The 288,358-nt window shown below is 42.4% G+C and overlaps 2 protein-coding genes across 4 annotated transcripts; one reads left to right on the forward strand and one right to left on the reverse strand.

The window, feature by feature from the left end:
* Positions 1 to 39,835: 39,835 nt before the first annotated feature.
* arid5b (AT-rich interaction domain 5B) lies at positions 39,836 to 159,437 on the forward strand. Its single transcript, XM_052027820.1, has 10 exons — positions 39,836 to 40,263; positions 40,552 to 40,806; positions 48,976 to 49,210; positions 75,542 to 75,799; positions 117,400 to 117,518; positions 118,995 to 119,199; positions 125,901 to 125,953; positions 130,052 to 130,149; positions 141,934 to 142,132; positions 155,232 to 159,437. Exons 1-10 carry the CDS (start codon positions 40,243 to 40,245, stop codon positions 157,371 to 157,373), a joined length of 3,585 nt encoding a protein of 1,194 aa, XP_051883780.1. The 5' UTR covers positions 39,836 to 40,242; the 3' UTR covers positions 157,374 to 159,437.
* A 19,832-nt stretch (positions 159,438 to 179,269) lies between these two features.
* On the reverse strand, positions 179,270 to 225,538 carry rtkn2 (rhotekin 2). Of its 3 annotated transcripts, XM_052027848.1 has the most exons (12): positions 225,133 to 225,531; positions 211,469 to 211,668; positions 210,726 to 210,784; positions 209,424 to 209,477; positions 209,219 to 209,336; positions 203,266 to 203,466; positions 200,230 to 200,324; positions 198,389 to 198,495; positions 192,996 to 193,127; positions 190,440 to 190,605; positions 187,131 to 187,238; positions 179,270 to 182,893 (listed from the first exon to the last, which is right to left on the reverse strand). In XM_052027848.1, exons 1-12 carry the CDS (start codon positions 225,208 to 225,210, stop codon positions 182,439 to 182,441), a joined length of 1,773 nt encoding a protein of 590 aa, XP_051883808.1. In that variant the 5' UTR covers positions 225,211 to 225,531; the 3' UTR covers positions 179,270 to 182,438. The 3 variants fall into 3 exon arrangements, with proteins under 3 accessions (XP_051883808.1, XP_051883809.1, XP_051883810.1); XM_052027849.1 differs by lacking the exons at positions 210,726 to 210,784; positions 225,133 to 225,531 and having other exon boundaries at positions 211,469 to 211,554; XM_052027850.1 differs by lacking the exons at positions 179,270 to 182,893; positions 187,131 to 187,238; positions 190,440 to 190,605; ... (2 more) ...; positions 200,230 to 200,324; positions 203,266 to 203,466 and having other exon boundaries at positions 209,215 to 209,336; positions 225,133 to 225,538.
* Positions 225,539 to 288,358: the final 62,820 nt, after the last annotated feature.

Here is a 288,358-nt window from a genome sequence, read left to right on the forward strand (position 1 = left end):
AATAGTATGTATCTTTTGTACACTAAACCCACCAACTCTTGAGCAACAGAGGTCTAATGTGTATTGTCTTACGTCAGCAATATACTTCAGCATTAACCTGAGCTCATTGCAGCCTTCATGCGTCACACAAGCTTTGATTTTAAAGTCAAACTAGTTTTGGTAATAATAAGAGGAGCTTCAAAAAGGGAGCACTCCCACTGTTCAGCCCGATCTGGGGCTTTCTTCACAGGATCTCCTGCTTTCAATCACCCTGTTTATTCAAAAGCTTTTTTTCCCTCAACTTCAATGTCCAACCCATTAAGTGAAGATGGAATTAAAAAAATTAAAAACTGAAGTATATACAGGTATTTTGAAGTCTCCCTTGGATCTTTCTCTTGGTGTACCAACCTCTGGGCCTCCAGCTATGATTTTCTTCTCACCAACAAGGACAGCTGTGTCTTCAGCTTCATCAGACCTCGGTTTTTGAACAATGTTAATGTTTTATTTGAATCAGTTCAAATGTTGTCCATTAGCAATCCTGAGAAACTACAGCAGATGTTCCCATACGTTGAAAAAGCTGTACAAATACAATTTATTTTTGTAATTCACAGCCATATTCAGAAGAACTGTCTTTAATTTCTGAAAACGCCACATCAGTCCTGGAGAGTTGCCAGCCCTGGTCAATACTCTGTGAGACAACTATGCCTCACAGCTCCAGGAGCCTGGCTTTGATCCTGACCTCTGGTGATAGTTGTGTAGAGTTTGTGTGCTCTCCTTGTGACCACATGAGATTCTGCTAGGTGCAGTGTTCCTCCCACATCTCAAAGATGTGCTAGTTAGCTTAATATGCTGCTGCAAATTATCCCTTAGTGTCAGTAAGTGGCAAAAGGATCGGGGGGGGGCAGATGTGGTGGTTGATGGGTGTGTGACAGGGAATGTTGTGGGAGTACAGGAAAAAAAGGAGGGAATGGGACTGTTAGTCAAAGTTGAGTTTATTGTCATATGCACAAGTACATGTATGCACAGATGCACCAAAAAACTTACTTGCAATGTGACTGTGATGCTGCTGTAACAGATAAGCAGCATTCACAAGAATAACATAAATTAAACTTAAATTATGCACGATTTTTACAAGAAAGAAGACAACTAGAACAAAAAAAAGCCCACTGAAGTGCAAAGTAGTCATAAAATTGCTACACTGAGACATTGATCGGGGTTTTGCAGGTTGGTTCAAGGACCGAATGGTTGAAGGGAAGTAGCTATTCTTGAACCTGGTGGTGTGGGACTTCAGGCTTCTGTACCTCCTGCCCGATGGTAGCTGCGGGAAGATGCATGGCATGGATGGTGGGGATCTTTGATGATAGATGATATTGATCTGATGGGCTGAATGGCCTCCTTCTTTGTCATAATAAGTAAGTAACAATTTATTTTCTGATTCCTAAATTACTTTGCTGCTTGTAAATTCTTTTTGCCTCAATACCAACTTCCCCAGTAAAATGTTCTTTACAATTGCAGGCAACCTCTGATGTGTTATTTGCCAATTAAGGCCCTGGTATCAGCAAGTAAACGTGGTACAGGATCTTGAGAGGAAACCAGTAAATTAATAGCAAAGCAAAATACTTTGGTTGCTTGAAATCTGAGATAAAAATGTATGCAGTTTTGGTCTCCACACCCAAGAAAGGATATAATTGCCTTGGAGCTGATGCAGAATGAATTCACTAGGTTGACAGGCAGAGGATTGGGGAATCAGACCTAATAAGAGAGAATATGTAAGATTGATTTATTACTTGAGTTTGGCAGAAAGAGAGGTGATCTCATTGAAGACTAGAGGATTCTGAGAGGGATTTATAGGGTCGATGTTGAGAGGTAGTTTCCTCAGGCTGGAGAATCCAGAATGAGGGAACCAATGTGCAGGATAAGGGCTCAGCCATTTATACCTGAGGCAAGGAGAAATTTCTCTTCCCAGGAGGTGTAAATCTTTGCAATTCTCCTCCCCAGAGGGCATGGATGCTCATTCATTATATTCAGGACTGAGACTGATAGATTTTGTAGATGCTAAGTGAATCAAATGACATGAGGATCTGGCGGGAAACAGGTTAGGTATGACCTTACTGAATGACAGAGCTGGCTCATGGAGCTAAATAGCCTACCTCGGTTTCTAATTTCTATGTTCGAATTTCTATATAATATGCTATGATTATGACATCAGAAGAGTGAAAATCATTCTCATTTTCTAATCTGTGGTGCTATACGTTCCAAGTGCTTCAATAACAAGAGCACAGAGACAAGGATTGGACAATGGGTAGGCCCAGGCTCCTTGTACAGATATGGTAAAACTCATCACAAAGAAGAGGGACAGCAAACAACAACTACGGATGCTTAACGTCACCATCAGAAGGAAAATTAATACCTCATTTGTTTAACGACATGATAATAGATGGTTGAGGTGAAGAAAGGCTGGTGTTACTGGGGTGTGAGACCACTTGTGTTGGGCAGGCTTGTGCTGACAGCTGAACTGCTTATAGAACATAAAACATGGAACACTACGGCACAGGAACAGGCCATTCGGCCCACAATATCTGTGCCAACCATAAACCAAATTAAGCTAATCCCATCTGCCTGCACATGTCCACATCCCTCCATTCCCCGACCATGTGACGGTCTCAGTGCCTCTTAAATGTTGCCATCGTATCTGCTTCTATCACCTCCCCTCGTGGCACATTCTAAGCACCTACCACTTTCGATGTAAAAAAAACTTGCCTCATACATCTCCTTCAAACTTTACACCTCTCACCTTAAACCTATGCCCTCTGATATTTGACATTTGAACCATATCTATGCCTCTCAGAATTTTATTTACTTCTATCAGGTCACCACTCAGCCTCCAATGCTCCAGAGAAAACAATCCAAGTTTGTCCAACCTTTCCTTACAGCAAATACTCTACAATCCAGGGAAAATCCTAATGACGTCTTCTGCACCCTCTGCAAAGCCTCCACATCCTTCCTATAGTGTGGCGACCCGAACCGTACACAATACTCCAAATGTGGCCTAATCAAAGTATTTTGTATAGCCGCAACATAGAACATAGAACAACTACAGCACAATTCAGGCCCTTCGGCCCACAACACTGTGCCGAACATGTCCCTGTCCTAGAAATTACTAGGCTTACCCATAGCCCTCTATTTTACTCAGCTCCATATACCAATCTAACAGTCTCTTGAAAGACCCTATTGTATCAGCCTCCACCACCATTTCCGGCAGCCCATTCCATGAACTCACCAGTCTCTGACTGAAAAACTTACCCCTGACATCTCCTCTATATCTGCTCCCCAGCACCTTAAACCTATGTCCTCTTGTGGCCACCAATTCAGCCCTGGGGAAAAGCCTATCAATACTTCTCATCATCTTATACACCTCTATCAGGTCCCCCCGCATCCTCCGTCTCGCCAAGGAGAAAAGACCGAGTTCCCTCAACCTGCTTTCATAAGGCATGCTCCGCATCCCAGGCAGCATCCTTGTAAATCTCCTCTGCACCCTCTCTATGGCTTCCACATCTTTCCTGTAGTGAGGTGACCAGAACTGAGCACAGTACTCCAAGTGGGGTCTGACCAGGGACCTATATAGCTGCAACAATACCTCCCGGCTCCTAAGTTCAATTCCCCGATTGATGAAGGACAATACACCATATGCCTCTTAACCACAGAGTCAACCTGCGCAGCCGCTTTGAGCGTCCTATGGACTCGGACCCCAAGATCCCTCTGATCCTCCACACTGCCAACAGTCTTACCATTAAGACTATATTCCTTATGAAGGCAAGCATGCTATGTGCCTGCTTTACCACCCTTTCCCCTTGTGTTTCCACTTTCAAGGAGCTACGGACTTGCACCCCAAGATCCCTCTGTACATCAGTGCTCCTCAGGGTCCTGACATTTACTGTATGCTTTCTTCTTGCATTTGAGCTCCCAAAATGCAATACCTCACACTTGTCTGGATAAAACTCCATCTGTCATTTCTCCATATTTACAACTGATATAGATTCTGCCGTATCATTTGATAACCTTCTTCACTATCAACAACTCTGCCAATTTTTGTGTTGTCTGCAAACGTACTAAACAGCCCATCTACATTTTCATCCAATATATCACAAACAACAGAGATCCCAGTACCGATCCCTGTTGAACACCACTGGCCACAGACTTACAGTCAGACTAACAGCCATCCACCACTAGCCTCTGTCTTCTATGGCCAAGCCAATTCTGAATCCAATCTACCAAGTCACTATGCGCCTTAACCTTCTGGATCAGTATATCATGAGAGACCTTGTCAAATGCTTTACTGAAGTCCATGTGGCCTACCCTCATCAGTCATCTTCATGAATGAAAAACACTATGATGTTGGAGGAACTCAGCAGGCCCTCCAGATTCCAGCATCTTTCATCTAGATTCCAGCATCTACAGTCCTTTGTTTCTCAGTGATCTTCATCAACTTCTCAAAAGACTATCAGGTTTGTACAAAGCCTTGTTGACTATCCCTAAGTCCATGCTTCTCCAAATGCAAGTAACTCCTATCCCTCAGAATCTTCTCCAATAATTTCCCTACCACTGATGGAAGGCTCACTGGCCCATAATTTGCTGGATTATTCTTAATGCCCTTCTTAAACAAAGGAACAACACTAGCAACCCTCCAGTCCTCTGGAAACTCATCCATGGCTAAAGATGATACGAAGATCTTTGTCAAGACTCCAGAAATCTCCTCATCTGTCTCACTCAATAATCTGAGATAGATCCCACCAGGCCCTGGGGACTTATCCTCCTTAAAGTTCTTCAGGAGACCCAACACCTCCTCTTTCTTGATATCAACATGCCCTGATCTCACTATCCTCCACATTCTTCTCCTTGGTGGATACCGATGCACCTCACCCACTTCCTCTGGTTCCAGACATAAATTCCCTCCTTTGTCCTTGACTGGTCTGACCTTCTCCTGATTTACCCTCTTGTCTTTAATGTATGTATAAAATGCCTTGGGATTTTCTTTAATTCTACTTGCCACGCACATTTCATGGCCCCTTTTAGCCCTCCTGATTCCCTGTTTAAACTCTTTCTCCTTCCTCAAGGGCTCTTCCTAAACCTTACATTGGTAAATTGGCTTATTATTGTCATATGTATTGAGGTACAGTGAAAAGTGTTTTGCATGCCATCCACACAGAATGCAGAATAAAGTGTTATAGTTACAGGGAAAGTGCAGTGCAGGCAGACAATAAGGTACAAGGCCATGACACAGTTAATTGTGAGATCAAGAGTCCATCTTATTGTACTAGGGGACCATTCAATGGTCTTATAACAGTGGGATAGAAGTTCTTCTTGTTATGCTTCCTTTTCCTTTTTCACTAAATTTACAACAACTTATTTATTTTTTTTATGTTTTAGTTTATTCAGTTTTCAGGATCTGGGCATCATCAGAAGTCCAGCATTTATTGCCCATCCCTAACTTCCCTTGAACTGAGTGGTTTACTGGGGCATTTTTGAGGTCATTTAACTTAAGCCACATTGGTGGACCTGGAGTCACATATAGGCCAGACCAGGTAAGGATGGCAGATTTCCTCCTCTGAACATCAGTGAACCAGATGAATTTTTAGGACATTCTGGTAGTTTCAGACATTATTATTAAGACTAGCTGCCGTTGCAGTGTTGGGAGCGAGGGCCTTGTGTTGGGGATTCTGGTGCTTGTTTTAGGGTGTGAGGGGACTTGCTTTGCAGTATTGGAGGTGAGGCTGTGTGGAGTGGGTGGGGTTGGACACAGAGTATTCTTGGACCCCAGCTCTGGCCAAGCCAGGATGTTGTTTTGAACACATTATCATTGGCTGCTGTCTTCTTTCAGGCTCCATAAGTCAATTTGCACAGACAATTTTAAAATGTCATTACCATATGTATAACAACATTTCCACAGAGTAATACACATCCTTGCATTCATTTATCCAGATTACACCTGAATAAAGAAATGATGGATGTTCGCTGCTTCCAGTGATGATTTATTGACTGAGCATCTCAACTGCAGCACAACTTTACATTGATAAAGGGGCGTGATATGTTACACCTCATTCTGCTGACACACATTATAAAGAATTACCTAAAATTTACACCTCAGAAACAGAGCATTTTGCCAAACTGCCCTATGCCAGAACTGATACTATACACTGCAGAGTAAACTGTGAAGAGGACAAGAGGTTGCAAGAGGACATGGACATGTGGGTAAGGTGGCCAAATGAGGAAGCTGGTGTATAATATGACGTTATTGTCCTTGTGGCCTCTGGCCTCCTTTGGAACATCTTGAAAGACGCAGGTGCCCTGTTTTACTCCGATATGTGATTATGCATGGGTGGAAAATCGGCACTTGCTTCCATTTCAGTCAGAAACTGGACCAATGTTTCAGTGGAGAACAACCATGAAATGTTGGTGTTCCCAGAGATTTGGATGTTCTCACACCTGAATCACAGGATGTTTGTATGCAGGTACAGCAAGCAATTCAGAGTATAAAAGTCTTGTTTATTTTATTGCTAGGTATTTGGAGTGAAATATGGGTTACGTTACTGGACTCGCAGCCAGGTTTCTGGACCATTGATCCAGAATAGGAGTTCACATGGAAGCTGGCGTAATTAAATTCAATTAATTAAATAAATCTGGAATTTAGGGAAAACGTAACCATGAAACTAATAGATTGCAATAAAAACCCATCTGGTTCCCTGATGTCTTTCAGCAGGGGAAATCTGCCATCCCGACCTGGTTTGGTCTATTTGTGACGCTAAACCCACCAACATAGTTAACTCTTAAATAACCCCCACCCCAGTTCAGGGGCAATTAGAGATGGACAATGAATGCTGGCATTGCCAGTGATGTCTACATCTTATGCAGGAATAAGTGAAAAGACTGAGGAAGTGTGGATACAGTTATTACAGGGTTTGTTGACCGTACACCTGGAGAGCCACGTACGGTTTTGTTTTTAGAAGAATATCTTGCCCAGGGGCAATGCAACAAAGGTTTACATGGTTAATTCATAGGAAGAGCGGGCCAGAACAAAGGGCTAATTGCCTTTGTCAGGTGATAACTATGTGCCCTAGGATATCAATGTAAAGTTTGCACACTGGTCCCTTTAATAAGGTGACCCAAAAGAAGAGAAGATGAGAATGGCCACAGCTTTTCTGTCTGGGCATAATTTTCCCAATTTAAAAATCTAGCCTAGATGTTTTCTGTTATATTCACATTTGCCTCAAATTTTATCAGTGTCTGCAAGCACATGTCAACAGCATGATGGACCAACAAATGTTTTGCTTGTGGGGCCGACGCAAGGAAATTCAGATTAATTAAATAAATCTTCAATATAGGGAAAATACAGCTAGTCTCTGTAATAGCATCATTCATGCATCACTTTTTTATGGAAACTGGATCCCATAACAAACAGAATTGTGGTGCTATAAGCGACCCTACTTCTAAGCAAGTGGATATTAGCGCAGGAAACAGTTGGAGAAAAAAAAGCTGGTGTTGACTTTTTTAAATCATTCTTGAGATTGATGGGGACTACTCAGACATATTGCAAGGACTAGTCAAAAATTCTGACAGGGGAATAAGAATCTTTTCCAAGATGCCAAAAGTTCATCAAAGTGCTTTATCACCAGCCTTCACTGGATTAAAATTATTGAATGCCTAGGGGACAAAATGCCCAGGAAGCCTGTGCCAGCATTTCTCTCTGTAGGAACCATCTAGTTTACTCTCCCCCGAATGCCCGTACACTTTAATATTTCTCTCAAAATAATTCATAACTTCAACAATGGTTTATCAAAATTCTGCTGCAATGTTAGGAATGTGTTAGGAATTAACTTAATTTTTTATATAAATCCCTTAAACTTGTGCCCTCTTGCTTTCAATGAAAATCAGAATCTGGAAGATGTCAATGAAATCAACTTTAAGCCTTCTCAGATACTGAAAGAACCCCAGGTCTTCCTTGACAACTGTGTCCCTCATCTCCAACAACATCCAAAGAAAATATATGCAACTTGTTTTCCATTGCCATTATCCTCTCTACAATGAGATACCTAAAACTATACAGTGCAGACCAAAGGAAATGTATAGTTTTGACATTTGTTCTTTGTATTCCGTACCTGCAAAACCAGAGATTCCATTTGCTATTTTATGGCCTTATTATTAACATTGCCACTTTTTAAATAAATTATCTCTTGAGATTCCACTGATTTCCACTCCATTAACTTTTCTATCATTTAAGGTGCATTTCTTCCATATTCTTATATTCAGAATGTATTGTTTCAGGTTTTCATACAATAAATTCAGCAGATCATCTCCATATTCCTCCTATTGGATCTTTGTCCTTCAAGAAATCTGTACTGACGAGCTCCTATTAACACATATTTCTCCACTTTTCTAATATTATCTCATATTATAGGGACTCAAGTAATACCCAGTACTGAAGATAAAGGATAGAGCTTGTGCCCAGAAATTTTAAGGGGTACTCAAGATGCAGTGGGGACCCGACTATTTTACTCATTGACCACACTCTGAGAAACTTAAGATGCCTGTGAGGCCTGTTGCACCAGACATGTGGTGCCCTGTACTCCTTTTGGAGGCTGGGGTCGGAAGGTTCGCAACCACATGCCCATAGAACCTTGTGCCGTAGAGTGGAGGTGGTGATGTAGGCAAGGTCAGAGAGTGTGATGGGGAGTGTGGACCTGGGACCACTGGTTGGTTGATAAATCTATGACACTCAGGGATATTTTAACATTATTACAAGTGAAGTAATTGGAAAATAATTGAATTATTAAGTGTAAATTTAAAGTTAATTGAAAATACATAAATATCATTTTGAAACCATAATAAACATCACAATAATAATGATAAACCACTTACCTACCTCTTTTGCCTCCACAGCCGTGGGCTTGTAACCTCCGATGAAATCTGTGGGGGGGGGGGGGGGGGGGTGGTGGAGGAGGGGTGGGGGAGGAGAAGCAGATCCAATGCCAAGTCTGGCCTAGCATAGTTTCGGAGATCATTTCTTGAGCATAACGCTGGGGAATCAGTGCAAGACAAGGCCTTGATGTTGCACTTCATTGAGTCTGGAGATGGAGCACCCTGATGGATGTCTTGGCCTCTGTTGCTCAGAAGGCTGCCACTCGCAGCATGTGTCCAGTAGTTACTTCTGTGCGAATGGCCGAGTGTCGTGAGGTTTCCTTGGCAACCGCCAGCAACAACTGTAGGATTTGGCCCAATAAATGATGTCTCTCCATCCACAGACCAAAACTCACCTGCCAGCAACCAAATGACACTTTTAAGAAGCGTCACCCAATACCTTTAGGCGTTGGGGAACTGTGAAGACACAAGAGACTGCAGATGCTGGAATCTGCAGCAAAAAGCAAGATGTTGGAGGAATATTTTGTTTTTGTTGGACAACCAGTCTGTCCTGATGGGACAGATAACAAATGGTGCTAACAAACCACCCAAGGATGCTTGGTTAGGTTGAAGCAAAATACACTGAGATATCTAAGGTAAAGTTTACCCCAAGCCTTCAAATTTATATACCAAGTACTATTTCTGCCCCAAAAATATCACTTTATTTATTAAATTTCTAATTATATTTACAGATACACATCTGTCAATATTCACTGTACAATGTACGTGGTTTAATTTGCAAACAATATTTATATTATATCAACGCAATGTAAAAAGTTGGAATTTGTCTCAGTGTGTGTCCCTGGGAATAGCCTGTTTATGCACAGACCTGTGTAATGTTGCTGTTTGCAATAAACCTTGACAAATATCCCTCGATCTTTTCCCGGGGGTGCAGGGAAGACTTACCAGGATGTTGCCCAGGGTGAACCTCTCAGTTACAAGGAGCGACTGGATAGGCTGGGTTTGTTTTCCTTGGAGTTGAAGGGGCTGGGGGGGGGGGCTGCTGCTGATAGAGGTATGCAAAATTGAGAAGGGCATGGACAGAGTGATAGTAGGAAACTTCTCCCCATTGCAGAATTGTCTAAAACCAGAAGGCATAGGTTTAGGGAATGTTTTGTGAGAAGTTAAACGATAGAACCATAGAACAATACAGCACAATACAGGCCCTTCAGCCCACCATGTTGTGCCGACCTTTAAACCACACCTAAGACTATCTAACCCCTTCCTCCCACATATCCCCCCATTTTAAATTCCTCCATATGCTTATCTAACAATCTCTTGAACTCAACCAACGTAACAGCCACCACCATCACCCCAGGCCGTGCATTCCATGCACCAACCACTCTCTGGGTGAAAAACCTCCCTCTGATATCTCTCTTGAACTTCCCACCCATTACCTTAAAGCCATGCCCTCTTGTATTGAGCATTGGTGCCCTGGGAAAGAGGCGCTGGCTGTCCACTCTATCTATTCCTCTTAATATTTTGTATACCTCTATCATGTCTCCCTCATCCTCCTTCTCTCCAAAGAGTAAAGCCCTAGCTCCCTTAGTCTCTCCTCATAATCCATACACTCCAATCCAGGCAGCATCCTGCACCCTTTCCAATGCATCCACATCCTTCCTATAATGAGGCGACCAGAACTGGACACAGTACTCCAAGTGTGGTCTAACCAGAGTTCTGTAGAGCTGCATCATTACCTCGTGGCTCTTAAACTCGATCCCACGACTTATGAAAGCTAACATCCATAAGCTTTCTTAACTACCCTATCCACCTGTGAGGCAACTTACAGTGATCTGTGGATATGAACCCCCAGATCCTTCTGCTCCTCCACACTGCCCAGAATCCTGCCATTAACCTTGTACTCCGCCTTGGAGTTTGTCCTTCCAAAGTGTACCACCTCACACTTCTCTGGATTGAACTCCATCTGCCACTTCTCAGCCCAGCTCTGCATCCTATCAATATCCCTCTGCAAGCTTTGACAGCCCTCCACACTATCCACAACATCACCGACCTTTGTGAAGTCTGCAAACTTGCTAACCCACCTTTCAACCCCCTTCATCCAAGTCATTAATAAATATCACAAAAAGTAGAGGTCCCAGAACTGATCCTTGTGGGACACCACTAGTCACAGCCCTCCAGTCTGAACGCACTCCCTCCACCATAACCCTCTGCTTTCTACAGGCAAGCCAATTCTGAATCCAAACGGCCAAGCCTCCTTGGACCCCTTGCCCTCTGACCTTCTGAAGAAGCCTACCATGTGGAACCTTGGCAAACGCCTTACTAAAATCCATGTAGACCACATCTACTGCACAACCCCCATCAATCTTCCTGGTTACCTCCTCAAAGAACCCTATCAGGCTTGTGAGACATGATCTTCCCTTCACAAAGCCATGCTGGCTGTCCCTAATCAGTCCATGATTCTCTAAATGCTCATAGATTTTATCTCTCAGAATCCTTTCCAACAGTTTGCCCACCACAGACATAAGGCTCACTGGTCTGTAATTCCCTGGACTATCCCTACTACCTTTTTTGAATAAGGGGACAACATTTGCCACCCTCCAATCCTCCGGTACCATTCCCATGGACGACGAGGACTCAAAGATCCCAGCCAACGGTTCAGCAATCTCCTCCCTCGCCTTGCAAAGCAGCCTGGGGAATATTCCGTCAGGCCCCGGGGACTTTTCTGTCCTAATATTTTCTAACAGCTCCAACACGTCCTCTCTCGATATCTACATGCTCGAGAACATTAACCTTACCAACACTGTCCTCAGTGTCATCAAGGCCCCTCTCCTTGGTGAATACCGAAGAGAAGTATTCATTGAGGACCTCACCCACTTCCACAGCTTCCAGGCACATCTTCCCACCTTTGTCTCTAATCGGACCTACCTTTACTCTCGTCATCCTTCTGCTCTTCACGTACGCAGGAATCTGAGGAAGAACTTGTCCACCCAGTGGGTAGGTGGAATCTGGAATATACTGCCTGAGAAGGTGGTGGAAGCAGAGACTCCAACCACATTTAAGAAGTATCTGGATGAGAACTTGAATTGCCAAGGCATAGAAGGATATGAACCAAGTGCTGGTAAATCGGATTAATAGAGATGTGTTCTTGTCAGTCAGCATGGACATGATGGGTTGAAGGGCCTGTTTCTGTGCTGTAGGTCTCCATGACCTTCCCGGCAAATGCGCATTCTGGATGGATATGGGCAACTGTTTCATTTCCAATGCACCCATCACGAGGGCAGTGTGGGGTGTTGCCGATACTCAGACCAGACAGAAAGATTGGACAGTGAGGATCCTTCTCACCGCCAGCCAAGCAAGTTTGTGGCACTTGTTTGGAAGTTCCGGGCGCGGTTTAGTCAGACTACTCAGAGAACCATCTGACAGGATCCACTGTCTCCTCTTCCCTCAGGGTTCTCCCTGCAGACCATTGCCTGACTGATTTGTGATTGGGAATATTCTTTGGGATAAAGTGTCCTTCAGGAGTCACGTGCGGTACAGCGCAGTCCAGCTAAAAGAAATGTCCTGAGCAACATGGTCAGACCCATTCTTTCAACACAGTGGAGATATAGAACCTCAACACATAGTAGCACTTGATACCCAGGGTCTATGCACAGTTTGACACAGCCGCTCACAAAGGTCAGTATGAGGGCCATGTCAGGTGCATATTTTTCCCCTTTTTCTGGAGGTTTGAACATTGAGCTTCTGTGAACACGATCCATTTTTGAGCTCCAGTTGAACTGGAAAAAGACTTAGGTGACAGCTACAGTGCAGTCTTAGAAGCTACGCGTGTACCGAGTTCAGCAGCACCGAGGGCACCCAATGACCAGGTTCTTACCTGTCCCTGAGCAAGATTATTCCTGCCAAAACACCCGAATGCCCCATCCATGCACTTCACCGGTTTTTGGTGCACACCCTGGTTCCTCTGAAGCACATTCCCAGCACCTTTAGGTAATCAGATCTGGCGGTGGAGGAAATAAAGGACTGGTTGGACCAGCTGCCAAAGAACGTGGTCTTGATTTACTCCAATGACTCTGGTCCCAGAGGCCAGTTCATCTGGGTCCAGAGTGAGTCCAAACAGAAGATGGCAACGTTGTCCGCGCACAGGGAGGCTGCCGCCTGGGACCATCACCCCTTTTTTGCAGTGGCAAAAAATAGACATTCCCAACATACAAGTGTGCCGCCTCAGGAATCCAAAATAACCTCACCAAACGCCTAAGGGAGAAAAAGTAGAGCTAGTCAAAAAATGATTTTAGACAAATGAAGACAGAATCCTAGAATCACTGAGCACAAAAGGGAGACATTGGACCGGGTGCAGCTGAATGTCTCTTTGATGGAACTTTAGAATTAGTCTCACTCTTCCAACTCTTACCATTGCGCTACAATTAACACCCTGTAGAAACTTACTGCTGAATCTGCTTCTACTGTCCAATCAAACAGGACTGCCCTGATCACAGTGCCTTCCGTTAATTTTCCTGAAATTCCGAGTTAACAACCAATTTACCACCCAAAATAATTTCACCTGATTTATTCCCTCTTAAACTCCTCAAAGAAGTAGCAAGATGAGGGAGCTTTCCAGAATGCAGTGAAAATTGCTAAAGGCAGTCCAAGTGAGAATTGAGTGGGGAGAGGGGAACGCAGAGACCACCAGAGCCATAAGGTCAGAGACCACACTTTGGTGTACAGAACTGGGCTGAGGTAGGGTGCTGAAAGGCAATGGATGGGTAGGGATGAGGATTTTGACTTACTTTTATAGGAGGCTGGGGAGCCAGTGAGTGTAGGTAAAGGAGCTGGGCAACTGAGACAAGATACGTAAGTCTTTTACAGTGAGGGCCGGGAATGGTAAAGCATTGGAGTGGTCAAACCTCAAGATGACAATAGCACGGCTGGCCACGATGACTGTGTCGGAGAGGGAAGAACCCTCATTGTTGGAAGTGCACTCACTGTGTTTGAATACATAGGATTCTGGCTGCTGCTGGCTTCAAATTCCTCAGGGGAGAAATTTGTCTTTGGTCGCTACTGTTAAACATGTGTGAATATCGGCCCCCAGTTGTATTCACCTCTACATAATCAGTGCCAAACGGTAGCAACCAAACCGAAATGTTTCCATCACACCTGCCCCCTCTTACATATTACACGTGGACCTAACAGGACAGCCACCCAGCTGAATTGGGTTATAAAATGTTTTTCCTTACATATGAGCTTTTTAACAAACACTTGTTTCATGCGAGATGGCCTTCAAGGTAGAAAATGTAATCCCACTGGTTACAAATACTGTGTCTTATTAAATAAATTAGCTGTGGGCCCGACCCTAATTTTTCAATTGTACTTGAGATTCTGAAATGTATGTTTGTACTTCATTCATTTTTACATGCTATTTACATTGAAATATTGCAGATGTAGGAAATCCACAGAGCGGTGTGGATGAGAGGCTCAGCCATTGCAGTCATTACCCACTTCACTGCACTAGAGGGAGCTACAAGTCATTGGCTGATACAATGTCAATATACTGACGTAGACAACCACATTAACATTCTTCATTTTAGTGTTATAAAATCCACTTTTTCAGGAGGGGAATGCAATAATGACCATTTCTGGATTGTTTGATATCACTCTGGAATTCAACTGGGCACTTCATGAAGTCCAAGACACAGCGCTGGAGGAACTCAGCGGGTCAGGCAGCATCTATAAAGGGAAATGGACAGTCAACATTTTGGGTCGAGACCCTTTATCTGGACTGAGATGGCCTTCAAGATAGAAAATGTAATCCCACTGATTACAAATATTGTGTCTTATTAAATAAATTAGCTGTGGGCCTGACCCTAATTTTTCAATTGTACTTGTAGCCAGTTGGCTATCTCTCCTCTATCTTATAGTCCAGATGAAGGGTCTCGAGGGATCAAGCATGCTAGAGAAAGACGCCTTGACCCCTTGACCTTGTGGTCTTCTGACTGTTCCCTGTCTCATCCCAACTCTGGCTCCAGTCTCCCAACTCTCCAAACTCCATGCAACCCTGATCCTATAATGCCCCAACGAACCCAATGAAAGTGTCAATCACCAACCTAACCTCTCAACACTTACCTAAGTACCACCATAAATCAGCAGACCTAATCCTGGTCCAGCCTCCCTGATGGCGATCCTTCTTATACTCCAACTCCCAGCTCCCGCACCCCAAAGGTACAAGGCACAGCCCACCATCACTGATTGAGATTACAGCTGCCAGCCATTTTACCACCCAATTCCGATCTCTGGCCCAACTCCAAGACATTTTGTTTCTAAAATGTACAATGCCTGTTCAGTTGTGTTGAGGCTTTGTGCTCATTAAGGCACACTAGAAATTCTAGGCAATGTATTTCACACAGAACTTTTATTGGACACTGGAACACGGGAATAAACGAAAATGGACCTCCATCCCAATCTCAGTGGAACAAATACAGGAAGATGATTCTCAATGTCTCCTCAGAATTCTCATCTGGTTATCTCCTGTGAGAGTGAAGAAGAACTTACAAGCCTGGGGCTAATGCAGGACGGTGGGGGAGTGGGGAAGTGGTGGGTGGAGAGGAGATTTTCTGGGATACTGTCCTTTGGCCTTGTAAGGTGAACAGTAAGTTCCAGGAGAGCAGTGTGATTGTCTGATACAAGCCCATTCACGCCTACCTTCTTGACTCAGTGACACCAGTTGCTGTAAAATAAAATTATCCATTGCCGGCCAACAACTATCCATCATTCAACACCACTGAAACAGATTGTCTGATTACCACCACGTTCTCATTTAGGGGATCATACTGCGAAATTGGCAGCTGCATTTGCTGCATTATAACAGCAAACATACGTCACTGGCTAAAATGAGGTTGAGTGAGAGGTGAGGCCCTTCTTATTTTTGTCTGGCTAATTCCAGCAAAGTGCCACACCCAATAGGAGCTCAATGTTGCATTGTTTGCACATCCATCTTGCTCACTCCCCCTTTAAGCACAATGTCACACCAGCACTGCAGGGTGCAAAATTCACCATGCTTAGGTTCCCCTTCCTTTAGAATGCTTGTAGGATACTTTACCTCAATGAAAATGAAATTATATTCCATACACATACAATAAAATTCCTAATTGGCTCTAATTCCTCCTACATGATGCAATGACATTTTTCTTTTCAAATCTTTAATTGTGGTTTTGCATGTCTGTAGAAATAGTTTTATAATCACATCTGGGAACAATACAATATGTCTGATGCTCTGCAGATTTGGTATTTCAAATAACTGAATTATGTGACTAACAGAATGAAATGAATTGAAACTGGTTGCTGAAATGTATTATGAATAATCCATTTATGCCAAAATTACTTATCTTCATTTTATGACTCACAAACCACTCATAAACAGTTCATTTACTGCTTTTGGATAGTCAAAATCTACTTATTTATCCATCAACCAAAATTTTGCATTAACACCCATACTTGCTTAAAATTTCCACAACAGCTTACACTTATATCTATTCTTCAAACTTGACTGTTCTAACTGCCCTTCCACCTTCTACTCTTTGTTAACTTGAGTTTATCCAAATCTCTGCTGTCCTACTCTTAACTTGGAGCTTTTACCTCTTTAGTCTTAACCTGCATTGGCTCCCAGTGCCTAATGCCTCAGATTTATAGATCCTATCCTTATGTTCAAATTCCTGCATTGTATCCCTCCCTATCCCTGTAACTTCCTTCATCTTTACAATCCCCTTACAGCCCTGCGTTCTTCTAACACTGGCCTCTTCTACACCCCCACTTCTCTTGCTTTACTACATTAAAGATGTAATATAAATGCAACTTCTACTGATTGCTCTTTGGTACCTTTACTGGGGTAATGTTCCAAGGCACTTTGCTAGCAGGTAATCACACAAACATTATCAAACACAATGAGACAAGCAATATTTGGGTGAAGTGGCATATTTTAAGAGTGACTCAAAAAGAAAAGGTGGAAAGGATGGAATCTGGAAATCACTGACTGAGTGGGAGCAGACAGAACATAGAGCAGTACAGCACAGGAACAGGCCCTTCGGCCCACGATGTCGAGCCAAACTAATTAAACTAGCAATTAAACGCCTAACTAAACTAATCCTTTTTGCCTACACAATGTCCGTATCCCTTCATTCCCTGCACATTCACGTACCTCTCTAAGAGCCTCTTAAATGCCTCTATCGTATCTGCCTCCACTGCCAGCCCTGGCAACGCATTCCAGGCACCCACCACTCTTTGTGTAAAAAAAACTTGCCTCGCACATCTCCTTTTAACTTACCCTCTCTCGCCTTAAATGTATGCCTTCTAGTATTAGACATTTCGACCCTGGGAAAAAGATACTGGCTGTCTGCTCTATCTATGCCTCTCATGATCTCATAAACTTCCATCAGGTCTCCCCTCAGCCTCCGCTGCTCCAGAGAAAACAACCCTAGTTTGTCCAGCCTCTCTATATAGCACATGCCCTCTAATCCAGGCAGCATCCTGCTGAACCTCTTCTGAACCCTCTCTAAAGCCTCCACATCCTTCCTATAATGGGGCAACCAGAATTGAATGCAGTACTCCAGAGACTCTCACAACACTTAAGAAGTGTCTAGATGAGCATTTGAATGTACAGATTTGAAGGCTACGGACCAAGTGTCGGTAAATAGGATTAGCATATGTGGGTACTTGATGGTCAGCATGGACAGCGTGGGCTGAAGGGCCTGTTTCTGTGCGGTATGAATCTGTGACTCTCAGCAGGTCAGGCAGAATCTGTGGAAAAAGAAACAGATTAAATATTTTGGATTGATGACCATTCTATTGACTTGGCATGTTAACACTGTTTCCTTCTCGACAGATGCTGCCGTACCTATTGAGTGTTTCCAGCATTTTCTATTCTCTAGTAAAATTCCTCATTCATTCTAGCTCTTCCTGTTCAAGAGGCGAGGTGAATATTGGTGGTCTGCAAGAGCAGGGTACAAGTAATGCATCCCTTAACACATCTAGAGTGGTTAGGGTGACAGAGAAGGAGCTGCAAAGTTCTGAATTATCCCCTGCACTGGAATTCTCTGTTGCCTTTGCTTTATCTTGGTTTTTATCCAGTGCCACATCCACCCGGGATTCCCACACAATTTGGCTTGATTGACTGTCTCTCAAGTGAAATGTTGTCAAAAACCTCCTGGAAATCCAAATAAACTGGGAAGCTCGATGATCTGCTTTATTTGCAGTGTCCTCAAAAAAAACAAAAAGGAGTAGCAAAAAATTCCCATTCTAACTTCAAACTATTTCCAATAATATTTACAGTTCTTGCCTAGAATGGTTGCTGAATTTCCCACATGACAACAGTGACTATATTTCTATGTCTGTAATGCCTTTTATGATGTCCTGAGGTTGTAAAATGTGCCGTTTAATGCATGTCCTTTGTTTCCACATCTTTTTAGTTAATTAAATTATTAACTGCTTTGGCATTGTGAATTTGGTGGCAGACTTACTGAAGTGTATTGCAGAATCAACTCCCATTACATACTTTACTCAATTTTCCTTTGTGCAAGATATGAGTAATATTGTATTGGAAATACTTGAATCCAGATCAGAGAAACAAAGTAATTTTCTAGCTGTTACTTCCTTTTTATTTGAATGCAGTATAAACTTGGAATCAGTGGAAAGTACCCAGAGGGGATTATGTTACTCTGTCTATTTGCGTTCACATTTTCAATTTAATTTTATTGATACACGGTACTTAAATGATTGTTCCAAAGTAAAAGGAACCCAGAATTGTTTCCAGCAAGGCAGGAGATATTTATCTCCAGTGAAAATTACTCCTGGACAAACAGCCCATTGTTTGAATATTATTGCCTTCTTACTTTTGTGTGAAAGACAGATACATATTTTCTTTGTATAAGACTTTCATAATGAATGTGCCCCTGCAGATTATCTTCACATGTACAATGTACACTTAATGATCATTTCAATACTGCATCATTTCAATAAACGCTATTACACAGAATTTGGTGACTTGGGCTTTTAACCCCCAAACCACTCCCCATTTCTGGGTAAACTTATAACAAAGAAGGACAGGGGTAATTTTAATACTTCCAACATGGCACAGAGAGGGTGGGCAAGGAGTTAACATCCTGCCTCACTCCCTTGTCTGCAATAGGCTCATCTCAGTGAGTCACTGTCTCTCAAGTGCAATGGCCAGTCATAGACTCTCATTACCTGCTTGGATGATTTGTAACTGGATGTCAAACAGCTCTTTTCCAATCACTATTTTTAAAACAACAAAAAAAAAAGATTTAATAAAACAAGCTACATAATAGCACCAAAGCTGACAGCTAGCCAACACAGTGCTGTAGTAGGTAGCAACGCACACAAATTGCTAGAGGAACTCAGCAGGTCAGGCAGCATCCACGGAGGGAAATAAACAATCGATGTTTCGGGTCGAGACCCTTCTTCAGCACTGGGAAGGAAGAGGGGAAGGAGCACGGGGGGAGGACTCCAGGTGAGAGGGGGGAAGGTAGGTGGGTGGGGGGGGGGGAGTGGGAATGATGTGAGAAGTTGGGAGGTGATGGGTGGAAGAGGCAAAAGGACTGAAGAAGAAGGAATCCGGTAGGAGAGGGCAGTAGACCATGGAATAAAGGGAAGGAGGTGTGGAATAGATGGACAGGTCATGAGGGTGGGGGAGGGGAAAGAAAAGGGGTGAGGGGGCCACAGGAATGAGTGAAGACAAAAGGGGGGAAGAAAAGGGGGGGGGGGGGGACAGGAGGAGTTACCGGAAATTGAGTAATAGATGTTGTGACCGACAGGTTGGAGACTATCAAGGTGGAATATGAGGTGTTGTTCTTCCAACCTGTGTCTGGCCTCAACATGGCAGTAGAGGAGGCCGTGGATAGACATGCCATTGTGGGAGTGGGATGTGGAATCGAAGTGGCTGGTCACTGGGAGATCCTTGCTCTTGCGGCGGTTGGAGCGGAGGTGCTCGACGAAGCGGTCACCCAATCTGCGTCGGGTCTCACCGATGTAGAGGAGGCCTCACCGGGAGTGCCGGATGCAATAAATGACACCCTTGGATTAACAGGTGAAGCACTGCCTCACCTGGAAGGACTATCCAGGGCCCTGAATGGTGGTGAGGGAGGAGGTAGTAGGTAGTGCTGCTGCCTCATATCGCTCGTACAGATCAATTCATTACACAGTGCATTGAGGTAGTACAGAGTAAAAACAATAAGAGAATACAGAGTAAAGTGTCACAGCTACAGGGAACTGCATTGCAGGTAGACAATAAGGTGCAAGGTCATAACAAGGTAAATTGTGAGGTCAAGAGTTCATCTCATCGTATAAGGGAACCATTCAGTAGTCTTATAACAGTGGGATAGAAGCTGTCCTTGAGCCTGGTGGTATGTCCCCGCAGGCTCCTGTATCTTCTGCCTAATGGGAGAGGGGAGAAGAGAGAATGACCTGGGTGGGTAGGGTCTTTGATTATGCTGGCTGCTTCACCAAGGCAGCGAGAGGTATAGACAGAGTCCATGGAGGGGAGGCTGGTTTCTGTGTTGTGCTGAACTGTGTCCACAACTCTCTATAGTTTCTTGCAGTCCAGGCCAGAGCAATTGCCATACCAAGCCGTGATGCATCCAGATAGGATGCTTTCTATGGTGCATCAATAAAAGTTGGTGAGTGTAATAAAAGTTGGTGAGCTGCTTGACCGGATGTCAGACAGCCCTTTGCCCCCCTCTATTTTTAAAACAACAACTGATTTGGAAAAAAAAGTTATTTGAGTTTGTCTTTATCTTTTGTTTGGGTTATTTGTAGTTTGGCTCAGTAATTTCGTCTTTGATTTGTGGAGTCTCTGTGACATTTCTAGAAGGTTGGTACCCAAGGTTAGTTCCAAGCTGGGCCTAAAAATGGTATGTTTTCAAACTTTTAATTTGCTTTCTCTGCAAGGCCTAGGGGAACAGGATGGGATCCATAGGAAAGATTTGGGTATTCCCTGCCATGATCTATTCCACACTATTCAAACTCCCACCAATGATTACAACCTCCAAAAATCAGTGTAGATACCTGGCCAATCCTGATCCTTACTTGCTCCCTGGGTGATGAAATTTTTTGGTACTTCACACAGGAGATTCATTAGTTTATAATCTTAAAAAAAATCTGCTGTCAACTTTTTCAGTTATAAATTCCTAAATTGTCATTACTGACAAGAGCACAATGAGCTCATATCTCAGTCTGCTTGATAAAGATCAACAGTGGAACTAATAATGGAAAAGTATAAAAATAAGAATGAGATGTACTGCTTCAAAGTGGAACAGAAATAAATCCGTGCATCCTGTTCCAATAATCCTCCACCATTTAGCACTGCTGCACTAAAGTCTGGATTTGGACTTCACTGTTCCTGCGCAGTGCACCTGGAGATAAGTATATGTATCTTCCTTGCTGAATTCTTGCACTCCATTCACTGCAGGTGAAGAATCAATGGACACACACATTATCTGTCACTGTAGTACACAGATGACATAATAGGAATCATCACACATTAGGCCACTCAGCTTGTCCCAGCACTTTGAAAGAGCTATTCAATGATTTCCACTCCCCTGGAATTTCCCCAGGGTCTTGCCTTATTTTTCCACTTCAGGTATTCATCAATTCCCTTTAAAAATTTACCCTACAATCTGCCTCCAGCATCTTTTTCAGGCACAGGATTACAGATCACAATAATTCACTGTGAAATGTTTTTTCTCTCTCAAGTTCCCTGTGGGTCTTTTGTCAATGACCTTAAACCCATGTCGCCTGGTCACTGACGACTGGGAACAGTTTCTGCTTATTACTTTATCAAAAGCCTTCATGATTATGAGCACCTCTAACAAATCTCTTCTTAACCTTTGCTATTCTAAAGGGAGCAACCACAGTTTCTCGAGTCTCTTCTTGCCTTTTATTGCTGGCACCATTTTAATAAATCTGTCTGTATTGAATCTGAGGATTTGACTTCCTTCCTAATGTATGGTGCCTGTAATCCACTAGAGTGGCACAGTGGCACAGCTAGAACTGCTGCCTCAAAATTCCAGCAGTCCAGCCCTCTTCTTTTCTTCCCTTACCTGGCCTATCTCTCCTTTTTCTAGCTCCCTTTTTTCCTCCTTACCTTTGACCCATCCCCCGGTGGACCTGCTTTCCCCTCCTCCCCCGCACCTGCCTATCACTATCTCTCACCTGCATCTACCTATCACCACCTTGTGCCCACCCCGCCTCCCCTCTCTTGTCCACCCATCACTGCTCTGCTTTTCCCTCCTATATATTTGGCTTCCCCTTTTCCTATCTTCAGTCCTGAAGAAAGGTCCTGATCCGAAACGTTGACCGCCTGCTTTTCTCCACGGATGCTGCCTGGCCTGCTGAGTTCCTCCTGCATCATAGTGTTTTTCATTTAACCTGGGTTCAATCCTGAACTCCAGTGCTGTCTGTGCGGAGTTTGCACATTCTCTGTGTGGGCTTCTTCCTGGTGCCTTGGTTTCCTTCCACACATAAACAGAAGTAGAAGGATAGTACAAATGAATGCATGGTTGACAAGATTATACATGAGAGAGAATCTTTGATTCTTGGGGCATGTGGCCTGTTCTGGAGAAATGGGACCCATACGAGCCCTATGATTTGAATCTTAACAGGGCCAGGGTCTGGGTCCTTGATGGGAGGTTTGCTTATGCCATTCGAATGGTGGGGGATGGGTGGGCGGGGAAGGGAGGAATCGTCAAAGCTGATTCAGAAGTTGAAGTCAAATCTTGATGTGAAAGACAGCTTTAGTAAATGAACATGGATGGTAAAAAGGAAGAATTTGGATGGCACTGGAACAAAGACTGAGAAAGAATACAAAAAGTTTTTGGCTGGTTTTAATTGTTTTGTACTTTAATACAAGGTATTGTTGGATTCAACTGTTTTAATTAGTTTTTTAATGTGTATGGTGTTTAATACACCTCCAGTGGCTGCACAAGGAATGGCCGCTTCCTAGCTTATTGGTTCGCCCATCAGGTGAACATGTGTTTTCTCATTGGTTGGTTTTGCCACAGGTATCGAATAGGTTTCCTGATTGGACTATTGTTAGCTAAGGAGTACCTCTTATCTCAGGTATAAAAGGTGGCATTTTTTTTGTTAATCACTCTCTTGTCTCTGTCTCTCTCTTGCTTATCTCTCTTGCTTTCTACCCCCCCCCCCCCCACCACCGGCCCTAGCTCATCTTTAGTTCCTTTTGTCTCGGCTCATCTCCCAGTAGTAAAGCTAGTGCCATGTGCTCTGTGACTGTTTCCTTGTTTTAACCTTTTCCAATAAAACTTTGTGAAGCACCAAGTTGTTTTCAATTCATTCTTGGACTCCTGAAAGAACCTGCGGATTTGAAAATAACCGGATCCGACAGTATCGAGGGAATAAAGCTAATGAACTGAGGACACAGACAGACCAGAAGGAGTCTATCATAGTGGCCATTACTGAAACATGGCTCAAGTGGCGGTTGAAAGTTCCTGCCAACATTTCTTCCAGATGAGATGGTAAGGATTGTTGAAGAGGTGCAGCAGGATTGATTAAAGAAACGATAATGGCTGATGAGGAGAGATGATCTGTCGGAAATGAAGCTATTAGGGTTGAATTGAGAAACATGAAAGAAACAATCACATCGATGGAAGCGTACAATGGGCCCTGTAATAGCTAGAGATAGATCAACAAATATGTACAAAGATTTACGACAACGGCAAAAATCACAAAGCGGTCACAGTTTTGGATATTAACTCTCATAACATTGTCTGGGAGAGGATCAGAATAAATAGTAAAGGAGAACATAGTACCTGAAGTGCATTCATGAGGACCACTTTAAACAGAACATAGGAAGTCCAACAAGAGAAAGATTGGATGTGGAGTTAGTTTTAGGGAATGAACTTTATGAACCTTGCCTAGTGGAAAAGATGGCAGTGGGAGAACATATTAGGGAAATTAGTCATAACTCTGTTAGAATAGAAGAACATAATGAATCGAAGGAGCAGTGGCTACTCTGTAATATTTTGCATCAGTGGCAATTTCTGCACTAATCCCATGATTATGCTGAACAGAGGGATCCAGGGGTACAAGTACACATTTCCCTGAAAATGGCGACACAAGTAGATAGGGTGGTTAAGAAGACATATCACATGCAGGCCTTCAATGAACCAAGGCATTGAATACAAGATTTGGGACAACATGTTACAGTTGTACAAAAATATTGGTTAGATATTAGCCTTAGCTTTGGCTGCACCGAGCTTCAGTGCGTCCCTCAGCACGTACGCCTGCAGCCTGGACTGAGCCAGTCGGCAGCATTCCCTCACAGAAATCTTGCTGTGCTGGAAGACCAACAAGTTTCGGGCAGACCAAAGGGCGTCCTTCACCGAGTTGATGACCTTCCAGCAGCACTTGATGTCTGTGTCGGTGTGTGTCCCTGGGAGCAGCCCGTAGATCAGAGTCCTCTGTCACGCAGCTGCTGGGGATGAACCAGGACACGGACCCTTGCATCCGTCTCCACATCCTCTTTGCAAATCCACAGTCTTCAAAGAGGAGGGTGACCTCCTCTTCCCCACCACAGCTGTCCCGAGGGCAGTGTACATTGGGGGTGATATGTCGTCTGTAGAGGAAAGCTGTAGAGGGCCCCTCTCACCACCAGTCAAGCGAGGTCTTGGTGCTTGTTGGTCAGATCTGGCAATGAGGCATTCTGCCATATGGTTGGGACCGTCTGCACCGGGAACAAACCCACAGAATCCATAGTGTCCCTGTCCCGCAGTGTCTGCAGTACATTCCGCACTGACCACTGTCTGATGGACTTGTGGTCAAAGGTGTTTACTTGGAAGAACTCTTCCACAAAGGACAGGTAGTGCAGCAACGTCCAGCTGACTGGGGCGTTGCAGCATAGAGGGGCCAGGCCTATCTTCCGCAACACCAGGTACAGGTAGAACCTCAGCACGTAGTGACACTTGGTGCCCACGTACTTTGGGTCCACACACTGACTGATACAACCACACATGAAGGTGGTCATCAGGATGAGGGCAACATTGGATACATTTTTGCCCCCATTCTCAGGGGATGTGCATCGTGACCCCTCAGACTCACTCCATCTTGGACCCTCAGATAAACTGGAAGACGTCCTGGGTGATTACTGAGCCAGAGGAGCAGGGAACAGGCCACACCTGCGCCAAATACAGCAGCCCTGAGAGCATATCGTACCTGATGACCAAGTTCTTCCCAGTTATTGACAGAGAACACCATTTCCACAAACACAGTTTTTGTTTTATCTTCCCAATCCACTCCAGCCAATTCTTGTTACACACCTCAGCCCCTCCGAACCAGATCCCCAGCACCTTCAGGTAGTCAGACCTGATGGTGAAGGGGACACTGGATCAGTTGGGCCAGTTCCGAAGAGCATGGCCTCGCTCTTCCCATGGTTGACTCTGGCTCCGATGCCAACGCAAACTGGTCGCAGATGCTGATCAATCTGCAAACTGACCGTGGATCCAAGCAGAAGATGACGACATCGTCCATGTACAGGGAGGTTTTGCCTTGGGTGCTTCCACTGCCTGGCAATGTCACCCCTCTTATGCTCGCATCCTTCCTGATGGATTCAGCAAAGGGTTCTATACAGCACACAAATGAGACAGGGGAGAGAGGGCAGCCCTGCCTGACTCCAGACTTGAAGGGGAAACTATCTGTCTCCCACCCATTGATTTGGACTGCGCTACAGATGTCTGTGCAGAGCAGTTGGATCCAATTTCTGATTCCCTCCCCAAAACCCATTTTGGAGAGCACATCCATTATGTACATGTGTGATATCCTGTCGAAGGCCTTCTCCTGGTCCAAGCTGACCAGGCAGGCACCCACCCCTCTGTCCCGCACGTAGGCAATGGTATCCCTGAGCAGGGCAAGGCTGTCGGAGATGTTCTTGCCAGGTACAGCACAGGTTTGGTCCAGGTGGATCACCTGCCCCAGAGCAGACTTGACCCGTTGGCGATGGCCTTGGACAGGATCTTATAGTCCACATGCAACAGTGAAATGGGTCTGTAATTCCTGATGTCCTCCTTCTGCTTGTCGATGAGGGTAATAATGCCCTTCCTCATGTAGTCTGACATTCTGCCAGCCGGAAGCAGGTCCAGCAGGTCGGGGCTCATCCACTCCCACAGAGCCGAGTACAACTCTGCCAGTAGGCTGTCGCTTCCAGGAGTTTTATTTGTGCAAAGGGAAGGGATGGAGCCAGTCAGCTCCTCCAGGGACAGTGGCTGATCCAGACCCTCCCGCTTGCTGTCATCTAGCACCTCCGTGATAGAGCACAGGAAATTTTGGGAGGCTGTGCTGTCTGTGGTCTTCCTGCCATACAGACTGGCAAAGAAGGAAGTCTGTCTGTGAGGATGTTACTGAGCCACCGTCTTCCTTAAGGCTGTGGATCACAGAGCTCCCCTTGTGAGCCCTTCGGAAGAAGAAGCGTGAGCACGTCTCATCCTGTTCCACAAAGCAGACCCTGGATCTGAAGATGACCTTTGAGGATTTGGAGGCAAAGGGCATAGCTTGCCGGCTCTTCACCTCTCGGAGTTCCTCTCCCACATCCACCCCCTCGACTGCAGAAGGAGAAGTTGCTGCAAGTCTGCCTGGAGCTGGCACAGTTCCCTCTGACTCTGTCCAGCTTTCTGAACACCTTTGAGGATGAAGAACCTCTTGATATTCTCCTTGGTTGCCTCCCACCAGTGAATCGGGGAGTCAAAGAGGGGCTTCACGGTTCTCCAACCTGTGTAATCCCTCTTTAGTTCCTCGATGTCCTCTGGGGTCAGCAGCTTGACAGTCAACTTCCATGTTCCTCTGCCTGCTTTCAAGTCCTCCTGTAGGTGACAGGAAGCACAAAGGAGGCAGTGGTCAGAGAAGAACACCGGTGTGATGGTGACCGTGACTGCCTTTGACGTGAAGAGGAAGTCTATCTGGGATTGTACTGAGCTGTCCGTTCTGGTCCAAGTGTATTGTGGCTGTGCTCAACCTGCAGGGGTGCTGAAGGCATCGCACTAACCGTTTCCATCAGGAGTCTGGAGCTGCTGTCCAGTCTGCTGTCAGCACTGCCGGATTGTCACCGGCCAGAATGACTGGTAGGGACATCGCCAGCTGCGGTGGGAGCTGCTTGAAGACACCCAGCCGCTTGGTCAGCACGGGCGAGGCATTCACATTAATTAGCTGGAGTGGGTTGTTACGGTACATTACATCAGCCACAAGGAGCCGTCCCCCACCACCTCTTTGACTTCAGTGATAGCAAAGTTACCTCCCTGCAGCAGAATCTCCAGGCCGGATGCGTGACCATCATTCCCTGGGAATGATGGTTGCGCATCCCTGGGACCACCATCATGACCATCTCCAATAGTTGCAGAGGTGTGGCAGCCCACACTCCTGTAAAAAGGTTACATCTGCCTCAACTTTGGCAAGGTATTGCAAGGTGTTCACACATCGCACAGTGCTCTTCACACTGCGCACTTTTAGAGATTCCAGATTTACCTCCATGGTTATTTGAGTTCAGGGATCACAAGTCAGCCTGTCAATCAGCCTGAGCCCTCATGCCGACAGCCTTGGTGAACTGCAGTACTGTTTTTGGGTTCAGGTACTGGGAATGCTCCTCCCCAGGATGTCACTGAGAATAATTATTGCCCGCATTGCTTGGATAATGATATTGCTTTACATTTGCAGAGCAAGAGCAGAATTTGACACAGACGGGAGTCAGTACCCTGCCTTAAACTGCAAGTGTAAGCCCTGAGTACTTTGTGAATGTCGACAATGCTCTGAGCTAACTAAGTTCCTAATCTCACTGCCATTTCTTTTGTTTCTACTTGTAATGCATTATTAGCTTCCACACCCATTTTCCAAATATTCTTATGAGCTGAAAAAATGGAGAGGGGAAAGGGAATGCAAGATTCAATAAAAGGTAAATAATAAGACAATGAAATGGAAAGTGAAGGTTAGGGCCATTATGCAAAGTTATACTTTCAGATCCACTTGCCACAAGTGGTATTACTAGTTCTTTGTCTGGTTTCCCAGAAGCTGACTCAAGGAAACAAACTCTACATAACATCAAGTTACCTTGTGTAATGCTTATGGTGAATTAGTGTTCACTGCATTCATAGAACATAGAACACTACAGCACAGTACAGGCCCTTCTGCCCACAACGTTGTGCCGACATTTTATCCTGCTCTAAGATCTATCTAACCCTTCCCTCCCACATAGCCCCCTATTTTTCTATCATTCATATGTCTAAGAGTCTCTTAAATGTCCCTAATGTATCTGTCTCCACAACCTCTGCCAGCAGTATGTTCCACACACCCACCACTCTCTGTGTAAAAAACTTACCCTTGACATCCCCCTCATACCTTCATCCAATCACCTTAAAATTATGTCCCCTCGTGTTAGCCACTGTCGCCCTTTGAAAAAGTCTCTGACTGTCCACTCGATCCATGCCTCTTATCATCTTGTAGACCTCTATCAAGTCACCTCTCATCCTCCTTCTCTCCAAAGAGAAAAGCCCTAGCTCACTCAACCTATCCTCATAAGACATGCTCTCCAATCCAGGCAACATGCTGGCAAATCTCCTCTGCACCCTCTCTATTCAGATAGCACCTTTCCCTACCTTGAAACTTTCTAAAATCAATCACAGCCAATTATGTAATTTCCAAGAGTAGCATCTGTTGCAATAATAGTGAACAAAGTAGCTAATTGGCACACAGAAATCTCCTGTAAATAGTGTTCATTTTAGTGGGGTTTGCTGGAGCATAAATATTGATCAGGGCAACAGCCCTTTGATCAATATCTTGGGAGACACAAGAGACTGCAGATGCTGCAATCTGGAGCTACAAACAATCTGCTGGAGGAACTCAGCGGGTCAAGTAGCATCTGTGGCAGGGGAAGGAATTGTCGACATTTCAGGACGAAACCCTGCATCAGGAGATCATTCCTAGTTTCCTGTCCAATATCAAATCCTCAACACACTTCAGTGAAACAGAAGACCAGCTTGTGTACGCCCAACCTATGCACAGCCCGTACATACAATGAGCGTTTGGGAGACCGGGGGGATGAATTTGCCCGGTGCTAGGGGGCTGCAGGCGACTGTTCTTGAGACCAGCTGGAATTTTGACACCTCAAACCCAAGAAGAAGACATTCTGCTTAACATGTTGATGTCCATTTTGCAAATCCTATCCAGCAACCTGCCATCTGGGCCAGCAGTACTGTCCTTTATAAAACCGTCAATAGAGTTTAAAACCTCGCCTGCAGTAAAATATTTTAAAAGAATATCATTTTTAGCACAAGATAAGATTGGGCTAAACTTGTTAATATCAGCTTCATTATTAAGAATGGCAAAACGAGATTTAAAATCCTTCTCCAGACTATCTATTCCTATGGTACAACCCACCTCTGCAGGCATCTTCTGCCATGTGGGAACTTGGTTCGCGGCCACATATCTCTGACCTCACGGTCTACTTTGTTGTGACCTTGCACCTTATTGCACTGCACTTTCTCTGTAGCTGTGACACTTTACTCTGTACTGTTATTGTTTCTACCAGTACTACCTCAATGCACTCTGTACTAACTCAATGTAACTGCACTGTGTAATGAATTAACCTGTACGATCGGTATGCAAGACAAGTTTTTCACTGTACCTTGGTGCAAGTGACAATATTAAACCAATTCCAATACCAATACCAACTTGTGAACTGTTTGGGTTATGAGCAGTTCTCGGGAACGGAATCCTGCTGTGACCTGTGGAGGACTTGTATCTGGTCCTGATCTCATTGCTGCTTAAGGGAGCTCACTGTGAAATGACCTGGCTAGTAAACTTCCTGTTGCAACAATGACAACAATACAAATTTCATTGGCTGTAATGCACAATAGACATGCATTTTTTGTCTTTTTTGAGAAGATTAACATGGACCTTTCTGAACCGCTACAATCCATTTGATGTAGGTGTTCCTGTAATGCTGTTAGGTAAGGCCTTCCAGGATTTTGACCCTTGGACAATGGAAGGATGGCAATAGATACCCAGGTCCATTGGATGCATAACTTGGATAGAAACATGCAGATGATGACAGACCCCTTGGGCCTGCTGCCCTTGTCCTTTTAGGTGGTTGAGGTCATTGGTTTGGGAGGTGTGGTGAAGAAGCCCCAGCAAGGTTTCTTAGCTAAGCTACGGTTGATTTTCCACTGTTATTAAATGCATCGTAAGTTTCAGATTACTAAAGTAGGGGATGCTTGAGGAGGTGGGGAGAGTGGAGGGATATTCAAGTGCTTGCCCTTCTGTTTTCTCTTGAGACACTCAGGGGAATTCCCTGCTCCTTCTTAAGCTAGGGCATATTTAATGTGTCCATTGACCTTACAATAAATGGATTCAGTACACTTGACTTTAAAATGCAGACTGAATTAGCTGTGTACCCCCGAATCTGTATCCTCGGCCTCATGCCCTACTTCACCGAGAAATTACATGTGATCATAACTGCTTCCTCTGTGCAACATCATGACATCAAATAATGCACTTACTTCTTACAATGAATTTACTTCTTACAATGCCTATGGTACATGCCTATGCCAGGGTCAATGCCTATGGACACGGTAGTGTAGCGGTTAGCGTAACATTATTACAGCGCCTGTGACCCAGGTTCAATTCCCGCTGCTGTCTGTAAGGAGATTGTACGTTCTCCCCGTGTCTGCGTGGGTTTCCTCCGGGTGCTCCGGTTTCCTCCCACATTCCAAAGACGTACGGGGTAGGAGCTGTGGGCATGCTATGTTGGCGCTGGAAGAGTGGCGACACTTGCGGGCTGCCCCCCAGCATATTCTCAGTATCGCAAAAATACGTATTTCACTGTGTGTTTCGATGTACATGTGACTAGTAAATAAATATCTTATCTTATCTTATCTTATCTTATCTTATCTTATCTTATCTTATCTTATCTTATCTAAAGGTGTAAATAAAAATAGACTTACCCCAGTGTGGAGCAACTTCACACCCATTTCCAGGCCTCCAAGTATCCAGATGGAAATTTTACCCCAGACTTTCCAACAGGGTTTTCATTGTCATTAGAAATGTTTCTCCAAGGTAAAACAATAATGCAATGTCCAAAATTCATCTCCAGTATGATATGCAAGTTCACTGGTTTTAAAGAACGACAGTTCTCATTTACTTACAGAATAGCCAGCTTTATTAACCCAGAAGCCACTCTGTGTAAAGGGAAATCACATAACCTGCATTCTTTGCCAGGCTGCTCCATGATACTCTGCAGCCTCACTGCTTTCTTGAGACACTGTTTATACTTAACTCTTCCTTCCTTCTTCAATGACTTTTCTGCATTCTAAACTGATTCCCAATCAAGATTTGTCTCGACCTAATGTTGCACTTGCTGCATGGCTTGGAGATGGACTATAGGCATCAGAGGCATCTACAGGGACCACTGGGGAGGAGGTGCGTGTGTGCGGAGGGGGGAGGGGGTCTCATTACTCAACACCTCATCCACCAGAAATTTACAGGGATCCATGCTCATAACTAGACACCTCTGAGGAGCAAAGTCTTTGAAGGCTAAACTTCACCAAGACTGTCCTCACTGAGATCTGTGATGTCTTGCAATGTCAGATAAAAGGTTCACAGACATGTCTGGACTGTTTTGTCCATGGAGGTCAATGTCACAGTCACACTTAGCTTCCTAGCCTCAAGTTACTGGACTGGCATTCCAGAGGACTGGATCATTGATCCAGAAGCATGAATTCAAATATCATCAGAGGAGCAGAGGAATTTGAATTTCCATAATTAACTAGATTTGGAATTAAAGAGCTAGTATTTATAATGATGACCATGAAATTATTGGTTGGTCTTAAAAACACAATTAAATCAATGAAAATTTTTTAAGAAATGAAGACCCTGGAAATCTGAAATAAAAACAGAAAATGATGGGAACACTCATCAGGCCAGGGAGTGACAATGGAATGAGAAACAGAATTTTACTTTTCAGGTCAAAGACTCTTCATCAGAACTGGGAAGGTGAAAAAACAGGTTAGTTTTGAGTTGTGGGGAACAAGGGGTGGTGGTGGGTGGTGCGTGGGTGGTGAGTGGGTGGGTGTTGAAGGATGGTTAGGACAAAGGGAACATAGGCAACCCTTGCATTGTGGCTGATCAGGTTTCTAAATTTGCCCTTCTGGAATTCACAAAGCACTACCTGAAAATCTGAGATACGGAATAAAATTTGCTCTCACAGAATATGATGAAAAATGTAAATATATCAACACAATTTTTTTTCAACTCATGTTTCTTGCATTTGCAGATGATATGATTTGACGTAACAGAAAATCGCGATACGGCCCATTTTCTGGGAACACCCCACCCTAGCCCCCCCCATAATCCAGGGGTCACCAGTATCTCCATTAGGGTGGGGCCAATGTGAAATGCTCTTTACGAAGCTGTTTACATTGGTAGATTAATGAGGAGAGGGAGAGGGAGATGAATTGCAGGTCAGAGCCATTATTGCAGAGGAACCATGATGGAAATGCCCAGCAGATCAGCCAGTGCATGCGTGAAGAACCATTGAGTTAATATTACAAATGGATAACCTGCAGCAGAACTGACCAGTTCTGATACAGAGAACGTAATTTAACTGAATTGTAGAATTTGATGTTGAGTCCAGAAGGTTGCAATGTGCCCAGATGGAAGATGAGGTTCTGGGCTTTGAGCTTACGTTGGGCCTCATTGGAACAATGCAGGAGGCCACAGACAGGTAGGTCAGAGTGAGAGTGGGATGGAGGATTAAAGTAACAGGCAACTGGATGCTCAGGCTCATCCCTGACATCACTAATATTTAGCTCACTAATGCCTTTCACTGAAGGAATGAGCCATCCTTACCCAGAATGGCTTTTACCCACTAATGTGTCTGGAATTTTCTCCTCAGTGAAGACAACCAGGTATGAACCTCAAGTACATTCATATCCCATGAATGGATAGATTAAAGACATTCCAGGCAGCTGGCACTGATCTCTGCCTCAGCTCAGTTTATTGCTGGATTAGACAGGTTATTCAGGCCCTACTCTCAAAGTGAGAAGATTTTATCCATTTTTCCTTGAGTTCAGAAGTGGGCAGAGTGGGCATAGGGACCTGCAACTAACAGGCATTGTTAGTTCCTCACTGAGACCACCCTGGCAGCGTCTTCCCAAGAGCAAATGGCAATAGCTCTGGAGTGTCTCTGTGCCTCCTTACACAAAGAACATTCCTCTTCTGGGTACTGGTCTCCCTCCAAGTCCCTCTGATATATTGGGAATACCCTCCCATTATTCTCCCCTCATACCATTCTTGATGAAGCACTCGACAGTAGCTGAGAGAGTGCTGCTCATAACGTGTGTATGTCACTGTAAGGGCTAGCTGCATTGGTCATAGCTGCAAGGGTGAGTGCTGGCATGTGCAAGATCTTGCAGGTCTACAGTGCTGCACAAGCTGAAACTGACCACACAGTATTACACAGGGATATATGTCAAAGCTGTTCTTGCTGTTTACTGTTTTGCAAACTTTGCAAAAAAAGATTGTTCTTTCTCACACTTTTAAAAACAGTGTTAGGGTGTTATTGGTATTGGTTTATTATTGTCACTTGAACCGGGGTAGAGTGAAAAACTTGTCTTGCATACCGTTCATACAGATCAATTCATTACACAGTGCATTGAAGTAGTACAGGATAAAAACAATAACAGACTAAAGTGTTACAGGTACAGAGGAAGTGCAGTGCTAGTAGACAATAAGCTGCAAGGTCATAACAGGATAGATTGTGAGGTCAAGAGTCCATCTCATCGTATAAGGGAACCATTCAATAGTCTTATCACAGTGGGATAGAAGCTGTCCTTGAGCCTGGTGGTATGTGCCCTCAGGGTCCTCTATCTTCTGCCTGATGGGAGAGGGAAGAGAGAATGTCCCAGGTGGGTGGGGTCTTTCATTATGCTGGCTGCTTCACCAAGGTAGCGAGAGGTATAGACAGAGTCCATGGAGGGGAGGCTGGTTTCCTTGACATGCTGGTCTGTGTCCACGACTCTCTGCAGTTTCTTGCAGTCCCGGGCAGAGCAGTTGCCAAACCAAGCCGTGATGCATCCAGATAGGATACTTTCTATGGTGCATCAATAAAAGTTGGTGAGTGCCAAAGGGGATATGCCAAATGCTTTAGCCTTCTGAGGAAGTAGAGGCACTGGTGAGCTTTCTTGGCCGTGGTGTCTACGTGGTTGGACCAGGACAGGCTGTTGGTGATGTTCACTCCTAGGAACCTGAAGCTCTCAACCCTCTCAACCTCAGCACCATTGATGTAGACAGGTGCATGTGCACCGCTCCCCCCTATCTGAAGTCAATGACCAGCTCTTTTGTTTTGCTGATATTGAGGAAAAGGTTGTTGTCATGACACCATGTCACTAAGCTCTCTATCTCCTTCCTGTACTCTGACTCATTGTTATTTGAAATGCGGCCCACTACGGTGGTATCACCTGCAAATTTGTAGATGGAGTTAGAGCAGAATCTGGCCACGCAGTCATGTGTATATAGGGAGTAGAGTAGAGGGCTGAGGACGCAGCCTTGTGGGGCACCAGTGTTGAGAATAATTGTGCTGGAGGTATTGCTGCCTATCCTCACTGATTGTGGTCTGTTGGTCAGAAAGTCAAGGATCCAGTTGCAGAGGGAGGTGTTGAGTCCCAGGACTCACAAAGGAATTTCTAGGTTATCAAATCCATAACTAACCTCCACACCCACTGTGGTGTAGTTAACAGGTTATTCATCTCTATACTAGTACATACTGTACAAGGTAGATAGAAGAGGTTCATTAGTGCAGCAGAAATAAGAGCAGCAAGTGTTAGGAACACTCAGCAGGTCAGGCAGCATTTGTGGGAAGAGAAGCAGGGAGAATGTTTCAGGTCAAAAGCTCTTCATCATAATTGGTAAAGCAGACCCGATGGATGCAGCAGGCTGGAGTTCCATGTGAGCCCCTCCCATGGGAGATGGCTCAGGGCACAGTTAAAAAATAAGACAACAGGCCGAGCTGCATCTGCAGAGGGAGAAACATTCAGCGTTTCCAGCGAACAACTGGGAAAAGTTGGGGATAAGCTGGTCGTAAAACGCAGAGGAAATGGTGAGGAGAAGAGGAAACAAAAGGGATAGGGTGGAAGTCAGGAGTGATTAAATAACAACACAGGATGGTAGTGCACAGTGAAAGAGGGTGTCAGTGGTACAAAAAAGAAAAATCGGTCTGGAGGAAGTGTAAACGCAAGAAGCAAAATCACATTCAAATCACTAGTAAAACAAAATACTCTGGGTTTTGGAAACCTGAAATAAAAGCAGAAGATGTTTGATCATTTGAAATTGTTGAGTCCGGAAGGCTATAATTTGCCTAGTTAGAAGACGAGGTGCCATTCCTTAAGTTTACGCTGAGTTTTATTGGAAGGGTGCAGAGTGGGGTAGAGGACGAACAGGATAGGGGACTGGAAATTTAGGGTCACACACTTGGGCAGGGGAGTGTTCCACAAACTGGTTACTCGATCTGTGCTTGGCCATTCCAATGTAGAGGGAACAATATTACAAAGCTGCAAATTGGGTGTACAAAATGGAAAGAGGTTCCAGGTGAAATAGCAATTTATTGTACTCCTTTCAATTTGAAATGCTGTGGGGCATTACAGCGTTTTCTTTTTATATTTTAGATTTTCAGCAACCATAGTATTTTGTTCTTGTAAGAAATAATATAAGAAATAGGTGTAGGCCATTTGGCCGTTCTAGCTGGCTCCACCATTCATCGAGATCATGAATATTCTTCTACCTCAGCTCCATTTCCTGCACCTTTCCCATTTCCCTAGATTCCCTTAATATCTAGAAATCTATCGATCTGTGTTTTGAGTGAACTTAAGGGCTGAGCCTCCAGAGCCGACTGGGTTGGAGAATTCCAAAGGTTCACCAGCCTCTGAGTGAAGATATTTCTCACTTCCTCAGTCTTAAGTAGCCTACCACTTACTCTGAGATTGTGACTCTTGGTTCTAGCATCCTCAGCCAGAGGAGATGTTCTCCATGCAGATAAACAACACAGACTTAAGGTATAATTCCCAAAAAATGGGCCCAAAGATAGGAGTAAAGATAAGAATGAAGTTGAGACAGACTGCGAGCATGGCAGAAGGCCCAGAAAGGAGTTATGGATAAAAATATTGGAGTAGGACCAACCTCAGAGTGAAGTGCTGACAAATCATTACAGCAGGTGCAATCTATAAATAATATTGAAGAAAACCAATATCAGAGACCTGGAGAGAAAGTTATATGAATGGGATGGGCCAAGAATCAGCGAAGGGGGAAGGGTTATTGCTGGGGCGGAGGTGGTGGAGAGGGAAGAATATAGTTCAATTCTATGATTCATAGAGACCCAACTAGCCCTCCGCCACAAACAAACTCAATCACCTGGCTGGACTCATCTTCACATTGAATAACTTCTCCTTCAACTCCACTTCTCCAGATCAGAAGTGTAGCTATGGTAACTCACACAGGCCCAAGCTACACCAGTCTATTTCTGAGTTACACAGTCTTTGTTTCAGTCCCACCCATGCCCCCTCCCTGAAATCTTTAACCGGTATGTCAACGACTGCATCGGTACTGCTTCCTACGCTCATACAGAACTTGACGCTTTCATTACTTTTTTTTGCCAATTTCCATCCTGCTGTCACCTTCACATCGTCCATTATGCTTCACTTCCCTTTTCAGATTTCTCTATCTTCTCCTCATGGGATGGGCTAGTGACAACCATCCATTACAAGCCCACAGAGTCCCACGGGTACCTTGACTATGCTTCCTCCCAACCCTGCCTGCTAGAAGGACTCCATTCTGTTCTGCCAGTTCCTCTATCTTCATTGTATTTGCTCCATTGACAGCACTTTCCACACAGGTGCCTCTGAGATGTCTTTCTCCATCATGAACTGTGGCTTCTCCTCTACCATAGCTGTCAAAGCCCTTGACTACAGCTCACCTTTTTCCCCACACTGCTTGCTCTTACCCCCTTCCCTGACCAGAACAAGGATAAAGATCCCTACTTTCCACCACCCCAGTAGCCTTCACATTCAATATTTTGCAATTTCCACCTTTGATTTTCATTTACAATTCAAGGCGGATAAATTGACACATTTTAACTAAAATAAATTAACCCCTTCTTATTGAAGTCCACAGTGTTTTGAACTCATGCAGGCTTCCAAAGCAAAGACCCGAGGAAGATAAGTGGATTTATAAGGTGTTAGCAGCTGGGAAATTAAAATGGATTGCTCCGTGGCGCCACTTATTGGATGACAGCCAGAACTACATTGTGACAAGGCATTGCTGACATAACAATGTCCTTCATAATTGCTGACATGGCTGTAAATATTAACACTTACATGCAGGACTACAGCACATCCAAAAGGCAGCCTAGCGCCATCTTCTCAAGGGTAATTAGGAATGGGGAACAAATGCTGTTCTTGCCAGCGACACCCACCTCCTTTGAAGGAATAAAAAATACTCAAATGTTCTGATAAAAGTAAGGTTTGTGAGCAGAACGTGCACATCACACAGAAGGTTTGCATATAATCGTAGGGCATTTTCTATGGAAGGTAGCAGCTGATTTCATAGACTTTGAACATGAACATTATTTAAACCCATGCCAGCTTCTACAACTACTCTTTTCCCATTCTAAACGTTGGTGTAAGCAACGTTAAACTTTGACTTGGCAGGAATAAAATTGGTGAAAACAGAAAAAATGGGCTGGAAGTGTAAACTAACTCAAGATTTTAATAACATATAATAAACTAAATGCACAATGAGAAATAAACAGTGTAAGGGAGTATTGTGAAATCAATAACATCTTGTCTTCCACTACGCCCACTGAACGCGCTGAAACCATTGTTAATTCTGGGCTACACTACATGGGTCACGAGGACACTTCGTAATTGTTTGCACATTGCTAATAATACTTACCTTTTGAAGTTTGAACAGCAGTAAGAATTCAATTGCGGGTAAGTTCTGCACTAGATAACTACTGAGTGGCGTCACGTGCTTCACTCACACATCAAACGCTCCTCAAGTTGACTAAAAATAGTCAGCATCCAACGATCTTGTTTATTTAATGCAATTCCCAAGATCCAGTAATTGGTTCGAATTTCAGTGCGTTCGTCATCGAGTGATATTGACCATGACTTGTTTTCGTTTGAGCAATTTTGATTTGGAAACATTTTAAATGTCGATATTTTCTGGCCCGAGCAGAGTCAAAACGCTCCCCACCCCGGGATGCCTGGTACAGTAGGAGCCGTAAAAATTGTAACTATTTTACTTTCCCTAACACACAAGAGCAATGACTTGGAATGCTGTATACTGCAAATTTCAATTCCTTTTTATTATATCCCGAGATTACATTTTCATTTTGACTATTTAGGTAAATGTGGCAAATTTCCTTGGGGCCTTTTCATGTATTTTTAGACATGTTTGTGTGGATGTTTGAAATTGGACACTTCTTACTGAAAGTTTAAATAAACTTCTCATTACCGCCCCCTTACTGTCTAAACTCGCCCAGAATGGATCTCATCTCTGCATCGAGCTGTGATTATTACTGTAAAAGACGTGAAATAGGTTTGTGCAAGTCCAGAATACTGGAAAATTCCCCGCCCACCAAAAAAAGCATATGCACAAGTTTGAAGGTCATCACTTATTTTGTTGTTCTATGAAACCTCATTAAAATAACCCAGAAGTTGGAGCATAAAAGAAACATGAAATTAACCAGTTGTGGTGGAAGCTTGAGAGAAAACGCATGATTGCGAAAGCTTTCAGTGCGTACCGTATACCTGTGTTACAATAACACTGCTTTCGCGGTACAGAAATAGACTGCAACATCAATGAGCTATTTACGCTGCAGGCACCGTGATGTTTTACCGCAGTCATTGTACAACACCGCAAATACAGTGTACGCGCCTTCTACTTTAGGAATCATCATCCTTGGACCCCCAAATCCTGTTTTCTGCAACCTGCCATAACTGCAGATAAAATGAAAATAATTAATTATTAACCGAATTCTGCATCGAATCAGGGTTACGCAAATCCAATGTGCGCAGCAGACTTTCAGAGTTGTGAATATTAAAATCAAGCGGGGAGACTAGCTGCCTAGCAAAGGGGAAAGGGCAGCAGATTCTGGTCGAGACCTGAGACTGGCTAACTTTTCAGGTTGCATTTACCCCAGTACCGCAGCCGCACAATGCAACCCGTGCAGCCCAACACTGGCAGGATCCTGAAATATGCTATGCAATATATGCATCCCCACTATCAGTACCGTTTGGAGCCATGCAATGCAAAGTATGAACCCCAGAACTGTCCGAACCCGGAAGCATGGTATGCAGTACATGCCCCCCAGCAACCGGAGCCATGCAATGCAGACGTCCCAGCTCTGGCATCTTCCGGGGCTATGCCATTCAAACTATGCACCTGAGCACTGGCACCACCCAGAACCATAATGTTATGCATGCAGAGCAGAAGCCGTCAATGTAATATCTAAACCCTGGAGTGGCAACACCTGGGACTCCCACCAGCTTCGCCCGTTTGCAGTGTTTATCAATTGCAAAAACTGTTCCAGGGAAAAGAAGGGATGCGCGTCCTTCAGGCTGTGCGCGACCCCGCCGCCGTGATTTCCCCCCCGGGCTGGAGGTGCACGATTTGTGCACGTGTACTGGAACTTGCTCGGATCGCCTTCCCGTCCCCGGCTGCCAGCAGCGCGCACCCGCCCGCGCCACGGAGGCGCGTCCGCGACCGCACGCGCGCGAGCCCGGGATCGCTGCAGGAAATCTTCTCCCTCTCATACACACGCTGACGTCATGCCACAGGTCCTGGCAGGGCGGTAGAGGCCGGTGCTCACAAAAACCGAGGCGAAAAATGAAATCCCGCCTCAAACTTGTCGGCGACCGGGCCGGGGGTGATCCGGGCCGTCGCCCGCTCCCGTCCACTGCCCTGGTTCTATTTCTACCCTCGTGGAAAGCCGCCGGCATCGCAATTCCGAGCGCGTTTAGGTTGGGAATACACTGTTACAAATCACTTTGCAGAAGGAAAACAATAGGACTTTCAGGCATTTGGTGCAGTTTGGGGAGGAGGCATCAAAACTTGGGGGGAGGGGCAATAATTAGGTGCAGATTGCGATCATATTGGATCTGGCTGGGTGAAGGGAAATGAATTTCATATTGCACCATCACTGCACCTTCCTACGAAATATTCTTGGAGCTGCCAGGACCTCGCACATTCATTCAAGCCAACTTTGGAGGAGAATGTAGACTTCAATCAATTGAGAAGGGCGATATGGAGACGGACTCAATCAAGGTATTAAACTGCTTTCTGCTATTATTCTCACACTGCCCTCCAAACCTCTCCACCGCCTGCACCCTTACCTCCGCCTGACTTCAATTGACTTGTGAATAAGGTGTAAAAGTTTAAAAATAATTTTAAAAAGCTGACCTAAAGCTCTTCAGAAATTGTTCCTAACATATTTTGATTGTTTTTTTTAAAAAAGGAAAAAAATCCGTTCCAGTCAAAATTTCCCCCCATGTTTCATTTTCTGAAATTATATATATTATTAATTGTGTTGTGTGTGTTTTTTTTCCCTCGCAGTGGGTTGGTTCTCCGTGCGGTTTACACGGAGCCTACATTTTCTACAAAGCTTTCAAATTCAGTCTTGAAGGCAGACCAAGAATCCTCTCCCTCGGAGACTTTTTCTTTGTAAGATGTAAGCCAGGAGCTCCGATTTGCATAGCAGAACTCCAGCTGTTGTGGGAAGAGAGAAACAACAAGCAACTTTTGTCGAGTTCCAAACTCTACTTTCTCCCCGAAGATACACCCGAAGGAAGGTCGATCGGCCACGGAGAGGTGATGACCCCCACTTTCTTGTTTGATTCATTTTTAATTGACTGCAGTATTTTAGTCGCTGCCTTCTTCTGAAATATGAGCTGTGCACTTTGTCGTTTACAAACTAGCATTTGCTAGACATGAACTTTACAGCAAATAGGAATATTTATAGAATCTGTTTGGATAGTGTAAAAGCAAAGGGAATTGATATTTGCACCCTCCCTCTAGTTCGGTTGGGTAATGTTCAGCTATTTCTCTTAGGCTGGGGGGGGGGGGGGGAAGAGAACAATGCGATTAAAAATATTTAGCATGGACTAAAGGGCGGAAATTACGAAACGGGATGAGATCAAAGCTATTCTATGAAGGCGTGTAACAGGGTGAAGAGGGACAGGTACAATAATAGTGAAAAGCCGGTTCTCTGTCTAGCTATCTCCGCACAAGAGATGTGATGCGGCGAGTTTTTTTTTGATTGTCAGCATGTGACGTGTTTCTACAGTGTGTAGTGAAAACCGATTCTTTCCATGTAAACATCCAAACAGCACATTCAGATGAGAGAGAAAAATATTTAGCGTGCCAAGGAAACTAGCCTCACACAATTTTCCATGCAATGACGCAAATCTTTAAATAACTTTTTATTTAAAAAACTGAAATCTGATTCAGTTACCATATAAATACGTTAGGAGGACAGTAGGGGACTGGATTGGTCTGTAATATAGCAGTGATGTGTGTGAAAATCAATGATGAACAGTTACGCATTGGAAGCACTGCTTTAACGTGACGTGTAAATAGTGGAGCGTTTAAACTGCATTTTACAGTATCCTGATAGGGGCGAGAGAGTATAGATTGTAAACACTACAGGCGACTAGTTGTGCTCGTGAAAACAGCTCTTGTCTGCACGTCGGAGTTAATTGTGCATTCTGAAAGACTGGCGTGTCAAATTACCTTTTCATATCTTGCAACAGGTTTAGAAGCAGTTAATCCCTCGTATTACTTTTTTCCCCCGAACACATTAGGAAAAAGACTTTTAACCACTCTGCTACTCTTACTATCCAATCTAGTTATATTCGACCTGTTTATCTACTTCGTTTCTCTTTCCAGATCGATAATTACTAAATTAATTGTTGCTAGTTTAAAAAAAACTATTGAAAACACTTAGTGACCTTTCTCCAGAGTTCTGTTACCCCTCCCCCGTCTAAATTTTCCTGTGCAGCTGTCTCTCTCTCTCTCTTCTCATTACCCCCCCCCCCTCCTTATTTGCTTTTGAAATTTATTACTTGACGCGGTTTAGTGATCTGGAAAAAAAAGAATAAAATAAATAACGAAACAGATCCGTGGCACTTCAGGCTAAATCCGCCCCCTCCTCCAGTATATTTTAAGCAGCTGAAAGCGATTAGCTTATTATGCAGGGTGGAATATCTGCAAATGCCACAATTTAATAGCATTTTGCATCTTCCGTGCTGAATGCAGTAAAGCGGAGCTCGTTGTGCATAGTTTTCTCAACACGAACCTGCTGGTTGATAGTTGTTTATTCAGCTAAATTGTAGGAAGGCGTATTGTGATTTTAAGTAGATTGGGAACGATGGGCAGCTGTTTTAACATAAACTTGTATATATTGTACTATATTTAAATGCGCTGTGTGATTCTTGTATTGCGGTTGATTGTGCTGATCTGCTATTTCTGATATCGGAGTCAAGGACCAAAGTGCTGTTGTTAATGATTAACTTCTAGTTAATATCGCCCAGAAAGCCTCAGTATCATCTGTTGAAGTGCTGTGAGCTGGAAGTTTACTCCCACGGACAGACCTGAAATTATGCAAATATCTTGTGTACTTCACAATAACACGGCGAGGGTAGGAGCAGGTTGTAGTTTCCAGATGCTGTCTTACTTCACGGCCGCTGATGTCATTTCCCTTCTGGCCAGAGTTAGTCATTCATTAGCAAAGAGAACGGCAGTAGGGAGCAGAAACAAGCGCGCACACACTGATCCTGAGCCTTGGCAAGTTGCCCAGAGAAACTTACACCAAGCTCCAGCGAGCTCAATACGAGACTCCCATTAATATGTTAACGCAGTTGTCACATATTAATAGGTGTGTTGTGTACATATGGTTCCTGTCAGAATTGATGGTTATCATCTATCTCATATTGTATTCTCCTGTATGTTATACCAGCTTTCTGCTTGGGGAATAGGAATTGCAAGTTAATTGACCTATCATTTCATATTAATTTCTAAATTTAGAAACCTCCAGGAAATCGATTATTCCTCATTTTAAGAAATTTTCATTTTCAAAGATGTCAGTTGCCAAAATTTTGTTGATTTAATACCATGAAACAGTAACCCTTTTCATTCTATATCATGGATGGATTCCCCATAAATGGTTTGGACTGTATGGAATGGAAATGATTTATGTGAATACTGACATATTTCAATAGTAAATGAACTACGTATCTCACTTGCAAAATTTATGAGCAACTGGTATACATATTGTATATACACTCTGCATGTGTGTGCAATATATGTACCATGTAAAATCCTATGCTGTTGTGCACTGTATGCCCAAGCATATGCTTTGTATGTTGTTTTATGGCACAATTTCAATAGTAAATTTACAAAAGAATTTGCATCTCATCACTTTGAATCTTTGTGGATTTTAAGTTTTTCGGTTATGATTTCAAGCCACCACGTAAGTACAAATCAAACTTAGGAAACAAACAACAATCGATGACAAATGGATTAGAACCTTGGATCTAATGAGATATGCTACCATCCTAAAATCTGTCACTACAACAAGATGATACTTCACAAATAAAGGATGATGCGAGAAGTAGAAAGAACATAGTGAACCTGTGAGATTTGTGAAATCAGCATTCACTAGAATCAGAGAGGTAGAGAATAAAGATGTTTCTTTACACAATATTATTATAATCTGGAACAGACTTCCTGAAAAGGTGGGACAGAAGCTGATTCTATAATAAATTTGACAAAGAAATGGGATGTATGCTTGGAAAAGTTTTTAAAAAAAAAAGATGTTGGGAAAGAGAAAGCAATGTGAAACTAAAAGGATAGTTCTGAAAGAGCTGGCACAGGCAGTAGGGGATGAATGGACTCCTACGCAGTAAGATTTTCTAATAGATTGCAATTGTGTGCTCCTTTTCAGATTTTTTTTAAAAGACCATTTGTCACAGAACAATTACCTTCTATTTCAACTCTAATCCACCTTTTTGTCGCTGTGCTGTGAATCATAAGATGCTAATTGTGCCTGCATATTAAAATTTGGCATAAATATGCAGCATTAATAATGGCAAACTATTCCAGTAAAGCTGAATAAATTGTGGTTCATCTTCACTGTACAGTATATTAATGTCCCACTCCCCAGAGGGATCAGATATAATGAATACAATTATGCAAATCTGTGAAATACACTGCAGTATATTTTTGGCAACAATTTTTTCCAAGTTTTGCATTTCTTATGTTCACAAGCACTGTTCTGATACTGAGAGCATCATGGGCTTTTTCATTTAATGTGCCAATTATTTGAATAATGTCATCTGTTTTGAATATAGTAATAGGAAAACAGCAATATCCTTCCCCCCCCCCCCCCCCCCCACCCCAAGAGTCACTTGTCTACTTCAAAATTCAAATCTAGCAAGCAGCATTGCCTACATGGCAAGGCTGATTTTTAAAGTGGGTCAGTCACTGCAGAGGCAGTAACTAAAGATATGTTTAAGCAATTTTTAAATATAATACAGGAGAGGAAATAATGGCATAAATTAAAACTGGAGAGCAATGTCGTAATATTTTATGACTATAAGTTGGCCTGGTGGAAGTATCAGGAAAATAAATACCTTGGAATGAATTTTAACATTTGTTAAAAATACTCTCCTAACTCTGCTGCTGGCATGGGTAATTTAAAGAGGTCTTAAAAGCTTGCTTTCAGGGGAAAAAAAATAAAACGATTGTTTGTTCAGGAAGAAAAAGGGGGGGGGGAGTTGGTCGAGGGGAAGTAAAACTTCAGTGCCAAGCATATGACTTCTTTAAATTAGGTTCCAGTTACCAAATACTCTTTGAGTTATTCTGTCCTCTAATGGTACTGTGAATTCAATAGTAGGGCTCTAATTACTTTTTGAAGTTCATTGCTGACTTTAACTGTGAGATGACTGGGTTTCAAAGGTTACACAATGTTCTTTTAAGAGTACATCATTTTGTATAATATCAGTTCAAAAATTTCTTCAGGCATCAATCCAGATTAAAGTCAGCATTCTGGCATGTTTCCAAGTTTGTATGTAAAGGTGTAAGGATTATTTGGGCGGTCAGTGCAAGATTTGTTATCTTATGGCTTTTAATTCCTTGTAAATGAAAAGAGCAAAATATAATGCTGGTGCTGCAGTGATGAGTGGTTTTAGTTGAGGCAGCATTATCAGTCCTTAATTGCTGAGCTGATGAAAATAGGTCATAAACAAGGAGGTACATGACACAAATACCAAAGATTAACATGCAGTTGGGTTTGACGTTTTCACTAGAAATCAGAAATAAAAACAGGAAATGCTGGAAGAATTCTGCAGGACACGTTGCAACTGAAGAAAGAGGAAAACATTTCGGGTTCAGGACCCTTCATAAGAACTAAGAAACTTCAGGAGCCTGATGAAATGCCTCCAATACCACTCTTGTCCAAATTGCAACCAATTTTGAACTCCCACAGCCCAGTACCCCTTCCTTTTGAACCCTTGGGCTGGAGGTTTGGGAAAGGCTGGAGTAGAAATCCTAAATCGCCAAGATCAGTTAGTACCAGCAAATCAGGATAGATAACAATTATTGAGAATAGATTTATGTATCTGGCCTGGAGGTTCACTGCTCATCCTAGCAAGGCTGAAGTTCAGACCGCTCCATTCTCCAGCACTATCAGCTTAAGTTACAGATGCCATGCTGGCTGAAATGTAGGTATCTGTATAGAGAAGAAATTTTCCAATGCCTGATGGGCTGAAAGGCCTTCTCATGTGCCTTAAAGTTCTTGTCATTTGAGCAGTTGTGGCAGGTTTGCAATGGAAAAAGAGGGCATGTTCATTGGAACAGTACATCTGTATAAAATGAAATAGTATAGAATTTTATCTCTTGGACTGTCCTAAGTCAGCCACTTGGAGTTGGGAGGCTCCTGGCCTTGATTGTTAAACAAGAGAGGAGAAAATAAAATGTTTTGAGCACTTTAGCATCAGCATTGACCCTGCTACATTGGGTGAGAGCAGGACCAGAGTTGGTGCTGAAGACTCCTTTGGTTAAATAGTGCATTGCCATTCATCGCCTAGCATGAAAGAAGAATACAGTGCCTATCAGAACTTCAGACACAGTGGTTTTTGAAGTGTATTCACTTTTTAAGATGGGAATTGAAGTGGTGGTTTGGATAGTTGGGAAAAGTGCTGTCTGGAGACAACAATGGAGATGAAAAGAAAATGGGATGATAAATATATATTTTTTGGTCAGTTATTACATTTTTACCATGCTCTTTGTTCTAAACATGGCATTTTTCAGAAAACATCGTGCAATCAAGGCACAAGAAAATTACAATTTTATTGCAGGTGAAATAAATCATTGTGGGAATGAGAGTACATTTTAGGATCATTCATAAAGTGAGTGGTACAATTTACAGTTCCAAATGCATATTTGTCATTCATGCTCAATGTAACTTTAGTGTTAGAATCTAAATGTTAATGTAGATTTATAACATTCTTTCATTGAGCTTTTTGTTAATTGAATTTGGAACAAGAACAAAATTGAAAATCTGCAGGTCTTTTTTTTTAAAGAACATGAATTACTAGATAGCCACTTTACATAAAGAGCTTTCTCATTCCTATAGGCATCATTTCTCATGTTGCGAGGTCAGTAATTCAATAGACAGCAAAGCAGGTGTACTAATCTGTTCTGACCTGAGGAATTCTTTCTTTGACCTCATGAGGCAACAGACTGAAACATTCTCAGCATGACAGATTTTCTTTCTTTTGGTAGCTGTTTTATCAAAGGGTTGAACAGACCAAACCATACATTAACTAAGATTATTATATGGATGATTGCATACAATTTCACTGCTAACTGTAAGCAGCATTTTATTACACAGTTTACTTGTATTTTATGACAATTTCCTGTAATATTACTTGAAAATTATAAATTATGCTAGATAATTACTTTATTGCTTTTTCTAAAAGATGAATATTGGATGTTTTCACTAAAAATAGCAAAATGTTGTTTGGTGATTTTAGAAGTCTCTTGTAGGATCTGTTATATCAAGCAATCGCTTCAACCTTACAATTTACAGCCACTAATAAATCTTTACATTCTGTTATTTTTGTTTCCTTCTTTGTATCTGAGGACTTTATAATTTTATACTAAACCACCTAAGTAATTATGGGAGCAGGGGGGAGGGGGGGTGGAAATGAGCTCTGATTTTGGGCATGAGATACTTTTCAGATAGAAGCTTATACTCTATACAATCCTAAATCATATTTGGGCAAGCATCTGGAAATTCTGGCATTGAAGTTGATTTGATGAACTTTGGAAAGTGATTGTTTTCACATTCTCATATTACAGCATTTCTGCCTACACAGTTAACAGATGTGTTCATCAAGGCAGTATGTGTAAAGGAGAATTTGAACAAATCACCCAACAACACAAGATTTCAAGATGGATTACAAAAGCTGTAAAATGCCTTTGTTTGTTTCTTGCATAAAGCAGACATTTTCACAAACTAATGCTGACATTGTTTCATTACCAATAAATGTGTACTTAGAGCTTTATTTTCATATAATTTACAGCATGTTCAACTATATATTTCATTGTTGGATAGAGAATGTGGATTATTTGGGGGGGAAGAAACAGAAGAATTTGAGGAAGCTGAAATTTAAAGTGAATTGGTACAAATCCATTTGAGCACTTTGCTATTTGTGGTGGCAGCACACAAAGTATGGTTAAAATAAATTTGATTATTCTAATGACAAATGCAAACATTGAGTATGTTCCTTTCAGTGTTTTTCTAGTTCAGCTTTATAATCATGGAGACATGTTAGAAATTTACAGAAAATGATTTATGTTGCATGAAAGAAAGGTATTAACTCTCAAGACTAGAAAGGATCTCAAAGGTTTAAACAAAAATAACAAGGCAGTGCAGAACACTTGGAATCCTTAACATTCTGGTGCCATGTCTTTTAAAACATCAATCATATTAATGCAAAACTCAAACTATCCCACGAATAATTGACATTAAGATTGCACAAATATTAATTACGTTAATTAGTTGAATCTTTTATGTAAGTGTTCGCATTTGATTTTTTTTAAAGTCAGTCAGTGGAATTTTGTACTTCTGATTTTACTTTTAAGTGATTCATAGAATATTCATTTGGAGCCATTACCCTTTCAGTTTTTCTGAGCTCATTTTCCCTCTCAGATAAATATTCTCAGTAAACTGGTAATGTGGAAGGAAAGACCTAGCACAATTGATTATATAGAATTGTAGCGTACTGTCCTGATGAGCCAATAGATGATGCTTAAGAATAGTTCATCTCTGTGGTCAGCCATGTTGTGGACATGTAGAGGCTTCCCAGAGAAATGGAGAAAGATTAGAAGGAAAGTCATCAGAGCTGCTTTAGTAAACTTCTGGATGGTTTATTACCAATTCCATTTGCATGTATCTGATAGCAGGCTACTTGTGCATTCTGTCAGCTGAAGAATAACACAAGAGTGTTGGTAACAAACAAGCACAGGTTTAATATAATTGGGATGACAACCAGGGAAGAGATGAAGCAACTTTTTAGTTTCAACAAATGAAATAAATTGTCATGATCTGGAATGCATTGCCTCAAAGGACAGTGTAAATAAATTGAATAGTAACTTCCAATAGGGAATAAATATTTAGAAAGGGGAAAAAGTGCTGAGCTTTTGGGAGAACAGGGCACTATGACTAATTTTTCTTGAGACAAACCTGACAAATTGAATGGTCTCCTGTGCAGTTTAATTCCATGTTTCTGTCTAACGACACAGTTGGATAATGGCTTAAATATCAATAAGTCATCAATAGATTATATTTCAAGATAGTTGTGATATGTGTAACTAAGTAAATTGAAAACTCGATTGTCTGAAATGTAAAAGAAGCTACTGCGCACCATTAAAGATCAGCAAGGTCTTATTTAAATTTCCTGGTACTGTTTACAGGATGAAGTTGTAGCTGTTTCGGAGAAAGTAGTCGTGAAGCTGGATGACCTGATGAAATGGACGTGCTCAGATTTCAGCACGTGGACACGAGGCCTCGGGGCTGTGTCACTGAAACCCTCAAAGAGAAAGGAGCTGAGGATCAATGGACAAAAGGAAACCTTGCATCACTACAGACAATGCACCCTCAACAGTGGCCTCAGTTTCAAGGATGTGTTAAAAGAAAAGGCTGACCTTGGTAATTATTTTATTTACATTGTTTTCTCTTTGAGCTCATAATTCTAATTGGAAAGCCCTTTATTCCTATTATCTTTTGATTCAATTTTAGGTTCAGTTGATACTGAACAGATGTGTATATTCTCATTGAAGTTGCTGAGAGTCTGGTGGAATTTAATGGCTTGCAATTTGGCATTGGCTGTTTTCAACTGTTATGACATTTATGATGTTTTTGTGTCATTGATGTTCTTCTTTAGGGTTGCGAGTTTAATGTTATTAGACATGCAAGGAAAAATAAATGTGAGGTCATCTTTTAAAATGTTTGATTTTCTGGTTTTATATAATCATTGGTCTGTATCAAAAATGTTATCCATCTGAATCTGCGACTGTCTGTCTCTCTTTCTCTCTTACCTTTTTGGCCCTGATTTTCTGTCAACATTTATCCTTCAGCTTTGCTATGTCAACTGTCACATGTAATGCAATATAATATTCAGCAGGTGTCTCTAGGGAGCACAATTCTGACATTTCTACCAACTCTTTTTGACATCTTGCACTGAAAAAGGAATTGAAAGAGCATGGGTACATTGTGGATAAATCACCAGTGTTTATTTTCAAATGATCATTCCCTTTTACCTGTTGCATTTTAATTTACAGAATGACCTGCTTAAAATAATACTGATCACTGATTTGCCCTCCCTGATGGTAGTGCAGTTTAAAAAAAAGATAAAACAATTAAGTTTTGTAAATCACAGGTTTATAATTTAATAAAATTGTGTTTTAACAACTTGGAAAACATGTCACTCATGTAAATTTTTAAAGAAATTATGGGGAATATAAATATCTAATTCATATTGTGAAACAAGTCTGATTAATTGTGCTTTAAAGTGATTTTTACGCTATATATTTTGTCAAAAAAATATTGAACGTTTGATAATACCTTTTGGTGAAGACAAATCTTTGCATTTTAGTCATTTGCAAGTTATGAAGAAACTAAAGGTTCGTTCATCAGTTGTAACCCATTCCGATAATGAGCAGGAGTTAAGAGGGATTTAAAGGTTTTGGCTGACTGGTTTCTGTCCATGAACAGCAGAAGTCTGCATTATTAGTTTATATTACCTGTGAGAAATAAACAATTGCATCCGTGGAGCCTGAAGGGGCACATCCAAGGCGCAGGGCTTGCAAGGATTTTATATCATTCTACTTCTAGAGGGGTATATTTAATATGCACATTAAAGATGCAAGTAAAGATTGCTGTACACTTCTTTCCCATCCACCCTACATAATGATCCACCGTAAGTAATGATCCAAAATAAGCAACAGTGTTTCAGAAATGGCTGACCAAAACATCTTTTAAGATGATTATTCCTTCCTTTCTTTTCTCTTGCTGATTTTACACTTGTGTGGCACTGGATCCTGTCAATAGCGATGCTTTTATTTCAATGCTTCTGCCAGCCCCATACCCAAAATAGAGTTGTATTTTGTAACAAAGATGAGGAAAAGCAACAATCCAGTCAGCTGAAAAGGCCCATTTAGAGTAGTGTATCAGTTTGTTCTGGTTCTGCAACCAGTAATCTAATGGCTTTTAAGAGTCAGGGTCCATCTCTTAAACTGCTGTTTTGATGAGCTGCCATACAAGTTGGTGTATATTTGCTAAATGTACAAATGAGTCTTTGTCTCAGTTGGTTCACAAAGTTCGACTTGTACTAGCAAAACCAGTTTTGAAATGTGTGACATAGTAAATCAATTTTGGATTGGTGGTGCATGACCAATCTTCTATGCAGTTTATTGGAAATTGAATAAGTAGATAAGAAAAGTAGAGTCCAGTATTAGTTTTAAGTTAAATTTATGGGATTCTTCATTAGTTGGAAACCATATCATTGTTTGTTGTTACATCTAGTATTAAACCTTTTGAGACTGTGGATGTGCTCACAGTATGTCTGTAAAAGGTCAGTCTATAGATGTCTATTTCACTTTTGAGCTGCATCTATTGTTATCGACCAAGTAGCATTTTTTTAAACAAAACAATTGAGGTCCAGTCATTTCCAATTTGTTTCCTTTCACCCAAACCCAGGAGAGCTGGGATTTCCAGGAATTTGCTGGCCAGTGAGCTTTCCTCAAAAGCTGCATGTGTTAGTAGATTTGTTAGGTTTTTTGGAAAAAAAAATTAAGCAAGGACAAGAGCAATTACTTTCCAATATCCAGAAAAAAAGCTGCCTACCAGCAGAAAATATTTCCCACATGACTTCAGCAGTTGCATGCATTATGGAGGGAAAGAAAATCCGATTTCTAATTATGCCAAGGTTTTGCTAAGGGCAATGAGTCTCCAGTTGACCTGAGGAAAGCAGCCTTATTACATTTTGCTGCTTTAAGGGGTATTGCTTCCCCTTAGCAGGAGAATAATACAGTCGATGAAATAATACTTTTTTCCCCCTTTAAAAACAGGATATAATCTGTGAGCAATCCAGTGGGTAATATTACCAGAAAGCTGCCTATGGAACTATCAACAGTGAATCAGAGGATTCACTGCTTTGGAAGATTGGGCATTATCTCATGTAAAAGTAGGTGTGACTGTTTCAGCCTGCAAAGTTTAATTGCTGTCACATAAACACTTGGTTCGTATAAAGGCTAACTTAGAGAAGCCGGGCACCCTGCATCTGATGTTTGTGTTTGTACACGGTTATTCTTTAAAAATTATCTTGCACAATGTTTGGATGTGACAAAGTATTATAGTACACAGGAAATGTTTGCTTATTTTTATATTGTAACTGTAAGCAGTACTCAAAGACGTATTGTCTTATGAATGCAGGAATATTATCCATAGTAAACCAGGGTGTGGTCTCTGGCAGAGAGCCGAATCTCAGTGCCCTTTGCATTTTCTGCTGTCAATGGAGTAATCATGGCTGTGGAGGAGTGTACTCCATTCTACTTGGAGTTGATGCCTATTCCAGTAAAGATCAGTGATCTCACATTAGCTGTTAGCTTGGAAGTTCCTTCTGAACCTGTGGAGACCGTGGGGAAGGAAGATGAATTTCTGGGTTAGCCAATAACCTTGGGGATGTTTTTGATGTAGCAGTTTAGATGGGAAAATGCTCCCACAGCTTGCCCCAAAAATGTAAAGCATTGTGGCCAACGAAGAGGAGTCCTAGAGTAAGAGGTTTGACTCTAAATTCTTACACTACCCATCCCCTGCCAAAAGTAACTGGAAATCCCTTCCTTGCATGCCCCCCCCCCCCCACTACATGCACACAAACGCAGGCACTCAAGCATGTGTACGCAGAGCAGAAAATTTTGATTTTGTATATTTGGTTTTGTTAGAAGATGATATTAATAGTAATATAGAAAGCTAGTTATTAACCCAGTAACTGAAATTTCTGAGCAGTTTACTGACCTCTAAATTGACCTGAGTAATTTATAACCAACTGCAATTAGCATGAAGTATTGAGCATTGACCTTAAACACAATGGACTGATTAGTTAAACTGAACAAACGTACCTTGGCTCCCAAACTACCTCTGAGCAGCACCAGGGGAGATCTGCTAATACATATCTGAAAATGTTGCATCTAGTGTTTCATTGGCACTTGAAAGTCTTGCACCTAATTGTCATAATATTGGCAGTCTTAATTAAGGAAATGCAAGCAAACCTACTGCTACCTCAGTAAATAAATACACTTGTTGCACTGCTGACTTTGTGTTACTTGTTAATTCTGTGCTTAAAATTCTAAGTATAACCATATACTTCAGTGCTCCAGTCCAGATGAAGGGTCTCGACCCAAAACATTTCCCTCTACAGATGCTGTCTGACCTGCTGAGTTCCTCCAGCAGCTTGTTTTTTTAGCCATACTTGAGTGGGCCTCTCATATCAAATTCAATTCTCTATTAATTTGCTTCTAGTCTACATGAAGAACAGAATGTATTGTAGATATGAAAATATGATAAAGGTCCAGCTATCTTTGCTCTAATACTGAAAAATTGGAACTGGGTAGTATAAGTGCTCTTTGCTTATGTGATCTTCCTGCAGATTAATTTAACGTATTTTCATTTTGCAGAGTTGTAATGTCAATCTTGCTTTAATTGGAGCTGTAAGTGAATGAAGGTCAAAAGGCATGACTGTTTGTCAGCAGATTTCTTTGAGGGGGTGATCCCAATTGGTCAGTGCAACTTTAATAAAAATTGGTGGAAACCTTGGTTAGTGGTCGATGTTATAGCCAGCTGACTGAGATTCTCTTACCTCCACTGACCCAAGGAAATTCCTGGCAATTCAACACCAGTAAGTTGTTTTTAGTGCCTTAGCAATTGGATTATGGGCAGCGGAGTTTTGGATGAGGTGAAGCTTAGGGTGAGAGGAAGCTGTTCTGCAGCACACATGACACTGATGTAATAATCTAGAAGTCTGTCAGGAATGTCTTGCAGAGAATCAGGTGTACCTTCAGCAAACTGAGAAATTGCACATTTTCTTATAGTAACATGCAGTAAATACAATATTTCCACTATAAATATAAATGCCAAAAAAATTCAGCCCCCTAAAATTGCCCCTGTGAAACTCAATGTCTTCCAGAATGGAACACGATCATTCTGGTTGGGTCACACAAGATTGGAAATTTGGATGGACACTTCCTGTCATAAACTGCACTTGTGAAGGTCTGCTGTTTTCTGCATTAATGTGTGGAACTTCCAGTGCCATTTCCCATGTAAAATGCATTTACTGCATTGCCAGAAGAAATGAGTCCTATTGTTCTGAAGTATGTCTGTTTTGGGTAGTCGGTCCTACCATGTTTTCAGTGGTGAGATTTGAAGGCGACCTCCCTGAGTATGTCCCAGCCCAGAGCTTGGATAAGCCCCCTCTAATTTATTTACTTGCAATCTCTCTTTGGGTCTGTACTGGGCAAGGGTATCCAATCTGTTTAAGCCCAGCAACCCTTCTGTTCCACATCCATCTTTTCTGCAGGCCTGTGTGACAGTGCCCAAAAGAGAGGTGCTTCATTGTGTAAACCTGATCCACTCATTCATACCCAACTCCTTGGACGTGGATTTTCAGGTCACAGGCCCATGACTCTGCTGGATGTTGGCTTGCTGTGCAGTGACTGATTAATGGGCCCCTGCAAGTGCTGATGAAAATTTCTGGATCATTAAATTACAGGCTACCCTGGCATTATAGCCACCCGTGTAACAGAAAGTCACCCTTACAGAATTTGCAAATCGCCACCCAAAAATTTGTCTTGCAGAATAGAACTTGCTCCCTTTGGAATTTATGTTGTGTGGGGTGGGGGGGGGGGGGGGGAGAAAAAATTATTTCTATTTCAGCTTGAGTTTCTCTACGCATGTGCAGATGACATGGTTTCATGTTATGGAAATTGCAATTATGGACTGTTTTCTTGGAATGCAACCTTCCCCTCCACAAAATCACATGTCACATTATAGTCTGTTTCTATTCTTGAGAAATGTTGAAAAGTAAGACGGAAGTAAAATTGTAATTCTATATGATGTATTTGTGTATTTCAGCACACTCCCATAATGCTGTGATACCTGCTTTAAGGAAAGTCCCAGATCTGAATAACTTTTTGCTCTCTTCTAATTTCTCAAGTTATATTATGCAATCAGTGAGCAAACTTGGTGTTATATTGTTGAAAGCTCTCATCAGAATTCAAAGTTGGGTCCTTTTGACAAAACTTCTCAAGAATTCAATTACAAATTGAACTATCTGTGCCACTGGTAGTTTCATCTATATGCGTAATTATTGTGGCATTGGGAAAATACTTTGATATTCTTGCACTGCTAAGGTTCTATGATGGCACTTGGTTTACAGTTTGACTGTAGAGCTCCCTTATGGGGCAGTTTGACTCTTATTTTGGCACTGATCCTTAATTCTCCAACTGTTTCTTTACATAGCAATTAGCATTCTCTTTGAAATCTACATTTAGTTTTCGCAGTGCATTAGGATAATTGCCTTATCGCACCTTAGTAATATATTCTTTATTTAAATGTCTTTCCTTATCTGTGAGCCAGAATAACACCAATGATGAAAACTGATTAATCATTTTTAAACCAGTTTGGCAAACACAATGGTTAATGCAAATTTTTGGGTTGAGATATGTCATAAGTGTTTCAAAACTATTTCTGATCCAGTTGTTTTGGCAAATCAGTACAGTAATTACATAAGTAATTGTGATTATTTCATTAACTCAATGAAGCAATGGATACCTGTAACTTTTTTAAATATGTTCCAATTGCTTTTGCAGCCATGTTGCCTTAGGTCAAAATAGAACTTATGAAAACCAGCTTGCATCATCACCTCTACATACTATGAGCTGTTATTGCCAAATCATCATCCTTTTTTCCATTGTGAAATACTAAATATACATCTCTTTAAAAATCGTAATATAGGAAGGAACAGTAGAACAGAAGTAGACCGGTCCTGTTGCAATACTTATTTAGGTTGTGACTGTATCTTAACATTATTTATTTCCTTAGTTTGATAGCTCTTGTTACTTGTCTAACAATTTATCAATCTAAATTGCAAATTATTTTTGATTAAAATCCCCCCACCAAAAGCCTCAACAGCTTTTTGAAGAGGGCTCCTGAATTAAAATGCTCCTAAATAGCCTGTTTCTAATATTAAGATTATGCACCCTTGTCTGGATTCCTGCAGAGGATATAGTTTTACTAGCTTTACTCTTTCAATTTCTTTGATCAACATTAGGCACTTTGATCAGGCCACACCTTAATATACACAAGTGAAGTTAAAAATGAGATTGTTCCTGCCAAAACCCACTTTCAAGGCCATAATATGGGGGGGGGGCATAAATTTAATTCAAATAAATACTTCTGTTCTGGCTAATTTGATTTTATATGCTGTGTGGGTGTGGAAAGATGCTCCTGGTAACACAATTTAGTTGCGTGTGTGAGAGCATCAAGTGGCTCCCATTTTCTTTCTGGCCTTGAAGTTTACTTTCTGATATTGGGACCTCATTCAATTCACCTGTTAATCTTTCTCTGCTGAATTGGCACTTGCACACTGGAGTATGTGAGCAGGGGTCATGAGAAATCTTGTCAGCTCCTAAACACAGTAAGGGCAGGTCCACCCATTAGTTCTCCAAAGGGGCTCAGGAGTTCCAACTGTGTCAAAGGACCTTGTCTCCGTAGTGTCCACCTCCTCATTGGCAGGCCTGCCTTCAGCTATGTAGACCCCATGCTGTGCAATACCCTCCTTAAAATGCTCCCTTCAAAGTCCTTCCTTCAAACCCACCTTCTTGACCAAGCTTTATTATCCCCTTTGAAGGAGCGATATGCAAACCCACTAAAAACAAAAAATTAAAAGCTGTTGTAATATTCCTTGCTGTGATGCTGATACAGAAAGAAATTTGCCCCAAGGCTTTTGAAATGCATTGCATAATATGCACATTGCACAATATTTGTACATCATAAAATCAGACAAAGTATATCTGTCCAAATAGATTTGAAAATCAAAATCACAATACTCTGACTTATTTCAAATGTGAACACTACAATATTTGTGGGTATTTGAGGATATTTTGCATGACTGTTCTGAAACGAACAGTCTTGTATCTTAATTGAATCATATTAAAGAGGGTTAGATTATGTTGTCATTTTTAGAACAGATTGAAAACTGCTGTGGAAAAAGGCCTGGGCTAATTATGTGGTATCTATACTTTTTACTTTGCAAGCTGAAACAGGAAACCACTAAATCTTCCAGTCTTCTGATTCAAAAGTAATTTGGAAATGAAACCTATTATTCTTTTCTGTTTTGAAGTTGCCATCTCATTTTACAAGGAAATAATGTGATTGGGTCATACATTTGTTTCTAGTTGAGTAGCTAAGGTCTAAGGATGCAATCAATTTTATTTTAGCTGGAAACTTAATTTTCTTTGTCCGGAATAGGTTATAGTCACCTCAGCTATATAGGTCTAAATTTCTGGCTTTTTTGTTTCATCCTTCGGTGATTGATGGCACTTGCGTGGGTATCCTATGTGCTTGCAACAAGCTTGTTGTTGAACAGAAAGGAATGAAGAGTGATTAATCTGCAACTCTATTTGGCATGGTGCCCTTTTGACTTTTACTGTTTTGCAAGGGTACTCTTTGGCATGTATGTTTTATTGGTTGTATATACACAAGAGCCCAGAGTTTAAAAACAAAAGGAATTAATGAATCCTAGAAAGAAGAAGGTAAATCACAGGGTGCAGTGGAAAGTTGTGATTATACTTGGAGCTATTTCTAATACACCCATGTGGGATTGTACTAAATGTTCAGAAACTATAGTTGAAGAATTACAGTGCATTTGCAGTGCAGCAACTGACCATTTGGCCCAACCAGTCCATGTTGAATGTTCATGCTATACTTGGGCCATATATTGCCTGCCTTCTAATTCTCTTAGATTTAACTTGTATTCCCTTCTCCCTAGATATAACCAGACTTGCCTTACAACACATTTATTTTATTTGCTCCCTTTGATGCCATGTTCCATTTTCTTGTCACTTTCTGGTTAAAGTGTTTTTTTCCCGAATCCCCATTTTGATTTCTTGGCGACCATTTGCTCTGATTAGCCTCTGATTCTGCTTTTCTCTGCAAGTGGAGATATTCTCCATGTTTGTAAACCTATTGTAATTTTCTACATTACAACATTTCAAAAGTACTTGTTTGGTTGCAAGATGCTTAGCGGCAACCGGAGGCCATGAGATATATTTTGGAATTAGAGGTCCCTCTGTGATCATTTTCGAGGCTTTGAGTGGTCATGCCTCTGCCTTCTCCCAGCTTGCTGTCCAGTCCTGATCAGCATAATGAGCATCTCTGCAACCATCTGTCATATTTGTTGCCTCTTCAATGTCTTTTTTTTCACGACATGGCAACCGGAATTAAACCCAGTGCCCCTTCATGGGCAAATGATATTGCAAGTATGTTGTTACTTCTATCTGTCCAGCAATAAACATTGGTGCTTGGAGTCCTTTCTTTGACTGTATTCTAGCTCGGTTTGCTACTTCTCAGTGATTTGCAGATCCCTTTTTGAAAGTTCCTCCATTTCGTACCATTCTTATTTTCCATGTATGTGATATCATTTCTGTTGCCAAAATTTGAAATTTAGTTGTACACCCAATCTGCATCTTTTTAATAGCTTCATCTAATTTGTTAGAGCTTTCTGCAGCATTGACCTTCCCCCAATTTGGTGCGGTCTATAATTTAGAAATTATGGTTCCAATTTAAATCATTAATATAAAGAGTGAACAATTGTATCAGGACTGGCGCTTGAGGGACTTGGCTTTCCCCCTCCTATCACACTCTGCTGAGCTATTCATTGTTGTGCATTCTAGTCTCAATTCCTCAATCAGCTTTTTTCCAGTCTGTTACTTTTGGTCTTAATCGTATTTACATCATTCTCAATTATTATCTCAGAAGGTAATGTACCTATTTCCTGGATGTTCCTCTACTTTTCCTATCTATTCTGATTAATTCTCCATTACTATCTATGCCAGTGACACATTCTCTTCCTCCATCAGACTCCTTACTGAGGTAGAAAAGAGTCCTGTACTCATTGTTGGAACTTATTCCCAGTTTCTCCTTTACCTACATTTCTGGCCCCTTATTTTCCAAGTTGCTTTGTATGCAGTGCGCGCTGTGACTTTCTTTTTGCATTTGCTGACATACTGAAAATTTACATGTTCCTTTATCCATTATGAAACACTGAATCAGTTCATGTGCAGTTAGTTTCCTCATGACTGGAATTTGGCACAATGCCAGCAATCTGACTCTCTATGATGTAAATTGTGAGCTGGGGCATGAAAAATGCATTTGTAGTTGGAAAAGTGTAAACAGATTTGAAAATTAAGTAAAACAAGCGAGTGATTAATTCTCTTCAGATTTCCCTCAGCAAATTGTTTTTTTTCCTGGTTCCCGTAATGAACACATCAGGACTTTTCAAAGTACTTGTTATAATATTTTATTTCATGTGCTGAATAATAGTTACACTGATAGGTTATGAAACAATATGTGCTTCTCCCAGGGTGACCTTTTAGGAAATGAATAGTTTTATTGTCTGTCCTGTTTCTGTGACTGAAACAACAATGTGGTTTATTAATATGACTCATGGTACAAATGAAATAGGCCTCAAAAGATTTTATTTGTTTTATCTTTTGTAATCTGTTGTTTTGCAGTCATGTTCCTGCTTTTCTGATAAGCTGTCTGGTATGGTATTTTGATTAAAAATTCTGCTAACATAATGCTTTGAATCGCTATATATCCGAACGCTACCCAATGTAAATCAAGAGGAGAGTGGCTCAATTAGCAGTGTTGGACTGGGGTGTGTCTGCAACCAACTACGGGTTGGAAGTATAACCATTTATTTGTCTGTGCTATCCTGCTTTCCTTATCTGCCTTACCTTGCTGCATCTGAAGATGCAACTCGCCGGCTAGATTTAGAGTGACAACGTAGCAGTTGGATCTGAGTCTGTCAATGCCAGGATATATTGGGGTACGTTTTAAGGATCACTACTCTGATCAGTCAGTTCACATTATAAATATTCTATGCTGTTACATGTTGTGAGATGAAGTGAAAATTATTTTAAAGTACCACTGAGACTGAGGAATGAAATGTTAAGGACTGTGCTGTGTTCTCTCATGTGAGTGTTGGATGATTTTTCTTACAATTAGAAATGTGTGATTTGTTCTAATTGGCAGCAAGTCTGACTTTGAATGAGGATGAGAGTTTCTCCCTTGGCCCCAATATAAATCCCAGTAAGTGGTGTGTGAATTAGTCTTGGGGATCTCCCTGGGCTGGCATTCTGCTGGCCAGAAGGCCTAGTTTGATTAGTATCTCTCACGTTGATCCCTGGAGTTGTGCAAAATGGGTAACATCCTGATTTACTCCCATCGCGATATTCATTTTCAGTGACTTCAAAACAATGAAAACTATTATCAGCCAGAGCCTTTGAACAAAATACTTATTCTTAAAGCAAGTTTACGCTGTCCAAGATATAATTTCTTACACTGAGCCACGTACCCTCAGAATGGCTATGCACCCACCCCCTTCCTCACCCACCGTGTACTCCAAGCGTTGGCATTCCCACCATTGTGTGGCAGATAATGGGAAAGTTTACTACATAAGAATCAGAAATCTTATAGCTACAAAGTGTGATGCCTTGGCTGTTCTGAAGTTTTCCTTGAACAACTAGATATATTGAGGCCTTAGCAGCTGTCAAAGAGATGGGGAGAATAGAATGAGATGAAATGAGCAGGTGAGAAATGTATGAAAGTATTGAATGTTTGTAAAATTTTGGCGTTCACCAAAGGCCACATCCGATATAAAAGTGGAGTACTGCACGTACTGGAAATTTGAAATAAAAACAAGAAATTGTTGGAAACTCTCAATGGGTTAGAAACTTCTATGGAGAGAGAGATTTTAAGGTCAATGACATTCTGTCAGAATGGTTACATCCTGTCTATTACCTTCTCTACCTACTTAGCATTGCCTATCTTACAACCCTATCTTGCTCACATTGTCACTGAACCCTCATCTTTTAGCCCCAAGCTTAACTCCCCAGCAGTCAGCACCTCAGTTCTGCTTGCACAAGCTCTCTACTCATCCCATCCAATCCCATTTGAGTGCTGCTCACTCTTCAACCCTGTGTTCACTATTCTGTGTTACTTTTCCCAGGACGTTGACTTCTAAGTCTTTCACTTCACTTATTGATCACTCTGTGTATATTCCAGATTCTCCATACTCTTGCATCCCCAAGTATATTAATTTGGTGTAATGTTCTTCTATGTACCCTACCCCATTACCACCATTTCTTCTTGCCCCTGAAATTCACTGTTTATGGCACCCTGTATATTCTCATGCTTCTCTTCCTTTAATGCAGTAAAATGAGCCCTGTGGCCTTTCAATTTATTATTGGTGATGAGCTCCTTTTGTTTTCTGGTGGTGTCTTCCTAAATTATCTCCTGTTAGGGTTGTTTAACTGTTTGGCATTTTGATCATGTTTTCCTGGTGCTAATACACCTACCATATCAAGGTAGAGTCCCCAGTAGCTAAGAGTAGTGAGCCTCAGTTCTCCTTTGGGGAGGGAGAGTGAGGGCTGGGGAGCAGGCTCAGCAGCTGATTAGCTGCAACAGCACCATCTTCAATGGTGTACGTCCATACTTTCAACAGTCCTTCCTCAATCCTGAAGACATGCTTTGTTGATTTTCTATTGAAGCCTTGAAATAGGTATTGCATGGCATCACTAGGTGTCAAACACAATTGCCTGTGCTGGCTTGCAGAGACTGTGGAATAACCATCTTAATGACTCAAAGCCAACCAGTGGACTGCTTAACCACGTTACTGAAAGTGTCATCTTATTACTTCACCAATATAACTTTGGCTGCCTCTAGCTACACTATCAGGTGTGATCCCTTAGAAAATGGAGAGAAAGTGAGCAGGAATGGTAATTGCTGAGAGATGTCTGTCAAATATGTAAACAGCGTGTAATGGGATAACATGGCAGGGAATTAAGTGAGACTGATTTTTCTAAATAAGGCAGCAGGTATTGTAGTACTGTATCAGCTAAGGGCCATGTTGGTGCACTCTGTATCTATCAGAATTCATTGCCCTTGGTTCAGATGTGTGGATCTTCTCTGCTGCAGCATGTTGACCTTAAGCCCAGGTTTGATTTCATTCCCTGCACCCACATCCAACCAGGTCCCATGTTCTTCAAGGAAGTGGAGAAGTAACTAATGAGGGCCATTAGCTTCAGTATCATTTACACGGTCTCAATGTGGCATGAGGCCTGTTTTGAGAACTACCATCATAGGATTTTGGCTCACTGAACCTTTAGCATAGAGGAAAATTTGAAAAACTTGGGGTTACTATGTATCTGAATTGTCTTTTGCCCACCCATTATATTGGTAATGTGTGGCTTGTGCAGGGATTAAGCAGATAAAACACAATTGCATTTGGTTTATCAACTTCAGCAGACTGGTTGAATAACCTAGTCAATGAACTAAATGAACGTATGGACTGGTAGTAGGTGACTAGTTGAAGAATAGATGTGACACTGTTGAGTAACGGTATCTGAAGGTTTTTGTCTTAGAATGCATAACAGTTAGTATAAGCTGTGCTAAAAATCAGAGAGAACTGGATGTAGCTCAAGGTTCTCGAACATGAATCTTGCATTGTGGACGTAGAAAGACTGTAAATGAGTGTTCATCATTCGTTTCCTAATATTGCAATTATTGGGGTGCTGTATTGCAACTGGTGGCTGTGTGGCCTCATTTGTGTTCTTCGTTTCACCACACTACTTGGTGCTTTGCACCACGCTGTCTGCAGAAGGAGGGTTATGGTTGCAGGTTTTCTGTGATCAAAGGTACATGCCACCCAGCAGTTTGTGGTGCTGGTGGTTTCCTTGCAAAGGGCAAGCCTTGCCTTTTGGTTTCTATCTTGCAGTTTATATAAGAGCCAGCAAGAGAGAGATTAAGAAACAAATGATGAACACTCAGTTACAGTCTGTCCATGTCCACAATGCAAAGGATAAGGCCATTGAGAGTACACCAAGAGCAAAACCGCCTCCAGAAGTGGTGTCCTTTTTCTTTCCCTGACATTATGGGCAGTGCCACTTGCCCTAACATCCAGCATCTGAAAATACAATGCATTTTGTTTAATATTCTGGAGTGAAATTTGAAACAGCCAGGGGTCACTGAAAAAAAAAATTTATCATTCACAAGTATTCTTAATTAACGAAGTTAAAAGTATTTTATCAGCATTTTGTAGCCACTTAATTATTTTTAAAGTTTTATTAAATATTGGCATGTGTATTAACTAGAAAAACATCTTAGAATGAGGTCTTAATTTATGCATGTTTTGCAACTCAGTTGTATATGAATAAGAGATGAGAGATGAATGCATTTGTCCAGATGGAAATAGAGGCCAGATATAGGAAGTGAAACATTATAGCATTATTTTTGGAAAAGGAACAAGCTTTGAAAGGACAAGGAATTTGTTTTTTTTAAAGTGTGATTACCCAATCCCATGTGATTCTTTCACATTTATTAACTTTTTAAAATGTAGCAAGCACTTCAATGGATCAGGCAGCATTGTGGAAATAAAAACGATGTTAATGCTTCAAATCAAAGACCCCTTGTCCTACATTTTCTGTATTTATTTCAGATTTCCACCATCAGCAGTTTTTAAAATTTTCAAGTATTTCAGTGGTGCTGCTCTTATGTAGTTTCTGAGGCAGATTGAAATTAGGCCTTTGGTTGTTTTCTAGGCTGAAAAATAAACTGGAATGAATTAGTCAGCTGATTTATATTGCTTTCAAACGTTTTTCTAAATTTTGTGGCATTGGTTGTTTTGAAAACAGAGCAAATGTTGTTTCCCATGTTACTCGATCTGTCAGTTGTTTGTAATTTAAAAATATTTTGATGGATTATCATTAATCACTGATTTCCCTTCATAAGCCTTTTTGAAAGAATGCATGCTGGACTAATTTTTTCAACTGCAAATACTCAATTGTCATCAGAACTGATTTAATGGCCATTTGCTAAATGTAATAAATTAATTTCATAGCAGTGTATTGGAAGCCATTCATCATTCTGACCTGGCCATTTGTTGCTTATTCCATTGGTAAATGCTAAGTGAAATTAGTTTGGAATATAAACTTGTAGAGTTTGGAGGATGTCTTGTCTGACCTTAAGTTGCTGACAGATGTTTCTATTATTCATTTTCCTTTGCCATGCGAGACCTGCTAGGAACTGTTACTTCATTAAAAATCTACAGGCTTTGAAAATCCTCAGTGAGAATGGGAGGACTGCCAAGATAGACCTTGCTGGACTCTATCTGATCTCCTCTGATTAGAATGTGAAGTTCCCTCATGGGTGACCATCCAACAGTGAGGCTGGAAACATTGGCTGAAAAGTGCCAGGCCCGATAGTGGGGGGGGTGGTGGTTGAGAGGGACTTCTGGTCTGCTTTCCCCCTTCCACAGTGTATTGAGGGAGCACTTCCCCACTATCATGGAGGAGCAATGTGTAAGGCATCTGTGCTTCTGATGTGATGTTACTGAAATCTGCCACTGCTAGTCTGAAGATCCCTTTGCCAATGGCTGTCAAGGTCACCTTGGTTATGAACCATTCACAAACAATTATATGGCAATTTCTTCAAGCTGTGGCCATTTGCTGTGCACAGTTGCATAAGCTGGGTCACCGAAGCACTCTATTCTGAGTACACTTCATTCTCTCACTTAAAGATTTGTAGCGGTTTTCAGTAAGCAGCCCGACTTTCCCTCGCAATTAGCTATAAGCTGGAGGAGGAGGGGAAACTGTCACGTGGTTTCTCTGTTTGGGGATTTGCAATAACTCGTCTGACTGATCAAAAAATTCAGCTGCAATTCACCATTCATCCACTGTTCCCACACTCTCCCATCAGGCCAGGCACTCTTCAGTCGAGCCTTACAGCCGAATTGTTGGGTGCCCACCTACGAGGGGCCCTCTCATTCCACTGCTGCTGCCCATTGCGGTGTCTGCGTCGGAACAATGGCCAAATAAAAGTCGTTCCAAACTAAATATTCCTGACCAAATTTAGCCATCAAAAAAAATCACATGAAACGCAATTATCAACTAATCACCCCATGCATTCTTTAGCACCTGGTCCTCTTTGTTCCCCTGCCTGCCCAGTGCCTAATGCAGTGACTGCAGGGTAGCTTCTGAAAGGACGTTGACTTTCAATGGAGGAGACTAAACTGACTCGCAGAACAAGCCCGAGGATCTCTGGGCTCCAGTCCAAGCGAGGCAACAGCAAGGGTACGGGCATGAAGATGTGATCAGGAATGCTGTTAACCCGAGAAAAGACGCTGGCTCCATGGGGTCACTTGCCAATCCTAGGATAAGCTGCTGGACTGCTGTGACACCCAGCAAATGTTGTGACCAAAGCCCTGATAGCAGTGGTCTGGGATGCAACTTCTGTATGCCGGGGGGAATGGCTGGAACTTTGGCCATTAGACACCACATCGTGGCTTGGTCCACAAATCTGATGATGACGCAACTACTTCCATGCTGGATAGGACGGGCTACAAGCTCTGTGCAAGACCGGGGTTAAATTGCACAGAGGATCTCTTGGCACATGGCAAATACGAGATGTCTCTTCTGCTTTTGCACCTCTTGCACCAAAGGTTCCAGTGTAGTGTTGGCAACCAGTCTCTCCTAGGTTAGACGATGCAAGTTGCCTTGTAGGGTAATTTTTAACTCGTGCTCGATACTCATTTCCCCACCCTCCACCCCAGTGGTGCATTGCTGCATCAGATAGAATGTGCTTGTGTTAAATGGATATTGCGAACCATGCCCCCGATCTACACTTGTTTTCAGATGCTTTTCTGTTTACTTTGCAGCTTCATATTTTTTTTTAAATTGCTTATTCTTGGAGTGTGGGCAATTCTATCAAATTGCCAATTTCTTGTTCCTCTTAAAGATGATATAGTGGGCCTTCCCTTGAACCACTGTACTCCATGGGTAGAGACCAATGATAATGAGGAGATTTTGGGATATTATCTCTGAAGTAGTAGAAGAATGGCCTTGCAGTGCAATGAGATTTGAATGTGATTGGAGCTGATACAGTTTCCAGTAATGCCATTTATCAAATTAAAACATTGATATCTATTTTATCATTGTATTACATTTAATTACATTGCTCCCAGTGTTGTTGAATTGTGGGAGTACTCTTATCATTTTTTTCTTGGTGTTGGCTGTTTGAAGCAAACCTTTTTTTAAACCAAGAAACAGTCTTTATTTAACATCCCTGGAAAAACAAAGGAGAATTGCTGGTTGCTGTGTTTTTCATCCATGTAATTTAACTTTTATGAAGATGGTAGATATCTAGATCTCTAAGCTGCTTTTAAATCGCCTATTTTTGTTAATAAATATTTAATGGAGATATTCAAAATTGAGGTATTTTGAAAGAGCTGATGCAAAGAAATTGTTTTTTGTGTCTGACGGATTGATAAGAGGGGAGAGATTTTAAAAGACTGACCAAAAAAAAACAAAGATGAAGAGAATTATTTTGGGCGGCATGGTAGCGTAGTGGTTAGTGCGACGCTATTACAGCACTAGCGATCAGGGTTCGATTCCCGTCGCTGTCTGTAAGAAGTTTGTACGTTCTCCCGTGACTGCGTGGGTTTCCTCCGGGTGCTCCGGTTTCCTCCCACATTGCAAAGACGTACGGGTAGGTTAATTGGGTTTAAAAAAATGTGCGGCACGGATTCGTTAGGCTGGAAGGGTCTGTTACCACGCTGTAAATAAAATTTTAAAAAAATTTAATGCATCAAATTGTGATTTAGAATGCAATATTTGAAAAGGTGGTGTAAGCGGATTCACGTACATTTGAAATGTATATTCAGTGTTCTTTTGAAAGGGAAAATTTAACATGGCTGTGGGGAAAGAGCAAGGAAATAGGAGTTTTTGGGTTGTTCTTTCAAAGAATAGCACAGGCATGAAGGACTGAATGTCCTCCATCTGTGCTTTGTGACCTTACGTGGAGCTTGCATGTAATCTATTCGATACTTACAGTTGCATTAAATGGCTATTTACCTCCCGTTGATTTAGACCAGAAACATCAGCTAATATTTTTGCTTGGCTTGACATTAACAGTTGTTACACTTCTGTTACCCAAACAGGTCAATTTCACCCCTGGAGTGCACAAATTGCATTGAATGAAAATTGCACTTCCCAATATAAGTGAACATTTAAACTTGAGGTGAACATGCAGATGTTGTAACGTGTGCTGCATGATATGAGATTGGTGTGGAGCTGGGTTTATGTTTCATGATGCCAAGTTGGAATTCTGATTCCCATTTTGAGGAAGTGTAGACATGGGAACATCCCAGACCATATTTCAGCGGCCTGAAAAGTTCTACATTTACCTCTGGCCAGCGTTCCTCTGGAAAAGGGTTGGCCACATTGTCCCCGGGCAACTCAGCTCTGACTTTCTCTGCACCTCTGTGCATTGGAATGTGGAAATGAAGATGAATAGAGGTCAGATGCCCCTGACTTCCCGCTCCAGATTTGCTGGCCTTAATTTAAAGGGTAGATCAAGTAATTGGTATGTTTATTTCTTTTGCTATATACTTTGCTTTTATTAATTTCTGGTAGGTTAGGGTATTGTTTATTATTGTTGTTTTTAAAAGTAATATAGAGTCACAGACACAGCACAGAAACGGGCTGTGGCCCACTGAATCCACACCATCAATCAACCACCCATAATGTTAATCCTGTGTTAATCTCATTTTAAATTCTCCTACTTTTGCGTCAACTCCCTCCACATTCTACCTCTCATCTACTGACAAGGGGCAACTTATAGTAAGATATTTATTTATTAGTCACATGTACGTCGAAACACACAGTGAAATGCGTCTTTTTGCATTACTCAAAATGTGCTGGGGGCAGCCCGCAAGTGTCGCCATGCTTCTGGCACCAATGTAGCATGCCCACGACTTCCTAACCTGTATGTATTTTTAGAATGTGGGAGGAAACCCACGCAGACACAGGGAGAACGTACAAACTCCTTACAGACAACAGCGGGAATTGAACCCGGGTTGCTGGCGCTGTAATAGCGTTACATTAACCGCTACACCACCGTGCTGCCCAGTGACCAGTTAAGTAATCCATCCACACATCTTTGGGATGTGGGGGAGAAACCCCAAGAAGCCACAGGAAGATTTCCGTGTTGAGGAGTGTGCACATCGAGGTCAGGATTAAACCCAGGTCTCTGGCGCTGTGAGATGCTAGTTCAAATATATTGAAATTGTTTTTAAATCTGAGTGTCACCAGAGAGAATCAAGAACAATTAAAAAGGCATTTGACATTAGTGAGTTATGAAAAGACTGGGCATTCTCAAGGTGTGATCTTGGGACCTGCCACCTGAGGCCTCATCTCTCGTAGGGCCTTGTGAGACAGGCCTTGGGTTGATGAATCCCATGGAACTGCGAAAGGTTAAAGCCCAATATGTTAAGTGGTGAGTTAGATCAAGCACTCTCTGGACCATTAACCCAGGTCAAATGGAGACTTGGGATAGTTGCAGGGGAAGAGTTAAGGTTAACAAGGGTATAGGAAGAACAGGCAATCGAAGCCCTCAATGATGGGAGAGCAAGCGAGCTGTAAGTGGCAGGGGGCTGGGTATTCATCAGATCCCACAGTTGTGTGAATCGGTGACTCTCTGTGCCAAGAACTGCTTCACTTGTGTGTCTGCTGCCTTGTGGTTGGGTGGTGCCTGGGTCCAAAGGTGCCAACCATACCCTGTGACAGGTCTTTCCTGTACATGCTGCACTAACAAGCATGTATAGGAAAGTTGAAGAGGCCAGGACTGGGTATGAGCTTTAAAGTGGGAGTCAGATCCATGGGGGAAGAGTCAGGGTTTGTGGATCCCAATGGAGACAAGGGCAAGAAGGCTAGTGGGTTTGGTGGGGAGCAGAGTGGTATGGTTAAGGAAGGCTGAGGGCCATGTAACAGAAGGCGTGGTCAGGCTGAAGGTCTGATGGCAATTTGATGCAGCTGACAGGCATAGTTCTGCAATCTACAATTGAGTGACGAGGTCCTGTGATCAGTAGGCAGGAGGGTGTAGAAGACATGGGGAACAGCCATATGGGGTTGGGTGGTTGGGGGCCCAGATTTTTTTTTTCCGGTGGGGTGGGTGGTGTCAAGTGATTTGACCAGAGGGCATGGGTGAGGTGTTGGATTAGGTGGTCAGGGAATGGGCCTAGTGGACTGGACTGGAGCAGGCAGGATCGGGCAAGGGTCACAAATATCTGGAGTGGGGGATGAGACATAGCGAGGGCTCAAAAGAAAAGCCGGTGAATAAATAAAGGAGACTAATCTGAGGAATGTTCCTTGCACTGGACTAGGACCAGCTGAGGGAGGTGCTCTTTAAGTGTATCATTGCAGCCCAAGCAGTGCTATTAAAGTTGATTGGGTTGAGAATGACCAATGATGGTGCATTTTAGAACAAGCCAACCTAACTCCTACCAATGTTACGATGCATCCACGTAGCTATGACTATGAGAGAAAATGCCTAGTTCATTTCTCAGTGTGGTGTGACTTGATGCAAAAACCCTTGTTACTGAATTTTACTACAGGAAAGCATTGACTTTTCTATACATAGCACTGAATAAAACAGCTGAGTGAATTTCTAGGAAAGGGTTCCTACATGATATAAAGCAGTATAATGGGTGTACTACACTACAACATTAGATGAGTGTGGCCTATACCTACCTGTCCAATGAACTCATTTAGGCAGCTAGGGATGGGTAATAGATTTGGTGAAAATCCCATGAATGAATTAAGAGCTTGCTCATTTTTGGAAAAGGGGCAGGTCTTCTATATTTGATAAGTGGGGTCTACTTGTAGCTATACCAGCACAGTAAATGTTAGAGTATAGTGGGTTGTTTATCAAAAGAAAATCTTTAAGTTCTCCTGAAGTGATAGCACACAAGTGGGTATCTAGGCTGGTTATGATCATTGGTGGCCTGAGACTAGATTGTCAGCAAGATCTTTCTGACACTTGCTGTATCTGTTAACCTCAAAAGCAAGTACTCATGATATCGGTATCGCATTTTTTCAACGATTTGTTGCTAAATAAACGGGCAAGCATTGAAATAGCATCAGAGGGCTTTCATGTAAAAGACGTCGCTTGTGCATTTGTACTGCAAGTGGTCTTTGTAGAGCTACGGTAAAGCTGGTGAGGAAGGAGGATATTCTTTGGGCAGTGTTGTAGTCAGTGAGCACACAGAATCCATGGCGGTTCAAACCTTTGTGTTCTTCTGTCAGAAATATTTTCTCTTATTTTGATAAACCATTTTTTTTAAAGTTTGCACAGAATTCATGACAGAATTGTTGTCTTTAGACTAGCTGGAATGAACCCTGACATGGCAAGTAAAGTATATGTCATTTACTTCTGGCCATGATGAATGAATATTCAAACTTGGAAACACATTATTTGTTCCTGATTTCAGTGGAAGATAATAAGCATTGAGCCTACTTTAATTAACTTACTCATCTGCTACAGGGTAGATTTGGTGGGGATGAAGTTGGTTATGGGCTTTAATGAATGCTAGATGAATATCAAATTGGCTGGCCATTCTTGACCCACTGTGGACTGGAAATTCAAGACTGGCTGTGAAGCAAGGTGCTGTTGTCCCCAGAATGTGCCACTGCCCTCAATGTGTGCCAGAGAAGTAAGTCACACAGGCAGGCTCCAATTTTCTGTTGGCATTATTTTAAAAATTCCTTTACTTTTGGCTTGTCAGTGGTTAATTCACACAGGGACCAACTGAGGCTGAATACTTCAAAACGTTCAGTCTATAGCAAAATCAGATTTACATAAAATATTAGTGAATTTGTGGTTGATTTACAGGGAGATGGTTTGATTAAGGAAGTGAAATTACTATTCTTAGAAGAATTGTGCGTCATACCTTGATGATGTATTACAAAATGTCTCCAGTTATGTATCTTATCTGGTTCATTATCACGACACCTGGTAAAGTGATCAGTTTCAGGCCTGCAATGGTGCACTTGCAGTGCAGAATTTGGTGGTTGCAGTTTGAGTTTCACCTAAACCACGTCTAAACAAAAAGTCCAGAGAATGAGGTTTGAAAAATTTTTAATCAATTAATATTCAAATAAACTTCAAAAAGTTTCCAAAAGATACAGCAAATTATGCAAAATGTGCTTCATCTATCCTTAATTTGCCATCTGTGAGATTTCAGACTTAAGCAACACCAATCAATCTTTTTTTCTCCCCCCCCCCCCCCCCCCCAGTGAATCATACTCCACTAAGTCAGGCTGGTGCTTAACCCACACTTCGAGATTTAAGTATAAAATCTAGGCTGGTATTTCAGTGCAGCACCTAATGGATTCTTCACTTTGACTTGCCATCTTTCAAATAAGATGGGCCTCCATCTGTCCTCTCAGCTGGATGTAAAAGATGGATCTCATGGTATTGTTTCCAAGCTGGGCAAGGGTGGTCATTGTTTGAGGAAACATCACTGGCATTGGTGCATTGTAAGAGAATGTTGCAATGAATGTAGAGAAGGACGTGTACTAATTTTGTTTACTGTATACCAAATAAAGTATTTCTTTAAAAAAAAGTAGGGAAGTTCTCCCCAGTATCCTGGCTATTATTAACTATTCATTGAATAGATTGTTTGGTTGCTTACCTTATTGCTGTTTGTGGGACTTTGCTATCAGGTTTCCTATATTACAACAGAAGTGTTTCATTGGCTGCAAAGCACTTTGATGTCCTGAGGCACAAATTATTTGTTTTCATCTCTGCCTGGAAATTTTCTTGATGTCTTATTGTAGCATTGAGTTGGGCTCCAACTCTGCACTACATTTCAGCAAGTCTGTGGCACCTCTCCAACTATGTTCATCATGCGTTAAATTGCAGGATTGCCTATTCCATTTCAATTGAATTTACCTAAGCACATATTTAAAGCCTTGATGCTATCTTGATAATATTCATTTATTTTTGCACACTTTTGCATTCTAAGGACTATTTATTCTGCCCCCTTGCAACCAACTCAGTCTTTTGGCTAATGGCAGTTTCTTGAGTCAGTGGTAACATCAGTGCGAACTTTTGTTTATGATCCCGTGATGTGCTTTGAAATGCTTTCCTATGTTAATTTTGCTTTATAAATGCTGTCTGTTTTATATTGTATTTAAAGATAGTGATTGGTAACAGTAATGGAAATTAATCTGTCAGTCTCAAATATCATTATGATATTGTTGCTATTTAATCATCAAATGGTTCATTGTTACAAGGTGAGGAACTCAAAGATCTATTTTGTTATTTCTTTTGTGCTCTGCATGCTGACTGACTATATCTGTTTTGGCGCAAAGCTATGATACTTGGCCCATTTTACTCCATTCTTAACTATAACACATTTTTATTCAAGGTTATTGAAAGTGTTCCAATATCAGTGCAACAGAGGGACAATAACTGGGCTAATGTTGTCCATTTGGGAGAATGCCACGTTGTGTTCATTGTACAACCACAAGTCTTTTCAACTTTAATCACCATTTGTGAGATACTATACTTAGCAGATGGTAAAATGGGGTGCAAGACAGACAGCGATGCAATTTGGATAGTATAAAAGTCCTGCATATCATCCAGTTGATTGACCAGGTTAAAATTCTCCCTGTTGGGATGCCTGCTGTAAAGAACTGCCTGTCACAAATTTATTTCACCTGTACGCTCAGCTGAGCAAAGAACTGCAATACAAAGCAGAATAAAACTCTCCCTTTGCCGGAGAGTCTCAACTGCAGAGATAATTCCAGCAACTCACGGCTTGGATTGCATTTACACTGTCGCTCTTTGCAAGTTGAATCAGATGATCTTTCAAAAGGCAAACCCTTATTGCCTTGAGATATAATGCATATTGACAAGCTCTTTGCATTTGAGATCACAGGTACAGGTCTTGGCCATTTAGACCTTTTAGTCTGTTCTGCCATTCAGATGAATCCATTTACCTATCCCTGATCCCTACCTAACAAAAATGTTATCCTACAGTTTTGAAGGTTTCATACGAACTAGCCCTAAAAGCTTCTTGGACATGAGAGTTCCAGATTGTCAGTGCTTGCTGTCTGCAGAAGCCCCCAAAAGCCACACTCGTGTCCTATTTGACCCAGCTGTGCTTGTTTTGTAAGAAAGCATGTTTGATCGGGGATATATGTTGTAATGTGCATCTAATTATACATTTTTAATCTCGTTTGAATATGGAACCAATTCGACCAACTTTTCCATAAGCAAGCTGTGTGGGCCTAACTCATTTCAATATTTTCTTGATGTTGTAAGAAAGTAGCGGTTGTCCATTGGAATGAAAATGTGTTTCTTTTAAGAAGCTGCTTTCAGAGGTACAAGTGTTTCATGCTTCACTGTGTCCATTTAGTGAAAGCGATTATACTATTTTAATTCAGGTTTGGTTGAAATTTAATTTGCGGTGCACCACCTAACACCAGATTAACCATATGTAGAACAAATAAATGTACAGGTCAGTGGGGTAGAATTATGTATTTCCTTTTGAAACATCTTGGAAGTTGAAGGTGATACTGGGAGGAAAACTGAGAGAACCATGATCACACTTTCATTAAAATTTAATATTTCCAGTTAGTGCCAATGAGCAGAACAAACTACAGCCTTTTATGAGGCACAGTTATTTTATTAGAGTTAATAAACATACAAAAGTGACAGGCATGAAAAAGGCTAATTGTCTGCCAAGCCCATCCCACACTTGTGAAGGCCAGAGTATCTTAACAGGACACACCAACTCCAAACCCTCACCCCTCTACACTCCCCCCAAGTTCTAGAGATCCTACAGCCCAGGTGCTAGGACCTAGCATATTCATTTGGCCCAAAATGAGAACCTACTCAGTCCCCATTTGAAGGTAGAAATTGTTGCTCTCTGCCAGCTCTTTCCCTGCTTTATCCTACATTACAAATGTTGTACTTCAATGGCACTTTATGAGCTGTGAAGCACTTCAAGGTGACCTTGGGTGGCAAATGGTACTAGGTAAATACAAGCTTTATTTTTTAAGACAGCTGTTAAAAGTTTGGTTCTGGTCAGTGAGCACAGTTGCTACCAATGTAGTGAGTTGCAAGGTTCTAGGGAAAGAACATGAGATTGGGATTAATTGGATCTGTTGATTTATGGCTCTATGAATTTACAGTATGTGTCTTCATGCTACCTCAAAGATAGAATAACACATCAATTGATCCATAACAGATCACCAGCTACAGTAAAACTCTGTTAAGCTGACACAATTGGGACTTGATCATGCTGGACTTGCAGATTTTCTGGCCTATTAGGTGCTATTCCTATTAATACCCAAAAACACTAATATTCCACTTTTTTTAAGATGATACGCGGCATTAAAATAAATTTTCCAGTGAACCCAGAAAGTTTAAAGGGAGTACAGGAAACAGCTCTGGTCAGTTTGAAGGGAATGGGAGAATCAGGACACTAGTGAGTTAAAAGGAGTCCTGGAAATATCACTGTTGGGATTTCTGAATTGTTGGAGAGCAGATTATCAGAGTTTTACTGTATATTCAACTTCTGGTTATCTACTTCTTTGAACTGACTGCTGTGAAAACATGGAACCTCACAAAATAATTTTTCCATCTCAACTCAGCAGATTGAACTTGAAGGGTTCAAAGCACATTTGGTTAAATGGTGTCCCTAGGGGACCTGGCCCATCCCCTCAGACAGTAGGGTACAAGTCGTACCATACGTTTGACACACTTAATGCCCTTGGGACAACTAAGTAGTGACAATTGCGGGTGTTACCGGCAACCTAAAGACAAGATTTCAATGGGCTAATGTAAATGTTCAGGCGGGACTTGAATAAGCATCAAATCACAGTCGTGCATCACTAGGAATCAAAGAGAAATGGGATTTGGTCAGTTTTCCACAGCATACTTTGGAGTGTAGAGTTGGAAGCTGTGTCAGCTGAGATTGCCTGATTCCGTATGGACCAGATTTCAGCACTTTAATTTGTTGGTCTGGATAATAAAACCAAGTTATTCATTTACCCGTCAAAGCAATGTAGGGAAATGCCCTAAGTTGCAGTTTATGACTAAAAATGGAGCAGAATTCTTAAACATTTGATTTTTTTTCCTCCAGTATTTTTTTCCTTCTAGGATGCCTTTCCAAGAAATTCTTTGAATTATAGAACAGTATTATATTATTTATTTTCGTGTGTCCAGATGATTTAGAATGGCCAGTAAACCAGTGAAGCTATTAACTACATGATGCTGTTTAGTCCTTTCTACTTGGTAATGTGATTAAATTGCTATACACATGTCATTAGCCTAGGTGCGGCATCTGACAGCCTGAGTTAGTGCAGGATAATGAGTCTAATAGCCACTATTGTGCCATTTCCTGTTCAGGTTGCAACTTAGCTCTCAGTATATGGAAGACTTTTTTAAATCTGGATTTAAACAGATTTGTTATGCATTAATTATGCATCTGTTTTCCCTTCAGTCTTTCAGCTAAATATTTAAAAAGACAACGAGTGAGTTTCCATCCCACAAGATGGGGCTTATTATTATATTCATGTGTATTCTTTTCAGATTGATATCAACAAGCCTTCAAGGCTATTTCTTCATAATGTCATAAACAGATTGTGATATTTCTCTTGCTGCATTGGGTGATAATGGGAACAAATATTTAATATTTCTGACTATATCCTATATCACATTAATTTGAAATGTGTTCAATTTCCACACAAAGCCAAGACAGCTGGCAGTTGTCAATAGTAACAGGATATGTCCATGTTCCATTCTATACAATTAATATTCTTCACTAATACATGCAACGCTCGTCTTTCCCAACAGGCACCGAGGATGATGATGATGAAGATGGTGATGAGGCTGACGACACCAAAATCATCGTCCTCAGTTACCCGCAGTACTGCCGGTATCGTACCATGCTGAAGAGGATTCAGAACAGATCATCCTCCTGGTTGGTTGACCAGTTTGTGATGGCGTTGGGTGGTATTGCAATTCTTAATGAAAGTACCCGCATCCTGTACTGTCGCGACACGTTTGATCATCCAACTCTGATTGAAAGTGAGAGTGTCTGCGATGAGCTTGGTAAGTACTTTCCCTCTCATTGTAAAATGGTAACCAGAGCTCAACAACATGATTGAAATACTAGATGTTGTAAAAGTTTGGAATTTTAACTGCTGGACTATGTAACTATGCAGACTTTAAAGATGCCAAGGACTGTATTAAGTTTTACATTACTAAACCACGAGAAATCCAAGATGATATTTGCTTGGTGTGGCTCCTGCTAGATTGTTTTGTCAAATTCTTCAGAAACTTGAGTTTAGCGTTGTTGGAAAGCAAAAAGGTCATTTATGCTCTCAAATGGAGATTTTGAGAAATAACTTTAAAGGACTAGCAAAAATAATGTTCAACTTTTATGTATTACTAGAGCCAAATAGTTGACTGAAAAACAAAAGTTTGAATTTGTTATTGGTAGGAAATGTTTTGTGAATGAATGTTGAACAAAAGACAACAGTAGCCAGCTGGACTGACTTTGGCAAGGCAGGATTTTTGCTACAATTGAATTGTTGGTATGATTAAAGTCTCATTTTAAAACAAATATCTGCCATATTTAAAAGCAATCTGAATCCAGCCCAACCTGAAACCAGAATAAGGTGGTGTGAGACGTGCTTCAGAATCGGTGCGTTCACGCACTTTACACTTGCATAGTTTAGTGTCAAATCGAGTACACTTCAAACTAAAGTTATACTGTAAATACATTAAAGTACAGAAGTTTGATTACCCTCCTGTAGTAGGGGTATCGGAAACAAGAGGGCATAGGTTTAAGGTGAGAGGAAGGACTTCTAGAGGGTGTCCGAGAGGCAAGTTTTTTAAGAGTGGTTGATATCTGGAGTGCACTGCCAGAGGAGGTGGTGGAGTTGGATATGAGGCATTGGGATATTAAATAGGCAAAGCGTAGAAGGATACAGTCCTAATGTGAGCAAATGGGATTAGTGTAGTTGGGCAAATAAGGTCAGCTTCGACATGGTGGGCCAAAGGGGCTGTTTCTCTGCTGTACATGACTTTGATTGTATGGCACTGTCTTGGTCAGCACTACACATAAAAGTCATCTTTTCTCAAACTACAACATATCCACCCCCACCCCCACTGCAGATTTTGATAGGGCACTCCCCATGGCAAATTGCAGTTGTTCGAATGAGCCAACAGATCAGCATGCAGTGAAATGTTGCTGGGAGAAGTTGGGTCCTTGTGCTTCAAAGCTTATCTGTCATTGGATGTGCAAAATCCAATGGGTTGTGTGGCTTAAAAGAGACTTTTTCCTCAGCAGGTCCCAGCTTGTTGCTGGCAACTCAGTGGTGGACCCTTTTTTTAAGTTATTTGTTTATCTGTTCTCTTTTGAGACCCCTGTCTCGACTGCTTGCCACATAGTACTGACCTATGCCCTCCTCTTTCCCCTGCCCAAATCTCCATCCACCAATCATCTTGTACAACAGCACCCCCCCCCCCCCCCGACCCAGTCACAAATCACCAAACACGAGATCCTGTCCCCCCACTCTCTGGCACTGGCCCACACCACAGTGATCATATGATTCACTGAGCTTACCCCTCACAGGTGATGGTTCCCCCCACTACCACCAATCACCAGCAGCTAACTCATGGCCTGTGGTGGCCCGTCTCCCCACTCTCCCTCGGGACCCCACCCAATCTGCACCGGCGCAGCTTGCAGACGAATGGCCTCAATGAATTTCCATGTGGCAAGCCAGTTTTTGTTGCACCTCAAAGCAACTGCATAATGCACCTTTGCAGATGCTAAGCAAGTTATAGGCAGAGTTTAAACCCCCTTCCCTACCAACAAATATCCCCACCTTACTTCAAGCAGCCAATGGTAAGATTGTAGCACTGTCTTCTGCACCCTGCAATGAATATCATGGCTCTAATCAGCTTGCATATGAATCTGATTAGCAGCACAAAAACTATTGTGAATATTTTAATATAGTTGGAATATGCAAGTCAAAGAAATGTATATTTGATTATTGAAAAAGCTTATTTAGGTTATCAATGTTTTACCCTTGATTAACCTTTTCACTCGTGCATGGAAATTAATTTATAAAGATGCATGAGAATTATGCCCCAGAACAATTTTAGAATTTCAAACAAATGGCCTGAGATGTTGAATATTTGTACCTGGAACATATTGCAAAACCTTACATTTAAATCTGTTATTTATATGTGACCTTTAACATAGTAAAATGTTCCAAGCAACTTCATAGTTACATAATGAAAGACTAATTAGTGCTAAGTCAAAGAAAGAGATATTAGGATAAACAATCTAAAGCTTTGGGAAAAGCTGGGTTTTGCAGCACGTCTTAAAGGAGAGAGGTGCAGGGTAACAATTTCAGTGTTTAAGGTCTCTTCATTGTTGGGATCAAGGAAGTCTGGGATTTGCATGAGGTCTTGGTTGGAAGAAGATAGAGATCTTGGGGGTTGAGTTAGATAGCATTTGAAGAAAAGATTAAAATAAAACAAGCACTATGAACTAGTTCTTACTGCCCTGGAACTTGGATACATGACCCAAAACACCAAAGTCCTGATATGGCCAAAGGTGTGCAGATGAAAAGCAAAGTGGCCTTGTTGATTGTTAATTACTTCAATTAAGGCTAATTTGGTTAAGTCTTGACTAAGAGCTAGCAAGATAGGATGAGCATGTATTCTGCATTAGAAAGAGGAAGCCAGTCAGATTCCATTCAGAGATTATAAAATTCTAGAGCTTTTATAGGACTAAAGTAAACATGATATCAGTCTTGTGAAGGGTTGGGTTGTTGATTCAGAGCAGGTATTTCTGCTGAAAAATCACATTCTGTTGGACTGTTGCCAAAAGTGTTACTGACAAAATGCAGTTGGTAATATTGGCTATGGTTCCTTTATTTGGAAATATTAACCTTGAATTTTTGAGCTCTGGAATTCTGTCTCTCCAGCTGCCTTTGGATTATCAAATTACTTTAATTAGTTTCTTTGCAGATTATTATCAGTGTCTGTAACTATAAATTTAAACTGGCTTCTGTTCCACTTAGATTTTGAGAACTCAAAGGCAAGTTAAAAATTAAAAAAAAAAATACATTGAATAGCTGCCCATTCTGGGCAGACCAAGTGGAAAAATACACAATGGACTGACTCATTTGTTCAGATAATGTGTTTATGACCACAGTATGCAAGTAACTATTGATAGGATTATTAACATCAATTATTATTGTACATGCTTCAGTGTTGAATTTTTGGTGAATGATAGGTTTAATATATACTCATAATCCAAATGGAATTCTCCTAAAGACTGTTAGAATTCCTTTCTAATGTAGTAATCGTATAACATGATGAATGCCATTTTGCATTACACTGACATTGAGAAAAGAACTCCAATCCTGGCACTGTGACAATAACACTTCAGTGGTGTAATGTAAAATTGCATTTACAGTATATGTCACAGAAATAATAGATACACACCAGGACACCATTTGACAGCTGTAACCTATACTTGGTTATGTTCAGCTATTTGTAAACGCATTTAAGCTTCAGTCTTGTAGCTTATAATATCATATAACTTCCACATTTAGTTTATAGCCATATGACTATACCCAAGCATCTATTAATATCTATCTGTCTACCTGCCTATTTTTCAGTCTGTTTCAGTATCAACCTATGAATATCTATTTTTCGTACTGAATAGGGCACAGTTTTACACCCTAGGGTCACTCTTCACATGCCAGGTACCTTCCATCTATTGCACTTTTGTTGCTGCAGGTGCAAAAATAACTTTAAATGAAACAGAAAAATGCTGGTTAATTCCTGCTGAGTACTTCTGAATGCAGTTCAATATAGCACCTCACAATCTGCAAAACTTGCATATCAAACAACAATGAAACTAAATGGTTTTAGCTTAAGTTTACCTCAAAACATTTACTTTGAAGTCTTCTTTAAAAAAAAGACACTCGGGAGTTAGAGGCTGAAACCATTTATCCGTGGGCAAATGTACACAACATTTCTAAATTAGTCTTATATTTTCCTTTTGAAAAATGCTTATTATTTTATCTGTCAATGCATTAGCTTTAAACATGACAGACTTAACTACTCAACAATCAAAAATGCACCAAGACGTTTTAAGCTGAAGTGTAATTAAAGCGACCAAGAATGAATGTCAGTTGTACAATGAGAAAAGACTAGATGAAGTTCTATAGACTGAAAAGTACACTGCTTTTACCAGGTTACCATGGTAAAGCTGTCAGGGATAAATGTTCTTTGTGAGCAAGTCCTCAACCACAAACAGTTTTAGCAATCAATACATTATTTAATATAAATAATTAACTTACTAATTCTTGCTTGGAATATATTAAATGACATTACAATGCAGGTATTAATAGCATTGTTTTGGCTTCCTCCAACATTTGGAATAGTTTCATCAAATGAGTCTCCGATTCAAAAGTGAGTTGTGCTCTTATTGAAACTGAGCCTGTGAATGTAAGAAAAGGAAGTAGGAATTACTCCAGTGGATGTCGGACTATCCTTCTCATTGCTTCAGGTCTTCTATAAAGGCTCCATGCTTCCAGCAGGAGTGTCCATCCTCTGATGTATTTCATGTACATTTCCTTTGTAAAAGAAACTCAACAAACTGCAGATGCTGGAAATCCAAAACCAAAACAGAAAATGCTGGAAATGCACAGAAGGCCAGGCAGCATCTGTGGAAGCAGGAGCGATTAAAGTTTTGGGACTTAAATACTTTGTCAGAACTGAGAAAGAGAAATACAAATTAGTTTGCATCAGGTTGGGTATTAGTTCCTGTTACCTGTAATGACAGCAGCGGGCACTGCTTGTGGTGACCAGTCATTGGCAAGACCTGGGCAGTCATGAGGCACCAATAGCTTTGGATGGCTTAGTGTTTGGAGAAGATGTTTGCGATCCTTGATCAAAGAAGTGCCAACAAAAAGCAGATAAGATCATGCTTAATTTAACCAGTGGCATCCACAGAACCAGTAACACAGCCACAGTGAAGAACAGGTGACGCAAAAATACTTTAGCTGTAATGAAAGTCATTTGATAAGGATCAAATTTCCTGATCTACTTTACATCCGTGGTGAATCTTGAGTTTACACTGTGCCATTTTGATAAAAATCAGAAAAAGAACAAGCTTATATTTGTATCATGGCTTTCGATGCTCTCAGGATGCCCAAAGTACCCTGGAGCCAATGAAGGACATTTGAGTTTGGTCACATGTAATGTAGGAAATACAGCGGCCAATTTGAGCACATTAAGGTCTCTCAAACAGAGGTGTGAAAATGACAAGTTTATTTGTTTTATTGTTATTGATTGAGAGATGAACAGTGATCTGAACATTTAGGATGGCTCACATCCTCTTTAAAATTGTGGAATCTTACCAGCCACCAAAGGGGTCAAAAAGTTTAATGTCTCATCCAGAAAGCAACGACGTGTGATGGTAATGCACTGAAATGTAATTGTGTGCTCAGTCTTAAAAGTGACACCCAAACCCACAACTTCGTGACCTCGGTGAAGGAACAAAGGAAACAGAAGAAGCCAGTCAGCCTTTTGAACCTCCCCACCAGTTAATAAGACATGGCTTAATTCTCTGAGGGGGCTGGGTAGCCCCCTCGGCAATCTCCCTAAGAATTGTGTGCTTCATTAAGATCACCTGTTGTCCATCACTGCTTTCTCAATCTCGTCTCCATAACCCTTGATTCCCTTCTAGATCAAATGTATGTCAATCTCCTTGAAAATGTTCGATGACTGCCTCCACAGCTCCTTGGGTTAGAGCTTTCCAAAGACTCGTCCACCATTTTGAGGGAAGAAATTCCTCCTTGTCTCCCTCTGAAACTATACTCCTTAGTTCTCAATAACCCCATTATGGGAAATGTCATCTCAGCATCCCCTTTAGCCAACCTCTTCAGAATTGTATGTTTCAATAAAATCACCTCTCATCCTCCTAAACTCCAGTGAGTATACACCTGATCTGCTCAACCTTTCTTCATGTGTTAGCCCCTTCTTAGCCTGAATCAACCCACTAAATGTTCTAATGCCTCCAACTTGGGTAGATCCTTCCCTGAATATGGGTGCCAAAGCAGTACCCAGTATACCAGGTGTTGTCTCACCAGCACCCTCTAACTTTGCATGAAAGCTTACTTACATTTCCTTCACTGCAAGAGGTATGGAGTACCAATGTCATGAAAAGGTGGTTAAGCCATTCCTTGAATTAGTCAATGCCATGCACAGCTGCAAGCAGTAATTCAGCCACAGTATTGTACAAGTCAATAAGACAGTAACCATGCTTAAATGACAGTTATGTGATGAGGTTGATGTATTTCTTTCAATGTATTTGTATCTGAGAAGCCCCAGTTTATACATTCTCTCCTGGGGGTTGGGAATATGCAATCAGTTTTCCATCAACATTTTCTTACCATCCAGTTTGCAGCTATTATTAACTTCAGAAAGCTTTGGTCATGATTAAAATTGATCGGTATAATGCATAGCCTAAGTGAATGCAAGCAACTATTTATATGACTGTTTTTCTTTTTCAAAAAAAAAGTCTGTAAAGATGCACACACAGATATAGAGCGTGGGGGATGGGCCACCTGTATGTACTTACTTGGCACAGAGCCAAAACCATATAAACTTGAAGTACATTCCTGTCTATACACTATGTGAAATGTATTCTGGAATCAAGGCTGATAAAAATGGATATGACATTATAGAGATAAATCTTGCTGCTATGTTTCAGATAAAATGTTCTTTCTCTCCTCAAACTCCATGGGGATAGAGATTGTCCCATGGTCTTGCAGTTCTGTGAATATTAATCTGTTACTGTAGGTTTCAAAAAGTTTTACTTTAATTTAACTTGTTATCTGACACTGCCTTCTGTAATTGGTCTGGTGATTAAACTGTCTTTTGTCATTTCTTTGTGTCTCTAAGTACCTATGTGGTGGCTTTAAAATGTTTCTAGTTCTGTTTCAAATGGCCATGCAGTAAACAATAAGCCCTGGAATGTACCTCAGCAAATACATATCTCTCTTATCTCACTTATAAAATGTGTAACCATTTCATCAGGTTTATTTCAAGAGCCATGATATGGTCTAGAGATTAAGTTTTGCCTATTTCCATTGTTCTGAACCGATTTGGTGCATTTGTAGCAACTGTTGATTTGGACCCCCATATCATGAAATTGGCTATAAAATAAATAGGGTAGTTTACACCCTGAAGCATGGACTCAAACAGGATCTACATGGTTCCCAATAGGGTCACATTAGATCAGAAGCAGCTTATGACAATTTACTGCGCAACAATGTGAGCAAGATGTCAGCCCTTGAAGGCACCTTCCCCTTGGCATCTGGACAGCAATAGCAGCCGGCACTGGAGGGGGCGGAGACAGATCTCCTAAATTTAGTAATATACAGCCAGTCAATGGAATGGGCTTGAAGCTGTTGGTATTGACTTATTGACAAGACAAGGCAAGAGAAGCACGTTGGTAGGAAAAGGTGACTTTGGGTTTATGGTTCTCAATCTGCATCTCCAGGGTTTCCTCACCTTGTTCCAGCTGTGGTCCATTGACAGTAATTGATTGCAATGATTAGTCAATACCTCCACTACTGCAGTATCTAGTGACTTCCCCAGTTGGTGGGAGGCAGACTGGATGGACCTTAGTGTAGCGGTTAGCGTAACGCTTTACAGTGTCAGAGACCTGGGTTCAATTCTGGCTACTGTCTGTAAGGAGTTTGGACGTTCTGCCTGTGTCTGCATGGGTTTCCTCCGGGTGCTCCAGTTTCCTCCCACATTCCAAAGACGTATGGGTTAGGAAGTTGTGGGCATGCTATGTTGGCACCGGAAGCATGGTGACACTTGCGGGCTGCCCCCAGAACACTCTATGCAAAAGATGGATTTCACTGTGTGTTTCTATGTACATGTGACTAATAAAGATCTTATTATCTAGCAATTCCTGTTTGTATGTTTTCTGACTAATACAACATGTTGAGACTCTCTGCTAGCAGTAAAGGACAAGCCCGAGTCTCCACTCACCTAGAGCCTGTAATACGCTGCAATAAATGTTGTTATTAATCATGCTTCCACGCTTCTGTTTGTGGTCCTATTTCAATCCCCTTCCCCGTTTCTCAGTGTTGCCACCGTACTGGGGTGTAATAGTACATGCTTATTGCTCCCTTTGCATGAGCCTCGAGTGTAAGCGATGTCGGATGTTTTGCCCTGAGGGCACTTGCACCTGGGCTCAATTGTCTATGGCAGCATTCCCCAATCTGCTGTACCAGGGTAACTTTCCTTTCCAAGACCTGGGGGCCAAAGTACAGCCAACCCATCCCAGTTCAACTAACTCAACTCAGGCTAAAAACTGAACTAGAGGTTAGCCTATTTTGCTTTCTGGGCAAATGGGCTGAGGTATTGCTGCTCAGTGTGTGGATTAATAACATTGCATTCTTAAAATGAATTTCAGTATGGAAGTCTGTCAACATCCCTCTCCTTGGGCCAGTTTTTAAGTCTTGCCTACTTTGCTAGATTGCATCAACTATTGATGTATGGTTTATTGACTCAAAGCTTTGTGAAATATATCCCAGCACTTCACATAAATATGGTGCAAGGTTAAACATACAGACCCTTTTGAATGTATTGTGAAATTTCAGACAGCTCTATATTTTGTAATCAAGTCTTGTATTCAGTGGGTTGTGCAATACCAGATGACTGAATAACCTTTATTAGCACATCACATTTTTCCATTAGAGCAACATTCAGTGCATTCGTAAAGAAATAAAAATAATTGATAAATACTATCTTTGCATGCACTTCGGGGATTCTAGGTTGTATATGGGAGGAAAAATACAATTAAATGATATTCTGATGAACCTGCAAGAAATACTCGTGAGGTCTGAAGGCAGCTCTACATAAAATAGTTCCCAAAAGATTTAGCTACACTATTACTATGATGTAACTGAACAGCAGAGCAAACTCAAAGGGCTGAAAGGCCTACTTCTGTTCTGACCTTTTTATTGCCTTGTGCTGGGAAAGATTTTTCAGGGATGATCTTTGTTGCGATTTTTTTTTTAAAGTTAAGTTTTTCATTCTGCAGGGGGTGCTATTCTTTAACACCAGCGAGAGATTCTTCTCAAAGTGCTCTGCAGCTTATTCCTGTTCCGACTAAGCTACATTGAGTCAGGTCTACCAATGCCTTGATGTTAAGTTCTCCCCATGTTCTCGTCCCTCCATGACCTTGTTCTTCCTCAGCTCTATAAACTACTGCAGGGGTCTAGACCTCTGTTCTTCCAGCTCCAGCCTCTTGTGCAGTCACCACTCCCCTTGTTGTACCATTTGAGGTCTGCATCTGCAAGGTTCATACCCTTTCCACCTCCCACTCCTTTCTTAAGATGTTCCCTAAAGAATTGAAATTACTAAGCTGTTGGTTCCCTAACATCCAGCCCTTGTCAATAATACTTCTGCGAATGTGGGAATGATTCATGATGTTAAATGCAAATTGTTGTTTTGCAGTGATGTCACTGAGGGTTATGGGTGGTTGTTACCTACCTACCTTTGGGAAGATGCCAATTTCAGTTTGCTGAATCGTGCAGTCTGTTTGGATTGATGTTATTTGTGCTTCAGGCAGCTACCCCCAACTTAATGCATCACCTTCCACAGATCTTGCAGCCTCTTGGGGTTCACTATGTCTCATCAACCCAGCGTTTAATATTCCTGTGTTCCCCACAGTTTTTAACTCCTGGATCCATAAGCCATAGGAGCAGAATTAAGCCATTCGGCCCATCGAGTCTGCTCTGCCGTTCAATTGTGGCTGACTTATTTTTTCCCTCTCAACCCCATTCTCCTGCCTTCTCCCCATAACCTTTGACACCCTTACTAATCAAGAACCTTTAAATATACCCAATGACTTGGCCTCCACAGCAGTCTGTGGCAATGTTAGATTCACCGCCCTCTGGCTAACGAAATTCCTCCTCATCTGTTCTAAAGGGATGTCCTTCTATTCTGAGGCTGTGCCCTCTGGTCCTAGACTCTCCCATTACTGGAAACACTCTCCATGTTCACCCTATTCAGGCCTTTCAATATTGGGTAGGGTTTCAATGAGATTTCACCACCCTACCACCACCCCGCCCCCCCCCCCCCCCCCACACAAATCCTTCTAAACTCCAGTGAGTACAGGCCCAGAGCCATCAAACACTCCTCGCATGTTAACCCTTCCATACCTGGGATCATTCTCGTAAACCTCCTCTGGACCATCTCCAATACGAGCACATCCTTCCTTGGATATGGGGCCCAAAACTGCGCTCAATATTTCCAAATGTGGTCTGACTAATGGCTGATAAAGTCTCTCCATTTGAAATGAATGTTGGCATTGCATTTACCTTCCTTACTACTGACTAGACCTGCAAGTTAACCTTTAGGAAATCTTGCACTAGGACTCCCAAGTCCCAAATCCACCTAACACTTCAAAGCAAAAGCACAAGTTGGAAGCAATCAAGAAGTGCCCTTGATTCTGGCATTCTGTAAGCCAGCCCCTAGTATTAGCAATTAAAATAGTTTGTGCTTTCAATTGATCGTACCTTCAAATTATGCAAGGACTACAATAAAAAAAACATTTTAATATTTTCCATGCACTGTTTATCTTGCACTGCATCAGATTTACTCCCCAGTGCTTTTGATTTATTCAGCGTGGTAATTAGTGCCTGTATAATTTATAGTGCAGGATAAATATGCTGGTACTGTGTGCATTGAAATTGCTTTATTGCAAAATTAAGGTTTAAATAAGGAATAATACATTTTAGAAGATTTGGAATTAACCCTTGTAAATTTTGTACAGCGGGTTTGTTGTGTATGGGCAAATTTTCACTCTGAATTCTACTTTGCCACACTATATTCATGAAGAACAGTGTCCATGAATTCTCATCTCCCTTCAAATCAGAAATGTAAATTTATCCTAATCCACTCCCATTGTATCCCAGGAAACGAAGTGTTGCAAGATGGGAACTAGTTTTACCTACTTGTACCTACACTGTCAGCCAAATGACCCATTCAAAAAGCTCCTTGGCAGAATTTAATTTTGCATAAAAGCCCTGGGCTGAGTGAATCTTCCTGCAAACAACCGAATGGCCTTTATGTCTGCCAATCATTTTCTGTGACCTTCGTGATCGACTTTTCTAAATTTGGTCATTTGCAAAAGCTTTCCACAATCATTTTTATTTTAAAAGTTTAAATAGAAGAACAACATTTCCTGGAGACCCAGAAGCTCTTGGAGCTGATATAGGTCAGTAAGTTGGGCAGCATCTGTGAAGAGAGAAACAGGGTTGACATTTTGGGTCGGTGGTGTTTCATCAGAACTGTTCTGAGCTTCAAGTCTTGTTTCAAGCCAATGACCTTTCATCATTCATACTGATTCCCCCTCCAGGGATACTGCCTGGACAGCTGAGTACTTCTAGAAGTTTGTATTTTTAATTTGGGTTCTTGGGTTCCTGGTTTCCATGACAATTTGTTTTTGTGGGTCAACAAGAACGTTGGTCATTATTGTTTGGCTGTTGAACTCCATTTGATACCATTCATAAAATGTAGACAACTTTGACAACATTTCACTTTATAAAAATGAACACCATTTCCCTAACATTTGGGGCCCAGAGATGTGGGGTTAGTGTGTGGCTGTTCAGGGCCCAGAGGGGAGTGGGGTAGATATTAGAGGAATTTCCAAAATCTTATGCATGAGTTCAATGTTTTCAGTTTAAACTGTTAAATATGTGTATTTTTATTGGTGTAATGTTACATGTTGATTCATAAATCAGGATGGCAACTGGAATAATATTGAATAAATGAACTTAGCAATTTGATTAATTCACACTGAATGCATTTGAATTAGTTGCATTAAAGTGAGATAGCTTTTGATTTGAATTCAGTGAATCAGTTTGTTATAATTTATTTGCACCAATCAGAAAAGGTTGAATTTTCCCCAGTGTCTCAGATAAACTTAACATCAGTTGAGCATTTAAAGTGTGATGTTCTATGCACAGCATTGACATGTTATAGTAAATCTAAGTTACTTACAGTGGTACCCAAGCAAGACTCTGCAAGTTCTTTATGCCCATGTGTCTTGTGCATTTCCTTTACTGATTTTAGAAATCCCATGATTTCTAATTTATAAAAATGTGGAGGTGGGGGGGGGGAGGAAAATGGGTTTAAATCAAGCTATCAATTGCATTCCTTTCTGACATTGCAAAACTAATAAAAATTCCATTTGGGTAGCAGCAATTGGGTTACTTTATAAGGAAAAAACCTTGCCTTTGGCTACTCCTTCCTCTGAACATATAATACATTTTTTTTGCTTTGGGGAATATTAATGACAATAGTGCTGTAGTATGTGATATTATTACTCAGACACATACACTGACTCATTGCAGCCTGCGTGTCATTACTTGTTCTGAAAGTGGAGCACTCTGCTAAGGATTTTGTTTTGTGAGTAAAAACAAATTATGATTTTTAGGAAGAATTATTTTGTTCAGACTTGCTTTCACTGTCTTGGCAAAGCTTGCATGTGTTTTCCCCCCCCCCCCCCCCCCCCCTTGCTGGTACTGATAAGTGCCTTAATTTAGGAAGCATACATGACTGTCATTCTGTTCTGAAGAATTCTCCGAGCAGAATCTGCTGGTTTTTGCATGCATTGGGAATGCACTGCAGAAATTGTGGACTTTCGCAAACTGAACAATGAATTGATGGTCTACAAGTGGTTGGTTGATATAATAAATGAACATAAGTAGAGAATTCTCAACATCAAACAGGGTATAAATAATTCTATCATGTGTTATTTACAGCAAGGGGAATAGGCACATTGTGTTAAATAATGCATTAAAATTCTATTAACTTATAAATCACAATTTTAATATAAAGAAATGATCTAAAACTCTTTATTAAATTGAATTATGCAGTGAAATGTATGTCGTATGCTGCAAAATACCATTTTATTTATTGCTTGTATCTCATTGCATCAACTCAGTTTGTCCTTGAGATTATTAAACTGTAATGCTTATTTATACAGCCTTAAAATGGGTCAGGAAACAATTATAGGCAAATCTGGGTAGTTAATCCAGAGATCAGAACAAAATATTTTTGAAATGTTTGCTTGAGACTGAGTAAATCTCAGGTTGTGTATAAAGTGGGGTGGGGGCAATGTGGGGAGTGGGGCAGACGTTTCAGCATGTGCTTCTAGACATATATGGGTGCATCCCATTCTGAAGGTCCACTGTTTGCAGCAGCCTTCCAATCTGACACATGAATATCAAGACTGTTCCCAGAGTTGAAACCTGCCCCATTTGGTGCACTTGTTCCATTGCAAGTGGAAGAACATTTAATGGTCTTGGCAAGTAAGGTTGGAATGTGCACAGGGACTGGATTTAATCCTTAATTTTTTTTAGGATGGCGGTCCAAAGCATTTCTAGTGCCAGTATTTCTTGTGTGGTAAGCATTAGATGTCAGCCCTTGGCTCAGTCCATCATGCAATTGTCTTGTGAAGCTTATAGCTTCAGGCTCATTTCAGGAGAGTTAAGCTCAGAATCTCCGGCTGACATTCCAGCACTGCCAGAGGTGATAAGGTGGAAATTTGTTGCATGCTAAAGGTGCAATACAGTAGTTGTGGTGTGTCGCATTCTGCTTCTGCAGTTCAGTTCCATTGATGTCAAATGAATTGAACAAGTGGAGTGTGTCCCAACAGCTGCGATGTTCTTGCACATTTAACACACCAAGTGACCAAGATATTTGGGATGAATCATTGAACCAAATGCCTATTCTCTCAGTTGGATATAAAAAATCTCATGGCATCGATTTTTTTTGGGGGAAAAAAAACGAAGCCAGAGGAATCCTCCACTGAGTCCTGGCTAACTTGCATCACTAAAAACAATATATTAGCCTAGAAATTAATTCGATGCAGCCTGCCTGAAGTTCAAGTATTGCTGAAATAGAACGTAATTGCAACCATTTCATAGTCACCAATCTGACATTGACAAGGCACTTCTGCTCATGAATTGTCCTTGTGCCAGTGATGGGGTTTCCACATTAGTTGCACACAGGATGATATGGATCCCCATGCAGGATTGTGATGGAAATTGGATTGCCCATCCCATGTTACTTCTAAACAAACCATGTGGGCTGCTCACTCTGTAGTAGTGCTATTCATGTGGAACCCAATTTGGGTATGTCCTCTGTTAGTGTTTCTCATTTAGTTTACACACCTCTGTTCACCAGTCTAAACCCCACTCCTAACAACAGTTCACCCCCATTCCTCTATGAGACAGTAGCACTTCTGAGTTGATCTCTGGACAATCTGCCTGCCTCCACCACCACAAAGGCTCCAATCTGTGAATCATTCATCCCATAGTGGTGCAATCACACCCCTCCTCCTTCCCACCTCTCTATAAACCCTAATCCTCAGGAAGCTGCCCCCTTCGCCCGCCAAGCCTCAGTTGAACTGCCAAACACGAGACCCTCACTCCCTGAACTCCTGTAACCCAGTCCTGGGCTTCAAATCCCCTTGCAGCATAAAGGGAGGCCGTTCAGTCCTTTCGAGTTTATTCCAGTTTTCATAGAGCGATCCCATTCCCCCACTATTTCTTCTTCTCCCTTGCGTGCCCATTAACACCCTCCAGATTCTCCTGCCACCCACTGACATTGAGAGCAATTTGCAGTCACTAATTAACCTACCCACTGACACAGCTTTGGGCTGTGGGAGGGAAGGGGCAAACCCACGGAGTCACAGTGAGGATGCTCCCCGCGGAAAGCACCGCAGGTCAGAATCAAACCCCCGGTCGCTGGAGCTGTGAGACAACTGCACTACCTGAAGCACTACTGTGTCACCCCAGAGTGTGTGAGGGGAAAGCACGCAACAGATTATCAGGAGTGCCTGATGACTTGCACCTTGGGTATGACCACATTATGCTGTGGTTGTCATGTAGCTAGAATGGTGGCTGTTGTGTAATAATCCTTTAGCATGATATTAAACATGCTGTTCAATTTCTGGGCCCCTATCTGGTTATGTATCGCTTTGCTATTAGTAAGAGTTTGCTATGCATACTCTGGCTCTGCATTTTCTCATTTTAAAACGGTGACCACAGCATTCCAGAAGTACTTAACTGGCTATGAACACTGAGGACTGTTGTGAAAGGTGCTGTATGAGTGAATGAAAGTATTTCTCCCTAATAAATATAAAAGATGGAATGAGATGCCAATGAGTGCCTGAAAAATACCCATAGCCTTTACTTTCAATGTATTGCCTCTCTGGGGAATGTGTCTGGGTGCAATCTAATATAACTAGCACATACCTCAAGCCAACTAACATGTTCCAAGTGTTGGGAATTTGTTTGAAAGCATTGAAGACCTATGGAGTTTTCCTTTCGCTTACGGCTTGTCAACCAAACTGAAGCAAGTTCTCTCATATTTTTTCCTTATTTCCTTACAACATGGAAGAAGGCTGTTTTGTCTCATTATGTCTATGCCAGCTTGTCCTGTTTCCCCTTGTAGACGCAAGAGACTGGGCAGGGTTTCGACCCAAATTGTCGACAGTTCCTATTGCCCCCATTGGTGCTGCTCGACTGCTGAGTTCTTCCAGAAGATTGTTTGATGTTCCTGTTCCCCTGTGACCTATTCTCCCAGCAGATTCTACCCTTCACCTATAGATCAAGGACAATTTACAGCAGCTATTTAACCAACCAACCTGCACATTTTTAGGATGCGGGAGGAAAATGGGAAAACCCAAGAGGAGCAAGTGCAAACTCCACGCATACAGCACTGGAGGTCAAGATTGAACCTGGGTCACTGGAGCTGTGAGGCAGCAGCTCCACTCAGTGTGCCGCCTTCAGTGAAATAGTTAAAAACCATCTGTAATGCAAGAACTTTATTTGGACAAAAGCTGTGCTTGCAAAGTCCATACTGATGAAATTCTGATACAAGATGTGGTTTGTAGCTGTCAAGCTACAGGATCAATTCCAGACTGTGATCACCAGGATTGATAATCAGAACCACCCACTTATCTCATCAATGCAAAACAGATCAATTTTCCTAAAATAAAACTTTGCGCGAGTTGTCTGGCTCCTCCACCATGCAGATCCCCCAAGTAGATCATTCATATCTCTTTATTAAGAAATGTTATTTATCATACACAGCCCATGGTTAAGTGCAACTGACTGAGCCTTGGATTACAAATGCACCCCAGGTTTTTTAATTAAGGGGTAAGGTATTTAGATAGAAGGTCAAGCCAGCATCTGCTCAATCCTTTCTACTGGCACAATGTTGAGATCATGAGATTGTCACATGTTCAGACACAAGTTCAAAGAAGCAAAATGTGAACTTTTCCAGCAGTTCCAGAAATTCCAGTGGAAGTTAACTCATGGTTAAGTGGAGTTATTTTCACAACCCTTTCATTGGATTCATCCTGCAGAAATATTGTCAACATACTGGAGAAGTTTCTGATTATATTTATAAGTTTGCTGTAATTCAGAGTGTGCCAGGCTGTGGGGGACACTTCATGGGAGGAGAGAAGGAAGTAGAGTTCTCTTACCTTTGAAACTTAATGAATTATTTCTTAAAAAGATAAATGCAAGTTGTGCATGTACTTGGTGTACAGTACTTGGTGTCTTATTTTGTATACACAGAAGGAGAAATGTGTTATTCTGTTATTACTTAGTGGAGTTTTAATCAGGAAAGATCATTTTTTAATGTTTTATGTTACATGCAGCAATAAAAGCACCATATGTTGTAAATTGTCTTTGGTTATTTGGCATTCAGCTATAACAACGGTGCACAAACATTGATTTAGGCTTTGATACTAAGCTATTCAGTTCTCAGAAAAAATACAAGATCGTTTCTTTGTGGTACAATGCAGAAATGCATTATAAAGAGATTACTGTGCTATTTATAGAAACAAAAAGCACACATAACATAACCCATTTAAAACAATGTTTGTCCTTTTCCTCCTTGGGGGAATAAAATCAATTCTGTTTGTGAATAATGGCATGGCTACTTAAAAAGAAATTAGTGGCTCCAGATGAAATTTTTTGTAATGATTTTTGGCACAAGGTGTAATTGCTTTATTGTGTTTATATGGTGGGAGTACACACCAGATATCTAAATTGCCTCTTGCAGTATTTTAAAGCACTAAATCATGCTTTCCTTTTCAGCAACCCAGAGATGATAGAATAAAAGATTAGAGGAGAATATCAGTCCAGAGAGTCCTTGTCATGTTTCAGTATTGCAGGGATTCAGCACTTTTTAAAGACACCAGACAATTCACTGTAGAATTGGACCCAGGTATTTTGCACAAAGCAGTTGAAACTTCGACTTAAAAATAGATGGCGGCTTGAAGCAGTTGAAATACGATATCTGTCAACTCCTCATTATAGCCTTTGTAGACGCCAGAGAGGGCATGTTTACTTTCTGCTTGTGTAGGATACTAAATTGTTCATAGAGCTGTACTCTTTTTTAAAAAAACACACAAATTAGGAGAACACTTCCTGATGATAGCCGCACACTGAAATGTTAGTCCAGGTTTATTTGTAGTTTGAAAATTTCCCACCCCTAAGATTAATTTGTGTTTTGCTCAGTTCAGCTAGGTCTGTGATTCTGAGTTTGTGAGCCTGTAACAAATTGAACAATGCTCCATAATCAAATTACGGTAAGTTTTAGTCGCAGGGTCGCTGGGTTTGTTGGTTCAGTGTGTTACAGTGATATTCAAGCTGAAATAATAGACCATTGTTTGATGTTCTGTGTCCCTGCCATCTTAATAGACCTTCAGCTGTCATTCTGTAATTAGTCCATATGTTTTATAACTCAGTTTTTAATAATCCATACAAGGTGATGGGGGCATGTTGGCTGGAGGGGTGAGTGCAGGGAATGATGATGCAAATCTAAAACTGTTAAATTCTGCAGGAATTTAAGATACACATGGTCTATGTTTGGCCATTGAATAGCTGTAAATGGCGCTAAGCAGCATCCTAGTCTGCCACAGGTCTGTATCTCTCCTTTCTCCCCCATTTCTATATAAAATGTACCCACGAAAGGAATAGGAGTAGCCAGTTGGCCATCAGACCTGTTCCACTATTCTATCAGAGCATAGCTGAATTCATTTCTTTTACTTCCATTACCTGCCTTCGCAGCCAATTTCCCGCATGTCTTTACCAAACAAGAATTTATCTCCATCAATTTTGAAAGTTTCAATTGTCCCCTGGCATCCACAGACCTCTGGAGAGGGGATACCAGAATTCCACCGCCTTTTGTTTGGAAAATGTGCTCCCTTGCTTCACTTCTAAAGTGACCTGCATAGCTTTTGATTTTAAGATTATTTCCTATCGATTTTGATTTCCACCTCCCCTCCTTCCACCCCATGGGATTAAATCTGCCTCATCAAATGCTTTTAACAAGTCTACCTTCCTGATTAGATCCAACCTTCCAAACTCGAGGCTTACTCCATTATCACTTGCACGTCAACGAGCTCCTTGAGAAACCGTAACGTTCCCACGAGCTCCTGCAGATCTCTCCACCGTGACTGCTCAAAGAGGGGAAGCAGCAGTTGGAATGGTGTTGAGAAGCTCCAGTCCATGAATGAGGAGCAGCTGGAGGCTCTGTCTGACTGGTGGATGGAGCACGCCCCCCTCACAAACCACCCACCCACTTGCCCGGTCAGCCAGCATCTGCCCCAGCTGTGAAAGAGTGCGCCCTTCCAACACTCATCAGCCACCTCAGAACCCACAAAACTGGACTGGAAGCTGCTCATCCTCAATTCCAAAGAATTGCCTCGGAAGAAGATTGGGCATTAAGGTACAGTGTCCATGGACGTAGAAATATTTTCTAACTAACTTTTAGTTCATGGTTTTAGGACCTCTGGCACAAGCACCTCTCCTTATTCGCATCCATCGGTTCAGCTATCCTCTCGCATGTAGACTGACACTGATGTGTTATTAAGGTAAGGGGTGCTTGATTTTTCAAAGTGATGTTGTTTGGCGGAGAAGTTAAATCACAGTCCTCTTCCCTGTTTCTGCGGTACACGTGGACAATAATTTGCATTTAAGTAATACCTTCCAAGCCACTATGCAATTCAAAATAGCCAGCGTAAACGAAAAAGCTAATTGGAGGTGTGATTAAGAGTTCAGTCAAACAGAGCCAGGTATTATAAGAAATGAATGATGCACAATATCTGAAAAAACAAAGTGCTGGAAACACTCAGCAGATCAGAGAAAGAGAAACAGTTAATATTTCCAGGTTGAAATTCCTTTGTCAGAATTTATAACATGCAGGTATTGTAAGAGGTAGATTGAGTGGTGGAACAGTTCAAGTGGGAATTCCAGAATGTGTTTTCAAGGCGATAATGTCAGGGTTTTTAGCTGGAAATCTGAATTTTTAAAAAAAACATTTCAGTATTTTCTGTTTTTATTTGCATTTATGTTCCACTTCTTCCACAAACTTCGCATCCCAAGTTGCTTTAGAGCAAGTACCTTTGAAGTGAAGCCACCGTTGTGATGGATGTTTGAATGTTGGGGACATGGCAGCCAATTTACACACAGCAAGATCCTATAACTAATGAGGTGATAATCTAGAGATATTTAGTGGTGATTTGTTAATGGATGAACATTGGCCAGGGCACTGCTACAAAATCCCCGATCATCTTTGAGATCTCATTGTTGAGACGTCACTGTTGAGTCTTTTATATTTATTGAGAGGGCAGGCAATTTAATGTCTTGCTCAAGAAATGAGATTTCCAGCACTGTGACACACCTTCACTACTACATTCAACAGCCTAGACTTCGCTTCTGAAGTGTGGCTTGAGCCCACAGCCTTCTGACCAAATAAGGCACAATTGACAGTTGGTTTTTTTAGAAATACTACATTGCATGCACCATATGGGGCAAAAGATAATTTTCCCAAATGGGGTGGCTGGAGCAAAGCAAAAATGATTCTGTTGACAAATGTGGGTTTGTTGATGGTTTAAGATTGTCAATTTACAGAAATATTCTCTTTCAGTATTTGTAGGAACGGTGACAAAAATATGTTGCAACTGATTTTGACTAATGGAAGAGAATTTTTTTAAAAATCCCCTTCTGTACACTGCTGATGCAGGCAAGAAATTTTTACCCGACTAAAATGTAACTTTTAGTGAGCATTTTAAGCCACTTGAGAGGCTCTGGGGAGCAAATGACAGTTTCAATAAAAAATCTATTTAAATTTCTATTTTAAACAAAAGCTAAACCATGTAGAGTCTGGTCTGTACACCAGTGTTCTTGCAGCATTAAATCACAAAAAGAAAGCTTCAGTAATCACCAGGGTCTTGACAAAATGAAATATACATGAAGACCACTGCTTGATAACGATTAAATACTTTCTCAAAGTCCCAAGCTTCTAGTCCTAGTTACATTATCTGGTAGGCTAGGAATTCAGTGAAAGGTTTCATGCTGTGGAATAATTAAGAATGTTACCAGAATGTGAAGTATTTTCTTTTAGTAACCACATTCCTAACTGTGCTTTTGATACAAGTTTCTTGATTATCACTTTTGAGTAATAACCGTACACTCCAGGATCATTTCTTGGTGTCTCTTGTCACTTAATCACAAAAGGACCCAAGTAATATCTGAATCACATGTTGCTTGTGCCCTGCTTTTTATTTCACTGCTGCTTTTAGGTGGGGTGGTTGCCGAGGGGAAACTGAAAGTGAACTTGAGGCAATGTAATTAGTGGCATTTTCTAAAAAGAATGTTTTGCTTCTGATGTGGGAACTGAGAACATTAAGATAGGCAAAGGCTTCCTGTTCAACTATAAGACAGGTGATTTGTTCCAGATTGTTTAAAATGCCTAATTTCTTTTTCCAATCAGATCAGCACTTTTTTACAAAATATTGTCATAGTTTGCTGACACTAATAATCTGAATTGACAACATGACTCCACTTCACAAAAGCAACTTGCTAAGGTGCTGATAATTTGAAATATAAATGAAAACAAAAATTGATAGCAGTACTCAGCTTTCTACTCTGACTTTTTTTTATTCAAAGCCCTTGTATTAGGAAAAAGTACAACCGCTTCAGAACTTTTAACTGTTAAAAGTCTAAACAGTGTTATTATGAGCAATTTGAATTGAGTCATAATGAATATTTTGAGATTAGAATGAATGTTTTCCATGTAATTTGCCATGTAACTTTATTCTTTCAATGATTCATCAAAGATACAAGCAGATAAGACAACTCTTCAATTTGGGCAACAGATTCTGTACTCAAGTCTGGATAAAACTGAAATCAAATACTCCAGCCTTGGTGTACTTCAAGAACTACTCCTGGAACTTATTTAATATAGAAAACAGGAGGGGCTACTCAAACTGTGCTGCTTTTTTTTTGGTATATAAATAATTTTTGAATTGCATTTAATTATAGTCTTGCTACAAAGCTGTAGAGACTTGAAGGAAAGCTTCAGCTCCAAAGATGTTTAGTCTTTGCAGCATCAAGTTAACTTGGGAATCTAGCCAAACAAAATACATTACAAAGGGTTCTGTGTGTTTTTGAAGCATTTCGATAATTACTTAGAAAATGAGTATTCTGCTTTTTCTAATTATACATCTAGTTTAGGATTTTTTTTCTATTTCTCTGAATATGATCTCATCTTTCAATTTAACAGTGCGTGCTCTAGCTGTACTTATTGTGCCAGCACTACTTTACGTGGTTGCATCACTTTTTTTAAAACTGCATTTGCCACAAGACTACCAGATTTGGGTGAATTATCGAAAGAAGATTCAGTGGAGTATTTACAAAGTTCTTTAAACTTTAATATTAATTTTTTTTTGGAATGTAACTTGTTCTTTAAAGTCACTTAGATATTTTTCTAGAGACCAGTTCATACATTGCTGAAACATCACAGATTGCAATGTAACAGAAGGCCACTTGGTCTATCAAGTCTATGCTGACTGTAGGCAAGTGCAATCCAGCCATTCCCAGTCCCCTGCCCTCTCCCCATTATGCTACTTGTACCCTCCATTCAACTAATCCAGTTCTCTTTTGAACACCAGAACTGAATTGGACTCCTTTACTCTTCCTGGCAATGCATTCCAGACCCCAACCACTTGCTACATGAAAACATTTTCAAAATGACACACTTTTGATTCCTTTGCCGATCACGTTCATTCTCTGTACTTGTTCTTGACCCTTCTGTCTATTGGAAGCATTTCCCTTCTCTAATCTCTCTGGATGCTTCATGGTTTTGAATACTGCCATCAGAACCTCTCTCAACCTTTGTCCAGGGAGCACAATCCAAGTTTCCCCAGTTTGCCCACAGAACTAAACTCCCTCATCCTGGGAATCCTTCTAGATTAAATTGTTTTGCTCTCTCTTTGGCCTTTGCATTTTTCCTCAAGTGTGGTGCCCAGAACTGGACGCTACTCTGGTGCCTAAACCAGTGTTGTATTAAGATTTTACAAGAGAACTGGACAAAATAAAGACAGATTTTTCTACTGGAATCCCAGAAATTTGTGCTAGACTATTGGAAGCTGACTCCAGCAGAACTAATCTCAAATCCCCATATTGTGACCCATTGCTTGTCAAGATGTAGTGGGTAGGGACTCCACCTCCAACCCAGAAGTCATGGGGGCAGGGGGTGGTTCAGGTTTTGGCTGCAGAGTCTGGAATCCTGTTGAGCCCAGTGCAAAATCACATTCTAAGTACTCACACAAGACACCCTCCACTGACCTTTGGTAAGGTTGGCAACCCTCCTGTATCATGGGCTTCAGGAATCTGATGTAAATCTCCTACTGCGAGCAACCATTGAGACAAATCAATGGGGAATTGTCACAATGAATACTCGAGGGTGAACCAGATTTATCTTATCACCTTCCTATTATAGTGCCGGTGATTGTTGTTCAATTCAATTAAGGCACCCTGTGATTATCCTCTGTCAATTATTTTATTTTCTTGATATGAATAAATGTGTTTAAAACTATTCATTATTGTAAGCCTTGCATCATGTAATGACACTATTTACCACGTATCCTACCAGGGCACTGGAAACCTAGATGTAGCAGGCAGTTCTAGTATCCTCCTTTCTTGGGCAGTCCCTTGAGGTCGACGATGACTTGCTTCCCCTCCGGTTTTGTGGGTTCTGAGGTGGCTGATGAGGCCAATGTGGGAACCATAGTATCGTAGATTAAAATGGCAATAGCACACTGGTTATGGTGCTGGATTAGTAATCTAGGGGCCTGGATTGATGGTGAGTATATGCTGATAATTGTAAAAGAGACCATGAATTTGTGCTATCCTTGTGCAGCCCCTGGTTTACTGTTAAGCTCCCTCTGAAGTGTTTTTGCCAGCCACTCAGTTGTCAGCACCTTGTCAGGAAAACAAGGGATAAGCAAAAGAAAATGCTGGCCTTGCCAATGACTTCCCACAGTCTGTGAATGAATAACATGCAATAAAACATTTGTCAAGACCAGATGGAATTAAATCAATGTCTATCTCATTCATTTTTTTATTTTATGTTGCCTATGCACATCAGTGGAGGAATCTTGGGGGGGGGGGGGGGGGGTGGAGAATGGAGAATTTGTGTATGTAATTGACTTCAATGCAATTTGATAAGGAATAAAATTCAGTTTTGCATTACCCAAAGAATCAAGAAACTTAAAATCAGGCATTCTTATAAGATTTTTAAAAAAACACCTGTACAGCACTTGAAGTTTAAAACTGATAGTATTAGATACATTTCCGTTGTACTATTGCTATTTAATTGCATCTGGCCTTCAGCTGCAAGGTTTAAAGTATATTGCAATAAATGAGAGTTGTTGTGACCTAATGCAGGGTCAGTGCAAAAATGCTGCTTTTCACATTTTTTTCCAAGATAGCTCAGCAGCTGAATTCTTAAAGTGTAACCTGAAACCTATTTGAAAAGATATTAATCACGGCATCTGGTATTTTACTTTCTGTGAGTTAAAACTGAAGTTTTGCAAGCAAATGTTAGCTCAAGTGTTATATACTTAACTGAGTCAACAGTGTGATTTGCCTGCCCATTTTAATCACACACAACACAAAAAAGGGGGAATGAGCCAAGAGCTGTAGAACTGGAAGCATAGAGATCTGTGTTACTATCACCCCACTCATGATCTTAGCAGCTAGGCATAAATTTGCAGGCGTTCCACTTAAAATCATTTCTGTGTGACTGAAGGATGTGTTCGATAACTATTTCTTTGTCCGGTTCCAGCTGTGACATCTGTAAACAAAAAATATATGCATCTGAAGTAGAAAAAATCATGTGAAACTCTGAACCTTTTTCACAACTTGATTGGCAATTCTCAAGTAAGATTGCCAATACTTGTGATGGGTCTTTAACCCAGCCAGCGAGAAGATTATTCAAGTACCTATTACAGTGAGGGGATCATAGCTACAAAGCATATTTAACCTGGTCAGTTTGCAGCGTGTACTTGTAATGGGTGTTTAACCCAGCCAATGAACAGATTACACGTGATATTATGCTACCAAGCCAATGAACAGATTGCACTTCTAATGGCTATGTTACAGTCAGTTAATGAGTTGTACTTGTCCAGGTAGCAATTGTTGAAATGTAATTTAAAAGCCTGCAAAAGTATTACTGTCAATTCATGAATTTTAAAGAGAAACAGGCGCCTTTTTTTTTGTCACTTGGGTGGATTTAAGTGATGTCCTTGGTACCTTTTGGGTGGTGTGATTTGTGTTTGAAGTGGATACATTTTATAAAAGGTAATAGTGGGGCTAAGAAAGTAGTCTTTTAACTTAGCAAAACTTGGATATAACACATTATTTGATTTTCAGAGAGGACTGGAATAGATATAATAAACTCAGTTCAGAAAAAATGAATTTCCCAGAATGTTGTTGATGCAGCAAATTTTGATTAATTTCTGATGTGATAATGACATTTTTCCATTTCTACACAAGTTCTAGTTTGAAGCAACATGTATTTGTAGAATTTGTAGAAGCAGCTAGCAGTAGTTTGCTGGAAAATACGTGAGAGTGACATCAGGGAAAGATCACCCACAGATTGCTGATAGTTTATTTTCCAGTAAGTCAGTATATAAGTCATTTGTTGTTTCTTTTAACCATATGCTCTATTGACCTTATTGGACATTTCCAACTTCTTCAGAAAATGAAGCAATGTTGTATTTATATGGTATTTACTCCGTGTAATATTGCTTCTTTTAAAAAAAAATGCAGTGCATAATTTTAGTAGCACTTGCAGCCTCTCATTGGACTTTAATATAAATTTGCATTTGCTGCTCGGGTCATGAAAGTTCCAGTGCAAGTTGCCAACCTGTAAGAGCTCTGCAGTCAGTGTTCTGTGTGGTACTGAATAACATGTGAGTGCAACAGTAATTTTTTTTTGCATACTTCCAATGTAACTAGGGTTTGAAGTGTGCAATCTGTAATCTAGATTGGGATATAATAAAGGGAGGGTGGAGTTGAGATTATTTCTCAGTTGGAAGAAAACTGAAATGCGAGGCGAAGCCAGTTTTGTTTACATTTCATTGAAAAATGTAAGTATTTGCAAGAAGCAGTGATTATAATTGTGTTCAACAAGCCAGGTCATTAATCTTGCCAAAATCATTTTGGCATTTTCATTATGTCAATGGGACTCTTGGCTATTTTACTTCTGCTGATTTAGCTGGGATGAAGGTCGAGAGGTTTTGGGAGGTCAACAGAAAGGGGCATCGTTCTCAAAACAGTAATTGAGCAAAAATACTTTGGCTTCAGAAATACATTTGAATGAAACCATGGCCACAGTATTTGTAAAACCGAGCTTTTTGTCAGATATCAGGACTTGTTTTGATTTAATCTTACAATGTTCTTTTCCTGCATCTGGGGAATGAATTAATTTTGTTACAAGTGAAGTTAAATTTTCTAAAAGGCTGGCTCACAAAATTGGAGCCTATGAAATAAAAGGATTGGTGATGGCATTAATGTGAAACCGTCTGGGATAACGTGCAGGGTCATGGTAAAGCATTGTTTTTGAGACTGCAGGGAGCTGGATTGTGCTCTTCCCCAGGGATCAGTGCTGGAACCATCTCATATTTTTTTAATATGTTAGTGACTTAGACACTGGTGTGCAGCGTAAGATTTCTGAATTTTGTGGATGATGTAAAGCTTGGAAGTGTGGGAAGCATTAAGATGGATAATGCATTTCAGGTGGACATTGCCAGGTGAAGTGGACAGACATAGCAGATGAAATTTAATATAGAGAATTTCAAAGTGATGCATTTTGGCAGTGGAACAAGGGAAGATGATATGAAGCCAAGAATATAATTCCAAAGGGGGTGATGGAACCAAGAGACCTGGGTGTATTGTAAAGAAGGTTGTGCAATATTTTTTTCTTTGCAGAGTTGCTAACTTCAGCTGTTGAGTGCTTTCCTTTACATGCAGTGGTGGGCAAGGAATGAAGAACGGCATCCAGGACTCAGTCTGGGGTATGGGGAGAAGGCTACCTTCATAGGTCTGCTTGAGGACCTCAAGAAAATTGGAGGATAGTGAGAGGGGTGCACAAAATCTTGACGGGTGAAGATCAAGTCGAGTTTATTGTCATGCGCACAAATACGGTGAGGTACAGGTACAATGAAAAACTTACAGCAGTTTCACATGCACGTAGGTACAGACAACACACAATATATATTATACAAGTCAGTGAAGAGAGAGGGGGGGAAGGTGTCACTGTAAGAAGTAAACACAATCAGAAATGAGTCCATGGTAGTGCAAGAGGTGGTCCATAGTGTTCCATTGCTGAGGTAGGGTTAGGGTTATGCAGGTTGTTTCAAGAACTTGATGGTTGCAGGAAAATAGCTGTTCCTGAACCTAGTGGTGTAGAACTTTAGTCTTCTGTACCACCTGCTTGACGATAGCATAAACAGCAGAAGAGTAAGGGGTCTGAGATCAGAGGACAAGGATTTAAAGTGATAGGCATAATATTCAGGGGTGGCGTGAGGAAGAGCTTTTCATAATGTCACGAGCAGTTACATGTGCTGGGAGCTGAGGAAGGTTGATGGATACTGAGTCAGTGAATTTTGAAAAGGAATTTACAGGCACCACAGTGCTGCAGCTAGTAGAGCTGCTGCCTTACAGTGCCAGAAACCAGCATTCAATCCTGACCTGTCTAGTGTGGTGTTTGCATGTTCTTCCTGTGATTCTGTGGATTTCCTTTGGGTGCTCCGGCTTCCTCCCAGGTCTCGCAGATGAAAGAGTTGATAAGTTAATTGGCCACGACAAGTTGCCCCGAGTGTGTCGGTGAGTGGTAGAATCTGAAGGAAGTTGATGAGAATGTGGGGTGAATAAGAAATGTAATGTAGGTTAGTGTAAAATGGGCGCCCTCTGGTCAGTGCAAACTCAGTGGGCCGAAGGGCCTGTTTCTGCTCTGTATCTCTCTGACCCGAAAAATTAGAAGGGTAAAAGAAATTGCGGGGCAGTAGAGGTGGAGAGTGAGGCTCTGCAAAGAACTGGCTTGGGTCCAAAGGCTGAAATCCTCCTCCTCCAGTCCTATAACGGTTCTAAGATTCTAAGTAACTGTTTGCTAATCAGTCACTAAGGAAGTTATTACCTTTTTTTATTAGTTATTTTGACCAGATGCCAAACTATGCTCCTCTCTCACCTGAGACAGATTTCTCATGATGGATCTGAATCCTTGAAGTAATAAATAATCATCAGTAATGGTTTCTTTGGTTATGTGGGTTGAAAGTTTGACACTAGAGGGCAATTGAGTGCTTTGGTGAACATCGTACTCTGAACCAATGTAGGTACTTCCTTAACTGGAGCTGTTCAAAGTGTACTCAGCCTGGCTTTGTGCCTGTGGAGATTTTTATTACAAGGTCTCAGTAAAATATTATGCTCTTAGTAGTGGCAAAGACTGCAATACAGCAAGATGGCTCTTGCAAGCTCTATTGGAAATAGGAAAAAGCTAACGCCCTTGGGGAAACCCCAAAGTGGGTTCTGACCAATGAAGTAACTTTTGAAGCATAACCAATGTTGTAATTAAAGGTGCCAAAGAAACCAATTTACACACAGCATGCTCCCACAGAGAAGTGCAGTAAATGACCAAATCATTTGCTTTAGCGATGTTGATTGTTGGGCAGGAGCCGAGGCAGAACTCCATGCTGTTCTTCACAGTGGTGCCATGAGGTTTTGACGTTTATTATTGTCATAGGCACACATACAGGGTATAAAATGCCATGAAAATTAGTTTTTTGCAGCAGCAGCACAGTACATTACAAGACGAAGACAAAGTTCACCTAATTATTCATCCATATTCACCTGAGAAGGTAAGTGGGTTCTGACAATGTGACTCTCCATTGGCACTGGAATGTCAATCTGGGCAATGTGATCAAATTTCTGGAAGGGAAAAAAACTTATTTCTCTCTCTCTGCCAGATTTGTATTATAAGTAGCTGTGTACCGGAAGTTAAAGAATAAATGTTTCATGAAAGCCACATGACAGCATTTGCTGGCTAGTGCGTTGTGTAGGATGCTGAGATATGTGGAGTATTTGGAATAAAATAGGTCTTTGACTCATCCTCAGTGGCTTAATCATAATATAGGCCTCTACTTTAATATGGAGGCCTCGTGTGGCCAATTATACTCAAATAGATGAGTAGAGTCTAGGAAATATTCTCTTTCAAAATTGATTCCAGATTTGTTGTACGTGATGACGTGTTCCAGTCAATATCAGTGAGCTTTAATGATTTATTGTTAGATGCCTATTGATAGGAACAAGGCACTACCCATACCTGGAAGCCACTCATTAGCACTACTTTCATTTGCCAACTTTCCAAGATCGATCAAGTGTTTTTAGACATTAAAGATTAATCTCCAGGATGTTGCTGTGACTGAGCAGGGAGAGAAGTAAAAACAATTGTTTGCTTTATTTTGAAGAATATTGCAGATGTGAAGCAGTACCATTTGATTGCATAGGGAGGTAGGAGGTCAGAGGTCATGTGATTAAAACCTCCAGGAATATGTCTGGCTAAAGAACCTCATCTCTCTGTCATCATTTACTCATGAGGCCAGATTCACTGTCCTGCCACCGGAACTAGGGCCGCGGCACTGGAGTGCTTATTCACCGACCTGTGCTCCATTCCAGCGCTGCTCCCTTACTGGCAACACGACGCCGTGAATTATGGTTCAAGTGGTGACAGCTGTCGGAGGGGACATAAGCACAGTCAGACTACAAATCCCAGGCCCACAAAACATGGGGCCAGATCTTTGAGGTATTAATTCTGATAGGCTTGACAAAAGATGTGACCTTTTGGTCACCTCTGAGACTGTAGGTCATGCATTCAAGCTTCAACACTCCCTCCCCACCATCCAGTATTCCTCGTCATCCCCAACCTACCCCCATCCCGAGATTTGACATGCGGTCTTCATTGGCACTTGACTGCAGTATTGAGGTAACACTGTTTTTAAGTTGGCGTGGAAGATCCATGATGCTGTTCAAAGTAGAGCAGGAAATTCTAATATCCTGATCAATCTAAACAAATTGAGTGTCACTCATCTTCTTTCTTTGTGACATTTATAGAATGTATCTGTTTACTTAAAGAGCTCTTTTTAAAATCAGTTTGTTGTTTCAAAATGCCCTGAGACAGGCTGAAATTATTTTGTTCTGGACTGTTAAAAGTTGTTTTTGAACACATTTTTATTTTAGTTTTATTTTTAGTGCAATGAACGAAAGCATTGCCTATTGCAGTTCTGGCCCATGCCAAAGAATTTATTCAATCATTATGTGACTGTACTTGCACCAACTCCTGCCCACTGAACTTCATTAGCCACCAGTCTACCAACAGCATGAGTTTAGGATTATCATCCTTGCATTCAAATGCTTCATGGCCTGACTTTTTAAACTTCCTTTAGCTTTATAGCTCTCTTGAAAATGTGTTTCCCCAGCTTTGGCACAACCACCATTTGCTCGACTATTTTGTTATTTCAAAAATAAACTTTATTCATAGAAAATATCTACGGGAAATACATTACAATCAACACATGTCTTTCCTTGCATTCATAGTGTCATCAGAACAACAAAGCAAAACATTCATTGTCCTGTCATATCAATACGTTATATTTACAATGCATCAAAGCCAATCATGTTTCCTGCTTCATTTTTGGTGGCCATGCATAATGCTGTCTAGGCTCTAGATTCTGGACTTTTCTTCTTAAACTTCTTTTGCCTGCCATTCCTCACTCCTCATTTTAAGGTGCTCTGAAAAAAACACTTCTGTCCAACTATTTGCAATTTGTTCTGATGTCTTATGTGGTCCAGTAAAAGAAGGAGGAACATCAGAGGGAGAATGGAATAAATTATATGTTGAGTAAGGTGAGTTTTTTGGCTAATTGTGTCTTTGTGATGTTTGTTGGAGTAATTGTCCCTGGTAATTGTGTTGCATAAATGTATTGTTAATTTGGTAAATTCCTTATCTATTCTTCAATCTGCAGCCTCTTGCCTTTGAGGCTAATAATAATAAAAAATGTGGAAAATAAAACTTGGCAGAGTGTAAAATGGATAGTTGATTTGCTATTGCCTGTTTTGCAATACTACCAAGGTTAAATTTCATCCCCTGTGGGAAGTTGGTGATAGCTAGGCATGAGACATTTTAGCAGTAATCTTCTTTTGCTTGAGTCTAGTGTTCAGTTTGTATTTCTTCATGTTGAACCAATTTTGAATTGGGTTTTCCTAAACTCAAATCGTTAGGTAATGTGTAAGAATCTTACTACACAAGCACAACAGATTACTTCAGCAAGCATAGGACAGCATCAATTGCTTTTATAGGCTTCAGAAATATGTCAACCAGTTAATTGTTTATTGTGGGAATTATTCAGAGAGACACGAGAGACTGCAGATGCTGTGATCTGGAGCAACACACAGCGCTGGAGGAACTCAGCGGGTCAGGCAGCATCTGCGGAGGGAAATGGACAGTCAACATTTTGGGTTGAGACTGGAAAGAAAGAGGGGTGATAGCCAATATAAAAAGGTGGAGGGAAGGGATGGAGCAAGAGCTGGCAGGTGATAGGTGGATCCAGGTGAGGGGAGTGATAGGCAGGTGGGCGGGAATGATAGAAGAAGCTGGGAGGTGATGGGTGGAAGTGACAAAGGGCTGAAGGTGGAATCTGATGGGAGAGGAAGGTGGAACATGGAATAAAGGGAGGGAACTGGTGGGAGGAGCGTGTGGGTGATGAGCAGATGTGGAAGGTGAGGAGGAGAAGACCTACAGTGATGGGGGCTAGTTGGATCAAGAGGAGAGAGAAAAAAGACAAATGGGGGTAAAGGGACAGAGGGGGAGCGGTTATCGGAAGTTTGGGAATTTTACGTTCATGCCGCCAGGTTGGAGACTGTCCAGGTAGAATATGAGGTGCTGTTTCTCTCATTTGCATTTGGCCTTTACCTGGCAGTGGTGGAGGCTGCAGACAGATGTATCGGTGCGGGAATTGGAATTGAAATGGCTGACCACCGGGAGACCCTGGCTGGTATTAATAGGATCAGTTGCTTTGAGATTATGGTACTAGATTGAAATCTGAATTCTATGAAAGGTTGTAGATTCCTTTTGAATAAGGATTTTACACCCTGCCTAAAATGAACCTGAGAATGTGCAATAAAACTTTTTGTATTTGATCCATGTTATTATTTTATATTTCAACCAAAATGAATAATAAAACTGCTGACCTCCTTAATTTGACCCCAGGATATCAAATCCTGTAAGGTTAGTCCAGCCAACTAACACTGGCTGTTATAAGGGCTGTTCACTCTCAAATGCAGAGTACTTAATACCTCCCTAATTATTCAGGAACCACATAATGGCCTATACCAGAAAATCTGGTGATCGCTTATCTTGAGGGTCAAATAAAACACGTAACAATGTTGCATTTAGATCAGGATTCCTGCCAGAAGACATAGTCCCTCCTTTTAGGTCAGTTACAGTCAGTTGGTATACAGGCAGTCCCTGGGTACGACAGGGTTCCTGAGAACTGTTCGTAAATCGGAAATGAACGTAAACGGCGTGTGGGAGGGGACCACGGAAACCGCCGTGACTGGAGAGCGAGCAGGCGCGGGGAGAGCGGCCGCTAACCGTTGCTCACTGACTCAGTGAGCAAGTCTGCTCAGTGGTCCCAGCTCAGCTCGATCTAGCCCCCTCAGAGGTTGGGGTGGGGGGGAATGGAGGGAAGGTATTCTGAGAGAAGGCACACGGAAATGCCCTATTCCCACCCGCCAGAAGATGCCTGCAGCCCCGCAGCAGCTGGCAAATCCATCCTGCTGGTCTCCCAAATGTCGTTCATGTGTACCGGGTGTCCATACATGGTTCGTAACATGGGGAGGACCTGTACTCTGAGTGTGATACCAAATTGCTAGGGACATTGAAAGCAATAATTAAACTTCCCAGGGGCAATGAGGAGCTTCAGAAATGCAGAGTTGCAGCAGTGATACAGTGGGAGGAACGGAGGTTCTGCTATGGTAGGGAATGTTGATGCAGTGTGTAGAAGAGGGGGCTATCAAAGGGTAATGGGTCAGTAAGGGACTTGGCTGATAGGATTCCCAGTCAGCATTGTGCTGGGAAGACCTGGTTGCCCCTGGAGTGCTCAGTGTTGGTTGCTCCCAGGTCAACGTGGCTTGCGTTCCACTGCAGTGCTTGCACCGAGGGGCCCCGTCGTGACTTGCACTTGGAAGTGTCTAGCCAAATTTATGGAGTGACACGAAACAACCTTTGGGATGGGAGGTTTAGGAAAAAGGGGATTTCAATCACATTGGGTTTCTTTTCAAATAAAATATTAGTGCAATTGAATTTCCGCGCACACAAATTTGCTGTCATTTAAGATGATAATTAATTCTTTTTGCTCCAGTTTCACACAAGAAAGGATCCTCACATCAATGTAACAACACAAAATATGTGATTTAAATTTTGTAGGCTTGATTTACTTAAATTGTGAAGATATACATGAGCTGACTGTAATTTAGAGTAGTATTACTAGGTGTGATGGCAGAAGGGTCAAGGAGGGCTGACATAGAATTATGTGGTTGGCCAAAGAATCAAAACTGAGATGAGGGGAACCTTTTCTTTTATGCATTAAATGGTTGGGATCTGAATTGCACTGTCAGGAGGAATATTGAAGGCAGATTCAGTTGTAGCATTCAGTGGGGAGCAAGATTAGTAGCTGAATGAAAAGAATTTACAGGTCCATGGGGAGTGGGACTAGCTGGACTACTCTTACGTAGATCCAGTATGGACTTGACAGGCTGAATGTCCTCCTTTCCTGTAACATGAAGCAACATGCAGAGTGTTGAATTTACCATGCATAAGCATGTCATAAATCTGCAAGTTGGGGAAACATTCAGCACTGTGCATTTTGGTAGAAGTCTTTCAAATCATTAAACTGCCTTAAAAATAATGCTGGCAGGAATTTGGTTTAGAGGCTTAAGAATTTCTCGTTGGAAGATCTTTATCAGTAAGCCTTCAACAAGCTGAGCACATTCAGGAGTTGCAAATTAAGGCGTGCAGTGATTGCAAAAGTAACATTGGGAATTGTTGAATGTTCTACATTAAAACAAGAAAAAATATTTTAAGTAGGATTTGCACAGACAGTTTCATTGGCCGTTGTCAAGTTTTATCCAGGCAATAATTTATTTCAAATGAGACCAAATATGCAAGGGGAAGCAAATGTAAACTAATATGGAGACTCTAAACTTGTACTGGGTTGATTGATTTGACCATTGAATTCTGTCATTTGTTAGCACTTCAGTAACAAGGCTTTAAAATAGCTGTAGGGTTCTTTTTTGAATACCAAAATCCAATACCATGAAGTTGGGAAATAAACAACTTGCATTTATATGATGAATTTTACGCCCTTTGGATATTCCAAAGTACTCCAAAGACAATGAATGACTTCTGAGTTGAATTCACCGTTGTACTGTAGGAAACACAGCAGTCAACCGTAGTGTGGCAAAAGCAAGGACCTATGAGTCCTGATGCAGGGTCTCAACCCAAAACGTCGACCATTCCTTTTGCCTCCACAGATGTTGCTTGACCTGCTGAATTCTTCCAGCAGTTTTATTTTTTACTCCAGATTCCAGTGTCTGCAGTCACTTGTGTCATCTATAAACAGCAATGTGATAATGATCAGTTAATTTATTTTTAGTGATGTTGATTTATAAATGAATACTGGGCAGGACATCAGGTTTAGTTCTCGGCTCTTTGCATAGTGCCAAGGGATCTTTTATGCCCATCCTCGAGGGCAGGTGGAGGACAAGGTACGTACCGCATAAAACACTGGTGCACAAGATCTTAGGGAAGTGTGTTCGCGTGGATTGTAGGATGATTATCACTTAGAGTCAGAATAAATGGGTCTATTACAGGCTGGAAGGATGTCATAGAGTCATGGAGATGTACTGCATGGAAATTGGCCCTTGAGCCCAACTCATCCATGCTGACCAAATTGCCTACCTGAGCTAGTCCCATTTGCCTGCATTTGGTCCATGTCTCGCTAAACCTTTTCTATCCATGTATCTGTCCAAATGTTTTTTAAACATTGTAATTGTATCCACCTCGACCAATTCCTCTGGCAGCTCGTTCCATGTACCCACCACCATCTGTGTGGGAAAGGTTGCCCCTCAGGTCCCTTTTAAATCTTTCTTCTCTCACCTTAAATCTGTGTCCTTTAGTTTTAGCCTCCCCTACCCTGGGAAAAAGACTGTGACCGTCCACCTTATCTACACCCCTGTAACTGGTGGAGTTCTCCAAGGTTCTTGCCCCTCTACTGATGATTTAATATTAATGATCTGGAGGAAGGGGTAAGTTTGCCGATGGCACAGAAATAAATGGGAGGCCCTGTTGTGATGAAGGTATTAGGATTCTGCAACAGGATATGGGCAGGTTGAATGAGTGGGTAAAAACTTGGCAAGTGGAGTCTAATGTGGGAAAGTGGGAGGTCGTGCATTTCAGTAAGAGGAATTTTAAATGGAGAAAGATTGCAGATGAGTGAAGTACAGAGAAATTTCGGTGTTCTCATGCACGCATCACAAGAAGTTGGAATAAATGAATCTTTTATTACAAGAAGTGTTTAGGAAGGCACATTGCTCATTGGTCTTTATTGCAGGTTGAAGTTTAGAAATGGGGAAGTCTTGTTACAATTGTACAGAGTATTGGTGAGCCTGTACCTGGAGTACTGTGCATGGTTTTGGTCCCCTTATTTAAGAAGGATATACTGACGGTCCAAAACAGATTCAGTGGGCTAATTCTTGGGATGAGATGGTTGTCATATCACAAGTAGCTAAAGAACTTGGGTCCTATATTCTTTGGAGCTTTCAAGACTGAGGGATAATCTTATTAAAACATACATGATCGTTAAGAGGCATAACAGGGTAGGTGTCAAGATGTTTCTACTAGCGGGAGAATCTCAAACAAGGGGACATAGTCACAAGATTAGTGGGGCGGTCATTTAAAACTGAGGTGTGCAGCAACTTCTTGCGGAGGATGGTAAACTTCTGGAATTCTCTATCCTTGTGGAGGGTAAACTATTGGGGCTGCTTAAAGAGGAAGTAGATACATTTTTGAAAGATCAGGTATTTAAAGGTTATGAGGAACCAGCATGGAAGAGACGAGGCTCAGGGCAGACCAGCCGTGATCATAACAAATGACAGGGCAGACTTGAGGGGCCAAGTGGCCTACTCCTGTTTTCTTGTGTACTTGTGGTCTTCTGGAGTTTGGAATAATGTCTTCTTGAAAGACTGCACTGCATTCTCTCAGTGTTGCACTGAAGTGTTGACCTGGATTCAATACCTAAACCTTTTGGTAGGGTTTTCTCACACATTGCCTTGTAATTCAGAGGTATGAGTACTGCCATGTAGGCTCTTGTAATGTAAGAATAGTTCAGTCCAATTAATAAAATTGGCTGAATTATTGGTTAAACTAACCAGCATTGCATGAATATTACAAAAAAAAGGCCATTAACTTGTGTAACTCCAAGTAATTTTTGTAAAAATATTTGGACCACCAACATTGAGGAATGTGAATTAGTTTCTGAATGAGTTTATGATGGGTTTGAATGGGACTAAGGTGAAAATTTAAAAAGAAACAAGTTATTTTGCACTCCCCTGAGGCATGGGTGCTACTTTTAGCAGAATGGTTAATTCAGTGAATTTCCTCAGATCTGTTTTCTCACAGGAAGTACAACTTTAACTTAGAGTTTAATTAAAATTATGAAGCTGGCTGTTTCTTTGAGCTAACAAAATAAAGCGCCTAGAAATTTGTCGGCACCTTTAAAGGCCCATTAGTTGGGAAGCTTGTGATGGGCCAACAGGGATGCCATTCACGGGCTTGCCACTGGGATGTGCAATGCCATGTGAGGCAAAAGACCCAGATGGAAATTTCAGATTTCGTGCACCTTGCATAAAGTGCCCAACTTTCATTTATTTTCTGTTTACATTGGGGTTGGATCATGTAAAGCTCATAGATACAGAATTGTGCCACCTAATTTCAAAGCAGAGCTTTACCACCAGGAACGTCCATATAATGTAAAGGATCCTGAATTTAGTAAACCGCAGCATAGAATACCAATTGAGGAAGTTGTGCCTAACCTAATAAATCATAGGATAACTTAATCTGGGGTTTTCTGTCTACTTTTGTACACCACATATTAGAAATAATGTTAGGAGCTTGAAGAAGGTACAAAGAACATTAACGGTATGGTAACAAGACTGAGTATTTGAGTTATATGGAGAAACTGGAAGAGCTGGAGTTGTACTCTTTTTTCTAAAGAGTGAGAAGGTTAAGGGGCTATTTAATTGGGATATTCAGAATTATAAAGGATATTAGTAGAGTAAGTAAAAGGTAACTGGTAGAAGAGTCAGTAACCAGGTGAAACATTTAAGATTATTGGTCAAAGAACTCACAGGAAAATGTGGAAAAACTTCATGAGATGAACTGTTGTGATCTAGAATGCACTGTCTGCAAGACTAGTGGAAGGAAATTCAACAATAACTTTTCTAAGGGGATTGGATAAATCCTTGGGGGTGGGGTGAGGGGGGAAGCATTTGCAGGATCATGTAAAAGGAACAGAGAAATGAAGGGAATCCTCTTTGAAGTAACTAGCACAGGAATGGTGGGCATAATGGCCTCCTCCAGTGAAGTGTTTCCATGATTATGAGCTTCAATTCCATATACACACCAGAAAGAAACCAGCTGTCTCCTTAATGTGCGATGAAACTAAATAAAGCATCTTAAATTTGAAACATATTGTTCGCAGTGATGATTTTAAAAAAAGGTTGCAGTGAGAAATGGTGGATTGCAATGCCATTGCAGGATTTTTATGCCTCAGAATATCTGGCGTTATTGCTTTAATCATCGACATAATGAGACAGGATGTCCGATCCCAAAAGGGAGATGGTTGCAAGCTGAACTGTTTATACTATGTGTGTTTTGGTCTGTGAAAAGAATTATGGAAGGAATATAATAACTGAAGTAATGGGATCATGTTCCAGTGAAACTTAAATTGGATTTTCATTTGCAGTAATTAAGAGGTTGTTTTGTTCACATTCTGGCATCAGCACTTGAAACCTAATAGTTGAAGAGTATATTTATGTCATGGTGCAAGATAATCCTTTGTTAAGTTTGCTGCACTACTCGATTTACATGCCTGATATTTAAACCTGGGGTTTTATGTTCATTAATATTATAAGAGGATATAGTACATTAGCCCATTAAATTACTTATGATTTAATTTTATAGTTTAATGCTGCCTTTTATAGACAAAAATTTAAAGGACACTGTAAACTCTGACTTCCAAATAAAACAAAGAATTAACCCACAAGCCTATTTTAATTACTGAAACTTTTGCCCTACTAGGAAATGATGGCGTCAGCTGTTTGCACAACAAAGCAGTAACACCTTTGTTTCAAAACCTGCTTGTGGCCTTTTGGACTTTGAAATTGTCCATGTCCATTTTAGACTGCAGCTTCCAACACTTTTAACGAAGGAAATTATTTGTGTTTGGCAACGTGCTTTTATAGCCATTAGCATGTTAGTCTTCGGCAGATAATGAACCTGCAGAGTTAATTGCAAGGCAACGATCTTAATAAATTGATGAAAAGCTGTGGTGAGCTTCAATTCCCAATAAGCATAGGAGGGAGAAGTGGAATCTTAAAGGACACAACTGCCTCTGGTAATTTGTTACCTAAATGCTATTAAGTTACCTTTATCCTGCTTCCTAATAATTCTTCTGCTTGTGCCCAGTTTGTGCAGAATTGCTATTGTGTTGCATTATGGTTTTATGCACTTGAAAAATATCAGCAAACTGATCTATCTTTGTGGTCATTTTTAAGTATATGGGAAATTTTGTTCGTTGTGCTTGCTTGTAGGCATCAATATATCTATAACCATTCACAGCAGAACCAGGATCTCTGAAATATTGAAAGTCCCATAAATATCAAATTACACAAAACCACGAGCCAGCACATCGTCCCTGTGCCACATTCTTTGACGTGAGTAACTGGGTTCTGGGTTGTAAGCGGGTGCAGTGCCTTTCAACTGAGTTGGCAATTGGAACCAGAAAAGCAACTCCAGTAATTGAAATCATTGTTACTATGAAAGAGGTGGGACGAGATGACAACAAATGGGCTGTGAAGAACTGGAGCTCGTATGTAAGGTTTTTTTTATCCTGCTTGGCAGTTCATCCTTTTTTTGTTTTGTCAGTGATCTGTTGTTATTTGAGTAATCGTCCTCTTGAGCCCAAGTAAAAGCTGTTGTGGGCACAAGACAGGAAGCACGATTATTGGCAAGTGGTTCAACTTACCGTGCATCGGAGTGGCAGGGATGATGCATATCGCCACATGCTGCAGTGCTAATGTCAGAGGCTGATAGAACCTGGTTAATTCAACTGAAATGGGTAACAGTTTTAGTTTTCACTTTCTGTGTTTATTCTGTGAATCCTTTTGTACTTTGTGATTGCTTGTGTTTGTCAAGTCACTAGGGCAATAAATGTTTTTTGGTTAGTGTACCCTGTGGCTCAATGTCGGTGTAACGTTTAGTAAAGGTCCAAATGTCTCCCGCAGTAGTATTAAATTAACTAAATTAAAAAATAGCCGTCACACAGCTCTTGATGTAGTGAAGTGATCAGGAGTTCATGGTACTAGTTTAGGGTGTGTGTGTGGCCGTAGTAAGGAGGTTTATGTTCACTTTTACTGCAATCTATACAGGATGTCATCATATTTTAATAATGGTAAAATTATTCCATCCCAAGCCATTTTTGGACATATTCAGCTGAGCTGCAGTTTGTCTGATATTTCTGAATCAGCTCGAATTGGATCACTTCCTCAGTCAGTGCTATTTAAAGGTCACCTTCACATTCGTTAAGTATGCTTCAGTAACTTGTAATGTACAACGGAGAGCCTTTACTTAATTAACAGAGTAACATTTCTAAAAGATTACACCACAAAACTAAATAGACCAAGGACTAGTATGTCACTTGTATGTTTTGGCTACAAACACAAATATCAAAAATAAACTCTGTGTAAGACATTTGCATTGAAGGTAAATAATTCAAAGTACCAAATAAGGATAATAAGTGTTACACATTTACCGTGTATATAGTAGACTATATTTATTCTCAATGAATTTACAAATGCAAGCCTGCTTTGAAAATTGTAACATACAGCAGCAAGATTGGATTATGTTTCTTTGCTATATTTTCAGTGACTCCTTGGCCTTACAGCTATTTTGCTGAGTCCCATTACTCATTACAGTTTATGTTTGAACCCTGTCATTAAAACAGTCATCAGCTACTGAACAAATATACAGTAATTAAATAGGAATTGTGGCTTATTTCATGCAGCTTTTGATGTCTTGGCTGCCTTTTATAGAACGATATGAAAGAAAATATGAACTTTTGAGTTGTCAAACAATGTGCTTAATGATTACTAATCTCTCTGATCTTTTGCAACTGTTTTGCTTAAGTACGTGAAACCAATCTCAAATAGTCATGTTCCAGGCAGTTCTTATTTAGTTCCGGAATATTCCACAAGATTGCAAAAGGTGTTTGAATTCCTTTCCTTGAATATGGAATTGGTGTGACTGACATGAGTTGCATACCCTGGGGCATTGCTTGTATGGTATGAACATGTCATTGTCAGTGCTATCAATAGACAAGTACAGAGTGAGATTTATGGTAGGTTAGGCCCTTCTAGGCAGTAATGTGCTAAATATCAAAACATGGCAGAGGGGTATTTGCTAGTATTGAGCAATGAAGCTCTAGGCATGGCCTAGTATGGAAGGAGCACTGTACATTCAACCTGATTTATAACAAGCATTTCACCTTTTACTATGTGTGCACAGGAGGTTAAAACAACAGCCTTACAAACAAATTTGATCACCACCGTTCTAGCTACAGTTCAAATACATTTTTGCAAAAGAGTCACCTCTGGATTATTTATGGATCTTTCACTGCTTCGGTAAAGCAGAAACGTATCCATTGCAGGATTGGTAAATTGAAGAGTACCACGTAAATACCCCCGTAGGAAGTGACTGGAATCTAGCAAGGTTCCCTTGGATTTGCTACAATGAAATCCAGCTGCAGCAAAATAGTAACACTTCCACCCCTGTGCATCTACTCTTCAGCTGCCTGTTACACTTCTCTTCCAATTTCCATTTCACTGGAATTCAGTAGGTGGCTGAGTCTATCTGTTTTACACACTTACTCAAAATCAAAATTAGCACGCAAGATCTCCATTGTTCTAGGTGACTTAAACACATTAATGATGCTGAGTCAAGGAAGGAATAGCTGTGTTTGCAAGAAGCACAGTCTAAAGGTTTGTTTTGGAGCCCACTGTCTGTTACTGGACAATATTGTCAAGTCCACCTGTGCAACGGTGGAGGGTCAGATTTGCTGTAACGTTGACGTCATGATTAAGGACCTGCCATTATCAACACGTGAGCATCCGCCTGTGAATCTTCTTCGATGAGCTCACAGGCCGCTGCGGTTTGAACTCTGGTCAAAGGGGAACCAAGGACACCAGCGGGTGGTGACCAAAGAATGTGAAATGGTAGTTCCTTGCCATAGGAAACCAAATGCTGACAGTCTTGAACATGATGCTACAGTGATTGAGGATTATAGTTTACAACTAAGTGACAAGGCTGCTGTCTGTCAAAGCACAAGTTGCTGTTGTGAGCAAAGTTTTTTTTAAAATGCCATGTGACTTTCAAAAATTAAAAGCAAAATGTCATCAGTGTGATAACTTTCTCTTTTGCAATTTCAGCTGAAGAAAATGTGCTTTGTTCAATATTTTGTAGAGCAAGTTATTTATAGCAGCAAAGTCGTACAGCTGCACAGAATGCACGTGCTTATTAATGGAGACGCATTCATTGCAGTTTGCACTTGTCTCTCTGGAACCTGCAGTTTCTGTGCAAAATGCAGGGTTACACTGGGAATGGCTATTAAATCCACACCTGTATTTTCAGTAGGAAAGCCATGGTGTGCTAAACATCATGCCTTGTGTGTAAGTGGCTTAATTAAGGAAATGCAACTGTCTTAATGCTGGGTTGATTAAACATACAGTGATGTCAGTGCAGATTCATAAACATGATAAATTTATCTTGTAGATGGTTTTTGTTGCTATTTTTTGACTTCTGAAAATCATTCCCCTTTTTATCGATTTCAGCACTAAATCTCAAAGGCCGACCTCGGAAGAAGAAGGCCTGCTCCCAGAAGCGGGATGCACAAGCTCTCAACAGCTTGAGGGATTCCAATGAGGATTCGGATGGGAAGAGCAATCCCAAGGTATGGTGCAGTTCATCACTTCAACTTTATACGTTTCGGTTCATAGCTTTTCCCCTCTTTGTTCCGGTAATCAACAGCAGGGTGAAAGATCGTGGGCCCAGGCCCCACTTCAGAGACGGTTGCACAAAATCTAGGTTCATGATAGAATCAGCTGACTACCTAACTCGCCCTTTCTTCTACTGAGGTTTTCACCCCGTGTATTCTGTAACTTAATCCTGGCTGGTCTCCCACCCATAAACTTCAGAATCATCCTGAGCATCACTTCATTCCTGTAATGTCTCAACCCATTTACTCATCACTCCCATGTTTGTTAACATACCTTGTCTCCTATTTGAGCAATATCTGAACTTAAAAGTCTCACTGAACCTCTTCACCTTCTCTTCCCACCTCGCATCTCTGTAATCTACTTCACCCCTACTACCTAGACTCATGGAGAGTTATTCAGCACCAAAATGGATCCTTTGACCCTCTGAGTCCTTGAAACCAGCAAGCACCCATTTATGTTAATCCCATTTTATTCTCCTCCTCTTCCCCCCCCCCCACATTCCCATCAACTCCCCCAGATTTTACCCCACACCTACGCACTAGAGGCAACCCACAGTGACCAATCAATTCGCCAACCTGCACGCCCTTGGGACACGGGAGGAAACCAGTGCACCTGAGGGAAATACTACACAGCCACAGGGAGTACTTGAAGACTCCACACAGGCAGCACTGGAAGCCAGGATCGAATTTGGGTTGCTGGCATTGCAGGGTAGCAGCTCCTACAGCTGTTCCATTCACCCAGCTGCACTAAAGAAATTTTCGTTGCAAATCACTTGGCTGTCCTCAATATCTGGGCTCCCTAATACTGGTCACATGATTGTACCTAGAGTATTGCTTGTGCCTTTTCCCAGCAAGGTCTTAATCTCTGGAATTCCCTCAATGAGTTTGATGCTTCACCATCCCTTTCCTGTATGAAGAGGCACCGTGACATCTACTGCCTTAATGTGCCTTGAGCAAAAAACAAGGTGCTGGAGGGAAATGGACAGTTGACATTTTGGGTCAAGACCCACCATCTGGACTGGTGCGCCCAATCCAGATGATGGGTCTTGACCTGAAATGTCAACGGTCCATTTCCCTCCACAGATGCTGCCTGACCTGCTGAGTTCCTCCAGCAGTTTGTTTTTTGCTCCAGATTCCAACATCCGCAATCTCTTGTCTCTGTCTTAATATTCCTTTATGTAGCTCATTGTCAAGTTTTGTTTGATCACATTTTGTTAAACGCACTGTATAAAAGACGCTTGTTCTTTGATTGGAAAGTGATTTGGAAAATCTTGAAGCTGTAAATAAATGAAAGCGTTTTGAACTATCATAAGTGCTTTACATAGCAATATTAAGAAATAATAACCTATGTGTTCCATGCAAACTTTGAATCTAAATATGATGTGTCAATCACTGTACTGTTACAAATTCTGTGTGTATTTTCCATCCCAGTCGAAATGTGAGCCCAAAACCACGATGGCAAAACCCAAGAATAACAACAGCAACTGCAAAAATATCGCAGCTGATGAAAAATCAAAGGTTGCAGCGGGCGATGAATGCAGAGCAGAGGAACAGGCTTTCCTCGTCACTCTTTACAAGTATATGAAAGAAAGAAATACTCCAATAGAAAGGATACCGTATCTTGGATTTAAACAAAGTAAGTGTGACCTTCTTTCTTTTATGACATCTTCTAAGAATTCATGACATTTGAAATGAGTAAAAATTTATTTCATATCATCAGATGGATGCACTGACTGGGAAAGATCAGGTGATGCATTATATTATTAATTTAAAGGATCTTTTGTACCAGGAGCAGACTATTATCAGCGAGCATGCTGTTGCAGTGAATGTAGCTTGATGACCTTGTAAACTGGTTTGCATTTGTTTCTGGTCATCAGCTGGCACTTCCACACACAGTTTCTGTTGAAATGCCTAATTTAGAGCCACTTGAAAGCCATGTGCAGAGAAGAATGTGGTTTCTCCTGGCATTGTTAATTCAATAAAGTGAAAAAATTTTGCTCCCCCCACAAAAGGGAATGTGTAGTTTAACTCGAATGGAATTACCCCTGTATTTAGTTCATCACCAGGGATACCTACCCCTTCAGTGAAGGAGGTGAAATCTGTAGTGACCATTGCTGGGGTCCATTCTTGCACATTGAAAATGTGTTTACTGCTCATTTAAGACTTTGTTAAAGCCGGTCATGAGGAATATGTGCAGAAGTATATAGCTCAACAAACTCAAAATATTCAGCCTGGTCATCACAGTAAGCAAAGAGGCAGCCTGTGTCCCTATGACCATTGCTGAGTTTCTTAGAGGAAAGGCTAACTTGGAAGTTCAAAGGCCCTTCAGAACCACCCCAATGGCACCTGGGACTTCACGTGGCAGTAACAGCATCATTTCCTTACATAATTTAGATGCATTGCATCATATGTTCCAAATAGACCCCTATCAAACTGCAAACAACCAGCCAGTGCCCTCACTTTCTGTAACGTGTGCACCTGCAAGACCCTTACTGGAGGTCACGGAGTATGCAGGAAACTGCCCATTGTCAAGAATAAAATCCCGCCATGCTTTGTGCCCAGTTACACATGTTGAGCCTGAGTAACAGCAGAGAATGGTTGTGTCAGCTAAGTTGTTAGCAAGCTGCTGGTGTTCCTGGGGTGCAAGGGATTGCGTGACTGCTTTTATTCATTAACTTCCCTGTATAACAACTCTGTAGCACATCTAAATCAAGTGGGCTGTTGATTCATTGTCTGCACATCTTGGTTACTGTTGTGTCCCATCACGCACACTCTCCTGATTTGTAGAATAGATGGTCAGCTACATTATCAATTCTTTGAACTCCAAAGGGCTTCTTTCTGAGGTAAGTCTTCTGCAAAATGATATCAAAATGTACTACTACATTGTTGATTCTTAAGGAAGGCTATCAATGTCATCTGTATACAGGATGTTTAGAAGTCATTGATCTAACTGGAAAGCCTCTTGCTCTCGGGCTGGCCATAGTCTTGCGTTGTGGATCCCCAAACAAAACGGTCAGAATGTGTCCAGCATTGTGATGCCTACTGCAGGTCATCACTGGTGTTGTCCTTTTAGAGGACTTGGTTCAGACTACCAGTCTCATTCAAGTGAGAGATTGCAATGCACTCCTTCCTGCTTGACTGTTACCCCTACTGTCAAGCTCAAGGAGTTGACTTACTCTTGTTGTTCTAATTCGATGAAGTTCTACCCAGGTCTGTGTCCTTGAAATGAATAAATGGCTTTTTTTCTATTTGGGGTGTTGAGAGGGATAGAAACTAGATCTAAATGGACTGCCAAATGAGCTGATAGGTTGAATTGCTTGCTCCTAGATACACACCATCTTTACTGCTCCTGTACTATTGCCCCAGATCTCTGATTCCACAGAAGCATCATTAATAATTCTGCTTCAGTTGTATTTGTGCGGCAGCTTGATCTGAGGATGGTTGGGTTGTCTCGGTACGCTTCCAACTGTTATGGTTCCGTTGAAGGACACCACGTTCCCTTTGCCTTAAGAACCATTAAGTGAATCATTAGGCTGGCCCTCTGCACTACTCCTCCTCTGCACCCAGACGTTTGATTCACTTGGCCTTGGGACCTGAGGGTACCTGTCTCCAAATGAATGTTTTGACACACTGCCTGTGCACAATCCCATTTGGGCTTTTCCACATAACATATTGTCACAAGCTTTGACTAACCGTAGAGAATAATCTGTTCTAAAACTCATGGACTGTCTGAATTTCCACCTTCTAAATTCATTTCACCATTAAAGTCCTGTCTGTCCCTACTTGTGCAAATAAGAATTGGAAGGTGAAACTAAAGTTTGCTTGATGGTGACTATGAATAGGAGCCAGGAGAAAACAGCCCTAAACAAGAGTAATAAAAAAAAATTCTCATTGAGATTTGAATGTCACTGGAAGACTGTCATGAGTCGTCCATCCTTTGTATTGAATCGCCTGCTTGGTCATTTCAGCAGACAACTTAGACTAAACAGGCTAGTGTGGGCTGAAATCAGATTTTAGGCCAGATTGGGTGAGGATGGCAGTCTTTATGCCATGTAGGACATTAATTAGATTTTCCAATTTTATAAAACTGAATTCAAATTCTCAAGCTGGCATTGTGGGGTTTAAACTTTTATTTGAATCACTAGCCCAGTAACATAGCCATCACACACTTGTATCTATAATTAAGTCTTGTGCACACCTTTCACCACGCTGTCTCCATATGAGTAGAACTTGTTTCACTTTACGGTATAAATAGATTGGTAACTCCAGCTGAGTAATTGGCAATGAAAATTACTTCAGTGCAGATGGGTGTTTTGAGATCACCCCTAATTTACCCTTTTAAAAAGAATTAAGGATGTAAAATGCAATTTGTTTTATCTTTGATCTGTGCAGCCTCTGAATGGTATCACCAGAGAAACTCATACTATTTAGAGCTTGCTGTGAGTCTCCTCAGGGTACTCATCAACAAAATGAGAGCATTCATATCTTGTTCTACTGCAGGCTATACTGAAGCTCTTACGTGATGGGATTCAAGTGAGACTTAAGATCATTGATAAGTCCAATAAAAACCATCTAAATGTAACTAATGTCTTTAGAGTTGCTTGATGTTCTCCAAAATTATACATGCATCCCCTTTTTATTTAACAGCTAGTAATACAATCGATAATGCAAAGCTTTGTAATAATAGAGCCTGCTGAAGGCTTTAAATGATTATCTGTAGATATCTCTATTTGTCCTTTTCACGCCTTGGTGCTTGCTGACTTTCTAGGGATGCAGAGAGCGTCATTTACCTCCTGTCAAAATCCCCATTAATTCATCAAAAGCTCACACTTACTCCTCTCGCTTCCCTTTCTGATAATCCCCTGGATGATCCACAGATTGGAGTATTGCTTTATTAGTAGCATTGAGAGCCCAGGTCAAAGTTACCAGCAATCTGCCCTGCAATATGAAACTTCATCACGTTATCCTATTTTGTTCTCAGCTTGCCCATAAGCTTCAACATACTCGGTTATTCCATTGTCCCTGTGCCCCACCACCTTGTCTACCATGGTCCACTTCCTGTATCCAGCCCAACTTCTCCCCACGTTGCCAGCACATTAACCTCAGTGGTCCTCTGCTCTACTCTCTGGTCAGCCAGCCTCTGGATCACCTGAGAATCTCGCTTCCTATTCCCCAATTATATATTATTGCTTTGTACGGCTTTCAATTGGATACTGATGTCATGCAGCAATCCCGTTCTCACGTCCACTTGCTCCCTTTATCTCTCTCACTTTTTCTTCTTCTCTCTTCCTCTCCTGCCCCTGTATTAGCATTGAACAGGTTGTGGATGAATCTAGATTTTTTTGGAAGTGTATATAAAGAGCACTGCAGGCACCCCTTTTGCCCTCACACTACAAGCCCTGTGCCTGACCATTCATTGCTGCCTGACCGGATCAAAGGAGATGAGATTCTGCATTCTGTTCATCCCTGAGTTGAGCCGCAAACTCTCTATTCTGTTACCAAATCTGCTTGCACCTACCCAGGCAACATCCTGCAGCCCTCCACGACCAGTAATCATTACCTCTGGATATGATGTCGCCATCTTCTTTCTCCCTGTTATCCAAGCTTTATTCTGTTGTATTCATCCAACGTGCCTGTGTCAATAGTTTGTTTAGCATTAGGTACTGCTAATCCATTATAGTACAGTAAACTATCCCCAGCTAAATCAGGTTTAAACATTTTGTTCTTGTTTACAAATTCACCATGGCCTGCATGCAGTTGCCCAAATTCTCAACTCCACATATTTGGATCTCTTATGGAACCCAAACCACCCAACCTCAAATGGTGGAAATCAGCTCTTTGTGGAACTACTTCCCCAACCTAATCTGGACTTTTTGGTCTTGAATCCGACAGTGAAGATTTGATTGACCTACACTTGGTTGAATAGGAAGAGCAGGGTTCTTCACCTTGTGGTTTGAAACAGCAGAGCTGTCTTTAACAGCCTTCAGTCTTTGCTCTCAGATCACTTACAAAAACGAAAGGTAGCCGTGTATTGGGTTATCACCAGGCATAGATGGACAGCTATTATTTTAAAGCCAAACACAATATTATTTGACTCAGTTTAACAGAGCTGTTGAAGAATATAGGTGTCGAAAAATGTTTTTGGTTCAGGCAGAGAGATTCATCATAGGATCAAAATGACACTCCCCCCTGTTTTTGTTTTGTGACAATGGGGTGACCTGAGTATTTCCTTACCAGCTGACCACCTGGTTTATCGGGTAGTTAACTGGTTCTTTTTTTTTAAATGTCTGGTACTTGTGCTTATGTGCATCTTGCTTGATGCCTTTTACTTTCGACTTTGATAAGAGACACTATTATACATAAAGGCTATAATCCATTATGATAGGAATGATTACATTCATAGTTATAGAGTTGGACTGATAATACAACTCCTTGTACCTTCTGCAGTGGGCACTAGGAAACATTAACAAGGTACCTATGCCCTTGATTTTGAACACTAGATCTTCTAGCAGTACACATGGGGAGAGTAAGTTGTAGTTGAATAGGTGATTTATTGGTTGCCAGGAAATATTGTCTTCTGGCAATTCTTGAAGACCATGTCTGATTTTTTTTTAAATTGGGTGGGGGATTGGACGGAGGTATCCCACCATGAAATAACTAGTGCGCTGATCAACAAGGCAAGGGCAGGGGATCCTGTAATGTGTGGCGGTCTGATGAGGAGTAGAGGACCATCCCAACAAAGCAGAAGATACATCTTGCTGCAAGACATCGTGAACAAACTGTGCTGAGTCACTACACCATGGTGAATGTGTAAGATCTTTCACCCTGGTAACATGGTTTGGATAAGGTGGTTCTCAATCATGCATCAACCATGAGACCTTAAATCTGGATCTTGTTGATATCCGTAGGTTGGAGTCAAACTGCGGAGACTTGGGCACTTCACCCAGGCTGATACCACTGCAGTACTGAGGGGTGATTGTACTGTTGGAAGTGCTGTTATTTGATTGAGACATTAAATTTATTTTCCACGTGAAGTCCCCTGTCAATGCTGCTTGAAAGGCAGGGAGTTCTCCCAGTACATAGGCCAATATTTATCTCCCAACCAACATCACTGAAACAGATGATCCGATCTCATTACAGTTTGTGGGAATTTGCTGAATGCAAGTTGGCTGCCGTTTCTCATGCAGTATAATGGCAACTATATTTCACATGGACTCCAAAATGGTTTGGAATGTCCCAAGTTGTGACGGATGCTGTAGGAATCCTCAATCTACCTGAAACGCTTGGGTGCACATTGCATCTCCCTATGTTGATGGCCAAGTTAAAATTGTGGGCTTTGGTGATCCAATACCATTCATTAAATAACCAGAGAAACCGGTTTCTAAGTAAAGCACATTTTCCTCTAAGTTGGATCTCATCCTCTTTGTATGCTACTGTTTGTGCTGCATTAACACTAATGCTGATTGGGATAGTCTGAAAAACTCGAGGCAGTGGTCAAAAATTGCACAGACATGTGGTACAACAAGACCTGCATGTTGCGAGCCAGCAGTTGCATGCACACTCACAGCTGCTACTTCATTGCCTTGGCCACCACAGGAAAGTGAGTTGGAGCCCAAAGAGCTCTGGTCATAGCAGCCACAGTTCAGCGGCAGCAAAAGCAGCCATGGGGGTGAGGGAAGACACGGAGGGCCCTCTGTGTCAGTATCAACCCTGCACTGAATTGGCGGTGAGTGGCCCCAAGCCACTGCAAGGTCCAGGCTGATTAAGGGGCCCCTGACAACAACGTGCAGGCAGAAACATCTAAACATAGAGGCTGTGATCAGTGAAGGGAATGTTACATTGACCATTGTAAACTGAGGCTGGCAGATGCTGGGTGCAAGACGCCACTGTCATAGTGCAAACCTGTGGCTGTCTCATTTGCAATCCCTCTGCAATGGTGCCCCTGGTATTTGTCTCCGAGTGCCATAGGCTGTCCACAGAAGCACCAACTTCTGCAGACAGTGGAGGAAATATATAGCATGTAGTCTGTGATGCCATTGAGTGCCTGGCTGATACCAGACAAATCCCAGCTGTACACAAAGTGCCCAGCCCAGTTTCCTGATGGGCATGATCTCTCCTGGAAGTGATCGGTAGCACAATCTACCATGGGCAAAACTGCTTCTATGCATGATGTGTACAAATGGGTATAGTTTCTCATCTGTTCTTATAATTAATATCTCATTATTTAAGTGTATGATTTACAAAAAAAAATTCATTGGCTAATATTAACTCTCATATAAATACAATCAGTTCCTACTTTTTCTTTCTACAATTCTTACACATTGTTCTTTTTAACAGTTAACCTTTGGACTATGTTTCAAGCAGCCCAAAATCTAGGAGGATATGAAGCGGTAAGTCCAGTATTGCTTCACTAAAGATCATGCTCTGTAACTTTGCTTCTTTCGGTCTTGTCATTCAGCAGTTTATATAAATAAACAGTGGCTATGACAAATTCTTAGCATGGCTGCAATCATTCTGAGTGTGTTTTAAAAGATCCTTTTTTTTGCACAGAGGCTACAGATTAGATCCAGATTTAGAATGGAGCAGATTTATTGTAAAAAGCTATAAGTGGAAAACACATGTAACGGCTCCTCTGTCAAGGAAAGAAGTGAGCTCTGTAATTTTTTCCCATGTTGCCTCTCAAAGGGGACAATTATAAAGCCAAGCCAAAACTGTAGAAAGGAATTTTTACTTGGCTGCTTACTTGGCATCTGTTCATTTGTAATATGGGAAAGTATTAATGGCTGAAAAGTGAGTCAGTAATGGTTGTTAAAGAATTGTAAAGACCATTTGTCAGTTGTTTTTTTTTGACAAGCTAATATGGAATATTAAAAACCATCAGTACACTGAGCAATGACGTCCACATCCTTTGCTTGTCTGGTCAGTCAGTAGGAGATTAATACAGTCTGTATATAGAATGATTAACATTTTTTAGACCAACTGTTGAAGTACTAATATTTCAGCTATTTGTGCAGGAAAAAAGTTGCTGATTAAAAATGACTTTTAAATACACTAGTCTTGGGTGTTGATCACGGGTTAGTCAGTAGAACTCTCACCACTGAGTTCAAAGAGTATGGATTCGAGTCCCGCTCCAGAAATACAAGCAGAAAATTTAGAATGGCATTTTAGTATGGTGCTGTTCGCTGTTATATGTCAGATGAGATGTTAAACCAAGTCCTCTTTTAAAGGATTTAAAAGCATAACAAGTTCAAGAGGTGGTGCATTTCAGGTGTTTAAAATGAATTGATATCGTACGTAGGGATAAGTAATTTCTTCTGTTGGAGAAGAGGGTTAAGAATGTAAATTTTTATAATAAAATTAGACCCTTAAGGGGTGAAGGCAAAAAGTACTTTGCATAAAAGGTAGAGGAACTCTGGAACCCTTTCTCCCCCTCCCAAATCCAGGGGTCAGTTGAAAATTTCATAATAGAGATTGATAAATTTTTATTGGGTTTATGGGTAAATGAAGATTTAAAGAAAAACATTCCACCCTGTTTGTGGCACTATGCAGTGCACAGATTGGGTGTCATATTTGCCAGCGTTAAAAGTTACTGCCCTCAAAGTTGGTGAATAATTATGTTGGTGATGTGATTCAACAGAAATGCAAATTCTACTTTTACAGTAATCTCTCCAGATATTGAACAGTTCTGGGTGAATTATAATGTTATTATTCTAATGATAGATATCTAGAAAAGCTATTTGTGTATCTTTGGAATAGGGGAACTAACATTTTTGATAACTGAAAGACCGGTTTTATTTTGGGTGAGGCAAATGTCTTGCAAGAGGGAAATTTTATGAAAGATCATGAGATGTGATATCAGCAAAGTATAAATGCCAGATACTGCTTACATCAGATGTAGGAGGTTATAAATTTCCATTGTGTTGTCTTTGGGCATGATACAATAATGCTTTCACTCGCCACTGTTTTTCTTTCTCCATTCTGCTCTATCTGTGTCACTCCCTCCCTTGTTCACTTGCTGCTCGCTCTGCTTCTCCCACCCACTCTTTCTCACTTAGCACCATTTCTTGTGGTCTGATATTTACTCTCTTTCTCTCCCCTTCACTCTCTCTGCCCCTTTCTCTGCACTTAATATTAATCTGATAGTGAATGGGCTGCCACAATCTAAGTAATTTCAGCTCCGGGCACAGATATGAAATGTTTAGCCACGGCATTGTACGCTAAGAAGATTATGTTTGCTTTGTGCTCAGCGTCAAGAATTTATAATGTGTGTATTCATACAGCTTGATAACCACCAGTTTGTTAACAAAGCATAAAAGCCCACTTTATAATAGAAAGTTATAAATATTATTTACTGAAAGTAGAAAATGTAATTGCTAGCGAATGGATGCAAGAAGCAGCATTGTTTCTGAAAACAAACTCTTTTGTTTGTTTTAATAATAACAGTACGCCCGTTGCCTAGGTTTTCCATTACAGCCTTTAGTAATGAAATTCCATTGACGATTGCACTGCGCAAAAGCCCATTTTCTCTACATGATACACTTCTCATACAGGGCTTTTATGCAAATCAGGCTACAGTGGAGCTGCGTTTCCTTTTTGCGAGGCCCTTCTGAATATGTGACTTGTGAACAATAGTTATGTCTTGTAAAAATTGAATAAGCATTGTGAAATATGACTGCATATCAAGGAGATGCAAATTGAAATATAAAAGGAGTGCCTTGTAACAGAATCCTGGCACTGGACAGAAAATCAATATATTCTTTTAGTCATCCTTGCATTACCAAGGCTTGCACATGATTCACACCGCGTTCAAACCAGGATTTGCTACTGGTGCAGAGCATTTATAGACTTGCACCAATGCTGAGTGGGTGTTGATATTTTGAAGTGAAGCAAATTGAACCCTTCCTCCACTGCAGAGAGTTGAAATGATTTTTCTGGTGACGATTCAGGCGGGCTCTGACACCAGATTTGGGCTGCGGCTAAAACCATTTCACGTAGACAGCAATATCGTTCAAGAGTAAATGGAAGCATTTATCACCTTCACTGATGGGCTGAACTGGAAATTCTCGTAATCCCAACACACAACAACAGACCTTCAATATTAACCATACCAAAATCGGTGCAAGTGAAAAATTTGGCAAACGCTATAATGGCTGTGAAAGTGCAGCATAACCCAGTTCACAGTCCAAATTGAGAACTTTCATCAATTGCTCCTTTTAAAAAAAATCTCCATTTTCAGTCAAACTGATACAGGTCGGGCATTCTCTTAAATGGTGCATGGCTGAAAGGATTCCGTTAGTTCTTCCATCCATAAGAATAATGTTTAGTATCATGTGGAGCAGATTTATACACTTTGATTTGCACCAGCTATCAAGAGCCCAGGGGATGAGTTACTGACTTGTTGCCACAAGTGGAGGGAATCAGTGGATCACAGTGATAGGTGGGTGACTGAGTTGCTCATGTCCACCCTCTAGTGGCCATTCATAGGGGGAGCATCATTGGACCCAGCTGAGAATCATAATTGCCTTTAACACTGGGATGGTGCATGAAGCAGAATTAGGAACAGGGGAGTAAAATAGATTTTGGGAAAAAAAATCAAGGTTTGGAAATAAAATGTTCCTTTGGAATTAAATGGCAGACTTAAAGTTTTTGTGTTTGTGAAACTCCATCTCTCACTCCCTTGTTTCCAGAATTTTTGGATTGTCTTGGTATCTTTCTGAGCTGTATAGGAATACTGCTTGGCTGAGGAGCAAGAAATGGCTTGGGTTGGGGCGAGGAGGATCTAGCTACATCTATAATATCCAGCAGGACATTATTACTGATAAGATAGATATAGATATTTATTAGTCACATGTACATCGAAACACAGTGAAATGCATCTTCTTGCATTACTGAGAATGTGCTGGGGGGCAGCCCGCAAGTGTCGCCACTCTTCCCGTGCCAACATGGCATGCCCACAACTCCTAACCTGTACACCTTTGTAATGTGGGAGGAAACCAGAGCACCCGGAGGAAACCCACACAGACACGGGGAGAACGTACAGACTCCTTACAGACAGCGGCCGGAATTGAACCTGGATCGCTGGCGCTGTAATAGCGTTATGCTAACCGCTACACTACCGTGTTGACCCAGCGGAGCCACTGTACCCGACTGTGGGGCTCACCTGGTGAGAGAGGATCATCATAGTCACGCAGTACAGACAAAGGCCCCACAGCCCACATCGACCATCAAACGCCCAACTACACTAATCCTGCATTAATCCTATTTTATTCTCCTTATATTCACATCAACTCTTTCCAGATTCTACCATCTATCTGATTGGTTTCACCTTGAACTAGGTGGCTTCCTCTGGAGTCGCATGTTGAAATCCATGTAAATAGGGCAACTGTGTGTTACGTGGGATAGTTCCCCAGGTCAGGTTATGTAGCCTGTAGTAGGAGGGCAACAGTCGGACTTTCAGCTAACACTGGCTTTCGCTGTGATTGTGGCAGATAACCGCACGTCGGCAGTGGAAGCAGATCTATGATGAATTAGGAGGTAACCCTGGAAGCACCAGTGCAGCAACGTGTACTCGCAGACATTACGAGAGGTAAGAGTCTGTCTTTTTGGGATGAAAATGCACACATTCACAGACCTATTTGTTCAGCTCCTTCTGCACCAGGGTCACTGGACTTTACAAACTCTTGAGCACCAGATCTGAAAGGAATTCCATTTTGTTACCTTTGTGGTGAAGCTTGCTTGAATTATGAAATCGCTGGTTGAAAATTTCACACTAGCAGCTGGAATTGTCTCGATTATAGAAACTGCTCGACTCTTTTATTCTCATTGGTTTCAATGGAACTAAAAATGAGATGGTTGATTTACCCAGATATCTGAACTGCAGGGTCTTTCAGTCCCACTTTATATATCAGTATCTGACCCACACGACCTACTAATCCCAGTACTAATTTCAACACTAATCTCGACCAATCGATCCATAGTGCTAGTTACTTTGGGCAGTTAGCCTGCAGCTCTAGTTAATTCCTGGTGATTGATCTGCAGTATGAGTTATATTTAGTCAACTAATCTGGAGGACTGGTTTCATCAGTGGGAGAGTCGCAAACGAGGGGTCATGGCTGCAAAATAAGGGGCCGGTCATTTAAAATTGAGGTCTTCTCTCGTAGGGTAGTGACTCTCAGGAACACTGTACCATCGAGGGTGGTGGAGATGGATAAATATTTGAAAGATTGAGGGCTATGGGAAACTGGCACAGAAGAGCAGTTGAGGCCAGCAAAGATTAGCTATAATCATGTTGAATGATGAGGCAGGTTTGAGGGCTCTGGTGGCCTATTCAGGTTCGTATTTCTTGTGTGAATGCGAGATGATTAATTCAGACCCCTACATAGTGCCAGACTAGTTAATCCCAGGCAATTGAGCCGCAGTGGTGGTTAATCCCAGGCACTGTTATCCACAGCACTGGTTAATACAGGAAATCCCTGGATTATGAACGAGTTCCGTTTTTGAGTCTGTTCGTAAGGTGAATTTGTATGCAAATCGGAACAGTTACATACAGTTCATATCTAGCGTCAATTAGTCCTAAATCACTACAAGCTTCAGTTATTTATTGCTATATATTAAGATCCAAATGGAATTTTGATTCCAGTTGCATTATAATTCCACACATAATGGTGTCATTCATTACAGTACAGTACTGTGGAGGTACAGTTACCACATGGAGTGAATTTTGTGTATTTTCTGACTGATGGACAAAATCAACGTAAGGACACCTGTAGAAACGGACCTTGGTCATTACCCGGGGACAACCTGTCAGGGGAGAGCAAGTGCTCGAGAGAGAGAGAGAGAGAGATTTGTGGGTGGGGGCAGTGGGAGAGGGGGCTGGTGATCATTCATGGTGTCCCTCATCATTCGGAACTCCTCGAACATCCTTGTCCGAATTAGCGGTACAGACTGTAACACATGAAATCCACGATCCAGCTGTTTGCCACCTCCATCACCTGGAAAAAGTCAACACTGACAGGCAAACCGTTCTGCGCCCAATTCTGCGCCTTCTTCCTGCCGTTCGTAAGTACGGGAGTTCGTAAATCGGGGCGTTCGTAACCCGGGGACTTCCTGTACTGTGAATGAACTGTAGGACTGGTTGATAGCAAACCACTGATCCACTGTGTTGGTTAATCCCGTTGACTGATCTACAGAGCTGGTTAAATGATGTGTAATGCTGGTTAATCCTGGATGAGCAATTCACAGCAGTGATTGGTCCTGAGTGTTGATCTACACCACTAGTTAATCACAGGCAATTGATCTGTGGCTCTGGTTAAAACACAGTATTGTTAATCCTGATGGCAAATTGAAAGTTATTTCCATTTTGTTCCTTTAAAAGCTTCATGTGGCATGAATATTCTGAGTGCATCTTCAGTGTTCGATACTGGACCAAGTTCACATTAGCTATCTTTTTGATTGTATTAAAAGAGATTTAATTATTGTGTTTCTTTCTGGTCAGCTTCAGCGACATCAAGCACAAAAGCAAGCAGCTCCTAGCTGATATTGATAGAGTGGCCTGATTTAGTTTTTTTTCCTCAGGAAAGCAATGACTAAATATGTTTACACTACCGATTCAGTCTTTGCTACAACACTTTAAGATGATTAAGTGGGGCAGTGTGCTGTCAGGATGAATTGTGCTCCGTTTCGGAACATGCACAGAGCACAGTGTTTATTTTCACATGGATTATTTTGTATTCACTGCAGAATAAATTCATTTGATTTTTCTTCCTTGTGATGTAGTCTCATGCTGGATGGAAGCTTTTATTTTGAGCAAAGCAGAAACAATTTAATGCTGATGATTTCACTAATGTCCCTCAGGCTTTAACTGGTCCGAGCCTGCCTCTACTTTGTTTTAATTCAAATCAACTCAGATACTTTATAAGCAAATGTCTTAGTCAGCTTTAATTCATTCAGCAACTATCCATCACTGTCAGAATTTAATACAAATTACCAGCTACTTGGCTAAGGTTCTTCACTGCTCTAAATTTAATTAGTTGGATTACTGATGATTAACTGTAAAGTCAGCATTGATGTGATTCTCTCTGTGAGGTTCTGCTAAGAGTGTATTTAAAGTTAATTTTATTCGGGCCTATAATTAGATTAGAAACATGAATCTGTTTATGAGTTAATTTAAAAGACACAATTGGTATCTGCAAACTAATCAAGGGATCTGTAATCGGCAATTAGCCTCTTATTAGTTTTGCAGTTCTTACTTAAAATGTTAAGAAAACCTTTGGAGTGTGAGGATATACCACTACAGTCTCAAAATTACAAACAGGATAATTCTCCCCGCATGGCTAGAAGTTGCCATTATTAATGTTTAGTGCTTTGTGCTGACCTACAGTCTACACAATACAAGATTGGTTTTCAACATGCTGCCCATTCTAAAATACTTACGGTGTATTGCAGAATAAACCTGTAGTAAAATGGAGCCTGCCTCAAGAGATCAAAATGAGCTTTATCAATATACAATTTCAAATATAATAAAGCACAAATGTACTCTCTTGCTAATTGGTAATATATGAAAGGAACTTATGTATATAAAAAGAAAATATGGAAGCTACAACACGGATATAGGCCATCCTATCAAACTATTCATTTGTAAACTGCTGCCACTTTTTCAAGGCCAATTAGAGATGGATAATAAATGCAACCTTGCCAGCTAGCCAATAGATACTTCCCTTGGGAAAGATCCAAGCCTAACAAAGTCAGGAAAAGAAAACTGGTTAACAATAGAAGGTTAGTTGGATGATTTTTCTTGTCAATTTACCATGTTAATGGATTAAATGAAAGGATGGGCTGCACTGATTACTTTGCAAAAAGAAATGTCATATTGGCATACCTGGGGCAAGATCATGGAAGTTGGTGAGATGTGCCTTACAAGAATCCAGGTAGGGCCACACCCAGTCACAGTATTTATTACTTTCCCATCATGTAAGTTTGCATCTTCACGGATCATGAAGCAAAGATGGATGGTATTGTTTGTAGCATTAAATTAGAAAAAAAGTTGTTAATTAATAAACTTGTATGATTTGAGTTGGCCAAACCATGGAAACTGTGAGGTCATGAGTTTGGACCTAAAAATAACAACATTGCTATGCAACTGTGTTTATTGTAGAAAATACAATTTTAGCAGAGCCAGATATTCTAAGTTGCATCACAGGTAAATTAAAAGAGTTCATCATGAGTTATACAGGAGGGATTAGGGCAAGTGACAAAGAGATGGATCTAAGAGTTGGCCTTTAAGGATCCACTGAAAGGAGGGAAAAGAGTTAGAGAGATAGATGGGTTTTGGGAGGGAATTCTGGAACTTTAGTCTCTGGGACCAGAAGACATGGCCACCAATGGCGGAGCAATTAATTTCATGGATGATGAAGCAGCCAGAATTAGAGTGATGCTGAGATCAAGGAGGGTTGCAGGAAGGGGTGAAAGTAACTTAAATTCCCACTAGCATGTAAATTTCTTAGCAAAAGGTCCTGATGCCAGCCACTTCCTTACTGTGCCAGCCTGCACCAGCTTACTTCCTCCTCTGGTGGAGGGCTAAAGGAGGTTACAGAAGTGGAGAAGGTCAGGGACATGCAAGGACTTGAAAACAAGGATGAGAATTTTTAAGGTTGGGCCTTGCTCGACCAGGAGACTGAAGTTCAGCGAGCACAGGGGTGATGAGTAAACAGGACTTGATGCTCGTTATTATTTATGAATTTGTGTGACATTGATTTTAGAGTCTAGAAAGAGGGAGCCTGTCAAGTAATGTATTGAAATAGACAGGTTTAAATGGACAAAGCTGTGAGTGACGATTTCAGCAGGAGGTGAACTGAAACGGGTGAAGTAGGGCAGTCTAACAGATGGCAATAGGCAGTGTTGGTGATGGCAGATATGGGAGCTGGGAAGCACAACCTGAGGTCAAACATAACATCAGCATGGTGAACAATCAGTAAAAATCAAAAACCCTGCCGATGCTGGAAATCTGAAGTAAAAACTGAAAATGCTGGAAATATTCAGCAGGTCAGGCAGCATTTGTGGAAAGAGAAACCAAATTATTGGTTTGCTGGGTGTTTCCCAGAGTTGTATCGGGTTTGGTTTCAGACGGCTGCTAGGAAGAGGGATGGAGCTGGAGGTTAGGGAAGTGAGTTTGTGATACGGACTGGAGATGCTGGCTTCAGTCTGCCCAGTATTTGATTGTGGGAAAGTTCCTATTGAACGGGGACATTTGCAATTCAGGGAACGGAGTGGGCAAATGAGAAGTGTTGGTGAGGGAAGGCTGAGTATTGTCAGGATATGTGAGGAGACTGACGCTGTGTTTTCAGATGTGTTAAATCTGAAGTTGGTGTATTTTTGTAGTTATTGGGGGATGTGGGGTAAAGGCAGGTTGATGGAGTTTAGTCACAGATTAGCCAGGATCTCACTGAAAGCTGAAACAAGCTTGAGAGCCTAACTTGCCTATTCCAGACTTTGTATTCCTCAAATAAGACACCAAAGCAGACTTACTGAATCATTGAGTAGACTCACTGCTACAGTTCATACCTATTAATTCGCACCCTGTATGTGGATTCATTTCCACTGTAGACAGATGGAGAATATTGTTTCTTCGATAAGGTCACAGCAATATGAGTGACAGCACTTGCTTTTAATAAATTAATTTAGAAGATCATGAGTTTGAGACTTGCTCTAGAAACTTGAGCACATGCTCTGTGCTGACATTTCAGCATAGCACAAAGCCAGTGATCATCTGTTGGATGAAATCTTTGGGTGAAATCTTCCTTCTGGATGAACGTAAAAGATTACATGGGCTTATTCAAAATACAGGCCAAACTTTTAACCCAACACCAGTTTAAAAACCATAATGTAGTAATTTAACAAATAGCTATTTATTGGATCTTGCTATGGAGAAATTGTCTGCCACCTTTCACTGCATTACAGCAACGACCTTGTTTCAAATATATTCCATCAGCAGTTAAACACTTTGAGACTTGCTGAGTTTATAAGTTTTAATTCTTTCCCATTCTTAAGTGATTTTATCAAATAATTTCGCCTTCAAGAAAATATTTTTAAACTGCTGTACTGGAAAGTTGACAAAGGGTTAACAAATAACGGCAAGGAAATTACTCATTGTCATCTGTTTTTTTTCACACGTTAGATGGTGATTGGCAAAATGCCAAGCTACATCTAGTAAAATATTTTGTTGGTCTTTGGTCCAGGCCTGCAGTGAAAGATCTAACAAGAAATTAATATGAATTGCTGACTACAACAATTTGGGTATTTTGTAGGGTCCAAATTCAAAATGATGAAACACAAGTTGCTTCAATAAACAGTTCCTCAGACTAATTTAAAACAGAGCATTACATTCCATCCAGCTCTGCTCGTATTACAGTAACCTTACCTCTGTAAGGAATCAGTAAAAAATGCACTGCTGCACTGCAGGAAAATATCTCTAAGTTTACTTATTGTCAAAGTCACAACTCTTTTTAAAAAGTCAGAAATCAGATGGTGCGTGCTCTTTACTCTCTCAGGCTTTTGCATACCTGTAGTTATTGGAGGCTTGGACTGAGTTTTGCATTATTTCTTAATGTCGCATTCAAGGATGAACATACTCTTTTTTTGGAAAGTTTCCTGGGATCCTTGTTTACTGAAAAGTTGATGGATTCACTAATACTGCTGTAGATCAAAAGGCCGGTGTTGAGTGTCTGAAGTCCAGGTAGGTTCAACAATTGTCAAACCAGATGATCTCATCCGTGCAACAGAAGGGCAGCACGTTATTGTAATTTTAACTTTATTTTCTAACCGATGTTAGTTATTTTTTTGAGTTCAGCACTTGTCCTTGTGAATTGGATCGATGCCTGACCTGATTCGTTACACACCGCTTTGATAGTGTGCGCTATATTTCTATTGAGATGTGGAACTCTCTTGTGTACTATTTTATTCAAACTGGGTCCTTGAGTACATTCTAACTCTATTTACTTATTTATGACTTCTTTCTATCATAGTTATAGTCATCACACCTGAGAACAAACTTGTTTTGCAGATTGATGGATTGTTTGTAAACTAGGGATCAAGTAGCAGAATATAGTATAGATTTGAGCTATTATGTATTTCCACTAAGCCAGGCTATCATTAGATATGATATCGCTATAGATTACTCTCACCACTGTTTCTCTGTAGTTACTGTGTCATTTTTGTCCCTGCACATTGTTCAAGAGATACTATAAATCAGTTTTGCCAATTGGAAAAAATACTTGAATAGTTAATTCCTTTTGAATTTTTCTTGGTAATTCTAGTCAGCAACAAATATGTTAATCCGTGATATTTTCTTGCTATTTTTCAGTTTTGTTGTGAATTTACTAAACTACTTCTGATTTGGCGGGAGCGGTTAAACAATGCTAATAGAAACGTGATTGCCCCAGTTGAAAGTTGCGCTCAAGTTTAAAATTGCAAATGTAGTGTTGGGTAGGTGGATGGAATCGGGTCATGATGAGTAAAAGCTGCAGGACACAGATTCTAATGGTATATTGATATGTTTCTATTGGGCTACTGTATTAACATTAAAACAGCATTTAAAATCTCTCTCAATCAATGTTTTTCCTCTTGAATTATTTAGCCTGAGTACAGTGTTAGGGTCTCGTGTGTTTTGTTTATGTTCACAGCATCTTGCTGGCAGAGCTGGCATTTATTGCCCATCCCTGCTTGCTCTTTAAGAAGGCAGTGGTAGGACTTCTTGGTTTTATGGAAGTCCTTGTGGTGAAGGCTGTCCCACTGCTATTGAAGAACGTACTGAGTTACACATTTTCCTTGAGTGCAGGATCTTGCCCTTGTGCTTTCCAGCAAATATTTGGTTATCAACTAGAATTGTTTGAAAGCTTCACAATGTCCAAAAAGATGGCTGTGTTAAAATTTCCAATTTGCTCCCTTGTGTATCACAGACAAGTAGACCTTTTTCCTGTGTTTTATGTGCTGCCCTGATTAACATGGTATTTTGAGCCAAAACATTATTTCAGAAAGAGTGTGAAGGAAGGCAGGCTTGTTTCCTGGGAATAGAGGCATTATTTGATGTTGGCTTGTAAGGGGTCAGTTACCTCAGCAGCTACACAGACAGCAAATGGTTGGGAGCAAATTACTGGACAGTAATTCACTGGAAGAGATCAGATGACATAATAAAACAGGAGGGCCAAGCTCAATCAGTTTAGAGCATGGTGTTCTGAATCCCAGACTGCCCTTTATCTTTTACTGTTCTGGAGCTTGATTTCATTATAAGGGCCCAGTTTAAATTACATTTTTGGAGCTTATCAGCAGTCTCATTGCAAGTTTTAGAAGTCACACCTTTTAATGGTCCTATGTATAGTTTGTAGAGTTGTGTATCACATGACAGGAAGCAAGAGTTTTATGATGCGGTGCAATGTAGGGTTAGTAATGGGATTAGATGGCAGGATGAAATGAGACTGGCACTAACATGTAATTTTACTAAATGATACAATAGTTGGCCCACTGATATAAAACCAATTTAAGCTTGCACAGTGCCACAAATTAAGCACGCTGGGGCACCTTTCTCTATGCTGAGGAGGAGGGGGCAGACTAATGGTGGTATTTAAAATAATGAAGGGGATTGATAAGGATTGGTGTTGAAAAGGTGGGGGTAGGAGAGACCAAACTGAGAGGCCATTATCTCGTGGAAACATCTATCTACGTAATGTATTCTAGTCACAGATAAATTCAAAAATAGAATTTGGGCAAGATTTATTTTAGATTGTGGGCCTCACTGCCACATGGAGACGACCAGCCTAAATACATTTACATGGGAACTAGATTGGTGGATGAGAAAGAATTAGAATATGCTGAAGGGATATTAGAATATGCTGAAGGGATAAGAAGGAACTGAAAAGAGGCTCTTAAAAACCAGCCTTCTGTTAAATAAAAATCTGTGCAACGTTTATTTGCCTGGAAACATACCCTGTTGGTTGTGTGCAAGGCACGACTGAATTTCCAGGCAATTACTTTTTACCTTTATACTGCACAACCATTTCTACCTGGGCTACATGGCATTGTCACTTTGTTTAATACTATTATCTCCCATAATTTTTATTTCTCTGTGGTCCATTACATAAAGTGAGGCAATTGATTTTATTTTTAAGACTTGCAAACAATAATGCCATATTAAAAGTAGGCATCAGATTAGTTTTGATTAATTCCTGGTTCTGAGATTCATTAGCCTTTTTTTTTAAAAAGAAAAGCTTGAATTGATTGATTTCACAGCCAGCAAAGATTTATTTCTATCCAATTTTATAGCTGTCGTAATATGTGCCGAACCTGTTACTGTTGCTATTCATGAAATGTCAATGCAAAAAGAGAATTATAGTGCAACGTGACAAGGACACAGCTGTTGCTGTGGTAATAAGTTCAGGCAACAGCAAAATAACAGTTGCAAGGACCAGTAGAACAGTAATTTTCACCAAACGGAGCTCTGTTCCTGATACTCAGCAGGAGCTAAAAAACAAAATAATGATATGATGTGTACTGTCAGCATTCTTAGTGTAATGGCTGGTAGAGGGAAAGTTTACGACTATGGAGAATTTAATGAGTGTTTGTGCTATTTATGTGAAGTCATATATCATGTTTGTTCAGCTGCTGTCATGGTTAGCTACACAACCGGAAAAAATGATGTTTTGTTTATTTCACCACCGCCCCCCCCCCCCCGCTCCAAATTCCATCACCGCATTCTAACATAAAACCTCATGTCTGTACCAAGCAAATATCAGCTTTTGAAATCAATCCAGTTTCGACGTTTGCACCTCTGAAGGATAATTCCTTGCAACTCGGTGCAGTCGGAGTGCAAAACCGTGTCGAATCCTTAAAATGAGTGCTGTAGAAAAGGCACAGGCGGAAAGTGAATATTGACAGTTTTGGAATCATGTTCAGCTGTTGTTTTCATTGTAACCTTGCCAGTAAGTGTTTAGACTGTTTCCTCCAATTCCTAGATAAAATGTTTAGCAGAAGGAAAAAGAAATAATGTTCACATTCACTTAAAAATCTAAACAAAGCCTATCTTTGAAAGATCAGGCATAGAATGTGTCTCAAGTTATAACTTGGAATACCCTTTGAACCTCAACTAGCTCCTCCCCCACCCAAAGTAACGCATATATTATTACCCATAGGCAAACTCCCTTTGGTCTAGTTGATTAATTTGCTTTGATAGTTGAAGAAAATTAGCTGTTTTTACCAAATCTTCTAAATATGGGGAGGCAATTTGTGAAATGACCCATTTATATTGCTTTACATTGTATTCTGAATGCAGTACAAAGGCAAATATTCAGGATTAACAGTAAACAAAGTTTGTCCATTTAAGAGCCAGTGGTTCAAGGAGATTTTTTAAGCTTAAATCAAATCCCAAGAGCCTTCTGCTGCTTGTACTTTGTGACTTTTCCCTTTGCCTGTTTTTTCTTAATTTATAGTCTGACCTGACTCTAAGAAGCAGCAACAGATTAATCTGGATATCCACAGCAAAACTGATAGCCTGAAACAAGCAAATCGTGTGTTTTGATTCCAATTTTACCTTAGTCATGACTTTACAGATACAAGGAACATTTAATTCTAGATTTCCTGCAGCTGGCAGAGGTCCCCAGGCCAGCTGTGCTAAATGTATTTTTACCCTTGTCTCACTGCCAGCTTTTGAGCTCTGTGAAAAATAAAATAAAATTAAATGTTTCGCGTCCCAGCTGAACTGTTAAAAGAGATTTAAAAGGGAAGTTGTAACCATAGGCACCTAATTTGCTAGCAAACAAAGTGAGCTATTCTTTTATTTTGAAGATAAGCTTGTATTACAAACGGTGGAAAGAAAGACCTTTTCAGAAATCTCCATAGATGGAAAAGTAGAAAGAATGTTGGCTCATTAATCTTGTCAGGCCTGATCTCACTGAATTTAAGATTTCCATTCTGGTTCAGACCCTGCTCAGTGTAAGAATGTTCACACGGAACAAGAATTTTTATCTTATGACCTCAAATTGATTTAAATCGCAGACGATTATGAATGTAGAGCATTATTGTTTCCAAAAGACTGTTAATTCCCTTATATAAAGGGAAGAATGGCTAGTGACGAGCATTGTGTCTGGTGGCTGGGCAAACAGGGTACAAGTATCAAATGAACACTTTGGTCGATGCCAGTTTGCAGTGCTGTTGACTGTTAACTCTCAGAGGTGTTGGAAGTGCAGACTCAGTTAGTGCTCTTTACTTCTCATCTTTGCTCAGCATCCTCTCAGCTGCAGAAGAAGGCCTCTGCATTTGTTCGGTGTTGTTTGTCATCATTCATGTGCCACTCCTTTTTATTCATTAGATTTTTCTGGTGCTGTCTGTGAGGCAAATATCACCGCAAGAAATTTGGGTTTCTTTTTCATCTCGCATTTAATGGAACACAGTTTGAACTGAATTCCCATCCACTGCATTAATGTGTTATTCATTATATAAACGTTACTTTAACATTACTACAGAGACCAGGAATTTGGCTGATACTCACTATTTTGGTATCTGTGTGTGTTTCCAGTGCTCAGAAAGAACTTTTTCCAGTTTTAGCAGCTGTAAGATATTTAAACATTCCTTGTAATGGCATCTAATGATAAATATACCCCGTGGTCTTGAACTGGAGCATTATCACTGGCAAACTGCCATTTCCCTGGCAGTAAAAGCTTGTTCAGGCCCCCTTCTGCAAGGAGAATGTGCATTAATATCCATGCTGGTAATATCTATGCTCTGGCAATAAAATATTTGCAAGATTACATTGTTAGCTTTTGCAGGTTAGAAAAAAATCAGTAGCTTCCCAGATGAAGTGCTGTAGTAATGTTGCATTATATCGCTGTTTCAAGCTGAGCATGGTTTAAAGGCAAAGCAGATTTCTGACAGACTTGTTGAGACTCAAGTTAATATTTATAATTGCTTTGGTTGAACTTTGATCCACTGACCCATTAGCAGTCACAGTCCTTGGATACCAAACTGCATTTCTATCACATCCCCATCCCCACCCCCCACTTCCACTTCATCTCCTTTACTTAAATTTTACTCTGTTCCCGAGGGCTGGAGCTGACCAAACAGAAATCTGCCTTGTGGCCTCGGATATTGATTTTCACCATCACTTCGCCTCCCGGTGACCAAACGCAGGAAAACCACAGAGAATGCAAAGTATTTTGCAAGTCCTGCCTAGTCGATGTAGTCTGGTGTGATTCTCTGAAAGAGAGCATCCTCCACTCCCCAAGCCTGCCATTAGTTTTGCTTCTGTAGTAAAGGTCAGAGCCAATGTAACGGCGGCGTGCTTTCACTGAGCTGCTCTCTCACCGAGTGTGTTTCACGGCTGTTGCAGGCTGATCCTGCCCTATGAAAGATATATCAAAGGGGAAGAAGACAAGCCCCTACCTCCAGTCAAGCCTCGGAAACAGGAGAACAGCTCCCAAGAGACGGAAAGCAAGATGAAGGCAGCTGGAACCAAACGGAAAAATGAACAAAACAGGAAAGTGAAAAAAGAAAAGGATACCACTCAGAAAATGAAAGAGTACTCTGAGGTTAGTGTTGTTCCCTTCTCCGCTGTACGTCTGTTTACCATTCTGTGTTATGACATCGTGAGTCATTGTTAACTATGTCTCTCGAAAATGCCAGGTATTTTGTTTCTGAGACTCTCAGCATGTTGGAAATAGATGACACTTGTTGAAACTTCCCCATTCATTTCTATAATTTGCGACTTGTACAAAGGTAGCAAAGCTAAAGCCGTGTGGCATCAGCAGGACAGAAATCATTTAGTCACATTAAGTGTTGGACAAACATTCTAGTCTAACCATATGAGTTCCTGGCATTAATTGCAGCATAGTATTTTGGCTATATTTTCCTTTTCAGTTAAGAATAAGCTACAAATCAACCTGCAACCTTTACACTGGTACTCAGTTGCAAGGGCAGGAATTGCTCCAGTCCAGAGTTGCCGTTTGATACTGTGTGGGTTGGCAAAGTGCCTTTGCCAAATTGTGCTATTAATTTATACTGTTGCTCCCTGGTTTGGCGCAAAATTCTTGTGTATTCTGGTGTGTAGTATTGCCAAGTGCTTTAATCTGTATTATTCAAATGTGATTTGGTATGCACATTAGTCTGCACTGTTGCCACATGGTTTGTTTCTTTATAACCGTGGTCACGTGGTTTCATATGTACTTTGGTCACATGGTTTGCTTTATTACTATTGCCATGTGGTTAGGAGTGTATCATTGTCATATGGTTTTATGCAAACTGTTGCTACATGATTTGTATTAAACCATTCCACGTGACCTGGTGTATATAGCTCCACATTGCTTGGTTTATGCCATTGTCATCTGGTTTTATACATAGCTGGACATTGTTGGTAACCTGTTCTCTGCTCATTTTGGGTTCCACCGGGTCTACTTGGCATATGACCAAAGAGCTGATCTCCTGAGGAGAAGTGGGATTTATTTTTCATATTTATTTGTCTGCTGGCTGTAGACATCATTTGCCAATTCTTCTTGCAAAGACAACTGCATTAATGGGGTCTGGAAGTGCACATAGGCTAGGCAGATAAGGACCGTAGCTTCCTTTCTGGAAGGATTTTGGTAAATCTGGTTGTTTCTTAAACAACAATCCACACCACACTCCAGTGCCCCTTGGCAGCATTTGATGGGAGTGGCATTAAGAACTCTTGGGAAAGTTGAAGTCATTGAGCATCAAGGTGAAAGCACTTCACTGGTTGGAGCCATACCCTACACAGGAGAAGATGGTTGTTGGAGGTCATTCACGCCAGCCCTTCCATGTCACTACAGGAGCTCCTCCGGGCAGTGTTCTAGGTCCAATCATCAACTCCTCCTTCAATGATCTGCCTCCCATTAGAAGTGGGGCTGTATGCTGACAGTTGCATAATGTTCAATTCCATTCACAGATACTCAAAGTAAAGCCCAGATGGAGCAGGAGCGAGGCAACATTCAGGCACAGAGGACAAAAGCAGTCTGATTGATTGGCATCCCATCCACCTTTCAGACTTACTTTCCCTGCACTACTGTGACAAATGCACTGCAGTTACTTGCCCAGGCTGCTCCGACAGCATCTCTCAAACCTGCAATCTCTATCACCAAGAAGGTCAAGCAGGTGTGTGGGAAGTCTGCTACTTGCAGGTTTCCCTCCAAGTCATGCACCGTCCTGACTTGGTAATATCCAGTTCCCTCGCCACCACTTTGATCTCTCGCACTCTGTCATTTGTCTGCAATTAAACCAGACTGCTCGCAACCTTAGTGACAGACTTGCCCTGACGTGAGCTTCAGTTTGCCTGGCTGTGTCGTTGTTGATACTGCCGATTTTCACTGCAAAGACATTGCCCAACTCTCCCCCTTTCTCACCACCTCTGCTGCTGAAACCTCCATCCAGGCTGCCTGTACCTCCTGGACCTGACTACTCCAACCAACCTTCCTGGATTGATTCTCCATCAACTTGATGTCATCCAAAATTCTGATGCTTAGGTCGTGACTCTTGCCAAGCCCTGTTCACCCATCATCTCTGTGAGTGCTGCCTTGCATTGGCTTCCAGTTAAGTATATTGTGTTTCAAGTCCCTCCATAGGTTCGACTTCCCTGATCTCTAATCTCCTCCAACCTCATGAACCCTCTGAATTGTCTATACCTCTTTTTTGGGGGAGATCTAGGCATCACTACAAGGCAAGCATTTATTGCCCTTTGAGAAGACAGCCACCTTCTGCTACTGTTCCAGACCCAGCAACCAAGAAGAGCTGATGAGATATTTTCAGGTCAAAATGGCGTGTGACTTACACTAGCCTCTTGTTGATTCTGAATTGCTTCACCATTGGCTCTGCTTTCAGCTGCTTTGAGCCGAAGTTCTGGAATTACATTCCTTAAAATTTGCTGCTTCTCTTGTTTTTACCCCTTCAAGACTGTCTTTAAAAGCCTACCTTTTGACCATTTGTTTGGTCATCTGCCCTCATGTCTCCATTTTTGTTTGGTAACATTGCTTTGAAGTTCCCTCGCTACTTTTATATAAACAGATGCCATTATTGCCGTGCTTCTGCAGTGGGGTTTGGAGTGTTTTACCCACGTTCTTTGGATTGAAGAGTGTGTTTGCCCTCCAGCTCAACACTGCTGTTCGGTTTGGTGCCTGCCTCTGATGGATATACTATTTAGTGTATGTTCTAGTTACTGCCATCTCTCTGCAGTTTTCCCAGGCAACATTGCTATGAGGTTTGGCACATGTTGTCGGGGAATTCCGGTGGTGCTACAAGGTTTCATTTAGCCAACCTGCCATGTTTGCTCTGCAGTTATAGGTCACGGCGGTTGTTGGGTTCCTTCCATGAGTGGACAGGTATTAGAAACTGGTGTTTCTGTTTGTGATCTTATCGTGAGCTTTCTTCAACCTGAAATAATTTCTGGTTTCTACTTTCCGGCAAGTAGTTCACCAATATCATTAATGAATGTTTTAACTTTCCCTCCAAACACAGTGGCAGAGCAGAAGAGTGTAAATTGCTGTCAGGAAGCATCAGGATTGTACTTCAAAGGGAAGGGCACAAAAGAAATAGATTTTTTTTGGGTGCTTTTGTTTCTGAACAGTGGAATGCTCCCACCTAGTGGCTTGGCACAGAACTGACAGCAAAGATACTTGACCCTGGCATTGAACAGGGTTGGAATTGCTGACTTTGCATTTGGATGCTTCAGATCCAGAAACATGATTGTGAATTTGAACTATTTTGTGTACATTCGGATCCCTGCTGGCAGTTTGCATGGTGCAGCGGGTGGAACTGCTACCACATAGCTCCGGTAATCCGGGTTCAGTCCTGACCACTGGTGCCATCTGTGTGGAATAGGTGAGTCATAAGAGTTGTGCAACATGGAAACAAGCCCTTTGGCCCATCAAGTTTGCACTGACCATCAAGTACCATTTTACACTATTTATTCTCCCCATGTTCCCATCAACACCCCTCCCAAGAGTCTACCATTCACCTGGTAATGATAGAATATGAGCAGACTAAAATGGGATAAATGTAAGATTAGTGTATTTGGATGCTTGATAATTGGCATGGATTCAAAGGACTTGAAGGCCCTGTTTCCATGCTGTATGGTTTTATGACTGGACCATCTCTGGAACAAATACCTGGGTAAAGATATCCCCACCAATCCTGCTCCTCTTCTTTGCGTATCCTACTGCAGAGGACTCGAGGTACACTTTCCACACTGGGTTCAGAAGTCCTCTTCCAGTTAGATGGCTGGGGAACATTCCGGCTATAGTTCAATGTGCCTTCAACGGTTTCCTCATGATTTCCAGAGAGCCTGGAGGATTCGCCATTTATAGCAGACCTTTTACCTCTGTATCACTTCCCCGCTCTAACCTCGTGTCCCTTGGTTCCTGGTCCAGGCATGCAGTGCAAGCCCCATCCATTCGATCCTGCTGTTTTGTAACTGGAGCTCGTGCAACCAGCAAAGTCCCGAGTTAGCAGATTACTTCAGCCCACAGCTGCTTCTGGAGGGTGAGCTGCTCACTTGGAACAGTATTTTATCAGATGGGTTGTGAGCATCAAAGGGGTTTTCCCCTCTTTCTCTACAATCACCACCACCACCCAATGCCCTCCATCACCAGTTTGAATAGTTGGCTATCCATTTTTAGTGGCAAACTGGTCATATTCCTGCCCTGTTATTTTCCCCATACTGATCCATGCATTGTATCTAATATGATACTGATTTGGGTGCAGTGCCAGTAACGATGGCTTGGAGGTCTTGCAGCTCGTCTGTGTGTCTCTCCTTTCCCTTCCCACACAGCATGGGATAAGACTACAACATTGAAACTTTCTTCCAATGGCTTCAAGTGCCATTGGTTGCCATGATGATGGCAGGATGTTTTGGGTTGCAGTTTGAATGTGGCATTGTGTGTTTGGAGGCATGGTCAGTACCTTGGAGTTGAAGTGCCCACTTTTTGAGAGCTCCAGAACACTAAAGTATTCTGTGAAGCCACCTCAACCATGTCCAGCCTAATGTTCTATGCCTTATTCGAGAGCTTGAGTTAAGAAATGATCACAGTGTAGCTGCAGTTATGCTATTAAGCATGTTGAATGGTTTTGTGAATGTACAATACATGCAGTTGACATGCCTGGATGCAGATGATGCACATGTACATTACTGACCAATCTGGACTTCTTCATGTTAACCGTTAGTTCCTGTTCAAACACAGATGCATGCTATATTACTTTCAGTTAATTCATATCAGACCTAGAGAGAGTTGTTTTGCAGGCAGAAGCCAGCCTGACCGTTTAACACTGCGGCATATATTTTGGTCTTCCACAGTTTGTTCATCTGTCTGGTATTTTCATGCAATTCCATAGGCCCTGAGAGACCGAATAATACTTGATTTAACAGCAAAGTAATCACAACTTGACTCTTTCTTGTCTTTTAAACCCAGCAGAAAAGAACAGGGTCTGAAATTAAATGACCCTTTCTTCATTATGTGTGCATCAATAAAACTCTCCCCTCCATACACAACCAATCTCCCTTGTGGATGGTATAAAGATGGTTAAGGCCATGGACGAAGCATTCATATTATAGCCGTGTTAAGTTGCTGGTCAGCTTGTTAATCTCCCCACAACTTCATATCTTCTAATTCCTTCTCCTTCTGCTCCTTTTTAAGAACGTACTTCAGTCAGCTTCTTCGACTGAGCCCAGTTCTAATACGTGTCAAATATTAGCTAATTATACAGATGTGTTCCACTATGTTAAATACACTTCTGTCATTGCGTCTTTAGCACTTTCCACCTGGAGAGTTTTAACTTCACTGAGGCTTGCGTTGAGCATGCAGCCAATGGGGGTGCAGAGCTAACTGGAAAATTGCTAGCGCCTTGTGGTGCAGGTCTTCATCATAATAGTGTTAGGGAATGTAAAGATTGAGCTGGAAAACAGTGAACAAATTAAAGTTGGGAGAAATAAATTAGTTGTAATGGTAAAATGGAGTTCAGACAGATGCTGTTGAAGCTACTAAGTGCATTTCAGGCTGGGTAGATTTATAGCTAAAAGAGCCATCTTAACATGCTGCTCAATTTGACAGTTTATTCAACAGTAAATGAATTTCTTAGACAATGCTGCCATTCAGAGTTCACAAGGGCATGTTGCAGCAGACTGACAAGAAGCTCAAAAAAGGCCTGTCAGACAGCTCTCGAACAGGTAACGCATTGCATGGGTCCTGGGAGTCGGCTCCAAGTGGTCCACAGTGCCATAGATAAGGCAGTTAAGTCACGTTGCAGGAAATTTAAGTCGCAGTAGCAGCTCTTGGAATTTGCATGGATATGCTCTTAAAACAACTTGGGTTGCAAGTCCCTGGATCAGAATATATGTTAAATTAACCACAATATTTTTTTATTCTTGGGCTTTCTGTATTAACACAAGCTTCCTCTCTTCAAGCTCCAAGAATTTTGAGTGCACTTTTAAAATCAGATTTTGATTCCATCTCTAAGTGAGTAAAAATGGTAGATCTGTTTTGCTCATCTTCCCTCGGAAAATGGTGTGAAGAGGAAGAACTAACAGACCAGCCAACAGTGTGATGGCCTACAATGTGAATCTTCTTTCTAAGGAAACTTGCCAGCCAACAGGGAGTCAATTTTACGTATCAGGAGGCCTTTATATACTTGTGCATATAGGTATAAAGTAGGGCTGTGGGATTGTCATTCACATCAACAGAGATTGGTATTCACATCCGGTAATTGGAGCTGGAACTCCCGGTCATCAGGGATACTGATCGGGTCACCCACTAACTCGTAGTCATACAGCACAGAAACAGGCCCTTCAGCCCACCATATCCATGCAGACCATCAAGTACCCATCAACACTAAACCATTTACCAGCATTTGCATTGTAGCCTTCTGTGTCTTTGTTATTCAAGTGCTCGTCTAGGTATTTAAATGTTATGAGAGTTTCTGTCCCATCACCCTGTCAGGCAGTGTGTTCCTAAATCTAACCACCCTCTTTCAAAAACAAAATTGTCCTTGTATCCCCTCTAAACCACTTACTCCTTACCAGAAACCTATGCCATCTGGTTATGGATACCTCTGCTCTGGGGAAAAGTTTACCCTATAATCTTGCACATCTCTATCAGGTCCCACCCCCCCAGCCTTCTTCAATACAAGAAAAACAAACTAGGCTTATCCAGTCTCTATAACTGAGACTCAGTGGCAGGAATGCTGTTGTTGTACCAAAGGCTTGCACAGAATGGTGGGTAAGGAAGCAGTAACTGAGGGGAGGGGTTTTCGTGATGTGTTAAATCACAAGGGAGTAGTTAAAGCAGAACCTGGCGGCTGAGTTGAAGTCAGGCAGCTTGGTCCAAGCGCATCATCTTAAAATGTAAAGTACGAGCACTGATGTTTTATTTTCACATTGACAAGCTCTTCTCTTCTAAATTTGTAAATGTTGTTATGACCACCAACTGCCATTGTGGTTTTCGTAACATAATGGGGAGAAAAGGGACTTTACAGGAAGGCATGTGGTTTTCTCTGGTGACTAAAAGGAACAACTTTATTTATCAAAAAAATTGTGAGCTTTATCAGGATCCTCACCACCACTAATGAGGTACCATAACAGGATGTTCGGTTAGCTTTATCAGAATGATTGAGGAGATTCCAAGTATTGTTTTATGAATGTGTTAATTAAAATGTGTAACATTTACAGTACAACAATAATTTTCAATTTAATTTGAATCTCTGTGGTAATTCAGTAGTTTGTGCTGTTCTTTTCCTGTTTAAAACACAGCCTGAATCATATCCTTTCTGTTTACTGTAGCCATGTTTTGGGTAATTAGTCATTGGTAGTTTTATTTTAAATATATTGCAACACTTTCCTGTGGTGAAGATTTCAGTAAGTTTGAATGGATCAAAAACAATGTTACTGAAGAGCTGGGAAAAGGGCCAAGATTCCTAAAGTCTTTGTGTGGTTTCAGCCCTTGGATCATCTACCATTCTATTACAGAAACCCTGACGTGATAACAGAACCAAGAGGTAATAACTTTCAGGAAAGACTGAATAGTCAGAACTCTTTTCTCTGAAGTGGCTTGATATAGATCTTTAATTTTATGAAATAATCTGTTGTTAGAAAATATTTCAACTGATATAAATATAATGCGGTCACTAATTAATCCAATCCCCACAGAGTGGTTAGAGTGTGGAATTTAGTACCCTTGAGAATAGAGGAACTAAACAGCATGGGTATAATTAAGAAGAAATCATGTTGGGGGAGAAAGAGATGTGCAGTGGGGTAAGATTAGGAGTGGGAGCTGACTCATTTTTGCATAAGTACTCTCATTGATTAATTGGCCAGGTTTTCTCTTTTTATCATGTTAGCAAAATCAGGAAAAGAAATTCTATTTAATATGTATTACTTTGTATATCTGATGAATGGATGTTAGCATTGATGAGATAAACCCATGCATTTAACCTCTGTTAGATGGGCAAGGGCTGAATTGCATCCCCATGTATTCAGCTACCAATTATACTTGTCATTGGTTGCACAAGTTAGAATGTTTTTTTTGTTATTTTTTCATGGGATCAGAGTGGTGCTGGCAAGTGTCGAATTTGAATTTCTTGAGCGAGTGAAATAAGGCACCCACTTGAGCCCCTACTGTCTGTATGTCGATGATACTCTTGAATTGCTGTCAGATGCAGCTTTCCAGGGTTCAGACCCAGCAACAAAGGAGATCGACAATATATTTCCAAGTCTGGATGTTGTGCAACTTGAGTGCATTCCCCATGCACTCCTGCCCTTGTCATGGGTTTAGAAGGGTCACACAGTGGCATGATGAGTAGTGTTGCTGCTTCAGGGCTCCAGTGATCTGAGTTTAATCCTGACCTCGGCTGCTGTCTGTGTGAAGTTTGCATGTTCTCTCTGTGGCTGCTTGGGGTTTATCCTGGGTGCTCTGGTTTTCTCCCACAGCCCAAAGATGGGTAGGTTGATTACTTAATTGGCCACTGTAAATCACCCGTAGTATGTAGGTGAGAAATAGAATCTGGGGGTAGTTGGTGGGAATGTAGGGAGAGTAAAGTGGGATGGGTGTAAATGGGCGCTTGATGGTCAGCATGAATTCGGCCTGTTTTTTGTCCTGTGTGACTCTGACTATAGGAGGTGCTGTCAATGAAGTCTTAGTGAGTTCTTGCAGTTTATCTATTAGATGGTGTACGTGACAGTCACTGTGTATGAGAGGGAGTGAATGTTTAATAATTATCCCATATCATTTGTACCCATAAAAATATTAAGGGTGGTGATCTGTCTAGTAGGGTGTAAGTCTAACTTAGTTGGATGGAAAATGAACTAAGCCATGGAAACATAATTCAAGTGTTCTTGGATGAGATGTTGAAGCAAGGCCCTGTCAATTATCCAGCACATTATACATAAACTGGTAGGTTTCCCAGGTTTGGACCAACAATTATTCCACAACCAAAATCCTTCAAAAACAGATTATCTGCTCTTTATCTGGTTGTGTGCAGTAAGGTCACACAAAGGAAGCTGCGTTTGTCAAATCTTAGATTTAAAGTTGTAATTATTTGAGTAGATCATGATTGCCAGTGTAAGTAATTGTTGGACTTCCAAAAAAAAAGAAACAATTGATAAGGTGCCTCATAGGATTAGGGCTGGTGGACTTGGGGAAGTAGATTACACCAACGAAAGAAAATGGAGAGCGAGAATAAATGGAATTTCTGGGATAACAGGTCTGATCAAATGAATATTGTACTTGACCTCGGTGATTTACAATATATAACAATGACTTAGATGTGGTTAGGGTTCAACATATACAATGAGTTCAATGTGTACAAATTTGCGACAATTCAAAGTTAGGTCAATTCAAAGCTGAGAGGGGTGGCTGCAAAAGGGTATAAATAGGTTAAATGTGGTAGGTGGAAACAAATGGTATGTTTTCCTGCACTATTATGGGACATACTGCAATTATACAAGGTTTTGTTGAGTCTATGCCAGGAGCTTTATTTTGGCAGTCTTGCCCTTGGGAACTTGACGGGTGTTCAACACAGACTCTGTAGACTGACTGCTGGAATGAGAGGGTCGCCCTGTGAAGAGAGGTTGAGTTGACTAGGCTCATGTTCTTCAGAGCTTGGAAAGAATGGGAGACGATCTCATTGAACCTCAAAATTCACTAGAAGTTGAAGGAGGATGTTTCTCTGGCTGGGGATCTCGAGCTAAGGACCAAATTAAGAGGACAGGCATTTCTTCACTGAAAGAGTTGTGAATCTCTGGGGGAGTTTGTGCACCAAAGTGCTGCTCAAACCTTGGCCTGGGTTTTACTGAGTGGGACCTGCTGTCTGCACTACTTGTGCTTATTCCCCTAGCTCTGCACCTTGAAGGTGCAGATCATAGGCCCAGTATTGCACGGTAGTGTAGCGATTAGCATAACGCTATTACAGCACCAGCGACCCGGGTTTGATTCCTGCCGCTGTCTGTACGGAGTTTGTACGTTCTCCCCGTGTCTGCGTGGGTTTCCTCCGGGTGCTCCGGTTTCCTCCCACGTTCCAAAGACATACTGGTTAGGAAGTTATGGGCGTGCTATGTTGGCGCCGGAAGTGTGGCGACACTTGCAGGCTGCCCCCGGAATACTCTACGCATAAGATGTATTTCACTGTGTGTTTTGATGTACATGTGGCCAATAAAGAAATCTTATCTTGTTGGCTGAGACCATCTGAAGCTGAGCATTGAGGCCTGGTGTTTCCTTGTTGAAATAAATGGGCTCAGTGTAGTTGTGACCAGCCTAGCGAAGCCTATGTGCTGAGGAGTCTCAGCCAGCTCCTGATCCACTGTTGGGGCTCCAGTAGAGGCCAGCGGTAGAGTGTGGCCAGAAAATCTTTGGTGGAACTTGGCAACTCGCATCAGGATTTTCACATTGGTCAGCACACATGCAGCACGAAACTGAGCAAAATTCAGGCCACTGAGTAAATTCCAAGATGGAAGTTGGTGCATCTTTGGATACCAAGGTGATCAAGGCACTTGGGATAACAAAGCTGGAGTTGAGATAGAAGAGTTGATCTTATTGGGATGGTGATGAGTGTGTAATGAGATGAATGGCCCTCCCCTGCATCTGTTTCTTCTGTTAATGGCAAATTGACAGCTCCTTTTCTATATCTCACACTTCAAAAGTATTGCATTGTCTATAAATCACTCGTGGTCATAAACTGCCATTCATCTGACCTTTGTAATCACAAAGGAGGTTCTGGAACAGTCACGAGAAAATAGCAACAGGGGCAGGCCACTCGATCATTTAAGCTTGCCTTACCACTCAATACAATCATTGCTGGCCTCAACCCCAGGCCTCGTTCTTCTGTGCCTGTTCCCCAATTCCTTAAACATAAATCCCACTCTTCCTGCACTAGGTTGCAAGGATGAAGTAGCTGGTGATGAAGTGCTAATTAACTGCCAGTGTTTATTGTTGTCATTACAGGTCCTCCCCAGGTTACAACAGTGTTCCATTCCCGTGAACTGTTTGTTACCCGAACAGTTGGCATGTCAGAAATGTGGCCCCGATCTGAGTTCCCACGCGGCAGAAGATGCCTGTAGCTCCACAGCAGCCGGCAAACCCATCCCACTGTTCTCCCAAATGCTCATTGGTATGTATGGGCTGTACACAAGTCGAGCTTTCGTAAGCTGGCCAGGACTTGTGATTGGGAAACAATTCCTCTAGGAATATTATCCCAATGGCAGAGGTGCTGAATTGACATATTCCCATCCCACCATTAGTACAAAGACCCACCATCATCCCATCAGCATCCAGGCCTCTGCACCCCACCCCGTTACCCACCCACCACCCCCCCCCCCCCCCCGATGGAAGCCACTGGCTATGATGATGATGCACACCAAGAGGCTGAAAGCTGCAGAATTGCCGACTGCTAATCTTAACAAGGACGAATTCACAGTTGTTTACCAGGAAGTGATATAGCCGGTAGATATCATGTTCTAGCAACTGCTTTGCTGCAAAATAACCTTGCAAAATGCCAAAGAAAGTAGGTTATTGTTGTCATGGTAACCTTCAATATTATAAAGTCAACAGTTATTTACAATGCATTGCTCCATTACGTTGAAGATGCAATTAGAGATGATGGATTATGAAGAGCATAGATGGCTAGAAAATAAAATATTTCACTAATATCTAAATATTAATGTTTTGATTTATACTCTGCTCTGATCTAGTGTTACTGTACAGAAATATTATTACTTTTGCCGCTGCAGTTTTTAGTCCCCAGACCACACACAACATATTGTCTATGCCATTCTGAATAGGTTATTGGGATTAATGCCAACAGCCTGGGCAGATAGATCTTTCTTTTCTGTCTCTGTCCCAACCATTTGAAGTCAATGGTCTCTGCTTGCTATTGTAGCTGAGATGGAGAATTCATTTGAAATGTCTGACCTCAACCATCTATTTGAAGCTAACTAGCTTAGCCGTGGCCATGACTTCTAATAGCGTTACTTTAAAATGTCAAAGAACTTGATAACGTATGTTAAAATCTGTCTCCATTTAAAAGAACTGGAGTTCACCAGAGCTATTTCAGACAACAGTGATGGTTTCTGTTGGCTCTAAGAGCAGGTATTGTCATTAGCAAAATCTAGCCATGTGAGTTAATACACTTATTGAAGTTTTGAAATTATCCAATAGATTTAAAAGTGAAGGTTTCCCTTATTGTGTAGTGGTTCCTTTCCCCTTCCCTAACCAAGATTAGCAATGGAATGGCGCGTGATTATGTGGGTCTTGCAACCCTCCAAAAACTTTACCTACTTTGGTCTCTTGTCCTTTTCCTGTCATTTAGTGGCCTTGCCTTCGTTCCAAGCTCTGGAACACCTCTCCTTACTCTCAGTCCTTCTTTGCCTCTATAAGCAATTCCATAAAACCAGCCTCTTGGAGCAAATCTTTGGTGTCTTGCCTTCTTTCTAAGGCTTGGTATCAATTTTTGCTCATTCATGTAATTTTGAAGCTTCTTGAAAATGTTTTACCATGCTGAAGATGCAAGCTAAATGCAAATAAGTTGATTTAAACCTAACCCTGCTGGGAAAGCAAATAATCTTTTTTAAAATAACTACAGATGCTGGGAATCTGAAATAAAAACAGAAAATGCTGGTAAAACTCAGCATCTGTGGAAAGAGAAACAGAGTTAACAGGTCAAACACCATTTAAGAGAAACATGTTATTTTAGATAGCAGAGAAGGTGCTGGAGCACAGTGGGTGGAATGAAGGGAACTTCTCTCCTAGGGTGAAGTAGTAAGGCAGTTAAAACAAGATTAAGCTGCTTCTATCTCATCTGTGTAATATTGCGTAGTCCAACTATACAGAAAAAATGGAAAACCAGAAAAGGGTTGTCAGACAAAAGTGGCCAGTTCTCATAAAACAGAAAGAATTATTTATGTAAAGCTATCCATTCATTTACTAGATCAGAAAAATTCCCTTTGTTCCACCCACTGCCTCCCTCACCTTGTTTGCTACCTAGACTAACTTGTTTCTTTCCCAGTTCTCCTAAAAGGTCCCAGACTTGAAACGGTGACTGTTTCTCTTTCCTGACACAGGACATTCTTGCTAGGCCCATACTTTGTACATGTGTTTTTCTTTCGTGTAGGTTTTGCATTAATGATTTTTTTTATATAACAACCAGGCAACTTCAGCGCCACAGTGTGTCCAGGAGATGGATGTGTCGAGAGATACGTTGGTGCCGGTGACGGAAGGAGCGGCGACGAGGTTTGACGCTGAGGCGGAGGAGCAGCACTGCTGTGACCTTGCTGAGGGCTCTGACGGCAGAGTGGGGCAGCCCAAGGACAACGTCGGCAAAGCCAACGACGAGCGGTCGGGTGGAAAGGAAGCCGAGGCGCTGTACTTGCACAGTGGCTCTGCGTCCAATTCTGGTGATGTGATGACGACGCAAAGCCTAGAGGAGGGACAAGTGGGTGCAGATCCCTCCGCGCCCAGCCGGAATCTCGAGGCACCACAGCACCCGTCCGACCTGCTGGCGAACAGCATCCAGGAGGAAACGGCCCCCAAGGTGGTCCCAGCCGAGAGGTGCGCTGAGAGAGACGCGGTCCTACCCGTCCAAGTTGACCAGCCTCGGAAGGAGGAGACTGAAGGTCGTCCAGGGAACAGTCTGCTGCCTGGCGCCCAGAGACAGCACACACGGCCGCCAGGGAGAGTCAACCCAAACCCACCACCTTGCCCTCACAAAGAGAAGGAGGAGGTGCTCGTGACCACAAAAAATGACGCCTGCCCCAGCTACATGCCTGTGGTGTACTCCAGAGGACACCCTGGCATCATGTCACCACTCGCCAAGAAGAAGTTCTTATCACAAGTTAGCGGCACCTTGCCCAACAACTATTCCATCGGAGCGCCACCCCCATTACTGGGCAGTAAAAAAATTGGCGACAGCGGAGATGAATCGGTTACAACTGAGAGTAATTTTTTGCAAGGCTCCTCATCAGACCAGCTGGCCGTTAATAGACCTTCTGTCATCCAGCACGCGCACAGTTTTCAGAAGAGAAGTTCAGATGAGCGAGGGGAAGCATTTAAGCATGATGGTTTGAATAAATTATCGGATTCTGAGACAGCGTACCTTTCCAACCATCATCGCAATTGCTCAGACTCATTCAAAGGTGGCACTCATTACCCTTTCACCCCTGACCTTCTAGACAACGAAAATAAAAATTCTGAGAAGAAATGTTGCCCACCATCGCAAGTGTCGAGTTTTCTAGCGGATTTCTATTCCTCCCCTCACCTACACAACCTTTACAAACATACAGAGCACCACCTTAATAATGACCAAACATCGAAATACCACAATATCACAAAGGATAAGAGTTCATTATTTATGCAGCATAAAAACCAGGATGCGGTCTATGTAAATTATCTTCCAACTTTGCACCAACCAGAAAAAAAATTTGGAGTGAAACCCCCGACGGAGGAACAGCCCACTGACTTGAGTCTTCCAAAGTTGAAGAAAATGTTGCCCAAGAGCGTGGCTGGCGTGTCGCTTCCTTCATCGTTGCAGCTGGATGTTAAAAGCACGACAGCAAGTCCGCAGCCAGTCCATTCCGACTGCAACCCAAAGGCTTGCCGAGTCCCCCCGATGCCAATGGTGGCCAACGCCAAGACCAGTGAAGCCGTTCCTCCACCGCCAGCAAAGATGGAGGAGGCGGCCAGACCCACGATGAGTTCCAAAGGTGGTTCGCAGGTCATTGGGACCACGAAGCCTGTCAAAAGGAGCCGCGAGAGTGCAGACAATGGAACCAGCGAGAGCCCAGAGAAGAAACTCCGGGCCGTGTCTCCCATCTCCAAGGACCCGGCCATGAAAGAAAAGACTTCAGATCTGGAAGGTGAAAGCAGCAAAACCCTGCCACCAGGGATTTTCTTGGAGGGTCACAAGTTCCCGCTGCCAACTCCAATTTTCCCAGGTGTGTATCCTGGAGCTTTTGTATCTCAGGTGCAAGATATGTGTGATGGCTTAAGCTCCCATTTCCCTGTTGACTACGCCCATCCCTTACAATACTTGAAGAATCAAGCTGTGCTGTCACCTCTTATGCAACCACTTGCTATCCATTCCTTCATGATACCGGCGATGCAGAGACAGATCCTTGCTTCGACCAGCGCTTCCCCACAGCTGTATAGACATCTGTCCGCGGCTGCCACCCCAGTTGCAGCCTCCTACGGAGATATTTTGCACCATAGTCTTTATCCACTAGCTTCTCTGAACCCGCAGGTTGCCTATTCCACCTCGCCAATCTCTCCTCTACATCCCAGCACAAAACTATAAACATTTCATAACGTGAAGGTTGCTGAAAACGTCAATAAGTGTAGCGTAACAGCCTGACATTCCACGTTACATCATAAGACTTTGTGACTGCAAGCTACCAGCAACTGGTTTATGTAACTACTTGCATTCACTCTAGGTGTTGTTATCATCTACAAATCGTAAAGTTTGTTTTTTTTAGTATGTGTAGTAATTATATTCTTTGTACATAGAATCTTTTTGTCTGTGACTTAACACTATCACCAGTAGAATAGCAACACATTTAATGGGTGTAAATATTCACTACAAACATTTACATCTTAATTAATTTATGCAACTGTAGTCAGGTTCTATGTGCCGTTTCTGTTGTTTTATTGGTGCGTTTCTCACAGTGTCAGATGATGGATGTGTTGAGAATTGTGTTCTTGTTCCAGAACAGGATAGACATAATAACTACAGGAAGCTCTCTGCAGCTGTAAATGTCTGTTTGGATTCTTTTGAATCCTTTCTGTAGAACCCATATGTGGTGTTTAATTTCTGCACTATGTAATAGTGCACCACTTTTTTCCCCACTGTTTTTCTTTGGATATAATTGCCATTCTCGCAGTTGTTAAGATCTAGACTTTCACATTGATAAAAGCAGAATCATTTACAAAATAAATTAACTTGACAAGCATTTGCCTCTTTTAATATTGTTTCAAAATTAATGTAAATATTTCAAATTGTTTTTCTACTTTCATTGTTGTCCCCGGCAATGTTTCAAACCCACTGTTGTTAAATGCCCACCAACTACATGTGTTAAAGATTTGTACATAAGCTAATTGTAATTCATAATTGCTGCATTACAGGAAAATAATTTCATATTTAGATTCCGCCCACCTTGCATTTAAGGTTACAAAAATATAGCTGCAAGTGTTCTTTCTGTGGTTTTTCATAAAGTTTTGTCAATCAAATATTTAAACTATAAATCTCTCATGTAAACAAGGCAGATTTTGAAAAGAAGCAAGAGTGAAGCTGAATAATAAAATGGAAAAAACAAGATTCCATTTTGGCATCCACTAGCATTCTGCTGGTTTTGTAATAAAGCCCCTTCAGTCTATTCCCGTTGTCTCTGCAGCTGTTGGTGAAGCTTTAATAAGATTTGTGTTGAAATGCAATTCTGGCTCTTTGTTCAACTCCTGAGCTTGGCTTGAAATCTTTGGCAGCCTTTTGTTTCTCCTTTAGACTTTGGAAAATTTCACTTTACTTTTAAAAGTGCCCTCAAATTAAACATAGGCAAATACTTTCAAAGAAAGTCTTTCTTAAACTTATTACAACATTTGCTTCTGGAGGACTTAACATTTGGTTACAATAATTTCCTTTCAGTTCCACACTAAACATGTTTAATTGATGCCTCAGTATTGCATGTGGTTTTCTGGCAGCCCTACTGCTACATCAAGAACTAGCTGTGCCTTTTCATTTCAACAACGCATTAAAGCTTCAATATTTAACTGCACATGTTTGTTGATGGTATACCACGGTCACATCTGGTCCAGCTTTGTAAAGAGCACTGTGATCATAAGTATTGTGAAATCAGGATATATTATTTTTGTTGGTTTCCATGCTCGTAATGATCATAACGGGCACTTAAGAGATTGTTTGTGTGATTGTGGCTGTATTAGTTACAGAGAGTGTAGTTCTCATATGGTTGTTTTATTCACCACCATGCATAGCTTAAATATTTTCAGTCTATATCTTATCAGCAAGATGTTTATACTGACATGTTATTATTATAAAACTTGTATTTTGTAAATAATGAACACATTTCTTTTTGCATTTTTGTTTTGGTTCTATAGCACATTTTCATGTATGGTGATTTGTACATAGTTAAAAGTGAAGACTGGTAACATTCAGATGAGTCCTAATAGTTTAAGGTTATTGAGTAACCTTGCATTAGGTTCAAACTATAAGTCTAATGTTGCTGAGCCAAATGTAAACACTAAAGTTTTGTTTTTGTATGTTCTTAAAGTGTACTTCTTGGCAAATGCTTTTGATACTTTGTGCCAATAGTTTATCAATCACATAGCTGGCAAAATATTTTGTACTTTCTGATCCACTGTTATATTTAATAAAAGTTTTACTACTTAACAAATGTGTGGCTTTCTTAAGTAGCTTATTCATATTATCTTGAAAGTTATGAGTTTTATCACATCATCATCCTGCTTTAATTAGTAGCCCAGCAATCTACTTGGCATTATGGTATTACATTTATTCAAGAGGGATGTGAAGGGGTTCAAGTGAAGTAATATCTTAAGGTAACATATCTGGCATTCATTTTAACCTACAAATTGTGGCATTTTATTGAAGATGCCGTGCACAACTTGTCTTATCTAATCAGTTGTTGGGCACCACGGCATGGCCTGGGCCCATTGGTCTCTTATGTTCCCTTTTGCCACCCACTTGTAGTCCTTTGGTCTGCCTGCTACACAGCCGAAGATTGTGTACCCAGCAAAATATGTTCAACTTCACACCACAAGCCTTCAACCAACTGGTTTGACCATAGCCCATATTTTTGGAACATTATCATTTCCATGACATTATTTATCACTGCCATTTTAAAAATAATTTCTACGTTCAGATCTGTTTCAACTAATCTTGAGCCTTTTTTTATATTAGTTCAGCAGTCTTGATGAAAAGTGTGATATTTTGACCACAAAAAAAGCTTTTAAACAACCAGCATTACAAAGAATATCAGTCACACGGTGCTGCAATAGCTCAGATGATAATCCGTAGTTAAAAAGCAAGGCTTGGATTTGTATAGCATCTTTCACACTATCAAGATGTGCTGGAGTGTTTTGTAGTCATTAAACTATTTTTGAGCTGAAATCACTGTTTTGTTAGCAAATATGAATTTAACTAGTGCATAGCAACTGTTAAAAGATTAACGACTGCTTAATTTGTGCTGATGACTGGGATGGATATTGATTGAGGGCACATCATACAGAACAAAATACTACAACCACAAATCTTGCTGAAAGGCGCAATGAGGAATAGTGCTGTTGAAAATGAAGGAGAAAAGTTTGACATTAGGGAAATGTTTTATTCTTGACCTTGTCAGATTTATACTTGGCCTAAGAGTACTTGATGCTGTCAGTAGTACTAAAAAAAAGGGCCAAGTAATGCATTATTTGTTATTGGTTTCACTCAGCTTGATGACAGGAATTCTACAAAAAATTCTCAGTGGAAAATAAAAATGATAACATCTATAATGAGCCTTTTTTTTTGAAAAAAAATACACTTGACTAGGGAATGTTTCAACTAATTTGAGGAGGGGAAGGGCATCAGTGCATCAGTAAAGACAAATAAAGTGCACAAAAAAGTGGGGGTGAAGGGTGGTACTAGAGGAGAAAGCTATAGAGCATTTAGGTGGGAGCAGGCCAGGTTAGACAAAGGGGAAGGTGAAAATCAGTTTAAAATGCACATGTATGAATGCATGAATAAGGTTTATGAGCTGCAGGCATAAGCTGGTGTGTGATTACAATGTAATGGGTATAATTGAAGTAGGTCTCAAAAACGATACATCTGGGCAAATGATATTCCTGGGTGTTAAGTATAGAGGATAAAAAGATGGAAGCAGTGTAGCAGTATTGATTAAGGAAGATACCATAGTGCTGGAGAGAGCATAACCTTGGAAGGTCGAGGACAGACTCCATTTGTCTAGAATAGAAAAGTAACAGGTTGACTGTAGCCTATCAAATAATGAGAGAGAAGATGGAGGAGTGAATCTGCATGGAATTTAGAGAGAGATTCAAGAATGGGGGATTTTAATCTTATCAATGTTGGGGTAATTGATGTGACAAGAAAGAGAAAAATAATTTCTGAAATGTGTTCAGGAGTCCTTTCTTGAACAGTGTGCTTTCAACCTAATTAAGAAAGAGGCATTGCTGAATATGGTTTTGGGGAATGAGGTTGGCGAGGTTGGCAAGTCAAGCAAGCAGTTCTGATGCAACTTTTTGATGACAAATGCTAACTTTTTTTTCTCTCCGTGAATGCTGCCTGACCTGCTGAGTATTTCCAGTTTCTGTTTTACCTCAGATTTCCAGTGTCTGCAGTATTTTGCTCGAGTTGGTGGGAGAACACCTGGGGATGAGTTACCATTTTGTAAGGTTGGGATTAGAAATGGAGAAGTTGAAGGAGCGATTTAAAGTGAAACTTCTCATTGGAGGAGGGCTGATGTCAATGGGAAGAGAACGATCTGGCCAGAGTGAGGTGGAACTAATCATTGGCAAGTAAAATTGCAACAAAACGACCTTAAAAGAGGTGATATTTCAGCTACAGGCTAGGCAATTCTCTGAAAAGGGGAATGGTAGGGGAACGAAGACCAGAGGTTCCTGAATGATAATGGGGAAAGAGAGTATAATGAAACAAAAAGAGTGAATGATTGTATCCAGCTAATAAACTCCTGAGAAGCAGGCTGAATGTAGTAAGCTGGAAGACTCTGGCATTTCATATCTCCATACAATATTAAAAATTGATCATTTGGTCCACTGAATCTATGGTGGCTCACAGAGCAACCCTGTTCTCCCAGTAATTTTCACTCTAACCTATTCTCCCAACATTCCCTTCAATTCAACACACACCTCCACCAGGAGCATGGCAAATATAACACCACTGATTAGGAAGGGGTGCTTTCTAAGGACATGTCCAGTGACTACAGGCCAGTCTGTTTAAGCTCGGTAGTTGGGGAGCTTTTAAGGACAATAATTGGAGAAATAAAGTGATAGGCATTTGGAGAAGTTTGAGGTAATGGTGGAGACCCAGCACAGTTGTTAAATGAAAATCATTTGCCTAAGTTGACTGGATAGTTTGATGAGGTTACAAGGAAGGTTGATGAATGGCATGCAGTAGATTTTCAGAAAGTATTTGACAAAATCCCAAACAAAATGCTGCTTAGAGAAGTGGAGGTCAGTAGCAGTATGGATAAAAATTGGCTTTAAGAATAGAAAGCAGAGAATTGTGAAATACTGTTGTTTATTAGATCCAAGATGGTAGTGATCCCCTGGAGTCTGTTTTGGGGCCAATGCTGCTATTTATATATTGATGACTTGGATATGGATGTATAGGGTAAAGTTCTTAAAATTGTAGATTTACAGATGTAGTCAACAGTGAGGAGAACTATAACAAACCATAGCAGGGTGTAGATAGGCTTGCAGAATGGGCAGACAGGTGGCATTTGAAATTTAATGGTGATGTGAAGTGATACATTTTGAAAGAGGGACAGAGATGCCTTAACCAAAATGAATAGTTCTAGAAGCTGTGCAGGGCCAGAGGGACCTGGGTCCCTCATAGCAGGCATGTTGAAACAGTGGTTACTTATACATATGGGATTCGCAGAGGCATAGAATACAAAAGCGGGAAGGTTACATTGAACTGGTTAGGCCACCAGTGGATTACTGTGTCCAAATCTGGTTAGCACACAGGATGTGAAGGTCCTAGAAAGGAAGCAGGAAAGATTCTCTAGTTGCAGGGATTTTATTGGAGGTTTCATTTCCAAGGTTAAACTAGAAAAGTTGGCATTTTTCTCTTTCCAGCAAAGAAGCTTGAAAGGAAACACAACAGATCGTAAAGGGTTCAGATAAGATAAGTAGAGAGAACCTGTTCCCCTCAGCACATGGTTCAAGGACCAGGTGACAGATTTAAAGTGATAGGTAAAAGAGAGGGAGGATGCGAGGGAAAGGTTTTTTAGGCAGATGGTGGTTATAATCTGGAATCCATTCATGTACAGCTGGAGGAAACTGAGTCAGTCAGGCCTTTGAAAAGGGAATTGTATGGGCGCGAGGGAAAATCACTTGCAGGGCCACAGGGAAATGGCAAGGAATGGGAATGACAGAATTATTCCATAAAAAGCTAGTATGGACTTGACAGGCCAATTGGTTACTTCCAGTGCTGTAATGATTTTACAGATTATATTCTGCTTCGCTTCTCTTTCTTTCTTTCTTTTTCAATCTTTTTATTAATTTCAAATTAGTACAATATATATGGTGCAAAGAGATCAGGATAACAATCATAACAGTTAATATATATAATCACAAGGAGTAAAAAAAAAAAGTAATCTAGACCTCCCGCTCTCTTATTAAGTGAACAAATACAAAAGGATTGAAAAGAAATTTAATTATATGAAAAAAGAACACCCAAATCAAAAAATATTGATAATAAACCAAAAAAACCCAAAATCTTCAAGAAAAAAACCACTCTCAAAGTAGGTAAACAAATGATTGAGTTACGCAAAGGAATTTAGACCCTCAGAAACCATCCATGGATAGAAACCATCAGACTTTGAAGTGACATAAATAAAAATATTAAGACATATTTTTGTATTTTGTTGGTATATTGTTTGTTACATGGTATAATGCATTGCATACTACCTATGTTTTTTAAGAGAATAGCATGACATTTGTGTTACACTATAAAATGCAATAAAATGGATGTTGCCTGACAAGACAATTCAGATTGTATGATACTGTTATATGAAAAAAATGCATTGTGGTTAAACACATGGCATGATTACACTACAGACATGCATTGAACTTGACACCATATTCTCACATATAATGCTGCATATAATACAGCATGCATTGCATGGTTATAACCATAGAACCACACAGCGCAAAACAGGCCCTTCGGCCCACCATGTTGTGCCGTCCATCAAACCACCCTCACACTATCTAACCCTTTCCTCCTGCGTATCCCTCTATCTCACATTCCTCCATGTGCCTATCCAACAAACTCTTGAACCTGTCCAATGTATCTGCCTCCGCCACCACCCCACATAATATGATACCTTGATGAGTAACTTATTAATCAGATGCTATTCAGATTATGAGACCCCAATAAAATGGATGGGAAATGAGCATATATTTCCAGTTAGAAGTGCACTCCTCAGTGGGTAAGGACATAGAAGGCAAGCTCTTTATTTGCAAATGCTAAGGTCCAATTGGCTATTGAGTTCCTTGGTACAACATTGGTTTGCCCCAAGGCGATATAGGAATCAGCCCTAGGCATCAAATGCAGCAAAGAATGTAAGTAAGTAATGTGGAGTTTGGGAAAGTCAGGAACCTCCCTCTCAACTCCATGTTAAAAAGAAGGAATCACCATTTCCTCCCTATTCCTATGCTCCAAATTAATCACAAGCCAATTTCTGGGCCATTATGTTACAAGACGTAGTTGTGCATTGGATGGTACTTTGGAACAGGGTTAGTGGCTGAGCTTTGCATGAACGAAGTAAGGTTATTTTTCAGTGATCAAAGCATATAAGGGTTTCCATAGCCCTCCTGCACACTGGAAATACACCTCAACTCATATTGTAACACTAAAGGGGAATTGGGTAAGGGGATTGATGGCCATCATCTCGATGGTATGATTTTGGAACCAGTTCATTTCCTCTGCATTCCATCCAACCATTCACCAAGACCTCCTATTTCAACATGTTACTCTGAACTTGACTGAGATCGGTTGAAAAAAAGAAGAGATGAGTGGATGAGGGAATTGGCAACTGTTATCCTGGCACACTCTCTGTGCTTCTTCCTAAGATGAATCTTAGTCCCACAATACCTAATCATTCATTCACTTATTGTTCTTTGCAAAAGTAACCAGTGCCAAGAAATTGGATTATTGGTTTTTAAATTAAATTTTTAAATTAAGTTTTATTTCTAGCGTGGTAACAGGCTCTTCCGGCCCAACAAGTCCACGCCGCCCATTTTAACCCCATATTAACCTGTCCATACGTCTTTGGAAGTGACTGAAAATCAACTTAACCTGCAGTAAATCATGTTTAAGGCCATTTCTGGGTCAACCATATCAATAGGGAAATTCCACATCGCACTTACTGTCATGAGCTGCCCTGGTGACCCCAACGTGAGTCCTGGGTCAGGGTCACAGGTAATGATGCCATTCCATGTAGAGCATAGCAGTGTGTGTGTGTGTGTGTGTGGGGGGGGGGGGGGGGGGGGGGCACATTGTCCTGGGACAACAATTTGTCGGGCACCCTGGAACAATCAGGGTTTCTGACTGCAGTACTGACCTGGAAGCCCTACCAATTAAGATATCTGACTTACAGCCTTGTGTCCTCTCCCAAGCTAACTCACCCAGATCCCATGCTCCCTGAAGCTTCGATCAACCCTTGCCTTGCCATCACTAATCCTGCCACCAATCTGTTCACCCTGATCTCCACCCCTAATCTCTCCACAGCCCATCCCTGCTCCCCACCCTCCCGCAGATCTCCAACCCCAATTCCCCCACCCAAAGCACTGGGCTCCAATCTGAACCTCATCTGCCAAGTATCTACGTCTGTCCCTGTCCACTTCCCGCCCTCGCACTCCCCCCGCCTCACAAATGCCAGGTCAACCCCCTCCCTCCCTTCCTTCCCATCATCCACCAGCAACTGCCAGTGTGCCGCCAAGGCCAGTGAGTCCTGGGGTCTAGGACCCCACCCGTGGCCACCTTCCTGAGTCCAGCCTCCAGAGAAGAGGACCAAAGAACCATAGAACAGTACAGCACAATACAGGCCCTTCAGCCCACAATGTTGTTCTGACCTTTAAACCTTGCCTAAGACTATCTAACCCCTTCCTCCCACATATCCCCCTGTTTTAAATTCCTCCATATGCTTACCTCATGAATTTGACCAATGTACTTGCCTTCACCACCACCCCAGGCAGCGCATTCCATGCCCCAACCACTTTCTGGGTAAAAAACCTTCCTCTGATATCTCTCTTGAACTTCCCACCCATTACCTTAAAGCCATGCCCTCTTGTATTGAGCATTGGTGCCCTTGGAAAGAGGCGCTGGCTGTCCACTCTATCTATTCCTCTTAATATTTTGTACACCTCTATCATGTCTCCTCTCATCTTCCTTCTCTCCAAAGAGTAAAGCCCTAGCTCCCTCAGTCTCTCCTCATAATCCATACTCTCTAAACCAGGCAGCATCCTGGTAAGTCTCCTCTGCACCCTTTCCAACACCTCCACATCCTTCCTATAATGAGGTGACCAGAACTGGACACTGTACTCTAAATGTGGTCTAACCAGAGTTCTGTAGAGCTGCATCATTACCTTGCGGCTCTTAAACTCAATCCCACGACTTATGAAAGCTAACATCCCATAAGCTTTCTTAACTACCCTATCCACCTGTGAGGCAAATTTCAGGGATCTGTGGATATGAACCCCCAGATCCCTCTGCTCCTCCACACTCCACAGAATCCTGCCATTAACTTTGTACTCCACCTTGGAGTTTGTCCTTCCAAAGTGTACCACCTCACACTTCTCCGGACTGAACTCCATCTGCCACTTCTCAGCCCAGCTCTGCATCCTATCAATATCCCTCTGCAATCTCTGACACTTTCTCAAGCGAGGAAACATGCAATCAACCAGTGACCCGTGACTGAGTCACAACTGAATGTTGATGCAGTGGGACAGCCCCAAAATGATTCTTGTATCACGTATCCTCTTTTCCAGCACTTTCATCAGGGCGCACTGGAGCATATCAAAACGGATACGTTTATGGCACTATAGGCAGGCACAGTAGTGTAGCGGTTAGCATAATGCTTTACAGCACCAGCTACCCAGGTTCAAATCCAGCCACTGTCTGCAAGGAGTTTGTACGTTCTCCCCGTGTCTGGGTGGGTTTCCTCCGGGTGCCCCGGTTTCCTCCCACATTCCAAAGACGTACAGGTTAGGAAGTCGTGGGCATGCTATGTTGGCACCGGAAGTGTTCGACACTTGCAGGCTGCCCCCAGAACACTCTACGCAAAAGATGCATTTCACTGTGTGTTTCAGTGTACATGTGACTAATAAAGATATCTTATCTATGTAAACAGAAGTTCCTTTTTTTTTTACCTGAGCTGTCGATTTGTAACATTTTGAGGCAGCAAAACCGGAGAATGTGATGAAGCGAGTGGGTTGGGCTTGGTAAACAGAGAGTGGACTTGCTGCCAGTAGGTTGCTGTACATGGAAACACAAGAGACTGTGGACTCTGGAACCTGGAGCAACACATGATCTTCTGGAGGACCTCAGAGGGTCAAGCAGCATCTGTGGGGGAGGGGGTGGGGTAAGGAAATGTTGCAGGTTTTGAGTTCTGATGTAGGGTTTCGAATTGAAATGTGGACAATTCCTTCCCTCGACCCACTGAGTTCCTCCAGCAGATTGCTGTACAATTTAGGCTGCTCTTTTTAACAAGAACTTTATGTCAGTTATGTCAATGAGTTATAGGAGTAGCAACCCCTGCAGGAATGTATCCTTAATGGAATAGTTTATGTTGCACTGGGAAATGGTACGTATCAGCGTGCAGTGCAGTGAAGCTCCGGTAATCCGGCATCCCAGAAATCCTGGAGCCCGGCTTCTGGCTCAGTCGTTAGTCTGGAATGTGAGCAGGGGGTCCAGAGAGCGAGTGGAGTGTGTGGCTGGGGCCAGGGCCCAGAGTGCTGATGGGTCAGGGTCCAGAACTGGGGTTGGGATCCAGACTGGGATCAAGGTTGGGAAAATCAGGGGTCAGGAATGTTGGACGGTTTGCAACCAGAACTGGGGTCCCGAGTGTTTGTATATTTCCTGCTGCCTTTAAGTTCACCGGGTTCTCTGGAAAATTTACTCTACTACTGTGTAACATGTTAAAAATGTGAAATACATCCACCGTCATGAAGTGCTTTGAGAGGCTGGTCATGGCACACATTAACTCCAGCCTCCCAGAAATCTTCGACCCACTGCAATTCACCTACCACTGAAACAGGTCTACAGTGGACACCATCTCTCTGGCCCTACACTCAGCCCTGGAGCATCTGGACAGTAAAGATACCTATGTTAGACTATTGATTATTGACTACATCCCTGCCTTCAATACTATAATTCCAAGCAAACCCATCACCAAACTCCTAGACATGGGACTTAAAACCTCCCTCTGTAACTGGATCCTTGACTTTCTGACCAACAGACCGCAATCAGTGAGGATAGGCAGCAATACCTCCAGCACGATTATTCTCAACACTGGTGCCTCACAAGGCTGTGCCCTCAGCCCTCTACTCTACTCCCTATATACTCATGACTGCATGGCCAGATTCTGCTCTAACTCCATCTACAAGTTTGCAGATGTTACCACCGTAGTGGGCCATATCTCAAATAACGATGAGTCGGAGTACAGGAAGGAGATGGAGAGCTTAGTGACGTGGTGTCATGACAACAACCTTTCCCTCAATGTCAGCAAAACAAAAGAGCTGGTCATTGACTTCAGGAAGGGGGGAAGCGGTGCACATGCACCTGTCTACATCAACAGTTCTGAGGTCAAGAGGGTTGAGAGCTTCAAGTTCCTAGAAATGAACATCACCAATAGCCTGTCCTGGTCCAACCAGACACCACAGCCAAGAAAGCTTAGCAGCACCTCTACTTCCTCAGGAGGCTAAAGAACTTTGGCATGTCCCCTTTGACACTCAGCAACTTTTACTGATGCACGATTGAAAGTATCCTATCTGGATGCATCATGGTATTGGTATTGGTTTATTATTGTCACTTGTACCGAGGTACAGTGAAAAGCTTGTCTTACAAACCGATCGTACAGGTCAATTCATTACACAATGCAGTTACATTGAGTTAGTACAGAGTGCATTGATGTAGTACAGGTAAAAACAATTACAGTACAGAGTAAAGTGTCACAACTACAGAGAAAGTGCAGTGCAATAAGGTGCAAAGTCACAACAAGGTAGACCGTGAGGTCAAAGTCCATCTCATTGTATAAGGGAACTGTTCAATAGTCTTATCACAGTGGAGTAGAAGCTGTCCTTAAGTCTGGTGATATGTGCCTTCAGGCTCCTGTATCTTCTACCCGATGGAAGAGGAGAGAAAAGAGAATGTCCTGGGTGGGAGGGATCTTTGATTATGCTGGCTGCTTCACCAAGACAACGAGAGGTAAAGACAGAGTCCGAGGAGGGGAGGCTGGTTTCCGTGATGCACTGGGCTGTGTCCACAACTCTCTGCAGTTTCTTGCTGTCCTGGGCAGAGCAGTTGCTGTACCAAGCCTTGATACATCCAGATAGGATGTTTTCTATAGTGCATCTGTAAAAGTTGGTGAGAGTCGAAGGGGACAAACCAAATTTCTTTAGCCTCCTGAGGAAGTAGAGGCGTTGGTGAGCTTTCTTGGCCATGGCTTGGTATGGCAACTGCTCTGCCTGGGACCGCAACAAACAGCAGAGAGTTGTGGACAAAGCCCAGTGTGTCACAGAAACCAGCCTCCCCTCCATGGACTCTGTCTTTACCTCTCGCTACCTCGGTAAAGCAGCCAGCATAATCAAAGACCCCACCCACCCGGGTCATTCTGTCTTCTCTCCTCTCCCATCAGGTGGAAGATACAGGAGCCTGAGGGAACATACCACCAGGCTTAAGGACAGCTTCTATCCCACTGTGATAAGACTATTGAACGGTTCCCTAGTACAATAAGATGGACTCTTGACCTCACAATTTACCTTGTTGTGACCTTGCACCTTATTGTCTACCTGCACTGCACTTACTCTGTAGCTGCGACACTTTATTCTGCATTCTCTATCGTTTTACCCTGTATTACCTCAATGCACTGTGTAATGAATTAATCTGTATGAACGGTATGCAAGACAAGTTTTTCACCTTGGTACAAGTGACAATAGTAAACCAATTCCAATAAAAGTGTATTAATAGGAGTAATATTCAGTAACCCAGAAAATCTGCTAGTCTTGCACCGTCAAAGTCCCAAAGTTGCTGTATTGTCACAGTTTTACTGTATATTGCTGGTCAGGAAACAACATTCTAGCAAGCACAGTGACGTCACTAACCACTTCAAACCGCTTCTTGATAAGAAGTTGTTGAAACACTGATGTTCTGGACATGTCTGATGAGTAATTCTTTATTGGATTGATGTAAAACCTGATATTTGTTATAAAAATTCTTCAAACAACCCACTGAGCATACAGCAAGTTTCATTTTGATATCACTTTCAGTGCAACTCCTGCAAAACTGCTTGTTTCTCATAAACTGGAAGGTGAAAAGAAACCCCCGACTGGCCCCCAGCACAGCCAGTTGTGTTTAAGTTAGTAAGGCAGAGTCTTCAATTGTACCATATCTTGTCAGCTAGTAACAAAGGCAGTTTTGAGATGTCTCCTTAAGGGGAAATGAGCCCAGACTTGTACAAGGCCATCAGATCTGGCCAAGTGCCAGATGATCTCTGAGATCTCACCTTGGAGAAATGTCCACCAGCAAAATATCAGTGATTTGGTGGGAGCCATCTCATCCAAGGTGTGGGTTCAAGTCTTTCAAATGCTCTGTTTCTTGACAAAAGGTTGTTGGAAAGCTGAGGTGCTGCACATGTTTGTGTCATTAATTCTTTATTGGATTGGCATAAAACTTTAAAATTCCAGAGCACAACAAATGAGGTTAAACTGAGGAAGTGCTGCACTGTCAAGGTTATTGGTCTTTGAATGAAATGTTAGACCCTGCCTGATATCACAGGTGGATGTTTAAGGTAATTCTCCTTGGTATCATGACCAATTTTCACTCCTCAACCAGTATTACCAAAAGGCAGATTATCTGCTTGTTAATACTTTGTTCTTTGTTGCATATTGCTGGGATGTTTCCTACATTATTGCACTTCAAAAGCATTTATTTGCTTGTAAAGTACCCTAAGACAGTGAAAGATGCTATATAACTACATATCTTTCTTACCAAAAATTCTGCTACATCTTTCAATTAGAACCGTACTGATACAATTAAGGCCTTCCTCGCGTTAAGCCCTGTCACAGAAGGCAATGATGTTGCTATTAGGCAGTCTTGCCAAGAACTGTTGCCAGCAGGTCCCAGTGGATTTCTATGTGAACAGAGTTACAGATTGCAAAGACTGACCTGGATAACTGGCAGCTTGTTCAGGCTTTAAGTTTTGAATGCTTCTCCCCTTTAGATTGAAAGAGCCTTTCACTGATGTCTATGGCCTCTCCAGAAAGCTGCTTTACCCTCTGTTTTTACATCACAGCTTCAAAAAAAAGAGATAATCAATAAACAAAATGACTGAAATTAATTCTGTTTCACTCATGTGTAACTAGTTAAAAGGATGATTATTTTCCCAAGCTCAGAAAGTACAGGAGAATTAGGAGATTAAACTGTTTATTAACTGGCTCTTAACAGGGCTTCTCGAACAGATGCAATTCCTGCTATGTTCTAAGACTTGGGGAAAGGAATTTCAGACACAAATTCACAGCCTTTTACACCCACCCCCCCCCCCCCCCCCCCCCCCACCGCATTAGGGAAGGGGAGTGGTTGGTGATGTTGCCCGGGGACCTCAGAGGTGCCGTGACCAAGACCATCGTCAAGAAGGAAGGCAAGTCTGATTGTGGTAACTAGAGGCTCCTCCTGCTGTCTGCCAAAGGGAAAGTTATTGTCAGCGTTCTCAAGTGCCTCCTCCCAGTGCCAAAGAGCTGCTCCCCGATTCACAGTGTGGATTACATCTGCCCAGGTGCAGAGTGGACGTGGTCTCCACCACTTGACAACTGCAGGAGAGATTCAGGGAGCAGCATCAATCACTACACACGACTTTTTTCTGACCTCACAAAAGCCTTTGACCTTGTCAGTTGAAAGGGCTGTGGAGAAGCTAACTCAAATTCACCTGCCCTCAGAAATTCGTTTTCATGCTGCAGTCTGCTACATGATGGCGTGCAGGTTGTGACTCTAATCCACAGACACATGCCAAGCACAGACAGGTGTCAAGCAAGGCTGTGTCAGCACCCCAAATTTTCATCAATCTTCTTGCTGGAGTGGAATTAATCTCCAGGACGACCTGCAATTCATCTGCAACTGAAGCCACCCCAACCTGCAGCATGCAGACAATGGTTGCATATGTGCCTGTTTCGAGCTCCAATCCATCGCCCACCCTTTCATTGGAGGCTACCAGACCATGGGCTAGAAAAATGGTCATCTATCGACCCATCCCCACTGTGCAACACCAACACCGACCATAAAGATCTACAATGAGACCATGTCTCGGGAGCCACAATTCAGGCCAATGATAAAATTCACCACAGTCTTCAGAACACTAGGATAGCCTTTGGCCATCTGAGGAAAAGTGTGTTTGAAGACCAAGACCTCATATTGTAGCACGTAGATCATGGTCTGGTAGGCTGCAGTGCTACCAAGACGTGGACTACTTACAACAGGCACCTCAAAGTACTGGAGAGGTACCATCAGCAACATCACTGTAAGGTCCTCCAAAACCTGTAAGATAAGCAAACCAACGTCAACATTCTCTTCCAGGCTAATATCCCCACACCCAATTAGCACCATGGGGCAGGCACATCACTTCGCTTGACCTGAGTCTCCCAAAACAAACACACTACTCCAAGCCCTGTCACAGTGAAAGATTTACGGGAGGATAGAGGAAATAGTTCAAGGATACTTTCATATCTTCTTGAAGAAGTGTAACAGTCCCATTGACTCATGGAATTCCCAGCCCATCACCAATCAAAATGAAGAAGGAGCCATTCAGCCATGAGCTCTCATGTTCTCTCACTGGGAGCACAACAGGAATGTACCACCTCCCGAACTGGTCATCGCACCCACCCTGTCACGTGCTTTCTGTCTCACCTCTGGCAGTCAGTATTGGTTTATTGGTATTGGTTTATTATTGTCACTTGTACCGAAGTACAGTGAAAAACTTGTCTTGCATACAATTGTACAGGTCAATTCATTACACAGTGCAGTTACATTGAGTTAGTACAGAGTGCATTGAGGTAGTACAGGGTAAAAACAATAACAGTGTCACAGTAAAGTATCACAGATACAGAGGAAGTGCAGTGCAGGTAGACAATAAGGTGCAAGGTCACAACAAGGTAAATTGTGAGGTCAAGAGTCCATCTTATCGTACTAGGGAACCGTTCAATAGTCTTATCACAGTGGGGTAGAAGCTGTCCTTAAGCCTGGTGGAATGTGCCCTCAGGCTCCTGTATCTTTTGCCTGATGGAAGAGGAGAGGAGAGAGAGTGACCCGGGTGGGTGGGGTCTTTGATTACGCTGGCTGCTTCACCAAGGCAGCGAGAGGTAAAGACAGAGTCCATGGAGGGGAGCCTGGTTTCTGTGACGTGCTGGGCTGTGTCCACAACTCTCTGCAGTTTCTTGTGGTCCTGGGCAGAGCAGTTGCCGTACCAAGCCATGATGCATCCAGAAAGGATGTTTTCTATGGAGCATCGATAAAAGTTGGTGAGTGTCAAAGGGGACATACCGAATTTCTTTAGCCTCCTGAGGAAGTAGAGGTGCTGGTGAGCTTTCTTGGCCGTGGCATCTACATGATTTGACCAGGACAGGCTGTTGGTGATGTTCACTCCTGGGTGTGGGGTCACACTTTGGCCTCATTAATCAGCTCAGAACCAGCAGAACTGGAGTGGAAACAAACCACCCTCTACCCCAAGAGACTGGCTGACAATAGATAAAAAAATATAACTCCCTTCAGTAAAATAGCATCATTATATTGACGAAGGATTGTTAATTGCCCATCCAAGTGACTTTCAATGTTCACAATGTATAAGCCACCGAGAACGGTGAAACTGGTTGGGGAGAATGAATGTATGTGGTATGTGCATTTCCCCAGCACATGGCAACAGCCCCAAAAGTTTGAGATAGTACTAACTATACGAAACAGATGTTGCCGAACTATATTAAGTGTTACAATAAGCATGCAAGCTCATTAAATGCCCCTTTTTATAGTATTTATCCAATTTGGTACATTCCATTTAAAATCTTCCACAAACCTTAAATGATAGGCATTAGCATCAACTACTAAAGAATCACAGCTTTACCTACATAGGCTAAACTGCCATTTAAAAGATCCAGTAATGGAGATGGCATGGGGTCGAGTCCAGAACACTTCAAGTCAAATAGCATTCCTACAATAAACCAGCATGATTAAGAGATCCAAAACCAACTTAAATTAAAAATACAGCAATGATTGGTACAAACAAAAGAATGACTTATATTTTTATAGACCATTTAGTGTAGTAAAATACCCCCAGGCATATTACAGGAGGGTGATCAAAGGAAAATTGACAGTGAGCCAAAGGAGGCAGGAGTTCGAAGGCTTGGTCAAAGAGGTAGGCTTTAGGGAGCAATTTAGATGAAGGGAAAGAGATGGAAAAGTTTGGGGAGAGAACTTCCTGAGGTAGGGCTTGGGAGGCTAAAAGCACAGTCCTCAAGTTTACTATGTATAAAGTATTGAGGAAATAAAAAGCTAAAGATGTGCAATTCTAGAAATCTGAAATAAAAGTGATAATATTGGAAACACTCAGCAGGTCAGGCAGCATCCATGGAAAGAGAAAGAGAATTAACATTTCAGGTGAAAGACCTTCCTTTCGAACTCAAGTAAGTTCTGGGTTTATGGTGAGTTCTGCCGTTCTTGAGTAGATTCTGGGTCTACAAGGAGTTTAGCTTATCTTGAGCGGACAATGCATTTACAGTGAGTCTACCACTCTTTCTGCCCAGAGTGATGTATTCTGATCAAGGGGTACATCTCTCTCTGAGGAGATGAATTAAGGTTTTTAAACTTTCTGGTCTCTAGTTAAATGCAAATTTGATCACTAAGTTATGAGTTGGTGTCTTGATGTTTCAGAAAGTATAAAAATTGTGGAAAAGCCGTTATGTGTTTGGAATTGGATGCAGTCACTAAACAGATAGATTTGGTGATCTCTCTGTCAGAACTTTCAATTGGTTCCTCAGTTGGAAGGAATGGATTAGGAACTACTTTTCATTCTCTCTCTTTGAACCACAAACTAAATGGCAGGACAACATTATTTTGGAAAGGTCATGGTCCAAGACAGTGATTTCATTAGCAGAATTGATAAATGATGATAATAGGATGTGATCATGGACACTTTAACCACATGCTATATAAGATGACAAGTCTAAATAAAATTTGTTTTCAGTAATGTCTTAGTGACCATGAGGGGGGAGTGGGGAAGAGTGTCCAATTGTCAACTTTGTTCCTTGGAAAGTGTACTTTTAACCTATAGTTTTTGTTATGACATAGAAAACATGGCTGGCGATCTGAGCACAGCAAGATCCCACAAGCAACAATAAGGGAGTCGTCAGATAATTTTTTTGGCATCATTTATTGACGGATATTGTCTGGGATGCAGCAGCCTAAAAATTAGATTTCACCTTTTTTTTGGTGTGTTAAGCATTTGAGACAGTGCTATTGTAGGTTACTCGCAGAAGCATGCAGCAAAACGGGGCCTGTGTGGTTCCTAGTGCAGCTTCAGATACTTCACTGTGCAGCAACGTGGGAAGGGCAGCAGCCCTTAAAGGCACACTCCCCACGGCAGCTACACAGCGACATCAGATACTAGAGCTGCCACAGGGAGGACAAGACTCCGCATGGCGGGAGAGAGCTCCCACATTCATTCAAAGGGCCCTGCCAATCCTGGTGAATGAGATACATATCACCTTAGAGGTCCTTTGTGCCAGGAGATTCACCAGGGTCCACACATGAGGAACCTGGCCAGAGGTGGCTCCAGTTGTCTTCTCCAAGTGTAGGAATTCCCCACTTGATCCAGCAATGCACAAGTACATCAAAAAGAGTTGTAGCAAATGGTTTGAGTAATGGATCAGGGACTCATTGATTAGGATATTGTAGTCAGTGCAAGTGGCTCTGCAAAACACTATGTGAGGGACTATTGTCACCTGGTCTGCACCACTTGATTCCTGGCGTACTAGTATTGATTGGAGTGTGGAGGTCCCTGGGTTTGCTTTGGAGCACTATGACCTCACAGGCCTAATTCGGGAGGTGTCTGTAAAGGAGTTCCTGAAAACCTCTCCTTATTTGGGAGGTGATGCTGTGGATACCAGACAAGGACATTCCCTGCTCACCACATCCTGCTATCTCACTCCTATTGGTCCCTCAGGTTCTGAGTCTCCTTGCTGCTCTTGCTCTGGCACCTGCTGCCGATCTGTTTGCAACGTGCAGCACCGCTGGGTGAACGCTCCTTGTCTGCCCGGCACGTACTACATGGTGGCCCAGCACTGACGTGGCAAAGGAATCAATGGCCTTATCCCGAGTGGTTCTCGTTGTACCAGTCCTGTTGTGGAGCAAGGACTTGTGTGAGGAGCCAGGGAAGTTGAGGGTAGGGATTGCCTGAAGACCTGGCTGCTGAAAATGTCCTGCAGGGCAGACATCCTCAGCTCGATGAGGCTCTCCACAACTTTTCTGAGGAGAATAGTCTGATGATTCATTACAAGCTGCACATTTAGGAAGTAGAAACCTTTCCTATTGATGAAAGGTCCAGGCTACCAATGGCAATGCTAATTCATGGTTTCTGTATTTGCAGGATGCTAACAACATTGGAGAATACCAGTGCCCAAGATGCCACATGTTCCTCAATGAAATCAAAACAAACGAAACTACTGCTTTGTGAGTGACCTCTGTCATGCAGCAATCAGCGGCAGTTTGGGAGAGATGGTAGAGATCTGCCATGGCCGATTGGAATATTCCTGAGCCAAAGTCATTCAGAGTCAAGGTAAACTTGTCATCCAATGAGAAAGCAGGAATGATTGTGTGCCTGAAGGTTTTACCACAGAATGTCATGTGTCAATGATTAATCTTGGAAAACCTGAGCCACAAAAGGGTCCAGGTAGGATCTGGTGTCACTCAGGACTCTGTTGAGTGGGCATTTTGATAATAGACATGTCTTTGCCTCCTGACCCTAGGTCCCTGACCCAGCCTGCATGGCCAGATGTTGCCATAATATTGCCTGGGGAACCTCATAGAAACCTATAAGACTAGAAACAGGGAGGATTGTCCCAAAGACAGGAGTCCAGAACCAGGAGTTGCAGCTTTGGGATAGGGGGTATACCATTTAGAACAGAGATGAGAAATTTTTTCACCTGGATGGTGGGGAACCTGGGGACTTCTTTACCACAGTGCAGGCCAATCATTTAATAAGAAGACAGATGTATTTCTTCATGCTACAAAGGAATCAAGGGATGACGCCATAATTAGTGGAGCACAGGCATCAGAGTGTAATGGCACTGGAGAGATCATAGAGAGCGAAGGGACAGGACTACGGAGGCACTTGAGTACAAAGGTGAGAAATGTTGAGGAGATCAAGACATTGCTTAACTAGGGGCCAAAACCAGTCAGGATGAAGAAAGTGATGGGCGAGTGAGGCTCGGTACAATGGGGACACGGGCAGCAGTTTTGCACAACCTGGGAAATGAGGAAGAGCAGCCAGGACTCTTGAACTGACTTAGAGGTAAAAGCATAGATGATGATTTTTGTTAATCTTATACAAATTACACAGAATTTACAGCACAGAAACAAACCATTCCACTTAGGAGACTTGTGCTACTGTTAATGATCCACACAAGCCTTCTCCCAATCTACTTAGTCTTACCCTAAAGCTTTTATTCCTTTCTGCCTCATGTTTACCCTGGTTCCCCTGAAACGTGTCTGTAGCATTTGCAACAACATTTCCAATGATTTAAGTGTGATGCTCGTTTAAAATGCACCCTCAGATTTAATAATAGCACATGGCAGACCGCTTAGAGAAGGAAACACTAAAGTTTTATGATCTAAATCAATCCTGCAAAAGTCTACAAAGTTCCATATGGTTCAGTCATTATGTTACAGCGGAGAGTTATGCCTTTAAAAAGTTATTACATTGGTGAGATTAATACTCTCTTGTTCTTGGAAGTTTAGGCAGATAAATAATTGAACTCAAGAATATTATTTCATTGGAAGTTCACAACCTTACTATAGATTGGTGGAACTGACAACTGTGCAACTTGAATTTGGGAAAAGTGCATTAGAACGCAAGTGAAGACTGTTCTGGAGCCATTTATCATTAATACCCAGTGCCTGAAGGCAGAGGAAGTATCCTAATCATTCTCGTCTGTTTCCAAATATGATACATTGAGAAATCTTTTGCAGATTTCAACTAGACATCATACTCAAGTTCATGGGGTTGCTGACTCGGGCAAGAATTTATATTGACCTTGCAGTACAGCAGATTTTTAGAAGTAAAGATAGCAGTACTGATATTACTAAATGTTAACTTTCTAATACAAATGTTCTACAGTGCTTTGAAGGAAACATAACAGTGCATGGGAGCTTGCTACAATCAGTTTGTGCTATATCACAGCAATTTTACATTTCTATGCTAGAAGCACTATTTCTGGAGGCTGTACTATTAAGGGTGTGCTTTTATTGTAACTTCCATTGTGGAACCAATAGCCATAGCATAGATTACCTTCCCCAAGTAAATCCTTGCTCAACTTGCTGATTGAAAGAGAGAAGTGCTTTACCCAACCCATGACCAAAACCTTGATACCCGTTAAATATTTTGCCATTTCAAACGCAAGGAAGTGCATGTAGTCTGATTACATACAATTCTGTGCTGGATTGAAACATTGCCCTTACTACCCTGCCCCCAAAGTGAGGCTTGTGCTTGAAACATTTCAGAGCAGCATAAGCACCCAGAAGCAACCTTTTTGTCTGAAGTGAAACCTTCTTCCCTCTGCTTCAATATTTCCGTTAAGGTGTGGAAGGTTAGTGCTGTCGATTGACCTTTTCTATTTGACCCACCCCGTGGCTGCATTGAGTATTCCCAGGCTAGGTGCAGTAAAGGCAATATGTGGATGAGAGCTCCCTCTATTCTGCCTCAACCGTGCACCTTGGTTCCAAGAGGCACCCCTAACTGTGCCTAGTGTAAAATGATTCCATTTCCCTTACCACTGATCCTATAATGTCAGGGTAACTTTACCAGCTGGTGCTGAATTAGCAACAGCTATTTTCCTGAAGGCTATTACAAGGTAAGAGACTGACAAATTATTTATTTTCCTCAATATAGGAACAATGAGAAGAGCAATTTAAAAAGAAACAATTCTTAAAAATGAATAACCACATTCAAGATCAGGAATGAAATTTAATTTTGAAAGCCACAGAGAGAACGGAAACCAGTAGCATTAGTGTTAAATCATTGCATGTAATGTTGCTAAGGGTACAATAAGAAACACTTACACATCAAAAAAAACTGTTGAATCATATTTAATTTAATCTCAATTTCCTGACAGCTACATTTTCTGCTAGTCATCTAACCATAACATATACTCTCGCAGTTCATATACTTTTCAACACTACTGGCCACTTTGTCAAAATAACAATGAAGCTAATGATGTTCGTCATTAATCAAATGTAAATGCTACAGCACCTCCAGGCAATCAGTGATGCGTGGTTAAATGCCAACACCCCGATGTTTCTATCTGAGTTGCACTGCTCTGACATTAGCTCTGTGAAAACAGCACCTCACTGTCTGTCTCGTCAATGATATACGTCAAATGAAACTAGACTAACCACTGATCTTTTAGCAAGGTAATAATTATTAATTACCATTATCAATCCTGGTATTACAAATTATCCATCACAAGCCTCATTCCATTCAGTTTTTATTTTGTGTCGGGGATTTTAAAAATGTTCCATTCTTAGAAGTAAAAAAATCAAATTTGCCTTTTTCTTTGTTTTTCCTCTCAGAGTCCAAACTTTCTTTCATTTTTATTTCTCTTCCTGCACCTGATGACATTTAATTAATCCCCTACAATTCAATGTGCTGTTTATTTCCCAACTTTTTCTCTCTGCTTAAGGAAATACACTGCTGGCTTCCCCATTTCCCTCACTGTGCCATTATCAGTTCATACTTTTAACAACTTTGCAGGCAAGGGGTTTTTGAATGCAAAGTAAGGCCAAACAGTGAACACCAGTAACTGCATAGTTATAGTTAAATCTGGTTCATTATTTCTTATAACATTAATCTACATTCCACAGTTAAAAATAGGAGCCTATTTTCTAGATCCCATATCACATCAAAAATACAACAATGCTTTCAACTATTTACTCCAAAAATAGTAAACATCAGTTATTATTAGTAACAACTATTGTTAAAATCTTTAAAAGATGTACAAAAAAATTAATGATTCTAAATTACGGCGTGCGACAAACATTGCGAGATTTAACAAACAAGTACCAAATACAAAGACGCATTAATAAATGCGACTTAGCACACTTAGGGAAAAATGGTCCCACTGTACATTTGGGTTAGGGGATAATTGAGTTTCTGTTGGGTTGCCAAGAAAGGAAAGGCAGATATTCCTCCCCAATCCAAAATCAGTCTCGGTTAAACACGACTACTCGACCTTTGATAGCATAATGGGATAGCATGTGACTGGAATAGGGGGAAATCAGTCAAATAATCGAATAAAAAAAATAGCAGAACTAGACCAATCCACCTCATATCAACTATGCTATTCAATAAGGCCATGGCCAATCTTTTTCCTCAGCATCACTCTCCTGCACTAATCCCAAATCATTTAATTCCAAGATGTCACCAATGAATGACTGTGCAAGGGAACCAGAGAATTGGTACCGGTTGGACTGTAGTCCAATGGGAGAGCTGACCAAGAAGCTGAAACGCTTACCCCCACTCTGCCTCACCAAAAGGAAGCAGCCCTGGAACTCTGCCAACACCTTCAACGATGTGCTGAAGCATCTCAAAATCATCACAAATCACTGAACTCCAGATAACTGGAAAGCCTGCCTTTGGAACTGGGTTTTCAGCCAAGTACAAATTATATTTGGTAGATACAGATTCCACCTTCAAGATGAAGAGCAGCAGCCAGAGAACAAGGAAACTAGATGGATTAGAGCACCTCATAAATGCAGGTAAGTTCCAATCACAGCTCAGTGCGGAATGCTCAGTCAGAATGACGTGGGATCAGCCCTCAGGTAGTTCTAAATTGTTCTTCAAAACAGTGTCAAATGGAATTCCTTCTAGCATTCACGGATGCATTCAGTATTTATTCCTTAACGTAGTTTATCTACTCTTTGTCACATTGCTATAGGTGGGATCTTGCGTCCAAACTGGCTGCTGCATTGTGACAGGGACTACACTTCAAAACTATGATCCGAGGCAAGAAAGGCACCTTAAAAATGCAAGCCCTTCTTTGAAAATTGTTGAGCTGAGACTTTTGGAAATAAAAGAATTGGGAGTGGTCACATGGAAGTGCTTCATTTTGTACAATGTTCATTTAACTTTTCAGTTAATGATAACAGTAAAAACATTCTCCCAGCAGCAGGGTTACTCTTTTTTTTAAAAGAAGTGTCCACAATGGAAAACAGAGCATAACTCACCCAAGAAATTTGGGATCTCCAGGAGCTGCCTGCAGCTTGAAAAAAATGTTAAATTTGGACAAAGTACAAACTTTTGAAATTCTTTTCTACCCCACATTCTTCACAATCAGCACAGACACATGGATAAAACAAATCAAGCACAGGCCACCCCCAGGTAATGAACGGGTTCCGTTTTTATAGACATCCATAAATCAATATTGTCCGCAAGTTTGAAAATACACAAAAATCACTTGAGATGGAAACCATACCTCCATGGTATTGTAATGAATGGGATCAAAAGCACATAAGACTGATAAGAAAGAATAATTACTAAAAGTGGACAGAGAGAGGAAACCAGTTCTGCCGCTCATAGGAACAAATGTATGTATCTACATCGGACTTTTGAATTTAATATAATGGGAGCTTGTTCATATATAGGGGTGTCCATAAGTTGGGCATTGTAACCTGAGGACGGCCTGTATTTGAATGTTAATCTTTCGCTATTCTTAAATTTCACTTTTCACTGAAACAAACCTTTTGTTTATTTAGAAAGGTTGGGATGAGAAAAAAAGGTGGGGAAAGATTTCCTGAAGTAGAATTATTTTAGTTGTTGGTGTGCGGAAAGTTCTGGGTTTTGTACAAATTGCACGGACAGGTTTTGAAAATATAGGACACAAAATTCTGACAAAAATATTCAGGTATAAACCAATAATTCAGGTGAATGACTGGTCCCTTTAAGTGACATGTTAATGCTAAACATTTAGGTGCATCCGGGAAATCCACAATAAACAATGTTCATACTAAAGAACAAGTGACGTTTCCCGAAGTTTCTGTGTGTTGTGCATCCATCTCAAAAACACCCTACGCTTCAGACGGAGTTCAGGTTCTGGAGTCAAACTTAGACCTGACGGGGCTTTGCTAATGGGCAACAGGTACTGGCCTGGCTGGCGGAGGAGGCTTGGCTGTTGCCTGGGAGGTGTCCTCACTTGGAACCTTATTGTGTGGCCCAGGCACAGGAGGAGCACGCTGCAGCTTGGCCCCTCTGCCAGAAGATAATGGGGTTTTCCAGGTGTTCTCTTTCAGGGTCTGATCCGGGTCAGAATTTCCCGGCCGGTATGGCAGCTTTCCTGCGGGTGGAGCAGGGGCTGGTCGTTTCTTGGCTCTCCCTGGAGACACTGGGGTAGGAGGGCTTGGCCCATCTGTTGTCAGTGTGCTTTTCTGGAAGACCACGTCGTGAGTGCCGTCAAAGAGAGCTGCCCATCGTGGGGGATTGGACTCCTCCTGCTGACCTAGCAGGAATTCCCCGTCCGTCTCCTGGATTCGATTACGGATAATATCCACTAGACTCTCATCCTTCACTGGAGACTCGATGTCTGTAAAATATGAAACATTGGTGACTGCGACAAGGTTTCCAAATGGTGAGATGGAGGGCTGATTCACTTGTATCTCATTTCCAACAATTATGATAGGAGGCTTTTTGGATAGCCAGAGGCTTTTTCCCCAGGGCTGAAATGGTGGCCACAAGAGGACAAAGTGCTGGGGAGTGGGTATAGAGGAGATGTCAGGGGTAAGTTTTTTACTCAGAGAGTGGTGAGTGCGTGGAATGGGCTGCCGGCAACGGTGGTGGAGGTGGTTACGATAGGGTCTTTTAAGAGACTTCTGGATAGGTACATGGAGCTTAGAAAAATAGAGGGCTATGGGTAAGCCTAGTAATTTCTAAGGTAGGGACACATTCGGCACAACTTTGTGGGCCGAAGGGCCTGTATTGTGCTGTAGGTTTTCTATGTTTTTATGATTACTTAGGTGCTGGCACAAGGGTGGAGGGGAGGGAGGATCAGAAGTCACAGAGAAATAGAGGAAAAAAGGGAAGAGGCAAAGAGCAAGTCAAGTGGGAATTTGAATGGGACATGACAGGGTAGCTAGAGAGATATGTCTTCAATAGTGAGAGAGTCTCCAACAAGGGGACATAGTTACAAGTGGGTGCAGAAGAGGTTTACCAAGATGCTGCCTGGATTAGAGGGCATGTCCTATGAGGAGGGGTTGGACAAACTTGGGTTGTTTTCTCAGGAGCAGCAGAGGCAGAGGGAAGACCTGATAGAAGTTTATGAAATAATGAGAGGCATAGATAGAGTAATACTAAAAGGCATGCATTTAAGGTGAGAGGGGGAAGTTCAAAGGAGATGTGCAAGGCAGGTTTAATAAAAAATACAGCTAGTGGTGGGTGCCTGGAATGCGCTGGCAGGGTGGTGGACGAGGCAGCTAAGATGGAGGCATTTCAGAGGCTCTTAGGTAGACACATGAACATGCAGGGAATGAAGGGATATAGATCACATGCAAGCAGAAGGGATTAGGTGTCATTACCTTAATTAATTCGGCACAACATTATCGGCCGAAGGGCCTGCTCCTGTGCTGTACTGTTCTACGTACTTATAAGGAAGAGGTCATTTTAAATTGGTAGATTGGTTTATTATTGTCACATGTACTGAGGTACAGTGAAGAACTTGCTTTGTATGCCATCCATACAGATCATTTCATCACATCAGTTCATTGAGGTAATACAAGGGAAAACAATAAGAGACTGCGGAATAAAGTGTACAGTTACAGCGAAATTGCAGTGCAGGCAGACAATAAGGTGCAAGGCCATAACGAGATAGATGGCAAGTCCAAGAGTCCATTTTATCAGACAAGGGGACCATTCAATGGTCTTGTAACAGTGGGTTAGAAGCTGTCCTTGAGCCTCAATTTAAGATCGAGGTATGAAGGAATTTCTTTTTGCAGAGGATGGTGAATCTCGGAATTCTCTACTGTGGAGGGTAAATCGTGGGGTATTTAAAGAGGAGGTAGATAAATTGTTAGAAGATTGGGAAGCTATGAGAGCTATGGGGAACTGGCACAGATCAGGGGCAGATCAGCCTGGATCACACTGAAGAGGGGCGAGCCTGAGGGGCTGAGTGGCCTTCCTTCTGCTCCATCTTCTTGAGTTTAAAGAGTCTGTTCACTCATGGATGTGGATGTTGCTGAATGTGGAGCTGCTGGATGTTATTGCTCATCTCTAATCGAGTGGCTTGCTTGGCTACTTCAGAGGCCTTAAATGCATGCCCTCTAGAATTACTCTATCTATGACTCTCATCATTTTATAAACTTCTATCGGGTCTGAAAACACACAGAGGGTGACAGCTACCCTTCTCTGAAGGACATAAGTGAAGCAGGTGGGTTTTTACAACGATCTGGTAATTTCATGGCCACCACTGAAAACACAGGCTTTTCATTCCAGATTTATTTAATTACTTGAAATTTAACTCCCCAGACACCATGGCGAGATTGAAGTCGCTGGATCTGTAGTCCAGTAAATTCATCACTTTGTTCCCATAACCGCTTCAGATTTTTCTATTCTTGTCTACAAGCAACGCGAGGTTTAGCGACATAGTTAATGAATTCTACTTTCTTTTTAAGTTTCCATTTACATTCTGCAGATGTCACCTTTTAAGCACCCAGGAGATTTGTAACATTTCAATTTCTGATTTCAAGAATGATTCAGAAATTACCAAGAATAGGAGAAATTGCATTAATTGTGCAAAATAACTTTCATCAAGTATGTGGTCACAACAAGCTGCAAGAATTTTTTTTTGATGTTTCATTTCCTCTCTGTATAGCAGTTTACCTGATTTAGAGTACGGACACATTGTGACTCACTAGCAATGCTGGGAATTATGATTAGCTACTGCGCAACATAAAACATCCCATGGTGGGAATCAGACCATATATGGTAACAGCTGCAGGAAGATGTGGATTATTCATTATGTTGTGATTTATGTGTATTGCTTTTCCTCACAGCCTTCCAAGTTACTGGATAAACCAAAGTGCTCAATAGTCTTTTACATAGGCTCTATATGTGGGAAATAGCAGTACAAGAAGTTCTATTAATACCGTATATTGTGGTTTAGAAAATGTTTGCAAACAGTAACACATCACTGCTCATTTGAACTTCTTAAAAGGCATGTGACAATAAATAATGGAATAAAGCACCATCTAGTGTCGAAATGATAAATAACAGCCCTAGATACCATCATCAAAAACTTGCAATACGAGAAGACTTCGATTATTTAATATGGATGATTTTGCTTAAGAACTAAATAGAAAAAAACTGCTGGACTTCCAGGAATTACTTGCAGGTATAGGTTTTGGTCATACTGTAAAATGATCTATACAGAAACATCTTCATATAAAATATATATCAAGATAAACAGACAGTCAAAACCCGTGCCTATGTGCACCACTATATCATCCAGCGGGTTGGAGACGCACAAGTTCAAGCCTAAGGTCAATCTACTTAATAGCTAATGTGGAGAACAGAATGCAGATTCCTTCAGAGGCCTCTATATAAACATATTGTGCATGGAGACTATGTGATAATCAAATATGTGTCTCTATTTTGGCTTAACATTTATTGCTCCATTTTTGGCAACCATGCCTACAGTTATCAAGGCCCTAAGCTCTAGAAGTCCTTCCCCAAATCACTCTGGCACTCTTTCTCTGCTTAAAATCTGCCTTTTAACTAACCCAAAGGTCATCCACTCTAATGCCATACTGTACAGCAACATAATCCTACATGGATTGGCTTATGAATATCTCTTTGCACATGGAGAAAATTGTTTAAATAGACCAACATTTTATCCAGCCACTGTATTGTTGGTAGATTGAAAGCTCATAAAAAGCAAACAGGCTTAAAGGATGCTCATGAGACAGGGACTGTGATGGGGGCAGGGACAGAGAGAGACAAGAAAGAGGAGCCTTCCTTTGAGTGCAATGTGGCACCAAGTCAAGAAAGCCCACGCATTAAGTGGGGTTGCAAAATTCCATCCCAAGTGAAATCCCCCATCCCCACCCCTAAAAAAAAAATCAACTTTTTAAGTTAACTAACAATTTGTAGTTGTGCTCTTAAATTAAAACCCTCTGTTTACTAATCAGAAGCAGACAGGATCAGCAGAGACAAAAATCAGTGATCAGATTCCTAAATAGCACAAAAATAAAAATCAATAAAAAGCTTCCAGTCTATTTCTCTCTTTGTTTATTGAAATTCTGTGTCAAATGATACCCAACCCTTGCAAATTTAAAGCGCATTAGACTTGAGATTTAAGAGAAACAGGATCTAAAAAAAAGGACAACTGTGCCAAATATCAAATTCATGGTTTGCTTAGGCTGGAACAAAAAAGAACTTAACTTAAAAACAAGGAGTTAAAGAACAAAGTTGCAAAGAATCACAATTTTCACCCTGGCACGTTTGAAAGAATGTGCCTTGTTTTTGATAGACAGGCAATAAAGTGAAATGCAAAACGGTCAAACACAGAAAATAATAAAACTGAGAACCATGTTCAAACCCAAGAACTGTACTGAAAACACTGACATTTCCCAGCAGTTTGTAGTCATAGATTTTAGTAATCTGACCCATATTAAAATTCACTTCACTGGATTCCATCATTGCTAGTTAAGTCATGCTGTTCCAAATTATGCATGGAGTAGCATTTTTGCTTTATACATGGGAACTATTTGAATTTCAAACAATGATCCTTTTATAACAAGGGCACATTTAGAAAGGCAAGGGCCACTTACTCATATCATGGTAGACTGAAGTTGCTTGTTTTGTGAGGAATAAAGGTGGTTTCCGTGGTGACATAATCTCAATTTTCATAAGCTCTTTGCAACAATGCTTCCACTGGCCTGGAAGTTAAAACATAACCATTACATATATCACACTTAAAAGAAAAGAGAATTAAACAGACCCTCTCTTTTTTTTGGAAATCTGGGAAATTTCCAGGACTAAAGCATTTATCAAGCAAGGAATTACTTTCAGTAAGCAGGAACCGTAAATTATTCTCAAGCATTAAAAAAAAGCTTGTTAAGAACAAGCTTCCTGTAGAAATCTGCAAATTGAATAACATTGATTGGGCCATTACCAGGCCTTTGTTGTAATGAAAACAAATAATTGCTCAGGAAGTTAGCCTTGCTCCCTCGTCTTGCTGGTTTAATGAATAGAATTAGAATTATATAAATTACAGCACACAATCAACCATTTTGCCCATGTATCTCAGTAGCTACTTGCTCCAAAGACAGATTAGAACCATAGAACAATACAGCACAATACAGGCCCTTTGGCCCACCAAGTTGTGCCAACCTTCAAACCTCTCCTAAGACTATCTAACCCCTTCCTCCCATATATCCCTCTATCTTAAGTTCCGCCATATGCTTATCTAACAATCTCTTGAACTTGCCCAACGTATCAGCCTCCACCACCACCCCCGGCAGCGCATTCCATGCATCAACCACTCTCTGGGTGAAAAACCTCCCTCTGACATCTCCTTTGAACTTCCCAACCATTACCTTAAAGCCATGCCCTCTTGTATTGAGCATTGGTGTTTTGGGAAAGATTCTGGAAAGAGGAAGCCATTCAGCCCCTTGACCCTGTTGTTTCTCTATTATATGATGATCTATCAGGACCTCAATCCTATTTTCTCGCCATTCCTCATGACATCTTCATCTATAAGAAGATGCAGTCTTACTTTCACTTGCTTTCTCTTAATCATTTTTCTATATTCTTATAAGTAGATCTCTCCTGTTGCAATGCTGGGGATCAGGGTGCTGCAACTAACACAGGCTATAATAGGAAAATGAGGAACTGCAGATGGGAAATCTGAAATAAAAACAGAAAATGCTGGGGATACTTAGCAGGTCAGGCAGCATCTGTGGAGAGAGAAATCATGTTAATGCTTCAGGTCAATGAAAGACTATCAATTCAAAAGTTGAAACTTTCTTTGTCCACAGATGTTGCTCGACCTGCCTAGTACTTCCAGCATTTTCTGTTTTTAATTGAGGTTGTAGTCCCAGTTTATATCCACACTGTAACCAGTATCTGCAAACATAACAAATCACGTTACTATTCATCATGCCAGTACTACACATCATAACAATGCTAGTCATTCTCTCTTGATGTGGAAGCAAAAATTTAAGTACAATTTCTGAAGTGGTGTGGTATAACTGCACAGTACAGTGATGTGATTCTTACTTTTTGTCCTTATGTTCAATATTATAGCCCCTCATTATATTACTGCAATTTTAACTTTGGGTGTATGTAACTCAAGAAACTCGTATGGAATGGAAAACTGAGCCGGGGGGGTGGGGGTGGTGGTGAAGAGAAATGTAGAAGTTTTAGTGGTGCTGAATTGTAATGGCTGGTTGATATGGCATAGTCTTTATACCAAGAGAGTAGAAATTAGCCCTTTCTGAACTACAAATATAAAGACACTCGTTTTTCTTGAGCATACTTAGCCAAACAAGTAGATACAGTGTTAAAGAAGGTGCATGGCATGCTTGCCTTCACTGGGCATTGAGTATAAGAGTAAGGAAGTCATGTTGCAACTATATATAATTTTGGTTAAGTTGCACTTGGAGAATTGCGTGAAATTCTGGTCACCCCATTCCAGGAAGGATGTGGAATCTTTGGAAAGGGTACAGAAGAGGTTTACCAGGACGCTGCCTGGATTAGAGGGTATGAGCTATCAGGAGAGGTTGAACAAACTTGGGTTGCTTTCTCTGGAGTAGATGCTGAGGGGAGAACTGGTAGAAGTTTATAAAATTATGAGAGGCATTGACAGTGTGAATCTTTTTCCCAGGGTAGAAATGTCAAATATTAGAGGACATGTACCTACAGTGAGAGGGGGAAAGTTTAAGGGAGATATGAGGGACAAGTTTTTTGTTTAAACACCGAGAGTGGCTGGCTCCTGGAATGGGCTGCCAGGGGTAGTCGTGGAAGCAGATACGATAGTGGTTTTTAAGAAGCTTTTAGACAGACACATAAATATGCAGGGAATGGAGGGATAGGGATCATATGCAGGCAGAAGAGATTTAGTTTAATTTGGCATTGTGTTCAGTTGTACTGTTCTGTGTTCTATATTACACTGATCACTACCAGTCCCAAATTATATCCCCAAAAATATTAAATTTCTGGAAATTAGTTATGCTTGAATGCGTCAGTACTAATTACTTGCACTGCCTCCTTTTTAAGCTTGTTCCATAAACCAGCCAGCACTCACTGGAATACTGCTTCTGATGAGTAGCTTTGAGTTTATCCCTCTTCAGGTCTAGGTTTTGGTAGATAAGAAAATGGAACTGGATGCTTAAAGGCACCACCCTGATGATGTTGGTCACATTTCACAACAGACATGAAGCAGTAAATGGCTATTCTGCAGTCAGACATGTGGTACTGGCATGAGTGAGAGGCTGGAATGTGAGCTTACGTGTAATCCGCAGAAACTACCAATCAGGACTGCCTAACCAAGAAAAGAGAGAAAGGCACTTTCTGCAAACAATTCACTGGTATTGGGGAGGGGTGCATCAAGGTACAAATTTGAAAACTGCACTATCCCTTGTCATTTAAAAGCACTGATCTTCAACAACTCCACAAGGTGCCGGGAGAGATGGAATTAGAGATTGGTGGCCTCAGCTGCAGCCCGTTCTCTGGGTAAAGTGATTGCATCATTGCAGGCTGGGTCACTATAGTGGCACATATTCTCAGCAAACCTTACAGCCCAAAAGAATAAAATATTTACCTATACCTGTTCTAGCACAGTGGAGTTTCAGCCACATTTACATGCTCAGGTGTCTGGAGTAAGCTCCATGGCCTACTGATGTGAGACAGGACTACAATCCCCGAGCTATTGCCTAACATTAGCCTTTGATTTTTGTTTAAACCACACAACTACCAACACCAAGGTAGGCAGAAAATGAACGGTATTCAAGCTCCACTGTTAGGTGACTGACCAGATGAGGGAGGTGCATCACTGGACAGTCAAAGGAACAGCATTTGAATGTTTTTATGTGGGAACCACAATCGGTAGTTTTTGGCACCACGCTCTGCCAACTCACTCATATCACAGAAGTGCTGCCAGAGAGCCTCCATCCATTGCTGTAGATCAGCCTCAGAGTCCGCAGCAAACACCCGGCTGGTTGTCTCCCCGCTGTAGGGGTTGATCAGGGAAAAACTGTGTGTCTTTTTCTTTGAATCTTTCTCCAGGGTCCGTATTCTGGTTTCCTGCACATTTCGATCACAATAGGTTAGGTCTCTTTTGTTCCTATTTTGCTATGCATTACCAATCAACATTGCACATTACGTTGGCAATATTAGAAAACTTTACAAGAGCATCCTCAGGTAAAATTTGATATGAAGCAGAGAGACAGAGAGAGACACAGAGAGGTTTAGAAAATAACTCCACAGGTTAGCAGGTGGGTAATTTATCCTTTCAATGTACCAGCACAGAAAAAAAAGAGACAAGGGCGAGGTAACAATAACAGTCCTTTCACCTGAAGGATACTTCCCTCACACCAAAACGTCAAGAGTTACATGACAGCAAATATACACGTTACAACATCCCCACTGAACACAACTGAAGTACCACCAGAATCAAACTGGCTGTTGATTTGTTTCATTCAGCATCTCTGAAAGCTTGCTGTATACAGACTGGGTATTATATCTACATATAGGACTTTGGTCAATTTGAATACTTCAAGGGGCTGCACAAATGTATACAATATATATTCATATAATTCATTGTGAACGATTTACTGCCAGGTAACATTCGTTGCACTAACAAGAGGTCTCCCAATAGACTTTTCTAGAAGCTTTCCAGCAAGTTAACATATTCTTGCCCAATTTTACAAAGTTGATTTCAGAGTAATCTTATCATGGTTCCCATCAAGCAACCCATGAGTGTTTTGGTGTGAGCAGAGTAAGCTGTCAAGAATGAAGGCCTATTCTCGCACCTTTGAACTTGCTGTTTTCCATCTGGCACATTGAAAGGTTAGACTGTTATTGTTACCTCGCCCTTGTCTCTTTTTTTCCTGTGCTGGTACATTGAAAAATTACCCACCTGCTGACCTGTGGAGTTATTTTCTAAACTTCTTCACCACACACCACTCTGCCCCCCCCCAACTGTCTCTTACTCTGCCCCCAATCTGTCTGTCCCACACTGCCCCCCCACCCCCCAAACCCTCTGTTTTGCTTTTTCTCTCCTCTCTCTCTTGGCTAGCCCCGGGATCTGCAATTCTTCACCAAACACTCCATCTCCCCTTTCCTCTCTCCAACCAGCACTCCCCACCCCCACCACCAGACCCAAGTATCTCCCACCTCTGGGGATACTCCTAAAACCCAACCTGTTTGTTCACCCATTGAAAGGAAACATCCAAAAACATTGCAGCAGGAGAAGGATACTTCTCTTCTGTACCAGTGCCCCATGACCCTTAATTCCTCAATCTTTCATATATTTAGCCATCCCCAATTTAAATATATAATGACCTGGCCTCCACCATCCTCACGCCTGAGATTCATTACCCTCTGACTGAAGAAATTTCTGTGCACCTCAGTTTAAAATGACTGGGACCTTATTTTGTAGCTATGTCCCCTTCGTTGTGACTCCCCCATGAGTGAAACCTTCTTAACACCCACCCTGTCAAGCCTCCTTAGGAACTTGTATATTTGAATAAGACCACCCCTTATTCTTCTAAACTCCAAGGAAAATAGACCCATAGTGTCTACCCTCTCTTGATGGGACTACCCTCTCATCCCAGGAATCAGCCTTATGTATCTCCTTTTGCTGCCTCCAATGCTACTGTATCCTTCTTTAGGCAAGGGGATCTAAACTGTGCACAGTATTCTAGGTGTGGCCTCAGCAACACCCTGTACAATTGCAACAAGACATCCCTATTCTTAAACTCCAACCTGTCTGCAATAAAGGCCAACATGCTATGTGCCTTCTTAACTACTTATTAGACCTACCTGCTAGCTTTTTGAGATTCATGCACTGGAACACCTAGATCCCTCTGTACTTCACTCACCTGCAGTCTCTCTCCATTTAGATAATAATCTGCCTTTTGATTCCTCTTACCAAAGGGCATGACCTCACATTTCCCCACATTAAACTCCATTTGCCAGGTTTTTGCCCAATCCCTCAATCTATTTCTATCCTGTTGCAGCCTCACAATGTCCTCATCACAACATGCTTTTCCACCTATTTTTGTATCATTAGCGAACTCGAAAATCTTGTACTTGGTTCCCTGGTCCAGGTCAGTAATATAGATAATAAGTGGTAAGTGTGAAACCATGCAACCACTTGCTTTCAGATGGTGAATTATCAGTAAATCTCAGCCTTCAGTACATGCACTGCCAAACAGCAGAGACATTTGAAAACTATTAATATCCTTGATGGCTTTGATAGAAGCCAAAGCCACATCTTCAACAGGTTTTGTGCAGGGCATGACTTCAGCATCAGGCCAGCTACACCTCAGTCACCGCTAAAACCTGCCACCTGATTCCCAGGCCCACTATTTACATGGTTCCAAACAGCTGACAATAACTCTTCTGCTTCACCCAACATGAAACAAGAAGTAACAAGAGGCTTTCCTGCAACCAATTAGTCAAAACCACACCTTATCGATGGCAATGTTTAGTGCAGGATCTACCCGGGCTTCAATTTCTTCAGGAGAGTAATACGCCATGAGATAGCCACTCTTCAGGACACAGTACAACCTCGTCCAGTTGGGGAGGCCTCCTACATTTTGCTGGAAGAAATAGGAAAAAGTGCAGCCATTAAACAGCCATATCCATAGACATTCCTCCACGGCAAGTGATTCACAGGAATTAATGAGAAATATTATTTATTCCAATTATTGCACAGAGCTTAAAAACACCTGGGATAGTGGTTCTGGGATGGCAATCTATACTCGACTCAGACTGCATACTGGAGCGAGCACGATTCCGATGGCCCTTCAGACTACCTTTCAACCAGCCTCGTGACATTGGACTGGATGGCTTTGCTCCTGCTGTATTAGCAGATGAGAGGTGACACGCAAAAGCTTTCAATTACGGCACGCTGTTCATTGCAAAGCCGGGTGGAAGCAGCTGCACTGAAAGCATTCGATAACCACTTATTCTTTTCCAATGGTGTTTAAAGCAATTCAAGTTTTCTAAAAGAACTAATAAAATGTGCAACTGTTACCTTGAAAGCCATCAAGCAACATTGAACAAAAGCCAACCAAAGAGAATGCATTGCTCCTGATCAGCACAAACATTTCCCTTCGCCTGCAAGTACTTTGACAAACCATTTAATATTAGCACGCCCTGCTAGTGCAAGTGGATATTGGAGGTTGACACACAGTAGGGTAACTCGATACTCTTAGGTTGCTCAAAACTGCTATTTACAGTAACTTTATCTACACCAGGAATGGAGGAGGGATAGTGCTGGCGAAAAGCCCTTAAAATCTATTTCAATGTGGTTAGTAAAATAAATGATCAAAAGGATGGAGACCTCCACTTTAAATTTCATTTTACCTACAATAAAACCAACCCAGAAAATGAATTAGCTCTGTGACTAGGTATTGGAGGAGCTCCCAGTGTTTTAAAACTGAACATTATAAAAGCAGCTTTCGAATAAATACTGGGATAGAAATCTCTGTTTCTTGCAGAGCAATTGATTTGCTACCATTTCATTCCCTTTAACCCAGCAAAATGCCAAACTGAAACAAGTTCACTGGCTCCCGTACTGTGCTGTACTGTTCTATGTTCTATAGGGTTAGATTGATCATGGAGGAGGTTGATAATAGGGCAGCACAACATTGTGGGCTGAAGGGCCTGTACTGTGCTGTACTGCTCTATGTTCACAGATATCTCAGTGAAGACACAAGGGACTGCAGATGCTGGAATACGGAGTGAAAATCAAACTGCTGGAGCAACTCAGCGGGTCAGGCAGCATCTGTGGAGGGAGATGGATGGTCGACATTCTGGGTCGAGACCCTCCAGCTTGATTAAGAGTAGAGAGGAGACAGCCAGTATAAAGAGGTGAGAGGAAGGGATGGGGTAAGAGCTGGCAAGTGATAGGTAGATGGAGGAGGGAAGAGTGATAGTAGCGACCAGGAGGTGATAGGTGGAGGCAATGAAGGGATATCTCGGTGGTCTTCCACTGCAGTCTGAGTGCCATTATGTCAAAACCAGAAGTCCCTCACTAGGGAAGTCTAGTCTGAAGATCAAATAAAACTAAATTAGCACTTACTTCAATAAGGATTGTTTAGGTGGCACAGCAGGTAGTACTGTGCCTCACGGCACACAGACAACTCCAGAATTTGATCCTGAACTCCGAAGCTGTCTGTGTGGAGTTTGCACATTCTCCCTATGACTTCACGGATTTCCTCCGGATGCTCCGGTTTACTCCCACATCCTAAAGGTGTGCTGCTTTGCAAGTTAACTGGCCACTGTAAATTGGCCCTATGGTAGGTGGGAGACAGGGAGGAGCATCAGGGAAAGGTAAAAGGCATGCCACAGTGTCATAGAGCAATACAGCATCGATACAGGCCCTTCGGCCCAATGAGTCCACGCCGACCACGATGCCCACCCAGCTAATCCCAATTTCCTGTGTTCGACCCATATCTAAGCCCCGGCCCTGCATGTACCTATCCAAGTGCTTCCCATATGATACTATTGTACCTGCCTCAACCACTTCCTCTGGCAGCTCATTGGGCGGCACGGTAGCGTAGCAGTTAGTGCAACGCTATTACAGCACCAGCGATCGGGGTTCGATTCCCATCACTGTCTGTAAAGAGTTTGTATGTTCTCCCGTGTCTGCGTGGGTTTCCTCCGGGTGCTCCGGTTTCCTCCCACATTGCGAAGACATATGAGTAGGTTAATATGGGCTTAAAATGGGCGGCACGGACTCGTTGGGCCAGAAGGGCCTGTTACCACGCTGTAAATAAAATCTTTTTAAAAATTTTTTAAAACTTCCATATACTCACTACCCTCTGTGTGGAAAAAGTTGCCCCTCAGGTCCCTTTTAAATCTCTCGGCCTGGCAACATCCTTGTAAATCTTTTCTGCACTCTTTCCAGTTTAGCTACATCTTTCCTATAACAGGGTGACCAAAACTGTACACAGTACTCCAAGTGCGGCCTCACCAACGACTTATACACCTGCAACGTAATGTCCCAACTCCTATACTCAGTGTCCTAACTGAAGGCCAGCGTGCTAAACACCTTTTTCACCACCACATCTACCTGTAATGCCACTTTCAATGAACTATGCATTTGTACTCCTGGGTCCCTCTGTTCCATTACACTCCCTAGTGCCCTACCATTCATAGTATAGGTCCTACGCTGGTTTGATTTTCCAAACTGCATCACTGCACACTTATCTGTATTGAAATCCATTTGTCACTCCTCAGTCCACTTCCCTAACTGATCAAGATCCCCCTGTAATTTATAATAACCATTATCAACAACACCTGCTAATTTTGTGTCATCTGCAAACTTACTGATCAAGCCTAGTGCATTCGCATCCAAATCATTTATATAAATAATGAATATCAAGGGTCCCAACACTGACCCCTGCAGCACACCACTAGTCACTGGCCTCCATTCTGAGAAACAACTTTCAACCACCACCCTCTGCTTCTTACCTCAGATCCAATTTTGAATCCACCTAACCTTACAGACCTGCCTATCATGTGGGACCTTGACGAAGGCCTTGCTAAGGTCCAAATGGACAACATCCACTGCCATACCTTCGTCTACCTTTTTGGTTACCTCTTCAAAAAAACTCTAAAAGGTTAGTCAAGCATGAATTTTCACACACAACGCCATGCTGACTCCTAATCAGACTCGGTCTATCCAAATGCTGGTAGATCCTGTCCCTCAGAATTACCTCCAGTAACTTCCCCACCACTGATGTCAGGCTGACTGGCCTGTAGTTCCCTGGCTTGTCCTTGCTACCCTTCTTAAACAATGGAACATTAGCCACCTTCCAGTCTTCTGGAACTTCACCAGTGGCTATCTCTGCAATGGCCTCCACAATTTCTTCTCTAGCCTCCCACAAAGTCAGAGGATGCACTCGGTCAGGCCCTGTGTGCACTGTAAGGCTGTAAATACCTCCCTCCCTAGTAATATGAATTTCCTCCAAAACATCTCCACTAGCTTCCCCTTATCTCTTGAGCAACCATGATTTTCTCCTCAGTAAACAGAGGAGAATTATTCATTTAAAAAAAGAGAGAGAGAATGGGTTACAAATGAAATAAGTGGGTGAATGAGATCAACAGGATTGCTCTGGGCAGACTCCATGAGCCAAACCGCCTCTTTCTTTATTGGAAGGAAAGATGAGAAATATGAGAATACCTCATCCGAACAGACATTGGAAGGGGATTTACAATTTGCAGTTCAAATGCTCAGGGTGCCACATCCAGGATTAGCTGACCATTTTAAATACATTGCAAGATTTCAAGTCTTGCTCAGCTGTTGGTAGTTATGATGAAAGTTGTTTTGTTATGCTGGCTGGAGATGTGCTTAGTGTAATAGGATGGAAATACTATGCAATACCCCTCAGTAATCACATCTAACCATCTGTACACAGAGCATATCGTTTTTTTCCTTAATCAGTCTGCATTTTCTGATGCTGGTTTGCTGAATGTGTAGATTCAAACCGCTGATATGTGAAACTGAGATGATAGCTTTTTATGCATAAACTCTTTGGTCTATTTAAAGAGTTGAGGTTGCCTCATCATTTTTTCATTATCTATATGATGAGAACAACAAGTCAAAACAGGCACAGCCCATGCCGCTTATTAACCACCTTGTCATGAGTGACCTCCTCCTGCACTAATTTAATGCTAAAGTAGTAATAGTTAACAACAACAAAAAAATCGACCTCCTCCTTAACCACCTGGCTTCACATCTTCAATGCAAACAATTTCAAAACACAAGGCAGTGATGGCAGCCAGCACAGAAGAACCTCCTTTCCCAGAACTTGTGACGACTGGCCAGATAATCAGCCGGGCTTAGACTGGGGTGCCACTGCTAATGCTAATAGATGGCACAAACAACCCTCCTACACTAAAAAGAAAAGCAGCTTCAGCACACGGGCTAGGGTGGGATGGAGGAAGGTGACAGAGAGAGCTGTCAGAATAAAGCAATCACAAGAACAGAAAATGGTCACTAATACTGCTGTTTATAAATTGACTGCATGGTTCTCCACAATACAACGGTGATTACATTTCATCTTTATGTCTTTGCTCCCAAGTGCTTTGGGATGATCTGAGGGTACATGAAATATGCTGACAAAATGTAATCCTTTCCTTTATGCAGGCAAAGAAATGATATTGGTGCTGGGATGGAAAGACAGGAAAGAAGGAATTCTTTCGTAACAATGATGTTGGACATAAAAGACCAAGGATGGAAGACTGCTGATTATTTTAATTGAAGGTAAAAGGGTTCTTCTGTGTGCTTTTGTTTTTAAAAATCTAGTATCTAGAGTGAAGGTTGTGTGCAAGAAACAAAAACATCAAATAACTGGTGGGAGCAGAACAAAGGGATACATTAATGGATGCAATGCCATTTTATTGTGCACGGCTAGGAAGACTTGGTTTGGATTATGGGTGGCAGTGGCATAACTAGCAGAGCTGCTGCCTCACAACCCCGGTGACCCAGGTTCATCCCTGAGCTCCAGTGCTTTCTGCGTGGATTTTGAAAGTTCTTCCTACGACCAAGTGGAGTTCTTCCAGGTGCCTCCGGTTCCTTCCCACATTCCAAAGAGGTGGGTTGGTGAGTTAATTGGCCTCCGTAAATTGTCCCTAGTGTGTAGCTGAGGAGTAGAATGAGAGGAGGAGGTGGCGGGGGAGGGGGGCGGCAGGGGGTCTTGATGGGATTGCAAGAATAGGAAAAATTAGTGGGAGAATGGGATTGCTCTGTGAGCCAGCACAGATTGGATGGACTAAAATAGCCTCCTCCATTGCTATAAAGAAATATGGACATATACTGAGATAGTCATGTGAATGGAGTTAGCCTTACCTGCAGATTGAGGTATCCAGCAATCATATCTTTTGTCATGCACTCAGGCTGAGCCACTAATCGACAACATACGTGCCCATACAAGGGCAGCCAGAAGGAAGCTTCCTCTAGACAGCAAAATATAGAAGGACAATTATACAGTGACCACACACTGAAAGAACAACTTGAATAGATTGAAAAAATAATTGTTGAACTAATTACTCAAGGGCAGACTGGAATTACCCGTTTAATGATTTAACAAACATAACCTCAAAGTTTATCCGGAACATCTCCTGCTGCAATTTTGAAGGGGAGCTGGAGGACAATAAGAACACACATTTCTCGGCAAATTTCAGCAGCCAATGTTCTGACTGGAGAAAGGCAAGTAGCAATTTTTTTAATTGGATGTATTTAGGGCATCTACAGCATTTCAAAGTGAGCTGCGTTACCAATGTTCCCTATGCCAGCCTGCATTTTATGGTGGCACATGACCAGAAATGACAATTTAAAGGTTGTCAGTAAGGGAAACAAGGAAGTCTGTACAAGTCATTTCCCTTTGATACTTGCTCTTAACTTGAACTCTTTGCTTCTGGTTGCAGTTTAAAATTTTCACATTGGTATTGGTTACTGCATTGACCAGCCATTGCATAATTCAATGGTCTGTCTCATTAGAACAGCTCTATTCTGTCAGCATTGGTAGCCCTCAACGCCCCAGTCCACTAGCAGTGGCTCTTCAGTGATCCTCACATTATATTAGTCCCAGTCACCAATGTTCCTCTCAATATATTCAATGTTCCTCTCAATATATTCAATATTCCTTAGATACCATATAAAATAATCTCAAATGGCAGAGCTGGTTGGATAAGACAAATAGGCTTACTATTGAATCTAACTCTGTCCATGACCTCCAAAACTCACAAATTAAGCCGATCCTGATTTAATTGCTTTAATATTTTAGCTTTAAATAGTTTCAGGCAGTTTAGGGTGATTGAATATTAATGAAACATAAAGCTCTTTTTTTTAAGATTACTAGCCTCCTGTTTAGTTCTTGAATGTTATGAAACTAAAACCTTTCATCTATTTAAAAAAACAGTAAAATGTCTTTCAATGGAAGTCTAGCACAGAGAAACACAACTTAATTATGTTATACATTCATTGGTTAATAATCCTGAATATGAAATAAGGACCATTTCATTAAATTAAAAACAAAAATGCCCAGTAATTATGTGGGCAGGAACAGGAACTTGAATGTTGTAAACTCCGAGACTGGTCATGCATTAATGCCTTACTTCTTCATTAAGGCCTGTCCTCAGATACCACTGCGAATATTTTTATTAATAAAAATTAAGAGGTGGGACAATGAGCTGTTTGACTGACAAATAACATTATCCATTGGGAAATAAGTAGCATACACTGCCCATTTGGAATGGGAAGATTGGGTGTGTGTGTTGCAGAGTTTATAACACAGAGTTAAGCAATTTGGACCAACCAGTCCATGGTGCTCCACAAGTCTCCTCCAGCCCCTCTAACTATTTCCTTCCCTCTCATATCTTTCTAACTTTCCTTCAAGTGCGTCAGCCACTCTTTGGTAAATTGTTTGACCTTAAATCCACTGTCTTAGTTCAGATAATGAACATGTCAGGAGAAAGCTAGGAAATCCATTGGAGATGGAAATTGCATTCTGCATTTATAATCAGTGCCTTTTGCCTCCTTAGGACATTCCAAACCTGTCAAAAAGGTACTGTTGTAATGCAAGAAATGTGATGGAAGCTCCCAGAATGCATGCAACCTTAGGCTTAAGTGACGTCATATCGAGACATTGAGAGTAAAGGGCTTGTAATTGTAAGGAGAAATCCACTCACCATTTCCTACAATAGTGAGGCTATGAGTTCGGAAGCCATTTTCAGTATCATCAAGATTTAATGTGGCTTCTGCGAGCAAATTATATTTGGCTCCGCTGGTGGGGAAGAGCACAATGTTACTTTACTGAAACATAGACAAAGCACAAGGGACAGATACCGGAGGCCGACATTAGAAGGCATGGATTTGGTAGACTCTTGGCTGCTCCTGAACATTGGTCTTTCTTTTTGCCTCTAGCAAGTTTACCCAGTCTTCTACCACCCCAATAGTCACCTGAAATAATAATTATGTAGTCGTTCATTAAGAGTCATAGAGCAATACTGTATGGATACAACCAGTCCATGCCGACCATGGTGCCCACCCAGCTAGTCCCAATTTCCTGTGATTAACCCAGCTTTCAGCCTCTTCCATTTAATATACAATGGACCTAAATGAAAAACGATGAACTTACAATTGGGGTAGGAGCTTGAAAATCCTCAGCTTCTAAGCACTCAACACAAATTACCATATGCCAAGCTTCAAAGCACTCATGCTGCAGATGTACTCTTTGCTTGTGGCCCTTCTAATCATGGTAATAGTGTGGAATATCTGTTCCTGCTTAAAGATGCAGCTTTTGTCCACCCTGATACCAACAACCCTTCTTCCCTGCACATTTTCCTACTGTCTACAGAATAACCCAACTGAAAAGGACTAAGTCGCAGTGGCAAGAAAAGATGAGAGAATATTGTTTACACTGATGCTCCAATTCATATCCTGGGATTTTTGTAGGATGCAAGGGTCAGGAATACGTGGCAGAATCTATCTGGACAACCATCTGTCCTGCTTGAAACTTTTAAGTTCTGGTGGTACGCATGAAGGCATGATGAAGCGGGGTCCATGAGTGCTCAAACAGATCTCCCTTTATGGGGATTTCCTGGCCAATCCCAGGTATTTTGCCCATTCCACTCTTCATCATACCTCCAGAGAAGTCTGCAGACAGCATTAAAATGAAGACACAAGAGACAGCAGATGCAGATGTCCATCATCTGTAGAGAGGCATGTACTTATGGAAAGTTCCGAGACCAGAAGGGATCTGTTAATCCCATCAATCCCAGAAGGGATCTGATACAACTGTCTAAGGCCAGAAGAGGTCCCTTCCAAGCTAAAGATTCATGTGGCCATGATTTTTTTTGCTGTCTTGAGGCATCTGCTGCTGTGGCGTGGCTCCTTGCATAGGGCAAGTGAGATGAGCTCTCCAATGGCCATCTACACAGGTCCTTATCATAAACATGGGCAGATCATAAACATGGGCAGAAGGGTTAGGCAAAAACTTAAGCATAAACTGAAACATGGGTGAAATTCTTCCACACTTTTTTTGCTGAAGGAACACTCTTAGTATGGGCAACCATTCTTGCTTCTCATTGTTCATCTTTATCTGTAATTTAGCTCTTCATATACCTTTGCATGGAATTTGCATGCAGTTCTTTGCATGAGTCACCTAATTAATATCACTTCCCTGCTCTTTTCCGAATAGCCCTGAAAATTTATCTTCACCCAATATTATCCCAAGTTTGCAAGTTACTATTGAGTCTACCAACCTCAGTCAATGCATTCCAGATAACAACATGTTACTCAAACACAATCCTATTCATCTCCTCCTGACTCTTCTATCAATTATTTTCACTCTGTGTTGTCTGTGAGTGGTATGATCAAATTAATGGATTAGCTTCCTTGGTCCAGAGATGCAAATTCTAATTCTACCATGGTAGCTGGGGAATTTAAATTCAAGCAATAAATAACTGTGCTTCATAAAGCTTATATCAGTAACTGTGGTGTAACTACTGGAAAAATTCCGTCCAGTTCTTAAATGGCCCTCAGGAAAGAAAATCTGCCATTCCTACCCAGTCTGACCTACATGCACCTCCAGACCAACCAATGCAGTGTAAGCTTAAGTGCTGAGCAAGCTACTCAACTTGGGGGCCAATGAGCAACTGACAATAAATGCTAGACCTGCCAGAAACATCCACATCCTGCAAATGAATAGAAATGAAAACCAAAAAACTGCAGAGGCTTGAAATTTGAAGCAAAAACAGAAAATGCTGGAAACACCTCACCTGCTTAATGTTTCCAATGAATAAATATTACTGACCTGCCCATCTCCCTATTTAAGAGTGTTAAACCACATCAGTTTTAAATGCTGTGTTTTCTTGAATCTCTCAACGAATGGCTCCTTCCTGATTTTAAAGATACTTACTCTCAATTTGTTCCTGCTAATACCTGTTTGGAGTGAGGACAATGATCTGCTGGTCAATCTCGCCACAAGTCACTCTAATGGAGACTGGTAAAAGACAGTGTGTTCATCACTGACATGTCCATTTTCTCCTCTTTGGGGAAAAGAGAGAGACCAGGTGCTTTTAAAGAAATAGCTCTGCGAGTGTCCTGAGCAAATTGCTTAGACAATATCAAGTGTGTAAATAAAAAATACAAGTTGGGTATAAACAGCTAAACCCCCAAAAATAATTTAAATATTCTGTTTATTTTGATATTTTAAACAGGAAGTTAACTACCCCTGTGCTTGATATCTGTTGCCTGTTCCTGTAGCAAGTCAGGGAAGCAATAAATGGTCAGAAATCACAGCAAGCTTGAAGTCCACTGTTAGATTCCATAAAGATTCAACATGGAACTGCCAGCATTTGCAAACAAGATCTGGTCCAACATAAATTAAGCCAGAAGTTATACCTCCTTCCAGACTACTTATTCATTAATGGTGACCCTTTTCAGCATTGGAACCATTTCAGAAGATTATATTCCAAATATAAAAATTCAAGTCCCTACAAGTGTGATTTTACCTGAAAACTTACAGCATGAAAAATTCCTCAATTTGGGTTTTTAAATCTGTTAAGATCACTTGTTCATTTCAACGTTCTTGGTTAGATTTAAATATTGTATTCACTTGGATGCCACTTGTCATTGATTTAGTTATGTTAAATGCCCATATAAGCAGCGTCAATTAAAAAAAACATTGCGTAGTTAAGGCCTGAGTTTTGAAAAGGACTCACGCTGCTACTGGGTTGGTCAGCAGGAGGGAGTCAAGGTCTCCACTCTTCAGGGTGGTCATGAGCTTCTTTCCAGTTGACCTGGTGAGTGAATTACTTAGTTTTCTGGCTAGTCTCTTAGGAGTGTTGGCAATGGAAGGCACTTCGTCCATGCAGCAACTGTACAATTCCAACTTCAACTCAAAATCTGGCTTCACATCATTGCTGCATGGAAATAGAGTTTACAAGAATTAGCAAACAACATCACCATGGTCTGTTGCCAATAGATTGAAGCTGCAAAAAGATACACCTCGAGATGCAAATTTTCAGAGCTTGCTAGTTCCTTTTTGTTGTTCTGGTATTTCTTCTGCATGAACAACATCTCACTCTTAGGCTTCTTATTACTTTAAAAAACTTGTTGGAACTACATTTGAATTCCACATTGTTTGATAATTAGCCACCTTTTAATGACATGGTAATACTTAATGGCTGCCAATCTTTTTGTTTAGCTAAGGGCTACAAGTCTAGCAGCATATGGCACCACTTGATCTGGTGTACAACAGTGAAGAATTTGCAACGAGAGATAATGATGCAACCATCAGTGCTCACTGTTAAATACATGAAACCCAACAGCATACAAACATCTACAATTAAAACCAGAAGCCAGATGCTGCCATCGACTCCCTGTACCTCCAAAGGATACATATTTGTGACATTCACTAATGCAGTCTGGCAGAATTAATAAAGTATGAAACCCACTGATATTTTAAAAATAAACCCTAAAAATAAGCTCACACTTTATTGCATGGAATGCATGAGCTTTGATTTTCAGGAAGTACACTATGAGTACTTCTTAACAATCTTCCAGACTCTCAAAAGAAATACTATGGATTGTCAGTTCTCAGGTAATTATTTGAAAAATCCACTTTTAAAATAATATCATTTTATTTTTTTGAATGTTTATATTTCAACTTCTACCTCAATCTTATGATTATATTCCAATCTATATTTTGGTCTGATAAATGCCAACTATGATTTTTTTTCTTACCTCCTGGTTTGCTGCCAGTGGGAATTGAGTTACTACTTACTTAGACTGCTTGACACTCTGAAAATGGCAGCATGACAGCAACAGAGGCCAGGAAAGGTGAAATCCACACACCGAGATTGCTAGATCTTTGTGCACAGCGTTCCTTAGGTCACTGGTGAGCAGCATTGTTTCATAGCTGACTGCAGAAATATTAACTTATACCTTAGAGGTACTTGGTCATCCTACCAAGGATAGAATCAAACTTAAAGGGAATGTTGTTTATCCATCAATATTGAATTGAGGAAGAAAGCTACTTGTTTGCCTCATAAAAAGTATCTAGTTTTAAATACAAGTAAATATCAACAGGAAGGGGCAGTGATTGTCTTTTTTTTGGTGTTATTGCTTGGGGTAAAACAGAGTTTAGAAACCTAGTTTCAACAGTGAAGGAATGAATCATTTTATCCCCCTTACGTTGGGACAACTTACATGGTTAGGACAAGTAAACATAATTCCAAGAGTTACATCCGATCACAGGGTGGGTCATTCCACCTTCAAGCCTGCTCCATCCGTAAGTTATATCATGGCTGATTATTATCTCAACTCTCTTTCCGAGCTACCTTTACCTAGCAGAAACCTATCGAAGGCGGTTTGGAAGTTTTCAATTGCCCCGCAGCCTCAGTACTTTTTGGGAGAGAAAGCTCCAGATTTCCATTAATGTGAGGAAATGCTCCTCATTTCTGGTGGTCCAGGTCTACTTTTAAGGTTATGCTCCCTTGTTCTGGACTCTCACCACATTAGTTTCTTTCTGTCCACCCTATGAATCAAATCATTCAAAGGGGTCCATTGCTCATCCCTGATGTCAGAAGTGTGTACTTATTAGTACAAGGCATTCCCTTAGCTGCATTCCAGTCACAGAGTGAGCTATTCAGTGCTGAGCAGGATGGGATGGACTCAGTAACGATTCTCTGAACTGCTTCACCTCCCAAGTTGGAGAGAACACAAACCCAATCCATGCAACGTCATCAGTTTATCCAGTGTAAAATTCTGATGAATCTCTGCTGCATCCATTACAAAACCAATATTCAAGGAAGATAGATCTTGGTCCAGTGTTCATTGGTAGCGAGGCTGTGGAGAGAGTCTCCAGTTTTAAATTTCTGGGGCATACATCACCGAGGACATTCCCTGGGCAATACACACCTCAGCTGTCATTAGGAAGACACAGCAATGCCTCTATTTTTTGAGGAAATTGAGGAGAGCCAGACTGTCTCAGAACATTCTGGTGAATTTCTACCGGTGTGCGGTGGAGAGCATCCTGACATACAGCATTACTGCTTGGTATGCCAGCGGCACTAGGAAGGAGCAGAAGGCTCTGCAGAGGGTCATCAAGACGGCCCAAAACATCATTGGGACTCAGTTACCAGCGATGGAGGACATCTATCAGGCTCAATGTCGGAGCAGGGCTTTAAGCATCACTCGAGAACCAGCTCACCACCTTTTTAAACTACTCCCCTCTGGTAGGCGATACAGGACAATACATGCACACACTACAAGACTGAAACACAGCTTTTTTCCCCCAAAGCTGTTAAATTGTTGAACATGGACTGACACCTCCTATACATACATACATACACATACTATGTCTTCCCCCTTTTACCAGCTGGACTCATCATTGTGTTATTTAATATATTGATATGCTGCTGATTATCATTATTATTATTATTATGGTTCATTTGCACACAGCCTTTTTATTTTTTTTATATACTTTATATTTGTGTATGTTTGTTTTGTTTTATAGTTATAATTGCTCTTATCAATTTACTGTTTTGGTTTTTATTAGGCAAGGGAGTGCCATCGTAATCTCATTGTGTTGTTGTTGCAACAGTACAATGACAAATAAAGAAAGAAAGAAAGAATATACCCTTCCATAACCGGCCAATACAATTCCAATACGCTCATTGGGTGGAGATGAGTCAGATACTGCACGTTCTAAGGAAGTGCAGAATCCCTTTTTAAATTCATTTTTCAGGATCCTGGGGAGCCACTGCCTTCATGAACTGCTGCAACCCTTTTGATGAATGGACGTCTATGTTGCTCTTGGGGAGGGAGTTCCAGGATTTAGATCCAGCAAATGATGACCAAGATAGTGTGCAACTTGGAGGGGAAGCTGCAGGTAGTGAAGTTCCCATACACCTGAAGCCTCCGTTAATTTTGTTGGCAATGGTGCTGTTGGGAGAAGTTCAGCTAACTATAGTGTACTTTTAGATGGTATACACCAGCCACCACACGTCAGTAGAAGGAATGAATGTTTAGGGTGGTGAATGGGGTGCCATATAAACAGACTGTCTATCCTGGAGGCTGTTGAGTGCTGTTGGAATTGTGGTCACCCAGACATGTATAGAGTGTTCCATCGTACTCCTAACTTGGGTCTTGTAGATGGTGGAAAGGCTTTGGGGTGTCAGGAAGTGAGTCACTTGCCATAGGGAACCTAGTGTCTGACTTGCTCTTGTAGCCACGATATTTCTGTTGCTCATCAAATAAAATTTCTGATCAATGTTGATCCCCAGGATGTCAGTCGTCGGGGACTCTGTGATGGTAATGCCATTGAATGTCAAGGGTAGGTGGTTAGACTCTTATTGAAGAGAGTCATTGCTTGGTAGTTATGTGATGCACATGTTCTTGTCACTTATCAGCCCAAGCTTGAAAGTCTAAGGTCTGGCTACATTTTAGCATGGTTACTTTATTTGCTGAGGAGTTGTAAATGGAATTGAACATCAGGCAAGCATCAGAAAACATTCCCACTTCTGACAGTATGATGGAAGGAAAATCATTGATGAAACACCTTAAAATGGTTAGGCCTAGGACACTATTTGAGGAACTCCTGAAGTGATGTCCTGGGGCTGGGATGATTGACTTCCAACAGCCACAACCATCTTCCTTTGTGCAAGGTACCATTGGCAATTTTTTTCCTTGACCCCCATCGACCTCAGCTTTACTAGGGCTCTTGATGCCACACTTGGTCTTGACATCCAGGGCAATCACTCTCACTTCACCTTGGCTCTGTATGAGCATTTTGGTCCACGTTTGGACCAAGACTTGTGATGAGGTCTGGAAACGAGTGATCCTGATAAAATCTAAACTGGGCATCAGTTATTGGTGAGTATGTGCCATTTAGCGGCACTGTCGACAACAGCTTCCATGACTTTGCTGATGACTGAATAAGCTGATTGGGTGGTAGTTACCTCGATTGGGATTTGTCCTGCTTATTGTGAACAGGACAAACCCGGGCAATGTTCCACGTGATGACGTAGATGCCAGTGTTGTAAATGTACAGAAGTTAGAGATACAGCTAGTCCTGAAGCACAGTGGAGTGGACTGACTGGTTGAAGACTGGCTTCTGTGATGGTGGGGTGGGGGTGGGGGAATCTCAAAAAAACTGAGATGGATCATCTGTTTGGTAGTTCTGACTGAACATGGTTGTAGATGCTTCAGCTTTGTATCCTGCCTTTGTTGAGGGTGGTAATATCCTTGGAGCCACCTCCTCCTCTTAGCTGTTCAGTTTTCCACTGCTATTCATGACAAGATGTGGCAAGTCTGCACAGCTATGATCTGATTTGTTGTGTGGGAGATCATTTACTTCTGTATGCTACATGTATTTTCACTGCTTAATCTGCGTAATAGTTTCACGTTGCAGCTTCACTGAGTGTCACCTTATTTGTTTTAGGTATATCTGGTGCTACTCCCAGTATGCTCTTCTGCACTCATTGCACCAGGTTTGATCCTTGGCTCGGTAGTAATGGAAGTGCCTTATCCCCTTCTCTTCCAATAATTTAAGAGATTCTTTCCTTTTACAAAAAAGACTATGGAATTAGAATATTCAAGTCCCTTGTGTAACATGCTGAACTATGTCTTGCTGGGTAGCATAGAAGATTTCATCGCACTACTTGTAGAAGAGCAGTAGAGATCCTCCCAGTGTTTAGTATGAGAGCACGTGGTTGTCACGTGACAGTAACAACACCGACCCTTCTGGTCGGAGGACAGCATTGCTTATCAGATCGGGAGTGACACCACTGTCAATCAAGGTTTGGCTCCATAAGGTGTGGGCATAGGGATTGGCCTTGGAGAGCACTTTTGTTCCTGAACCTGCCTGACCATTGGCCCTGGTAAACACCTTTGTCCTTAACCTGCAAGCCATTGGCCTGTTTAAATTACCTGGCCGGGCTCCACCCAGCCTTCCAGCACTATAAAGAGTGCTGCACATTCCTGGTCCTCCCACTCTTTCGACTGCCCCAGGAATAGTGAGACAATGCTGCAGAGACCACTGGTAAGAGTGTGCACCACCATGTGGTTTGGGAGCGTCTTAGTCAGATTCCAGGGAGTGTTAGGGCCAATGCTTGTCTGGGTCAAGGTGTTCAGGCATTGAAGTGTTTATCCCTCGATAAGCTGTACCTGGTTTATTGTGTGTGTGTGAGTGTATCTCATCCTCGTTGCGATTCTCCCTTACATTCATGGTTTCCTTCCTCTGCGAGTGTGCATCTGTTCCCATTCATTCTGTCCCTGTGTTTGCCCTTGTGATTAAACTATTTTTAAAATCCAAAGCCTGTGTCCAGAGTCCTCCATCTTTAAGATTCCAAAAGAACCTTTTTTTTTACACAACACAGTGACCTGACATTTATTCACCCTTCAAACAGCACCTAAAACAAATGAACTGGTCAACTCTGTCAATCACTTCTGTTTTGGGATCCTGCTATCCATAAATTGGTCTCTGTTTCTTAAATGAAAATAGTGATGGTCCCTGGCTGGATTTTCAGTTATACTGAAATTGTGAAAGGCGAGATACAAAAACAAATCTTTACCTCTTAAAAATGTACAAAATAGAAATTAAACTACACATTTCCCTTCATTCTTTATGGCTCATAGATCAGCAAAGTAAAATCATTTCAAAGCACTCACAAAATTATCAAATCCTCAAAACAGATGTCAGTGAGAGCCTTATCTACGATGACCATCTCTGTGTCAAAAATCTGAGCTTCAATCTTCAGCAGGCAAAACACAGCAAATCGCTGGCTCCCTACAACACAAGCAGGTGAGATTAGTGCCAGAAAACAGATCAGGAAGAGATTGATGTCAAAAACAGATGATACTTTTAATTACTTACTGCCACGGTAGTTAAAGTGATCCGAGTCTTTCCACATTAATGGAATTCGGACATCTACAACAGCAAGAATATATCAACTCTTTATAATTGTAAAACACAATGGAACAAATGAAGAAATCTACAGGCCAACTTCAAACAATTTTTTTTAAACACGGTCGAGGAATAAACCTCCCATTGCTCACAAAATTTGGGGTACTGGTGCACCACCAGTGGCAGGAGGGTGTCACTGCACAACTGGAAGTTTCCAGTGATGGTTTCCATTATAGACGTGAATAATGGCAATCAATGGTGGCACCATGAGGCAGAGCAACTGGAGGCCACGCCATGACCCCTGGAAGACATCCAGTCAGGACAGGCAACTCTGTTCCAGGACAGCTGTATCTGGAAGCAGGGATCTAAATAGGGTGTGTAATTCACAGCAACCAAGGATTGTACTGAAAGTTGTATACCTGTGTCACAGTATAAACAAGGAGTTAGTGGCTGACAATATTACCAGGATATTTAGAAACAAAAGGACAAAATGAGATTATTACTGAGAGCATCTGATATGAGAATATCTAAATGATTAATGTGTAATGATATAATATCTCTAACATGAAAAATATCTCTAACATGAAAAATATCTCTAACATGAAAAATATCTCTAACATGAAAAATATCTCTAACATGAAAAATATCTCAAGCTGGTTCAGAGGAGAGAAATCAGACAATCATCAGCATTAACTGGAAAGGGTGAGCTCAAACAGTTGTGCACCAAATTACACTGTAGGAGAAGATATTGGGTCAGTTGACCAGAAACTTGATGAAGAAGGCAAGTTTAAACAGTACTCTTACAGAGAGAAGCTGGGAGGCTTAGAGAAGGAATTCTAGTGTTTGGTGCCCAGATGGCTGAAGGCAGGTCTGGAGACAGTGGAGCGAAAGGAATAGGGAATGCACAGAGGCCCGACTGGGATGAGAACCGATAGGTCCAAGGATCTTAGAATTGCATACTTGAGATTGGGAGGGATGCAGAGACTGAAGCACAAAGAATGGGGTAACCAAGAGCCAACAAAGGACAGTGAAGACAGGGCTGTTAGGTAAAAAGCACTCTGCAAGTTAGGATACAGGGTTTCAGTTAACTTGTTTATGAAGGCAAGACCGGATGGTTAGCCAGAACAGCATTGAAACAATTGCCTCAGAGACATCAAAGGCATGCATGAAGACATGAGCAGTGCATGGGATGAAGCAGAGACAGACGTATATAGAGAGACCTTTGTAACTGGAGAAATAAAATAAATCAAAATATGGAATAAATGATAGCACCAGATATTGCAACTTTTCCAGAACATGGCATATGCTCTTTTGTCTCAGCATCCAAAGACCTGTGGAAAACAAAAACAAAAATACTAAACACAACCTCAGGAATATTAACTGTAAAGGGTGAGCTACTAATATACAGCTCAAACCTGCAGTAGTGCACCGTATTACACTGCAGATGCATTTCTCTATGGTTTTATGAGATGCACCATTCCCAACAAGTCACAATAGTGCTATTACACAAAGCCTTTTTCAATTCTTCAAGAATAAAGGGATATTTGTTTCACTGGCATTAAGCGAGTCAGCCCTTGGGGCACATTTTATTTGAAAAGTGGGTTTTCTGAAAGCAGTATTCCTTTCTGAAACATCAAGCAGATTGCACTTTTCACAGATATATTACTTGGCCTTTAATATATCTGTGAAAAATGCACTTTAATGGTATACATTTTTAAAACAGACATATAGTTTCAAATAGCACCTTTTATCTACAACATTTAGGATAGAGATGAGTTTGGAAGTTTTCACATAGATACTAGTCCAAAAATAAAGTGGTACTTGTTATCATATTAAAAAAAAATCCATTAGGGTAGTACAACTTGATCATGTTTTAAGGGATTATCTCAGCTTTTCCTGAAATTATGTGCAAGCTATAAACAAGTCGATGCACAGGGCACGTTGAAAATAAACCAAATCAAGAAACAAGAAGCAAATTGAGAAATAAATCCAGTTGGCATTAAGTTCCGACATACCTCCTTGACACTTTGGGCAGGATCTGATCCTCTGAGTGTTTCTGTAACTCGGCCATGTAGCGGATTATGCGGGCATTACAGGTCAGCAGGTTTTTGGCAGCATGTAGCACCTGATCCCGCTGAGTGGAAGCAGCAAGAAGCTTGCAGGTCCCTTCCCGCATCCGACTTTCGAAGTCGATTTTTTCTTGGATATCAGAGACCTACAAGGAGGTAAGAGCAACTGATAGAATACTAGAGAAAGACTTGCATTTATTTAGCATAAACTCAGAACTCCCGAAGCATTTTACAACCAATTCTATTCATTTTGAAATGCAGTGACTGATACATTACAGGAGCCAAATTACACACAGCGAAGTCCCACAAACTGCAGGGCAATAATAGCCAAATTTAGTGATGTTGGTCAAAGAATAAATATAGCCCACATTATCGGTGATAACTGCCCGACTCTTCTTTGAAATAGTGCCATGGGACCTTTTGCATCCGAGAGAGTAGACATTTTAGCTTTTGACTTGAAGGTGGGACTTCCGACATTCCAGCACTGCAGTGGAGTTTCAGCTGAGATTCTGTATCAACAATCTTCCCTCCCTTAAGTACTCACTGAGCAATAGCTGACGAATGAAATGAGATTGGTGTTTCATATGGAAGCCGTTTTTCCGGTCTTATTTGTGATCCCTAACACATTTCATATATTCAGACATAGCAAAGATTTCCACACAATCTTGCTATAAATGTGTCAGAAGGTTTACTCTGCACTTTTAGTTTAGGCGTTAGGGAATAGGCAATCGTAAATTTTTATGTCCAGTCCGCATCACCAAGCTCTAAACATCACATTTCAAATGTCATATTTTTTGCTATAATGCAATATATTATTAAAAAAACCTAAAAATCCTGCAATTTATTAGCAGGTGTCACTGCCTTTGGCAGTTTGAAAGTCAGTACAATTTGTGTGGATTTTCTATTCAGAACAATAATCTATAAGGGTCAGGCTTGGATTAGGAACTAGAATCAGTGATGGTTCAGATCAAATACTCTGCGGCATGCAACGGGAAATTTATTAGTTTTTCTTTTAAAAGCCTTTCACCAACATTTTCAATGACAATACGAACTTCCTTGATTGTTAGAATGCCAAGGACTAAGCGAACCGTTTCCCTCCTAGCACAGCTGTCTCATCTGTAAGTTAGTCCTAAGAACAAGAAACTTAACATTGAATCCCATGGTTCAGATAAAGGAATAGAGAGAGAAGAGTCAGAGGAATGCACCACAGAAAAAGGCCCTTCGGCCCACCGAGTCCACACTGACCATCAAGCGCCCATTTACATTAATCCTACACTGATCCCTTTTTATCTCCACATTCCCATCACAAACCTACACACTTGGGGCAATTAACAGTGGCCAATTAATCTATCAACTTGTCTTTGCGATGTGGAAGGAAACCCAAGTTCCATAGGGAGACCATGCAAACTCCTCACAGACAAACACTCTCCACACAAATCGCGGTCGAACTCGGATCCCTGGAGCTGCGGGGCAGCAGCTCTAACTGAACACCGAGACACAGCGCAGCCTTTAAACAAACACGGTCACTTCCCATCCAGCAAAAAAAAAGCAGATTGGGAAGGAGACACGATCACAAGAACAGTATCACTAAATGAAACAGGCTTGCGTGCAAAACTCAAAAGGTAGCTACCACGTTGAATTATCAGGGCCCGAGTTACTTCCTACTTCTTTTTAATACGGAAGCTGGCAGTGGGAGGTGCGGCAAGGGAAATAGCTATCAGATAGTGATCAGATTATCAATCCTTGTGATATTTGAGAGAAAAATATTGGCTGGGATAAAGAGAGAACACCTCTGTTCTTTTTTTGAACAATGTCATCGGATTTAAATCCACATATGAGCTCTAAGATCCAAGTATTTGAATGGATCATGTTACAATGTTTTAAGGGCTTAGTAGATAGAAGGTTTAATAGAACATTACAGCATAGTACAGGCCCTTCGGCCCACGATGTTGTGCCGACATTTTATCCTGCTCTAAGATCTATCTAGCCCTTCCCTCCCACATAGCTCTCCATTTTCCTATCATTCATGAGGCTTTCTAAGAGTCTCTTAAATGTCCCTAATGTATCTGCCCCCACAACCTCTGCCAGCAGTGTGTTCCACACACCCACCATTCTCTGTGTAAAAAAAACTTACCCCTAACATCCCCCTTATATTTTCCTCCAATCACCTTAAGATTATGCCCCCTCATGTTAGCCATTTTTGCCCTGGGAAGAAGTCTCTGACTGTCCACTTGATCTATGCCTCTTTATCATCTTGTACACCTCTATCAAGTCACCTCTCATCCTCCTCCTCTACAAAGAGAAAAGCCCCAGCTCACTCAACCTATCCTCATAAGACATGCTCTCCAATCCAGGCAGTATCCTGGTAAATCTCCTCTGCAGCCACTCTAAAGCTTCCACATCCTTCCTATAATGATGTGACCAGAACTGAACATAATACTCCAAGTGTGGTCTAACCAGAGTTCTACAGAGCTGCAACATTACCTCGCAGCTCGTGAACTCAATACCCTGACTAATGAAGGCCAACACACGATACGCCTTCTTAACAACCCTAGCAACCTGTGCGGCAACCTTGAGGAATCTATGGACGTGGACCCCAAGATCCGTCAGTTCCTCCACACTGCTAAGAGTCCTGCCATTAACTTTGTATTCTGCCTTCAAATTCGATCTTCCAAAGTGTATCACTTCACACTTTTCTGGGTTGAACTCCATCTGCCACTTCTCAGCCCAGCTCTGCATCCTATCAATATCCTGTTGTAACCTACAGCAACCTTCTACACTATCCACAACACTGCCAACCTTCGTGTCATCAGCAAACTCACTAACCCACCCTTCCACATCCTCATCCAAGTCACTTATAAAAATCACAAAGAGCAAGGGTCCCAGAACAGATCCCTGCGGAACACCACTGGTCACTGACCTCCAGACAGAATACGCGCCATCTACCAGTACCCTCTGTCTTCTATGGGAGAGCCAATTCTGAATCCACACAGCCAGTTTTCCCTGGATCCCATGCCTCCTGACTTTCTGAATAAGCCTTCCATGAGGAACCTTATCAAATGCCTTACTAAAATCCATGTACACCACATCCATTGCTCTACCATCATCAATGTGCTTTGTCACATCCTCAAAGAATTCAATCAGACTTGTGAGGCATGACCTGCCCCTCACAAAGCCAAGCTGACTGTCCCTAATCAGTTTATGCTTCTCCAAATGCTCTTAAATCCTGTCTCTAAAAATCTTCTCCAGTAATTTGCCCACCACTGAAGACTCACTGGTTATCCCTACTCCCTTTCTTAACCAAAGGAACAACATTTGCCACTCTCCAATCATCTGGCACTACTCCTGTGGCGCAAAGATCATCGCCAAAGGCGCAGCAATCTCTTCCCTCGCTTCACATAATAACCTTGGATATATCCCGTTCGGCGTCATTGACTTGTCTATCCTAATGTTTTTCCAAAAGTTCCAGTACATCCTCTTTCCTCACGTCGACATGCCCGAGCATATTAGCCTGTTGTACGCCATCCTCACAAACGTCAAGGTCTCTCTCACTGGTGAATACTGAAGCAAAGTATTCATTAAGGACCTCCCCTACGTCTTCCAACTCCAGGCACATATTTCCTCTTTTATCCCCGATCGGTCCTACCCTCACTCTAGTCATCCTCCTATTCTTCACATATACGTAGAATGCCTTGGGGTTTTCCTTAATCCTACTTGCCAAGGCCTTCTCATGCCTCCTTCAAGCTCTCCCAAGTCCATTCTTAAGCTCCCTCCTGGCTATCTTGTAACTCTCCAGAGCCCTGTCTGATCCATGCTTTCTAAACATTAGGTAAGCTTCTTTCTTCCTCTTGTCAAGATATTCTACGTCTCGTCAACCATGGTTCCTCACTCTACCATCCTTACCCTGCCTCAATGGGAGAAACCTATCCAGAACCCCATGCAAGTAGTCCCTAAACGACCTCCACATTTCCGTTGTGCACTTCCCCAAGAACATCTGTTCCCAATTTATGCTCCCAAGTTCCTGCCTAATAGCATCATAATTGCCCCTCCCCCAATTAAATACTTTCCCATATCATCTGCTCCTATCCCTCTCCAAGGCTATGGTAAAGGTCGAGGAGTTATGGTCACTGTCTCCAAAATGCTGTCTCACTGAGAGATCTGAAACCTGATCAGGCTCATTGCCTAGTACCAGGTCCAGTACAACCTCTGCTCTAGTCGGCCTGTCCACATACTGTGTCAGGAATCCTTCCTGGACACACCTAACAAACTCTGCCCCATCTATCCCCTTTACACTAAGGAGGTGCCAATCAATATTAGGGAAGTTGAAATCACCCATGACAACAACCCTGTTATTTTTGCACCTCTCCAAAATCTGCCCCCCTGATCTGCTCTTCAGTGTCTCTGCTGCTATTGGTGGGTCTGCAGAATACTCCTAATAGAGTGATCGCTCCATTCCTGTATCTGACTTCCACCCACACTGACTCAGTAGACGATCCCTTCAGGACGCCCTCCCTTTCTACAGCTGTGACACTGTCCCTGATCAGTAAAGCCACTCCCCCACCTCTTTTACCTCCGTCCTTGTCCTTTTTGAAACATCTGAACCCCGGAATATCCAGCAGCCATTCCTACCCTTGTGACAGCCAAGTCTCTGTAATGATCACCACATCATAGTTCCATGTACTTACCCATGCTCTAAGTTCATTACCCTCGTTCCTGATACTTCTCGCATTAAAGTAGACACACTTCAGCCCATCCAACTGACTGCAATTTTGCCCTTTCAACTGCCTATCCTTCCTCACAGTCTTTCTACACTCTGCATCTACTTGTACACTAAGTGCACCAACCTCTGACCTATCACCCGGGTTCTCATTCCCCCTGCCAAAATAGTTTAAACCCTCCCCAACAGTTCTAGCAAACCTGCCTGCAAGAATATTGACCCCCTCCAGTTCAGGCATAACCCATCCCTTTTGTACAGGCTTTGGAAATATAGATTCCAGCAGATGGCAGAAATGTAGACTCAGTCCTTATGGCTCATCAGTTCTTCGATGGCATTCACTCCACGAGACAATAAGCCAACTTCTATACAAATAAGAGTCTTTTTTGGGTTGGCACAATAATTCAATCAAACAGTTGTTTGTGTCACTCAGAACCCGGGAGCAGCTGTCAGCATGATACTTGATGGTGAGCAAGCATAACATTATGACACATTTTCTAGATGTCTGATGCCAGAATTACTGATGCACAAACAGTAAACAGATACCTGATTCACAGCAAACTTAAACCCTTTTTTAGCCAACAACCAGTGCTGGTACCAGCTGTAGCATTGACCCGTAATTTTTACGCCTTTACCACTAATACCAGTACGACATGCTCATATGGACATCCTCAGATGGAAAGTTGTTACTGTAAGAGATCTGTAAATGAATATAGAGAACCTGGACAGTGATGGAATTTTCTATAAAATCCAGTCTACAGCAAATGGCTTCCACTGTCCCATTTTGAAATTATTGTGGGGTTTTCTAGTCTAGCTCCAAGTGAATGCGGATGCAACAGCCTAAAAACTGTCCCCAACCCAGCACTAAATGACCTCATTGAGAGGGACACAGGCTGTTTGAAGAGGGTTTTGGTGAAGATAGAGTTTATAGAGTCACACAACACAGATACAGCCACTTCAGCCCACCCAGTCCACGCCAGCCATCAAGAATCCATCCATACTAATCTCATTTAGCAGCATTTCACCCGTAGCCTTCTATGCCTTGACGATTCAAGTGCTCGTCTAGATACTTCTTAAATGTTGTGAGGGTCTCTGCCACCAGGTATTCCACTGGTACTTGGGACTCAGAGATAGTTGAAGCGGAGTGGAGAGAGCATTGAAACTCTGATCGAAATTCTGCTTCTCTTTCCACAGATGCCACCTGATCTGCTGTGTGTTTCCAACATTTTCTAATGTTTTTATTTCAGATTTTCAGCATCTGCAGTATTATTATTTTCATCCTCAAGTGGAAAGTGGTCCACTCCTTGCCTGACATGCACAATTATTTCTGAAACATGATATTTTACTTTGAGTTTTATAGTCACAGAATCTATTGCTGTTATTTTTAATTCTATCATTCTAACAAGCTCTCCCACAAAAGTGACAGGAACTTTCTAACTCTTGGGCAGTGATAACAATAGAAATGAAAAATGCCTCACTTGCTTGATCCACTTTCAGCAAAACTGAACACTTGCAGTATTGACAGTTCGCCATTAGATGGTGCCAATACATTGAATACCAGGTTGACAAATACTACCAACAAAACACTATATTTATGTTGCATTTAGACTCTGCATTACTCCGCACACAATAAGACCACAGAAAGGCTGCCAACTAAGCCTCTTCACAATTTCTAAAACACTACTTTTCAAATATTAGAGAAACAAAGGACTGCAGATGCTGGAATCTAGATGAAGAACACTATGATGCTGGAGGAACTCAGCAGGCCAGGCAGCATCCGTGGAGAAAAGCAGGTAGTCAACGTTTCGGGTCAGGACCCTTCTTCAGGACTGAAAATAGGAAAAGGGGAAGCCCAATATATAGAAGGGAAAAGAAGAGCAGTGATAGGTGAACAAAAGAGGGGAGGCGGGGTGGGCACAAGGTGGTGACAGGTAGACGCAGGTAAGAGATAGTGATAGGCAGGTGTGGGGGAGGAGGGGAGTGCAGCGTGGGTCAAAGGTAAGGAGAGAAAAGGGGGGTAGAAAAAAGAGAGATTGGCTAGGAAAGGGAAGAAGAGAAGAAGCGTGGTGGGGAGGGGTGGTGGTTTGTGGGGAAGGGGTGTGGGGGGTTACTTAAAGTGGGAGAATTCAATTTCATCCCGTTAGGCTGCAAGGTTCCAAAACAGAAAATGAGGTGCTGTTCCTTCAGTTTGTGCTTGGAATCCTCCTGGCAGTGGAGGAGGCCGAGGACTGACATATCTGTGATGGTGTGGGAGGGGGAGTTGAAGTGACTGGCAACAGGGAGATGCAGATCACGGCTACGGACAGAGTGCAGTTGTTCTGCGAAACAGTCACCTAGTCTGCGTTTGGTCTCACCAATGTTGATCACCAATATCTGGTGTCAAATATTGTCTATGTCAGTTACGAAATTAAATCATAAAAACCAACTATATTTGGCAATGGGAATAACAGAAGTGTTTTAAACCCAAACATTCACTCCCTCCAATACCTTGTATTTATGTAGTGAATTTAACATGGTCAAAAAAGGCTTGTGTTATAAGGAGAGATTGGATAGTCAGGGTCTGTTGTCCCTGGAGTGAAGGAGGCTGAGAGGTGACATGAGAGAAGTATGTAAAATTATGAGGCATAGATAGCGTTGATAGCCGTTGTCTGTTTCCCATGGTAGGGGTGTCTAAAACAAGAGGGCATAGGTTTAAGATGGGAGAGAATAGGTTTAAAGGCCATCTTTTTCAAACAGATTAGTAGGTATCTAAATGAGTTGCCAAAGGAGGTGGTGGAGGCAGGAACAATAACAACATTTGAGAGGTATCTGGACAGATACTTGAATGAGCAGGGTATAGAGGATTATGGAATTAATGCAGGCAAGTGGGATTAATGTAGACAGGCATGATGGTTGGCATAGCTGAGACGAAGGGCCTGTTTCTATGCTGTACAACTCTATGACTAAATATTCCAAGGTGCTTCCCAAGCAAGCTGTCGAACAAAATTCAATACCCAGCCACATAAGGAGATACTATGGCATTTGACTAAAAGCTTGGTCAATAAGGGAGGTTTCAAAGAGAACATTAAGAAACAGAAAGTGACTGAAGTGGAGAGGTTTATAGAGGGAATTCAGAATTTAGGAATCAGAACCAATGTCAGTCAACAGGGATGCATAAGTGACCAAGGTATGTGGAAAGCTGCAGGACTGGAGATTACTGAGAAAGGGAAGGCAATGGCACTCTGCATAGATAAGCTGAAGTTTCCCCCACATAATTATTGAATAGCCAAAGCTATATCTTTGATCCTTGCTACAAATTCCATTGATCCCCTGGCAAGCGTCAGATATCAATCCGGAGTATTTGCAAACTTGTTGTATTTGGTGTTCACGGGAAAATGTACCAGAAGGATGAACGATGGATTCAGTAGCAGCAGAGGTGCAGTCTGGCAAACTCAATGGAATTGCATACCGGGGTTCCTGGTGATAAGAACATAGCAACCACACAAATTAGGATGGGACTAGACCACTGCACCCATTGAGCTTACTCCTCAGTTCGATAAATTCATGGCCAATCTGACTGAAACGTCAACTCCCTATTCCCACCTACCCAGGTATTGGTATATTATTGTCACTTGTACTGAGGTACAGTGAAAAGCTTGTCTTGCATACCGATCGTACAGGTCAATTCATTACACAGTGCAGTTACATTGAGTTAATACAGAGTGCATTGAGGTAGTACAGATAAAAACAATAACAGTAAAGTGTCACAGCTACAGAGAAAGTGCAGTGCAATAAGGTGCAAGGTAGATTGTGAGGTCAGAGTCCATCTCATCGTATGAAAGAACTGTTCAATAGTCTTATCACAGTGGGGTAGAAGCTGTCCTTAAGCCTGGTGGTACGTGCCCTCAGGCTCCTGTATCTTCTACCCGATGGAAGAGAGAAGAGAGAATGGGTGGGGTCTTCGATTATGCTGGCTGCTTCACCAAGGTAGCGAAAGGTAAAGACAAGAGTCCAAGGAGGGGAGGCTGGTTTCCGTGACACGCTGGTCTGTGTTTACAAATCTCTGCAGTTTCTTGCGGTCCTGAGAAACCTTTCATCTCCTTATTTATCAAGTATCTATCTACTTCAGTCTTAAAAATATTTACCTTCCATCTCCCCACAAGGAAGAAAGTTCCAAAGACTTAAGACCCTCAGAGAAAAAAAATCCATCTAGTTTGTCTTAAATGGGCAACTCCTCATTTTGAGACAATGATTCCCTAGTTTCAGAAACATCCTCTCCATTTCCATTCTGTCAAGACCCCTCAGGATGTTAACTGTTTCAATCAGGTGCCCTCTTAATCTTCTAAACTCCAGCAAATACAAGCCTAGCCTGTCCAAACCGTCCTCATAAGGTAATCCACCCATACCAGGTATTAATCCTCTGCATTTACATCCCTCCTCAAATAAGATCAACACTGTACTCCAGATAATATCTCAAGGGCCCATATAAATGAAGCATAACCTTCCTACTATTCTACTCAATTCCCCTAGCAATAAAAAAATAACATTGTTATCTTACCTAATTACTTGTTCTATCTACATTCTAGCCTTCTGTGAATCATGCAGCAATACACCCAGGTCCCTCTTCATTGAAGAGCTCTGCAATCTCTCACCGTTTAGATCATTAGCTTTTTAATTTTCCCTGCCATAATAGGCAATTTCTTATTTTCCCACATTATAATCCAGATTTTTGCCCACTTACTTAAACTATTGACATGTGCCTTAAATCCTTGGCACAATTTATTTTCCTACCTATCTTTGTGCTATCAGCAAATTTAGCAACATCACGTTTCTTGTCTTTATCCAGTCGTTTGTGTAAATTGTTAAAGGTTGAGGCTCCAGCACTAATCCCTGTGACACACCACTCATTACATATTGGCAACCAGAAAAAGCTTCATTTATGCTTGCTCTCTGTTTTCAGTCAGCCAACCTATTCAGTAGAAACAAAGGACTGCAGATGCTGGAATCTAGATGAAAAACCTTGCAGCCTAACTGCATGAATATTGAATTCTCCCATTTTAGGTAATCCCCACCCCCCTTCTCCACAAACCCCCACCCCCACCATGTTTCTTGTCTCCTTCCCTTTCCTAGCCCTTTTCTCCCCCCACCCTTCTTACCTTTTACCCATGCCCGGTGGATCTGCTCTCCCTCCCCCCACACCTGCCTATCACTATCTCTTACCCGCATCTACCTATCACCCCCACCCGTGCCCACCCCACCTCCAGTCTTTTGCCCACCTATCACTGCTCTGTTTTTCCCTCCTATGTATTGGGCTTCCCCTTTTCCTATCTTCAGTCCTGAAGAAGGGTCCTGACCCAAACGTTGACCGCCTGCTTTTCTCTATGGATGCTGCCTGGCCTGCTGAGTTCCTCCAGCATCATAATGTTCTTCAGCCAACCTATTCATGCCAGGACATTACCTCCTACACCATGAGCCTTTATTTCCCACAGAAACTTTTGATGCGATGCCTTATCAAATGCCTTCTGGAAATCCAAGTTTAGTATGTTCACTGGTTCTCCTTCATCCACAGCACACATTCCTCCTTCAAAAATGATGGAGCTTCTGATGGTTGTCAGGGAATAAATAAAGTTTGTATTAGGGACCAAAGACTAAACTTTGATTGTTCAGTAATTATTGGGAAACCTCCTGTTCTTCTGGAAGGAGTGTTGGATCAGCAGGTTGATAAATCAGATGCCGTGGAGGTGCTGTGAGTCATGATGGTGTGGTAGAACTGGATTTCTTCACTGTGCACATTGGGTTTTGTGTTGTGCTTTCAGATAGTGTCAAGGGGTAGAATGTATCTTAGAAAAAGGAGGGGCCTAGGAGGACTCCAGTGTCAATGGTGTGACAGTGGGAAGAGAAGCCATTGCATGTTGTTCCCTGGCAATGGAAAGACAGGCAAGAAGATGGGCAATCACATCAACAACTAAAGGCAAGTTGAGTAGGAGCACTGAGAGGATATCACTGATAAGGCATCAAGTGAAGGGGAACATCTCCAGCTTCCCAAGAAGATACACATGTCCAACTAGACCAAACTGGTCTGGATCCAGTTTCAATCACTAGTGTGCAGATGCATCTCACCTCCTTTCAACACCTCAGCAGGTGACGTACCCGAGAATGGAAATATTTCAAGAATGTGATGAGGGAATGCTTAAATCACATGCCAAGAAGCCTGTACACACAATGTAACTACTCCTTTAAGGCCACTGGGATCATTATGGCCCCAAAGTAGAATTCAGCTGTACTTTTCAAAACCATATATTGTCATCACTTCAGCTAATTGCTTCATCCAGTGCACACTTCCATCATCTGCAAATGCTCACGGAAGCTATGGGGTTCAGGGAAGAGAACAGCGATGTCCTGACACACTTCGATAGCAAGAAAAAAGGTGGTATTGGCAGTCTTGAGGCACATAAAGGTGGCTAAATCCCCAGAGCCTGACTAAGTGTACCCTAGGATGTTGTGGGAAGGAAAGAAAAAAAATTGCTGGGGCGCTGGCAGAGATATTTGTATCATCGTTAGTCATGGGTGAGGTACTGGTTTGCTGGAAGGTGGCTAATGTTGCGCCTTTATTTAAGAAGGGCTACACACTACAGGCCAGTAAGCTTAACATCAGTGGTGGGCAAGTTACTGAATGGGATTCTGAGAGGCAAGATCTATCTGCATTTGGAAAGGCAAGGACTGATTAGGGATAGTCAGCATGGCTTTGTGTGTGGGAAATTTGTGTCTCACGAATTTGATTGAGCTTTTTTTTTGGAAAAGGTGACCAAGAGAACAGGGTGGTAGATATTGTCTACGTCAACTTTAGTAAGGCATGGTAGACTGGTCTGGAAGTTGAGATCACATGGGATCCAGTTTGAGCTAGCCAGATGGATACAAAATTGGCTTGGTGGTAGGAGGCAGAGGGTGGTTGCAGAGGGCGGTAGCAGAGGGCTGTTTTTCAGATTGGAGGCCCTTGATCAATGGAGAGAATGGGCTAGAGTAGGCGTAGGGGGAACCCAGCCACAATCAGAAGCTCAGTGCTTGCCCTATGTTAATCCAGGTATGGGAACATCCAGTTTACATTAAGGAGAGGACCCCACTGAACAACAACAGCAGGGTTATCATTGCTGCCTAAGCCAATGAACATCAAAAGCTTGTACATCCTCACTGTACACGTGGGAAACTCTGGCCAGCCAAGAAGAAAGGGAACAGCAAAAAGCAGTTGCCAGAGCCCACGTCACACACAAAAACAAACACCTGACTTCACTCAGGAGCTTCCTCATGACAACCATTGTGAGGAGATGTGGCAGACTCGACCTGCAGACCTTGCCAGTGGGATCACCATGGGCATTACACAGCTTCTCACAAAGGCAAAGGAGATCACCTTGTAGGCCCTAAGCCACACATCCCATGTTTACAGATGCAACATGGAAAGCATCTTACCTGGATGCACCACAGTTTGGTATGGCAACTGCTCTGCCCAAGACCGCAATAAATTGCAGAATTAGGAACGCTGCCCAGTCCATTACACAACCAGCCTCATCTCTATTGACTCTGTCTACATTTCCTGCTGCTTCGGGAAAGCAGCCAACGTAATGAGGAACTCCTGCCACCCCAGTCATTCTTTCTTCTCCCCTCTCCTATCAGGCAGAAGATGCAAAGGTGTGAGCGCACATACCCCCAGACTCAAGGAGAGCTTCTATCCTGCTGTTATCAGACTCTTGAACAGACCTGTCGTATACTAAAGATGAACTCTTGATCTCCCAATCTACCTTGTGGCCCTCGCATGTTATATTACCTACCTGCACTGCACTTTCTCTGTAACTGCAACACTATATTCTGCATTCTGTTTTCCTTTTACTACCTCTATGTACTTAGGTGTGGCATGATCTGTCTGGATGGCACGCAAACAAAAGCTTTTCACTGTATCTTGGTATATGTCACAATGTTAAACCAATACCAATTAGACAATGTGATGAAACTGGGCAATTCCAATAGCATTCTGCTCGGTTATAAAATTAGAATCAGACCAGAACATGTGAACCTGAAAACAATCCCAGCACAGGAGACGATTCTTTTGTTGCTCAACCCCAAAGGTGACAGATAGTTAATTCCTACTGAGCTGGTCAGGTAGCCTGGATCTACAGCGAAATCTCACATTGAGCACCCACTCCCTGTACTACCCCCACTCTCCTGCCCACCACAATACAGTACTGAGCCCTAGTGCATTCACATATGAAGAACCAACTACCTCTGACCCAAACGAGATTTTAAAAAAAATTCCCAACGAACCTAACAGAATCGAGTCCCATCAGCCTCAGCCTTGGGTAGGGATACAGGCTCCATACCTCCAACCTGTGTTTGCAGCAAGCTAGGCAACTCCTTTAGGTCTGCACACTCCTCGGGAACAGAATTCAGGATTTTGCCAGAACTAACTTCTAAATTTTGCATTGTACCCATCAATGGGAAGATATAACTATCGTGTTCGGATACGTGAAGAACAATGTTGGAATTCCTCCAGAGACACTTCACTGCGACATGATCAGACACTGAGATCTAGTCAAAGGGTGACGGCAGAAAAGATTTAAAGAAGATAAATCTTTTGCTCCTTTAGGGAGGCAGCCACTGTGAGTGTTGCCCCGGGTGTCTGCGTTCTGAAGACTGGAATGGACCAAAGTGGGGTTGAAGACCTTAGGTGCACAGCTGTTCTGCAGCGATCAAACGTATCGAAAAGGCTCTGAGAAGAAAGCCTTTGATTGGGGCTCTCGGTCGCCCTCAGGTGAAGCCGATTCCGGTTGCACCGACCCAGCCCAGGCCGCTGATTTAGTGCTGCCCAGGTGTTTAAGCAAGCTGCCAGTCGGTCACTGCAGCCCCGGCCGCGCCCCGAAGCACTCACCCTGGCCTCCGACACCATCCTGCTGCTGGCGCCGCCGATCTCTCGCGCTGTGGAACGTCCCCGGGCCCGGGCCAACATTCGAATCTCGCGCGCTTCCGGGGTAACCAAGGGCGGTGCAGGCAACCTGTAAACCCGTGCTCGCTAAATCTCCACTTTACACATATCCAACTAGCAACATCCGTCTCCACTTTTATTTCCCCCCGCCTTTTGCAAACAGAATATTCCGGGTGCTGCTTCTATTCCGCGAGAGAGTCGTCACCGGCTCTGCCCGAGGGTGGGAAGTATTAAGCGACGCCGCCAACGCTCCCTGTCTCCTGATGCAAGATGGGAGTTGTGATACAAAGGCAGCTTGCGGCGGTGTGGTTGCAAAACTTGACAACCGGGAAACAAGGCAATAATCAGGAATCTGGGGGTTCTGTTGGATGTTCCGGAAAATGATGACGGCGAACTCCCGTCATTTGATTACAAAGCCGATGCACGACGCGGTGTGGGGAATTAAATCATCGATCAAAATGCACAATGCTGCAAATACTCAGCAGGTCAGACAGCATCTCTGGAGCGAGAAATAGTCAACGTTTCAGTTCATTGCCCTCTCTCAGCTAGTTAACTTAGCTTCTCGCTCCAAAGTTGCTAGGGCGCCTATTGGATATTTCCAGAATATGCAATATTTTAATATATAAATAAATCATCGGAACTGTTGCAGCCCGCCGGGTGAGATTGCAGGGACTGCCCTGGTGCAGCCGCAACCTAGGTAAACCTACGACCGTCCTCAGCTGTCAGTGTCTGTTGATGATTGAAGCCTATACAACAGTATCATTTAAGAGGCACTTGGATAGGTACGTGGAGGGGCGGGGCTTAGAGCGATATGGGCTGAATGCAGGAAATTGGGACTAGCTAGGTGGGCACCATGAACTGGTTGGGCCGAAGGGTCTGTGTCTATGCTGTATTGCTCTATGACTATGCAGAGGGATGCTCATTATGGGGAATGCACGTCACTACTTAAAGGCAGACAGTAACCATTCAAGAGGGAAGGATGGTAGCTTGTAGTTGCTGAAAGTATTGGAGATGACCTTGTGAGAAACTGGTGGCAGTAGCAGTTGAATCTGGGGAATAGTGTGACCAAAGTTTCACTGGAACTTTGGTGTGGGGTGGGTGGCTGGCAGTTCTGACATCCTCCATTTTCTGAGAGGCAGGAAACGGGGGGGGGGGGGGGGGGGGGGGGGTGCAGCAGTGGGGATAATTCCAGAAGAAGTGAATACAGCTCCATTTTTTTGAGTACACAAGAGACTGCAGGTGCTGAAATCTGGAGCAACAAACAGTCTGCTGGAGGAGCTCAATGAGTTGAGCAGCATCGCGGGGGTGAGGAAGGAATCCTGATGCAGGGTTTTGACCCGAAACGTCGACAATTCCTTCCCCCCCCCCCACCCCCACAGATGCTGCTTGACCTGCTGACTACCTCAAGCAGTTGTTTGTTGCTCCACTTTTTTTAAGTGTTGTGTTTGGGAAAAGTTCAAGGATCCAGTGAGAATTCTTAAAAGTAACAATGTTGTCTTTAACTTCTCGTTGCAATGCACAGACTGCTGGAGGAAGTCAGCAGGTCAGGCAGCACCCATGGAGGGAAATGAACAGTCAACGTTTTGGGTCAAGACCCTTCTTCAGGACTGGAAAGAAAGTACAAAAGGGTGGGTGGGGGTGGATCAGATTCCACCTTCTTCAGCCCTTTGTCACTTCCACCTACCACCTCCCAGCTTCTGACATCATTCCCCTTCCCCCACTCACTTGGATCCGCCTGTCACCCGCCAGCTCTCGATCCACCCCCTCCCCTCACCCTTTTGTACTGACTTCTTCCCACTTTTTCTTTCCAGACCAGATGAAGGATCTTGACCCAAAATGTCAACTGTCCATGTCCCTCCATAGATGATTCCTGACCCGCTGAGCTCCTCCAGCATTTTGTGTGTTGCTCCAGATTCCAGCATCTGTGGTCTCTCAAGTGTCCCCATTTAACTTCTCATTACATGGTGGACTATATAAATGCAGAACTCAGAAAAGTGTTTAATAAAAGCTGGTTTTAATTATGAATTTTGGCTTACAAAGAGGTTTTAATAATTTATTAAATGTGGGCTCTAGGATACATTGTGGGAAACTAACAAGGGGGGAATCCACTTTAGACTTTGTAGTAAAATAGACTAACAACCTAATAGTCTATGAACATTTACCTAATAGGAATCATTTGTGGGGTTTTGAAGAGCTGACTCAGTCTCAGGGTTTGCTGAATCTTGGTGGACACTGTTGATATTCACTTCTTGTTTAATAGTTTATTGGCAGCCTTGGTGGCTTTGGTAGAAATTTCTTTCTTAGTAACTGACTTGATCACAACAACAGCCACCATCTGTCTCATATCACGGACAGCAAAGTGACCAAGAGGTGGATAGTCAGAAAAGCTCTCGGCACAAGTACTGGCCATAGTCTCTGGATGTTGGAATATTTATGTATTTTTTTTAAGACTCGCAGAAGGCGATTGATTAAAATCTCTCATGAGACACATTGGAACTGACTGAATTTTTTAAGGAAATCCATTGAATATTAGGAGCCTGTGTAGGCATATGGTGATTGGCAGAACATGACAGGTGCTTTCTTCCAAGGATCTGTGTTGGGGTTTCAGTTATTCACTGTATTTTTTAATGTCTTAGATATAATAGCTATATATTCCAAGATTGTCAACGACAGAATAGCAGGTGCCATTGTACTAGTGTAGGTGGAAAAATTAAACTAAAAAGGTTTAATGAATAAATAATACTATGAAAAGTGGATTTAAATACAGGCAAATAAGAGGTCTTATGCATTAGACCCACAAAAGATAGATCCAAATACCTTATTATTGGAAAAACCAAAACCAGCTGTGATCTAATGAGAAGTGGGGTCCATGTTTTTGGAGCATCAAGATAATTAATAATAGGAATTCCTGTCTCTCATTCTCCAAGTTGCTTCTTGTGAAACAATTTTGTAATCTTTGAACTTGCTTCACTACATTTAAATGGTGTTTAAAAAATCACTGTGGGTCATCCTAATGATGATTTATAGAAGTCCAATGAACAGCATGATCCTCAGCTGCAAGGTTCTCAGAATAATGTTGTTGGCTCTCCCTGTTTAATGGGACACTGTCAATTTCAAGGCGTGTTATTGTTTCAATCTATTGTAGGGCATCTCAGCTGCTGGCATTTATTTTCATAGCCGTGACTTCAGGAGCCAGTGTTTAAAGATGCTTGCTACAAAAATCAAGCAGTATTCTTCCAGCTACTGGAGAATGTTGCTGCTTAATGAATGGAAGCTACAATGAAAGGAGGGGATCAGAGAATGGTCTCAGGGGTCAGAGCGTTGAAGAACAAAACCCACAAGGCCCCTCCTGCCTTCCCAGTTTTCTCTGTAACTGAATGGTAAAATGTGAAGGTAAACTGTAAGTCATTGATTGAGCCAAACACAGCATGTGCATTCTGCTAGGCGTGCAAATAAAAACAGGATCCTGGGAAGAGATAGAAACTACTCAACCTGGGGCTTTGAAACAACAAACTGTTGCAGCCTGATGAAATGCGACCAACTGGTGAAGGAAACGTGTGAGATTCATCAACCAGTTTAGGAAAGTGCCTGGCGCACAGGTGGAAGTGGGAAGGTTCGGTGGAAATTGCAACTCTGTCTCACGCATTACTGAGATTACCAAGCAAACTTGCCGATGTAGCATTGTGAGAGCCACTGCCTGAGATCTGGTGACACATTTTTGTCTAACTTGTTTGAAATAAAGTGCAATGGCTGCTGTTAACATCGGTTAATGTGACATTATTTGTATTAGAGTTAATTGGCATCATCCCAACAATGAAACAGGTATAGAAAAAGGCTGATGGAATGCTGGCCTTTATATCTCGAGGGCTGGAGTATAAGTGGGCAGAGGTTTTGCTGTTTCTATACAAAGACTTAGTTAGACTGCACCTGTAAGTACTAGTCATCATAGCTTGGTAAGAGATATTAACCTTGGAGGAGATACAGGGCTGAAATACCACATTTCTGGAGCCTATGATTTAAATGAAGAGAAAAAAAAGATTACACAAAATTGTGGTGGTGTTTCATGGAATTTGGAAGGTGAACGGAGCACAGAACCAGGCCCTTCAGCCCACCATGTCTGTGCCAACCAAGATGCCAATCTGACTAATTCTATCTGCCTGCAGGTGACCTGATTCCTTGCCTGTTCATGTGTCTATATGCCTCTTAAATAAACAATATGATATGAGTTTTCACAGTAGAAAAGAGGACAGAGGTTGAATAGAGGGAAATTATTTCTGTTGGGGGTATTCAAGGATGAAGGGGGATAGCCTATCATTTAAAGCTAAGTTTTTCAGGAGTCAAGTTGAGAAATATTTCTACAGGAGAGAGTTGAAGATATTTGGAACTCTTAAATGGCAATAGATGCATGGTCAAAGGGCAGATATAATTTAGTAACTGAGTCATGTGATGCTTGATATTCAGAAAGGAAGCAGTTCAGTTTTCTTAGTCTGCACTGTAACAGTTTGTTACAGTTTGTTGCTGGCCCAAAGAATTTCCATTTGATTGTGCTGTGTTTTCTGGGCAGTGTCCGTGGAAATAGGAAGGGATCACAGAAATTTAAACACAAATTGTAGTAATGTAACTCTTCACTTTTTAACAATAGAAAGAATCACTCTAGTGCCAACCATGCCCACAAAACTGCCAATGTCCTCAGTGAATTAATAGCCATTGGACATTTCTGTTTTGCACTGGATTTTAGGTTGAAATGGATAAACTTAAGGTATTTATATTGGTGGCCTGGCCAATTGAGAGAATAGCTGTCTATGACTGGTTCATTCATTAAAAGATAGTTAAGGGCGGTATGTCAGTGGGCAAGCAAATAATCGCTGCTCAAGTTCTAAGTTCTACTCTCATATGTGGATCAGAACATGCACACTTTGATAAGTGTACACAATATTATTTTATGCTAATTTGGAGAGAAGAAATCAGTGATTTTGAAGAAAATTCATAGCTACTGTCGTTTTTTAATATATACAGTGAGTGTCGGGCCCTGTGTAATATAATTTCTGAGGCATGTTGGATGATTGATAGATCCGCCTGAAGCCAAACTGTTAGAGCTTTTTGGAAAAGAATGTGGTTGTCTTAACAAAAAGAAAAGATAAAGTTTACATCAAAAAAGTTTTATATGAGCAAGTTTCTTTCCCTTCTGCAGAAATGAATGGAATAAAATCAGTTAAAAATTAAGAACTTACTTTTGCTTAAACTTTATCTTTGTTGAAGTGGCATCATTTGCATTATTTGCCTTGCACTCTTAAATAAAGTATGGCAACTTGCATTAATACAATGTTCTTAATGTTGGAAAGTATCTCAAAGCATTGGGGTGGGGTGCGGGAATAAAAAACCCAGAAACATATGAAAAGTGATTTATTTTTGATATGTCCTCAGTCGACCTCTTTCTAGTGGGGTATCTACTGTGCCTTGGGACTACAAATACAGGTTTTAGATGATACTTTGCTCCAATGAGTGAAGAAGTTCAGGACTGTTATTTCAGACTGAAGGAGATTCTGCTGCCAGGAACTAAAAATTTAAAATTTAAAATTTTATTTACAGCGTGGTAACAGGCCCTTTCGGCCCAACGAGTCCGCGCCGCCCATTTCAAACCCCCAAATTAACCTACCCGTACGTCTTTCAAATGTGGGAGGAAACTGGAGCACCCGGAGGAAACCCACGCAGACACGGGAGAACATACAAACTCCTTACAGACAGCGACGGGAATCGAACCCCAATCGCTGGTGCTGTAGTAGCGTCGCGCTAACCACTACGCTACTGTGCCGCCTAACTACTTGTACCTTTCTATACGTCTCTCTGCTCATGGTAAATTCAGTCAATAGGATATTTTTAGAGCTTTTGTGATAGTAATGTTATTGGACTAAAAATGCAAAGGTCTGAAATATAAATCATCTGAGAAGGCAAATTGAAATCCCACCATGGCAGTGTGAGAATTTGAAAAAAAAATAAAGAAATACAAGTTGGTAGCAATAAAATGTAAAACTGCTAGATTATCGTAAAAATCTTTACGATCACTGACATGTTTTAGGACTTATGAGGCCATATATTCCCATATTGTTTTAAGGACAGGAATTCTGCACCTTCCAACATCAAGATCTTAACTTGTTGGTAGTTTTGAGCACCCACCCCACCAAAATACATCACATTACTAAGACAAGTGCTAAATGTCTGATGAATGTCCTTCCATTTGCCTACTGCCATAACAGGTCAACAGCAGATGCGATTTCTCTGGCTCTTCACTCTACTCTGGACCATCTGGACAACAGGAACTTGTACGTCAGGCTGCTATTCATCGACTACAGCTCGGCATTCAACACGATCATCCCCTTCAAATCATCATCAAGCTTCAAGACCCGGGCCTCTGTAACTCCCTCTGCAACTGGATACTCGCCGACTCATCGGCAGACCTCAATCAGTGAGGATTGGTCACAACACCTCCTCCTCGCTGACCATCAACATAGGTGCACCTCAAGGCTGTGTGCTTAGCCCCCTGCTCTACTCTCTTTACACACATAACTGTGTGGCTAAGCACAGGTCCAATGCTACATACAAATTCGCCGACGACACTACTGTTATTGGACAAGTCACAGGTGGTGATGAGTCAGTTTACCAGAGCAAGATAGGACACCTAGTTGAATGGTGCCTCACCAACAACCTCTGGCTCACCGTTAGTAAAACTAAAGAACTGATTGTTGACTTCAGGAAGGGAAAGGAGGGCGAACATTCGTCAGTCTACATTGGTGGATCGGTAGTGAAGAGAGTCAGCAGCTTTAAATTCCTGGGTGTTAACATGTCAGATCACCTGTCCTGGGCCCAGCACATAGATGCAATCACAAGGAAGGCTCACCACCATCTTTACTTTCGTAGAAGGTTAAAGAGGTTTGGCATGTCACCAAACACTCTAACAAACTTCTGCAGATGTACTGTTGAAAGTATCCTGACTGGTTGCCCATGCTTTTCATCATAAATACTGGGCATACTGGAAATCCAAACCAAAAAGCAAAATGGCTGGGAGTCACCATCAGGCCAAACAGAACCTGTGAGGAAAGCAGAAGAGTTTATGTTTCAGGTCAATGATCTTTCCTCAGAGTTGGACACATTTTAAGACACAGAGAAAGGGGAGAAGGTGGGAAGATCAAAAGAGCATGTCCCTCCCTGTTAGGGTGGAAAACAGGAGAGAGTAAATTACTGAAGGGGTGGTTGTGCAAAGCAAAGGGGGCTGGTGGTGGGACAGTAGAATCACAAGATCGGTCTGGATCACTCTGACAAACTTCTACAGATGTACTTTTGAAAGTGTCCTGACTGGTTGCATCATGGTCTGGTATGGCAATTCAAATGCACAGGAACCTAAGAAGCTGCAGAGAGTAGTGGACTCAGCCCGATACACCACAGGCACATCCCTCCGCACCTTTGGTAGTATCTACGGGAGGTGCTGCCTCAAGTAGGCAACATGTATCATCGAAGATCCCTACCATCCAGGCCATGCCATCGGGCAGGAGGTACAGAGGAGATTCAGGCTAGTACAGGCTAATTCTTGGGATGAGAGGGTTGTCATATCAAGAGAGGCTGGACAGTTTGGGACTATATTCCTTGGAGTTTCAAAGAATGAAGGGTGATCCTAAGGGGGCTTGACAGGGATGGTTTCTGTTTGGGATGTTTTCACTAGTGGGTGTCTTGAACAAGGGGACATAACTACAAGATAAGGAGCTGGTCATTTAAAACTGAAGTACACAGAAATTTCTTCTCACAGAAGGCAGTGAATCTCCAGAATTCTCTGCCCTGGCAGGTGGTGGAAGCTGGATTATTAGAAGTATTTAAAGTGGAGGCTCTGTGTTTAAAGGTTGTGGTTAATGAGGCTGCCATTGCACATCATTCTGGCCATTCTATTATACACTGGCCATCTCATCCTCTGAGTAAATGAGTAAGTGCTTTTGAAAAGTACAGTCACTATTATAAATGCAAAGGAATGCAATGGGGAAGCACAGTGGCACAGATATTGGTGCTACTGCCTCATAGCTCCAGGGACCTGGGTTCAATCGTGACATCGGATGCTGTCTGTGTGGAGTTTTCTCTGTTACTGCGTTTCCTCTGGGTGCTCTGATTTCCTCCCGCTTCCCAAAGATGTGTTGGTAGGTTAATTGATTACTGTAAATTTACCTTCAGAACAGGTCAATGGCAAAAAGGAATCAAAGAGGAATTGATGGGCATGTGTGAGAGAAAATGAATTGCAGGGGTGCAGGGAATTAAGGAGAGGGGGAATGGCACTAATGGGATTGCTTCCCAGGGAGCCAACATTGGCCTGACAGGCTGAATGGCCTCCTCCTTTGTCATTGTAAGATAAGAACAGTTAGGTTGTATGCAGCCATATTAGATCTTCTCAGGCAGTCCCTCAGGATTGCGAATAGTTTACTCCCACTCTGGTTCTGTGTGTTCTGACTGATGAGGTCAATGTGGGAACCACAGACTCTTCCACAGATGGGGCAGGAGGTGCCCGATGGGGTGAGTGGGTAGATTGTGAGGTAGGGTGCTCCTTCCATACTATGATTGGTTCAACATCCCTGATGAAAATCAGTGCAGCAGGCCCTCCTAACTGCACAAATTTGTCAGCTGAGATTTTGTAACTAGTTAAACCCATTATCCTGTGTCACAGGGCTGACTGTCAGCACTGTGCCCAAAGTTTTACATTAACATGGAAGTTCTATTACTGACACCTCTTTATGTGTTGCTTAAGTGAACTGTATTTAAAACTTGAACATTTTGTGCACACGTAGTCTATTCCCTGAAATTTGATGGGGCATGATCCCAGGCCAATCTACTAGCCAGCATGGACCTTTTTACCTATAAGAGCAAGGGGGAATCCTCACCAAATTACCCTTGGCGTCATTGGCTGAAGATAGTTGTCAAACATAATGTTCCCAGAACGTGATCATTTCAAGCATTGTGATATGAGGATGTGAATCATATAGAATGTACAGCACAGTTTTATGTTCCATTCAAGCTTGTTTCCATATTTCCTCATCCAAGTCTATCAGCATTCCCCTCTTTTCCCTCCTCCCTCAAACACTTCTCCTTAAGTGAATCATCTTCATCCATTCCCTCTGTCAGTGAATATCACACATTCATCATTGTTGGATAAATAATTCCTTCTAAATTCCCTATTGGATTTCCTATATCTTGTATAGAGGGCATCTTTATGTTCTTTCCACAAGTGGAAACATTCTCTCTGTATCCACTCTATTAAATGATTAGTAAGTTTAAAGACCTCTATAAGACCTCTTAACATTTCTCTTGTTAAGAGAAATGACTGTTCATCCTTTCCTGATGTGAATGCCCTCACATTTCTGGGATCATCCTTGTAAATATTTCTCCAGAGTCTCTATATTCTTCTAAAAACATGGAGACCAGAACAGTATGCAGTCCTCTAAGTGTGGTTTGATGAAGGTTTAGCATAAACCTAAGAAAAAGGAGCAGGAAGAGGTCACTCAGCCTTTCAGACCTGCTCCTCCATTCAACCTGCCCTATTTTTTAATTCTATCCTTCCTAGAAATAAATCCAAGTGTTTTATTGCCTCACTAAGCCATGGTGCAACTTTTAACTCTGTTTCTCTTTTGCTCAGTTGCTGCCTGACCTGCTGAGTATTTCCAGGATTTTCTGTTTTTATTTCAGATTTCCAGTATCTGCAGTTTTTGATATTCACTTTATGAAACTTCTAGTGATAGTGAAGCTCTTTTGCTTCTCTACCAACTCTCACCTTCTAATTAATGAGTGAGCTCTTTATTCTTCCTATCAAAATGTATTACATTTTTTTTTGTGTTAAACTCCATCACCATTTGTTTGTTCAATCTGCAAGTTTATTAACATCATCCCGTGGTTGGCGAGAAAATGGCAGGATAATTTCCTTAAACTATTATGGATTGAGGATATATTCTCCCAGGCTTAAGAACAAAAATAATTTGTGTATTTTACTCATAGTGAAATGAAAATCTCTCTGAAATTCTTTGTTGTCTTCAGTGAAAAAATATTTGCAAAGCACTAGCCTTGAAATCCTTCCCTTGGTTCCAGAAGAGAGACAGTAGGTGAAACATTTTCTGAAGCAAGGACGAATTAAAGAAAACAATCAAACAAAAATTTAAAGCTAAATTTTAGATTGTGTTTCCCTCTAAATCTGACCAGCTGGTCCATAAAGACTTGTGGTTTCTTTATCTCCATCTCCCTGGTGAGAATGTTCTCCTTTAGTCCCTTTCTCTTATTACAACAACTGCTGACATCCACTTCAGAATCATCCTCTTGTTATTCCACCTTTGCCTCACTAAGCAATTGCCGTCATTCAGTGATGTGTCAGCCATCCCTGATTCATCTATAGTGCCTGTCTGAAGTAGGTAGAGTGTATTATCTTGGTTCTGGTTGCAGAAGGGTAAGGTTTCAATGGAGGAGAAGACGAGTATAGGCAGGAGGCTGTTGAGTGGCCACTTTCACAATTTGCCACAGCATCTGTTTTGATTTTTCTTCTGAGTTTTGCATAACCCGAAAGCAAAGTGTTAGTCTCTGTTAATTTTATAGGAAGTGCCCTTGGAAAACAATGTAAAATTAAGTAAATTTGAGCAAAGTTCATTGTTTTAAAATTTTCGTCCTGCTGTTCAGATCCATGCCCTTGCTGTTACCCTGCCCTTTGACCAGCCCTGTATCTCTCTGAGATCTCTTCTATCCTCCAGTTGTGGCTTCTTGCACACCCTGATTGTGCAGTACCTTTGGATGCCTACACCCTGAGCACTGGAATTCCCTCACTAAATCCATCATCTTCTCAACTTCCTTCTCCTTTAAAATGAACCTCATATTCTACTCGATAACCTGTCCTATTATGATTTTTTGGCTTTGAAATGCTCACTTCATTCCAGCAACTGTAACTCAGCATGACTGCTTCTATGCATATGGTTCAGGTAATGTGCCAGGTCAAGTGGTATCTATGCTCCTTTCCACTGTCATCCACGGTGGTGCAATGATGCTCCGTTGCAGATTTTGTAGCAGTTAACGTGATGCTATTACAGCACCAGCAACCCGAGTTCAATTATAGCCGCTGTCTGTAAGGAGTTTGTACGTTCTCCCCGTGTCTGCGTGGGTTTCCTCTGGGTGCTCCGGTTTCTCCTCCCACATGCCAAAGATGGATGGGTTAGGAGGTCGTGTGCATGCTTTGTTGGCGCCGGAAGCGTGGCGACACTTGCGGGCTGCCCCCAGAACACTCTACGCAAAGGCTGCATTTCACTGTGTGTTTCGATGTACATGTGACTAATAAAGATATCTTGTCTTATCTTTCTTGGGCTGTTTCATCCAGGTTATGAAAACCAGCTCAACAACTTGTAGATGGAGCTTGATACAGTCCTTGTCTGGGACAGACAACCCTCTTACCATTTTTTCACGTTCACTGTGCAGAACACCTAAGCAGTCAATTGATGTCCAAATCTATGACACAGGCAACCCAGTCATCTACCTCCACACCAGCAGAGCTTCCACACCTGGCTGTTATTCATTGTACAGCCCTGTTGGTGAGTATTTCAATTCTCATTCTGCTGCATAGTTGGCATTGTTGCAGGCAGTTAAGCTTCTTGATATGGCAGTGATAAAGGGGGTCATGGCTCACTGTGCAGCCTGGGTGGTGGAATGTCTTGTTTAATTGGCTTCCATTCACATTTACCTCTAGTGCTGACAGAGGTGGTTGGTTCCTGCCACTAAAACAAGTCAAATAGAGATACAGTGTGCGCAAAGGAATTCAGTAAATATTGCAGATTATTCTCAGAAAGCCTGCTAAATGCAGAGTCATTGGCGTACAATAGACTCTGTACTTCACTTTGTTGGGATTTGCTTTTGGTCTTGAATCAGTGGAGGCTTCATAGTCTCCCCTGCCGAATCATGTTGTTAGTGTGGCACCTGTTGTGGTGGTATGGATGGCAACCTCTAGCACTCCAGCCAAGCAGAAGTAATAATCTAGAAACATACACGAGGTCCTCAATAACCCCATGGGCAACAGAAAAGGCATCAGGTGAGCCAGCACCCACAGATACATAGGACCAAATGTTGTTGTGATAGCGGTGCTAGAAATTAATTAGTTTATCTGGGCAGCCAAACTTTACAAGAAGGCACCAGAAATTAGAACGTCGAACATGGGGGGAACCAGTTGTTTGACAGCTCTTTCCTAGAACTCTCTCTAGGTAGTTAGCAGTGCTGTGTGTAAATGAAAATCATACTGAAATTTTGTGAGTTCATCACAGGAGAATCCAGAGCAGCAACAGCTGTCCAAAGATCTTAATAGCAATGGAGAGGAATAAAATGCCATTACGATTGCTGCAAACACACCTACCTCCTTAGTGTTTATAGATTGTTACAGTTGTGATGACTTTGTGGGATAAAATCCTCTTGGTTTTCCCCCTTTGACTCTCACCAACTTTTACCTATGCACCATAGAAAGCATCCTGTCTGGATTATCATGGCTTGGTATGGCAACTGCTCTGCCCAGGACCGCAAGAAACTGCAGAGAGTTGTGGACACAGCCCAGTGCATCATGGACATCAGCCTCCCCTCCTTGGACTCTGTCTTTACCTCTCATTGTCTTGGTGAAGCAGCCAGCATAATCAAAGACCCCTCCCACCCGGGACATTCTCTCTTCTCTCCTCTTCCATCGGCAGAAGATACAGGAGCCTGAGGGCACGTACCAACAGACTTAAGGACAGCTTCTACCCCACAGTGATAAGACTATTGAACGGTTGCCTTATACAATGAATGGATTATGACCTCACGATCTACCTTGTTGTGACCTTGCACCTTATTGCACTGCACTTTCTCTGTAGCTGTGACACTTTACTCTGTACTGTAATTGTTTTTACCTGTACTACATCAATGCACTCTGTACTGACTCAATGTAACTGCACTGTGTAATGAATTGACCTGTACGATCAGTTTGCAAGACAAGTTTTTCACTGTACCTTGGTACAAGTGACAATAATATACCAATACCAATAAAATAAAGGTCTATCAAAACTGAAGCGTAGGACCACTGTGTTTCAGCACATTAGCTGGGATTTTGCTGAGTCCAGTGCCCCTTCCACTTACCATTTCCATAACGCCTTCTTATTCTCTTCAAGACTTGGTGGATCTTCTAGCTCAAACTGAGGAGGTTTCAAATCGTTAGCCACGGGTGAAGTACCACAAGACTGGAGAATAGCTAATGTTGTTCCTTTATTTAAGTTGGGTAGCAGGGACAAGTTAGTTAGCTATAGGCTGGTGAGCATTATTCCAGTGGTAGGGAAATTATTGGAGAAAATACTTAGGGATGGGATTTTGGTACATTTGAAAAGACAGGGACTCATCAGGGATCATCAGCATGGCTTTGTGCGGGGAAAATCCTGCCACTAATTTGACTTTGAGGAGATAATTAAGAAGATTGATGAAGGTAGGGCAGTAGACTTTGTCTGTATGGACTTCAGTTAGGTATTTGACAAGGTCCCGTATGGTAGGCTGATTTAGAAGCTGAGCCAGCTGGTTGGATCTGAAATTGGTTCGGTAATAAGAGGCAGAGGGTAGTGATGGAAGGATGCTGTTCTGATTGAGAGTCTGTGACCAGTGGTGTACTGCAGGGGTAGGTGCTGGGATTCTCGTTGTTTGTGATATATATCAATAACTTGGATGTGACCGTAGGAGGGATTATAAGTAAGGTTGTGGGTGACTGAAATTTGGCAGTGTTGTGGATCATGAGGAAGGTTGTCTAAGGCTACAGCAGGATACACATCGAATGGAAGGTTGGGCAGAGCACTGGCAGGTGAAATTTAATCCTGACAAGTATAAGGTGATGCATTTGGGAAGTAAAATAGAAGTTGGACATATGCAGTAAATGTTAGGGCACTAAGGAACGTTGATGAACAGAGAGACCTTGGGGTTCAACTCCCCTGAAAGCAGCAACGCAAGTAGTGAAGAAGCATTTTGTATGCTACCCTTTACAGTCTGAGGCATTGGGTATAAGAATTCTGATGTCATGTCACGTTATAGCTTACAAAACATTGGTTAGGCTGCAAAATTATTGCCACACTACAGGAGGGATGTGGTAACAAAAAGGTGAAAGCAGAAGTGACTGACCAGGATGCTGCCTAGAATAGAGGGCTATAGTTATAAGGAGAGATTGGACAGGCTGGGTTTGTTTTCCCAGGAGAAAAGCATAGCCTCTTACAATTTTATATACATCTATCTTTTTCCCATAGTTGGGGGGGGGGGGTGTGGTATCAAAAACAAAAGCACACAGGTTTCATGTGAAAGGAAGGAGTTTTAGAGCAGATCTGAGGGGGAATTTTTTTCTTTACGCAGAGTGTGGTTGATATGTGGACCTCACTGCCAAAGGAGTTGATGGAGTCAGATACAATCACTACACTTAAGGAACATTTAGAAGACGCCTAAATAGGTAAGGGGGAGAAGGATATGGACTTAGTCAGGGCAAATGGGATTAGTGTAGATGGGCAAAAAGGTCAGCATGGACGTGGTGGGCTGAAGGGCCTATTTCTGTGCTGTAAAATGACTCTGGGTCTTGTGCTTTATTGAATCCTCTACTTGGTCATTTTCTCTTGACTCATGATTGTTCTTCCTAACATCACATGATATTCAATCAGGATTGTGGTGTTATCAGTGGACAGGATTGGACTGGAATTGTCTCTTTGGGTTCCATATATGGTGTGGGAGCATTTGATTCTCTTGCTTTATTTCTTTGCTTAGTGTCCTCATCTGCTTTTACTGCATGTCAGATTTTGAGTTCGTCCTGGTGTAGGGGAGGAGGATTATTCAGCTTCACTCACTGTGGGGTCACCAGGAGTGCTGGACTATGGTAGTCATTTGTATTAAACTGATCCATATCTTTTGAGTTCTTTATCAGTTAGTTGTACAGCAGTTGAAATGCACCCCTGCTTTCATCAGCAGTCCTGCTGCTCGTGCATTGCCACAGTTTGACAGTGCAACAATAATGGAAGTTGCTGAGGGGGTTCCCTTCTTTCCCATGTACATCAGCAAATGATGGTTTGGTTTTGGGGCAACTTCTGGTCTCTGAACACAAATCTTGATGAACAGTTTAACACAGCTAAACTGATGATTAGCAGAGCATTCTATACCTTGCATAATCCAGGCCATTGAGATGAATAATGACACAGTCTGGAAGGTGCATTGTTTTGTCCATATGTACTGCCAGGGGTACAACCAATTATTTTTCTTCTGGCATGTTGAAAAAAGGTGTTCATCGCAGTGTTATGAGAAAGGTTCTTTTGGATCTTAAAGATAGACGTATCTGGATGCACAGTCTTTGTACTTTAAGAAGGAGAATTTTATTTACAAAGACAGACACAGGAACAGAATGTGAAGGAACAAATGCACACCCACACTCGGGTGATTGCGAAACGTGGGGGGAGTCGCAACAGGGGTGAAGTGCACACGCACGCACACTCACACGCAACAAACTAGTACAAATGATCAAGGAATGAACAAATATGTTGTCTGAACCCCCTGAATCTGGACAAACGACGGCTCTACGCTACTGAGAATCTACTTAGGATGCTCCTAGACCCCTGTGGAAGTGCACCCTCTCACCTGTGGTCTCAACCCCGGGCAGCAGTCGGAAAAGAGGGAGAGCTGCCCATGTGTACCATCTTTTATAGGGCTGTAGCTGGGTGGAGCCCGTTCAGGTAATTCAAACAAGCCAATGATTCAGGGTCAAGAACAAAGGTGGTTTACAAGCCAATCCTTAGGTGTGCTCTTAATGGATGGGGCAGAGCCGGACCCTTGATTGACAGTGGTGTAGCTTCCGACCCAATAGACAATGCTATCGTCCGACCATGGGGGTCAGTTGTGTCGTCACTGTCATCTGACCCCTGGCCTCTCATACTACATTCCACCCCTCGGAAGTCATGGGGATAGCTATAACTAAGCTAACAGAAATACGCGTCAGTGTGCAGTACTTAATGGAGGGCAGAAGTGGTTCTAATAATTTGGCATGCACAGCACAAAATGCAGACTGCTATTACAACTAAAACGAGGGCGGTGGCCCAGTGGATGGTAGTTGCCCACCATCCCCCCCAGAGACCCAAACGGCCACCAGTTTCCCCATGAGGTGTCTTGCTGGAGGAGCTGGTCCCTTGCCTTTTGAGTTTTAGTCACCGAGTCCCTGATGGGAGCAGCCAGGTCCGTGATGTTGCTGGACGCATCTGGGATAAAGGTGCAGCACCCCTTCCCGACCACTGCACAGGTTCCACCTTCTGCAGCGAGTAGATAGCCCAGGGCCATCCGATTCTGAAGGGCCATCAGCCTGACGGCAGCCAGCTCCGCTGTCGTCTGTGTCACGGCATACCTGGTACGTTGCAGGGACATTTTGGTTTCATCAGCCACTGTCTGGAGCACGCTGGTCACCCTTATGACTTCTCCGGACAGTTGAGCTGTGCCGTACGTGGGAAAGGCAATCATCCAGAACCTTTCCGCTGCGATGGCTCTTTTGTGCTGGTGGCTACTGTATGCTGGGTGCTCCCCAAGGTCGTCAAGTGCATGGATGTAGGACACCACAAGTGCTGGGAAGCAGCAACCGTACCATCTCGTGGGGAGCCATGGGTAGGCACAGTGCCCGCAAACCCAGTGGGTGCCGTTCAAGGTCCAGGGAGCTCCCAGCTTAGCGGCGCCGCTGGCAGTAGTCACTGTGGCCCCTGGGTACCAGTTGGTCTCGCAGTCACTGTAGCTGACTGGAAAGGTGGAAGTGTGATCGTTTTGGAGTCTGCACCAACATTCTCTCGGCCGACTGGATGGCTGTGGGGTGACTCTGAGGGTGGGGACTCGGGTTGAGGTCAAATTGTAAGAAGGGAAATACCAGCTCCTGAAGCACCCACCCCATTGGGAATCACTGGAAGAAATATTCTGTAATGGTGAGGGGAGTGGTGGGGGACTATTGTCTGGCCCTCCCCAAACCGATAGACCGAACCAGACAGGCGCAAAAAGTCTGTGTAAGCAGTTCATTTCGAGATCATCAAGGGGAATCGCTGTAAGTGGGAGAGCTTCACCAGCGTGTGCTGGGGTTCGGAGGCAGATCCAGCAGTCTGATTGATTGGAAGTGTTGGCAAATTCGTACGTGACATGGAGGATGGTGTTCGTAGGCTCCCCAATGCCAATCATCGCAGTGAGGAGGAGGAGTAGCGCCATCGTCCTGTAGGGTGGGGGGGGAGGGACAAACTCATTCTCGGTGGGTCAGGTTTTGGGTGTGAAGGCAGGACAGGTTAGTTTGACCCAGGATCGCAACCCAACGAGTGTCCCCGGGACCGAGCGCAAAGACTTCCCCCTTCTGAGGGGGACCTTGTGGCTGTCGGACCCAGACCCTCCTGGAGTCCTCAGTCTTGGGGGGGTTCGGGGTCTCGCAAGTCGGGTGGTGGGGAGTGGGCCAGATGACGGGATAATGGAGACCACCCCCCCCCCCCCCGGCCAGTGGGCCGTGTGTCGAGCTGATCGACGGCCTGCTGCAGCACGCCCGACCACCCCTGCAGTGTGCGGGAGGGTGTCAGCATGCGTATCGTTTCTTTCAGCAGGCCATTCATTCTTTCTATCAGGTCCGATGCCTGGGGATGGTAGGGGATATGAAACAGCTACGAGATCCCCGCCTCCGCCGCCCAGTTTTGTACCTTAGCCCCTGCGAAGTGTGAGCCCTGGTCGGATTGCACCTCCCATGGGACTCCACAGATGGAGGAGAGGAGCTGCAATCCTTTGATGGTGCTGTTCTGGTCGGCCCTCTCACAGGGCACCGCCACCAGGACACCCGAGTATGTATCCACCACCGTCAGGGTGTACTGTTTTTTATTGTGGTGTGGGAGTGGTCCGATATAGTCTACTTACCACACGCGACTCGCTCCCATGCCGCGGCGAATGTGACCTGGTGGCCCCGCCGGCCAGCCTTGTGGTTTTACCTGCTGGCAGGTGGGGCAATTTGTGACAGTGGTTTTGCACTGATCCACTGTAAGGGCAACCCCGAACTGTTCTGCCCAGCGCCATGTACCATCAGCCCCTAAGTGACAGCTCTTGCGGTGCGCCCATGCGGCTAGGGCGCTGAGGTCAGGTTCCTCTGGGGAGACAGTAGAGCAGGATATCTGGGCAGCCTGGTCCACAGCGGCATTATATATGGCCTCCTGAGTACTCTTGTGGGTATGGGCATCCACGTGGTGGACTGATATCTGTCTCTGGGCAGCTTGGTCCCAGATGTAGCGCCAGTGTTCCTGTCCCCAGAGGGGGCACCCGTGAATTTCCTACCCCATCTCATGCCACCGTGCCATCCACACCGCCATACCATTGGCTACTGCCCAGGAGTCGGTATAGATGTTGTCTGGCCCGGTGGTGTCCCGTAAAGTGAGTGCTACCGCCGCGAGCTCAGCCAATTGACTGGAACCTCCCACTCCCTCTTTTGTTAATGTTTTCCCCGTGGCGGGATGAAGTGCCGCCACTTTCCAATGTTGTTTCCTGATTTTCCAGCGGCTGGCCCCAGGATATGGGAGAGGGCTTGATCTCGGGTATGTCCGGGGGTGGGTCCTGGGACTGGGGGAAGGACATGACCTGTTCGCGGATGTGGCTGACCCCTTCCAGACCGGGTTCTGCCCGGTCCGCGATGTACCACTTCCACTTCACTATCGAGGACCTCTGGGCTCTGCTCTCTTTGGGTGTGGAGTCGGGGGACTTGACCCAACGCATTATGGGCAGGTGGGCGCAAAGGACCACGGGGTCAGTACTGGTTTGCTTCTCAGTTGCAAGGAGCGCCAGGTAGCAGGCCAGCAGCTGGCGCTCAAAGGGGCTGTAGTGGGTGGTGGCCTCAGGCAGTGATTTGGTCCAGAAGTCAAATGGGACTCTGCGCCCCTGGACCTTCTGCCAGAGACTCCACTCGGCCACCGACTTGCCAGCGGAGATCTGCAACTCGAAGGGGACCCCTTCCTGTCGCGGGGAGAGGGTCAGGGCTTGCTCCACCGCCTGTTTGGCTGCTTCAAAGGTGGCCTGCTGTTCAGGCCGCCAAGACAAAGTGGCTTTCTTGCGCGAGATCTCATAAAGCGGTCTCAGGAGTATGGTCAGGTGAGGGATGTGTTGCCGCCAGTAGCCAAGGAGGCCCACAAAACTCTGGGTGTCCGTCTTGTTGGTGGGGACAGCAAAATTTAAAATTTTGATCTTCGCAATGTCAGGAATTTCTCTTCTGCTGGTGTGCCACTGTATGCCCAGGAACAATACATTCTGGGCTGGGCCTTGTACCTTTTCCATATTAATGGCCCAGCCCCATTCTCTGAGGGAGGATATTAACATATCAAGAGCCTCTGAGACAATAGCCTCCGAGGGCCCCTGTCAAAGTACGTCATCTAGGTAATGGGTGACTGACACCCCTGGGGGGAGGTGAATGGCTTGCAAATCTTGGGCTACTAAACCACGACAGATTGTGCGGCTATGCACGTAGCCTTGTGGTAGACGTTGAAATGTATATTGCCTCCCGTCCCAGGTGAATGCAAATTGGTCCTGGGAGGCCTGGTGCAGGGGGATGGAGAAAAATGCATTATCTAAATCTACCACGGCATACAACGGTTTGTCTGGGTGCCCTGCAATATCTTCCACTAAAGTGACGATGTCAGGTGCCGCGGATGCAGGGGTGGGGGGGTGGGGGGGGCAGCCTTTTTTAAGTGTCAGTAGTCCACTGTCATGTGCCACGTCCCGTTCTTTTTGCTGATGGGCCAGACAGGGCTATTAAAAGGGGATGCTGCGGGTCTAATGACTCCCTCCCGCAGCAGGGCTTGGACGGCCTCGGTGATGTCTCGGTGTCCCGCCGGCACCCTATATTGTCTACTGCAAACGACCTTGGAGGGAGGGGGAACAACGACTGGCTCCCACTTGGCCGCCCCAACTACCACCGTAGCACAGGCGATTCCAAAGGTGAACTTGCCCCGGTTGGTGTGCAGGGACTGTCCCTTTAAGACGTTGATCCCCAGTATACATTCCGTGGAGTTCGCGATTAAAACAGTCACAGTTCAGGGAGGTTGGTTCCCGATGGTCATGCGGACCCTGACTTCTTTTGCGGGCAGAAGGGAACCCCCCAACCCCTCTATCTGCATTTGGGCCCCCTTCCACGCAGCGGGGTTCCCCGGGACGTTGGTGGGCTGGGCACCCATGTCGACGAGCGCCATCCACCTCTGCACATTCTCCTTTCCTCAGTGTACCATTACGGGTATATGTGGCCTTAGGTCCCCCGGGCGTGGAAGGGTGACAGAGCAAACGTGATGGGGACCCTGGCCTTCATCCTATGGGAGCAGGGTAGGGGGCTGACACCCCGTGGGTGAGGATTCCTGCTGGCGGAAGTGAGACATTTCCTGTCGCAGCAGGTCCCAGAGCTGAGCCCAGAGGGCAGGGAAAGCTGTTTCCGGTGGGGGAGGTGCAGAGGCAGTATCAGTGTCTGCGGGGGCAGCCCACGTGGTCCAGCAGTTGGGGGTGCCCCCCATGTCAGGCTTGATCCTGGGGTGGTCACAGGGCATCCCCCGGCCAGCCTTTCCCTCACAGGGCTCCTTCCATCGTGCATGGAGAGCGGGGGTTGGGATCCCATCTACGGTAGCGCGGTCCACCCCTGTGCGCAACAGGTCCAGGTACAGCTGCTTGCGTGTGAGGCGAGAGGTGGTGTCCCCAGCCTTTGTCTCCGCTCTATGGACCTGTGTGGGCAGCCCCCGCTGCATGTATTCTAACCCCTCCAGGAGGGTAATGGCTTCCCATACCGTCCTCCCGCTGGCAGGTCCCATGAGGGGCTGGACCACTGGCCTCAGGTCGGGGTGCGCGGTGGCGACCAGGTACCCCACTAGTGCACTGATCATGATGGTATTTTCTAACAGCCCAAGGTCACCCATCCCTGCATATATGCCGGTCACTAGTGCCCATTCCCGGATGACCCTGGTGCCCTCACTGACTGTGCTCCACTGTGGTTGCGCATATAAATCCCACTCGAGGAGGGTAGGGTACCAGACTCTCACGGCAGCCACTACCCGATCTCACGGGGCAGCGGTGTCCCCGATCCCTCCCGGTGGCACCCACAGACCATTATTAATGCTCTGTTGGTCCGACAAGCTCCCCAGGGCACTCGCCTCCTGGTGAGAGAGGCTCACGTTGGGGGCCCCCTCATCCCACAGTCGGAGCAGCCATGTGGCCAGCGGTTCGCCCGGTCGCTGGCGGTACCGATCCGTCAGCTGGGTGAGCTCTTTAACGGAGAAGTCCCGGGTCTCCGTGGTCTCGGAGGAGCCGCGGGCACCTTTCCCTGCGGGGTCCCATCCTGACTCCCTTCCCTTCTATGGCAGACCTGGGACCGTGTGGTGATGGGTCAAGCCTGCAGGGGCTCAGGCGCATAGGGTGGGGGGCGGGTATGATGGGGCTCGGGCTCTTCGGGTACCCGCTCCTCATCCTCATCCATCCAAATGTCCCCATCCCCAAGCCATGCGTCCAGCTTGTTGCTGCGCTGGACCAAGGCACGGATTTTAAACGGGTCCAGTTGCCAGCCAGACCTGTGGGCCGCTTGTGCCTGCTGTACTTGAATCAGCCGGCAGGCAACCTTGGTACCCCTGGCCTCGAGGTCGTTGGCCCGAGTCTGGGCAGTCTGAACTGCCTCCTGCAGCGTGCAACATTGCTGCCGAAGCGTTTCTATCTTCTTTTCCCTCTGTAGGCAGGTACCTCGCAACTGGTCAGTAATCTCAACCTGGTGCCTCAAAAGGGATGCCAGGAGCCAGAAGGCACACCTTTGACTCCCTTTTGCTCTGGGGAACCCTGACTTCTGGAGGACGGCCACCACGTGGTGCCCCAGTTTCTTACCACGTGGATCTAACTGATCAGCCCAGTCCACTGGCTTCCCATGGTCTGCCAGCAGACTGGCCAGGCTCTCAAATCCCTCTCTCTCATCGGTCCATCCTGGGATCCTCTCCTCAGTGACTATACTTTCCTTCTTTCCCTTGTTTCAGAACATCCTACCCGTGTCTGTGTCCAGCCAATAGCCTTAAGACCCTGCTCGCTGCGCCAATTGTTATGAGAAAGGTTCTTCTGGATCTTAAAGTTAGAGGTATCTGGACACACAGTCTTTGTACTTTAAAAAGGAGAATTTTATTTACAAAGACAGACGTGGGAACAGAATGTGAAGAAACAAATGCACACTCGCACTCGGGTGATCGCGAAACGTGGGGGGAGTCGCAACAGGGGTGAAGTGCACACACGCACGCACACACAACGAACTAGTACGAATGATCAGGGACCGAACAAATACGTTGTCTGAACCCCCTGAGTCTGGACAAACAACAGCTCTGTGCTACTGGGAATCTACTTAGGACGCTCCTAGACCCCTGTGGAAGTGCACCCTCTCACCTGTGGTCTCAACCCTGGCAGCAATCGGAAAAAAGGGAGAGCTGCCCATGTGTACCATCTTTTACAGGGCTGTAGCTGGGTGGAGCCCGCTCAGGTAATTCAAACAAGCCAATGATTCAGGGTCAAGAACGAAGGTGGTTTACAAGCCAAATCTTAGGTGTGTTCTTAATGGGTGGGGCGGAGCTGGACCCTTGATTGACAGTGGTGTAGCTTCCGACCTGATAGGCAATGCTATCATCCGACCATGGGAGTCAGTAGTGTTGTCACTGTCAACTGACCCCTGGCCTCTCTTACTACACGCAACAAGGTCAATCTTTGTGCAGAGTGTTAGGAGGAACTCCCCTTTTCATTTTTAGAGATCCACATCCAATTTCCCCATGACTTTATTTCAAGTGTTGTAGTCTTCTCCATGCACTGCATGCACTGAAGTCACACAACTGTAAGCTTTTGTAATTATTGGGTGTGCTTCTTAGAATGTCATTAAAGTGGCTGTAAAATGGAGCCTTCAGTCCTTTGGACCTAGTAGGTGTTTATTGATGCCAGTGAGATATTGAGGGACAATGGCACCCTCAATGTCAGTAGATGCTTAAGTATGGACATGAGTTGCTGCAGTAGTTTCCTCTGTTAATGAGTCTGAGTGCCTGTTGACTAATGCTGTAGCTTGCTGTGCAAACTCACCCACAGAAAATGAGTACTGTTTCTCTAAGCAAGCCACTGGCATGTTGTCTGGTCTTGGATAAGGCAGTGATAACTCTCTTACAACTGTAGCTTTCTCAGTACATGTGGAATTCTTTTGTGAGTTCAAACTTCTTTTGAGTCAGGTGAGTGTGAGGTAGAGTGTGAAACATTCACACTCTACCAAGAACATCCAATTGACAGTTCTTTAGTTTATATTTATAACAATGCAGAAGGAGACCATTTGGCCCATTGGGTCAGGTTGGCTCCCAGGGAAGCAATTCTATTCGTCCCATTCCCTCTTCTTATTCCCTCATACCACTGCAACCTTTTTTCACACATGCTAATTTCCTTTGATTTTTACTAACCCCCACTAAAGGGTGACTTACAGTAGTCAATTAACCTGCCTGCACATCATTGGGATGTGAGAGAAATGGAATCACCCAGAGGAAGTCCAGCATGAAACCTGGGTCCCTGGAACCGAGAGGCAGCTGCACTAGCTGTTACACCATGTTGCTGGCCCTTCCCGTTCCGTCTTTGTGCTTGTTTCTTCCACAGAAAACGGCGATCATGTTAATCTTGAGGAAACCTGGTTGGACTGAGCGTCTTTTACTTCCCCCTTTAATGAGGGCCTTCGAGTTTGAGGCAGGTGGGCCTCCCTAAATGGGACCATCTGGTCATTCAGAAAGATTTCCTGGTCCCATTGTCGCGTCAGCGCTCTGTGACTCTCACTCTGGTGGCCACGCACGTGTCGACTGTTGGCTGCAGGCTTGTCGCTTCTCATCTGCCGCCACCACCAAAGAAACTCATAGGATGAGTATAGGACTGGTGGCTGAGGATTATGTACTCAGAGGGTGGAAACTAATGGGACCAAGAGATTGCCTAAGGGAAATGGTTTAACTTTACACCCCTGCTGCACAGTAGGTTGATGTGCCACAACCTTTCCCCTGTGGAGAGTAACATTGATGGCTGGAGGATGTTGTGCCTCCCCCTCCATATCTGCCAATGCAGCTGCGACTCCTACCATTGCCCAAGGAGGGTCCTCTGCCAGGCATCTGGAGCTTGGTATCTATTGATTCATATTAGATTGTTTTACCCATCCCAGCCCTGAATATGTTCCTTGCTGCTGACGAGAAGTATACACCCGGATTCACCAGCCCCAGATCCAGATGCTGGATGTTTAGCCCTGATGGGGACCCATAGGAAAGGTAAGAGTGGCCTCCTTGATGACGCTGGAATGAAGTTTAGCATTTTTCATATCCCAGGTGGAACGGTCACCCACCTCCAACCCCCAGCACCGCACCTATATTAAAAGTGATGCATAACTGTAAGTTGTGCTGTTTTGGTTTATATGTTAAATTATTGGATCTGGAAAAAATATAAATATGGAGTAGATTTAACAATCCATTGAAAGTTCTAATCAGATATTTCCTTGATAAGTTTAATAAAATTGTAATTTCACGATTGTCATAAATTGCAAAAAACAGTATAATCAACTGGGAAAAAAGCTAATTACAATGCATCAGGAATAAAAAGCTTCGAACTTAACTTTTTAGATGATGACATACAAAAGCCTGAATATTTATATCTTGTGGAGAGAATGTTATTTTCATTTCTCTTATTAACTATAGTGTCATGACACAGTATTATTTTTAAAGTCAACAAAATAAGAAGTTGAAGTTTTGTGCGTTCTTGCTGATTATTGCTTTGCTTGTGTATAGGTGATAAATGGCCCCCTCTATGGTTTGATTAATGGATTATAATGACAACCTGCGTAGCCTCAGGGGGGAAATGCAAGATTTGGTTTTCATTGGAGAAGCATGATTCTTTTTCACATAATAGTTAAAAGATTGCTCCTTCACAAGAACATTATCTGTCTTCATTTAAATTGCCAAATTGTTTCTGCAACACTGAGGAAAGCAAAAGATTCAACTTAATAAGAAAAGTTGTGGCTTGTTTCTGAATGTTCTTCAATAGTTTTCTTTGTATAACTATTTTTTTTTGTTTGATATATCTTAACATAATGCTCAGAACTGTTGAGCCTATAAAGATGGTAAGGCAAAAGAAAAGCACTGTGTCTTTATAGCTCCATTCCCAGTGTCCTAGATCACCTTACAGCCAATGAAGGGCAGTTTTGTAATGTATCATAGCCAGCAGCCCATTTTACAGATGGCATTGAGATAATAAGCAGATAGTCTCTTCCTGCGATGTTGATTGAGGGATGAACATTGGCCATATCAGAAAGATCTCAAATGTTTTTTTAAGTAGCACCGTGAGATCTTTTACATAAATCTGATGTAGCAGATGAAGCCTTGAATTAATCATCCCATCTAAAAGGGGGAATCTCTAAGACTGCAGCAGTCCCTCACCAATATATGAATGTTTGATGGATTTCATGCTTAGGTGCTATAGTGGGACTTGAACCCATGACCTTCTGACTCGAGGCAAAGATGCAACACCTGTTATCAACTTACTTCATTTCCCTTAGATTTGGACTACCCCACCTGCACCCCACCTCCACGCCAAATTCAGTATGGAATTTAATAACTTCTGATAACCCACTCTTCCTGTCTGTACCAGAACTGGCTGGTTCTGCTGCAAGGTTATCCACCCATAATATTAACCCCATTTTCTCTCCCCATATCCACTGCCTGATCTGTTGAGAATTCCAGGATCCTCCTGGTTTCAGCACAGTTCTGACCTGCAGTTCACAGTTTTAACATGTCCCTTTATCCATCTATTTGATTAGATATTGGTTCAGGTTTCTTGAAATCTGAGCCAATATCTAATTAAACATGGAAGATATAAAGAACAAGTGTTACTATTTCTCTCTGACTTGTATAGCAAGAGAGAGTACAGCATGGTGCAGGTAAGTTGTTGTTGTGCCACCAAATATATTAGTAATGTGTAATAATGATTAGCCTTGTGGTAATTATTAATGAAAAGTATGATTTTAGAGCCTAGAAATGAATGGAATTTGCTTGAATCTCTGATGAAGGGCTAAGGTTCTTTAAAAAGGAAAAGACTGATGTGTGAGATCAATAAAATTAAGCAAGGTTTTATGGTGTATTTGCGGAGGGAATGTTTCTGTGAGTGGCCAATCCAAATACACCCAGCAAAACCCTGCCCACAATTTTTTGTCATACTTTAGTCAACCTAACACCCTGGTTGTGTGCAGAATGAATGTAATAGCTGTACATTGGCAGGATCTTTTCCAATAGTAAGGACATTATCATCATGTTTCAATTGCCAAACTACTCAATTTCAACCTACAGGCAATACTTGCAAGTACTGAATACTGCAGTCAATCCAATATACTTGTGAGAGATTCACTTTAAAATGAGCTTTGTTCTGATATATTTGCATGACTGCACAACATATCTTTGGCTGGTTTTATCTTTGCCAGCAGGCTGAGAGCTTAAACCTGTCAGAGAAGCCAAGTTGTATCTGGTTCTGTTGTAGCATCAACTTAACTCAAGACTTATCATCACATTGGAGCTTACACAAGAATACCAGAAAATAGGAGCAGGAGTAGAGCCTGTTTGCCATTTCATATGAGCGTTGGCTGAGCTGCCCCAGGCCTCTACTCCTCTTCTGTGTTATTTCCACATAGCCCTCAGCTTCTTGATCTTGCCACCCCTCATCTCCCGGTGATCTGAAACACCCCTCCTCCTTTCATACTGGCTCCACACTTTGTGTTTTATAACATAACATAATGGGTTTATTGGCAACCTAATGATGGTTAATTGGCACAATTCGATTACAGGGAAGTAAGTGGGGAAATGGGACTGATGGGAATGCTCTGAGAGCTGGCATAGACTCAGTGGGCCAAATGGCTTGCTCCTCGATGGGATTTGCATGCAGAAAAGTTACATCAGGAAGCTGGCCATTATAAACATGATGAATTTGACCTTGTGTTCTAAGTGTATCCAAGTGGATGCAGCCTATTAGGTAACCATTGAATATTGTCATGTCATCAAGGCTGGTGCTTTCAGAATAACAAATGTTTATAAACCTCCTAGTATCTGCAGCGGCCGACAGGTTCTCACACCCATTCCTTCCCCAGCTACTCACACGAGGGGCCAACAGTTATCACACTGACTGGTGCTAAGGGTGACAGTGAACAACTCCCAGATTGGTCCTCAGTAAATGACCTCTGGACCTTGTTCATGATCTAAGAGAGCTGGGGACATACTGTTCACCTAGAAGGAGCTGTGACTGCTCTCCTGATCTACGCTGGGTCACCTGAGCTCACGGCAACACAGTCAGTGTCAATTCATATTCCCCACAATTTCCCACACAGCTAGGAGAGGCCAGCTCCGATCCATGATGGACTTCAGCAGCCAATCACCGCAAGAAGCAGCAATGGAATCTGTGTAAAACCGACTGGGAGGAGTGTAGCAGGCCAATAGAATGCAGCGTTGTAACAGTACCATCCAGCTAAATCCCTACAGAGCAGTCCTGGTAGAAAGTCATCAACCTGGCACATTAACTCTTGTTTCTCTCTCCACAGATGCTCCCTACCCTACTGAATGTTTCCAGCATTTTCTGGTTTGTTTTTCAATTCCTTTGATCTCTGTTCAGCAAATGACATGGTGTGATATTTATTAAAGTGTCCCTCTCTGCAGGTTACTGATGTTGTCAAGAAGTTACTCCTCTGTGACAAGTGGTTCAGGGTGTATGTGGGCTAGAACACATGTGCTTGGAGAAACCAGTGGAAGAGGTTATCACAAGGATCTGTCTGACCCCAGGCTTATTCAACTTGCACACTGACAACTTGCCAATAGGCCAGTTGCAGACTTTATCCGTGGAGGTGATGCCTGGTACAGCCAACAAGCTTTGGCTTTTTCAGAGAAGGTGATATACTGTTAGGAGGCACAATGGTGCAGCTAAAAGAGCCACTGCTTCACAGTGCTAGAGACCCAAGTTCAATCCTGACCTCGGGTGCTGTCAGCATGGAGTTTGCATGTTCTCCCTGTGACCGTGTGGGTTTCCCATGAGGGATCCAGATTCCTCCCACATCCTAAAGACATGCGGCTAGGAAGGTTAATTGGGCACTGTAAATTACCCCTAGTGTCTAGATGAGTGGGGGGAGTTGATGGGAATATGGGGAGAATAAAATGGGATCAGTGAAGGATTAGTGTAAATGGGTGGTTGATGGTCGATTTGGCTGAAGGATCTGTTTTTGTGTTGTATGACTCTATAAGTAACAGCGTTGTAAAGCTGACTGAAACTTTAAGATGTACTGCCTCCAGCCCAGCATTAGCATAGTGGCTTCCACCATGTTATCCCTCTCCATACTGATGCTAGGAAGGAAATAAGCAACGTAATGAATGGACAGAGACTAAGATAAGATAAGATATCTTTATTAGTCACATGTACACTGAAACACACAGTGAAATGCACCTTTTGCATAGAGTGTTCTGGGGGCAGCCCACAAGTGTTGCCACGTGTCTGGTGCCAACGTAGCATGCCCACAACTTCCTAACCTGTACGTCTTTGGAATGTGGGTGGAAACCAGAGCACCCGGAGGAAACCAACGCAGACACGGGGAGAACGTACAATCTCCTTACAGACAGTGGCCGGAATTGAACCTGGGTCGCTGGTGCTGTAAAGCGTTACGCTAACCGCTGCACCACTGTGCCCAATGAACATAGTGCACAATGAAAGCACAATGAATGTCCTTGGTGTTAACGTTGACTGAACACTCAGAAGTTACCTGAGCAAGCTAGCAGCAAAGATAATGACAAGTAACAATCTTTGCCGAAATTTGCCAAACTCCTTGTGGGAGTCACAACTGTTAGGATTCCAACCCTTGCCATTTCAAAAGCAGCACTCCAGTGTAGAGTCTTTCAGCATACACTAAACTCATTCAAGTCCAGCTTTAATTCAACAATGAGCATCATCAAAAGCTGTTCAAGAAGTACAAGTTAACTCATGGCAGCATCCATTCAACAGCTTATTAGCCCGCTAGCTGTGCGTCTTGCATCATGACCCCCTTTGTGATTGAGGTAGGCTGTGGCAAGGAAGACTGGCATCAAACACTACTGGTTCTTTGTCATGGTCCCTAGTGCTTCCTTTGCCTCTCATATCCTCAAGGCCCTTTCTTAATGCATTCTAGCTTGGAAAGGTCTCTGCTCGGGTCAACCAGCACAATTGGGTCTCTGAGGTAGCCCAACCTGCCATCTAACTGTGGTGCCTGAGTGCCCACATCAAATTCAATGGCAGTCTCCATAAGGTAGGTGCACCTGGGTATCTCTATTTAGAAACCCAATTGCGTACTGTTGACCTTTTCAGCATGATGCATCTGAAAATCACCTGTTTTTCCAGAGTGAGATGAAATAATGACCATTCCTGGACCATGTCAACCCACTCTGGAATTTCAACCAGGTGGAAATCACTATAGTGTCTAACATGATCTCACAGGGCGGCATGGTAGCGTAGCGGTTAGCGCGACGCTATTACAGCGCCAGCAATCGGAGTTCGATTCCCGTCGCTGTCTGTAAGGAGTTTGTACGTTCTCCTGTGTCTGTGTGGGTTTCCTCTGGGTGCTCCAGTTTCCTCCCACATTCCAAAGATGTACGGGTAGGTTAATTTGGGTTTAAAATGGGCAGCGCGGATTCGTTGGGCTGGAAGGGCCTGTTACCACGCTGTAAAATAAAATAAAAATAAAAAAAATTTTAAAAAAGGATGACCATTCTCCATGGCACACTCCTTTTGGAGCAATATGGGGTACTTGGACTACATTGTCCAGAGAGCAATCATTGTTGGGCAGAAGGCATAGTGCCAGACCAGGGCACCTGTCAGATAGGTGGAGTGCCTACCTTCATCTATTAGGCTCTACCCCCTTGTACTGTCCTACCTACTTTCCCCGAAACCTCTGATCTTTACCCTGCACCAATTCCAGAATTGCCCTGTTCCTAGACCCCTGACTGGGTTCCCCACAACATTACATTGAATCAGCTGGTTCCAATTCCTACCTGTGAAACTGCCAGTCCTGGATCTTTAATTTCCCTGCTCAAACTGTTCACCGTGCAAGCTGCCAGTCTCTCCTCACCCAACTGGTGACAGCAGAGGCTTTAATTGTGCTCGGGACTGCTGCCCATTCCTGAACCCAGCCTCTGAAGGGGTTGTAGGCAGTGCAAAAAGGGCGGCATGGTAGCATAGCAGTTAGCGTAATGCTATTACAGTGCCAGCGACCTGGGTTCAATTCCCGCTGCTGCCTGTAAGGAGTTTGTACATTTTTTAAAATTTGTAAAATTTTATTTTACATTTTTAAAATTTTATTTACAGCATGGTAACAGGCCCTTCCGGCCCAATGAGTCTGCGCCGCCCATTTTAAACCCAAATTAACCTACCTGTACATCTTTGCACCGTATGTTCTCCCAGTGTTTGCATGGGTTTCCTCCAGGTGCTCCGGTTTCCTCCCACATTCCAAAGACGTATGGGTTAGGAAGTTGTGGGCATGCTATGTTGGTGCCGGATGTGTGGCGACACTTGCGGGCTGCCCCCAGCACATTCTCAGTAACGCAAGAAGACATATTTCACTGTGTGTTTTGATGTACATGTGACTAATAAATAAATATCTAAATATGTAATATAATATATTTTTGGTGCTGGAATGTAAAATGTCAGGTCAATTGTTCCTGAGGCTTCTTTTTTCCCGTTCGGGTCGTTTCAGCAAACTTCAGAGCAGCTAAGTGTTTTTTTTGTCTCTAATCGCGAATAACGGGGCAAGATGGTGCAGGCGCGTGATGTAAGCAGGTAGCACGCGAGCAGTTTAAAAAGAAAACCGCCAAAACCAGCGGGCAGCAGAGTGAGAGGGAGCAGAGTGATTGGGCTTTGGCTCAACGGGCTTAGGCGTAAAGGGGCAAGGAGAGGTAGGTGATTTGAGGAAAGGAAGTAGTATGAGTGTGGTTTTCTGTACTTGGTGTCAGATGTGGGAGGTCCTGGAGTCTCCCAGCCTCCAAGATGACCACATCTGCACCTGGTGTGTCGAGCTGCAGCTCCTCAGGGACCGTGTTAGGGAACTGGAGATGCAGCTCGATGACCTTCGTATGGTCAGAGAGAATGAGGAGGTGATAGGAATTATAGGCAGGTGGTCACACCGGGGCGACGGGAGTCAGGCACGTGGGTCACAGTCAGGAGGGGGAAGGGGAATAGTCAGGTACTAGAGAGTACCCCTGTGGCTGTACCCCTTGACAATAAGTACCCCTGCTTGAGTACTGCTGGGGGAGACAGCCAACCTGGGGGAAGCAACAGTGGCAGTGTCTCTGGCACAGAGTCCGGCCCTGTGGCTCAGAAGGGTAGGGAAAGAGAGAGGAGGGCAGTAGTGATAGGGGACTCTATAGTTAGGGGGGCAGACAGGTGATTCTGTGGATGCAGGAAGGAAACTCGGAAGGTAGTTTGCCTCCCAGGTGCCAGGGTCCGGGATGTTTCAGATCACATCCAAGATATCCTGCAGAGGGATGGAGAACAGCCAGAGGTCGTGGTACATATTGGCATCAACGACATAAGTAGGAAAATGGATGAGGTCCTGAAAAAAGACTATAGAGAGTTAGGAAGGAAGTCGAAAAGCAGGACCTCAAAGGTAGTAATTTCAGGATTACTGCCTGTGTCACACGACAGTGAGTATAGGGATAGAATGAGGTGGAGGTTAAATGTGTGGCTGAGGGATTGGAGTAAGGGGCTGGGATTCAGATTTCTGGATCATTGGGGCCCCTTTTGGGGCAGGTATGACCTGTACAAAAGGGACGGGTTGCACTTGAATCCAGGGGGACCAATATCTTGGCGGGAAGGTTTGTTAAGGCTACTGGGGAAAGTTTAAACAAGAATTGTTGGGGGGTGGGATCCAAACTGGAGAGACTGGGGAAGAGGCGTTTGGCTTTCAAATAGAGAAAGCTTGTAGTAGGTATGAGAGGGAGGATAGGCAGCTGATAGAGAAGGGACGTGCTCAGACTGACGGTTTGAGATGTGCCTATTTTAATGCAAGGAGTATTGTGAACAAGGCGGATGAGCTTAGAGCTTGGATAAATACTTGGGGCTATGACGTGGTGGCCATTACAGAGACTTGGATGGCTCAGGGACTGGAATGGTTACTTCAAGTGCTGGGTTTTAGATGTTTCAGAAAGGACAGGGAGGGAGGCAAAAGAGGTGGGGGAGTGGCACCGTTGATCAGGGATAGTGTCACGGCTGCAGAAAAGGTGGACGTCATGGAGGGACTGTCTACGGAGTCTCTGTGGGTGGAGGTTAGGAACAGGAAGGGGTCAATAACTTTACTGGGCGTTTTTTATAGGCTGCCCAATGGTAACAGGGATATTGAGGAGCAGATAGGGAAGCAGATCCTAGAAAGGTGTGATAATAACAGAGTTGTTGTGATGGGAGATTTTAATTTCCCAAACCGATTGGCATCTCCATACAGTGAGGGGTTTAGATGGGGTGGAGTTTGTTAAGTGTGTTCAGGAAGGATTCTTGACACAATATGTAGATACGTCTACAAGAGGAGAGGCTGTGCTTGATTTGATATTGGAAATGAACCTGGTCAGGTGTCAGATCTTTCAGTGGGAGAGCATTTTGGAGATAGTAATCATAATTCTATCTCCTTTACAATAGCATTGGAGAGAGATAGGAACAGACAGACTAGAAAGGCGTTTAGTTGGAGTAAAGGGAATTATGAGGCTCTCAGGCAGGAAATTGGAAGCTTAAATTGGGAACAAATGTTCTCAGGGAAAAGTACAGAAGAAATTTGGCAAATATTCAGAGGATATTTGTGTGGAGTTCTGCATAGGCTTGTTCCAATGAGAGAGGGGAGTCACGATAGGATACAGGAACCATGGTGTACAAAGGCTATAATAAATCTAGTAAAAAGGAAAAGAAAAGCTTACAAAAGGTACAGAGAGCTAGGTAATGTTAGCGATCTGGAAGAGTATAAGGCTAACAGGAAGGAGCTTAAGAAGGAAATTAGGAGAGCCAGAAGGGGGCATGAGAAGGCCTTGGCAGGCAGGATTAAGGAAAACCCCAAGGCATTCTACAAGTATGTGAAGAGCAAGAGGATAAGATGTGAAAGAATAGGACCTATCAAGTGCAGCAGTGGGAAAGTGTGTATGGATCTGGAAGAAATAGCGGAGGTACTTAATGAATACTTTACATTAGTATTCACTACAGGAAAAGATCTGGGTGATTGTAGTGAGGACTTGCAGCAGACTGAAAAGCTTGAGCATGTAGATATTCAGAAAGAGGAGGTGCTGGAACTTTTAGAAAGCATAAAGTTGGATAAGTCGCCGGGACCAGATGAGATGTACCCCAGGCTGCTGTGGGAGGCGAGGGAGGAGATTGCGGAGCTTTGCATCATCAGTGGAGACGGGAGATGTTCCAGAGGATTGGAGGGTTGCGGATGTTGTTCCCTTATTCAAGAAAGGGAGTAGAGATAGCCCAAGAAATTATAGACCAGTGAGTCTTACCTCAGTGGTTGGTAAGCTGATGGAGAAGATCCTGAGAGGCAGGATTTATGACCATTTGGAGAGGTATAATATGATTAGGAATAGCATGGCTTTGCCAAGGGCAGGTCCTGCCTTATAAGCCTGATTGAATTTTTTGAGGATGTGACTAAACATATCGATGAAGGGAGAGCTGCAGATGTAGTGTATATGGATTTCAGCAAGGCATTTGATAAGGTACCCCATACAAGGCTTATTGAGAAAGTAAGGAGGCATGGGATCCAAGGGGACATTGCATTGTGGATCCAGAACTGGCTGGCCCACAGAAGGCAAAGAGTGGTTGTTGATGGGTCATATTCTGCATGGAGGTCGGTGACCAGTGGTGTACCTCAGGGATCTGTTCTGGGACCCTTACTCTTTGTGATTTTTATAAATGATCTGGATGAGGAAGTGGAAGAATGGGTTAGTAAGTTTGTGGATGACACAAAGGTTGGATGTGTTGTAGATAGTGTGGAGGGCTGTCAGAGGTTAAAGCGGGACATAGATAGGATGCAAAGCTGGGCTGAGAAGTGGCAGATGCAGTTCAACCCAGATAAGTGTGAAGTGGTTCATTTTGGTAGGTCAAATATGATGGCAGAGTATAGTATTAATGGTAGGACTCTTGGCAGTGTGGAGGATCAGAGGGATCTTGGGGTCCGAGTCCATAGGACACTAAAAGCAGCTGCACAGGTTGACTCTGTGGTTAAGAAGGCATATGGTGTATTGTCCTTCATCAATCGTGGAATTGAATTTAGGAGCCAAGAGGTATTGTTGCAGCAATATAGGACCCTGGTCAGACCCCACTTGGCGTACTGTGCTCAGTTCTGGTCACCTCACTACAGGAAGGATGTGGAAGCCATAGAGAGGGTGCAGAGGAGATTTACAAGGATGCTGCCTGGAATGCGGAGCATGCCTTATGAAAGCAGGTTGAGGGAACTCGGCCTTTTCTCCTTGGAGCGATGGAGGATGAGGGGGGACCTGATAGAGGTATATAAGATGATGAGAGGCATTGATCGGGTAGATAGTCAGAGGCTTTTCCCCAGGGCTGAAATGGTGGCCACAAGAGGACATAGGTTTAAAGTGCTGGGGAGTAGGTATAGAGGAGATGTCAGGGGTAAGTTTTTTACTCAGAGAGTGGTGAGTGCGTGGAATGGGCTGCCGGCAACAGTGGTGGAGGCGGATACGATAGGGTCTTTTAAGAGACTTTTGGATAGGTACATGGAGCTGAAAAAAATAGAGGGTTATGGGTAAGCCTAGTAATTTCTAAGGTAGGGACATGTTTGGCACAGCTTTGTGGGCTGAAGGGCCTGAATTGTGCTGTAGGTTTTCTATGTTTCTGTGTTTCTAAGGTTTCAGCAGCATGCCAGTGATCACAGCGAGTAATGGTGCCCAGCGACTGTGCCCACCCCAACATACCCAGTAGGTTGCACCAGAATTTCTACCTCAACCTAGAATAGACGAGAATGTGTACAAATAAACCTGAAAGGGGGGGAGTAGGAGCTCCAGCTGATCAGGCAGGAGTGCACCAATGTGCCACATAATGCTTGATGCTACTCTCAGTGTAGTGAAGGCAACCTAATTCTCCTGTGTGCCTGCTCTAAATAATACAATGCCATTATGCTGATAGGCAGTGCCATATCTGGTTCCCCACTGGCCCTGTGGAAGGACGGAGATAAGAGATTTGGGCAATGAAGTTTGAAAATCATACCATGGTCTGACTGTCTGAGAAACAGTGAGGTAGAAATGCAAGTGAATGGAGGCAGACTGTTATCAAAACCTGTTTAAACTGAGTTTCCCGGCTGCAGTGATCATTATTCGAAGTCTCCGAACCTTTCAGAAACTCTCCACTTGATAGAGGTGTATAAGATTGTGAGGGGCATAGACAGAATGGACAGCCCGCACCTTTTCCCCAGGGCGGCAATGGCCAATACCAGATGACATCAGTTTAAGGTCAGAGGAGGAGTGTTTAGGGGAGATGTCAGAGGTAGGTTTTTTACACAGAGAGTGGTGGGTGCCTGGAATGCACTGCCGGGGGTGGTGGTAGAGGCTGATACAACAGGGGTATTTAAGAAACTCTTAGATAGGCACATGGATGTAAGAAAAATAGAGGGTTATGAGCTGTGCAGGAGGGAAGGTTTAGATTGATCGTAGAGTAGGTTTAGAAAGGCCAACACAACATTGTGGGCCGAAGGGCCCGTACTGTGCTGTACTGTTCTATGTTCTATGAATTGCATTTTCTCTGGTTTTCACATAGGCCATGTGGCCTGCAGAGTTCCTGCATCCTGCAAGTGATGACTGGGTGCCAGGTGCTTGGTGAGAGACTGAGGGACAGTGAAACTCCATAAACCCACCCACATGACTTCCACTCTCATATGCATGAAGGAAAATTACTTTTCTGATACCTTGCCAATCTTGTTTGAACGTGAGCTCACAAGGAAGGCTCACCAGCATCTTTACTTTCTCAGAAGGTTAAGGAGGTTTGGCATGTCTCTGAACGCTCCAACAAACTTCTGCAGAGGTACTGTTGGAAGTATCCTGACTGGTTGCATCATGGTTTGGTACGGCAGTTTGAGTGCGCAGGAATGCAAGAAGTTGCAGAGTACTGGACTCAGCCCAGTACATCACTGGCACATCTCTCCCCACCATCGGTAGTATCTACAGGAGGCGCTGCCTCAAGAAGGCAACATCTATCATCAAAGATCTCCACCATCTGGGCCATGCCATTTGCTTGCAGCTACCATCGCACAGGAGGTACAGAAGCCTGAAGTCCCACACCACCACGTTCAGGAATAGCTACTTCCCTTCAAACAATCTGCACAACCCTAATCACTGCCTCAGTATAGCAATACTATGACCACTTTGCACTACAATGGACTTTTTTTTGTTTGAGTTGTGTTCTTTCTTGTATAATTTATGTTTTTCTTGTGAATGTTGTTTATCTGCCTGTGGTGCTACTGCAAGTAAGTTTTTCATTGTACCTGTGCATATATGTACTTGCACAAGTGACAATAAACTCGACTTTGACTTTGACTAAAGTCTTCTAATGAAAGGTGATTAATTCTCTTCCTCTCTTCACAGATGCTGCCTGACCTAGTGAGTATTTCCAGCATTTTATATACTTTTAAAATTTCATTCATGTCTTTACTGTTGTCAACATACAGGTGAGATATCCTGTACTTTGCCAATTGGCCCTTACTCAACAGTATCCCTGCTGCCCATTCCCAACTCCTGTTTGACTTTCTTTGGTACTTACTCCCCAGAATCACACAGAACTTCCCTTGCAGGACATGCACAGCATCCATTTCCAGGGAGTTAGTACGGTAAAACTCTGATAATCCGCTATCTGACCATTTGAAAATCCCGATGATTCAGCATCTGGCTCATCAGGTGATATTTGCACTTTACGCTCACCTGGAGCCTTATTCCTGCACTGTCTTCCATTCACAGGGTCTGTGGTTCCTGCACTCCCTGATTACTTGCCAGCTCCCCAGCTCCTGTGTTCCTTGACCAATTCCTGGGGCCTTGGTTCCTGCACTCCCCAGCCACTTGCTAGGGCCTCAGTTTCCATGCTCCTGGCCACCTGCTGAGTCCTTGGTTCCTGCACTCCCCCACCACTCACCAGGACCCTGGTTCCAGTGCTCACTGTAAATTCAACTGGTTCTGTCGGCCGCCCTCCCAGGCTCCCTTTAAACTTACCAAATTCGCTGAAGTGTTACTGTGTAAAAATGTGAATTGGCAGTGTACTGGAGTATTAATAAAAAAATATCCAAATGTCCAGAAAATTAGTATTGGTATTGGTTTATTATTGTCACTCATACCGAGGTAGAGTGGAAAAACTTGTCTTGCATACTGATCGTACAGATCAATTCATTACACAGTGCACATACATTGAGTTAGTACAGAGTGCATTGAATCTGCTGGTTCGGCATCAACAAAGTCACAAGTGTGTTGGAAGCTGCCAGCGTTTTACTGTATCACTTTCCTTGCCACTGCTCTTCCTACTTTTATTTTTGCATTGCTTGTTTTTTCTACAATGCCAATTCAAAGCTTTTATTTGTCTATTCCATCAATTACAAGTACATGCCACATGCCACATCTGACTGCTAACAGCAGTTTCTTGCATTTGGCAGTGAGCCTTCTCGCACATCCAGCGGATCAAGGACGTTCTCAGTGCATTTGAGAACAAGGCACATTGGCTGTTTGAGGAACAATAGGAAATCATTCTGAGAGGCCCCACTACTGACTGAATTTTTTAAGGGTTGCAGGAGAAAAAACAGTGTTCAACAATCCCAAATTTTGATACATCTTTAATATGCAAAAATAGAGAATCTGTATCGCTCGCTTTAACAGAGCTATCAGCATATGTAACCTTTTCCTCCACAACAACCATTTAGGTAAGCAGCCTGATTTAATGATCCATTTCATTCTCATTGAAAGATGAGATTAGCCAATGAACACGTACTCAAATACGCCAGAATGCTAGTCAAATGCAAAAAGATAAATAGTTATTATAATCACCTCATTTTATGACATCACAGGTGTATTTTTACTTTGAATGGTTGCTATTTAATGAAAGGTCTTTTTATATGTGGTGCTCTGTCTTTGCTGAGATCAAAGATGGATCATAAAAACAGAGCAACATGTCACAAAATTAAACTATTCTTTTTGTTGCTGAATCTCTTCTATTCTTTCTAATTCCTTTGCATCCCTGCTCTGAAGCCCACACAATGGGAAATTTAAGACTTTTTTAGGCCTGTCAAGATCATGGCAAAGAAATGTGACAGCTTACAAATCTCAACATGGTGGGCAGCATCCAATGGTTCAAACAAAATCACTGCTGACATGAAGCTATTCAAAGCAATTCAGAGTCAAACTAATTTATTCAAACAACTTCTGTGTGACATCAATTATCCTCCCAGTCCCTGAATATTACTCCCAGCCACTGAATATTACTCCCAGTCCCTGAATATTACTCCCAGCCACTGAATATTACTCCCAGCCACTGAATATTACTCCCAGTCCCTGAATATTACTCCCAGCCACTGAATATTACTCCCAGTCCCTGAATATTACTCCCAGCCACTGAATATTACTCCGGTCACTGAACATTACTCGTAGCCAATGAATGCTGTCCACTCACCACAGCCACCGATCACTCCCTTCCCAATCACCAATCACTCTCCTCCCGACCACATATCACTCTCCTTCCGACCACCGATCACTCCCCCTGACCACGTATCACTCTCCTCGTGACCACAGATCATTCTCCTCCTGACCACCGATCACTCTCCTCCCGACCACAGATCACTCTCCTCCTGACCATTCATCACTCTTTCACTCTTCTCCATTCATGGAATTTTCCCCAAGCCATTGACCTTCCCTCCCTCCAACGATCACCCACTCCTCCTGTTCCTTCCTCCCAACAGCTAATTGGTCCTGTCTGTCTGCACTTTCACCATTTCCGGCTGCTGATCTCTTCCCCTCCCAGAGCGTCATTGACCAGTAGTGTTAACTGTTTCTCTCTTCAAAGTTGCTGCCTGGTGTGCTGAGTATTTCCAACACTTTCTAGTGTTCCTAGTGCCTTTCTCTTCCATCTCCTTCTATGACTTGACCAAGTAGCAAGTCCTGGCTCTTTGAAAGCAGAAAAATTCAAGGGTGCATGAAGTGATCACTCCTACTATCGGGTGATTGTAAATGGAAATGTGTGTGGCTTGAGCTGGACATGCATGTGAGAAATTGAATTAAATAGAATCAGAGAGCAATACAGCACGGATGCAGGCCCTTCGGCCCAACCAGTCCATGCCGACCACTGTGCCCACCCATCTATTCCAAATTTCCTTATTTCAGCCCATATCCCACTAAGTCCCACCCCTCCAAGTGCTTCTTAAATGACACTATTGTACCTTACTCTGGCAGCTCGTTCCATATATTCACCACCCTCTGCATGAAAAAGTTGCCCCTCAGGTCCCTTTTAAATCTTTCCCCTCTCACCCTAAATCTATGCCCCCTAGTTTTGGACCCCTGGGGAAAAGACTGTTACCGTCCACCTTATCTGTGCCCCTCATCATTTTAAACACTTCCATAAGGTTGCCCCTCATTCTCTTACGTCCCAAGGAATAAAGACCTAGACTGGCCAACCTCTCCCTGTAACTCAGGCCCTCTCATCCCAGCAACATCCTCGTAAATCTTTTCTGTGCTGTTTCCAGTTTAACCACGACTTTCGTATAACAGGGTGACTGAAACCAAGTGCAGCCTCACCAACGACTTATACAACTGCAATATAATGTCCCAATGCCTATGCTCAGTGCCTTGACTGATGAAGGCCAGTGTGCTAAACACCTTTTCCCCCACCCTCCCTGTGACACCACTTTCAACGAACTATGCACTTGTACTCCTAGGTCCCTCTAGGAGCATATCATCATCTTCAGTGGTCCCATCCCCGCCAATGATCATAGACTCCATCGTGGCTGCTCCAATTGCAGCAAGAAGCTGCTGCTTCTGGGTGCAAAGGTGTTATTGGCTGTGTTGCTATGTCACTGGTTTTGTGCCGTGTGTGTGTGTGTGTGTGTGTGTGTGTGTGTGTGTGTGTGTGTGTGTGTGTGTGTGTGTGTGTGTGTGTGTGTGTGTGTGTGTGTGTGTGTGTGTGAGAGAGAGAGAGAGAGAGAGAGAGAGAGAGAGAGAGAGAGAGAGAGAGAGAGAGATGTTGATAAATGCTATAGTGCTTTGTTGGGATGATCCTGAATGGTTGAACATTGGCAGGATGTGCAGGTCATGAGATGTGGGTGTGATTCAGAAGAGTGCTGAGCATTTGAGGGGTCAGTACCACATGTCAGTGGTCCAAATTCTGGCTGAATTTTGGTAGGTGTGTGAAGGTGGAGTGGTTTGTGTGGTTAGTGATGCAGTTAGCAGGGCACAGTATCAGAAGATTCATTTAATGGCTTGCTCACATGTGTGAGATCACCGACTTTTGGAGGGCCTGCATTCAGGGCTTTGTGCCTGACTGCTTGCACTCACATTCTCATCCAGCTACTCCTGCTCCCCATTCAATGTGTTCCTGGAGTGCTACTTGGCTCTGGCGCTGATGGCAGAGGGGTGGTTGTTCAATGTCAAAGGTAAGGTGTAGGTCAAATGGGTGGCGAATGATGCGGAGCTCCTTGAGTGTTGTCGGCTACACTACCAAGGGAAATAGGGAGGTTTCCACAATGCGCCTAACTTGTTGTCCAGCTTCTAGTCATGTTATAAATGTGGCACTATAGTGTTCCTGTAATCTGAAATTTCAGCAGCAATTTATTAATGGTTCGTTTCAACTAATGTAATTACGGCCACTAGATGGGGATAGTTGAAAAGAAAAGAATGACACAAATTTTATCCAGAACCTTTTTCAGTTTATACTTTACAGAATCTTTTAAAGACTTGTTTATGCATTTTGCTGAAGATAATTGCAATTCATTTAGGAATTCATATCACATATCAAAATAGTACAACCTCAGATGCAAGTGCTTGGACTGAGCTGCTGAGGAGTAGTGTGGAGACGACACTTGCGGTTACAATTGGGGTCGGAGACTGCTCTCCTAAACGTCATTGAGTCATTCACCAACGCACCTGAAAGGGTGGGCCTTACACTCAACTTCTACAAAACCGAGGTCCTCTATCAACATGCCCCTGTGGTACCCACTGCCCTCTGACAATAAAGGCTCAGGGCAAGACCCTGGAAAACATGGACCACTTCTCATATCTCACATCATGACAAAAGCAAAGACTGATGCTGAAATTCACCACCACCTTTAATACACCAGCACAGCCTTGATCAATTGAGGAAAAGGGTGTCTGAAGATGAAATCTTCATATCTGAAACAGAACTCATGGTCTACCAGCCATCAGGGATCCCTGCATGTATGACCTACAGAAAGAGATGAAAAACACTATGATGCTGGAGGAACTCAGCAGGCCAGGCAGCATAATGTACATAATCTACATATATGTATGACCTACAACCATCAGGCCTAATCTGACCTGCACAACCCTAACCCTACCTCAGCAATGGAACACTACAGACCACCTCTTGCACTACCACAAACTTGTCTCTGTGTTTTTTGCACTAACATCTTGTTTTGCACAGTCTTTCTCTTCACTGACTTGTATAATTGGGAGAGTTCGCTGTGGAGTCTGGAGCAACATTTATCCATTTATGTTCAGTGTGTTGTTTGAATCTACATGCCTGTGAAACTGCTGCAAGCAAGGTTTTCACTGTACCTGCACCTCACTGGACTTGTGCATATGACAATAAACTCGACTTGACTCTCCTGGACTACAGCAGGCACTGGAAGGATACTACCTATGTTGACTCTGCACAATGCTCCAAATTTACTGGAAGGAGATGCGAATCAGTGTTGGCGGTCTTCCCAGACCAACAACCTCAGCACTGAGGCCCTGGTTAGTTAAATACACTGGGCAAGCCATGCTGTTCAGAGGCCTGATACCAGACTCCTGAAACAGGCACTCTGTTCTGAACTCTGTCATGGGAGAAGGTTAGCAGGCAGACAGAGCAAAAGATTCAAGGATGTGCTCAAAACTTCCATGAAGAGGTGCAACATCCACACTGACTCTTGGAAACCTCTGGACCATGTCAACCCAGACTGGAGAGGGAGCATTGAGATGGCATTGAGAACCTCAAGGCCATGAACTGGGAGCAAACAGAAGCCCTAGGTAACTGGCAGAAAGAGTAGACCACCTCACAAACCACCTACCTGCCTGCCCTATTAGCCACCTCTTGTCCTATCTAAGGAAGAGTCTGAGGTTCCACATTGGCCTCATCAGTCACCTCGGTTTCCCTAGAACTGGAGTAGAAGCAAGTCGTCCTCGATCCCGAGAGACTGCCTAAGAAGAAGACAAAAGCAGGTCTACATTTACATTGCGCCTTTCCTGTCCTTGGGTTGACCAAAGCTCATATAGCCAATTGGATGATGGATAAATGTTGCTCCAGACTCCACAGCGAACTGTCCCAATTGTCACTGTAATTAGAAAATGGCAATAATTGACATCTGCTTGAAAGGGCAGTTTGGCAGTTTTGTATCTCAGGGGAAAGGTGGTACCTCCTGTGGTCTATCACTGTCTCCAGGAGAGGGTCTTATTGCCCAAGCTTCTGCAGTAAACCTATTACCTCTTTACTCAGATGAGAATTGCTACAACTGAGCCATGCCTGATGCTAACCAATGGATAGAGCAACATCTAGAAGCAATTGAAGATGCCACTGTGTACATACATGCACTCCTGTGCTTTAGCATATCAAATGCATGGAGGATGCAGAAACTGAGGACTTTAGGATCCATGAGATAAGTCCTGATTTCATTTAACAAACATGTTTCTTCATAGAACTGTGTAGTGCACAGACACATTGCAGCGTGCAAGAGAATTTCAAGGCCAGTGTATTTCTTGAGAGCATTCAATGCAGAGTCCTGAGACAAAATGTTTTAGAGCATTTATCTAACCGTATCATATTGTGATTAAATTCAAAATTAGGTTTGCAAAGGAGAAATTTAAAGGTAGAGCTGACTTTAATGGAATGAAATGGGAAATGAAGGCAGCAAATAGGGTAAAACTGTCATCTGATAAAACAAAACAACGGGATATGTATAAGAACAAATAAGTTTAAAACAGCACTGGTATTGCCTCTAAATGATGAAAGAGCAATGATCAACAAAAGAGGTGAGAAATAACATTCAATGAAATGAATGTACAAGAAATAAGACTGGAAGCGATGTAAGAAGCAGGAAAAGAAAGGCCTGAAGTATGGTAGGAACCGCAAAAAAAAAACCAAGAAGAAACAGTATGAAGATTATCACGATTAACAAAAAATTATGGAAAGTTTCAAAGGAAAAGCGTGGTCAAGGGCAAAAACACCTGTGTGTACTATCACATGTTAAAATATCAAAATGGCAGATGTGTTAGCCTTTACAGTTGAGAATAAGGACAATATATCTGATGTGCTGAGGAGTTGGAAATTGAACTCGTTAAAGCCAAAGAAAAATTGGAAGTAAAAATTATGGCAAGATAGACGGATAAATCCTTAGGATCTGGTTCAGGATTTCAGAGGAAGTGGGTGAGAAGAGCTAGTCATAATCTTCCAAAGCTCCCTCAATTCAAAAATTGTCCCTGTAGATTGGAACATTGCAAATGTAACTCCGGTGTTTAAGAAAGATGAGAGAGAAACCAGGAAGTTATAGATCTGATAGCCCGCCATCTGTTGGGGAAGTTATTGGAATCTATAAATAAGGGCAGGCTGACTGATCATTTAGAGTAACTTGAACTGATTAGAAAGAATCAACATGGATTTGCAATGAAAAGATTGAAAATTGTAATGCTGAGAATATCAGGCAGCATTAGAGGGGAGGCTGGCAGAGTTAATGCTTCAGGTGAATAACCTTTTATAAGAAATGGAAAATGTAGGAGAGCTAAGAGGCCAAAGCAAGTGAGTTTGTAAATGGATTTGTAAAAGGTGGGTCACATCCAATAAACCTCCATATTTTTGAGGAAGTAATTAAAACAGTAGGCAGGGAAATATCAGTGGATGAATATTACATGGACTTCCAGTAGGCATTTGATAAGATTTCATTTAAGAAATCATTAGTTAAAATTAAAGCTTAAGGAATTATTAACCTGGTAAGGAGACTGGTTAGATGGTAACAGGCAGAATCTTTTGTGAAGAACAAGAGCAACAGAGATTCATGTATCTTGGTTTCCAAGCCTTAGGGAGTGAAGAGTGATTATTTCAACTAACATTGAATTCCTGGGAATGCATAAGATTGAGATACATACAGTTTTGAAAGGAGAAAATTTTCTGCTGGTGGAGAATCTGAAGTCAGGGAAATCTTACCTTCAGATCAGAATTAGGGTGTTGAGAAGACAAGTTAGGAAAGAATTTGTCATGCAAAGGGTGGTTGAAGTGTGTAACTCTCTCTCAAAATGCACTGGGCTCTAACTTTCAAAAGGTAGGACAAATCCGCTCAAACTAACTACCACCCAATCAGTCTACTTGTGATTATCAGCAAAGCGATGAAAGCCATTGTCAACAGTGCTATCAAGTGGAACTTACCAGTAACCTACTCACCGTTGCTCAATTTGGGTTTCACCAAGACTACTTGGCTCCAGACCTCATAACAGCCTTGGTCAATAGAAGAGCAGAATTAAAGAGATAAAGTGTCCTTGACATCAAGGCAGCATTTGACAGAGTGTGGTATCAAGACACCCAGTAAAACTGAAATCAAGGCACATCAGTGGGAAAACAGTCCGATGGCTGGACTCATAACACACATAAAGGAAGATAGTTGTGGTTGTTGAAGATCAATCTTCCCAGTCCAGGACATTACTGCAGGAGTTCCACAGAGCAGTTTCCTAGGCCCAACCATCTTGAGTTGCTTCATCAATGACCTTCCATCATAGGATCAGAAGTGGGGATGTTTGTTGATGATTGCATAATGTCCAATTCCTAACCAGCTCCTCAACAGCAGAAAAGCCCGGACAACATTTGGTTCTGGGCCGATATATGGACACCAGCATTTACCCCACAAAAGTCCCTGGCAGTTGCAAACTCCAACAAGAAAAAAAAAGTTAACTACCTATCCTTGACATTTAGTGACGTTACCATAGCTGAGTACCCCACCATCAACATCCTGGGGGTCTGAAAGGGGTATGCTGGGGGAGGTTGACCTTGACCAGAAACTGAACTGGACCAGCCACATAAAAACCATGGCTACAAGTGCAGATCATAAGCAAGTGATTCATCTCCTGAGCCTTTTCACCATTTACAAGATTTGGATCAAGAGCATGATGGAACACTCTCTTGCCTGGATGAGTGCAGCACTATGCAGTGTGTACCATCTACAAAATGCACTGCAGGCACTCGCAGCTATTCTAGCAGCACCTCTCAAACCTGTGACCTCTACCGCAAAGAAGGCCAAGGGCAGTGGGCACGTGGAAGTGCCACCACCTGCAGGGTCCCTTGCAAGTTGCATACCATCTTGGTGTTCTGAGGAAGAGAAGATTTCAAGATGCTCTGAGGAACTGTCTGTTCTGAGGGTCTGCATCTCCAGGGTGTCCTGAAGTCCTGACTGTCTCCAGGTGGTCCTGAAGTTCTGATTGTCTCCAGGTGTTTCTGGGGGACAGATTCATCTCCAGATTTACTGACAGACTGTCTCTGGGTATTCTGAGGGACAGATTGTTTCCTGGTTTTCTGAAGATCTGACTGTCTCCAGGTGTTTTGAAGGTCTGACCATCTCCAGGTGTTCTGACAATCTGACTGTCTTGAAGTGTTCTGAGGGACAGACTGTCTCTGGGTGTCCTGAGGATCCGACTGTGTCCTGGTGCTCTGAGGAACACACGGTGTGAATGCTGGAGATTCACTCTTTCCTAATGAGAGACTGAGAATCAACTTGGACACATAGGGCTGTGTCTTATGTTGTGAAGCAAAGATCACCTGTGTATGCCCTGCAATGCAAGCTATGATCTGAATGGGTTAACTGTTTTTATCCTTTCTATATTATTGTTGTCCCAGTACAATTCTGTTAGCTGCTTCTAATAAGGTCATTAGTAATTTGAGAGGAAGTTGCAGTATCTATGGGGATAAATTTGTAGACAGCAAAAAATAAACGATCTGGATAAGAAAGGTAAACAGTAATACATGCATTCATTAAAGCCTTAGATAACCCGGTAACTGAGGATATACTAATCCTTCCTAATTTGGCTGTGTTTGCATCAGAGAACAACAAGTAAATTCATTCCAACTGTAAAGCGAATGGGATTGATTTTCCATGACCACTATTGGCACAATTTGATTGGAGTTACTCAAATCAACCTTTGCGCTCAGTGAAATCTCAATAAGTATAAGACCTCAATAAGGTCACAGACCTTTGCACTTGTGAATTAGGGACATGGCTGAGGGGAATAATTCCAAATCTAATGAAAGGAAAGAGGGTAATCTATTGGTCTGAACTTGAGCATTAGGCACCAGATGTTTTGGAAAATAAAGGGTATTAGGTAATTATGTGGGGAGCGGGAGATGAGAAGTGTGAGTTACACATTAGGCTAGACAGCCTGTGTGGCTCAAATTAATATTTTTTGCACACACATGGGGGTATAAGACAAAAAATGTAAAGAATTGGAGGTGCAAATTCAACATGAAGGGTATAGTGCGGTAACCAAAGTTGGAGTCTGGGACCTAAGGGAGGAATAAATAGTCTTGCTGATTAAGAATGAAATTACATCAATGACACAAGTGGATGAAGAAGGTTAATAGGCTGTGGGTGGAATCAAGATTTCATAAAGAATTCAAGATGCATTGGCAGCTGAGTTGAGGAAACTTGGCAGGAGCTGAGGTGGAAGAATAAGAAACGTAGGAATTCAAAAAGTAACAAGCCTGATATAAAAAAGTCTTCAGTGAACTTGAAGCTCATAGAACTGAACACACATTTTTAACCTGGCTGGGAAATTTGTTGAGTGGCAGGAGACAGAGGGCGGTTAAAATGCAAGCATTCAAACTGGCTGGATATCATTAGTGCTGTCCAACAAGGATCTATATTGAGCTATTACAATTCATCATTTGGTTGGCCTGAGATCACTCGAGCTTGTGTGTGGGTTTCCTCTGGATGCTCCAGTTTCCTCCCACATCACAAAGACACGCAGGTTAATGGGTTAACTGTAAATTGCCTCCAGTGTATAGTAAGAGGTAGATTCTGGGAGGAATGAAAGAGAATGTGGGGAGAATAAAAACGGGATTAATGTAGGTTTAATGTAAAAATGGGTAGTTTATAGTCAGGGCAGACTGGATGGGCTGAAGGGCCTGTTTCTGTGATGTATTTCTCTATAACTCTACAACTGTATGAAAATCCATGTTTCATATTTACCTACAATTCCCTCCCAATTTATAGCAGCAAATTGGGATAAACCTTGATGGAATCCTTAGCAAAAGATTATAGAAACAATCAGACTTCTTGCCTGGGCTATTATTCTCTGAATGACAGCCTAAAGGTCTCTATGTGTATAGACGACCCCCACGTTATGGGGAGGTTGTGTTGCTAGAAAACGGTCCGTATCGTGACTTTATGTAATGCAAAGCTGGGTGATTTGCACATGTGCCAAGAAACACAAATTGAAAAAAAATGTGTTTAATTTTACTTCTTTTCACACAAATTCCATGAGGGTGAATTTATTCTGTTTCCCAAATTTTTGGGTTGTGACTTGTGAATTCTGTAAGGGAGAATTTCTGTTACCCAAACAGCCATAACTCAGGGTTTGCCTGTACAAGGTCAGCTCTGGCTTGGTGGTAGCTGCCTCTCCTCTGATTTGGAGACTTGTAGGCTTCAGTTTTGTTTCAAAAACTTGAGCAATCCTCTAACCTGACACCTCAATTCAGTGCTGAAGGAACATTGCGCCATAGGATTTGCGTTAAAAGAACAAGAGATTTTCACTGGTGGCCTGCCTGGACAATTTTTTTTCTCAACCAATACCTTAAATAGATTATTTAGTCATTATTACAGTGTGGCTTGTGTGAGCTTGCTGTGCACAAGTTGGCTGGACCATTTCTCACACTTCAATAGTGACTAAATTTCAGAAGTCATTGTTTAATATAAAACTCTTGGGATGTCCAGACACTATGAAAGATAGTTTATAAGTGCAAGTTGTTCATTACCTGTACGCTTTAACATTTTACAGAATTTCAATATTAATTTAAATAGACCTTGTTTGCCACAGCTGTTAGAAACTGACTATTAATAAAATCACCATTTTATTTGAAGCAATGCAACACCATGACAAATTAAAAATGAAATGATTTAAAATGAATTAAAATCAGTGTGTAGTTTAGAATGAAAGGGAATTTCATTTTCTGATGCTTTCAAATGCATTTTGTGTGTTCATGAGAATAGCTTCTCCCACAGCCACATCCCTGGAAATTATAAGTGCACCTTCTATTCATATTCCGAGCATTTGCTTTGGAGTAGCCATTGGTTATTAAAGCTGACCCATGACATCTATGTTTTTCAGATAGGGTTTTAAAAGATGGCTCATACAAGGGGAAGGGAGCTAACCTTTACAGGTTAGCAAACACACCTTTAAAATGATGGAGCTCTCTGTGAGATCAAGGATCATTTCCGTGTGATCGCTGAGTCTAAAAGTTCAACTGAGTTCAACAGGCTGAGGCTGGAGTATATGTGCCCAGTGTTTAAGAGCCAGTGCACTGTTTGAGGCACCACATGCTGGCTTAATCCTAATCCAAGGCTATGTCTGCCCTCTTAGTAAAAGATAGGCAAGCGCTATTTTGAAAAGTGGCAAAGGAGTTCCACTGCCATAATTAGGGTCCCAAACCACATCTGGGAACAGATGCTTGTGGGAGCTGGGTATGTGCAAAATGGCTGTCATCTTCCCGACAATATAACAGCTTCAGTAGATTAGCTGTCCCACTTCCTACATTTCAACTGTGGCTTCTGCATAGTGTGTTTATTGAACATTTATGTTAGAGGACATTCCGTACTGGAGTTACAGCCCCAGCAAAGCATTGCATACGTCTAGTTACTCTGGACTGCCTAATAATGGTGGCTCCTTGGGTAACTTGCTCTAATTTTCCCTGCAGTTTGTCCAAAAGGAGTGTTACAAGCAGAAATCATGTCAGCTGAGCAAATGTGCTGTTTCAGGAAGTGCTGGGTCAAATTTGTGAAGTGGTGTAAAACGATTCAGAAATGGTCATTATCTATTTCATTGTGTTATGTGTGTTTTCAATTACATAGCACTGAAATAAACAGTGCTATTCAATTTAATTTCAAGGCAACACTGTTCATCCCATTATATACAAAAGTCTGGGAGTCTTGATTGTCCTTGGTGTACTCAGTTTACCTGTATCACCTCACATTTCCTATAGGTTGGTGAGCAAAACATTTCAAAACCTGATCATGCATGAGGACGTCTGATTAATTGATGATGAGATGCCCCGGTCCAGCAGACTGCTAACATTTTCATCGAGAACGTGATTGTATTGGAGAGGGTGCAGGGGAAATTCACCAGGATGTTCCTGGGATGGAACGTTTCAGTTGCAAGGAGAGACTGGATTGGTTGGTCTTGTTTTCCTTGGAGTGCAGGAGGCTGTGGGGGGAACCTGATAGAGGTACACAAAATTGTGAGTGGCATAGATCGTGTAGATAGTAAGAAACTTTTCCCAATGACAGAAGAACCTGAGACCAGAGGTCATAGGTTTAAGGTGAGGAGGAAGAGGGTTAGAGGGGATCTAAGGAAGAATGTTTTCACCCGGAGGGTGGTTGCGATCTAGAATCCACTGCCTGAGAAGATGGTGGAGACAGGTTAAGAAGTATCTGGATGAGCACTTGAATTGCCAAGGCATAGCAGGCTATGGACTAAGTGCTGGTGAATGGGATTACTATAGGTAGGAATTGATGAAAGACATAGAAAAGATGGGCCAAGGAGCCTGTTTCTGTGCTGAATGACTCAATGACCTGTCTAAATTAACACGGTCTTCAACGTGCAGGTGCTGCTGGATGCTACTGTTCTTTTGTAACGTCACAAAGAGCAATTGCAAATCATCCTCTTATTTTTACCACTGTAGCTGGTTTCTTTCTCCCAAATATGCTTTGTTTTCTTGACACCGACATAATTTTTCTTCACCCTTCATTTGTCATTTTAATTCCAGCAAACTTCTTGAACTGGCGTTGTTATTTACGTCTGGTAACTGCTGGCAAACACCGTTAATCCTTTTCCCTCTGCCTTCTGCATCCCTCATACCATGCTGTTGACTATGGAGGACATAGATCATTGACTTTTTTTTTATTTTTTTTATTTACAGCGTGGTAACAGGTCCTTCCGGCCTAACGAGTCCACGCCACCCATTATTTTTAAACCCAAATTAACCTACCTGTACGTCTTTGGAATGTGGGAGGAAACCGGAGCACCCGGAGGAAACTCACGCAGACACGGGAGAACGTACAAACTCCTTACAGACAGTGACGGGAATCGAACCCCGATCGCTGGTGCTGTAATAGTGTTGTGCTAACCGCTATGCCACTGTACCGTGCTGATTCATCAGAATCAGGTTTATTATCACTGAATTATATGTTGTGAAATTGGTTGTTTTACAGCAGAAGTGGTAAATGTTTGTAGCTCCCTTTAGAACTGCTAAGTTAGGTGGAAGAAAGTCCAGGACGTCTGTGCATGCACTGCCAAATGTGGAAGTGCTAAACTTAATGATTGCAGATCTGTTAGTTTGCTTAGACTGTGTGGAATTCAGTAGCAGAGCCCTGCCCTGCTGAGATCCTCCAGCATTGCAGAGAAATATTTGAAGCTTTAGTTGCAGAATGTCAGAGACACTATTAAACTATGAAAATTCTCTCATACCTTTCACAGTTGATGAAGCTGGGGGTGGGGCTTTGCCAGCTGCCTAAGCTTTCGGGGTGAGTTGGGGGCAGGGCTTTCTTGGTGCACTGCTGGAGGCCATGCTGCCGAACCTGGTAGACTTTGGCCTCGTAAGATTAGACCTCCACATCCAGACCAAGTACTGGTTCTCCCCATGTTACAAATGGCCAATTAATGTACAGCCCATACATACAAATGAGCATTTTGGAGACCATCGGGATGGATTTTAAGATATCTTTATTAGTCACATGTACATCGAAACACACAGTGAAATGCATCTTTTGCGCAGAGTGCTCTGTGGGCAGCCCGCAAGTGTTGCCACTCTTCCGGCGCCAACATAGCATGCCCACAACTTCCTAACCCGTATGTCTTTTGGAATGTGGGAGCAAACCCACACAGACACAGGGAGAATGTACAAACTCCTTACAGACAGCAGCCAGAATTGAACCCGGGTCGCTGGTGCTGTAAAGTGTTACACTAACTGCTACATTTGCTGGCTGCTGCGGGGCTGCAGGCATCTTCTGCTGTGTGGGAACTCAGTTTGTGATAATCAACTGCTGCTGGAAGGTCATCAACTCGGTGAAAGACGCTCTTTGGTCTGCCCGAAACTCGTTGGTCTTCCAGCACTGCAAGATGTCCGTAGGGGAATGCTGCCGGCTGGCACATTCCAGGCTGCAGGAGTATGTGCTGAGGGACGCACTGAAGCTGGGCACAGCCAACGCAAAGGCTCGGTGGGGAAGGACTACAGTTTAGGGTTCTTCTGGCACTGGAGAGGGAGGGGTGGGGTCAGGGAGAAAGCCCCTAAATATTGTAAATACGGGACCAGGTAGTTTCCAGGAAACCACACGTGTGGCATTGGTGCTGTTTTTTCTTTATAAAAAGGTAACACTAATGAATGATCTGTACAAGAATGTAAAGGCTTGCACTGTTTTGTAATTGTATATAGTTTGTCTTTTATTATGAATAAAGTTTATTTTGTAAAAAAAATACAATTGCATCTTGCAGAGAAATCTGCATGGTTGAGATAAGTGCCCTGGTTTAACTACACATTGCTTTTGGTTGGCCTATGTTTTTATTTAAATATATTGCTGGGTGACTGGTTTTCTGACATCTGAACTGCACCGGTCAGAAGCAGTCCTCGGGGACAGAACCCTGTTGTAACCTGGGGAGGACCTGTAAGTACAGGCATTAAATTAATTAAATTAAATTTTATTTACAACATGGTAACAGGCCCTTCCGGCCCAACGAATCCGCGCCGCCCATTTTAAACCCATATTAACCTACCCGTACGCATTTTGGAATGTGGGAGGAAACCGGAGCACCCGGAGGAAACCCACGCAGACACGGGAGATCATGCAAACTCCTTCCAGATAGCGACGGGAATTGAACCCCGATCGCTGGTGCTGTAATAGCGTCGCGCTAACCGCTACACTACCATGCTGGCATGGGGAATTCTGAGTAGTAACTCTTAGGGACTTTGTAATATACAGGTATGCATCAATATTTACTACAAGTAGTGTGTTTGGGAGCCAGAATACAGGTTGAGTCCTGTTAAATTTCAGTCAGTGTTGGGAGAGATGAACATTGGATGGATTTTCTGTCAATCCTCCTGACCCAAAGGGTGTGTTTCTGGTAAGTCTCTGGCTCCCAAAAGAAAGGCCTCTTCTCACAATTGCTGAAGGCCTGAACAGCACTCAAGCCCACTGCGGGCTGACATTTTTAGAGCAAAAGAGAAAGACTTGCATTTATATAGTATTATTCATGACGTTCCATCTAATTATTCCGTCAAGTGAAGGAATTGAAGGAAAATGAAAGTGAAGGATTTCCTTCAAGTCAACTCGAGTTAAAACCTACAGAATATTGAAAGGCCTGGATAGAGTGGACGTGGAGAGGATGTTTCTGGTAGTGGGAGAGTCTAGGACCAGAGGGCACAGCCTCAGATTAAAATGATATCCCTTTAGAACAGAGATGAGGAGGCATTTCTTCAGCCAGAGGGTGGTGAATCTATGGAATTCATTGCCACAGATAGTTCTGGAGGCCAAGTCATTGGGTATACTTAAAGTGAAGGTTGATAGGTTCTTGATTAGTAAGGGTGTCAAAGGCTGCAGGGAGAAAGCAGGAGAATGGGATTGAGAGGGAATAATAAATCAGCCATGGTTGAATGGCGGAGCAGACTTGATGGGCTGAATGGCCTAATTCTGCTCCTATGTCTTATAGTCTTATGGTCTAAATGAATTAACTGGTAATGTAAGAAACATGACAACCAATATGGGCACAAGAACAGCAGTGAGATAAGGAGAACTTTTAATGATGTTGTGTAAAGGATAAATATTGGCCCCTGTTCCACTTGCAGAAAATAGAGAGAGCAGATGAGACTTAAGCTTTCGAGCTAATTCAAAAGACAATGCTTCTGACAGTGTAGTAGTCCCTCAGTATTGCAGCTATAATTACGTGTTAAATTTTCTTACAACATGGAAAGAGGCCATATGGCCAACAGAGTCTATGCCAGCTCTCGGAACAATCCCATTCCCCCACTTATTTCCCTGAAACCTATTGTCTCATACAGTACCAGTATCACTCCCCTGATTTTCCCACTCTCCACCTACACTAGGAGTAATTTGCAGTGGTCAATTAATTTACAAACCAGCACGCCTTTGGGATGTGGGAGGAGACGGGAAACCAGGGGAAACCCACCCGGTCATAAGGAAAATGTGCAAACCCAACAGAGACAGCAGCGGAGGATGGAATTGAACGCAGGTTACCGGAGCTGTGAAACAGCAGGACTAGCTGCTGTTTCGCTCTGCCACCGCTCTGCATCATGATTTTAAATTACAACTCGGAAGCAAAATAGCCCCCAACAATGGTGAGTACTTTAAGCTTCTATTAGATTGATTAACGTGCCTTTATGCAAGAGAGATCTCAGCATATAATACCTTTAAGAACAAAAAAGTCTTTGACATTTAAAGGCTACTACTCTTAGTAAAATGTATGAAACAGATACTTTCAATGCCTTTTAATGGTTGTCAAATCATTTTGTTTTACTTTCAAATAAAATTAATTAAGTTCAACTCTATTGAAATGAGCCATTCTCATCTTGTGCAGATAATTCAAAACTAAACAGGAGTCAAAAGAAGGTATGCATGAGTCATCTTCAGATCTGGAAACAGTTTAGAAAGTGTGAATCATCGGGCAGTTGGTGTCACTGTGCTTGCACCCTACTGCAGAGACGTGAAAGTGGGAGACAGTTTTAGCTCTTATTCCATGCATTCCCCTCCCTTACAAGAGCCTGGGTTGAGTGAGTCCATGTTCCTGGCATGGATGTAGGCTCAAAGTGCGTGTGGCTTTTCACCAAGGTCTGAATTTGTGTTTTGCAAATCAAACACATAGGCAAGCAAAGCAAAGCAAAATGTTACCATCTCCTCCGAGGCAGTCTCACTCTGCTTCAATCCATCGTCAGGCCAGTTCCTGACCCTCAGTTTAGTCTGAATTTGCACTCTGACTGCATCAGAAACTATTTGGCACTTCTACTGAATCTGTAGTGTGAATGAGCTGTGAGGCACTCAAACAAAAGCAGACATCATTTTATGAACCGGGGCATCTCCAGTGAAAGTCCTAGACATATTAGTAATAACTTTCTGGAACAGATATGGTTAAAAAACTGTGATCCAATGTGGACTTTACACATTGCACACTCTCCTTTGTGGTCATTACCTAGTAATTTGTAGGTTTTCTCTGAAAATGTGTGATCACTGGGTAACTGGAAACTATTATCATCATTTTGGAAACTTTATTCCTTTTAGCTTCCTGATGACTTTGCTTCTTGCATTCTGCTGGCTGAAAAGTGAGGAGAAATGTTGATCCTTTAATTGCTGGCAGCTACAATTAGGAGATGTTTGAATACTAGAAATAACATTGGGAGTTAAGGGAGTAACATATTTGTCAGCAGTGCAGTAGAATTCGACATGCAGGATAAAGTAAAGCCAGTTTCATAGATCAGGGTTTGCAAATTATGCAACAAAGGCTCAAGGGCAGCAGGCAGGCAATTTATAGAATTGTTGCTCCTCTCTTCCCTAATAACCATCTATTGAGTAATGGAGCTCTCCGGGTAATAGTGTAGAGAGGGAGAAGATGGATTCCCAAGTGTGTCAGAACTACCACAAGGAGCTCTATTCCTGCTATGTTTATCTCTCCTTGTCCTCTTACTTTGACCAGGATGATGTTGCCCTGCATCACTTTGCTGAGTTCTTCAAGAAGTGGTCCAATGAGGAATGGGAGCACGCTGACAAACTGATGGAATTCCACAATTGGCTGGAAGCCAGATCGTGTGGATGGAAATCAAGAAGCCAGAGTAGGATGAGTGGAGCAATGGTCTGGAGGCAAGGCAGAGAGCTCTGCAGCTGCAGACGGATGTGAACCAGAATCTGCCAGACCTGCACAAACTCTCCACTCTGTACACTGGTCCTCATCTGCATGACTTGCTAGAGAGCCACTACTTGGATAAGCAGGTGAAGACGATCAAGAAGCTTGGGGATCACACCACTCACCTGACACAAGAAGTCACAGTTGCTGGAATCTGGAGCAAAAAAAAACAAACTGCTGGAGGAACTCAGCGGGTCAGGCAGCATCCGTGGAGGGAAATAGAAGAGCTGTTTGTCAAGCTCTCCCTGGAAACTGATTAGACTGACTTTGAAGTGAAGCCTCTTGTTTAATGCTTTCCCATCCTGCTGAAGGTTGTGATTTAGCACCAAGAATTAGAGTTCTGGATTCTTGAAGAGCATTAAACTGTTCAATTGTGCTTAATATTTTGTCTTTTAAAAAAAAATTTAAAAAAAGAGGAGAAAAAAAGGGGACAGTACATTAGCACAATTGGTATAGACTTTGCCTCACAGCTTCAACAACCTGGGTTCAATCCTGACCTCGGGCGCTGTCTGTGTGGCGGTTGCACATTCTCCCTGTCACCGTGTGGGTTTCCCCAGGTGCTCTGATCTCTCCCCATGTCCCAAAGACGTGTGGGTTGGTAGGCTGATTGGCCACTGTAAATTGCCTCTAGTGTGTGAGCGAGTGGTAGAATCAGGGGGAGTTGATGAGAGTGTGGGGAGAATAAAACAAAATGAGGTTAATGAAGACACAAAAGAGACTGCAGATGCTGGACATCTGGAGCAACGCACACAAAATGTTGGAGGAACTCAGCAGGTCAGGCAGCAGGTGATGCTGCCTGACCTGCTGAGTTCCTCCAGCATTTTGTGTGTGCTGAAGTTAATGAAGGGTTAGCTAAATGGGTGGTTGATGGACCTGGGTGGACTGAAGGTTCTGTTTCCATGCTGTATGGCTCTTTGATTTTGGTAAAGCATTGGTGGAGGTGGCTCAGGGCAGTGGGCACTGGCCAGACACTGTGCCTGAGGAACCGGCACAAGCCCATTAGGGGACTGGAGAATCAGGGCCACTACAGAAGCAATTCTGCCAGAACACCAGGTCATCTGTGCTACCACATTAGTGATCCCAAAGTAGACTGGCTCCACCTAGGTAGCAGTCCCAGCAGAATACAACCCCGTAACAATACAGTGCTGGATTTGCCTAGGCATGGGTGGCTACTGGCCAAGTGCTGGAAGATGGGGTTCATAAAGATGAGTGCCCATTGGTCGGCATGGACATGGGGGGCCAAATGGCCTGTTTCCATGTTGTATGACTCTGTAAAGAAACCCAGAAGGATGACATTCAGCCCAATGATCCCACGCTACTCCCAGCAGAGCAACCCTTCAATTCCCCCTTTTCTTACTTCCCTGTAGTCCTGCCTTTTATCACCTGCCCATCAACTCCCCTTCAATCCTTTTGCCACTACACAAGAGGGTAAGTTACCTTTCAGCAGGCCTGTGGGATGTGGGAGGAAACCGGAGCACCCGACGGAAACCCATGCGCTCACAGAGGGAACATGCAAACTCGGCACAGACAGCACTGATGGCAGGGTTGGAGCTGGGTCCCTGGAGCTGTGAGGCAGCAGCACTAACTGCCATTCCAGCAGGAAACCAGCCCCCAAAGGGAGGCAGTTTCACTGGATAACCACACCCACCAGGTTACCAGACTCATTGAAAGGCCCCAACAGGTGACCAGACACCAGGGGAACAGCCTCAAGGGAGACCAGTCCCCACCACATCAGTCCTATCAGGTCTCATGGACAAAGCCAACTGCACACTGGGAGACAGGCTTTAGAGGGTTAAGTTGCCTGACTGCTCTGCAAATGACGCCATTATTTCCAACTAAATATATTAATAACCATGGAACTGGCAGTTGCTTCTACCATTTAGTTTCCACTATAAAACTACAAGGACAATTTTGAGAATCTGTTCCTGGAAGTAAGCTTTGTCCACTGAGAGCAACTTACCCTTATATGTATCACCAAACTGATCCAAAGAAGTTGGCAACTTGGCCTTTTCTGTATTTCCGTCAAGGTTAAGGTGCTGGAATGGAAGAATCTAGAAGGACAACCAACTCTAGTAGTGATTTGATGCTCTGTTGTAACTTCATTTCCTGTTCTTTAGGTCCCATTGCTGGATATTTCTCTTTCACTCACTCAGAATGAGGACCACCATTTTGCAAAGCTACTGTATCCTCTGCTCCTGAGTATATTTTTCACTGGTTAAGTTCACGGTAAAAGAACATGAAAACACTAAAAATAGGAGAAAGCATAGACAAACAGCACTGAGAGCCCATTCCACCATTCAATGGGATCTGATCACTGGCCTCAACTCCACTTTCCTACCTTATCCCCATAACTAAGCTAGTCCCATTTGCCTGCGTTTAGCCCACATTCCTCTAAACCTTTCCTATCCATGTACCTGTCAAATTGTCTTTTAAATATCATAATTGTGCCCTCTTCTACCACTTCCTCTGGCAGCTTGTTCCATATACCCACCATCCTCTGTATGAAAATGTAGCTCCTGAGGTTCCTTTTAAATCTTTCCCCTTTCCCTTTAAACCTATGTCCTCTAGTTTTGGACTCCCCTACCCTTGGGAAAAGACTGTGGCTATTCACCATATATATGTCCCTCGTGATTTTGTAAACCTCTATAAGGTCACCCCTCAGCCTCCTACGCTCCAGGGAAAAAAGTCCTGGCCTATTCAGCCTCTCCTTATAATTTAAATCCTCCTGTTCCAGTAACACCCTCATAAATCTTTCCAGTTTAATAACATCCCCCTTGTAGTAGGGCGACCAGAACTGTACACAGCCGTAACATGATGTCTCAACTTCTGTACTCAGTATCCTGACTGATGAATGCAAGTGTGTCTACCTGTGTCGCCACTTTCAAGGAGCTAAGTACCTGCACCCCTAGGTCTCTCAGTTCTACAATATGCTCCAGGCCCTACCGTTTATCGTGCCAAAGATAAAAGAAATCCTTCTTTATCTTGGTCTTAAGTGGGGGACCCTTTATGTTGAGATTATAACCTTGATTCTACATTTCCCCAATTAGGGAAAAATTGCATCTACTCTTTCAAGGCCTCTCAGAATCTTAAATCATTGAATAAAATCACTTTATTGACCTTATTTATATCATGCTTGGCATAATCTTAGGACTTTCCAAAGTACTTACTAGCTTATGGAGAAAGTCTGGGTGAACCACTCTTCAAATTTTGCTACTAAATCTTTTATACCCCCAAGAGAATGCATTCTTTATACTTCCGAAAAGTGTGGAGCTAAGGACAATCTGAATGAGGTTTACAAGTGTGGTGGGAAGAGGTTGTGTTCAAAATAATAATTGGTTCCTATTAAACAGATTAAGAAGGATGGAAAATCACAATTTCCTGTGTAAGATGTTTTGTAGGCTGGAACAGAATGTTGGAAGACCATTCCATTTTCACAGATAGAAAGCCTCTGCAATAGGCTGGCATGCTGCTTTACTCAATCCTTTCAAGATGCAGATGTATTCATGGCTGGGCTAAGTATCAGGTGCTGCCAGGAATTCAAGCCACTGTGATTTCCTGCAATAGCTTTAATTCCTTCAGGAATCAGATGTGTTTATTGCTGGAGTAAACCGCCTTGTATTAAAGGTAGGTTCTGCCAGGAATTCAAGCCGAAGGGTTTCTTGCATTTGCTTCAATTGCTGAAGGAATTGAAGATGAATTACACAGATTTTAAAAAACAAATTGGCCTTTTTGTTTGATTTTTGCCTCTTCTGAGAAGTCGTGTTGTTTAGTGGAAGGGTGGGGTGCATTTATCGGGACACACAAGGTGTTGCAATCGTGTGAGGCCGGCTAGATAGCAAAGGCTGCATTTTCTTTCCTACTGCTCTTTCTGTGTTTATACAGTATATTGAGCTTATGACATGCACTAGGAAAACATAGGAATGAGAAGGTTGGTATAACAAGGAAGAAAGAACTCTGATTTGAGTCTAGCTAATGTTTTCACTGACCTGACATTCTTCAGTACTGAGAATGGGAAGCTGTTTACTCTCATGTACAGTACCAACACCTTTCAACTCAATCACAAAAATACAAGAGGCAGTGATTGACCTCTCCACAGTGGGCTTCAAAATGGTAGAGTACAGCACATCTGATACCTTTTGCACCATCATTACAAGAGAGTGAGGAATGATAAACAGCAACAACTTTGCAGCTCACTTTAAGAATGTGCTCTTAACACACAAAATACCCTAAGATGCATCACTGCTGCAGTAGAGTCATGGAATCATGGAGAGATACAGCACACCCCACCGAATTCATGCCATCAACCACCCATTTTGCACTAACCCACATTAATCTCATTTTTTATTCTCCCCCCATTCCCAACAAGTCCTGCCAGATTCCACCACTTACCTTCGCACTAGGGGCAATTTACAGTGGCCAATTAACCCACTGATCTGCACAACTGAGAGGAAACCCACATGGTCACAGGGAGAATGTGCAAACTCCACACAGAGATACTTTTAGATAGACACATGAATGATAGAAAAATAGGGGGCTATGTGGGAGGGAAGGATTAGATAGATCTTAGAGCAGGATAAAATGTCGGCACAACATTGTGGGCCAAAGGGCCTGTACTGTGCTGCAGTGTTCTAGAGAGCATCTGAGGTCAGGATTGAACCTGGGTCTCTGGCACTGTGAGGCAGTGGCTTTACTAGCTGCACTACTATGCCACTCTTAATTTCAAATAAAATTTGACACTGAACCACTTGAGGAGGTATAAGGACAGGTGGCTACATGTTCTGTCAAAGAGAGATCTTTAGAAGAATCTTAAAGACAGGAATTGACATGGAAAGGTGTGGCGATTGAGAAAGGGACTTTGGAGCTTAAGGCCTTGGCAGCTACAGGCACAGCTGTGAATGAGTGTTAAAGTCAAGGATGACGAGGTAGCCAGAACTGGAGCAAGAAAGATTGGAGAACTGGAGGAGATTACAGAGGTGGGGAATGGTGAAGTTAAGGAGCGATTTTAAAATAAAACTGAACGTTTTAAAGTGAGTACAATATCTTTATTTCTGATCCTTTAAGGATGTTAAATGTTCATGCAGTAAGTTCATTTCTACATCATGGTGTTTTAAATTTGTTTCTGTGCTGTGAATATTGAATAAAATTTACAAAGACTTCTTTCATCAACTACCTGTATGCGAAAGAGTAGCTGCATTTACCGGTACCACTTTGTAATGAAACAAGCCTCTCTTATCCAGTTCAGGGAGAACTAGAGATTAATGTTAAAAGAGCTTCTCGGATCTATGCAGATGAGACCTTCAGAAAGCTCTTGTATTGTTGCTTAGCAAAGGTCAGGCACTTGCAGTGCAATGATAATTCAATGTTAGAGACCCCATTCTATTCACATCTCCAGCACGGGTGAGACATTCGACTAGCTCAGTATCCTTTTGACATTTCAATAAACAGTGCCTACTGTAGGAGGCTAGTCAGTGGGAGTCAGAGGCAGGAATGAATAGCACAGAGTGCCTTCCCTTTACTGAAAGTGGATAGGTTTATCAATTGCCAATTCATTAATACAGCAGCCTCCAGAGCTACTAATCTCTAATACGCCTAATTATTCAAATTTGCTGCTCCTTTAATGCTGATTACTCATCTGAAATCCACCTAAAGAGAGACAGAAAGACAAAATCTGCTTCCTGAGTAAGAATTGGGATTGGACGTACATCTGTCAGTGGAGGCTCTCAGTAGGTCAGAGAAAAGATGCAAGGGCTGAGGAAACAAATTATTTCCCCTGATTACTCAGTGAGATGACCAGTAGGATATTATGTTTGAAGTTCCAATCCAATGGATCAATTATAATGCATAGACATACTCCTTTTGAGGAAGTGAATTGAATAACATCAATTTTACATCTTCAGAGTGCCTGAGGGATATTGGCTTCTTGTTTTCTTATTTATTTATTCGTGGGATGTGGGGCATCACTGTCATGGCCAGCATTTACTACCCAACTCTAATTTCTTCAAGAGGACAGCGGTGTGCTGTCTCCTTGAGTCACTGCATCTTGCTGTTAGGATGACTGTGTTTTGACTCACCAGTGATAATGGAGCAGTGATATAGATTCAAGTTTGTATGATCTATTATTTGAAGAGGATCTCTAAATGGCATTCCTGCACATCTGCTGACCATGTGACGTTCAACTGGTTTGTAGTGATTGGCAGTCTGAATACCATCTGAGGGCCAGATGAAGTATGTTTTACTTCAATCTTACATAACCAGAAATGGTATTTTTGATCGGTTACTTGAAATTTATTAACAGCCTATGGTATATTCAGATTGTTAAGAAGCAGCAAAGCAATAATGGTTTTCTTATTTAAAATGCAGCAACTGTGACTTCTTTGTGTATTTGACAGCATAACTAGCCGGAAATAATTTTTAAAAGCTTTCTCAGAACTGGTCACTTAAAAGCAGTCTGCATTTTTGAGCCTACTAACATTTGATCATGGAATTTATTTAGGGCAATTTTACAAATTAAACACTCCTTTGCAAAGGATATTCAAGTATTTAGCTGAGTTTACATTTTAAAAAAACCTTCTACCATTTTCTCTCCTTAACTCTTCCCCAGTTGTACCTAGCCGCTTGTATCTTGATCATTCTTTTCAACCGAGATGGATTTAACTTCATGTTACACATGTTTAAATTAGTCTGGTCGGAGGGTGGGTCCCAAAGTAGTAATGTATCAGTTGAGAAAGATGAAACAAACACAGAGGTTAAAGCAAGCAAGTCCAATAGGCAGGATAGGCAGGGTCAGGACAGGGAGGGAGGGAGGTCTGATGGGCTTAAACTGCATCTATTTTAATGCATGAAGCCTAACGGATAAGGCAGATGAACTCAGGGAAAGGACTGGCATATGGGATTAAGATACTATAGCCATTATGGAAACATGGTTGAGCGATAGGCAGGACTGGCAGCCCCATGTTCTGGAGTACAGATGCTTCCAGCATGATAGAGGTGGAGGTAAGAGAGCAGGAGGAGTTGTACTATTGATTAGGGAGAATATTATAGCTGTACTTAGAGAGGATATCCCGGGGGAATGACCACTGAGGCCATATAGGTGGAACTTAAAAATAAAAATGGTGGGAATCACTTTGATGGGGTTATACTATAGGCCCCCCCCAATAGTCAGGAGGAATTAGAGGAGTAAGTATATTGGGAAATTGCAGATAGGTGCAAATAATGAATTTGTAATAGTAGGCAATTTTAACTTTTCTAATATAGACTGGGGCTGCCTTAGTGCGAAGGGATTAGATGGGGAAGAATTTGTTAAGTGTATCCAGGAAAGTTTACTGAAGCAACAGGTAGATGGCCCGACTGGAGAAGGGGCTACACATGACCTCCTCTTGGGAAATGAGGACGGGCAAGTGGTTGATGTGCCAGTGGGGGAGCACTTTGGGATCAGTGATCATAATTCTATTAGTTTCTAGATAATCATTGCAAAAGGTAGGATTAGTCCTCAAGTCAATGTCCTAAATTGGGACAAGGCAAATTTTGATAGAATTAGACAGGAACTTGCAAAGGTTGATTGGGAGAGCTGTTAGCAGGTAAAGGGATGTCTGGCAAGTGGGAGGCTGTTAGAAGCGAGTTATGAAGAGTTCAGGGACAGGCGCTCTTGTTGGAGTGAAGGGCAAGGCTGGCAGGATTAGGGAACCCTGGCTGATGAGAGATATTGAGGCATATGTCAGGTATAAGCAGCTAGGATCAAGCAAGTC

This window comes from Pristis pectinata, chromosome 12 (assembly GCF_009764475.1).
Source record: "Pristis pectinata isolate sPriPec2 chromosome 12, sPriPec2.1.pri, whole genome shotgun sequence".
NCBI lineage: Eukaryota > Metazoa > Chordata > Chondrichthyes > Rhinopristiformes > Pristidae > Pristis > Pristis pectinata.

Excerpts from the sequence above, each read along its gene's own strand:
- arid5b (XM_052027820.1), top strand. The coding sequence starts at position 40,243 with ATGGAGACGGACTCAATCAAG. Across the intron at positions 49,211-75,541 it reads AAAAGAAAAGGCTGACCTTG|GCACCGAGGATGATGATGAT; the intron begins GTAATTATTTTA and ends CTTTCCCAACAG. Across the intron at positions 119,200-125,900 it reads GTATCTTGGATTTAAACAAA|TTAACCTTTGGACTATGTTT; the intron begins GTAAGTGTGACC and ends TCTTTTTAACAG.
- rtkn2 (XM_052027848.1), bottom strand. The coding sequence starts at position 225,210 with ATGTTGGCCCGGGCCCGGGGACGTTCCACAGCGCGAGAGATCGGCGGC. Across the intron at positions 211,669-225,132 it reads GGATGGTGTCGGAGGCCAGG|GTCTCTGATATCCAAGAAAA; the intron begins GTGAGTGCTTCG and ends ACCTCCTTGTAG. Across the intron at positions 203,467-209,218 it reads TTTGAGGATTTGATAATTTT|CAATGATGTGAAGCCAGATT; the intron begins GTGAGTGCTTTG and ends ATTTCCATGCAG.